The sequence below is a fragment of the Ostrinia furnacalis genome, unplaced genomic scaffold (genome assembly GCF_004193835.3).
Source record: "Ostrinia furnacalis isolate ACB-3 unplaced genomic scaffold, ASM419383v2 OfSCF7554, whole genome shotgun sequence".
In the NCBI taxonomy this organism is placed as follows: Eukaryota; Metazoa; Arthropoda; class Insecta; order Lepidoptera; family Crambidae; genus Ostrinia; species Ostrinia furnacalis.
In genome coordinates, this window is record NW_021137793.1 from 27,492 (window position 1) to 303,727 (window position 276,236).

Sequence of the window (276,236 nt, forward strand, 5' to 3'; positions counted from 1 at the left end):
TCCAACAGTGGACGTCATTTGGCTGAAAAGAACGAACAATAGATAAAAATAGTAGCAATAAAATAACCGGCCCTGTGCTGCACGGTGCCCGCATCCAGGCGCTACCCACGACCTTCACCAGGTCTTCGGTCCACCTAGTGGGAGGCCTTCCCCTTACGTTTTCCAGCCTGTGGTTGCCACTGAGCCTATTGTAGTCTTGACTTACTTTGACTGAAGGTCCTATGTCCCCTAGATGGGAGATGGCGTCCACAACAGTCCTCCATCGCGTTCGGTCTTGGGCTTCGCGTTTGATCTCGCTCCAAATATTGCCGATCTTCTTCGCCTCGTCTGCCACAGTGCGCCGCCAAGTTTGCTTGGGGCGACCACGTTTGCGTTTTCCTTAGGGGTTCCAATCCAGGCCTGCTTGGTGACGTGATCGGGATCTCTTCGGAGAGTCTGGCCGATCGAGTTCCACTTGTGGCGCTTGATCTGCTGGTTGATCGGAATTTTGTGGCAGAGTTCCAATAGCTCGTCGTTGGAGATTTTCTCTGGCCAGTATATGCTAAGAATTCGGCGAAGGCAGCGGTTGACGAAGACTTGCAGCTGGTGTGTGCTAACCTTGGTGACCTTCCACGTTTCACACCTATTGTAGTCTGAAATCATATAATTATTTTAAAATACGTACGTAGTAGCTGTCCCACCTCGATACGCCCATATGGTCGCCCTGCTCCACTTGTACTGTTTCTCATAGTAACATCTCACTCAGTGCTCAGTGGTCGGTGCGGTGAAAATGTTACTGAAAGTGCCATTTATTTGAATAGGATACCTACTAATAGACAGATTTGTCTCATTCGCCTTCGCAGGTAAGTCTATTTATTTACTAGTTACTAGCTTTCCGCCCGCGGCTTCGCCCGCGTGGAATTTTTTCTGTCACAGAAAACCTTTATTGCGCGCGTCCCTGTTTCAAAAACCGGGATAATAAACTATACCTACTATGTCCTTTCTCGGGACTCAAACTATGTCTATGCCAAACATTCAAATCGGTTCAGTAGTTTTGACGTGAAAGAGAGACAGACAGACAGAGTTACTTTCCCATTTATAATATTAGTTAGCGGCCGCCCGCGTTTTCGTACACTTGGATCCCGTTCTACCCCCTTAGGGGTTGAATTTTGCAAAATCCCGTCTTAGTGAGCACCTACGTTCTAAAAGGAAACCCCCATGCAAAATTTGAGACTACTAGCACTTGTAGTTTCTGAGCTTTCGTATGAGTGAGCCAGTCAGTGACCTTTCGCTTTTATTTTGACCTACTAAAACACCCGCAAGGCGGACAGATGACCTCATAAATGCTGCAAAGCGCTGGACGCAGGTCGCTGCAAACAAGCCAACCTGGAAATCATTGGGGGAGGCCTATGTTCAGCAGTGGACGTCCTGTGACTAAATGATGACAATGATGAAGAACTTAATAAGTTCTACTCTTTCCTTTGTAACAAATAATTAAATATCTTGTAGGAGTGTAATTTTCGGAAACATGAATGTGACATAATGTTTAATTCAATATAACATACATTTATTACACAGATCTTGTCGCGACAAGGAAAAAAATTTCGTGCTTTTAAACAATTTTGTGAAAAATATTATTAGCTAATAGCTCACAGGAAGGTCACCACATAATTGACATTTACTGTCCGTGGTGAATCATTTCTTAAAGGTTAGGTACTTAAACCTTTGTTTCGTGTCCTGTCATCCGCTTAGCACTGGGGAGAAGTCGAACCTTAACTTCGAACTCCTCTTATTCAACTGAAGTTCTGATTAATTTCGTTTTGGGTCCAATGACAGTTTAACTTTCCACCGGGACAAACTTGACCTTCACTGGTTATATTGTTGGCGGTCAAGCTGTAGGTCCTGGCTACACAGGAGTTGCAGCGGTGGGAACGAGAGGTGGGAATGGTCCCTTACATTGTACTCCGCCCCACAGAACATCCCGGGTTCGATTCCCAGTGGGGGCAACATTTTCTGCTCGATTTGGTTAGTGGTAGGACTTGTTCAAGCCCACCTTGCTAGCCGCCATCTTACCCAAGTAATGTCGCCTTAACAACAAATAACTATGTCGTGCATTGCATGCCCAAAGAACTAGATTTAATTAATGCTACTGACAACGCCACTCTTGTAGCGGAGTTTTGGGCTGACGCTGTAAAGATTTGTTGTCAACACGACAAGAAGAAGAAAATAGCCAGTTCCTCGTGTTTGAGGATACCGAATCATCAATACATCATCAATCTGGTAGGGCACAAAAGATAAGGAGAGTCATGCTTTTTTTTTCTTACAAAATAGACATGTATAGTGTTTTTTTTTTTGTTTTTTCCTAGTTTTGACGTTCATAAGTGCTTATAATATTGGTCTGAACTGAATAAAGTAATTTACATTTTTTTGATTTTGAATAAAGTACCTATATTTTAAAAAACATCATGAACTAATTCAAATACCAACTATGGAAACTAAAATTATCATTAATTAATCATTTATGACAACTTTAATAAATGTAATTAAATGTATTGTGGTTAATATTTTCCGATGACTAATGTATTTGAAAGATAAATTAGTTACAAAGTTTACATAAGTACTGTATTAAAAACCGCTCTAGTGAGAGCTAGGCCGTGTCTTTTAACGGGACTATTCCCACCTCTCGTTCCCACCGCTGCAACTCCTGTGAAGGCCTAGTTTGTCCCGGGGGAAAGTTAAACTGTCATTGGACCCGCAAAAAAATTAATCACTTTGCTGTTTTTGGTAAATGATTATTTTTACTATACTATCTGAACCTGTAAAAATATTTTTGTGTTGGTTAATTACCCATTTCTCACGAAAGGCTTTGACATCACCCTACAGCCAATAGAGACGGAGCAGTAAAGAAAATTGTTGCAAAAACGCAAAATAATATTCAAACTATTCTATTAATGTTCGTTTGCCTCCTACCACATAAAAAATTTAATCATCGGCCTTATTTAAAATTTACACCCTAGTTTGAACTCTGGCTTAAGTTGTAATTTAGTATGGAAATGTCATTTTAATCCAAGGTTCATCCTAGGTGCAACTTTTCTATACTTATAATAAATCTGTAGAGAGGTCAATTCTGTACATGAAATATTTTTAAAAAATATTTCAAAAATATTTCAAATAACTATCAGGGGGTGATAAGTGATCGATACTAATTAGTGATTAGGCATCAGTATGCCAAAAAGTCAATCAGTAAAATTTTTGTCTGTCTGTCTGTCTGTATGTTCTTTATAGAAACAAAAACTACTCGACGGATTTTAACGAAACTTGGTACAATTATTCTTCATACTCCGGGGCAGGTTAAATTATACTTAGGAATTCCCATGGGAACGGGAATTAGCGGGAAAATCCTTTTGTATGAAAAATCTAAACCGCTTAAGTTAGACGCTTGAAATTTGGCATGCAGGTACCTTAGTAAACTTAAAGCTTAGTTACAACAGGATATTGCAAAATTCCCACGGAAACGGGAGTTAGCGGGAAAAACATTTGTATGATAAATCTAAACCGCGTAAGATAGATGAAGGGGGTAAATCAGGATCCACGCGTACGAATTCGCGGGCGGCCGCTAGTTATTAATAAGGGGGTATAAATCTAGGCGCAGATCACCGACTTTTAGTTGGCTGATCCTCGATTCGGGCTGATCAGTATGGAGATGTGGAAGTGTGCACAATGCACATTACACCGATTTGGTATCGGGCGATTCTTCATACAAATCAGAATCGGGCCCAACTATGGGCCAACTTAAATTCGGTGGTCTACGGCTAGACAGTGGCGGACTAACAGGCGGGCCCCCGGTCTTTGGGGGGCCCCAAACGCCTCAGTACCTCATGAGTGGCTACCTACTAACCATGAATCAGCGTGACATGGCATGTCAGAAAAAGGAGCTTAGATCAGAATTAATACGCCACTTTTTAAAGATAGGGGGCCTCAGTTGATTAGTTTATTCGCCCCGGGCCTCTAACGGGCTTATGCCCGTTTTCACCAACAATCCCGAATTTTTAAGTAAGTGTAATTTTTTTATAGTTACTTTTGTGAAGCCTCAATGTAACCTTGTTGGTGTTCAAATAAATAAATAAATAAATAAATATCCCTATGAAAACAAAATCCCTGTTATGTGTTACCATAGGAGTCACTTAAAAATTAGGGATTGATGGTAAAAACGGGCATTAGTCCGCCAAATCCGGCTAATGGACAAGTTTCGTGATGTTGAAAACATTAGATTTCACTGAATGGGATTAAAATATAGACCAAAACTAATAAGCCGGTGAAATTATTTTTTAAATCCATCAAGAAATGACTGAGAAATTAATTGCCTATTTAAATTACCTCCATATTTTCGCGTGAAACTTAAAAATAGGCCGTGCCGTGATGTCAGGCCACCTGTTCAAGTATCAATCACAATGCTTACCACCCCTTACGCTGATTGTCGAGAATGACACTATAATGTCAAAGTCTTCTTTTTCTTTTTAAATATGTCTTGAATATGTCAAAAAAGGTCACATAACTTTACTAAGAAAGAATCTTGAGTGAACCTGGCTAAAAAAAACTACAAGAAAAATTTGAAACTACTACATTTAAAAAAAATGGATCTGTCAACAGCACTGGACCTGCCCCCTAGACAAAACGCACTTTTTGATCGAATCGAAAATCGAATCCGTCAAAACTCCATACAAAAAAGGGGCTTTCGACCACTTTTCGACTGCTTTGCGATTATAATTTGCACTTTGTCTAGACCCACAGGGCTGATTTACTGTTTGTACTTCGAATGACTGTCGTGACTACTTCAAATCAAAATGGCGCGAATTTTGTTATGCGCAACTTTAGGGCCCTGTAACTTTTGTATTTGTAGAGATATAAATTCATGATTCTTTCACAATTATTATTAGTTTTACTAAAATTAAAAATTAGGAAACTTGTCCATTATGATTGCAGTTAACAGCTTGTTTTATTATTTTTCAGGAACAAACACCATACAACTTGACACGAGTCATGAGCCATGTAGTGTGGCTGCATCTAAAGAACGAACCATCAGTAATAATACCGTTGTCTTCTACTTGGGAGACGATATACGTCTTAAATTTATTAGTCAAGATTACATAAATCGTATAATGTAAGATTTTACCTACTAAACATAATAAATAATAATATACNGGGGTGCGATGGTGTGCGATGGGGTGCGATGGTGAGAGACCTCCCCGTGGTGCATCCCGGGCAACGTCCGCGTGTTCTGTCACGCGGGCGGCTGACTCCTCACCGGCGCGACAGGTCGCGTCAACTCGGCGGGCCTGTCGGGCAACCCGTAACCCCCCAACGGAGGGGGGCCGGGGGCCCCGGCTACGGAAGTCGGGGCCAAGACAAGGACAAGTCTATAAAACCCCTAATCCTAAGGTCTGGCGGGGGCCGAGGGGATGAATGGCTAGAGGGTATCTAGCATGCTACCCCGTCGTGGAGGTGGGGCAGCTGCGCCCGTAAGCAGACACACAAGCATGGACGCAAAGACAAATGATAGTATACCCCAGGAGGGTACCGGCAATGCCGGAGAATCCCTCACCGCCTCGGCGGTCTCGGCTTACGTATCTGGGGGAGCCGCAACGCGTTCTGTGCTTTCAGCAGGTGGAAAGGAGAAGGAGATAGTGGTGAGAGTAGAGAGGATGAGACCTCCTTCCTTTGATGGGACCAGGCTCCGGGCCATGTTCGGAGGTCCTGCACCGTCGAAGAAGCAGGTTGGAAAAACTGAAAAAGTCGCCGAGCGTGCGCTCGAGACCGCTCCGTCATCCAGTCGGAGCGCGACTCCCGCGCGAGTAGGCGGCACGGTCACCGAGCGGGAGGACGGGGTCACCCGATTAGGTGGCCATACCGGAAGAGACGCCCCAGGATATGACTCTTGGACGGACGACGGCGGGTCGGACAGAATATCTGTCCTGTCCGTCGACTACACGGACGACGACGACGTTGAGTCTCAGGCAGAGAGCGTCGATAGCTCCCTGTCAAGGGCGGGCGTGAAACGCTCCTTGCCTAGAGAAGAGGAAGAGGATGAGGAGACTGACAAGGTACCTAAGCTGTCCAGTGGGCGGCGAGGGCGCGGCTCCCGCGGTCCTCATATTAAGAGACCGCGCGGCCGTGGCAGACCTCCCAGCACGGGGGAATATGTGGGCCTAAAAAAAAAAAAAAAGTCAGCGACGTTAGTGGTACTGCTCCTGCACTATAAACAATATTTCATTGATTAAGAAGTGTTTATCTCCGCAAAACTGGATATTTCTAACAAGTGCCGTCAATACTCGCAACACAAGTGTTATCTCAGTGCCTGCATTAATAACAAGTGATATTCAAGCTGGAAGACGTAGCGTGGGCAGGCCTCCCACTAGGTGGACCGACGATCTGGTGAAGGTCGCGGGAAGTACCTGGATGCAAGCGGCGCAGGACCGGTCTTTGTGGAAATCCTTGGGGGAGGCCTTTGTCCAGCAGTGGACGTCTTTCGGCTGAAACGAACGAACGAACGAACGATATTCAAGCAAATATTTATTCGCCTGGAAGCTACATTTTCACAACTACCGTCCAATATTAATACAAATTGTGTATGTCAACATCAAATGACAGACCCAACTGTCACAACTCAGTGACAGGTGACAGCTACTAGCGACCATAGACATTCTGTGTTGCCACCCTACGCAATATTTTACCCAAGCTCGGGGAAAATAGTATCACGATGAGTATCTGCGGAGGCTGTAACAAATTGATTTCGGCGACCGAGGCCATTTCATGTATCAAGTGTCCTCGAGTTTACCACTTTGTTTGTGTCAATCTAACAAAAGAAAACTTCAAGAAACTGTCCAAAGATGCGAAAAATTCATGGAAATGCCCGGTATGCAAAAGTAACCAACCCAAAATCGGTGACAACTCTGATACGCCTATTCGGGGCACCAAAGCAGATGGCGGCTCGTGTGAGGATTCCAAAGTAAAACCTTCACACGCTGAAATTGGCAGTGACCTGGTGCAATTGATTTCATCAAAGATCAAGGAGACTCTCGATAGCGAACTACCGAAAATCATTAGTAGGGTGCTGGAAACAGAACTGAAGACCTTTCATCAAGAAGTACAAGAAATCAAAGAATCCATTAACTTTTTCAATGAAAAATACGAAGAATTGAAGCAGCTAGTGGAGAACCGCAACTCTGATGTCCAAAAATTGCAAGAAAAAAACAACGTGCTCGAAACAAAGCTGAAGGACGCACTCACTCGTATCTCAGCCATGGAGCAATACTCACGGGACTCAAACATTGAAATTCATGGACTTCCGGAGTTCCAAAATGAAAATCTGGCCCAGACCGTGATGCAGATTGGAAAAGTCGTGGATGCACCAATCGTGGACTGTGACATTCTGTCTGCGTTCAGAGTATCCAAAATCGATCCCACAAACAGCCGCCCTAGGACGGCTGTAATCAAACTCCGCAGCAATAGATGTCGAGACACGGTGATAGCAGCAGTATCTAAGTACAACAGACAGCACCAAGATGCGAAACTAAATACGAAAACGATTGGTATCGGTGGTGTAGCAGCGCCCATATTCGTAGCAGAGCATCTCTCCCCTGAGAACAAATTGTTGCATGCAGCTACGAGGCAAAAGGCTAAGGCTCTTGGTATCAAGTTTGTGTGGGTCAGAAACAGTAAAATTTACGTACGTAAGGATGAATCTTCACGACCTAAAATTATCTCCAATAGAGACGTTCTAGATGAATTGATTGCCTAGACAACCATCCGATGATGGCAACAGCAGAGTTGGGAGTATCTCTATTATTTTCAAGATCTATTACCAGAATGTGAGAGGCATGAAAACCAAAACAAAAGACTTTTACATGAACGCTATGCAGTGCGACTACGATGCGATCGTCATCACGGAGACGTGGTTAACGCCCGATATCTACGACAATGAGTTCATCGATCCCAAATATACGGTCTACAGAAAGGATCGCTCATCGTGTTCGGGACCTGTAAAATCCAGAGGTGGAGGAGTGATGATAATAGTTAAAAAAGATATCATCTCGTATAGAGTTCGGCAATGGGAAACTGATGGCGAGGATCTGTGGATTGTCATCGAGCTTCCATTAGAGAAAAATATGAAAAAGATAGCGATATGTGCCATTTACTTGCCTCCGCCACTGAGGTTTGATAACGTGAACAATTTTTTCACAAAGTCCAGTGAAGTATTAACTAAGGTAGACAACGTTTTGTTGATTGGGGACTTTAATATGGGTTTTATAACCTGGACCTTGGATGACGACAATAATAAATTATTACCTCACAACTACAATAGTAATCTTGGATATAGCTTAGTTGATTTTATGTCTCTGTCTTGTTTGAATCAGTGTAATGGAATCGTTAATTGCGACCGTAGAATACTTGATCTAGTCCTAACAAACATGTCAGATGTAACAGTCACCAAGCCCCTTAATGTTTTCAGTAGGTTAGACTCTTATCATCCACAATTAGAAATAAGTTTTGGTAACCTCATAGGCTCCTATATAGCTGTCAAACCTCGTTCAGATTTTAACTTTTATAAGGCAAATTTTGATTGCATCAACAAATGCTTAGAGAGTGTGGACTGGTGTGATGCTTTTAGAGACCTAAGTGTTAATGATATGGTTGCAGTGTTGTATGATAGAATTAACGAGGCGGTCATCGAAAACGTTCCCAAATACAAATCTACTAGTAAAAAGTATCATCCCCCATGGTTTAATAATAAACTAATTAATCTCATTGCAGAAAAGGAAAAACTTAGGTATAGATTTAAAAGATTTGGTAATCCACGTGATAAAATTGAATTTGAAATTTTACGAGATCGTTGTAGGCAACTAACTAAATCTCTCTACAAGGCTTATATAGCAAGAGTTGAAGACAATGTTCACAAAAATCCTAAATACTTTTGGAAATACATTAAGGACAAAAGGGCCGGCTCAGGGACCATTCCATCCAACATGTATAGAGAAGACGTCAAAGCATGCTCTGCCAGTGAGGTAGTAAATCTTTTCGCAGCTCAATTCAGTTCTGTCTACTCAGAACCTTCCAAGCTGGAGAATAAGCACACAGTTGACATTTTTGAAAACCTTCCACTACACAAAGTCACCATACATGAGAGACAGGTTTTACATAGATTGAAACGCGTTGATGTACACAAGAGTGCAGGACCCGATAAAATACCACCGTTATTCCTAAAAAGGTGCGCATCAGTAATGGCCTATCCGCTGACTGAAATCTTCAATAAATCCTTATCTACTGGCATATTTCCCGAGGAATGGAAAAAGGCACGCATTGTCCCTATCTTCAAGAGTGGCGAGCGTGAAAATGTTAAAAACTATAGGCCTATTTCCATCTTGTCCGCTATGTCTAAACTCTTCGAATCCCTAATATGCCCAATTCTTACTAACTATACAAAAAACATGATAAGCGATCAACAGCACGGCTTCCGGGAAAAAAAATCTGTTACTAGCAATCTTTTCTCCTACACCAACTCACTGATTGGGGAAATTGATTCGGGTGGACAGGTGGACTCAATATATACGGATTTTAGCAGTGCGTTTGATAAAGTAGACCACTTGACATTATTGAGTAAGTTGGAAAAGTCGTATGGTATAGCGGATCCTTTCTTGTCATGGTTTGAATCATACCTTGCTGGCCGTACCCAGTCTGTAGTCGTGAGCGGGCATGAGTCGTATAGCTATAAGGCAACTTCTGGAGTTCCCCAGGGTTCCTTGTTCCTGTACTGTTCGTAATTTTTGTGAATGACGTTGTACGGCGCGTAAAACACAGTTATTGTTCACTGTTTGCTGACGACATGAAAATATACCGCGAAATTAAATCCTGGGAGGACTCCGCATTTTTGCAGGAAGATATAGAGTCCGTTTATCAGTGGTGCCAGGACAATAAAATGATCTTAAACGTGGCAAAATGTCACCATATAACTTTCACTAAAAAAGAATCCCTCTTCAGACCTCTTACTCAATAAATGGTTCTCAGGTTGGCAGGGTTGATGAGATATAGATTTGGGTGTCATCCTGGATAAAAAGTTATCATTCATATCGCACTATAATAACATCGTCAACCGTGCTTCCCGTATGCTTGGCTTCCTCAAACGTGCCACAAAAGATTTTCGTCGAATTGACGCCAAAAAATCTCTATAATTCCCTTGTTAGGTCTATTCCTTACAGGGTTACAGTTACACCCTTACAGGGTCATAAGTTGAGACTAAGTTTAAGATCACCACCTATGTACACTTATGAAGCAATAAATAAATGATTATGATTATGATTATGATTCTCGAATTCAGCAGCATAGTATGGAATCCTTTCAACACACACATCAACAGAATNTATAGCGGATCCTTTCTTGTCATGGTTTGAATCATACCTTGCTGGCCGTACCCAGTCTGTAGTCGTGAGCGGGCATGAGTCGTATAGCTATAAGGCAACTTCTGGAGTTCCCCAGGGTTCCCACCTAGGTCCTGTACTGTTCGTAATTTTTGTGAATGACGTTGTACGGCGNTCCTCTCCATGGGGGGGATTTGCCTTAATCGCCACGCTTGGCAGGCGGGTTGGCGATCGCAGTTTTTTATAAGGTTTCGCACGCAGACGCTGCTGCCCGTCCGGTGCTGCAGGGATTTTGTCGCCTCTTACGACACGCCTCCTGTTGGCGGTGGGGAAGAGTATTCTTTATGGCCGTCCCCACACGGCACTTATGGCCGTCCCCACACGGCACTAAGTAAGTAAGTTAAATATGGCAATTAATTCTGGTTTTACCTTTTTGTTGCCCCTTCAATGTCCTTGTCAAGATTTTCAAAAGCGTCCATCTTGGCAAGTGCTATGATACCACCCCAGGAGGTGTTGTTTAGCCAGGAGTATGGCGAATTTTCAGGTGCCACGGCGTACTTGAGAAGGAAGTCCAATTCACGGGGGTCTACTTTTCCTTCACCTTGCAAGACCTACAACCATAAACACTAAAGTTGAAACAGGCCGTATGACGATACTACGCTAGTCTGTCTATTCCGTACAATCAATAGAGCATCAATAATAATACCTGAACTGTAATCAAGAACAAGAACACCAGCTTATCCCTCTCAAAGAGACCTCTGCTAGTGTACACAAAGACAGCAAACGTGATGCTGTCCAGTAGATTCCTCACTCGGCCTTCAAGGTCATCGGCAGGATCAGCGCGGGCCAAAGCATCTTTGAACACTACGCTGTAGGCCTTCAGTGAGAACTGGTACATCGGGTTGATTCGGTACAAATCGTTTAGGATGAAATACAGGATAGAGGCACGGGTAGCTGCTCGTCTATGGGAAAATAAATTAAAAATAAGTTATTCAAAAAATATTGTAATGTTTGTCGATTTCAATTACTTTACCTATATCGTTCTCTGGCCTCGTCAATCTTCACAGACGTAACCTTGCCTTCTTCGACCTTTATTTCAATGTCTGCTGCCGTCTTCTTGGTGGTTTCCAAGTTGATCACCAGCGCCGAATCACTGAGGATGTCAGGTCCGGCAGAAGACAATCTCTTCAGTAGATCGTCTTCAAGCGTTTTGAGCGTGATCTTGAAGTCATTTTGCTGTTTCGTTAGACCTGCTCTCAAGCTCTCCAAATCGGGTCTTTCAGCCTTCACGACTTCACCTAACAGCTGTTCTTCGAGACTGTTGAATGGGAGTAGTAAAAATTTAGTTTTCAGTTATTAATATAATATTGGCTTGAAAGATCATACGTGATGACATTTACCCATCTCTGGTGACAGTGAAGTTTATCAAGGTACACTGTGCCTGCATCTCGGGCTGGTAATGGGGATTTGCCAATTTAGTTTGTATAATCAGGCGGAAATTTGGATTGTAGTCAATTTCCCTGTCTCCAATCTGTATAAGAAATAATGTAATCAGTTCTTTGTATGGAGTGGACACCACTATTCAATTACAATTTTTGGCTGGTCGCTGGGGTGACTAGCACCACACATAGGTATTGAATGAAGTCAAAGAGCAACTGATGAGTAAGGCCCAGAACACACGGTGAATCGCAACTGCAACGAAACTGCAACTCCTAGTTACTTTTGAGTTGCATCTAAGTTTCACATGACGCGACCAGTTTGACCAGTTTCAAACTGGTCGCGTCATGTGTGGTCTCTCAACGGACGCTATGACACCGTGTGTTCTGGGCCAAAAGATCATAATATACATGCGTATAGTTTTATCACTTACTTGACGATTTACGAAATAAACCCTGGTAGTCATTAGTCATCAGCCAGAGTTTACTTACCTTTGAACGTCATCACCTATTTTATAAGTTATTTTACCTTGAGCACGCGTCCCTTTCTGATAAGCACTCTTCCCAACAGCGGCTCAAGCACGGCGTCAACAGACTCGCCGATGTTCTCTAACATCACCACGTTGCCGTTGCTGACCGCCCGCTCGATGCGGTCCAGGTAATTGCGCTGTGTCAGTCTGATCACTACCAGCGCGTCACCGTACTTGGACTTGATCCATTTTATGCCTTGTCTGAAATGATGGATTCATTTATCTTCATTGGTGATTGCCTCAACAAAATGAAATCTGGGTGATGTGCATGTTGTTGTAACGCTTAAAACATTATAGGTATGTATGTATAATTATATTGATATGACAGATAGTAATGAACATCATTTAAAACACACTATGAATTAAAATGACGAATGAAAGTCAAGTTTTATCATCCTATCATCAATTACAGACAGTTCTCACCGCTCAATGTGATAGCAAAACAAGCATCAGTCCGACAGTCCCTAGTGTCCCTACTCCCTGCAAGATAAACTAACAGAAGACTCACAGTTGAGGATCAATCATAAGTGGCCAGCGGGCAGAGTTTGTAAGAATAGTGGCATTTTCCGTGCTCATTGAATCATTGGGCAGTCCCTCGTTGTTCCAGACTGCCACCTGAGCGTCGTCTGTGAGCATGGACAGTGGATCCAAGCCTTCAGTTGTCTCGATTACGGGCTGAAAAAAGATACAATATTTTAACTCGCTTTTGTGATACTTCCTTGCAATTGAGAAGAGTCATAAGTTAATAATGCTATGCTAGAAAAACAAAAATGTTGTTTTGAAACTCACGTTTGTCTTTGACAACATAGGTACCCAGTCATCACTCATAAGCTGCTGCCGGTACCGACGCATGAAGCAACCAACGTAGGATATGAACGCGGTAATAAGCAATGTGTCGCCAGGCAACATGACTCCAGACTCTTTCAAGTTTGCTACAGTTGCGGTCCATCTAAAATCATGAATTGATCAACAGAATAGAAAGAATAAACCGCTCTTTTACGCGACATCTAGCTTTTGTCAGTCGCGGTCAGATTACCGTGCACAACAGCTATGAAGAACGTCTCGATTTCTTCAAAATGCAGAAACTATGCGACCGTCGCAAAACGCTAGACTTACTTTTCTTGTACAAACTTCTCAACGGCATGGTAGTTTCCCANTAAGACGCTAGACTTATTTTTCTTGTACAAACTTCTCAACGGCATGGTAGTTTCCCAAGACTCACTTGAAAAAATTCGTTTTCGTGTTCCAAGGCAAAGTTCTCGCTATCTCTGTAGAGACCTCTTTCACATCCCTTTGTGCAAAACTAAGTTAGGCCAAAACTCGCCACTTAACCGGTTGTGTGCAACGTATAATAAAGCGGTGACTGGCAACCCAGACACAGACACCGGTCTTGACGTTTTCGGTGACAGCCTCCCTAAATTTAAGTCAAAACTCAAGCCTGTATTCGGAACGACTTAGGCACCGAACAAAATGAACAATTACTAAATCCTTTATATTGTTCGGTGCTTAAACTCTAGACTCTATTCAATTGATTTTTGTTTTTACTAGTGTATAATTACCCTAACATTGCAAAAAGAAATGCTGTGTATACCTGTAATTGAGGTCATATACGTATCATGTGTTAAACCATGTTAAAATGTATGAACTGTATTATGTATGTGACTTTGTTGGTGTACCTAATAAATAAATAAAATAAATAAACATAAAACTTATACATTTCAGATGCAACGTGAGTCACCCTTCGAACATTTTTAACTTCACAGTTATAGAAATCGATCCAAAGCTGAATCTCGATGACCATGAGAAGATACATAAACAGAACCTGTTCAAGTATATTGTAAGTATTAAAGGCCGAAGCACACTTACCAACCCGGTAACGGATCGTAACCGTATCAACTCGAGGCGGTCAGTATTCTTTGTATTAAACTCCGTACTGCAATGCACTCTTATCCGCACCGTAACGTAAACGCCTCGCCTCGCGGTTGACAGCGTGACGAAAGGCGATACGGTGTTGATCCCTTTCCGGGTTGATAAATGTGCTATGAACTTTAATTCATACTATTAATTATTTATTATTGTATAATTATAATTTTAGGAAGACCAGGGTCTACATAATTTGAATATTATGGCAAAACCCTCCAGTATAGAGAGGCTTTAGGCGAATTATTGTAGAAAATATTTTTTTTAAAACAAGCTCATTACGTACCTATACGTCACACACACGTCAGTGTGTGCGCGCCGCATACGTATTGGCGCGCTCACATACAAACCGCGCTCGGGCGTTTCTATGAAGATGACCTACTCATTTGTATTTACTCTGATTACGGTTAGCACTCCGCTAAACTGATAACATTGTGGGAGGACTGTTCATCAGTGAACGTCCTGTGGTTGGTCAATATTTTCCTACGGAACCACTTGTATCTTTGGCTCTGTTTCTTGGACAGTGGGAAGTATACTGGACATGGTTGGAGAGCGTCACTCTCACTTGGCAATGTCCAGTGTAATGGACATAGGTTTGTCAGGAAACTGAAATAGGTAGATTTTTTTGGGTATTTTTTCTAGAGTCCTACACAAGCTAAAAACTGAAATCTGTAACCGTTTTACAAAAATTAATAAAAATTTCATCGAATGAAGGGTTTATTAATTTTAGACAATTAAAGATGAGCTTGCGGCGGAAATGGAAAGCAAACAAAAAAAACAACGGTACCTTGAAATATTTATATGCAATGAAGGTCAGTAGAATAAATAATAAATATACTATTTTTAATAGTCCAAGCAAATAAAGGAATTTTGACTTTGACTTTGAATAGTATGAGCTTATTATAAAAATAAAACTAAAATATGCTGTGATACCAATTTCTTCAACACCCTGTACATATCGTGCGCCTCAACGCATCGTGTGCTTTGGCTCTAAATCGTGACAGGCACGGATTTAGGGGGAGGGGGTGAACCGGGGCACCCCAGGGGCCAAAAAAAGGGGGCGCTTAGAAACAATCGTAGATCCGTGGCTGTCTGGGTATCTTTGGACAGAATCTCTATAAAAGCAAATGGTCCCTGACTGACTCCCTCGCTCATCACGAAATCTCAGAAACTACAAGTGCTAGGTTCCTGGATGCGAGCGGCGCAGGACCGGTCTTTGTGGAAATCCTTGGGGGAGGCCTTTGTCCAGCAGTGGACGTCTTTTGGCTGAAACGAACGAACGAACAAGTGCTAGATTCTCAAATTTTGCATGCGGGATCTATTTAGAACGTTGGTGCTCACTAAGACGAGATTTTGCAAAATTCAACCCCTAAGGAGGTAAAACGGGGTCGCGGGCGGCCGCTAGTACATAATAGTAGCAACTAAAAGCTTTTAATTTATGTTTTGGAACATTACATTTTGTAGAGTTACATAGCCAATAATATGATGTATATATAGGTCTACCGCTTCACCGCCATCGCCTGAGGTATGGGACGGCACGGGAGGGTGACATTGACATTTATGACGTGACAGAGCATATTCTGAAGATCTGAAGTCTCGCTGGCGTTTGACGTTACAAAAATACCCTCCAGCCGCTCACCTCAGGCACTGACTGAGTTAGCTAGACCTGTAGCTAGTAAAGTCTAAAGCAGGGTACTCATCTAGCCGTGTAGCATGTAATGTATCAGATACTGTATCAAGTGAGTACATAGGCACGAGTCCGCTGCGAGCTGCTCCCGCGTGGTTCGCAGGGAGATCGCAGCGACCCGCCGACTGGCGGTATCACTGCGAGCACAAAGGAGGATTCAGGAGCTCGCAGCCAGATACGCGATGACCGTGGACGAGCCGTACTCACTTGAAGGTTGGTTACGTTACATGCTACGTTACGTGCTACGTGGCAGGTGAGTACCCTGCCTAATTTTCGCGTACCTGGGTCTACAATAAATAAAGTTATTTCATTTGATTTGTTTTAGAAAAACGTAACCAAGACATATGACGGGAACTGGTCTTGCGAGATACTCACTTTAAAAGACATCCAATATGTCTCAAACATGGTGATAGTCGATAACAGCACGTATAGACAAACTTTCTGCCGTGCGAGAGTACATATACAAACACGTAAGTACCCGCGACTTTAAGCTCATAAAGCCTGGTCCGTGAGCACGTAGAATTTTGTCCAATGACCCCTAGCTACCCATCCTTATCGCTCGCGCGTAATTATATTGCTGTCGCGACTGTGCGACTGGCACCCGCAGTGAGTTTGCGAGACTTATCAACTCGGAAAGGGATCAACAACACACAATCGCGATCGTTACGGTGCGGATCGTGTGCGTTGTATGGAGTTTCATACAAAATACTNGCACTCTTATCCGCACCGTAACGTAAACGCCTCGCCTCGCGGTTGACAGCGTGACGAAAGGCGATACGGTGTTGATCCCTTTCCGGGTTGATAAATGTGCTATGAACTTTAATTCATACTATTAATTATTTATTATTGTATAATTATAATTTTAGGAAGACCAGGGTCTACATAATTTGAATATTATGGCAAAACCCTCCAGTATAGAGAGGCTTTAGGCGAATTATTGTAGAAAATATTTTTTTTAAAACAAGCTCATTACGTACCTATACGTCACACACACGTCAGTGTGTGCTGCGCGCCGCATACGTATTGGCGCGCTCACATACAAACCGCGCTCGGGCGTTTCTATGAAGATGACCTACTCATTTGTATTTACTCTGATTACGGTTAGCACTCCGCTAAACTGATAACATTGTGGGAGGACTGTTCATCAGTGAACGTCCTGTGGTTGGTCAATATTTTCCTACGGAACCACTTGTATCTTTGGCTCTGTTTCTTGGACAGTGGGAAGTATACTGGACATGGTTGGAGAGCGTCACTCTCACTTGGCAATGTCCAGTGTAATGGACATAGGTTTGTCAGGAAACTGAAATAGGTAGATTTTTTTGGGTATTTTTTCTAGAGTCCTACACAAGCTAAAAACTGAAATCTGTAACCGTTTTACAAAAATTAATAAAAATTTCATCGAATGAAGGGTTTATTAATTTTAGACAATTAAAGATGAGCTTGCGGCGGAAATGGAAAGCAAACAAAAAAAACAACGGTACCTTGAAATATTTATATGCAATGAAGGTCAGTAGAATAAATAATAAATATACTATTTTTANCCACCGCGGCTCCCGCCGCCCCCGCCCCCGTCTCCGCGTCTGTCGCTGCCTCGGCCGTGTCGGCCGCCCTCGCCGACGCCACCGCCACCGCCACCGCCACCGCGCCCGCATACTCGCCGGCTGACGTCGAGCCAAACAATTGGCTCACTTCGGCGTCCATCGGCGAGCTGTACGCCCGCATGGACACCATCTTGAAAAAGTCGGTTGCGGTCGTTAACGGCCCGGGCAGCAAGTCAAACAAGGCCGACATCGGCCTCATCGCCGCCATCGCCCAGGAGGCCCTCGCCATCCAGGGCTCGACGGGTTTCCGAGCTGCGGATGCGGTTGCGCGCGCCGACACCCTGGGCAGGCAGCTGGCCCACTCCAACGCCTTGCTTGAGAAGGAGCGTGAGCTGGAGGCCCTGCGCGCGCAGCTGGACGCAGTCAGGTCAGCCCCCCCTTCAGGACCAACCCACCACCACCCATGGCCATGCCAACCTTACGGTTATAACTGGCCGAATCGCGGGAGATGCGCGCGGAACTGCGTCTGCCGTAGCAGGTTGCACTCTNGATGTTGTAGAAAAGTCGCTCCTATGTACTGCTTAATTTATTTTACACTTAGATCAGCCATGACTAATCGTTATTTAACCCACCTGATTTTCTCTGAAGCCAGTCCGTTGACCAATCTGTTCGCTAAGTCAATAGTAGCATTGGTCGCATCTGCTTCAGCCTGACACTTCATTTTCTCGTTGACGGCTTCTTGGAAAGCTTTCATCAAAACCCCGAGTTTTTCCTCGAGTTCCTACAGTAAAAACATGTATTTAGTTAAATTAGTTTACGTAAAGAGGGTTGATTAATTCAGTAACTAAAGCACTAGGGCTAGTAGACTCAGTGGCGTAGCTTGGGGGGGGCAGGGGGGGCCATGGCCCCGGGCGGCATATGAAAGGGGGCGGCGGATTAGAAAAAAGAACATTGCATGAATAAGAAAAAAAAAGGTCGACTATGTCTACGTTGAGACTAACAAATCTAGCTATACTGGCAATTGAAAATGAGATACAAATTGATCAATATCGACGATTGTGTAAAAGATTTTGCTTTGAAAAAAGCACGAAGAGTACATTTTGAATCTATTTTTTTAAGTAATAGTAACAAAAATATTTAAGGAGCTTACTTACCCCTCTAAAACTTGCGCCACAGATAATCATTCGTGATTTCTCTTGTTACAAACCGAAATAAAAAAGTGGTTTGTAAATAGTTAAAGCCATATCTAAGCTACTTTTAAAACCGTGTATTTATTATATTCTGCAAGTTCGAAATTTTAAATTAGCTAAAATGGTAACTTTTAGCAGTAATTAAATCTGTAACTTGCTGCAAATATCTAATGAATTCAAACAAAACATTTTAAAAAATAGCTTCGATACATATTATACATTTTTCAAACCACTTTTTAAATTTCTATAACAAAAGTAATCAAGAAAAAATATGGTGGCGCTGGTTAGCTAGGGTACAACCCTTAATAATATTAAGCACATAATTATGTTATTCCTTCTAAGTTCAATGAGCACTATACAGTGTGAGTCACGTTAAAGTGTACATATGAAAATAGATGAAACTAGACCTATTTTTATCGACAAAAAAGAGGTCAAAAAATTTTAGAGAATTTTTTTAAATTTAACGTAACGTTTTATCGTAAATTTTTTTTAAACGTAACGAAAACGTAATAACTTTTAAACTAAGCGGTATATCCTGATAAAATAAAAACAGTAATAATGCTAAATAACAGGCGATACTAAAAAAACACATAAAATACACAAAAAAGGCCAACAAATAATTAAAAATTATACTTTTTGAAAAAAATTTGCTTTTAAATTCGTGTTTTTTTTGGATATTTGATAAATTTCTCCAAAAAATGCCCCTATATCCGGTGGTTTTTATTACTTTGTATTATTCTCTATCGTATTACCTTCGTAAAACCAAAAATCGCATGTCTCTATCCCTATCACAATGTTTGCAATGATCTTTTGAACTAAGACTCTCCGGGCGCGCCATTCAACGCTTCGTTAACAACGAAACTGAAAATGGCTCTAGATTTGTAATATCGATAAAAACAAGTTAGATTTCAAATAAAAACGAAAAATTTCGAAGTAAAATAAGCATTTTTAAAATTGTCTCTACTTGTAGCGGAGAATAATGTTGTGGCAGGCCTTTGTTCAAACGATCATAGCAAATGTTGTGATAGGGATAGAGATATGCGATTTTTAGTTTTACAAAGATAATACGATAGAGAATAATACAAAGTAATGAAAACCACCTGTTATAGGGGCATTTTTTGGAGAAATTTATCAAATAACCAAAAAAACACGAATTTAAAAGCAATTTTTTTTTCAAAAAGTATCATTTTTTATTATTTGTTGGCCTTTTTTGTGTATTTTATGTATTTTTTTTAGTATCGCCTGTTATTTAGCATTATTACTGTTTTTATTTTATCAGGATATACCGCTTAGTTTAAAAGTTATTACGTTTTCTTTACAATAAGTAATTGGAAGAAAAAAAAATCTATAAAAAAATAAAAAAAGATCTCAAAAAAATTTTGACCACTTTTTTGTCGATAAAAATAGATATAGTTTCATCTATTTTCATATGTGCACTTTAACGTGACTCACACTGTATATAATTTAAGATAATATTTACTCTCAACTAGGGCATGAATATCGGAATCTCGGAATCTCGTAATATCGGAATCTCGGACTGCGAGATCCGATATTTCAATTCCGATATTGAGCGACCCAATATCGTAATATCGGAATCAGATAAAAGTTTTAATTGAGATTTTAAACAAAGCGTTTAAACTCGCCACAACCTGCCACAAAGCCCAAAGTACATGATTGGCAAAGACCAATGATTTTCTCATGTCTCTCACCATCAATTTTTGTTCCATTGCAAATATTTTTATATCTTTACTATTTATGGTTAATTTAACTTGACCTAAATCAATTTTAGCATTTGCCATAGGTCAACAAAGAACGACATCTCAACTCCCTTTCAAACATTAATTTTACTGGACATGGACCGTCAGTTCAGCGTACTATGTGCCCTGCCCATTGCCACTTCAGCTTGCTAATCCGTCGGGCTATGTCAGCGACCTTAGTTAGTTTACGGAGCTCCTCATTTCTGATTAGATCTCGTAAAGAAACACCAAGCTTATCCCTCTCCATAGCACGTTGTGCCCTATATTCAAAGGCCACGTTTTCGAGCCGTATATCATCACTGGTAACACACACTAATTGAAGACTTTCGTCTTCGTATTCGACGATTTACCTCTTTCTCGAAATTGCATCTAACTACCTAGCTGATCGTTTGTCCGAGATAGACATACTTACTTGTCAACAATCTCGAGAATCGAGCTCCTAACCGAAACTGGGTAAGGAGCAACATGGACATTCGACATAAGCTTCGTTTTTTCCATATTCATCCGAAGGCCTACCTGTTGGGAAACTCGATTAAGGTCTTCGAGCATTGTGATAAGGTCTTCCAACGGTTCTGCCTTAGTACGCAAAACAGACGGACGATGAGGCAGCAAGGTTCTGAAGTGGAGGCCACGTACCGGAAAGCGCAGCGTAGGACTCATAACCACAAGGTGGACCGACGACCTCATAAAGGTAGCAGGAAGGCGCTGGATGCAGGCCGCCACCAACCGGCCATTGTGAAAATCAGCATCGGAGCCTGTGTTCAGCAGTGGACGTCCTATGGCTGACATGATGATGGTTTTGTGAGTTGTACATACTCCTTTATAATGCGAACAGTTAGGGACTGGAATTCGCTGCCTGCTGCTGTATTTCCTGAACACTATAATCCGGGCGTTTTCAAGGCGAGAGTGAATAGGCACTTACAGGGCAGATATGTACCATCCTAGACTGCATCTCACTTAACACCAGGTGCGATTGCGGTCAAATACCTGCCTTGTCTAGCATAAAAAAAAACATCGATAATCAAAAAGGAACGAATTACAAGCATATTCAAGTTTTTTACCACTCTCTACAATTTTTGTAACACGTGATTTGAATGACTCTAAAATTCGTTCCGCCAACATAAAACAGGGTAATATAATGAAGGAGTAAAAAAGTTTGTTTGATACCTGTGATTTTACAAAAACACTTTAATTATTTGCTAGTCCATATAGGCTCATTATCAGTAACCATATATTATCAGGTGATCTGTCTGCTCGTTTGCCTCTTGTCACATAAAAAACCAAATGCAATGGATACCCATAACGTAAAAATGGTTATAATACTTCAATTTTATGAAGTGCTGTTGTGTATAAAATTAAAGATTTTGATGAAAATCATTATTTTATTGTAAACAATCCAGAATTCTTACGAATATAACCAAATATTAATTTTATAGCACATGAACTCAATTCCGATATTAATATCGGAATTCCGATATTGAGATCTAATATCGGAATCCAATATCGGAATTGAAAACCTTCCGATATTACATGCCCTACTCTCAACTGACAAATAAATACTTTAATAGGTACTTGTTATTATTGTTTATTGTTAAATACACCTAGTGTTGCATTAATAAAGCTGAGCTATTTAAGAAAATCAAACTTCCTGTGGGTTTCAAGCAATTGCTTCTCTTTAATGTATTTTCCTTCTGAAGCAGTGCGTGGTAGTTTATTTTGACTTTCAACAAATAAGGTGAATAGTGTACCTGAAGTCCATTCAATGTAATATAAATTTAAACTTTAAAATATTTATAATTAAAATAAAGGGCGGCGGATTTCCGGACGGCCCCGGGCGGCGAAAAGCCACGCTACGCCACTGAGTAGACTCCACCTACAAGACCTACAAAATCAAAATCAAAAATATTTATTCAGTTTAGACCACAAGTGGCACTTATGAACATCAATAGATAAGGTAAGTGCCCCCTACTTCGGTATATTAAGGCTCTTACGACTTTAACATTTTATTTAAAAATAACCAAGCATGATATCAGTATGAAAGCCTTTGTATGCTAAACTTTGGTCTTTTGACAGTAAGTTAATACATAATTTATAGTTATATAGTTTGAACTTTTTTTAATATTAATTGTTCTGCGGACCTCTTGTTTGGATCCTGTTTCGTGACAAAATTTTGCTCTGTTTCTGAGTTCGTAAACTCATGTCCCCTATTTCGGGATAAGGTTTTATGCATACAGTTAGGATATTTTAATAATGATTAAGGGTTTAATAAATTTAAAAACGATAATAAAAATTTAGAATAAAATAATTATGTGAAATTGACGATATTTTACCTGAAATATTCATAAGAAATAATGTGAGTAGTATAATATTTTGATTTGTTAATACTAACAATATGTGAAAATATTTATATAACCATTAGAAATGTAGGGGGGGAACTACCCCATATACAATACAAATAAACAAAGATAAATAAAACAAATCGAAATAAAACCAAAATTATGCTGGTACTACTTATGCTAATTTATCTTAAAATTGGTCATATATGTAAACTTCAAACTCGTGTCATATAAATTCTAGTGAACGAAACATATACCGAATTTAGGTCATGAGAAACTTATATAAATGCATTATTTGTTTCATAACTTACATTTAAATTATCATAAATAATTATTTAAAAACCAAGCATCAAAATGTTATCCATAATATCCTTGAATCGGTAGTGTCACGAAATAGGGGACACCCGAAAAATAATATGTACGCTATTTCGTGAGTCAATTAATCGCAATTTTAAAGGAATTCTACGTTTTCATATAACTTTTTTCTAAGCCAAATCAATTGTCAAGGAACACATGAAACTACTTACAAGTTTTATTTAAATGGACGTTTCTTCGCCTTTTTATAAGCTTAAGAAGTTGGAGCGCTCACCTTACGGTGAGAGCAACCTTTGCAAGCCGCACGGCTGTTTTTGGCTCTCTGAGAGTTTGAAGCTTCGTATTGCTCTCATTTTTGGCGCCACAATGTTGGTACTTGGTTTTTTAGATAGCTTAAATAATAGAGTTTTTGTAGTAATGAAGAATTTTTATAAATAATATTCCATTTGCTTATTATTTGAGCTAGAAAAAAAACTTACGAACTTACGTACTATCACGAACTAGTAGCCGTTTACCTTATATCTTAAATTTGTTTATTGGCAATTCGACAAGGTTGTGTGGTATTTTGTTAAATATGGTAATACATTTCCCCAAGAATGAATTACCTATCTTATGCAACCTAAATGATGGAACAGCAAGTTTATTCTTATGTCTCGTGTTAAATGAGTGGACGTCACTTTTCTTAGTAAATAAATGTATATGTTTACGGACATACATAATGTTATCAAATATGTATTGAGAAGCCACAGTCAATATATTGATTTCTTTAAAAACTTCTCTAAGCGAGTTACGTGGTTTAAGACCGTATATTTCCCGAACAGCTCTTTTCTGTAAAATGAAAATTGAGTTTGTAGACGAGGATTTTACCTTAATCTGGTCTGTAAGCATAGCCAGCTTGTCCCTGGCAGCTTGCAACTCCGCATTGGCTGCGTTCAGAGCGCGCCTCTTGGGCTCGACCACCACGTACACATCGTAGAACTTGCAGATGTTGATCACCCACGCGCAAAGACCCGCTGCCGCAGCCGACTTGGACATAATGAACTCCGCATTGAAGTCTGGATTCTTGATGTAAGGCTGCACAGCCTAGGGTTACAGATTAACACATTAGACACACATGTTACAAAATTTAGGTATAAAAGCTTAAACGTTATTGGTAACTTTACCTTGATGACATCGGGATGGATATTTTCCTTGTCGTAGTAAACCAGGTCGTATAAAAACTGATCGACTTTTGCCATCATTAGCTGAAAATTACAATAAGGCACTGAATTTCCTGTAGTTAATGAAATGGTGCTCAAAGCCTTCACATTCGCACAAGAGCAAATTAATTTTCCATTACTGATGGTACTTTTATTTTATGGATTACAAATTTGATTTTATGGATGGATAAATGCCTAATTTTATTGTTTACAAATCACATATTATACCTCTATGAGGTAGCAATGTAACATTCTGAACATCTTGTACCTACTACCCTTTATTGTTGGAACTTCTGTATCATTGCGAAGTGAATAAATGAATATGAATATGAATACTCCATGGCTTTCACATTTCTTCTTCGCACATTTTGATTATTAGCTTACAAACCTTGCAAGCTTTCCATGACCTGTCCTTTGGAATCTTCCCCTTCTTGGAAAACAGCACGAGCACAGCAGCTGTCACGGTGACTACCGCGTCGGGCGGCGAGCCGAAGGCCTTCAACTCAGTCAAGTTGTTCTTGTTCAAGGTGTTCAAGGCCTCTTGCGCCGCGAGCAGAGCCGGCTCTGCTTTAGCCAAGTCATCAGCGCAAATCTTGGCCTTAATCGTGACGTCTTCCTCAATCACTTTGACCTTCTTCTCCTCCTCGGCAGCTATTAATGGTAAAAACTATTCAATAAGATGTAATTGGTCATTATAAGTATGTATAGCCATATCATACAGTATTCAGTACAGTGAAAAATATTCCTTTGATATTTGAATTCAGTTACATCTACTTACCAAACGCCTTTTCTTTGGATACTTTTTCACTTTCAGCGCCCACCACTTCAATGAGTTCTTCGGCCGCTTTGTTTTTAATTTTCAAATCGATTTCTTGCTCTGCTAGAGTCACCTATTCAATATTTATGATTAGTCATCGATGTAGCTGCATATTAACTGCCTAAATATATGTTTCAAAGTATTTTACCTTTAACACAGCCACATCAGCAGCACATGAGGCCAGTTTTTCCAATCCGTTTTCGAGTCTCGCTATCATCATTTTGAGATTCGTCGTCTTCTCGCTGATGAGTTTGGAATAGAGGGCGATCTGTTCCAAGAAAGTCTTCGGCGTCGTGTAATTGTACCGACGCTCGTTTTGGAAGTAAACTGCTGACATTAGGTTCACGCTCTGGTGGACGTGGGCCATGAACATTGCTACTGCATCCACCAAATGAACCTATGGAAAAAATGTATTATACGTTTTCACTAAATACTTACTCAAACTAGCTGCCCATGCCAACATTAATTTTCCAAAACGTCATGCCAAAATTCGTGTCTCATTTATTTATTTATCACCACATGATCTATCAAGCGTCTCCACTAGTTCAATTTACCTTTCACGCACTTATTGCATTTGTTTCTGTCCATTGCCTTAGTTTTTCAAATTCAAATCTTTATAAGTATTCATGTATAGATCGTGCCATCCACGAAGACGCGCCCCACCATTCTTCCGCTAATGTGTTATCGGTACACGCTTAATTATCCATGAGTGCACACGCACACTACATTAATGACGCTCAGATTGCTCGGATCAAACTCCCCGCACCCCGCGCTTCCCTCGACCAAAAATTGGTGGGGCGCGTCTTCGTGGATGGCACGATCTATAGTTCCTCTTCAGGAAACTTCACCCGTCCCAAATAAAGCATTATTCAATCGTATGTCATTACCGGTAAAGCCTCGACTTCAGCGATGAACCGCTTGGAGACAGAGCGCAGCGCCTCCTGCGGCCACTCGTGGAACCAGTTGATGGCGGTGCAGTTGACGATGGAGGGGAACTTGCGCGCGCGCACCCTGAGAGTCGCGCCCACGGGCGAGAAGCACAACACCACCTGGATAGGAACGAAATTCAAAATCAATCGCACACGAAAGCTTATATTCAGACTATACATTCTGGCATAGAAAAACACATTCTGTGAAAATTTTAATTTATGGAAGGGTAACGGACTCCTATATAAAAAATACATAATAGTGTAATCAAAGAATATAACTATTATTAATCACAGTATAACTGTATCATTGTAACCTACCTTTAGCATGGTTCGCACTCGGTTGATGAAGAATCTCCAACAATTTTCACGTGTATCTGGTACACCCGATGCTTTCGTCTACAAAACAGTTTTAAGTTATTGCTTCATATAGAAAAGAAGATAAAATTTTCTTACTTCTCAAGGATTGACAATTTAAAAGCTCACCTCTCCCCTGACACCATTGATGAGATTCTCAGTTTCATCATCGGCGAACAACTCTGGAATTTCTCCAGACGCCAACAAATCGTTGATCAGCACCAAGAACCGCTCCTCGGCGACCTGGGCGTCCGTCATCAGGAACACGTTGCCGATGTTCTTAAGACCCGCCTTGACGTACAAGCCAGCTACCAATAAAAATAAGAGAAGTGCTTTATCCAAAGATAGTTTGGAAGGTAGTGAATTTGTTTGAATTTTATTTCGATTGGCAAGTGAAAAGTCAAAATATAAATTTACTCTTACACATTCCTCGATGTTAGACCTTAAAGGCGGTTCTGAATATATATTTTTTTATAAAATGAAGTTTGTATCTGCGTACGGGCAACCCTTTTGGTGTTTCTATTGTCAAGAGGTTATGATACCATGAGGCTTATGAGTGTTCAGTTTGTTACCATGAATATTGAGTATTGATTGTTTCTCATAGACAGGCATTTTATCAACTTACCCAAATCGAGCTTCAAGTCGTTGATGCTGTAGCCTTTGCGCAGCTGAACCTGGAACACCTCGAGCGAAGAGATGAAGGCCGACAGCCGCGACAACGACTGCTTGCCCGACCCGCCTACGCCCACCAGTAACGCGTTGCCACGCGGCGCTTCTAGGATGCGATTGATTCTATGGACAACAATCATCATCATCATAGTCGACTGTAGTCGTCATCGTCATCATCACATTGAAGTCATTTCGTCTCTACTATAATGGACGACCTACTTAATTTGGCAAAGGCAAAAGTGAGGATTTCACCTATAGATACCTACCTACTATCCACACTGGCCAGGGCCAGACATAATAGGCCTGATAACCTTGAGGAATAACATGATTGAAGAAATACCTATATTACATTTTCAGGCGCTCTAAACAAAGTAACATTCGTGACAGTTTTAACTCCGAAATCTCTACCGCTTTTTAGTAAGTAAATAGGTATATCGCAATCGCGTAAAACAATATTTGGTGAAATACAGTACGCTGGACTTTTATCACAGAGCTTTCGGTAGGTTTTTTGTCAGACCAATTAATAAACCAATCGTGCTCTTACCTGCAGATATGATACATGGCGTCCTCGAATAGCACCAAGTTCATGGTAGCAACTAGGTCGTTATAGCCAGACAACGACTCATCTAGCAACTTCTTGATTTGAGGCCAATCCCTGATTGGGAAGTACTTGGGATCGCCCACTCCTTCCGCGAAATGACAATATATCAGGGGTTTTTCAAATACTACATTCTCATCGAAGTCCTGGAAATGAAAAAAAGGTAGTTAGAAATTTGAAATTAATTCTCAACTTATGCTTAGATAATGCTTAAGGAGTGATGTCCATTCGTAGGTACAAAGTCAATTCTCATTGGTAGATGCTATGAGAGGAAATGATATTGATATAATTATTACCTCGCAATTCTTTTTGATAACGTCAGAGATAAGTTTTTGGAAGCTCTCGTTATCAGCAGAATCCACAAGTTTGTCAGAATACACTCTAGTAGCTTCGTGCATCCATAGCCTGATCAACTCAGATTGTGTCTTAATCGCATCTCCGGTTGTGAATAACATGCCCTAAAAGAAAATCAGATATATCTGAGTAGGGAATTGCAAAAAATACAAAAACAGGATTCTCTATACGAGTATAAATGAATGAATCTTCTGTTAAAGCTTAAAAGGTAACCGTTAAGGATTGCGCTGAAAAGCAAGAAATGAAAGGATTTTACAAAATTCAACTCCTAATGGGATGAAACGGGGTCCAAAACTTAACGCGAGAGAATCCAAGGCCACAAGCCAAATACAATCATCTAAACAATAACCTGGAATATATTAGACAGGTCCCTAAGGTTGAAAATGTAGTGGAACTTGATCGCAGTGGGCAGGAACATGCTGGATAGCTTGTTATGCAGCGCGAGCGCCGCATTGACCAGCGGTTCGGCGTAGCGAATCACCGGGATGCCGAACTTGTTCAGTGGATTGGCCACGTGCTGCGACAGAATCTGCTTGTAGATGTGGAAGCACGCGTCTATGCCGGGGAAGCTGAAAAAGGTAGTTTTAAACAGTTTTAGAAACTTTTACTTTTCGAAAGCCTAACTATTTGAAAACCTAGCTATTCGAAAACACAACTTTAGAAAAAATGCATGCAATAGGCGTCATAATGTAAAGCGACTGCACATCAGACAAAACATTTCAGTTGAATGTATTATCTTGATGTGCTGTTATTTAAAAAAAAATCTAAATGGCACAAAATAGAAGCTTTATTTCTTCAAAAAAGCAATAAATAAATTAATATACGTCCTGTCGCTGGTTTCTGGCAGTAACTACTTAGGTTCTCATGTGGGAACATTAGGAAGCCTTTAGTTTACCTCACAGCAAATGTACAGAAATGTCTTTGCAGACGTGGGTCGATTGTGAACGATCCCGCTGTGGGGTTCATGCACGACACGAACATACAGTTCGATATGTCCTTCAGCGACAGCTTTTGTCGATCGTACCTGAAACATTTAATCATTCGGTGATAAACAATCGAGGTCTTCGATTTTTACGACCTTTTTTTGGTTTTTAAAGCATTAAAAAAGACATTACCAATGCTTGTAGTCCATGAATTGCCTGATAAGTGTATGTGGCTGCACAGTGCCGTAAGTGTCGACTTCAGGCATGTTCAGATCATCCACGAAGTAGATCATAAACTTACTGCCAGGAGGCCCGAAGTTGCGACCTGATTTCTTCTCCAATGGCTTCTCTAATACTTTTTGAATCATTTCTGAAGGTAACAGAAAGAATTAGGCTAGACAATGATGCAAGAGTCTATCGAGCTAAGCGTTCTTTAGTTATTGTAATAATAATAAAAACGGAAAGGGAAGAACGTTAAATTGCAATTAGCTCAATGATAAGTCAACAGTGACAGTAGGCCTAACAATTTTTTACCATATCACTTACCAGAAGTAGTATAGAAATTAAGTGGAGCGTTGGCAATGGCGAAGGAATCTGGCAAGGAATTCAGTTTGGCCGCAACGCTCACAGTTTTCCCGCTGCCGGCACTGCCTACCAACATCACAGGCTTCTGCTTCGCGATCAGCAGATCCATGAAGAATCTGATACGGGTCGTCTCCGACGTCGATACTAGACATGACTGTAAAAAGAGGACATTTGGAAGCGCAAATCTACAGTAGCAAAGAATCCATGTATACGTTAAACCACATTATGTTTAAATGGCCTAATTTTCAAGCTATTTCGTGTGTTGATTATTTGACAGAATAGAAAAAGAAAAGACGCGGTAAACCCAGAAGGTCTATAGGAATAACTTTACCTGTAAAGGCAGATCAGGATCAAGTTCAAAGTTCTCAATTTTCTCAGACCATGGGAGCCACTTCTTTGTCTCAGAGTCGATGAAGAAACTGAACACATTGCCGGTGGAAGGGAACTTGATTTGTTTGAACTCATTGCAGAACCATTTGCTGAATTCGTTACGCCAGTCCACGAGCTGATCTTGGAAGAGTGCGGAACCGAAACCCCACACGATGCAAAAAACGAAGTATGTCTCATACCTAACGTTTAAAGACAAATGTTAGATTTAAACTTGAATCTATTTTTAAAGATAATCCATAAAAATAATATTTTGGAACCCACCATTCTTTTGGACAGTCACTAGGCAGCAGTGACTTGTTCAAGAAACACTCTAGTAAATAACACGTAAGCTGGATCTGTTGCAGTTCAGTGAGCGGCGTCACACGCTTGTACTTCTTGCAAGACTCCAGAAGTGACGGAATGTACTTGTCGAACATTACCGTCAGCATTGCTTTCTCACTCTCATCGTCTCTTGTTGTATCGATCCAGGATGCCACAAATCTGAATAATTTGTATTAAAAAATGTGTAGGTAAAATAATAAACTGTTAGTAGTTTTTTATACGAGGGCTGCACTAAAAGTATCGGGAATGGAATATTTCCACTGTTCCAGTCATATTAAAATCTATTTAATTGCAAACTCCAGGGTTTTAAAAATCGTATACCATTTATTTATTTTAAAAAAGATTCTCGGTCGTATCACAAGGTCTTGTCAAACTTGTTTAGTCGTTGAGAAAATGGAATTGACTCGAGAAAATTCAAGAGCGATGATTTATTATGACTTTTGAAGTGTTTTAACACAAAAACAGTGTGTTGACCGGATGATTTCTGCATTTGGTAATGAAGCCCCATCCAAAACCACAATTTATCGCTGGTTTCCTGAATTTCAACGTGGACGTGTCAAGCTCAGTGATGATCCCCGTCAAGGTCGTCCAAAAACTGCAGTCACCTAAGAAAACGTTGATGCTGTGCGTAAGCTGATTGAAGAAGATCGACATGTGATATACCGCGAAATTCAGGCAACTTTAGACATTGGCATGAGTCAAATACAAATAATCTTGCATGAACAATTAGGTGTAAAAAAGTTGTTTTCCCGATGGATACCGCATTCGCTCTGTGAAGAGCAAAAAGCGGCTCGCGTTACTTGGTGCGTCAGAACTCTCGGGAGATTACATGCAGGATCCTCAAATGCTGTATACAACATCGTATCAGGTGACGAATCATGGATATACGCGTACGAACCCGAAACAAAAAACCAGTCACGAGTTTGGGTGTTCGAAAATGAATTAAAGCCAACAAAAATTGTTCGTTCACGGAGTGTTGCAAAAAAAATGGTGGCCACGTTTGTCTCCAAAACCGGCCATGTTGCGACTATTCCTCTTGGGGGACAAAGAACGGTTAATGCAGATTAGTATGCTAGCATTTGTTTACCACAGGTCGTTTCTGAACTCCGTAAAGAGAACTGCAACCGCCGCATCATCCTCCATCACGACAATGCGAGTTCTCACACCGCGCACTGAACAAAAGAGTTTTTAGAGCAAGAAAACATAGAATTATTAGTCCATCCGCCGTACAGCCCCGACCGAAGCCCTAATGATTTCTATACTTTCCCTAAAATAAAGAATAAATTGCGTGGTCAGAGATTTTCATCACCTGAAAAAGCTGTGGAAGCCTACAAAACGGCCATTTTGGAGACCCAAACTTCCGAATGCAATGGTTGCTTCAATGATTGGTTTCGTGTATGGAAAAATGTGTCAAATTTCGCGGAGAATACTTTAAAAAGCAATAAATACATTTTTTAAATAGTAATGTTGTTTCACTTCCTTGATTCCCGAAATTTTCAGTGCCGCCCTCGTACTATAGGACCTTCTACCTCGGCATATTTGTAGACCGACACCGTGTTGTGTCTCAAGTAAAATAAAAAATGTTTAATAAACAGTTTGCTATACTTACGGATTCCACCCCAAATCCTGAGGATTAATGTACAAGATACCAGCACGTGAGACAGTAGCAGGGGTGGCTGTGCGCAAGTTGGAGATCTCAAACAACAATCGCATCGTTTTATTCAAGGCGATTCGCTCGTTACTAGCCAACGTTAGCACCTGGTCAAAGCAAACCACGTTTTATATAGGTACTTACGAGCAAAAGTATGGAATCTCCTCGTTATGTTTGGTTCCAAGCCATCTTAAGAACTGAATGACTATGTATGTATCTATCAAATTAAAGACTATAAAATATTACCTTTAAAATGGTAACTACTATTTTTATTTATCTTCTATATTTTTTTTATTTATAACTATTTTCAACCGACTTCAAAAAAGGAGGAGGTTCTCAATTCGACCCGTATGTTTTTTTTTTCTATGTTTGTTACGCGATAACTTCGCCAATTATGAACCGATTTGAACAAATCTTTTTTCGGCGTATAGGTAATACCTCAAGGGTGGTCCCATTTAAATTTAATAATAGAAAAAACAACCCCCAAGGGTGGAAAATTGGGGATGAACTTTTTTATACGCAATATCTCCGCCGATTATAAATCAATTTGAACGATTATTTTTTTGTTGAATAGGTATTATCAAAAGGGTGGTTTCATGCGAATTTGAAGAAAATATTTCACCCCTAAGGGTGGAAAATTGGGGATGAACTTTTTTATACGCAATATTTTTAATTTTTAGTTTTTTTTGTGTTCACGCATTTGAAGTCGGTTTTATTTTTTTTAAAAAGGTAATTAGTTCTTACGATCGCTCGGAACAAGTAGGGTGATTCCATACTTTTTGTCACGAGTTTAGAAGTCCAGTCCAGCAAAATTAGTCAATGTTATAAATCTATGGTCTAAATAATTTCTAACCTTATTATCATCCATCAAGGTATTCAAACTTTCAATCCACATAGGATCAATATCTCCATCTAACACAATCCATTTAGGTCCATCACCTGGCATATTGGCCATGTCTCTCATGATGGTCGAAAATAAGCCATCCTTCCACTCTCTCGTGGCTGGATTGATTATACCAAACAACTCGTCATTGGTGACAGCTTTAGGGTCCAGATCGTTGTAGAAAGGTTTCATTTTGAGCATGTAATAGGTTTTGTTAAGGCACTGCCACACCATGGACTTGCCGGTACCAGCAAATCCATCAATGAATACCGAGTGTCTTACGGCAAACAACTCGACTAGTTGGACCATCTGGAAATATTCACTGAATTATAACTTTGTTTTGCCAACTACAGCTGGATTTTAAAGAATTTTAGAATTTATATGTCACCTTTAGAATAAACCCTGGTTCTGGTTGCAGTTTCATGGAAATAGCGGCGTCTACCAAACTCTTTTCGAAATCGAAGTCTCGTTTTCGTGGCACGTCTAGCGCAGGGAACAAATCTCCGATCAGTCCCATGAATACAGGCGTATCGTCAGTTACGATTTTGGGAATATTGAAATCTCTCAAAGCTCTCATTAGCACCTGGTCTTCTGGTCTAAGGCGGTCACCTCTCTGGAATACAAAACGGCAACATAATAACAGTGTGGAATCCAAAGGAGTTCAGTATCAGATGTTCCATATGGATACTATACAAACCTTGAGTGATCCGGCTACTACCAGTACAGACTTGATAGCTCTCAAGCCCCAATCGTAGTGGTCCTGTTTTGATAGCAACTCCTTACACAAGGTGTACAAAGTAATAAACTTGCGCGCCAGCAGACGTGCCTCTTGAAAGCCTTCCGCCACCAACATGATTTCGCAAATCAACTCGAAGTCCGGTACCACCATGGCACATGGCCTGAAAAGTGCCTTTAAGTTCTCCGGTAACTCCGTCCTTCCGGCATAACCGGGGTTCATGGTGATGAACATGCCGACTGTTGGTATAAGCGTAATGAACTCTCCCATGAAGTCGAACTTCTTTTTCTTGGCCTTGATGGCGTCTTGTACACTCTTTACCTGCACAGACACTACGGACAGCACTTCCACCGAAATTCTGTTGAACTCATCGAAGCAACCCCATGCGCCGGTTTGGGCAAGACCTATGAAGTTTTTGTTAGAAGGCAATGATTTAACATACATATTGAAACAGTTGACGAACGACTTTTTATGATAGTACTTACCTTTGTAAATGTTGCCGCAAGACTTGTAGTCCATTTGCTCAGAACAATTGAACACGTATACCATGATGCCCAGAGCTCGCCCCAAGTCCTTCGTAGTCTCCGTTTTACCGGTACCGGCTGGTCCGGCCGGAGCACCACCCATAATCAAATGGAGACTCTAATAATAAGAAATAATAAGAATGAAATCAGTGGTTTATTGAACACTATTTAACAATTCACACAGCCAAGTAAGTTACCTGAGTCAACGTAATGTAGCAGCGATCAGTCAGTGGCGTAATGACAAGTCGAGGAGTGTTACCCAGATACTCGTAATCGTAAAGGAACTGAGCGTCGCAGATATTGGCGAAACAATTATTCAGGTTATTATCCCAACGATGTCTGGAATGGAATGAAAACAATAAAATATTTGAAGTCTTATTTGCCAATGTAGAGTACTTGTTGTTAAGTTATTACCTCAATTGACTCTGCCACTGGAAGGCATTTGAGCTTTCCACTTTTGAAACAATCAGTTTAGCTACCACGTCTCGCGAGTGGACATCAATGGTGCAAATAGTCATAATCTTCTGTCGGTCACCGACTGTTAAATCTCCGAGTAAAAGCACAATTAGTGCATTTAGCTGAGCGATTTGTTTCTTCTGATAGTCTTTTAATGCTCCCTCGTAACCTGACATAAAAAAATGAGATCACAAAACTGATTTTTTTTAAAGCCTAGGTAGGTACTTCTTATAAAAACTTTTACGCGTCCCATTATTGGGTGAATACCACTGCTTCAAGACAATATAAATGTGCCAGTGTTGAGAAGAAGCAGCGCAAAAAAGTCAGTCATTAATACGATTGATTCGATGTGTATTTAAGACTCTTACCTTCTTCAAGCTTTTCAAAGGCCTGATTTGTCTCTGTAGTCCACCAAATCTGGGTGCCCACCAAAGCAGGCTGTGCTGGCCAGTCGAACACCCATTCGTCTCGAGGTTTGTCTTCGTAAGATTTTACGCTATGCTCAAAAATATCACGTAAAGTATATCGCATGCAGTCCGTGACACGGTTGAGCCATACTTCCACCTACGATCAAGATTTATTATAATGTGATTCTGGTAGAGCTAGAAGTCTAACAAGGTCACTGATTAACAAGATTGCGTCAGCTGTGGATTATAAAATGCAATGTTCAAAGGAAAAATATTATTTTTGCAATACCTTCCCAGAGCAATCACAGCAAGGTGCCTTGAATGGCACATGTTCTTCATTCTCCTTGGAAATCATTTCGAAAGCATGCTTACTGCCAGTCTTGGGGAACACCAACTTAGCCAAGTTGTCGTACAACTTTGTGAGATGCTTTGAAACGGCCGGTGGATTGTTACCGTTGGACAAAATATCTGCAAGATGAATTCGTTTATGGTGAATACATCACAAGCATGCCTTTACTGCGGTTATAGACAATAGATTACCCAGCAGATCCGCTGAAGACACGAAGTAGAAACGAGGGTACGCCAGCCTCTTCGTTTCCAAATAATCATTGAGCGCTTTCTCGCAAAGGTTAAGGGCAGCCATCAGCTCCTCCAGTTTGTCTAGCAAACCTGGTTTATTAGTAGCTTGGACTACATTGGGTGTATTACCAATATCTCTAAGCAATTCCTGTAAGTCAACAAATGTAAAATACACTCGACATCAAATAAATCGCACCTCCCGCGACAAGCACTTTCAAACGTATGTATGTGTCTTTAGAAGGATCCAGAGTCACTTATAAAAAATAGGTAGTTACGCTTGAGTCAACTTTTAAGGCTTTAAAAGTTGGGATTAATCGCTATCTATCTATTAAAGAGGACACGTGAGATCATTATTTGGTTTTATTTTAAAATTGGTCTAATTGATCCCAGAGGTGAGCCCCAATGAGGTCTTTTTTCAAGTCACATTTATGGTATATATGTTAATCATTTTAAGTGTGTTATTCTTTAAGTTTATTTAATGGGCTTCCATTGTTGGGGCACCATGATTGTGTCAGAAGAAAATCTTAAAGTTCGCGTCGCGGAAGGTGCTGTTTATTTGATGTTGAGTATAGTTAATAAAACAATTTTTAGGTGTGGTTTTATCATTCGAACGTTTGATATACCAAGTTCGATCATTATTGTGACTGAGAATCACAATTCTCTTTAAATCAACCAACCTTAAATGTCTTGTCAATATGATCGAATCTCCTGGAATCTTCAGGCAATTGAGCTCTGATATCGTCAGAGCCCACAAAAATACTCTCGAGGTACTGCCATTTTCTTTGCACTTCAAACCAGATGGCAATCACAGCGTCGGCTGTGCCCAGTTTCTTCTGCCACGCTGTTACCTCTGCCTCGTAGAACCCAATGAATTTGGATGACATCATGTTCTGGACTTGGTTCTAAGACAAAATGTTTTTTATGATAAATCCGAAATCCAGTGCCATTTAAAGCATCCAGTATATTTAATTTTACCTGGTTATCTTCAAGAGTTTCAACCAATTCTTCGCTAGCTTTAGGAAGTTTAATACCAGTTCTATCGTGACTTGTATAATCGAACTCCATAACAGCCCAGGTCAATTCTAACTCCCTGCACAAAAAGAACGATATTTTTTAAATTGTGCTTTTATTAATATAATCTAGGTAAGATTTACTACAATAATGTAAATATCTTACTTGAGCGTCTTATCCATAGCAGCTTCTTTGACAGACTTATCGACAATAGTTTTTACTTCTTCCTCGTACTTGTGAAGGCTCAAAGCTAACAAGTCTGCCAAAGTTGTATCATCGGTGATGTTGAATTTTACCTAAACAGATAAAGTAAATCTAAATAATTTAGGTACATGTAAACATAAACTTTGTAGAAAACCGTAGGCAGTTCCAGTAAGCTGTTTGCTCTATTGCATTATTGTCACTTGCATGGATTCATCTTAATTTCATACACATAATATTTTAATTCACTTACCTGTTAGTATTGAAACCGTGATTCAAACTTTATAAAATGAAACGTGAATGAATTAATGAAGGATGAAAAATAAAGATATTGTTACAATGTCATATAATATATTTTACAAAATGAATTCTGACAATATAATGGCATGATCGTTAAGCTTCTGATGCAATGACCCCCTTCTATTAGATTTTACTTCCACGCCAATCTTCTTCATATCTTGCATAGAATATGATTTATTTAGTTTCCTGAATTTCCTTCCTAAAGTTTGACTTTCTTGCAATTTGGGTCTCCTATAATCTTGCATTTGGAGAAACTTTTTGTACTCTGATTTCATAACTTTATTCTCTGATTTTGTTGTTTGACTATCTAATTCATCTGTTGAGGCTGCATCTTCTAAAGACTTGAAATCTTGCAGTAGCTCCTCTAATGAAACTCTACTTACAATTTTATGTTTAGCTAAGTATGGTGTGAGATGGACATTTTCGGTGTTGATTGACGTAAGGTGTGTGTGAATGGCTTTCTAAATGAAATGAAAAATAAACCCATAATTAATGACACTCATAATTATTTACATAAGAAGTAGATGACATTTTTGTGATAAAAGGTATAATGACAAAAGCTATGTAGTATGTACACAATACAATTATCCTAAAATAATAGAATTGATTATTTACTTTGGTGGCCATCATCAGTTCAACCCAGTGCCTGTCCTTGATAGCGGGATTCTGAAGGTCTGTCACAGCTCGCAGAGAAGTCATCAAATTCTTTATAGTTCCTTCTATTGCAATATACGGCTCCCTATAAAAAGTGTAAATCCATGTAACTAAAATGTCTAAAAACAAACTTTGCAACACAAAATCTTTATAAATAAGTAACACGATATGAATTTTACGGCGTACCAGACTCTCATATCCTTATCAAGCTGTCGCATGTCTTTAGTGAACCTCTTGCACTCCTGGTCCATACCATCTGCATCTATCTTCTTCCACGGTGACTTCTTCCAGAACTCTATAGTTCCCATCACCAGATAATAGTAATCCCAAAGTTGCTGTAAGGGATCAGTGAGGAATCAGTGCATGTATCTTCAAAATACTCTACGTACTTGGTTTGGTATCTTACCTTGATAAGCCTCAGTTCCCTGCGACATGTTTTCAGATTCTTTTCATCAGGCGGTTGAATGTCGAACAACGAGCAGGATTTCTTCAACCCATCAACAATGTCTTCAAAACCCAAGAGCTCTATGTGCACTTTGTCGATTTGTCTGTATGGTTCTCTGCAAGACTCCAGGAACATCTGGTATCAGAGACAAATTAGATTTTTAAAAGCCAAAATGGTAGTCAATGGCTTTCCATAACAACAGTTTATCTATTTCCAGTAGTGGAAGTCTTTAATGCTTCAACCACACCAACGCGTGCAAATCGCCAACGCCGGTGCGATCACGTGAACTGTCATGGGTCTTTGATTGCACGCGTTGTGAGGGTTGAAGCTTTAGTTCTAACGAACGATACATAAATTGGCTGTCACAAGAGTTTAAAAAAGAAAGTTGTTTTGGTGCAGAATGAAACCAACCTGATCTTCACAAACCTACTGGCAAAAAAAAAACAAAGTTTTATTGTGTTGCAATACCTCCTTGAGCTTGAACTGCTCCCGGTACATTGTGAGGCGCAGGTTGATGAGCGCCACGCGCTTGGCGATGAGCGCCGCCTGCGCAGCCTGCAGCGGGGCCACGGTGTTCTTCATCACCGTCGCCAGCTTCACCACGTTCCTCCACCGCTCGGGGAGGACGTCCAACTGAATTTTATTTAATTTTTAGCTTATATTTTCACGCAATTTCATGCAGTACATGAACATCGAAGATAAAGTTAATTTTGAACACACACAGCTTATCTGTTTCACTTCGTCAGGTTACTTAGGTACTTACCAAAGTATGAACAGAATACTGGTGTGTTTCTGGCTCAGTCTTATAATTTTATCCAAAGGAAGGCATGAAAAGTAGGGGGTATAAAAATACAACAAGCAGTTTAACAGGTATCAGGCACATAAACAATGAGGACTATCGTTTTTAACTTAACAGTTGGCACCCCTGGCGATTGATAGGACCTTACTCTACAGTGGCGCCATCTTGATGAGTGCAAATGCGATAGTCCTCCAACCACTTTAGCGCTCACAAGTTGGTGCCACTGTCTTCGCTACTAGCAAGTGACAGGACCTTACTCTACAGTGGCGCTAACTGGTGAGCGCTAAAACGATAGCCCTCATTGGAGTTTATTCGTGGAAATCAGAAGCTAACTGACCTGTTCATAAGTCTCTTCTGGGAAGTCCACTCCATATTCTTTGAGGACATCGATGATGTCCCTCAGCGGCTCAAACATGGTGTCGGTGCCTGCATCCTGCTTCGCCTTCACCTCATTGAGCACCCGCATCACTTGCAGAAGACCTTCGTAGTCATCGTCGTCAAGCTCCACCGACAACTCTTTGGTTGCGTAGATGATGAACTTTTCTAGATCATCCAAACTAAGGGCAAATATAGATAGTAAGTTATTTAGATTTTATTTTACAGCTTTATAACCGAAATGAACAAATTGGTTATTAGTGTACCTGGTCTGTACATGGTCTTTCAAATTTTGCTTGTAAAGATTGCTCCATTTACAGATGATGTTCATAATAGCTTGATTGAGTCGCTTCAGGTCGAGCCGCAGCCATCCGTTACACAGATACTCGGATGGCAATGCAGCAACCTCGTCGTACATTGCGTTGTATTTGTCAATCTGCAATGATGTTGTCAATAAAATAAATCATAACAACACGTAACTCGTGGACTACAGCTTTCTGATTCTGGTGCCTATATTTGGCACCGTTTTGCAAACATCGGATTCACAATGATGACCACGACCACTCTGGCAAGAGTGTACCGACTAGGAAGAAGACCACATAACTATCTTTGAACATTAAATAAACTTTAGAACATAAACTTTGATCAAACCTCTTGCTGATACTGCTCGAGCTTCGGTTTCATTTCAGGTGGGTCGCAACCATTTTCATACTTGTACTTATCAAACTCCTCGGGTGGTATCACACGTCCATATTTCAAGAATCCTTGTAAGACCTCTTGCCTGTCTTCGATCCATAGAGGAGTATATTTTTCGTATTTCTGGAAAGTTCCAAAACATTAAATATCCTATGAAGATTAAGCCGTCAATCTTCATTGGTAGACGAGGAAAACTTACAGAAGCATATGAAACGACGTCGTTGATACTATTTTCGACCCGCTTTAGTATCTCATGGTATAGATCAATCATCGCTTCCTCTTTTTCGATGTCGTCTGCATAAAAAAGCCACAAGTTAATATGAATATCTCCATTTATTTATTTATTAATGTACTCTTATGTGCACGTTAAAATATGCAGTTCCAGACTTACCTTCATAAGAAGCAATAGGCACGATCGGATCTATTCTTGGGAAGAGTGTTGCTTGTAGGAACATATCCTTCATCATCTCTCTCAATGTGTCGTAGAGGCCATCATCATCGTCCATATCCAGAGATGGTGAGAAATATATGTCTGCAAATTAAACTCTTAGACCATTATTCTGTAAATAGACACACTGACAAGAACTATTTCATGGTTTCTACCTGGATCTTTTAATTCAGCAACCACTTCCATAAACGCGACTCTCGGGCCCTTCTCCAAATCTGTCTGCTTCTCAAACAAATCTAAACTGGATTGTATTGCCTTCATAATTTGTTTTGACACCTGTAATATACTTAAGTTATTTTTCTCTGCCATCAAAAAGCACTGTAATAAGATCTTATTTCTGTGAAAGTTCTTACCAAAGAATCAACATATCTGACGTATGCTGGCCAACGTGCAGCCCGGAATGCTTCTTCCTCCATCTCACGTTTTTCTTCTTCAATATCTGCCAACTCTTCGGGGTCTAGTTCTTCTTCTTCCTCTACTGGAGAATCTACATCCTCACCTATAAACAATATCGTGCATTATTGATCCTTATTGCTTATAATTACAATACAAAATGGCGCATCATATCACTTACCAGCGTCCCTACGCGCCTGTCTCTCTTGTCTCTCAGCTTCCTTTGCCTCTCGCTTCAAGCGTCTGGCTTCTCTTCGCTCAAACTTGATCTGGGCAGCTTCCTCGCGCTCCCGTTCCCGCTCTTCTTTCGCCAGCATTCTTGCCTCACGGCGCTCCATTATATCACGCAGTTTAGCAGCGCGCGCCGCCTTCTCGTCGTCATCTAACGTCGATTCATCTACTTCCTCAAGTTCCTCTTCCTCTTCTTCTTCCTAAAGGATTCTTACATTAATAATTATCATCAAACACAGGGCTACTTTGTTAGTGTAATAATACATACCTCTTCTTCGTCCATTATGTTGAAAAACAGCTTGTAATTGTGCACCAAAATATCCAGGAACTCTTCATGACTTTCGAGAATCTTGTTTCGTCTGAAAAGTGAATTAAACATGAAAATTATTTACAAACACAGTTTACATTCAATGATCTCCAGCTTCTTCTTCTCGTGTCGACAACAAACCTAAACAGTGTCAGACCAAAACTACACCACATGCGACCATCAATAGCACTGAATTCAGTCATCAACGGGTCATCTCATTCATAAATTTAATTCACAATGTTTGTAAAATATTACAATGTTACCTGCGCACGAATCTAGGATGTCTTTCAACAACAGCAAGTAACTCCATCTTGTCAAGATTTTCCTTGCGGTTATGCAGAGGCTTGTCGCCCCAGGCTGCAATGTTCGCCAGGCCACGTTTGACGTTGTTCTGCGCCGTGAGCACACGCTCTTGCAAAGTGTTGATGGCCGCGTACACTTCTGCCATCCAGTCGGTGACTAAAAGTTTCGAGAAAAGTGATAATTCAGCCCGAAGCTTGTGAGAATGCGCAAAGCTTCAATAATACCCTATTGCAGCGGTCAGCAACATGCGGCCCGTGAATGTTTTGTAAATGTTATGAATATCAAACTGCAATACTGCATGCATTAATTAATAAGTAAGCGCGCCTCTAGGGTTAATATCACAAGTGCGACCCGCCTTTAGTTTATTTTGCCGCCTTATGGCCCTTGCTTGCCTGCCAAAAGGGTGCCGACCGCTACCCTATTGTACTCTATAAAATAATACTGAAATCAGACATGAGGTCATACTCATAATACGTAACTACAATTGTCTTAGAGAATTCTATCAAGAGTACTTAAATACATACAGCTATATAAAAGATACCTACGGGGATAATCCGGATAATAATAATATTCTACTTACAATCATCATTCCACGTTAGTTCTTCTACACCTCGCCCGAGGAGAGTGTCAATAGCAGAGATCTCCTTTTCAATGAGAGCCACCTCCGTTTCATGACTGCCTTCACGGATTGCGTTGTACCACGCGATGGCGCGATTCAGGCGATTCATGTCATACTGCAAGTTAATTTTATCAATATTACTATCAAAAGTAATAAAGAAATAATACTATTCTAGAACGAAATGTATATAAATTAACCTGTAATTTTTCATTGCGAGCATACAGCTCCAGACCATCTGGTGGAATACCTTGCTTATCCAAGTACTTCATGTACCGGATCTCACGTAACAACATCACCAACTGTGAGAAAATCAAGACCATTCTAATTTATTGTACTTTAGAGGTGTCTCGCTTGTATAATCTGGAAAATGGCTGCTTTTTACCTCAGGACTAAAATTATTCCTAACAAACGGCGGATCTCGATAAATAAGGTTCTTGGCGAGATGAAGCTTGCATATCCCCGGGACAGTCGCGCACCATGCCTTGAACTGGCGGTCTTCCAATTGATTCAAGTATAGCAGCATCTCGTTGTGCTTTTGTTTCATGTACACAGCATACTCTGTCTCTATTATACTGTAACATTAAGTAATTTATAGAGAGTTTAATACGTAAATCTGATCAATACTGTAGCCTCAAGCTACTGGTATTAAATGCATTTTCGCAATAAAAAAACAATCTGCTTTGATGTAGACTGTACTTACGGATCTTCAAACAGAATGAACTCTTCCATTGGACTCTGAAGTCGTCTACGAAGTTTATAGACCCACCATAAAACGCCACCAATGGGCGGTAGATATGGATCCACCATTGGCCTCTCTGGACCTTTTGTTAGTTTCTACAAAACACATTCAATAATAGAATCTATGACATAGTAAATTTAATTTCTATAACCAAAATACGTACCGCTATCTCCTCGTCAAATATTTCCTTGACACAGTCCAAGTTTGAATGCATGAAATCTAGCAGTTTCACTAGCTTTGGTTTCAACTCGTTCTTGATAACTGGTCGGTGGAATAGGTCGCCTATTATTTGGAAGAACTGAAATATCACATTAAAAGGTATTTTATGGATGATGATTGTATTGTTGAAACAAATTCAAAGATTCAAAACAATGATTCTTACCTTGAAGAAATGTTCCAAATTATGACATTCGTCCAGACCCTGAGAGAACAGGGACGCCAGTCTTCTGTCGATATCCTCAAGGACATCCATATGCCGAGCATAGTCTTTCAAGAAGCTATTATCTTCGGGGTCAGCCGGATCGTACGTTATATTACCAAGTTGTTGATATTTCACAGTGTAGTCATCCAAAACCTAAACATATTGAGTAAATGTAAGAAAACTTGAGAAAATGTTGGTACGGACGACAGCACATCAACCTTGTACTATGGCATCGTAGTTGTGATAGGTGCTATTTTGCAACAAAAATTTATGATGTGCTGATAACTGGACATGGTTTTGATATACTTACTTTCATACATTCTGTGCTCAAAGTTTTCCCTCTCAGACCGCAGAACTCAACCTTTTCTAGTTTTAATATCTCAACAGTAGCTTCTAGAATGCTCTCGATCATCGAAAGACGCTTCGTGTACACGTTATACCTCATGAAAACGCGATCGAAGTCAAAAGACCAGCGTACTGGCATCACACCGGGAGGAAAAAACGTGTGCACTTTATCACGGTTCAATTCATACGTATCACTGTAAAGAGGATTTTATTTAAATAAATTGCAACTTAAAACGTAAGTCATATTGTGTACCTACTTCGGTATAAACCATAAAGTTAATATTCATAAACTCACATGAAGTGTTTCAATATGCCCATTGCTTTTCTCAATTTCATCAAATTTTCGTCAGCATCTCCTTGGAAAATTGACGAGGGGTCGATAGAGTTGGTGCATTGTTGGATTACCAAATTGCATACCTCTCGTAGTAACGCTAGAATGGTGTCATAAAACATGTATTTAAAGCAAAAAATATATTCATAGAAAATGTAATTATTTTGTATCGTGTGTGCTATAATTTTTATTATGAACTCACGTATAAGTTTCTCCACGCTGCAATAATATCTCGAATTTCCCCACAGAAGACCAATGCAATGAAACATGGGTCTGATAAGGTACTTGGCGTCAGAAAAGTCTGTCCCCTCAAAGGTTTCAAAGTGTAGTTGCAACGGTTTTTGATAGATGTAGATGTCTCTGCATTCCACAATAGCTGAAATTAAAGTTCAATTTTACCATCATCATCATATTCACCCTCTAGACGAAGATTCTACTGTTAGATACTAGACTCGATCCATAAAATTCCTCAGCAAGCGACGCCATAGAGTTAATTTATAAAGGACCAGCACTGTACTATGTCATCAACTTTACACCGAGTAGGTACTTATATCCGAAGAAATGAAACGGTTGACAATATCGAAAAACGATCAAGCTGAGCAAAACACTTACAACACGTCTCTCTCTTCTGTACTACCCCTTAGCAGGCACGAAGTTAGTGAGCATAATCTTGAAGCAAGCAAGGAAAAGTACGGCCAACTAGCAGCGATACAAAAGGTCGATTCGACTGTCAAATTGACAATTTATTCTGTCTCTTCTCATCTTGTGTAGTTGTCGTAATGTCTCGTTCTCCCGCCAAAATATGTCAAATTTAGACGGGTTCGTCAACATTCGGACATCTATTTTAGTATAAATAGTTGTTGCAATTCACGAGGTCGAATCTGTTACTTGTCGATTCTTATTTTATTATTCCGATTAAATATTTAAGTCTCTATGAAAAGGGGTAGGCCTGTTGCCATACACCGGGCACATTGTGAGGCAGAAATGTTATTATTATTCTTGTTATTTAATTTAAATCTACATTATACAATAATTCAAATTATACTTGACTTACTTGACTTATGGTCCTATGTCCCCTAGATGGGGCAGAGGGCGTCCACAACAGTCCTCCATCTCGTTCGGTCTTGAGCTTCTCGCTTGATCTCGCTCCAGGTCTTGCCGATCTTCTTCGCCTCGTCCGCTACAGTGCGCCGCCAAGTTTGCCTGGGTCGACCACGTTTGCGTTTTCCTTGGGGATTCCAATCCAGAGCCTGCTTAGGGATGTGATCGGGGTCCCTTCGGAGAGTGCGGCCAATCCAGTTCCACTTGCGGCGCTTGATCTGCTGGTCGATCGGGATTTCGTGGCAGCGTTCCAATAGCTCGACGTTGGAGATTTTCTCGGGCCAGTATATGCCGAGAATTCGGCGAAGGCAGCGGTTGATGAAGACCTGCAGCTGGTGCGAGATAACCTTTGTGACCTTCCACGTTTCACACCCATAGAGCAGAACGGATTTAACGTTGGACCCGAATATTTTGATCTTGACCCTTCGGGTCAATTTCCGTGACTGCCATATGGGGCGAAGTTGTGCGAAGGTAGCTCTGGCCTTGGCAATGCGCGAAGTGATGTCCTCTTCGGTACCTCCAGTTTCTGACACGACGCTCCCGAGGTAGGTGAAATTGTGGACTCGTGCCACATCCTCTGCACCAATCCGTAATGGCGTGCAATTTCTCACTCCAGATCGCATCTCTTGGGTCTTCCGGCAGTTAATTTTGAGCCCTGTGATACCCGCTTCTCGATGTAGGTCATTAAGTTTGGATTGCATATCGTGATGCGTGTGGCTCAGCAAACAGAGGTCATCGGCATAATCTAAGTCTTCTAAGACTCCGATTATACCCCACTCTATTCCACGCCGTTGGTCTTGATATGCGCGATTCATGACTCCATCCAAGACAACCAGAAAGAGAAGGGGCGAAAGCAGGCAGCCTTGCCGGACGCCCGCATGCACCTCGATGTCTTCGGAGATGAGGCCGTCGTGAGTCACCGTACAAGAATATTTCCTGTAGATGGCCTTCAGTAGGTCGATGATTTTCGGCGGGACACCAATGTCAGCGAGTCGCGACCATATACTTGCCCACTTCAGCGTATCAAAGGCTTTTTCAAAGTCTACAAAGGTTAGGTAGACTTCCCTTTGCCATTCTGATGCCTGCTCCAAAATGATACGCAAAGTATTGATCTGGTCGGTACACGAGCGGTTCGGGCGGAAGCCAGCCTGTTCCCTACGCAAAAGAGGTTCAACGGCCCCCGATAACCTATCCAAGATAATCTTGCAGAAAACCTTTGACGGTATCGAGAGCAAAGTGATACCTCTCCAATTGCTACACTGGCTTAGATCCCCTTTCTTTGGCACAGTAATTAAAAGCCCCTTATTCCAGTCGTCTGGGAGTTCCTCTTCCATCCAGATGTTTTCGATGAGAGGTGTCAGAACGTCGGCGGCGGAGTTTACGTCGACTCTCAGCATTTCTGCGGTGATAAGGTCGAGTCCTGGGGCCTTGCCAATCTTGAGGGATAGGATAGCTTTGGCCACTTCGTCGTGTGATGGTGGTTCCACATTGATGTCGAGCAGCCTAGGTGGAGTAGAGGTGTGCTGCGGAGGCTCAGGCGTGGTGGTGGCTGTAGTCAAGGTAGGGCGGAAGACCTCCTGAAAGTGTTCACGCCATCGCTGCAGTTGCCCTTCAGACGACACAATAAGCTCTCCATCACTTGACTTAAGAGGCTTCTTCTTTGGTCTGCTACTTCCTGCCAAGGTTTTCGTCGCTTTGTACAGCTCTCTCAGATTGCCAGTGTTAGCAGCGAGTTGGGCCTTGTCAGCAACCCCGTCAGCCCACAGCCTTTTGTCTTTCCGCGTGCTGCGGTAGATTTTCCTGCGCATCTGACGGTACTGCTGTCTGAGGGTGGCTATAAGTTGCACGTCGGTGGTTTGTAGCAACTTTAGGTGGAGCTCTCTACGGTCGCTGATCAGCTGCCATGTGTATTGTGACATCCAGTCCTCGCGCGTGTGCGTGTTGTGACCCAAGACGGAAAAGCTGGTCTCTGTGTAGGCCACTTTGATATGGTTCCACTTTTCGTCTATTGAGCATTTCTCGTCATCAAGGGCGGAGAAACGGTTTGTTTACATTTGGTATCGCTTCTCGTTGGCCGTAGGTGCTTTAGACGCTGTATCCCAAGTATATCAAGTATACTATAGTGCGTCATATTATGTGCTTGACGGGCGGATCACACAGCTGCGAGTATAGTTATACCTAGAATGCCTACATGATAATATCCTTCTCCTGTAAAAGTTGAAACTAATCAATCCCTTACCAGCCACGACATTAGTCAACATGGTCTTGAAGCAAGCAAGGTAGACGCTGCGAGTATCTTCCAAATAATGCGCCATACGTTTGACGCGCGGGTCGCGCAGCTGTGAGTATATGCCTTCTAAATTGCGCAGACGGTGCACGTAGAAGTCTATGTCCATGATCGGCAAAGGAAACTTGGTTTTCTTGAATGCTGAAAACAGAGAACATTTTGTTAATTTGCATTCAAAATGTGTGTGGTGAAAAATCATCATCGTCATCATTTCAGCTACAGGACGTGCACTGCTGAACATAGGCCTCCCCCAATGATTTCTACAATGCCCGGTTGGTAGCGGCCCGCATCTAGCGCCTTCGTACTACCTTTATGAGGTCGTCGGTCGGAAAAATTAAGTTGACTAAAATAAGGTAAATTTTCTGGAAATAGGCTTTGGAGCGCTTCACAAGATAAAATATCAAAAATATATTTTTACCGATATAAGAATCCTCTTGAAGTAAGTCGTGTACTTGTTGGGCCCATTTAATAATAGCGCCTTCAATATTCGTCTTCAAATACAAGTCAACGTCTTCTCCATCACTAGAAGTATTTTTTGAGATATTAAAATTACACACTGCACTAATACATGCTCACTTTAGGCACCTAAACTAAGTTAAACATGTAAGTACCTTTCTCTCAATCGAGATTCAGCATGGTAAATGTTTTCTACTCCTGCAGGCATCGGCAACATAACTTGGCTAGACATTTCACCTTTGAGCTAGAAACAAAAAATAAAGAGTAAAGAGTAGGTATTTTACTTACTTTCAAGGAAAATAGGATACGGTTACCAACAAAATTGGTAAAGCAGAGTAGAACCACACACTTCTTCCAGTAGTGGCGATATGGATAGTGGCAGAGGCGACTAAGGCACAAATACGTGAACATGAAGCCTCCCCAACCCGTCTTGCTAGCGTGAGGAGTTTAGGCCAAAACCTCAATTTGCCTTGGTACAATAAAGAAGGTTGTGCTCCTACAAGTAAGGTCCGATTTCTACCAAAGCGAAGCGGAGTGGAGAAGAGTTTTGAAGATAACCAATCGGATTCCATTATTTCCACATCTCCTTTCCGCTGCCAAATTCTATGGAAAAGATCCGCCAGATTCATTTCTTCTCTTCTCCGCTCCGCTGTGCCATGATGGAAACCGGGCCTAAAGAGGAAAATATGATCTCAGGGTGAAGTTTTAAGGTCTATTTCTAAATGAAGTTGGACCTGGTGCATCAAGTTCCTGAGCTCGTTGATGTGGCGCTGCATGTCGTTGCGGACGATCTTGGGCCAGCCGCGCTGGTTCTCCGGGTTGCACAGCAGCGGGCCTATCACCTCGTCGGCCATCAGGCTGATGTCCATCAGCACGTTGCCGGATAACTCGCCGATCGTGGTGATCTGATACAGAACTGTTACGTTAGAAGAGTGGATACGCAATAAAGATTAAAACTGTTGCAAGATCGCTCTGTCTCTATTACAAAAATTAATGTTGCTAAGCGCAAAACTCGAGAACGTTGGGACCTATTGGGTTTTTTTTTTCATAAATATTCCTTAAAGCCCACGGAAATGTCCAAGTTAATCCTGGACAAAGGCCTACAATACATTTTATTATATATTACTACGCGTAGTTGCGCAGCGTTTCATTCACGGTGACTACGCACGTAGCTACGGCAGCTACGGTCTGAGCTGCCGTAGCTACATGTCGCACGCTACGTCGTAGCGTACCTACATTTTGTACTACATGACCAATCGCGTAGTATGCTACAACGTAGCATAACACGTAGCGTAGTAGCACAGCTCGTAGCGCGCGCGGCAACATCGTAGCGTGCGTGACACGTAGCCAACGTAGCGTTGTAGCTCTGAGCTGCCGATGCCGTAGCGTAGTTACGTGTCGCACGCTACGTCGTAGCGTACTACTACTACAGTTTGTGCTACATGACCAATCGTTGCATGCTACGACGTAGCGTGACACGTAGCGTAGTAGCACAGCTCATAACACGCGCAGCGACATCGTAGCGTGCGTGACACGTAGCCAAAGTAGCGCTGTAGCATAGCTCGTAGTAACCTAGTATTTTTGGACGGATAATAGGAGCTATATTTATTTTCAAAACTACAATATGAAAAGTCGACATTACACACCAAAGTTCCTTTCTGTGAGTGAAGTTCGTATGTCAGTCACTATTTATTTACGCTACTTACCGTACGAAAATTAGCTTGAGTGATCTTCTCATCAGAATTCCGGAGGAAATAGATCATTTTCCCCCTGCTGATGGGGGGGAAACTGGTAGCGCATGTCAGCAGGCCTGCCGTGTTCATGCGGAACACTATAATGTCGTACTTCGGTAGGTCGAAGTATCGGAATAGAACGTGCTGTGGGAGTAATAGACTTTCATGAACCAGATGTTTCTTTGGAGGGAAATAAGTAGTAATTGCCGATAGTAAATAATATTTATGATTACCCAGCGACCCATAGAGATGCTGACGAAAACTAATAATAGAACATACCTAGATAGGACAAAAATCAAACAAACAAACTAAAGAAAATGGCAGCGGACCAGCTACATTAAATTTTAAAACCGTTAAGTTTCTTTAGTCCTAAACAACGTAATTAAGAAACTGAAGAACCAAAAATGGTCAAATATTTGGGACTTACTCTTTCGTCTCCTGTAATAAACTTTGTCCATTTCTCAACTTTTTGCTTTAGTGCTTTGAGAATATATTCGCTCATGAACTCCAAACGAGTATCAACATCTTCTTTCTAAATAAATAAGTTAATGTTGTAAAAAAAATTAGCAGCAACATTAAATTTACCTTAGTAATGAAGTGAACGAGGAAAATTTATGTTCTTTATCATTAATACTTACATCACCCATGATTTATTCTTAATCCAATCAGTAAGAATAACAATGGTAGATATCAATTTATGATGATTGATCAATATTTGATATTATTATAACCATTTTATTCCAGATAAAATTCACTTTGACTTGAACTGAAACGAAAATTATAATATTTTGTTTATATTTTTATTTACAGTGTAACTATGGATACCGCCAAAGTTTGTTCAATTTTGAATTTAGAACCCATAACTTTTTTTTTTATTTATACGACTGTTTAGACGATGATCAGTATTAACATACAGCTTTTGTTTGCAATTACACCTTCCTTCAATGATGAAATAGTCCGTACGATCTTATGACGCCTTGACCTATACACATAGCTGCCTTAAAAAAAATTAATAGGGTTGCCTGTAAAGTAAGATTTCCTCACAATAAAGAAAAAAGGACAATAATTGAATTATTAAAGACTACGTTAATTAATTATGTTTTGAACAAAATGAAATCATAAACTCAACTCATAATGTTTAGCTCCTTAATAAATTAAATGATGAGTGCTTTATTTTTTTTAAATGATGATACATTAATATCATCTGAGCTCAAAATGAAGTATGTCACCGTAAAATAAACACCATTGCAAAAAGTACATCTCTCTTTATTGTTATCATTTGTTTTTAAGGTTTCTTTTTATGTCTAAAGGGATTTTCAATGACGTATTTGGTTCAATTTTATGCGTTTGGGTGGTAGTTTTTTTCTTATTGTGGCAACACCAATTGTCAATGTCAAAATGAAAAAAAAAGTCTGTCAATGTCAAAATTTCGCGCTAAAATCGTAACGCGAGCTTGTTTGCAATCAAATATTTCTTTTCTTTTCTGTTAATTGTTTTTAATCAGTAATTACTTGCTAATAGTTAAACTATGGAAGGTTTTGATGATCCCGGTGTTTTCTTCTCTGATAACTTTGGTGTTGAAGAAAACGAGTCTCAGGATCAAGTTAACCTCCAAGCAGTGAAGAAGAAGTTCAAAGAATTCATTCGTCAGTTTCACTCAGGAAATTTTAACTACAAATACAGGTAACTGGTTCATTTGTGACATAATAATACAATAATAATTGGGAAACTTTCATTAAGATGTAAATGTTCAATAATCTGCTTGAACTTTTACAGAGATGCACTCAAGCGCAATTATAATTTAGGACATTATTGGGTGGAGATAAATATTGAAGACTTATCTAGTTTTGATGAAGTTTTAGCCGAGAAGCTTTACAAGAAACCCACAGAACACTTGCCTATTTTGGAAGAGGCTGCTAAAGAGGTGAGCATTTCCAAGTAGATTCTTGTACTAAGCCATTCCAGTGTTTTTAAGGAACCTTTATAGAGGCTAGAAATTAAATAATTTAACAATACTTAGAAATCATAACTTAACTATTTCATTTGCAGTTGGCTGATGAATTGACAGCTCCTAGGCCAGAAGGTGAAGAAAAAGTTGAAGATGTACAAGTATTATTGTCGTCAGACTCACATGCTGCTAACTTACGAGAACTTAAAGTAAGCAAACTATCATTTACTCTAATCTTTAAATTATGATTTGAAATAACCAGTGTTACATATTATCACGTTTATTTTTAGTCGGAAACAGTGTCTCGTCTCATCAAAATACCTGGCATAGTTATATCTGCCTCAGGAATCAAAGCCAAAGCAACCAAGATATCGATACAGTGTAGATCATGCCGCAATATCATCCCCAATCTGCCTGTAAGGCCGGGCCTTGAGGGCTATGTGATGCCAAGGAAATGTAACACGTAAGTTTAAATAAAGTTTATTCCTATAAAGAATTTACTAATTCAATACTTATTTATTATAGGTTCTTAATTAATTGTACTGACTTATTAATTTGAAATTAATTGCATCTGATATTCATTGCAGGGAACAAGCTGGCAGACCCAAATGCCCCTTAGATCCTTACTTCATCATTCCAGACAAATGTAAATGCATAGATTATCAGGTAAGCAATTTTATTGAACAAATATTGTAACTTTTAAAAAAAATCTGGATTTAAAATATATAATTTTTTGGATTTTTTATTTTTATGTTTTTAAGAATAGTTTTCCTGTCCTATTTCATGATTACATGACAGGAAATAGGCAGTTGTTTGGTGATGGTTCTTTCATACTTACAGGTGATGTATGAACTTGATGATAATAATATTTTTTCCACCATTTTCCTTTGCTTTACCAAACGTCAAAAATCTGTCAAACTGCATACAAAATGCACTGGTTATTAAGGTTAAAGTTTGGTGGTGCAAATTCAGTCTTAAAGATACACCAATCTTTTATTGTAACTTGACGCCCACAGGTGTTAAAGCTGCAAGAGGCGCCGGAAAGCATCCCGCAAGGCGAGATGCCGCGCCACCTATCGGTGTACTGTGAACGAGTGCTGTGCGAGCGCGCCGCGCCCGGCTCGCGCGTTACTGTGCTCGGCATCTACTCTATCAAGAAGATCGCTAAAGTTGGGGTGAGGATTACTACTTATTTCCATTTCTCACATCTTTCATTAGAATAGAATAGAATAGAATTTCTTTATTGCGGTAAATGTGGTACAAAGTAGTGATAAACAATGAATGTTCGTTTCACACATCTAACCAACGACAATTGGCATGCAACATACAGTGAAACAGAAAGCACACAATTATGTCCAAATAAATAAGTCTCTAAGACTATAAAAATTCAACTAAAATAATTAATTAATTAACAATGATGATATTATACATTCAATAATAATAAACAAAATACATTTCGATTAAAAAAAAAAAAATTAATGATTTTCCATGTGGCTATACATTTATTTTTCGATTTATTAATATATTCACTATTTTTAGATTTTCGAGCGGTATTTATACATTTTTGTAATAATTTTGAGTACATTCTATATTTTGTTCTTACTATGTCTGACTTTTTTTTGTAAAAAGTTACTCGCAGTTTTCTTTTTGTGGCACATGAGATTCTTAATCCTTTTGTTAACCAGTTAAGCTTACAATTACTACTGTTTCTCACTTTCACTCTGTATTTGGGAAAACACAGATTATAGAGGAGACATAGTTCAGTGTGAAAGTAATTAAAAGCCTCATCAACGTTGGTGAATCTCCATAAATCCGACCACGAGTAACTTAGTATACATTCTTTAAATTTTTCTATATTTTCTTTACTGTAGTCTCTTACCATTAATTATTTCATTTCAGACCAATGTGTATGCGCGTAAGCTTCTTGCACGGAGTTCTGATTAGCATGCATCATTTTAACGTTCATTTTATGCTCAGCATCATCTACATCAAGAAGATCGCTAAAATTGGGATAAAGTTCAAAAGTTGTTTTAATTCCTTCCTTACATCATCATTCAACTGGTTTGCATATAGATGTAAGCCTCCAAGAAGAAGCGCCAAAGAACACGATCTCCCGCCTTTTTATCTATCTGTCAGCACTTGACTGCCAGCATTGTCAGCTGCCTCTATGATTTTCGTTGTTTTCACACCTTAAATTTCTATACTTACAGAGAGAGAATCGCGACAAGGGTTCCGTCGGCGTACGCTCATCCTACCTCCGCGCTGTAGGTCTAACAGCTGAAGAAGGAGTAACAGGCGGGCTGCGGCCCTTCACGGCCGACGAGGAAGAGCAGTTCCGACGCCTGGCGGCCGCGCCCGACGTCTACGAGCGGATCGCCAAGTCCATCGCGCCCAGTGTGTTCGGGGCTGTTGATATGAAGAAGGCTATAGCCACGCTCCTGTTTGGAGGTGTGTATTCTTAGCGACTTCCCAACGTCGTGTCGCTTAAATAACGCGATGCCAGCGCTGCGTAGATCCGGCCTTCGGCAGCCGCTCAACATTAGTGTCACGGGAACGCAAAGCCAGCGCAGCGTCGACGCTGCGCGGGCACTGGCGAGTCAACGACCCTTGACAGACGCTAGTGTGGAAGTCCTTTGGCTAGAGGACCATGACGAAGGCTCCGTCAGCGTGCGCTCGACCTACCTCCGCGCCGTGGGCTTAACAAAGGAGGTTGTGTACCTATGACACATGGTATTGGTCGCTTTATGTCGCGTTCCGTCGCTCACCTAGGACACTGGATCCTCCTACCTCCGCGCCGTGGGCCTAACAGCTGAAGAAGGAGTAACAGGCGGGCTGCGGCCCTTCACGGCCGACGAGGAGGAGCAGTTCCGGCGCCTGGCGGCCGCGCCCGACGTCTACGAGCGGATCGCCAAGTCCATCGCGCCCAGTGTGTTCGGGGCTGTTGATATGAAGAAGGCTATAGCCACGCTCCTGTTTGGAGGTGTGTATTCTTAGCGACTTTCCAACGTCGTTGTCGTCGCGTCGAAGTTGCGCTCGCGCAGCTTCGACGCGGCGCTTAAATAACGCGATGCCAGCGCTGCGTAGATCCATCCTTCGGCAGCCGCTCAATATTAGTATCACGGGAACGCAAAGCCAGCGGAGCGTCGACACTGCGCGGGCGCTGGCGAGTCAACGACCCTTGACAGACGCTAGTGTGGAAGTCCCTTGGCGAGAGGTCCATGACGAAGGCTCCGTCAGCGTGCGCTCGTCCTACCTCCGCGGTACCTATGACACACGTTACGTAAAGTATTGGTCGCGTTCCGTCGCTCGCCTATGCTGGGGTGTCATTCCTTCGGCCCGTGTGTCTAACAGCGGAGGATGGAGTAACAGGCGGGCTGCGGCCCTTCACGGCCGACGAGGAGGAGCAGTTCCGACGCCTGGCGGCCGCGCCCGACGTCTACGAGCGGATCGCCAAGTCCATCGCGCCCAGTGTGTTCGGGGCTGTTGATATGAAGAAGGCTATAGCCACGCTGCTGTTTGGAGGTGTGTATTCTTAGGGACTCCCACTCTAGCGACTTTCCGACGTCGTTGTCGTCGCGTCGAAGTTGCGCTTCGACGCGGCGCTTAAATAACGCGATGCCAGCGCTGCGTAGATCCGGCCTTCGGTACCGCTCAACATTAGTGTCACGGAAACGCAAAGCCAGCGCAGCGGCGAGTCAACGACCCTTGACAGACGCTAGTGTGGAAGTCCCTTGGCGAGAGGACCATGACGAAGGCTCCGTCAGCGTGCGCTCGTCCTACCACCGCGCCGTGGGCTTAACAAAGGAGGTTGTGTACTTATGACACATGGTATTGGTCGCTTTATGTCGCGTTCCGTCGCTCACCTAGAACACTGGATCCTCCTACCTCCGCGCCGTAGGTCTAACAGCGGAGGAGGGAGTAACAGGCGGGCTGCGGCCCTTCACGGCCGACGAGGAGGAGCAGTTCCGGCGCCTGGCGGCCGCGCCCGACGTCTACGAGCGGATCGCCAAGTCCATCGCGCCCAGTGTGTTCGGGGCCGTCGATATGAAAAAGGCCATAGCCACGCTGCTGTTTGGAGGTGTGTATTCTTAGCGACTTCCCAACGTCGTGTCGCTTAAATAACGCGATGCCAGCGCTGCGTAGATCCGGCCTTCGGTAGCCGCTCAAAATTAGTGTCACGGGAACGCAAAGCCACCGCAGCGTCGACGCTGCGCGGGCACTGGCGAGTCAACGACCCTTGACAGACGCTAGTGTGGAAGTCCCTTGGCGAGAGGACCATAACGAAGGCTCGATCAGCGTGCGCTCGTCCTACCTCCGCGCCGTGGGCTTAAAAGAGGAGGGCGTGTAGTTGTGTACCTATGACACACGTTACGTAAAGTATTGGTCGCTTTATGTCGCGTTCCGTCGCTCGCCTATGACACTGGGGTATCATTCCTTCGGCCCGTGTGTCTAACAGCAGAGGAGGAGGAGTTCCAGCGCCTGGCGGCCGCGCCCGACGTCCACGACCGGATCGCCAAGTCCATCGCGCCCAGTGTGTTCGGGGCTGTTGATATGAAGAAGGCTATAGCCACGCTCCTGTTTGGAGGTGTGTAGATGACGTTATTTTTCTTAAGGACTCCCCACTCTAGCATCTTTCGAACGTCGTCGTTTCGCCAGCGCCTGCGGTGCTAAATAACGCGATGCCAACGCTGCGTAGATCCTGTGTTCGGAGCTGTTGATAGGAAGAAGGCCATAGCCACGCTCCTGTTTGGAGGTGTGTAGATGACGTTCTTTTTCTTAAAGACTCCCCACACTAGCATCTTGCGAACGTCGTCGTTTCGCCAGCGCCTGCGGTGCTAAATAACGCGATGCCAGCGCTGCGTAGATCCTGTGTTCGGAGCTGTTGATATGAAGAAGGCTTATAGCCACGCTCCTGTTTGGAGGTGGGTAGATGACGTTCTTATTCTTAGGGACTCCCCACACTAGCATCTTTCGAGCGACGTTATCTTACCGGCGCTCACGCAGCACCAACGTCACCACGACGCCAATGCTGAGCGACTGCTGAACGCCGGATTTACGGAGTACTGGCCGAGCCGAAATTACTCATGATTATGATCATAATGATATTTAGTCTCCACTGCAGGGGAACGTCCATCTCTAATAATTGGACATTTAATAATTTCCATAAAAGTATGTTTGTCGGCAATAATCAAATGCTCACCATGACCAGAAGAGCTCCCTTATTCGCCTCTTAAGAGAACCGTTTGTACAAACAATTAAACTATACATATTTTTTGCATCTTGACTTCCATTTGCGATTACCTATAAATGGCTAAGCAGATACATAATTTTAAGTTTCATTATTTGTATTTGTATTGCTGTTGGTGTTCCTAATAAAATAAAATAAAAAAATATTTTCATCAGGATCTCGCAAGCGCCTGCCCGACGGCCTCACCCGGCGCGGGGACATCAACATCCTACTCCTGGGCGACCCCGGTACCGCCAAGTCGCAGCTGCTGAAGTTTGTGGAGAAGGTGGCTCCCATCGGAGTATACACGTCTGGCAAGGGCTCCAGCGCGGCCGGTCTCACTGCATCGGTTATTCGTGACCCGGGAAGCGTAAGTTTGAGAAGTTTTCATTCTATGTTAGTAGTAGCATACTCGTAATATTTGGCTAACGAAAACGGCCTACTATGCTGTCTTTAGTAGAAAGATTCTGTGACAAATTCTGACACTCAGCTCTCCGTTATATTACTACGTTTTATACATAAGATCTATTTTAGTTAGGTGGCATGGTTTACGGACTTAGCTTGTTGCACACCAAATAAGAAAAATAACTAAGAAAGCTACATTTGGCGTATTTCCTAGCCTCACAGGTAATGGAACTCCCTATTATTGTGGCATGGTTTACGGACTTAGCTTGTTGCACACCAAATAAGAAAAACAACTAAGAAAGCTACATTTGGCGTATTTCCTAGCCTCACAGGTAATGGAACTCCCTATTATTAGGGCAAATGCGCTAGCCTTGAAAGTCAATAGCCTGCAAAACTTCCCTGGTTAAATCATTATTATGTTACCAACCATTTTGTACCTTATCATAAGCAAATAAAGTCTATTACTATTTACCCCCAGCGCAACTTCGTGATGGAAGGCGGGGCGATGGTGCTGGCCGACGGCGGCGTGGTGTGCATCGACGAGTTCGACAAGATGCGCGAGGACGACCGCGTCGCCATACACGAGGCCATGGAGCAGCAGACCATCTCCATCGCCAAGGTAAACAGTTCCCTATGCACTTGTGATAAGGGCGTTTGTGCATCGACGAGTTCGACAAGATGCGCGAGGACGACCGCGTCGCCATACACGAGGCCATGGAGCAGCAGACCATCTCCATCGCCAAGGTACGCCGGTTATCATCATGTCATGTAGTCTCCATTGTAGGATAACAACACTAATAAATAATAAAAAAAATATTTATTTTCTTCACAATGGGCTTACAATTTGTTGTTGTTGAGACAATATTTGACAAGATATTAGGTACACACGACAGCACATAGGAAAGATACGATAGTTTGTCTGTGATGCATTATTTGCTATGTGCTAATCGGTGCTTTGGCCTGGCATATCATATACCCGTATTGTGAAGACTGGTGCCTGAAGTAGGTTCTGAAAGAGCCTTGTATGANTCTGTAATAGTATTGAATTGTGTCTATTCGCGCGTTGATTGGTACAGTTAGTATTTGAGCAGTCTCATGATCCGATAGGGAAACCGGCACTGTGGCGCCTTGCGCAGCCTTAATATTACTTACAAAATGATCTAAACAGGATTGTCGTCGAGTGGGACAGTTAATATGAAACTCCAATCCATAACTTTCTAGTAACTCCTTAAGATTCCGAGATAATTTAGTATCCTTGAGTGTATCAATATTCCAATCCCCAGTAAGAACTATATATTTTTTTGTTTTTTTTCCTAATTTATTGAGTAAAATAGAGAGTTTGTCAAAGAAAATATGAGTATCGGCTCCCGGGATCCTATAGATACATACTAAGACTATGTTATAATTAGTAATCTCTACACCACAGCATTCGAAAACCAATTCACAAGACAAATCTCTCAGGAACGGTAATTGCTTGACCTCAATATTATTCCTATGTAGTATACACACGCCTCCACGCTTTTTACCGAGTCTACAGAAGGAGGAACCTAAGTTATAATTTCGTAATTGTACATTTAGTTCGTTATTTTTCTGAATAAAAGTTTCTGTGAGGCAAACTAAATCGATTGGTCTATTATATTTAATGGATAGTTCATAAAGTGTTATTTCCAGTAGATCTCTTTTGCTTAAAAAACCTGCAATATTTTGATGCAAAAACATCAATTGATTACTAACATTACCATTCATAAAAAAATATGTTTTTGTGGTTTTACAATTGATTTGTTTTGGTTTTGCATTCCAAAAGCCTCGTCCTGTATAGTTATTGAATTGACACTTTTACATTGATTGATGTATTCGCTTGTACAACTTACATTTTGCGTAGTATTTTGATAACTAGTCTGCGAGTGAGTCCATTGTAAAATCTCCCTATATACAGAAAAACATAAATTTGAGAGATAAAACTTTGATCCCAAACGAGATTTTTTATAGTTCATTCCTAAAAAAGTAGCATATCTAAACCCTTGACATATCATTTTCAAATCATAATTTACATTATAGTTAAACATTTTTGCATTACTTGGTAATCCACATATAATTAAGTTAGTATTTACAATGCCTCTAATCCATTTAAGTAAGTTAGTTTTTAATTCAAATGGATTTTTATCATTAAACCCCCCAATTACTACGATGAAATCCTGCTTCGTTAAAGTATTTATCTCGCTTTTACAGGTGTTTAGGACGTCGTATAAGTTTGCTTGACTCTTCCAAAAGCAACACACTTCATACTCCGGTCCAACCATTTTTTTTAAAGCTTGTTGTACACCACGCCCTTGTTGGTCTGCTATTATAAAAATTTTTTTTATAGGTAAATCGCCCTTCTGGTTATTGTTGAAATTCTCTACTATTTCTTTATTCTCCAATTCCGGTCGGTAGACATCTTCCGACCTTATATTTGCTATGCTTGTGCTCAATAGAGAGGAATCTACATTTTCTTTTGGCAAACAGTTGTGTTTAAGGTTTTTTCCTCTTTTTGATTGTGATATATTTTTTGATTTTAACCTCTTAGATTCATTTAGTAATGGAGTATTTGCGCAGATTTCTAACAGATGCTTAATTTTTTTATCTTGTTCATCAATTTTCCTTTGCATTACTAGCTTTTCCAAGGTTAATTCTTCAATTAAATTATTAGCAGATAGCACTTGTGATTTTAAGTTTGTTATTTCTTGTCTAAATTCTTCAATTTCCTTGTTGTGCAAAGTGGATAAGTCTGGCAAACTAATGCGGTTGTAGCTAGAATCAGTTTCCGATAACTCAGGAGAAAAACCTTCAGCATCCGGTAATGATGTATGCTGGATATCCGCAGACCCCCGCCGGTACTGCTTTGCTCGTAGCGTTACAAATTCACAGTTGCTTGTATCTTGCTTCAAGCTCTCGCTTTCGGTTCCGTATTTCTGGATCGTGGATGATTCAATGATATTACCTCTGCAATCAGTCTTTCTCAGCAGCACATCAGTGCCGGCCTCAATTGACACTATTTTGGTACTCTTACTGGCAGATACATTTTGTCTGGATATACTGGATGGTTTGCTATGATTTGCAGGGAGGCTCCTTGGCGTAGAGGAGCATGGAGTTGGTTTTTGAACTTTTGAAGTCTTAATCCTTCCTTCCTCTCTGCATAGTTTGCATTGCCAATTTGCTTTATTTTTCATTAAATCAAAAAGTTTGACTGATACATTTGCACAATCCAGATCGAAGATATCACTACACAGCTTGCATTTTAAGAAATCCTTTCTTGGAATAGTCTTTTTGCACGTTACACAAACGTTTTTCTGATTCTGTGACATTTTTTTGTTGTTGTAATAAACACAAAAATATTCCAATCTTCGGGACTTGATCTTGGTCCCCTGTGATTTGCGTAGCTNGATCGAAGATATCACTCCATATTCGCGCTCCATATCTGCGATGGATGCCGAATTTCGTAAGAACCTAACTTGAGATATCGATTTGCTTTAGTACCACAGTGCATGTGGTTGGTTAAGTTTAAGAACGTTTTTGTCAAAATACCTATATTGTCGGTTTACTTCTTCATGGAACGTTCGTGTCATCGTTATCGACATTTTAGCCAATGACAGTTCAAAGCTTGACTAAAAAACAATCTATAATAGCAAGGTAAGCGATAAAAGTTCAATAAAAAAGATATCCTGTACACCAAACTGAACGATGCACACCTGTCGAGTCAGATTCGTAGAAGAACGATCGCATGCTCCAATTTACGAACGATCGTTTGCCATTGCCAATGCTGACCCACTGGATAGGATTGCAAGCGAGCGCGTCAAATCCAAACTGAGTGAATCGTATTGATGAACTGGGATGCAGTAATTTCAAAGATATGTGGCTGTGTAAATTGCCTTACTAATCCTCGGATAGGTTGAGCACCGATTGATTCGAAGAAATTGGGTATTTGACACCATTCGCCACTAATTTTAAGGCACAACTTTTTAAAAACACAATTTTCTTAAAAAGTCAATTAATTTTAGATCAACGATAATAAATCAAGATTTTTGGGTTGCTTTGTACTCGTAATTAATAAAAATGTTTTTCAATTAAGTTGACAAAATTGTGACGTCGCGATTCGGCTTGTATTGCCCTACAAAATCTAAGGGAGAGTCCCGTTTTGACAGTTCATAAAATGTACGTCCACGAGTAATTTGACAATAGAATATAATTTTACATGTCGAAAAAATTACGCTGTAAATTCCTTCGTAGTGTTATCTTCGGCTGAAAGTATGCCGTTACCAAATTAAATTCTCTTAATGATAAAATATTTGTCAGTAAGATCTGTCTACAAATTAATATCCACGTTTCCATGAGTTCCAAGAATACGAGTATAAGGTACGTGTACCTATTTCAGTAATATTTTTCCTACTATTAGAAAGTTAATCATGAGTTACCGAGTTGCGCTTGACTAGTTTCATAGCGACAATGTAAATACAAAAAGAACATTCGTAGACAGTGTTAATACACATTAGCGTTTTGATATTTTTTAATATCTTTTTATATTTCATGCAAAGTATCACAAGTGTGACTGCCGTTAAATAAAATGACGCTTCAAATTCTGGGGGCATAGTGCGAGTTTATGACAAACGCATTCGATGTCGACTGCGTTTAAAAAATATATGAAGATCTTACTTCTTGAAAGTTTCCGCTAGGGGCGCTGTACAATCCGTCAAACATTTGATGTCACGTTTTTACGCAGTCGACATCGAAAAAAAATCAATAAAAAAACCGGCCAAGTGCGTGTCGGACTCACGCACAAAGGGTACCATTGATTTATGATTTTTTTTTTAATTTAAGTTATTTGTAAGAAAGATTACGCGGTAATAAGCGGTTTACGATTTACGAGGTATTAAAAAAAACTACTTACTACATCTCGTTCAAAACAATTTTCGTTGGTAGTTTTTATAGTTACATCATATTATGTGTTTTTTAGATTTTTCATTTTCTTATTTTAGAAGTTAGAGGGGGGGGGGGGCTACTTTTTTCCACTTTGGAAGCGTCTGTCACGCAAACTATTCGGTTTAGAAAAAAAGTATTTTAGAAACCTCGATATCATTTTTAAAGACCTATACATAGACGACACCCGCCCCACACGTATGTGTTTGATGAAAAAAAAATTTTTGGGTTTCAGTTCTAAGTATGGGGAGCCCCTAATATTTATTATTATTTTTTTATTTTTGCATCAAAATCTTAATGCGGTTCACAGAATACATCTACTTACCAAGTTTCAACAGTATAGCTCTTATAGTTTCGGAAAAAAATGACTGTGGCATACGGACGGACAGACGGACGGACGGACGGACAGACAGACAGACATGACGGTTCATAAGGGTTCCGTTTTTTGCCATTTGGCTACGGAACCCTAAAATCGGCCTTATGCCACAAGCTAATTGGTTTTGATTTCGTAGTAATAGGGATGACGACTGGGTTATGAAATCGAAATTTTATTTAGTACGTCAGACAGATAATAAAACAAATTTTGACACATCATCATCATCTTCTCAGCCATATGACGTCCACTGCTGATCATAGGCCTCCCCCAATGCTTTCCATGTTACCCGGTTGGTAGGCTTGCGTCCAGCGCTTTCCTGCTACCTTCATGATTTCGTCGACACATATTTCGTCGACAATAATAACAGTATTATATTGAGTTGAAATGTCGCGTGACGTCACTTTTTGTAAAAATTCTACTCAAGCGTGACGTAACGCACCATTTCAACTCGATGTAGCACTGTTAATATTCAATTATGAAAGAAAATAAAAAGTATGAGTCTAATATTTTCAAAGTTGTCTTGATTGTTATGGCAATAACATTACACGTGTCTGTCAGATATTACGTAGGTGTCAAAGGAGGATGGAGGCTTAAAGGAAAACCTTACGTGAAGGTAGTTAGCATGTCTCTTCCATGTTCATTTCATATTGTAGTTAGAATCTAATAAGTGTTAAATTCTGACGCTCGCTCTTGGAAGTGGCAATGGGTCATCCATATGTGCTTACTACTAAGGGCTTAGTGTGAGTTTATATCAAACGTCATCACTAGCGAGCGCGTTAAAAAATATAATGAACATTTTAGTTCTAGAAAGTTTCCGCTAGGGGCGCTGTCTAATCCGTCATACCTACATTTAATGTCACTTTTTTACTTAGTCGATGTCGGGTTAGTAGTAGTTTCGCACGATTTTCCTTCGCACAAATGTGCGAAACGTCCTCTTTCAATAATATTTTTTTTAGTAGGCGTTTCGCCCGGATGTATCAAAAGTATTAAAACGTGTGCGAATCGACCCCTTTGAGAACTAGTAATCGCATACTACTAGTTAAAAAAAGAGTCGATTCGCACGCGAATTTAATACTTTTAATACAACCGGGCGAAACGCCTACTAAAAAAAATATTATCGAAAGGCGACGTTTCGCACATTCGTGCGGAGGAAAATCGTGCGAAACTACTACTAACCCTCGATGTCAAATAGGTTTGACGTAAACTCACACTACACCCCCTGCTTACAATGCGATTACGTTAGGTGTAATCGTAAATAATGACATCAATGTACGACAGATTGTACAGCGCCCCTAGCGGCTATTTTCAAGATCTTCATTAAATTTTTTGACGCACTCTCTAGCGAGCCCAATTAACGTAATCTCATGGTAAGCACACTGTTGTAGATAGGAAAAGCGGGGGAGTAAATGGGTTCTTGACTAGAGAGAGACCTCACCTAAGCAAACGTAGTGCAGATGCACCCTTATTTAATGGACGACCACAAGTAAATAGCTGGCAGAACTTATTATGCTCCTTAGGGGAGATTCGCAGGACGCAGGCCGCTACCAAGCGGTCAATATGGAAGTGATTGGGGAAGACCTACGTTCAGCAGTGGACGTCCTATGGCTGAAATGATGCTGATGATGGGGAGATTCACGTCCAGCACTGTACTCTTGCAGGCTAAAAAGATAGCATGGTATTTCTTTCGTTCGTTGGTTTCAGCCAAATGATGTCCACAGATGGACAAAGGCCTCCCCTAAAGATTTCCATATCTGCGCTGCCAGCATCCAGGTACTTGATAAATGATGTTTACGACTGGTCATACTGCACCACTGTTGAGTCTGATTTATTTTTAAAAGTGTTTTTAAAATATAACTAGCTGACCCGGCGAACTTCGTACCGCCTTAGCGTAGAGATTTTCTTAATATTTTTTTCCGTAAGAACCATCCTTGGACTTCCACAAACATTTAAAAAAAAGAATTATCGAAATCGGTTCAGCCGTTCACACGTGATGCCGTGACAACGCGAAACGGGTTTCATTTTTATATATATAGACTAGCATTAAATACGAGTACCTATAATATCTGAGAAAAAATAGGTCTCAAACGCGAATTTTATAATATAGTAAATCTAACAGAACGTGAAAGTTTTAAGTCCAAATAAAGTGAATAATATCTATAATAATATATTATTATAACGTATATTTTAAACTATATTAATATGTAGGTACTTATACCTATGTATCTTAATACAAAACCATCTTATCATCCAGATACATCGGGCTCAGTTTCATTCCGAATCCCGCGGCACACCCGCTAGAGACATGTCTATTCATTGCGTGGAAGTTTCACTAATTTCCGATAAATTTGTGCGTTCTCACGGGTGAAACGAGCCGCCAAGAAATTTATAGCTTTAGAAACGGCATTTACCTTCGGAATTGAGCGTTAATCTTGTGTGAAAGACGAGATCATGCTCGTGCTATGACTTCGTGCGAGTTCTAAAACAAAGTTGAGGAATGAAAGATCTTTTTCAAGCGAGTCTGGTAATAGGAGAGCGTTGATTCGTTTTCCGTTATCGATAGCGATTTGTAATTCTGTGTTTCTTGGAATATTAACCCTCACGTTCGTATGGCTTCGTAATTAGGCGTGACATTTGTGTGAAAGACGAGATGATACGAGCGTGACTTCGATATGTAAGTTTTAAACGAAGTCAAATTCGGTAATAAAACCTATCCTGACTTCTTTTCTATTCATGCTGATTTAGATGTGATAATGTATTTTACTGTGAAGATTATCCCTAATGTTTTAAATTGATTTCCGATTTAGCGTTCTCACAAACTTTATGGCTTTTGAAACGACATTCAGCTTCGGAATTGAGCGTTAATCTTGTGTAAAACACGGGATTATTTTGACGTGAGAATTCTAAAATAAAATTCACTGAACAATAAATACCTACCGATACTTGGTGATATTTTTTGCTCATTTTGATTTAGTATAATATTATGTTTATGTTGATTTTGATATCTTTGTAGGCAGCACCTTGACCTGGATTCAATACTTCAGGAGATCTTGAAGACATAATATCAACATCTTAGAAAAATGGTTAAATCGAAAAAAATAGGACAGCAAAGTTGCTTTCATGAGTTATTAGATATTGGAGACATATTTATATTATTATAGAAGTTTATTCTGCTTGTGTGCTTTAATAAAAACCAATATACGCTCTTAGCCTTTTTTGACATAAAGTTATAAGTCTAGAAGTCAATCATTTGCTTCTAAGCCACTAGTACTCGCTATTTAAAGAGTTCACTCTGTTTAAACAAGATATTATTTTTCTGTGCACATTGACGTAAAACAATAATACAAGTGTACACATTGATATAATGCTTCAAAACTATTCGACGCTACGTACGAGTAGGTACGGGTCGAATCGAAGCTACAGAGGAAACAATAGTGCGAATGCTTCCCCCGCTAGCTTACGTGGATTATTTACCTGTATCTGATCCTTTGTCTATTTTCGGTCCACAAACTTTGCTTTATCCGCCTGCGCGATTGGTTCATTCCGCCATAACAAATGAATCGAAGTTATTACTCCGGATTGACTTCGCTAAACAAAAAGTTGGCTATCCTTTTTCGCTGAATCTCGTTTTGTTTTGCATGGAAACGTATTTTGATCTGGTAAGAGACTTTTGATGATAAATTAACAATGTTTGCTCAAAATTATATTTTTTGAAAAACATACCACAACCTAATTAATATACTATTTTTATACGTCTTCTTTTAATAAATAGACCAAGTATTAATTTATTTGGGAAATAAAATGTATATAAAATCTATATTTTATGCTCTGCTCTACCTTGTCCGCCGTAAAATTGAAAGCACCAATAAAAATAATACCAGCATCCGTATTGGACTTCATTTTTATTGATGATAACTAAAACAGATTGTTTTTACCTAACCCTTCCTCGGGTTTCACTCAAGCGTAATGGAACTCTATCGTGGTGGACGTACGAAACAAATTGGATTGTCACCGTTTCCGCGACGGAACCGACTGCCAGCGTCCCCCTACGTATTTAACAGGACACGGCGTTCGTTCTTTTGTTTTGCATAAACTGATTGAACGATACGTCGCTCGACAGCGGCAAGCGGACGAATATTATGTACGTGAGCACTGAAATATGGGTCGCGAAAAGCAATCGCAATAATTGAACGGACCTTGAAATGCGCATAAATAACTGTCGTTGCGCAATTGTTTTTTCTTTTTTTGCATCGAATACATTAACGCATTTTGTTTCGAATTATCGAATTTGATCTCCCTGTAGCTTAAAACCTACATGGTAAGTATCTTATTCAATAATAATAGGGATGATTTTGCAACTTAGATTTTATAGTCCGATGTGCTGGTGGTTGTACATTTGAATAATACAGGTTGAATGTATGGATTAGTTGGGCTTTTGTGTCAATTAAACTAAGCCTATCCCATACTATTTGTAATTGTCAGTAACAGCTCTATCTACTCCATTTCCGTCCTTTACGTACAGATTTTACGATTTGTACGGTATACATTGACGACATTATTATTCAATAGAAGTGCTACTTATCTACAAGAAAAACAATTTGAGAATTCATTTTGAATTCTGTTATTTCCAGCGCTCAAAGGTTGAAATTTGATTTAGCCCACCAAATGCGAATTTCAAGTTAACACTCTATTTCAGTCTATTTAAAAGGGTAGCAAAAACTTTTACATTTAGCGAATTTTTCACGGCATGTCGTCACATTAACCGTGCTAAGGTTGCCCGGTTTCATTACTTTAAGCGATTTTAATTTGGGAATGGTTTCGGTGAAACGGTTGGAAATAGTTAAAAACAGCGTCGAGTCATTGGGAACATTTTTCACGTCGCGTCTGTCTCGTGTCTCCGGCCGTAGCGTAACAAAAGTTTTCACATTTAGTAGATTTATGTTGCAACTGCAACCCGATCAAGTACGGTATCGATCACGGTCCCGGAACATCTATTTTGGCCGTACGCTTTAATTTTTGCCGCGATTCCTTCGACGGTGACAACACGTAACTTTTTACAAAAGATTCCCGTTTATTGCAAACATGTTCATAACCGTTTGTTCTGAGTATTTTGTATGTTAAGTAAGTTTTTAATTAGGTACTTATGTAAAATTATTGTAGCAGTTATGTGGATATTTAACTACTTACTAATTTGATCTCGCGTATGTAAATTATTATTCAAAATACAATATAAGTGTAGATTATATTTACTTCTGAGTAATTAGGTCTAAAAGTAAAAATAGTTAAAACTGAACAGTAGGTATAAAGATGAAGAAAAAAATGTTATTTTGCGCTAAAGATTGTATTATTTACAGAGCTCGCGTAACTTGATTGAAAGAAGGTGATGTAAAGTTTAAAGTATAAAAAACTTCCAAAGTAAGCCGCAAAAGTTCCTTCAAACGTCATTTTCAATCTTATATCTGGGGGCACGGCAGTGCCCCCACCAAGTCGAGCAAAAAAGCGGCACGGCCGTACCATCCTTTTCTCGAAGCAATTCAGGCCATTTTCGACTGCCTGTAACTTCGTTGTGGATAAAACTAGAAGGCTGAATTTTCATTAGCTATGCAGGCATTGTAAAGACACGGTATATTTAAAATTTCATTCAATTTGAACCAGTAGTTTAAGAATTATAACGGGTCAAAGTTACTTAATTTTGTCACTCACTGACTCACTGACTCACTGACTCACTGACTCACCGATCATCAAAACTCTAAGGCACTTCTAGCAGACCTAGAAGCTTCAAATTTGGAATATAAGTAGTGTTTGGTGTATGAATCAAGGAAAAACTAAAATATTTGGGGGCACGGTAGTGCAACCGCCAAGTCGAGTAAAATTTAAGCGGCATTGGATTTTTCATCGAATTTTGAAACTGTAACAGATATATTAAAGATGATCCCATATTGTTGTCATTGTCTATATCAGTGTTATGATCACAATTCTTTTTATTTTATTCATGACCTTCGACCAGTTGGACACATTAGATAGCTTCTTGTAGTATCGTGCAATATATTTTTAACTTTTAATTAAAATCTAGTCATACTGTAGCAATTTGGACGATTTATTTTATTTACAAGATCGGTATCTTATTGTCTATGATGACCGCAGTCAACATCACTATTACATGGATTCCTAACAATGAAGTACGGCATTGCCTTGTGCCGATTTTACATAGATTTTATCGACACAAATTATGGAACTTCATAGGATATGGAGCAGGCCACGCCCTAAAATGTCCGGATGTCGTCATAGTATTATGGAATACATATAAAATACTTTTATTATTTCATTTTTTAATCCTCAAGTGTCCGTTACAATCTAATTAATATTGAAGTATTCAAAAAGTGAGAGATTAATTTTGATACTTTACTGCTGTGCCCAGGAATCTAAGGCGGTTTCTGACAATGTCCTTTTCCAGCTTTATTTACCTATACCTACATCAGTTTTTTCCCGCAGCTTTGCCCGCGTAAATTTCTTAACACAGAGACTTTAATCGCTCTCGTATCCCCCTTCCAAATATCGCGATAAAAACTATCCTATATTTTTCCCTTGCTTTCAAACTATGTCTACACCAAATTTTATCTAAATCGGTTCAGTGGATAAAGCCTGAAAGAGTCACAAGCATCTATCTATCCATCCTCAAAAAAATTAGTAGGATTCACCCAATAGTGCCAAAGCACAAGATGCGTTGCGGCGCCGCACTGCAAAGATTTCGACGTATCGCGCGTCGCACCGCTTTGGCTCTTAGTTAATCAATGCAAAATCGTTTATATTGTACAGGCAATAAAATGCAAAATGGTTGAATGGCTCCAACCGCATTCTCACTTGGCTGAGAGACCGATTAATCACTCTGTACTTATCAAATTAGCACCACTACCGTTGTTATTAGTTTGATTGATTCGGCTGTGGATATGGGTGGGTTCAAATATTAATATAAAAATGATCCATAAATATTATGGGACTAGTCATTATATTGGGATGTGTAAAAATGTGCAATGACTATTTTTTTCGCTCGGGGTTTTCCCTCAAGGCCAGGTACGGAGTATAAATCTTTTGTTTTCAAATCCCTTAATTTTACTTGTCTAAATTTACAGTAGGTCATCATCATCATTTCAGCCACAGGACGATGACTTCCAAAATTACGCGAATGACTTACTTGACTTTATGTCCTATCCACAACAGTCCTCCATCGCGTTCGGTCTTAAGCTTTGCGTTTGATCTCGCTCCAAGTCTTGCCGATTTTCTTCACCTTGTCTGCTACAGTGCGCCGCCAAGTTTGTTTGGGGCGACCACGTTTGCGCGATTACGCGAATGCATAATATTAAACGATGTATCTTCTGTAACAAATCCACGTCGTTGATTAAGTAAATCAACAATTATAGACTGAAACATGCTGAAAACAAATTACTTATCAAACATGTAGTTTGTGTTGATCATAATTAATTTCAAGTTGAATAATTAATATCACTTTACGATGCAAACAGTGGAATTATAGATTTAGTAGAATTTGCGAAGTGTGAAGTTTCATTGTTGATGAAGTATGTATTTTAGACTAGCTGTGCCCGCGACTTCGTACGCGTGAAATTAGTTTGAATAATATTTCCAGTTTTGAAACATTTTTCTTTACTGCTTCGCCTCTGTTGGCTGTAGGGTGATGTAATAATATCTTAAAGCTTTCTTCGATATATGGACTATCCAACACAAATATATTTTTTCAAATCGGACCCGTAGTTCCTGACATTAGAGCGTACCTACAAGTAAACAAACATTTTTTTTACCTTTATAATATTCGTATAGATTATCATATTTAATAATGAATTGTTTTCCTCAGGTGGAATGGAAGTCCGGCACTGATGTAGACTCGGCAGAATGATGGGTCACTGGGTGACGGCGGCCAGCTCTCTGCTGGCCTTTCTTCTCTATTACAACTCGTTGGACGCAGGATTCGTCTATGATGACAGGTAAGTACGCCATTTGTGTTAAATTCTTATTATTTTTGTTCTATATTCTTCCGATTAAATTCGTTGCGGGTTCCAAGACAATTAGCTATCCTCCGGGACTAATTTTATTAACCTTCTCTGGTTTGGTACCATTGAAGACCAAGTTGTAGATCCTGGTTGTAGAGGAGTTACAGGGGTGGGAGAGAGGTGGGATTAGTCCCGTACATAAATATGATCAAAGAGTAAGTTATCTAACATCCAAAAACATCTAAATATTTCGCAAATACATATTATACCTACGTTCAGATATTTTGCTGTCCCTTTATATTTTTTAAATCATTTGAACTTACTTCAGTATTCTCAGTACTAGCATTTCTCAGAAAAATAAATGGTCCTCAATCGTTCATTTCAGGTTCATTTTTCTTCTAGATTGTCATTTGTTTAAAATTCCAGAACTATTACGAAAGTACCTAAGAATATAATTTGAAATGGTTTGTGTAGGCACTTACCAAGAACCTGTTCTGAGAAAAGCCGCGTAGGGATTTCTACAGTAATTAATAAATAAGGTTCCCAGGGGCGCAGGCTGTAAAACAAAAGTGCTTTGCCGTTATTAATTGCCTAACTTACATAGGTTCTAGTTGTAATGGTGGTAGGGGATGGGGTTACACCTTCCTTATTGAATTCTGAATGCTATTCGTCTTGGGAATATCCGTGTGGATATTTGAGATTGACTTAGTATATTAATATCGGTTTATGGGGTATGAGATGAGAGTTACGCTATGTTATAAGAAGAATACTTGCTTGATATTTCTACTCACTAGACATTTCCATCAGTCCGTCCTTTTAAGAAAACTTTAAAGTAGATTTTCCTATTTTCAATATGACGGCATCTCGAGCACAGCGAAAGGAATTACTAAGAGAGGTCAAACGAATTCGTTTCTTATTTTATTTCAAAACAACGGTCTCGAGATAACGTTATTTTAGGCTTCACGATTCATCTATTTTGAGCCTTTATAAAAGGTTTTTGAAATAAGTCTCGGAGAAGTCCCGATGCGAAGTAATCACGAGTTACGAAAAACAAAAGCGATGGGAATGCTCTCGAATTGTTCTATTCAATTTGCGAAAGTCGAACGATATCAAACATATTGACTTTAACTTATGAATCTTCTGACAATCGTAAAAGGTTTCGCCCACTGTGCCATTTTCTTGTTTAGTTCTTGTATCTGAAAAATCCAAACATTTATGATATACAGGATGTTAGGTAAATAGGGTTATAAGCTGACACTAGCCCATGTTAACATGTGCATATAAATGGTATGATGAAGACTAAGTAAGAAAATTGATAATAATATCATCATTCAATTATTTTAATTTTCACAGAAATCAGATTTTATATATTTTTTTGTATTGTCAGTAAAATATTCGTTCTGTTTAACTGATATTTTTATTGACATCCTAATTGGAAGCAAATATTTTACTAGACTAGTAATAAAAACAAAAACTGCTAGACTTTTTATACTCGTGTTGTATTTAATTTAACTAGTTCAAGCGAAACAGACTCCAAATATACTGCTCTACCCAACTTTTTAGATGTGCAAATGCTCTCTCTAAATCGGACGGGCAGCCGATAATCGTGATGGAATCGATGAACTTTGTTCTGGATCAGAGCTCGCCGAAAACCACTTTAGTATTTCGTAATTGAGGGCTTACGTGACGACTCAACGCCACAGCTGGCCGAAACTCCCCACAAAAACTTCCACTATCCCGAAACTTTATCTCAATCTTCAATTCGGCTAGCGATGCGAGTCGTTTTTATCGATATGAAAACTTGTATCGGCTAATACCGATTTGATGCCGCTCCCATATCGGTCATGTTGATGTTGCCCCGATTTTTGTATGTCGATATAGGGGTAACATGAATGTAGATTGAGCGATGCTTGATGTGTTTTAGAAAGTAAATAGTAGTTGCCTTTTATAAATATCAAAGCTGTTAATCTAAATAGGTTATTATACAATTAAAAAGGTTTTACTTTAGAAGGCTCGTCAGTAATTTATACAATTCATCGTATAATTTACTTCAGTAATAAACGAAAAGTGGTTAAAATAAGTGCCTAAATACTTTCTAGTTAAGAAGGTCAAATAAAAAATAATACCTCGTGCTAAACCCAGCGAAATGCGTAGCATTACCGTGGCTCACAAAGTTATTTTTACTGTCAAGCTAGACATTTTTATAGTCAACCTTCTTCCGACGCTAACCGTAAGATTTTAACCTAAAAATATGATGAAGGTATGAAATAGAGTATAACCTTTTTAGATGAAAATGTAGGCTTCATGCGATAAATGGATCCGCATGTAATATGAAAAAGGTCCGCGAGACATTTAGTTCAGATTTAATCAATGATCGCCACTTAGAAACTTGACTATATTAACACCCGTACCTATCCACAGACGATGCTTGCTTAAGTGAAGCAGTAAATCAAACGCACAGCGTTAAATAGAGCTCTATGATTGGTTCGTGTGTCACCCTGTGCGTCCACGCGCACTGTGAAACCTCATAGTAATGTTTGTGAATACGGGCGTGAATATAGAACGTAATTTTTAACGAGGAAGGTTGTTTTTATAATGAAAACTTTCCAGATATTTAACTTTTTAGTTGCCATCTCTTGTAAAATCAACACGAAGTCGTTAAATATAAATATTTTCGACATCGCAACAAAATTTTGCCATTTAATAAGTGTCTTTTCACGAGATCCAAAGCGGTAGTCGAAAACGAAAGTCATTTACGAACAAAATACTCGGCGAAACTTTTTATGTTAAATAAGTGAAGGAAAAGGCGCCTTACTCACAATTTGCAATACAATAGCTGGATGTTAGAGATGATTTTTCCTTCTTCGCATAGTAAGCCCGGTTTTGGTCCCATAAAAATATATTATTCAATCGTCTATTTTACCGGATTTTCAGTGGGAATCTAAAATAAAAGGGTGAAATATATGTGGGCATTGTGGGATCTATAGATAAAGGGATCATGTTTATTCGAGAGTGATGACCGGGAAGGTTTTGGATTGAATGCTCCAATTAATTGATTTGGCAAAGCCAATAATACCAAGTCACGAAGATAATTATAGTACCTATTACAAAACAAATGAAATAGAGAAATAAAGAAAAACATTTATGCGGTTCATAACGTAATATTACACAGTATTCATAAAAGGAATAAAATAAAGAAAGTGAAACCATTTAATAATCAAACATATTTGACCTATTTGATTAGGTTTACTCAGATTAGTATCATGTGATTAACTCACTAATAAAATAATGTTAATTAGATTTAAACCACATTTTAACTCAATCTAGTTAATAATGTGGTAACCACAATCAATTGCAGGGTAATTATCATTCATAATTTGCTCACCTCAGAAACATTAAATTAATAAAATTCACACTTATCAGCATAATCATGATAATGAAAATCCCATTTGAATCTACAGCAGTAAACAGTAGGCACTGATTAACTCCAAAAGCACTCCGGCCGTTGGCAAGTTAAACAAAGGTCACCGAGCGTCCGGGTGATTACTGGACCGTATTTAGGCGACGTCGCACGTATTGGCAAGAAGCGTCAAATACGCCGAAATCAATTCCAAAGGCGGCCCGTGTTTAAACATGTCCATTATTTATACAGTATGGAGCAGAAACGTTCGGGTTACGACCCTGCGCAAATGCTCCAGTAAATAGGGTCGCGTCACCTATTTGCGTCCACCGTGCTAATAGCGTCCAAATGATGGATTAATCTTTCGTCATTTCAACCAAAGAACGTCTGCGAATGAAATTGCTGGACAAATGCCTTCCCCAGCCTTCGCAACCTTCACTGAATCGTCGGTTCACCGTACAGAAGGGCTGTCTACACTAGGATTTACGGTTTGTGATCGTTACTAGAGAACTTTTGTGCCCCAACGTCTACCACTTCTACAAGCTGTGTGCTCCACCCACTGCCACTTAATTTTGGTTTTAAAAACAGTAGAAAGTAACCACGCTGATACACTAACAACACTAAAATTGTTCCATGATTACCTGAACGTATTACTATATTATAACGATACTACAAAGTATTATCCACTGTTTTAAAGAGCGCTCCGTAGTTTGAACGCGAATATGTAGGTGGACGCGAACCAGTGACGTGACCTTACGGATTCTGAACGCTCCGGATAAACTTGATATTTTATTTAAATTAAACAGCCCAATCGGAACCCTTTAGGATGAGGAACTAAATGTAATACTATTGAGCCAGGAGAAAGCTTATATTTACACAAGAACTCGATTGAAAATACTTAGATAGAAAAGCAACAGGAGGTCCCACAGCCCCGATATTTTTTTAACCTATCACGAAGTAGGTACTATGTACTTAAAGATTTAGGTAGATTTGTATTTATAATAGTTAGGTATCCCTTGCTCTTTTCTAGCACATAAAATTACACACATCTGGGATTTCTTATACAATATACGATTGTTTGGTTAAAAACTATGATTGATATTACAAAATTCGTCTAAACAAAACCTCTACAATGTTTTTTTGCCTTGACTCCCGAGCTAAAAAATTTAATCCTAGAATGATTTATCAACACGCATTTCTATTCACCATTGATCTAATAAATATTACCTCAAAGTTCAATAATCATAACGACTATCCCTCTCACTATAATTACCAAATTCGCCCGCAACTTAATGTACTGATAGCCGCTGCAATGCTCATTTTGCCTTTATCCGGCAAACAAGCTGCCTCTGGGGGGATTCCCCGAAACTGCGACAACCCGTGAAATATACATGCCAAAGCCACCTGATATCTCGGACTCTGAATGCAATCATTATTGAACAAGCTTTTGAAATCATTTTGATTCAACCACAAAGCTTACATTTTAGTTATCATTGATATTTTATAAATAGATATTTAAAGTTACCACATAATTAATTGTTTCAGCTCAAAATAGCTATCTTACGTCTTATCAAAATACGTTAAATAATTAAGTAGGTATACTTAAGACAATAAGTAGCCTAGTTATTTAAGTATTAAGTTTTACTCAATGTGACCTTACTTATTACTAGAAAATAATAAGAAATTAATTGATTTTTCTTCAGTTTTATACTTGAGCGACTCTTCTTAATTTAAACCGTTGGTACGCGTCTTTAACTAAAATTAAAATTAGGTTGACGAGAATAGCTCGCGGAATAATTAGGACTAAAAATAACTTGAATTTTGAAAGTGAATCACAAAGAACTCGGTAAAAAGAACTCTTCAACTTTGAAATACGTTCTAAAGTCTACCTAGCTACATTAAGAAGTAATAAAGTTAGAATATACCAACAGAAACAATAACAAAATCATACTTAACGTGATTTGACAGTTGAAGTCCGTTGCTAATTTCCCGGGAGAGTAGCTAATGGGAATCGGAAACGTAGTAAGACAGCAAGGTTATCTGAAGACGCGAAGGTAATATTGGTTTTCATCTTGGCAAAGAACTCAGGGAGAAGTTATGAAAATTAAAGTTCAGGGAAGTGTAATCAAAAGTTGTGGGTTTCAGTTTGATTATTTGCCTAGAAACAGTGAACTAGATTCAATGAAAACGTGTAAATGAAAAACACAATATACAAAGTTTGTTTACCGCTTTTCTGTGAGGGAAGTATTTTAGCTCTGGAATATCATATGGGTGCCTACATATTTTATCAGATACACGTAATATCTTTTAGTTTTGACAACGGTATAATTAATTTTACATTCTCACATTTTTAATAACATCAGATAGACTGTAAAATTACACTTTCTTGGACAATGCTATGTTCCTTTCATAGTTAGATCAGTGTAAATATTATGTTCTGCACCGATTCCCATAATAGTTTATATTCCCATAGTAGTAGATTATTAATTACCTATTCCGTTTGTATTATAATTGCTAGAACATTAACTTCTCACGTGTCAATTGATTGATCATCCCTAATTAATGGATGATTTGCCATTTGATTCTGTAGCCGGAAATATTTATTACCATTAGTTTGGTGAAACCAATTATGAATAATATTTATTTATTTCCTATGAGTAATTCAGTTGAACGTGTCCAATAAAATAAAACGTTCAACGCATCCACGTCGCATAAAAAAGCGATCAACTTAAAAACTCACTAGAACTATTTGCGAATCACAAAAGTTATGAGCATGAAATAGTTCCGATTTAAAATTGGTGTTTTATTTCACAGGCGGGCGATCCTCTCGAATCCGGACGTCATCGGGCATACGCCGATTGAGGCGTTATTCGAAAACGATTTCTGGGGGACGCCGCTCTCGGACCCCGGCTCTCACGGGTCGTACCGGCCTCTGTGTGTCGCCACCTACCGGCTCAACTATGCCTTTAGCGGATTCAAGCCGTGGAGCTACCATTTCCTAAACGTTATACTCCACTGCACCGCTACAGCGCTAGTCGTTACCGTGGCGCGGCGCATTCTACCACACTACTGCATGAGAGTTGGCACCGTAGTCACCGGGTTCACATTTGCAGCGCACCCGATACACACAGAAGCCGTCTCGGGAATCGTTGGCCGGGCAGATCTCGCCGCCTGCAATTTGGTTTTACTTTGTTTTCTGCTTTACAACGAGCATATAAGACTCAGAGAGGAACAACAAAAACGGTTATGTCGACACGTGACCAGAAATGTTATGTTACAAAGGAAAATCGCGCCGAGCGATCAGACGTTCAGGCTCAGTTGCCATGGACTTGTACAGCACATTATGATGAACTTTCGAAGGCTTCTCAAAGCCAGCAGGGCGGGCCCCATGAAAGTCCTCGACGCCTGCGAGGTGAAGGCGGGTACTGTGAAAGTCAAGTGTCAAAGTGATAGTGTAAGTGAAGAAACTGGTGAACTCATAAAGTGGCTCACATTATCCGGGACTTTGCTGTTTGCGGCTGCGGGCACTCTGTGCAAAGAGCCAGCCATAATGGTTCTACCTCTCTGCATATTCTATGACTTCATCAAGGGCACCCGACAAGAAGAACCCTATTCTAAGGTAAGAAAATCTTTTTACCGTGCACTTATTTGCTTTTAGGGAAGGGTCCAGTATTTTATTGTGTAAAGTCAAGCATCATAAAGATTTCAATATTAAAAGGGTTTTGTCCATCTTTGAGAGCGGGGAAGAATGATTTATAGCTTTATATGCAGGTACTCGTAGTTACAATAAAAATAGATTCTTAGTAAAGTTAGCTATTATAGGCCACTTACTTAGTTGGTCAGAGACTTCGTGACATCTTAATTGTATTCGTTGTTGTATGTAACACATCGTATATTTGGTACTCTTTTCGCTCGTAGGTTCACATTGTGTTTGTAGTTTGTACACTTTAATATAATTCGGTATTTCAAACCCCGCCGCCGCTGGACTATTGTGGTGAACCCACTCGTAACACAAGCATAATGTAGCTTACCACGTGGGGCTAGCGACACTTATTCTAAAAAAAATACAATAAACTCGACTTATCGATCAAACGATGCTTTTATACCATAAACGACATTAGCAAATCGCACTCATACTTACGAAGCCGTTGGTCGCGGGTTACGTATAAATAAAAATGTGTTGACGACCTAAACAGTAATTTGTACTTTTCGTCCGGAAACGTGGTGGTCAAAGCCCGGCCCGACACGCAACTCTCAAATTTGGGTGTGTGGTTCCCAAACTAGCAGACCCAACCTCTGGCTATACTTACCTACAGGGTTATTTGTAAAACACCAGCAACCTCGCAGGACTAGATAACTTTGTTCTAGAAGTTTTAACTAAACAAAAATTATGTTTTAAGTTTTTACTGTACTGTCCTGACGTTTCTCAATCTATCGTATTCACAAACGATGCTTGTTTAAGTGAATCAGCAAATCTAACGCACAGGCTTTAATTGAGCTATGTGATTGGTTCGTGTGCCACCCTGTGCGTCCACGCGCCCTGTGAGACCTCATAGTAATGTTTGTGAAAACGGGCATAAGTCTCATTCATAAAGGAAAGAAAGCTCGCGCGCTCGCTGATCTTGATGATGCGCATAAATTTATTAAAATTAGAGCGGTAAATTAAATTCATATTTATTTTAAAATCTTTCTTTATCTAAATAAAATTCAAAGCGTTCTTTAGAGAACTGTATTTATTATGTTTACGATTAGTCGTTTGATTTCGATTGAGCACCTCTGGCGCACGCCTCTGTCAAGTCAATCATGCGCAAGCTCAATATTCGAGGTCATACTCGTAACACGTGTTTCTAAATCATATTCTTATTCATGAATATTTTTAGACGCTGCCGGTGAATGTATTCCGAACCTTCGGAGATCGTAAAAAATAACAAGTGCAAGGCTTTTGCGATTTTCCGTTTTATTTTACAAATACGGTAATGCCATAAAACGGCTTACTGTTCGTATCGTTGTATTAATATTAAGTTGCTTCTGCTGAGGTAGTATTACTTGAGAAAATAAGTATAGAAAAGTATTTACGATCGGCGAAAGTTAAGACTTCTAGTTTCTTCATATTTCAAATCCCTTCACGCAAACTAATAAGTACCTACCTCAGTTGCTTAAGCCTAATCACTAATAATGCGCTAATTCTTCCTTGTCTTTCCTAGTTACGCTAACCTCATCAAAAGAAGATCGCAAACTATCGAGTGATTGGCCCAAAAGTTTGGCCAGATCCGTATAATCGGCCGAGAGGATAGAATTACAAACGTCCAACATTCGGGGAAAAATACGCTGCAATCTGTCGTCTTGAACTAAAGTCACTACTAATCCAATCCCGATCCTTAGAACGTCTTGATTGTTTCAAACTCGTGGTTGGAAGTTTGATCAGACGTAAGAAAGTTGTGCTACATGTAATTAGCGATTGGCTTAATCGGATCGGTGGGAAGAGCTAATTATTATTTTTAATGGGCGCGAGCATCAAGGGGATTAATATGGATTGACGTAATACTGTTTTAATTAGATCGAAATTGTAGACATAGTAATGAATACACAATTTCCGATACACGTGTTTTAGGGACTTTGTAATCACGTACCTACATAATTCAAATCAACATTTTCATATATGAATTTTAACCGAAGATCAAAAGCTAAGCAAACTCAGTAAGAGGTACTTAAATACAGTTCATATAATTGAGAAAATCGCTTTGAGTCTCGAAAAGCATACAAAACCAGTGAACGTTTACTTGCACAAAACGCTTTCTATATTTTTGTTTGGTGTTTTCATTTCACATTTCAAAAGTTTTAACATTCACAAAAATAGCCTTGCATGTTTTAAAATTTCTCATGACCGTATTTCAAACTGTGAAATACCTATGGTCGCTTGGTTAACGAGTAAGGGAAATTTTAACTTTTCAGTATAATACGTGCTATTTTCGATGTCATCTACAAGAGGAATTTTCGTTGTGTGCTCAGTATGATTTATGAGCTGACACTTTTGGAACTATATGGAATCTGGGTCAAGACGGAATCCTTGTGAAATTGGGAATAGATGACGAAAATAGAAATCGACTTAGAGTTCTGTCGTTAAACTATTTTAGGTTATAGAATGTAATCAATCTTGATAGTGGCGATTTGGTTTGCATTAACTTGTCAAGGTTAAGGTAAGGTACTTATGAATACAGTTAGACTAAGGCTGGGTAGCACCATCTTACTTTAACTTAAACAATCGTCAAAAGTATGTCAAACTCCATACAAAAAACAACAGTTGTGGTTATTGTTACGGTTAAAGTTAGGTGGTGCAAATTAGCCTAAGGCAACGACTACTACTGGGGCAAATATTCGGAATAAATGTTATAAGAAATAATCCCATGTAGGTATGCATACTCAATAATAACTCATATGTATTTTTTTTTAATCCAAACCCATCCAGAATTTCTTGTGTAGGAGCCAAATAAACTTTCACGATAAGTTTATTTACACGGGCAAAAGCACACATACAATTTTTCAACACCAAAGTGTCAAAAGAGTAAGTCGCTTTTGATGAATTTTCATAACCTTTGGTATTCAAGTAAATAAGATGAAACAAGATTTCTTAAAATAAAATGCTAGCACTTTCTTCGCCCTATCTTCAAGGCGGGTTAGCAAGGCAGATTGAGTTTAGATCTATTGCAAACATTCTTCTGAATAGGGTGGCATTGGAGTTTGAAGGCGGGCAAAATGATGTCTACTACTATAGGTATAGCGTTTAACTTTATCAGTGCCTGAGGTATGGAAGCGGCACGGGAGGGTGTTTTTGTAACGTCAAACGTAGCAAGACTTGTATGAATCTCGTTCAGATTTATATGTTCTGTCACGTCTTTTCATGTCAATGTTACCCTTGACACACACACACACACACACACACACACACACACACACACACACACACACACACACACACACACACACACACACACACACACACACACACACACACACACACACACACACACACTTTTCAGTTCCTACTCGTAAAATAAGTCAATAGATATGCATGGTATTTCCTAGCTGTATAATTTCATAATGTAAATTACTGTAAATGGAGAGCGGGGTTTTCTAACACAAGTATCTACTTAAACTTAAAAGAAAACCCCAATCGAAACCCTGTTTTTTCAAACCTGATTCTGAATAAACAATTTTGTATTGTATTGTATTTACCCTTGCCGTGCCGCTGCGTCCCGGTTGTCATTTTGAGAAATTGTCATTATGAGCTGAAACGACCTAAGGCACTGACTGAGCACTAGACCTTTAAAAGCGTCTTGAAATAGATCCGTTCGTAATCGCGTTTAAAATGAAAAGTCTATTTCCATGTCTGTTTTTAATTTTCCAGCCAGTGCGCAGAGAAATGGGTGTAAGAAATACGGCATAGAGCAGGCATACCGCCTACGGTATATATTATCGGTATTTGAATTTATGTTTCAAATAAACTTGTGCATTGCGAATATTATATGCGTATATTTGCTGCTATAAGTGTGAAACGTGCGCTTCCAAATTGAGTACATAGGGATTGTTAGAATAGAGTTACTTTATAAACTCTAAGGACAAAAACAAATTTTTCAAAACAACAGACAGCTGTTTCTTTATCGATTATTCTCATAAAAGTTTTGGTTTCAAGGCTAACAAGTGCTCCATGTTTCTTTCAAAACTTTGAAGATAAAATTAATAGAGTTTCCTTTTTGGTGAATTCGTAATTTATGGACAAAATAATGTTCTAATTTGGGTGACAATCATGACTACGTCATCATGACTATAGAACAAATAGAGACATGGCTTACACCCGTATTCGCAAACATTACTATAAGGTCTCACAGTGCGCGTGGACGCACAGGGTGACACAAGAACCAATCATAGAGCTCTATTCAGCGCTGTGCGTTCGATTTTCTGCTTCACTTAAGCAAGCATTGTTTGTGAACACGGGCGATAGAGACATGGCTTAGTGATTCGTGAACCGTACAAAACTTGCCTGCATTTGCGAGATCGAATCCTGCTTGAGCCAAATGGTAGCAAAGCAGGAGAATTCACATGGATTTCAGTTAGCACACCATACTAAATATTTCCGATGTAAAATAGCACTTATTACGTACATAAGAAGCCATAGTATGTAGCTTTATATGCTGTCGCCCGTACGAGCTCTGCTAAGTCCGGGTCTTGATAATTATTGGGATAGTTGGAACAATTTATTGTTATTACAGTTCCGACTATGAAGTAGTTATGTAACTACACCGGCTTTAATGTATGCTTACATACAATGACAATCATTTTTATATCAAAGTATAGAGTCATTATCATAAAAGGTTTTTATATGATCACAGAGTTTACAAATTTCTCAAGAGAGCTTTTAAATGTCAAAAGGTATTTATTTCGTTACATAAAAAAAGCAGACAACTATATGTCTAGCAATAAACTCAGTCTGTGCCTAAGGTATACACTCGTAAGATAGCTCATCCCGCCATAAAACAGCGTATTAAAACAAGTTCCAGTGTAAATCGAGAAACTTGAAGCTAGTTTAATTATAGTATAACTAGGTCAGCAACCAAACTTTTAACCCTGCAGTGGTCATCCATACGTGAAAATATTTATTCCATTTTTTACGCTGTGCAAGCAAACCGACTCGGATTTAAATTCATAATGTGTTTTGAATTGCTTTAGCGGAGAACGTGCGCTGGGGTCTATTAGTTGTGCAAACAGGGGAATATGGTAATATTAGATAATATATTTTAGATACAAGAGTTACCTTCTTTCTTAAGCCTTATGCATCTATAGTACATAACAAAAGATTAAAATATTATTACACTGTCTCAAAGATCTCAACGCTATTTTATTTCGCAGTTAAAGATTACTTAAATACTAGCATTATCTGTTCAAAGTTAGTTTTGGTTATCATTACTAACATAAAGTACCTATGTTTTGTCTTTGGGAAGGCCTTTGTGCAGCTGTGGATGTCATTTGGCTGAAACGAACGAAAGTACCTATGTAACTAAAATTATGGTACCTCTCAAAATTCAAATGAAAAATCCTTAACCCTTCACCAGGCTAGCTCACAAAAATTTTGAACTAATAATTCTTACAAACCAACCGGTCATGACAAACTCACGACTCATTTATCGCATAAACGCGGTAACAGAGCAAGTCCACTCTACGCGACTCCAGCTAATTAAATCCAATTTCGGAATGCGGGTAGCCTGAGATATTGTGGCCCGGCCTGGGGGTGATGGCAATGGAACGCCATAGACTATCAACTCTACAGAGTGTCCCATCGCTGACAGGCTTAGATAGTCCACGTTGCTATTTTCAAATAGTACATCGATAGGAGTTGACAGTTGTGAACGTGTGTCGTAGTACTAGTTGTAGAATAGTCGCGTTAATGCAGTGGTAGAGAGATAAATTACACTTTGGAATGCCATAGACTAACAACTCTACAGAGTGTCCCAACGCTGATGGGATTGGACACGTTAAGGTATTGTGAAAATAGGAAGTCGATACTCGATAAGATTTGACAGTCGTGAACGTGTGTCGTACAGTAAAACTGTCGCGTTAGCTGCATGATAGATATAGTTACTACACTTTAACACTTTATATCTGTGCTAATAGTGTTTATTGTTCTTCTTTTACTTTTTACGGTAAAATGCATGACTCCTTTTTTATTCACTCTTTTCGTAACTTTTGTTTTATAGGCATTTAAATAGTTAAGTAGGTAGAGACTGTCATCATTGTAACTTAAAAACCGATAAATACAAAGCCTACAATTTCGCAAAACTCTATGCTGATTTATTAAACTAAGTTTACATCAAAACGCCGTTTAGCCCCTCTATTCCTGAATCCAATCCTGCTAGATCGACATTGCAAAAGTGAGTTTTTGGCAACCTTATTACCTTGCATTAAGGTTCCAATTCCGACCATTACCACTCGACGGTAAATCGGTCAAACAAATAAGAAAGAAATCGGCGACCTTTTTGACTTTACCACCGAATATACGTTATACTTATTTTGTATCGCACGAAACAGAGATATTTACTGCGAATTATAAAACGCTGAACGTAGATTAAGCAATTTCAGTTTAAAGTTATTAAAACAGCTGAAACTGGCAGTAAAGTGTGTAGTTTTATGGCACCATCAAAATAAAAAGTCTAACGTACTATTTAAAATTTTACTGCTAACGATATTTTAGTTAAGTAATGAGTATTCCGATGCTTACGAGTGTTTAATGCAATGTACGAAAACCTAGATTTACTGGTAATAAAATAGGGTTGTAAAATTTTGCATTACATTTTATTTAGGGGTAACTTAAATTTCAGTCTCCTTTTTAGTGTATTTGACATAATATTTACCTTATTTTGGGCGTTGGGTTGGCACGGCATACCTAAGTACCGTGTTCAGAAAAAGCATGCAATTAGTAGGTCGTGACTGTGTACATTTAAAATCTAGAAATGGGTACATTTACATAAAAAGTATAGTTTATTATTACTTGCCTACGATTATTATTTATTTACTTCAAAATACCAGCAACCTACAAATAAAAATAAACAAGAACGCAACCCGCAGTGACGCTATAATGCGAATTGACAGCTGCGAGATTGCGCGAGGCGTCGGGAAGTGTCACCCGTGGCGCTTGTCAAATTGTATGGAAACGCTACTATGACGCTACGAATCAGACATCAAAATCATACTACCTATGACGTATGCCTATGCCAATATTACGAGTATAAAGCGATGCGTTTTTATGTTTGGTTGAACACGCTAATCTCAGAAACTAGTTACTGGTCTTACTGGAGCAGTGATCATTGAAAAATGTTGCGAAAACGGGAAAAAATATTGAATCTGTTTTCACGCGCGTGAAGTCGCGGGCACAGCTAGTTCTTAATAATAGTAGGACAGATTTTTTCTCAAAACGCGTCTATCTAGATATTGTATGAAGACAATCAATGACGTCACTTTTTCGCCGACTGAACTAAATGCATGAAAAAGGCAATCTCGCGAGTTCGAGCTTGCTCGTACTGTACAAGACTTCAAGCAACGTACTTTGTATGCTGTAATGCAAAGTGACATGACAGAAGTTAGAAGGAAAACACATTGGGATTACTTCAAATATTTACGTCGACAATTTAAAAGGTATCATATGATATAGGATGCGAGCGGCGCAGGACCGGTCTTTGTGGAAATCCTTGGGGGAGGCCTTTGTCCAGCAGTGGACGTCTTTCGGCTGAAACGAACGATAGGTACATACAGTTGCTCCAGCCCAGTCACAGAACATGGAACGAGGCTTCAATGTTCTGTGAGCCCAGCCATAATACACTGAGTACTTAAATAATAAATAGAGGTCGAAAGCCTTGGAGAAAAGAGGAAATAAAAAGTGTTTCTTTAGTGGATATTCGTCTCCAGTAAGCTATAATCTGTATACCTATTAAAAGCCCATTCACCGTTAGAAGTAAAAACTACGTGGGTAGATACCCCGGGAAAAGCGAGTACAGACAGCACTTAAAGGCAAATAATGTGGCATCTTATGTTTGCAATAGGGGCGATTTTCCTACAAAAATGCAGTCTCGATCCACTTCACTACATTGAATATCGTATTTGAAACCTACGCAACAAAAATAAAGCGGATACTGCTTAGAAATTGCTACTGAACTCCTCGCCCTCTACATTAAAAAGAAATCAACTTCACTATTGCAACATTTTATTAAACTTACTTTGTATCCTTCAATTTACAATGTACACAATTTCCTAGCTGAAAACGAGCTCATGTGAGTACATTGTGTACTATAATAAAGCTATCACAACAAAGCGTAAATACTGAGCGTTCGCAATCCCTCGTCCAACTTTCACAGTTGAGAATTATTACCGATACAAGCAATTATTTTAATTGATGCTGCGTATCGTCAGCATGTATTTATACGCAATATTCGTACAATTCATTAATGAAATATGTAAGGAGGTTTTTTGTCTGAAGATCAAATTAAAGCTCTATGAAATTCTGTATTTGTAGACAAATTATATTTCAACCAAAAATGCAGGCTATGTCAAAGTGAACTTAAACCCTGGACTCCTAGGAATTTGCTCAATAGTAATGTTTTCAAAGACTTACCAGACCCGGCCTTTGCTTCCTATAGCTCAGCTTTAGAAATAGTTCCGAACAGAACACGGATAAAGGGAAACAATGAAACCGCAAATTCGCGAAATTCATGGCTAAAATGTACCGTCCAATTAATCGGTGAGGATGTCCGCCGCGAGAATCGAATTAGTGCGATTGGAACAAAACGATTATCGAGAATAATCGAGAGAGAAATGTAGTGACGCGGTCGCTACACCCGCTAATGTGTTTGCCTACTAAAGTATCATCGTTTTAGGTCTTTCTCGATCGAGTGGTCGTGAATTTAATTTCCAGTTAGGACACAAATTTAAAAAAAGAACACTTTGTATAGGTTGTCTTTATAGCTTTTTTAAAAAGTATCTATAATTTTGGATAACGAAGTGTTGTAAAGGCCTGCGACGAAGCTATATGAGACACCTATAGCAGTTTATAAAGTCGGTTGTGACCCCAATCATAATATAATAATAAAAATGAGGTATTTTTATTGTCACTCGAAGCAATGTATTAAGCCTTAGAAAAATGGTTACTATGACCTCGATTTTTCACCAGGCGCAAGTTTGCGAATATACGGAATAAAATCTACTTTTACTATCCTCGTTTACTATGGTAATTTATTAATTACCATCCTGAGTGTCTGTTTACGAAGATTCTTTGGACAGTGTCATGTCTGTGAGGCCTAAAGGCTACTTTCTAATTTATATGTTAAAAGTGTTTGCTTCCTTGTTTCTCTGTAGTTTCTATAAGCAAAACAATGACTAGCGGTAGTAATAACATAAACATTTAATACTTTATCATACCTTCAATTTAGAAATAATATTTTGCTCATCCAATTTACGAAGGTAAAGGTAGTTGTATAAAGTAGGTATTTTTCCCACCGATAAAATATGAAATATTCATACGACAAAACAAATATCGTGAGAATATCAAACAAAAGCTTGAAAGAACTACTAACTACGGTTCAAGGGTAGCTCATATTTTCATTCAAAAATATCGCTATGTTTGGAATTACACAACGAGCCAAGTATTTTTCCTTCGGTGGAAGTTTATTACCGCTGCCTCGCGAGTTTATGCGATCTCATGCAATAAAGTGATAAAACAGTTAGCTAGCACAACGTTACCAAACTGGCTCGGATATATCGACGCGAACAAATAAAACTGCCATTAAATGCGCAAACTTGCCGAATGTTTTGTTTTCTCTTTTTCATAATATCATAACTCACACGGCCTAATATTAAGGATATGGCAAATATTTCGCAACACGAATACTAATGCTCCACGCTCGTCTCGAACTCGAAATACGACCGATAAAAGTGGAATTTCCCCGTATCGTCGAGTACGTAATTGTAACTTGTTCTTTGAAACAGTTTTTATTCTCCGCAACCCGTGTTATTCAAACGAGGAGTCTCAAAAGATTTCCATTATAATTTCACTGCAAGAGATTCGGACCGAAACTTCCAGACATAATGAGAGAGAGAATTCGCTGGCGCCGTTCGTTAGACCATGTCAAATGCGATTGCGGTGTTCAGAAAAGTGAATTCCATTTAGATACTTTACGATGACCTCACTAAACCGCCGATTTTCGAACAATTACCGCACTTTCCATAAACGCCGATGTCGTAAAACGTAAAAGAAAGAATTCGACGAATGCCATAATTATGAGTGGACTTCGAGCGTCTAATCCCGAAAAGCTTTTAAGCGAGTAGTTATGCGAAATCGTTTTACAGTAAAAATTAACGTTCGCTTAGCCAAATGAATATCGATTGAACATCGTCGTGTTCTCGGCTCATTTACCCCGCATAAAATTAGTATCTGGCCCTTTCAGCGGATAGGCCGATATTTCTCCCATCTTGAGGACTGAAGCAATTTTCTGTAGCTCTCAACATTAAATTAACATTTGGGCTTTTTCTCCCCGTTACCCTTCGTTCTTTGCAGTCCCAGGGCCAGTATATTTCAGCGGTCGCGTAATTTGTGGCTCGTAAATGTTCAGAAATTGGTCATCCCTTTGGTTGAGGTGAATTTATGGGCTCCTCGGTCCGCCTGTCGAAAAGGGAATTAATAAGTCCTCTCTAATGGTGAAACGTACCCTTACCATCAATTTGAATGCCCCAAGATTGCTGCGGCCCTGTAAAACGACCATCTGGCCGTGAAATATCTCACTTACAAATTCTTATTCATTTCGTGTGACTGATAAATTGGTTCAGGTTATTAGGACCAATTCGATTTCATTAGAGGTGGTAACTAATGTATTATATCGACTCTTAGATTGATAGCCCTTAAATTGAATTAGAATGGATTGATAGTGTCATGGAAGTGAGGCCCCTCGTTTAGTAACTCCTTGTAGGCAACGCTGTCTAAGACAATATTATTTGAGCAACTTTGAGGGTTGAAACTATGGAGATAATGCTTCCGTATTTACCTTGAGTTAAAGCTTAAACCCTTCGAAAATACGGCCAATTTAATTTTTTGATAAAAAGTTATTGGTAATGACAGTTGGTATTCAGGAACTTGAAGTTACATAAATCGATATGCGTAATAATCAAGGAAAAGTAAAACTGTCAACAATAAAATATTATATTTTATTGATTGATGACTCTAAACTTACCTACCTACAAACGACGTATGATTAAAAGTCACTTATCGACCAATATTTTGACAAGTATTGGACTTGCTTCATACTGAAACACGCATTTTGTTAAACATTGAAAGAAAAGAGATTTTATTAATACTTGATGATTATAATACTTAGCTGTTCTTTTTCTTCCGAAGTCCCTGAAATAATAATAATTGTTGGGAACTCCGAAAGCCGTAGCCGTATTCCGCCTTTTGTAATTGAGCAAAAAGTTTGGACAAAGCGTTCATAGAATATAAAGAATTTTATACCTATCGGAGAAGTAATCTTTGCCAAAAATGTGTAGTGAAATACGCCCAAGTAATACAAAAATAGACGATTTTTTTATTATTTAAGAAAATAAAATTTTAAGTACGGACCTATTTGGTAAGGAGCGTTGAAAAATACTAATTAAATGAGATTCAGAATAAGACTTGAAATTTCTTTGATTAGTAGTTAAACTGGGTTTAATACTAGTTACAACAAATGACTAAAGGAACAAAAAGACGCCCGGCACTGTCTATTCAAAAGTCATATGTTTTTTTTTTCGATCAAATAGCGACATTATTTACTAGAATTATCTATTGTTTTTTTTTTTTCATCTTTAGTAGAAGATACTGTGGTTAGTTGTAACAGAGGAAAGTTGTGACATTGTCTATTTTTGGAAACCTATTATCTGCATATTAGCGAACTCGCAACAACGCGCATTTGTTAGCTCGAGACTTGAACTAAAAAAAATACGCGCACTATTACGAGCTCGCTAGTAGTTAATAAGTTCCAAAAAATCGACAATGTCACAACAGCTCTCCTCTGTCACAACTCTCCTTGGTCTTTCCTCCTGGGCATGATCCACATGGTTCCTATTTTAATAGACAAATCGCGTGACTGTAATGTCCACCACTCTTCCAATGATTAAATATTCGTTACGACGACACATTTGCTTGTATATCGACTTAATGGCAAGGTATCATCGATTACTTTCCAAATACGTAGCAATCTTACTAATGCATTGGTAGTTAAACAACGTTTTCTTTTTTCTTTTATTCAAAAAGGTTTGGAAGTCCAAATTCCATTATTGACCATGCGAGTAATTGACGTTTATGTTATGTTAATCGTTTATTCCATAATATCTAGTCTCCATTGCATGAGCTCGACTTAGTTTGGATCTAGGCAATTTGTATGATTAGAATAGAATAGAAAAATTAGATTATTGAATCGATATAACCAATAAACCAATAAGAAATGTTTTCTGGTAAGATGTTTTAACTTAACATTAAATTTTAGGAGTCCGAACCAAAATCCAAATGTACGCAGGAAAATTCGTGTGCAGAAGCATGTATAGGTAGCTATTATGAAGTACATTTGCAATGTGCAATATTTACAACTGCTTGCAACATTTTTAAACTCCGTGACTCACTTGCGAGGTTGCTAGCCAAAACCATAATTTATCCCTCAATATCATTGAAAAGAGATAAACAAGAATGGTTGTAAATAACACTGCTTGAACGCCTCCTTGTCTTGAGAGAAGAATAATGGTATTTTCTATTTCGTTAAGTTGGACTACGTATAGTTGTGTTCGCTCGGATGGAAGCCAGCTGGGCTCTGTGCCCGCGAGTGTCCCTTGGACATAAAACACTGCACCCGAACGCTGGAAATGGCTGCATTCGAACGAATTAATATATTCCTCGCTGGTACTTAGGTGCAAAATATTCTATACTCCAAAATTTTGACGAGGATATGAATTCAATGTGTGCCAATAAGCTGAGTTGTTGATTTATCAGGTTTTATTTACTGTCGCAGTGTTTTAATTAGTGTATCGTGATGATTCTGTTTTACGAACCTAGAAAATAGAAAACAAGCAAAAATAGTAATTTTATGCGGCTTTCTAGGTCAATAGAATGGAAAAATCAAAAAGATAAACTAATGTAAGACAGCGGAATAAAAAAAGCAAGAGTTTGTGCACTTTCTCGGTCGTTACGTCTAGCACTGACTACAACTATCTAAAATGATGACACATACATTTTGCGTCAATTCCAAGTCGAACACGGAAAATTGTCAAGCCCCTTCCATCCCAATTCTATGGTATGACGCGGCGAGTCCTAAATCAGAACCGTGGAGGCCCCTCACTTCCATATTTTCGCACCCCGACAACGCCGTTTAATGGCTATTGACCAAATTTATCGACTTTCGTGTCATATTTTCATCTTTATGTGCCACGATTCAGGATCACATGTGGCAGAAAAAGCCTTGCTACAATAAATTATTCAGATTCCAGATTATAGCGCGACTGCGGTTTATTGATAGAGGATATTTATCTACTTAGCAGTAATTTATTGCAGCGATTGTAATCGTTTATCGAAGCATTTTCCATAATTGTATATTTACATGCCGAATAAATTCATCATTGTCGTTTTATATGGTTATTATTTTTGCGACGAGATAAATGGGTCTATTAATGTTCATGTATGTGATAAAGCATTCTTTATGATAAAGTACGACAGTATTTCATCTAAAAAGCTCTATTTATCGTTGTGTAGGTACATTAAAAGGTAAACATTAAATTAAGAGCTACAAAGTAGGTACTCTTTTCTTATTATATTAATCTTGTCATGTTAATGAATAAAAAATAAAATGCTAATTACTGCAAACATCTCGCGCGAAGAATGGTGTAAAACCTATTTTCTCTTAATTCGTTGAGTCGCGTCGTAAGCAAGCGTGCTAACATTATCAAAGGATTTCGGCTAAGACTTTACTCTTACATTAAAATATGGGCTATGCCAACGCCGTGTTATATTCAGGCTCCACTTTGCTAATTACAAACAAACATAATTATGGCGTTACGCTCAACTCGCTTTGTGAACCAGCCAAGCGATTTCCAAACAAGCTCGCATCTCTAATCAAACGCCGACAGTCTAGCTTATGAAATATAAGGACAAAACATTTTAATAGACTCTTTATGTCTTTAGTTAATTGCTAGAAAGTGGGGCTTCATTCCGCGGTAAAAAAAAGTCTAACAGTCTTCCAATTTTATGCCCCCAACTTAAGAAAAGCTTCTAATATTATTATGACTACTTGTACTTAAAGAACAAATATTTAGTAGATACTCAATCTTACAAATCGAGAATAAAGCTCATCACCTAGTAACATAAACCACAGGCAGCCATCTCATACAGTGGCCATCTTATTTGGATTTAAGATATTACAGGCTTCAATATTAATAAATTACCAGATATTAACACAACAGTAATACAAAGAACTATCAATAGCTAGAATAAAATAGATTTAACTTTGCATTTGCTTACACCAATGCCTTACCACATCCCTACTGATCTTAGTAAATCATCATCATGACTGATTCCTACAGCGATTGTCCTCAAAAATCTCCTCACTATACCGTGCTATACCCTCCCCAACTATAAAATATGCAAAGCCAATCAACCAAGTCGGCGGCAGAATATCTTTAATACCAGACAGTCGTGTTACTTACATCACGCGTGCGGAACAAAACGCGCCGTAAAAGAAACAAGCAGCATTCAGAGACAAGTCGCGAAGAAACACCCGTATTAATAAGCTTTGTGCCGCTGCATGCGACCGTACAGCTTAGCATACCAAGCTATACACTGCTGTGTCTTATTTAATTGTGTTAAGAGCTATTTTGCAACAAAAATGTACAGCCTGATGTGCTTTCGACCGTACATTGGCAGCGAGGCAGATTCTGTTCCGCTTCAAACAAAGACCCGCTAAAAGTCTTTTCCACGCGCTTTACTTGCTTGATTTTTAATGCATTCACAAAACTTTAACTGTTATGCAGATGCTCTGTTTGTTGTTGGGTTCCTGTTTTATCTATACTAGGTAATAATATAAATACGAAAGTTACTCTGTAGTATCTCTGTCTTTTTCTTTGATTGTTTTGTTTTCATACCGCTAGTTTTATTGTTTAATAATTCAGTTAATAATTCAGTGTCGAGAGGGATTAGTAGACCACAAAAAGAGCTACAACTTTGATTCAATAACCTAAAATTTTAAACATTTTGTAATACATTTTAATGACGTTTATGAAATGACTGAAATCCCCAGAAGTAATTCAAATTCAAAATACGTTTATTGTGAACCACAGGTACATAGGTTGTCAAATTATAAATGGATATAGGTCGGCTGCGTTCCGCCTTGAAGGCATACAATAGTTAGTGCTTAATTCTAAGGTTAAAGTTTATGCTAAGGGTTAGGTGTAAGCTTAATATGTAAATAAGGAAAGTACTGCTAGTAAATCAAGAAAAAACCTTATTTTAGGTTGAAACGCCTACTTTACTAGCCCATCTTTTGATTTGTCATTTGTTATAGGAAGATTGATTGCTATCATCTTTTCCCCATCAAATCTTTTTTCACGTTTTTATTTCGCGCAAAAAACCTACTCAATCTGAGGCATATGTTAGCAAAAGTGCGTAGTAGGGATATGACTTCAGACATATTTAAACATGAAATCATTCTGGTCTTCACTACAGGAGCAGGACCCTTTCTAATTTATTACAATAATTTGAAATGCAGAAACAACAACGAAAACATGTTGTAAGTTCAGCAATATAGACTAGAATAGAATCATTGTTTATTTGCATAAAACATGGTGTACAGTTGAGCCGTGTGGTGACGGCAGAGTAGAATACATTTGTCACCAACCCCTACTCTTCCCGCGGGTGTCGTAAGAGGCGACTTAGGGACTACACATCAAACAGAGAATGGGCAGCAGCGCTCTCTGAAAAACATCAATCTTTTAAACTGCGATCTCCAACCCGCCTGCCAAGCGTGGAGATTATGGCAAAACCCTCCACTATAGTGGAGGAGGCTCATAGTCCAGCAGTGGACTGTAAAGGGCTGTTGATGATGATGATGATGGTGTACAGTTGTGCAAAAATATGATTTATTATATTCTGAGTTGTTTCAAGATGTTGGGATATATTTTAGTTCCTTTAGTTTATCGTCTTTAACATAAATAAGTGGCTAAGAAGATAAAAGGACGGCCCGAACTTATCCGACGTCATAACTTGGCAGCGCCAATAAATACTCCGAAAAACCCAGTACCAGGTGAAAGTACGGAAATTTATTATAGAATGTTTTACTGGCGTTCCAAGTTCCTTAATCTAAAATCGATAGAAACAGCGGCGAACAAACTTGTGAATACTACCCTAAGTTCCAAATCGAAGAGAGTCGGACATTTCGTTCGACACCTGTGTAAAGATACGCTCCGTTGATAAAGCTAGTTCTCGAGGCAAAAATGAGATAAAGCGAAACCTTTACACTGAAGTCACATCTTCCAGCGACGCGAAAAATAATCCTATAGACGGTTCGAAACGGCGACAGTAGGAAAGCCTACGGAGCGTGAACTTACAAAACACGGACGGAGGCGCATCAGGTTACACACTGCGTCTTATGTAGATGAGACAAGTGCGATTTTTCTACGAAGCTGTCTACTCAGTCATACTTTCGACTGTATCTATGTATAATGCCACCGTTTTAGGGACTCATTTGGAACGACACGGAGTGAACCAATCTGTTGTTATTTTAAAATGGGGAATTATAAAAAGAGCGACTAAAAAAAAACTTTGCGACTGATGATGGCATACTGTTTTAATACCTTGAGCGGTACGAATTTGAATAAGCGAAAAATTAACCAAACCAACGACGAATATTGATCAATAATAAAATCCAGAATGAGCTTACAAAATGTGGGTTTTGATTATTACATTTCAGACATAAAAATACTATCCGGGCGACTAAATTACTAGGTGAGCGACTAGAAATACAGAGAGGGCAACTTTAATATTAATGAAGATACATTAGATTTTTCTAATTGAGGTTTTACTGAACGAACTACAAAAAAGTTAATTCTAAGCAAAGTTTTGTGAGCTGCTTTATTAATGATTATTGGTTACTGATATTATATTTGAGGTCTCATGTTTTTTATTTTGATACGCTTTATTAATGAAAACTACAGATTGTTACAGCGCGCGAATTCGAATGGGGGCGGGGCGACTGTCCCGAATTTTTAACAAAATATGTATGCAAACACGTTTTGGGTCTAGCAATTCGGCTCAAACTTACAACACCGCCACTGGAAGCAAAACTGATACCTATTGGACAAAAAAGAAAACGAGGCCGGCCCGCTAAATCCAAGCCAGCACTTATCATACAGTGGCGATGAGTAGGTAGAGCTCCTCAATCCTCATAGGTACCAATCAATGAACCTTATTAATAAGATTACTTTTTTTTTGGGTTGACAGAAGCGACTNTTTTAAAATCTTCTGTCTTCAACTTCGCTGTTGGATTAAATATTTAAACGATTCGGAAACACGAATAAAATGCCACTTTATGGACATTATTGCTAAGCTTTTTTGTCTTTACTTTTAACCTTGACAATAACTTGAACAATTTACGAGTTGGAATTTTTAATTGAAACGTTTTTCCATTGAAATTGACATTGAAAAGGTTGTTTACCTTTTTACGGTAAACCTAAAGCCTTTTTATAGCCTTGTCATATGTTTAGAATTGTATTTTTTAAAGTTTGTAAAGAATAAACTAAAAACTACTAAACAATTTAAAAAAATATTTAACTTTTTAGGCTGGGTTGCTGCACCATCTTACTTTAACTTAACAAAAGTCAAAGGTCTGTCAAACTCCATACAAAAAAACACCGGCTATTGTTATAGTCACGGTTAAAATAAGGTGGTACAACTCAGCCTTATTAATGTTAAATTATCGTTGAGAAACATAGGATAAACCGAACCAAAATTTTCGCGGGCGAATTCGCAGAAAAAGTTTCAGACTTTCTAATTGCATTTACCTAATAAAGGATGTTAGACTCGAATGTTGAAATTCTAATAGCCAATAGCCTTATTGTAACCTATTTACGATTTGGAATCGGATCATTGTGTCAAGCGCACTCTAAACCAAAACCAGACGATTGGTCAAATCGATTATGGCTTTTAGCTTGTTAATAACGACCAATTAACTACATATCGACGGGTTAAAATATGACAGTTACGTTCAACATTAAGGGTGGGTTGCGCCATTTTAGTAACCGTTAAAGTTAGGTGGTGCAAGCCTTAAACTGCATTTGAGTGACGATTTATTATAATAACGAATAAAGTTTTGTTTGTTGAACTGAAAAAAAAATCATGAGACATTATTAAAATACTAACTACAAGTCATGGTGGTTCTATTGAAGTGTTCTATAAGTTTCAAATTAATATAGTGTAATATTATAACTAACATAAACACGTTTTTATATCTTCCCAAAATCATGCATCTTCATCATACTTAGAGAAATTAATAAAAAACTTTTAATATCACAAATGAACGAAAACATTCAAATTAGTAAAACAGAATACCAAATATTCAATTAACACTAATCAATATCTAAAACAATCATCCAATTACTGGATCTTGGCATTATTAATCACACGTTCAGTCATTGAAACTTGGCAGGCCAACGGAAGCCTTAGGCCTAATTGGATTAATAAACCCGACTAAGTTCCGATGTAATTGAATGCACAGAGCTACCAATTGATGCAACTAGTACGAATATCACGTTTATATTGCTTAGTATTATCACTATTTTTCAGAGAATGTGTAAAAATGGATCTACTAACGGGAGTGAATAAATGCCTACTGGGTAAGCATGTAGGTTATAGGTAGCTGTATACAACCCTGATTGCATCTCACATAACATCAGCTGGGCCAGGATGCGCGCCGTGATAAAAGATCGATGATTTTAGATGGCTTATCGCGTAAAATCGATAAAATGGCGTGATAAACGCTGATCGCGGCGCGCATCCTAGGCCTACAGGTGTGGTGAAAAGTTGAACCTGATCCCCATATTCCACGCGATTATGAGCGATTTTTGCTGTGCAGTTATTGATTTTTATGTGTCGAGTATAATAATAAAACACATAGAGACAGCAATTTCCGAAACTACGTTATTCGATGCTCATAAAAATCACGTGCTCCGTGCAATCGATCAATATAGTCGTTACGTAAAAGCCATACAACATGACGTTATATTTTAACAAAATTTTATTTTAAATACGAATGAACAATACCTGGGTTCCTTTAACACTTTAGTGTCAGCTTTAATTAATCCAGAGCTATATACTGAGCTCTTTAAAATAATCTGGAAGCCGTGAGCGGACTATAATTAATGCTTTTTATCAATTAACTACTAATAGGTACTAAGCCATGAAAGGATTTAACGGAGAGACGCAGCTGATGTACGCCGTGCGCTTAATTGAGCTCTTTTACTTACGTTTATGTGACAGTAGAAAAGTGTCTACTAACCTGAGGGTACTTATATACACTTGGATTTGGGTTCTAATGCATTCTGTTAATCCATTCCGTGACCTCTTTCTCACGTTCAAAAATAATCGATATATTTTAACGACAAAACTTGCGACTGTAAGTGAATACGACAGCGCAGGAGTGCAAGTGCAGGTGAAAATATGTGAAAGGTGGCACGTCGTACATTTGGTCTACACGATTGTCACATATGTACTGTTCGTTGCTTAAAGGCAGAATCGTACTCACTCATACTCGAGTTGCTGCTTACAACACTAGTAGGTATCGGCTGAACAATTGTGTTATCCGGTCCGAACACAAGATATCGTTTCAGAATACACTGTCCAATGAACAATGCTTGTTACCTTCATAAATAGGGTTTGATTTACAATGCCATCGGTATTAAGCTGTACAAAAGCAAAAGCAATTCCAACAAACAAAAATTACGTAAATCATAATTACTACTCATTTCTAGGCTGTTGAAAACGTTGAAAAGTTACGGAGAAATCAAAGATGAAACACGCAAACCCATGCGGGCCCTTGAAATAATACTTGTTCACTTCGAAATCTGTTAAATGTGAGGAAAATAGGAAAACGACTTTCTAACATGAAACAATAGCTTACAAAATAAACAATGAGAAATGTAAGCAAGATCAAAGCATTTAGGGATAAAAGACGATCTGAGATTTGGACAAAATGATTAAATGTTTGTAAATTAAACATCGGGGATAAATGATTAAGGCGAGGATTACAAAGAAGTGGAATTTTGAGGTTATGGGGGAGCGATTTCATCAATATTTCTTTTTTTGCTTTGACAGAAAATAATAGATGAAACGCAATTACCTCGACAGAACTCGACGCAAGCTGTTTCTTTCTCGCTTACGTAGGAAATGGGTTTGGTTTGCGCCCTCTTCCCACTGGTCTAGTGTCGCCCCCGCCCCCAGTCTCCGTACTACCAACAATGACCTCGTATTTTAGACGGAATTGCTCAAATACGGAACAGCGAAAACGTGGAATAGTGTTTTGTAATTCACAATAACGTACACTCGTACTTATACCGAGATAGTAGAACTTCTGGGATGACTTGCCTCAGAATTTATAGAACTGAGTAATGTAAGGAAACTCCGCAGACGTGTTTGTTGTTATGTACCTCAGGAGTGTATCTGCTCTCATTGTTAGAATGGCTTTGCTCTAAGTTACGTGAAATTTCAACTATGGTAAAGCAAACCGTGAGACGGCTTAAATAACAATAATTGTAACTGTAATCGCAATTTAGGTTTCAATAAAACGCTTCTGTACTGTGAGGAATCTTTCGATTACTTATCTACTTTATTAGTATTTACTATTATCGTATCACCGTATTTCGTATAATCACAAAATTAACTCTATCTCCTAAACTAAACAAAATCGTAGAACATACATGAGGGTGATTTAGATAAACCTTGATGTAAGGAATATAAATTTTAGCTTTGAACGTCAACTCCCTGGCCACCCTGTATAACTCCATGTCAAACTCGTGATCAGGCTTATCACAAAGGTATACTTATAATACTAGAATCATTAAAAAAAGATAGACGCACTTAGACGCCAACACCATCTCCATCAATAGGATCCATCTCCAAAATTTAATACGTATTTTTATACTTCCCTCGTTATTTTCATGTCCTATTATCGGCGATTTATTATTTCCACTCGAGCTATTAGCATTGGATCCTTCATTAGGAAGGATCCTATTAAAATTAAGGTATTCTCAAACCCAATATAAATTGTTTTGAGCTTATTGATGGGCACTTCACAATTTCGAGGGGTCCGTCAATTAGAATTAAGTATGTTTATGTAGCTACTATCTTTTGCCCACGGCTTCGCCCACGTGAAATTAAGCTTGTCACGGATCGTTATAATTAGCCTATTTATTGTTATTCTGATTTATAAACTTTAATACTGTAAAGTTTTATCAAAATCCGTTCAATAGTTTTTGCGTAAGATACATTCTTAGAAACTTATTATTTATACTAATTATTAAAATGTTATTTATTTATTTCACAGACAGCCCTTAAAATTACTACGCAAGGGTAAATAGTCTAGAATTATACAGAAATGTTTGTATACGTTACATCTACAACGAGGAAGGTCGTGGCCTGTATCTCACTTAATCTGTCTATTTTTGCAATTCTCCGAAATTTTGACTTGTTGTTGACATCCATATTGCTTATTAAAAATGGAGCTTACAGTAACGTGATAGGCCCCTAATTCATCCATCCATTGTACAAAGCAAACATAGCCAAATGAACGCGTAATATTGGCCAGAATTATGGATGAAAATGGGTTTGACGTCGCAAAATGTGGTCGCGCTCGATTGAAACACAGTACAAATAGAACAAATACCTAAAACAAATACTTAATATCATAAGCTACTAAAGCGTTTCAGTGCCTGAGTTAAGAAAGCAGCACGGTAGGGGTGACATATTTTTTTAAATTTGTATTGCAAAAATTACTAATAGTCCCGTTAGTCCCTCGTGGTAAACTAAATATAAATATGCTTGTGTTACGAGTGGACTCACCACAATAGTCGAGCGGCTCGCGGCAGTGAGATTCGAACCCGTGTTGACATTGACATTTATGACGTAACAGAGCATCTTCGGATAAACGCTAAGCTTATAGTGTTTATCTATACCTACTAGAAGATACAAGGTACATTATTTCGTCATAATATATCGTCACGCGACTCGTGGAAATCCGGTAACGAGTCACAAACTATTTCGGCAAGAAATTCCTTTCACCAAAATCAGGAATCAGGAAAATTATCTGTAAATTTTCCTCCTTTTCCTTCTGTAACTATTTAGTCCTATCTCGATATTACCGTTTAATGGTGTTTCACAGAAGTGGATAAGTCAATGTAGTATGTTTATTCGCTTCTTACACCGCACATAGCACCACATAAACGTGTTGGCTGCTTTCCTACCAACGATTGAACGGAGTCGATATTGAGTTTCGTACGTACGCTGAAATAACGTGCAATCCGAGTATGTTTGTCTTTCATTTCGAAGTAAGTGTGCCCCGGATAATCTTTCGAGGAGGAAGGTATGAGAAGTGAAAACTAAGCCTTATTATTTTAAAATATGCACCTTAATTCGGCTCTGAAATGTCAGTCACGACGTTACAAGATTAAAATATTAGAGCTGACCCAGATCTCGCGAACAAGGGAACTGTGGGGTGCCACGCAAAATATATTTTTCTCGCGCAGTTTTTGGGGATTAAGTTTGTCATAGTGTGCATGATGAGATATGAGACTGGAGAAATATTTGCGTGTTGGCTTTAAGTTCGGCTTAACAATAAATCGTCCGACAAACAAAAATATTTACTTTACACTCGGACTAATTAAATAATGTTATTTTGCTAGCAAATATTTACAATTAAATTATTGTATGTAGTTGGAAGCTATTTTCTGTATAATTAGTAAATAAAATGCTGTGTTTAACAATGTATACAATTTTCAGTTTAAAAAGTAAGCAAATTGGCACGACAAGCTTATTCTTGCTGTCATAAGTGGATAATAAAAGGATATATTCGGATTTCAGCAGGTTTAAATTTCTATCTGGAAAGCGTATGCATCTAAGCGTTGAATAAATTATAAGACACGTCTATAAATATTCGCGAAGAATTTGTTTGCTTAGGTGAATTTTGTTCGGATTTTAGGGCAAGTTGTCATACCGATGTGAGGACTTAAGTTTTAAAATGAGAATATCTAGTGGATATCTATTTAATGTGGCAGTCAAGTAACTAAGTCGCAATTCGATTGATCTAAATTAATAAAGAAACACATTACACGACAAACATTGCGCAAAAAAAATAGTTAATTTGATTAATTTTATCCTTCAAAAAAAAATTTTTCGCTTCAGAAAATTATTTGACATTGTTCTCAAGTTAATGTCATACATTACCTACTTATACATCACTTCTGCAACAGATTGAGGTAGGTATGCAACATTGTTTTTGAAGAGCCTCATATCGTTTATGAGGAAAATTCGGGGCATCTCAGCTGATATTGCAGGTGTGCAGGCACTTCCGAATACGCCGTAATGTTCGCTCTTTACGACTCCAGTAACAGATGACGTTCAGGTGTTAAAAATACACCTACCTGATGTATGGACGGTTATACGTCAAGTTAAACGATGTGCATCCTTATTTTGTTGTGAGAGGTGCGATTTTGAAACAAACATTGATTAGTCTTAAGATTACAATGAAACGTTGATATCTAAGATTTCCAAAACTTTAAGAAACTTTTCTAGAATTTCTTTATCGAAATACAATATCTGAGTAATCAAGTAAAAACGATTCGTATTTCAATCACGGAACAAATACAAGGAAAATATTGTTTCTCTTTAAAACCGTTCGTAACGAGGAACTTCATTATTTGTGGATAAAAAACATGAAGAAAACGCTGATCATAAATGGTAATAATAGCATTGATAACGACACAGTGGCTCTAGATAATGTAAAATTCGTTTCCAATGTTTATAATTTCGGAGAAAGTAATAAATCCTTACCTGTTTTCTACGAATTTGGGGTACGGGACGTATGTTAGTCGAGAGAATATCTACAGATGTAACTCTGTAACAAACACAAAGCGAGTTTTCAATTTGTGTGTCCCGTCTGGTAATCGATCCCTGGACGGCCAAATTCGAGGAAGCCTAGAGTTATAAAATTATTTACTTGAGAATGTCAGAAATATAAAACGTTGACTTCGAAGCATGATTTTTACAGTTTCAAAGGGCTGTTGATAGATTTTTTACTTTTTCACGTGATTTGGGGTAAAAGACCCTACAGACGGATTACCGAACTATATAATTATACGGTTCCTTTTTTCTTTATGGGTAATGGAAGAAAGACAAAATTGCTACAAGATTCACAATCTCAACTAATAGATAACTGCGTCGTTTTCAAATACTTGAATATGTTGCCAACGTGTTGGCAAACAGAGGGAATCATTTGGTAACCTCACACCGAATGCTTGTCAATTTCCTTTCTGTTTAGCATCGTTCTGTTTCAGTGCCCGTACTGGATATTCTCCCGATATTCAGATCATTTTACGTAGCAATAAAGCGATAAAAGGATATTCGTTTTAAATTCAACTTTTAAACTTTTAATTGTATGGAAGTACCTATAACTGCGTCGGGCATCGTTAAAGTAACTAACTGCTCGCAGTGTTTCGAAGCGGGAGGCCGCGCGGCGACTATCTCGAGACTAGGTAAGTACGAGAATAAATTTTAAGGTTATTTTTGAACACGTGTTTTAAACATATTAAATTAAATTAGCTGGATTTTTGTCTTAAGGCCTTGCTCTTTAATGTTTATGGTGTTATTTTGTAAATAGATGCTTGTGATATACGCAACAAAAACTTTTTAAGGTTGTTTTTTTGATGAAGGTATCTTTGGGTTTCACTGAATCATTTTGAATTGGGAAACAGTGGATCGAGATCAAGGGTATTACCAATTTGATATGGACTTTTCTAGAATAGATCTACGTTAATTAGTTTTCTTTTCTACTCAGAAGATGTTAAATGTTTGTAGAATAGATCTGCGTTAATATTTTTTTATGTTGATTTTCTACTCATAGGATGTTACTGTTGAGTTTTCTTCATTAAAATTTGAATTTTATGTCAAAGTGGCTAACAAATTGCTTATTATAAAGTGTTCCTTAAGGATATTTTGACGGATCTAGTCTACCTACTCATAGTTAGTTTATTTCAATACTTTCAAAGTATAAAATGTTGACCTAATTGAATATTGAATATCTTTGTTCAGTGATTCAATGTGAAGCACTATTTTAGAATTTAATTTTTGTTCTCTTTTTGTTCAAAAACGGTAGTTGCCTAGTTTAATTTACTTTGAGTTTAATTGTTATTTAGAGGGAGTTCTTCATTTGATTTTTACTTGCAACAATAGTGTTGCTAAACTAAAAGTATTATTTGATTTATGTTATGATTCATTACGCAATAAATAATAAATATTGTGTCTATAATTGTGTTTTATTACTATTATAATAATGATGATCCTGTGTACCCCATATGATCCAGTGTGCCCAACCCACTGATTCACTGTACCCCAAATATGGGTCACAGTGAATCAATCACCACTTTTTAAAAAAACGGTTATATCTCATTAATTTATCGTGTAATATGGCCGTTGACGTTTTTTTTCAATAGACAGATACATTTATAGCTGAATCATTCAAAAACGCAGTACTTATAGCTTAAAATTCCGTAATACAGCCGCTTCGAAAAAAAATGATTCACTGTCCCCCATCTTCCCCTAATACTGGGACGTGTAGAAGCACTTTTTAATAATCTATTTGCATTTACAACACAATTAAATGATTATTTTAGAAGCCTATTAAGTATTCCATTCAGTTATTTATTATTTAAAAATAAATAGTTACAGTGTTTTAAATTCACATAATTATATTACATTGTTAAACACAGCATTTTATTTTCTGTATAATTAGTAAATAAAATGCTGTGAGAACTGTCCCATTAGAACCAATGTCCAGTACGGGCACTGAAACAGAACGATGCTAAACAGAAAGGAAATTGACAAGCATTCGGTGTGAGGTTACCAAATGATTCCCTCTGTTTGCCAACACGTTGGCAACATATTCAAGTATTTGAAAACGACGCAGTTATCTATTAGTTGAGATTGTGAATCTTGTAGCAATTTTGTCTTTCTTCCATTACCCATAAAGAAAAAAGGAACCGTATAATTATTATAGTTCGGTAATCCGTCTGTAGGGTCTTTTACTCCAAATCACGTGAAAAAGTCAAAAATCTATCAACAGCCCTTTGAAACTGTAAAAATCATGCTTCGAAGTCAACGTTTTATATTTCTGACATTCTCAAGTAAATAATTTTGTAACTCTAAGCTTCCTCGAATTTGGCCGTCCAGGGATCGATTACCAGACGGGACACACAAATTGAAAACTCGCTTTGTGATTGTTACAGAGTTACATCTGTAGATATTCTCTCGCGTCCCGTACCCCAAATTCGTAGAAAACAGTTAAGGATTTATTACTTTCTCCGAAATTATAAACATTGGAAACGAATTTTACATTATCTAGAGCCACTGTGTCGTTATCAATGCTATTATTACCATTTATGATCAGCGTTTTCTTCATGTTTTTTATCCACAAATAATGAAGTTCCTCGTTACGAACGGTTTTAAAGAGAAGCAATATTTTCCTTGTATCTGTTCCGTGATTGAAATACGAATCGTTTTTACTTGATTACTCAGATATTGTATTTCGATAAAGAAATTCTAGAAAAGTTTCTTAAAGTTTTGGAAATCTTAGATATCAACGTTTCATTGTAAAGCGAAGTTTTTGCTTTTACTCGTCTCATGGACCACAATTTTTTCTTTATCAGTGAACTACATTATAACAAGTTTTCTCAATCGTTTTAAAACGTTTTAATTTATGTATAGTTCAAAATTCATTACATAAAATCATCATCTAATTGCAAAATAACACTGTACAGTCGACTAATTAATTTTTGTTTCAAAATCGCACCTCTCACAACAAAATAAGGATGCACATCGTTTAACTTGACGTATTCCCGTCCATATTTTAGGTAGGTGTATTTTTAACACCTGAACGTCATCAGTTACTAGAGTCGTAAAGAGCGAACATTACGGCGCGGCGTATTCGGAAGTGCCTGCACACCTGCAATATCAGCCGAGATGCCCCGAATTTTCCTCATAAACGATATGAGGTTCTTCAAAAACAATGTTGCATACCCCAATCTGTTGCAGAAGGGAGGATAAATGTATGACATTAACTTGAGAACAATGTCAAATAACTTTCTTAAGCGAAAATTTTGTGGCATAAGTACTAAATATTGTGTCTCGGTAAGTTCTGATAAAATGAATCGCAGTAGTGCGCAATATTTGTCATATAATGTGTTTCTTTATTAATTTAGATCAATCGAATTGCGACTTAGTTACTTGACTGCCACATTAAATAGAAATCCACTAGATATTCTCATTTTAAAACTTAAGTCCTCGCATCGGTATGACAACTTACCCTAAAATATCAAAATTCACCTAAGCAAACAAATTCTTCGCTAATATTTATAGACGTGTCTTATACTTTATTCAAGGCTTAACTGCATACGCTTTCCAGATAGAAATTTAAACCTGCTGAAATCCGAATATATCCTTTTATTATCCACTTAAGACAGCAAGAATAAGCTTGTCGTGCCAATTTGCTTACTTATTTAAACTGAAAATTGTAATTCTGTTTTAAAATAGGACCAAAAATTTCCTTCAACGCCTTACATATTATACACGTACTTAGGTAGCTCTAACCTACACTCGTTTACAAAAGCTAAGTTACGTGAATTTTAGGATGAGAGATAAAGTAGTTTGTTCGTAAACATATTATTATCCCTAGAATATTATACTTTTGGGGAATTCGGAGATAAATGAAAAGCTTTTATGGGATAAGCTAGTTCCACGGAATGTTAGTCTTATCAGTTATCACTAAAAGATAAGTTCAGACACTGACACCCAACAATACAAAAAAATATCAGAAAAAATGTTAAGCACCGTGGCATCTTATTTAATTGTAATAGGGTACATTTTAGAAAGACTTGATAACGTTCAAACGAATGTAATCAAGGATTGCCAGTGATAATAAACATTCTGATCATTCACGCGAATTTTCCCGTCAGTCACAAGCTTGATTCGTGCTAATTAGTTCAAAACGAGTTGGCTTGTTACTGATAGAAAATGCATTCAATCCTGCACTTATAGAGTAGGTAGGTATTCTAACTAAGACTGCAGTGAAACGCAAACGAACTTGCATTCTTGTAAACGAAAGACGGAATCGAAATAAATAAGATCCAATCAAATAACAGAAATTGCTATTGAAGTAAGTAAGTATTCAAATTGTGGCTAAGCACATGGACACAGTAACATTTATGCTACTACCAATCTCAACTAACTATATTCTAACTAAGCTATTCTTTATATCAACAACATAATCATGTTCAGAGTTGCACGCAGCATGAGCAAACAAAATTAATTAAGCTACCATAATAGCTACGTGATTAAGATTACAGTTAGGATATTAAAATTCCTCATATAATAATTTAATCCTGCAGCCACCCACCCCCCTTCCCCCTATCTCAGCGTTAACTTGGGGCTATATGTGGCATATTGCAACACAGATTTTCGGCTAGGAATTATGTGGGCACTTTGAACAATCTAGGGTGGTGTCAAAGGCAGCGGCAAGCGTAACCTACTGCGATGGGTTAGGTGACAACTAATCAATAGTTCTATCATAGCTATGGGAGAATGCTCTTTGGATGTGCATGTGTGTGTACTGTGCATATTAAATACCTAAAACATAGGCAGAAGAAATTAAAAACTACGTATAATAGAGCGAAAGTCTGAAGTTAAAAAAAAAGGTGAGCTGGAAAACGTTGTTGCCTTTTGTTTTGGCTTTCCTGAACAAGTATCATAAAAAAGTGTATAGCAAAATGCACATTTTTGTTGGATAATCTATGAACCATTCATCTGACACTGGTAGTTCACGTTTAAAAAAATTCACAGCATACTGTCAATGCCCCGTATTTATTATTTATTCGGAACATTCGCAACGCTTAATCTATTCATAAATACCAGTATTCGTCCAATTTTAAATGCACGAGATTCGATTCCGAGTTTGATGCACAATTGTTTCTCTATGAACAGCCAAAATTCACAGTCATATTTCCCCGGCCAAATAAAAACAATCAGACCATTCGTTTTGAAGTGTAAACGAGTCCGCAGAATCGCCATCGATCCCGAATACGGTGAACTTTTATCAATCTGCCCCAATTTCCTTACAGTGCGACCCGGAAAAAGTGTTCGAAATTAAAATTTAATCTAACCCTGTGTGCTATTATAAAACTCGCCTACTGTTTAGGATCAATTTACTAACAGCTTGTTTTCAAGTTTCCCTGTAACTCCGTGATAATTTTATGAGGTCTACACACGAAACATCAAGTGGTTAGAGTGAGTTAAGTGTATTTCGTTTAACTTGCACATTCCTGCCTTATAAATGGGTGGAAAGTGAACTGCTGAAAAAGGTTAACCCAGATTCTTTTCGTTGGAGGTATGTTCATTATTGTTATTGTTTTTCAATTAAATACTGACCCACTGGCTTTGTGATGTATGTGCCTACTATTTCATTAGTTCAACATAAAGCTATTTTCAGAGTTTTAGTTTCATTTTTGTTTTAAAAAAATGTGTGTAACTTATTTCAAAGTAAATATTAAATGAGTTTCTAAACACTTACCCGAAATAGTAATAATATTAATCAAAGCTGAACTTGACCTGATGCTCTATACCTATTAATATTTTATAGTAGTAGTACTGCTTTTACAGTAAATAGCTAGTAAACTATACATATTTTATGAATAGAGTGCTTACTCATATTAATCATTCAAAACTTGGACTTTGCTGTTTATTAATTTACTTACCTACTTTGAAATTACAGTGAGAAAATACATCTTTAGTTTGAATAAAGAACATTATTAGCATTTAAACCAAAAAAAAAGTAAAAATGGATACTTATGGCTTATGGTACATAATTTCAAAATTTTATGTACTATTTGGTACCCTATAACACCCTAATAATTTCAACCGGCGTCTTTATGTCACATTTTGTGTGCTATCACTATTACATAACAACAAAAGGTACTGAAAATTTTGCGTTAAAAAGATAATAGATAATAGTTTTCTATTTGGGGTACCTAGACTGGTCTGTTTTCACCCTAAAAAGTTATGAGTTCACGTAATTGTGTATTATCTCGTTTCATAACGTACAAAAGGGAAATTGACGCATCCATACTTCCACCTGGCCTGCCTAAATGTAAATTGAAACAGCTAGAGTAATTCAGTACCCTGGGCACCATTAGGGGAACGGAGGTAAAATAAAAACGTCCTATTCTGGCTTAGTGTATGTGCTTCGAGATAGCTTGTTTTGCCGGTCGATTACTTTTTGCCGAGCAAGTTATGGTAATGTCTTACTGAGCATGAGATGTTGGACCGTTATAAGGCCTCTTACAGGACTACGTAAATAGGTATGTACTGTGTGCCTACCATGAGTTTACGTTAGGTGTGCTCGCTAGCGACTGCGTAAAAAAATGACATTTAAATGTATGACATATTGTGCAGCGCCCCTAGCGGCTACTTTCAAGAAATAAAATCTTCATAGAATTTTTTGACGTATTCGCAAGCGAGCTCACCTAACGTAAACTCATGGTAGGCACACTGTTTAGCTCGCTTTCAGCGCTGTTTCTTTTACGAGTGTTACTTATACACAGCGTTGATTGCCATGCTCAAAATATATTAACTTGGTTGGTACCTAATTATTCCACTTTTGCCACCAAATTGACTCTTATTGAAAACCAATTTCGGAACGAAACCTGAAAATAAAAATAAGTAAATTCATAACATCAAACATTAAAGTTTTATCCAAAGCATCAGTTCAATCGAGCTTTTCCCAAAAAGTTGTTAACACGAGTGCAAACTACAACCCGAATCAATAAAGAATAATTTATGCTCGCACTGTAAATATTCACAGCAGATTTGTTCTCGCTGGCTCCTACTCAGAGCTATTTCGTGATACATCACCATTGAATCTGTCTTGCAACAAAGGATTCTGTCCCTATAAATTTACTGGCATTCGAAAATTGGCTGCGCGCAGCGGGTCCACCGTAACTTTGCTGCTACATAAATTTACAACATTCGCAGGGATGCTCAATCGTACGGATGACAAATTGAAAATAAAGCTACAATCAATTGTGCGATTTGAAAATGTTGAACATCTCTCATCGTGCCCGTCTTGGAGGCTACAGCGAGGCAGTGGGGATTACCTCTGTTTGTACTCCCAGTCTGTACAAGGCGAACAGTTTGTTGACATTTACTGTCAGTGCAAATACTCGGTTTACCGTTATTTACCGAGCGGACGTAATACGCCAAACCATACTACTGAGTAAATAAGACGATGGAAGAATGCGACTGTGTCGCATTAACTGTCACATAACTTTTCGTCGTTTGAACGATAAAATTTAAATTTGCATAATGGAGCTTTCGAAAGTTTAACAAGAATGAATTGCACTATTTCTACTTTCGTTCTTTTTATTTATTGGCTGTTACAAGTCAATCCTTTTTAGTAGGTACTATTAAGTTCAAGATGATTTGTTTTATTGATTACAAAGTTCACGTTGAGAGCAACAAAGTTCACAAAGAAAATATTATTTTTCCATTTCAAATGTTTTGATTTGATTACTCCTAATACTGCTTTGACTGGGGAATAGTCGACATTTCAATTTCGAATAACGTATTTTCGAATTCGCCCGTCCATTACCAACTTCAGTACTTTTGCTAGCTTAGAATTGCCATAACTTTGATTATTTTCGACGTTTGTTTGGAGCTAGTTGGATGGTTATCTTGAAACGTTTCAACCAATGGAGCCGTTGATTTTAGGGGGATATAATTTTTAGAACACTGGTACAATGTGTACAATATATTTATTACTAAAATATAAGTACCTTTTACTGTTCCCTTTTGGTATTGAGCCTGAACAACTGACATGTTTTATTTTGAAACTTGTATTGACAAACTCCAGGCACTCATGTTACATCCATAAAACACATTGCTAGGCCTACCTAAGCCTATATGCACCAGTCGCCCCGGGCCTGGAGATAATTGGGCAGATGTTCCACGGACGCTTATGCCAAGTTGTAAGCCGTCAAACTTCTTGACGTGACATGGGTTAGATCTTCGTCAAACGTGCCATACCCTAAACTATTCAAGAACAGAGCTAAACACACAACGGACTCCTACATCATGAGCCGATAAAGTTATGCTTCTACCAGACACGATTTCTCTCATAATATTATTTGCTGGTGTGTGAACGTGACTTGAATTTCGCAAGCTACCTGGTTATGACGATATGAAATTCATTCGCTAAGGGAAACTTGCTTATTTACCTTCAGCATTGCGACTTAGATATATTACGTGAGAAATGGTTTCTTTGCCCTCTGTAAATAAGAACACAAATAGCATTATTGAATTTATACCGAGTTTCCTCGTACGCTGACGGTGAAATGCAATGACGGGCCGCATGATGAATACGGAATTATCTTCTTTTGCGTTTATGTGAGTTAAAATAACAATTTTTCAAGATAAAAGCGAATAGATTTTCATAAGCTTGTTGCCTTCCTATTTTGTAAAATCTTAAAAATTTATCAGTTCTCAAAGATATTTTTATGAAAGCACCAAATCAATAATAGGACTAAGCACTATTGATCGAAGGATGAGAAATAACAAATTGACTAAAGCTGTTAGCGTAGTATGTTGATGCCAAGGGCACACATTTGTTACCAATTGTGTTATTTATTATATCTAAGAAATGGCGCCTTCACAGCTCGCGTGCTATCGCGTTTGGGTCCCGCGCTTGCGTGTCAACGACGATTCAGTGCCCATCTTTAGGGTTCTATAATTTGGAGCTGAAATGAGCAAACTTTTCATATAATTTCTTCATTTAATACCTTTACTTTGACCAGCCTTTAGCAATATTTTGTAAAGAAATTCAGTCCATATAAAAAAAATATTTTGTACAATTTTGTGATTCTAAAAACTACGAGTTTCACCTGACTAAAATAATTTCATTGCAAAAAAATATATATTATAACGAAGCAGCTTTGTTCTGTATTTTTTATTAGAGCACATTGTCCGTTTAAACATACAATGTAATATTCAATTTTATTTTCTCAAAACTTTTAATTAAAACACCAAAACATAATACAACTACAGAACCTTCAAACCGCTAGTGCTAAATGTTTATCATTTATTACCTATTGCAAAACCGCGCCTGTAACGACGCTACAATGGCACTATTCCGTACAATAAACCTTTTTGTTACTCACTTGGATCGATGCCAACACAAGGAAACGGATCGATATGTAATGAAACCAATCGGAATTAACACCGATATGATACATTAGTAGTTTTGTATGTACATCACGTACCATTTCCACATTTCCGTTACGATTTGCTCGGTTTAGCTAAGGCTATAAATGATTTGTAGTAAGAAACGTATGGGGAGCAAATACAATAGCGTATAACTTTTTAATCTGTTATCAGAGTTTTGTCTGTGTAAATCTATAGGTAATTTACTTTATTATAAAGCTGAAGAGCTTTTTTTTGTTTGCTTGAATGCGCTAATTTCAGGAATTGCGCTAATTGAAAAAATATTTTTGTTGGATAGCCCATTATTGAGGATACTTAGGCTATATCATCACCCTACAGCCAATAGAAACAGAGCAGTAAAGAAAAATGATTCAAGCTATTTTCACGCGTACTAAATCGCGGGTACAGATAGTTTATTTATATGACCCCAAAAATACTGCTGGGAGTTGTACTGTAGAATGAAAATTGCGAATATTTTACTATCCACGATTTTCTGGCATATGGCTGCTGTAAACCTAGAATGACATCTGCCAATCCTAGTCTAGACATCCAGACATTCGTATTCGCGCGTCGTTTTCAAGCCATATTTTGTGGAATATAAAGTAATATGGCCATAAAAAATAAGCACCAATTAAGTTGGTCTGTTTACGACTATCATAATATAAATATACCTTCACACAAAAACATTTATAACTAAATTTATGTGGTAGACACTTTGTTAAGAATTTCTTAACTTGGGTGAAGAAGAAATAAGTTTACTGGAAAATGGTAAATCTATTTATTAGCTGTGAGACTTATTTCTGTTTGTACAGTTAATTTGGCATAATGACACCCAGTTTGTAAGCAATTTTATGTAACTTACTCGTACCTATGTAGGTACTTAGTTATCAAAGTTTGTTTCTACCTTTTTATTATGAGTTTTCTTTTCTAATTACTTTTGTAAAAAGCAATAAACGTTTTTTATTATTTTATTAAAGTTATGTTAATTTCATTTACGTATTCGATTTTTAGCCACCAGTGCCTACCCAGTTTCAATTAAAAATCACATCGTAATATCTTTATTTTTTATTCTAATTAATCAAGTGACGTAAATAACGGGAAAAATATCGGCCAGTTTTTCATTACCGCCGAAAAAATATTATATTATCATTTGCTAGGCGGAACGCTAACGGGCGGGCGGAATTAAGAAAGCTTTTCCCTGTTGTAGAGATTTCGTCATGTAGTTATGAGGGTATTAAAGTTAATGGACCCCCTGTCGCCCACCTCGCAACTTTATGAGCTTATAGGCCTAGTATCTCGGCGGAAATGTGTTATTTGTGGAATATTTCATCATTGAAGGCACAAGCTTAAAGCTCGGATGCGAGTTGCGATGTTGACAAAAGGATTTTGCCTCTCAGTTGAGAACTCTCGCTGAGGTACTTACTGCTACTTATCTAACAGACTGGGGTTTATTCAAGTCTTTACCGAACACTAGTCTTTTTTCTGGTTCGATTCAAGTGTGTTTAGTGTGTAAAATCAAATTACTTATTCATGCATAATGCAATTTTTTGTAATTTTTATTTCTTAGCTAGCAAATGGTGTTCAAAATTAAAAGCAATTAATAATTTCCCCTCTGAACTATTTTTATAGAATAACCCATTACTATAAAAAAGCTGCATAAGAAATACCACAAATCCTAATAGATTAATTAAGCATAACAACCACGTTAACCGAACCGGATCCAGTCCGTTCGATCTTAAACAGATAGTAGAATTTCAGATTCACCTCTAGGTAATTCTGTGGGTTTTTCAAACGGACTGGCAAATGAGTCCGTATTCGCTGCCGAGGACGGTAATGTCAGCTAGCCAGTAAATTTTCCTGATAAACGCCCCCTGACGGCCAGGGCAAGCCTGATTGTTTCATTAAATTATTTTGACCGGAATGCTGACGAAAGTTTGGATAAAAACATTAAAGCTCTGCATTAATGTAGTAAAACAGCCAAAGATATTATTTTATTTATTTCGTTATAAGATAATGTGTATAAAAATAAAAGCAACTGAGTTTTCCAGTTCACATTAAGTACTAATCAAGACGTATTTTAAAAACTGTAATATAAGGCCTCCGCTGAAAAAAATTAAAAACACACACTACACTGAAAAACATTTTTGATTACTGCTTACACAAAAAAGTGACTTGCGAACTGAATGTTAACCAAAGATTTAGCTCACTATAAAATGGTTTGTTTATTTTACACAACATTTTGTTCGTAACTAGTAACTTCCAGTTCGCAAGTCACTTTTTATGAGTAAGCAGTAGGGTAGGTAACCAAACCATTTTTTACAGTGTAGCTATAGGATTTTTTTGTAAATATTCACCAGCAATACTGCTTCATAAGGTGCAGTACTGTTTAACTTCATGAACTTACTCGTACATCAACCCAGTCACGTTTTCTAGATTTATTATTTGTACAAAACATTATCTCCAGATCAACTATCCAGAAACAATATTTATTACAAAATCCTATTATTTCCCATCGGTGTTTGAGCACACGTGAATGCGTATGTACAAATATTGACGAACATGAGTACAGAAGCGAGTGTTTATTTGCAATACCTTTTTATATTCAATGTTAGTTTTCAAATGTTGTTTGTTGTAATTTCATTTCATACAGGGTGTCCCAAAATTAGCATGTCACACTGGCACTGGAGGTAGCTGAATCTAAGACACATCGAACAAGCTTAATATGTGCATAGAAAAAATTCATAAGTTTTATTTTATTTATTCAAGTTTGATGAGTTTTGAAATATGACTCTTATTAGTTATTTTTAAAAATGGACTTTATATACTTGTTAGATGCGTCTTAAGCTCATTTACTTCTGGTGTCAGTGTGACGTGCAAATTTTGGGACACCCTGTATATTCTATTACGATTTTTTTAGATCTCATAATATCATGCGTGACTAAGTTCTCACGCTGGTTATCATTGCACTAATAAATTCGTATTTTCTTTACAATTCAAATAAAGTGCCAAATGAGTTGGGATGTGCTGGGAGGGTAATAATGTCTTCCAGCCAGAAACCATAACTGAAAAAGAGAAAGAAAGCTCAAAAACACAAAATAACAGTTTCTTGTGATTATTAGTTTTGTCAGGCTTGTTCATCTCCGCGAGTTTACATCGAAAACAAAACACGCACGATGGCCGACCTACAGGATACTATTCGACAAGGCCTCACATACGAGCGAACATTGACTCACGCACGCGTATTCTTGTGTATGATGGAAGAAAATAAAGAAAATGGTGTACTAAATACTGTGCAGTATTTAACTGCCTAAATAATAATAAAAACACAGAATGTACTTTTTTAAGTTGCCTCAAGACACTGAGAATTATCATGAATAATATTAACTACTTATTTACCTCTCAGTGTCTTGAGGCAATTCATGTAGTTCCTCCGCCATTTTCTGCAGTTTGGCACCTCACGTCACATCATTTTACCGAAGTCAGTCAGAACGTCAGTGATCGGCACTGCGCCGAAGCTAATAGAGCTTCGGCGCAGTGCCGATCACTGACGTTTGTCAACAAAATGGTGCTTGACTCTTGAGACAGGCTAAATTACACCATATTGTAAATGACATTGAGCATACATTTTTTTAAATACCTTCGCGAAGTAAAACTTCTGTACGTAGTACTTATTATTATTCTGTGGTTTTGTGTCGTGAGCATTAAAGACTAACCTGTCTATTTTGGTATCTAAATATTACACCCTTAAGTTTAGCATGATTCTCACTACTATAAAACAAATAACGGCATGAAGGTCCACTTCTAAAGTGCACAAAATATTTTTATTATCGAAATAATTGTTATCGAAATTCTATTTATTTAGGTTCTTTTGATACCATACATAAACTATAATGTAGGTGTATTCGAGCTTATGAAGTAAATAAGATAAGCGCTTACTCTTGTTTTCTGCATTGTGTCTTAAATTTGCCAGATCCTCCTCTCCAGGCTCCCCTCTGACGTTTAAGGTTGAAGTTTCGTTGTTATATTAAATTATTTGCTTTGACTGCAGTGCTCACGAAACTAGGGTATTATAAGCTTGCAGCATAATTGAGCTATTTTCCTTGAAGCAAGCTAAATGAGTCTTGTAATTATTGGCTCAGAAATATTTTATAAAAATATAAAAATTCTGCCAAAAAATTTCACATCCTCTGTGCACTGGTATCATATTTCTTTTTACTAAGGAACAAAAGCAGGGTTAAAGTATTCACTACCTTAGCTCTAATATAAAATCATATCTTCAATCCAATCTAGATTATACTTACCTTTGATGAGGAGTGAATAAATATTCATCTCATCGCAGTCATGTAGCTTTGAAAATCTAAATTAAGTTTTGAAAAGATTCAAACATTTACATCAATAAAACCTCATGTATAAAAGAACTTAAATACTTAAGTGCAAAGCTCAAATATTGCACAAGTCTGATACCCAAGTTGTTGCAATTCACGAAGGCGAGTGAGCTTTACATGAAATGTGTGGTGGCTCGCTACTGTTCGTTTTTCAAAAGTTTTGATTTTTGATTTTTTGATTACTTATCGTTATGTGCATTTACACGTACACACACAAGTAAAGCTCACTGGCCTTCGTGAGTTGCAAGAAATTTACAGCTACTCACTATTACGTGACAAAGTACACTGCAAAAAGTAACAAGAACCTATCCACGTCAACACTAAGTACCCGTGCGATACAGAGCTATCAGTATCAGTACGAACTGAAACATCAAATCAATATCGCAGTAATAGCGACGAGGCGCGAAAACGTTTCTTTTATTCAGTTACGTGCTCTCATTCTGATTGATTAACCTGGCTTCCATCTAAGTTTACCAGGTATTTCCGAGGTCGATGGAAAATTCATTTCGTGTGAACCGGCCGGGTTCGTCCGGCTATGATCGGATCTAACTCGATTTGAAAGCTGATTTTTGCTTGCGACGAACAGATACTGAAACTTTGCATTAAGATTTATTTATGAAACCCTTTGAGCTCCGTAAAATAACCGACAAAATAGTAATATTTTTATTCTTCTTCTTACTAACAAGTGACATTTTTATTTTATGTTATTGAAAAAGATATACCAACTGACAAGTATGATAAAGATTGACGACGATCGGTAGATGAATATTTAAAGTCCATGAAAACTAGCAATAATCCATTTATGGAAGACCTGTGTCATAAAAATCCGTCACTTTACTCGGAAAACTCGCATCTGCAAATTGATCTTCCAAAAAATTCTAACTGACTTGGTATATAGCGCAATGAGTTTAAACCACTAGGTATAGGTAGTAGAGTTAAAATTGCAATTGCAATCGTTCCGAGATTCGCAATCAATTTCCTCCAAATCAAAATCAAATTACTATTGAGTACCTAATAGTGGAGTGCGAAATCTTTATTTTATTCATGCACCTGCCGCCCCTGATTAATCTAGCGTTAACCTTAGCTCCAGGTTCGCCTGGTGAGGCGATTGACTGGCTGTTTGCATTTGAACCAATGTTTAGTTGCTTTCAGTTAAGACTGAAATGTGTTTCATTAAGAAGTAAGTAGCTTCCACTGTCTGTTTTTATGCAGTTTTCAGTAATAGATTAGAGTGATTCAAGAAGAAGGTTTTTAATGTATCATTGCATCCGTGCGAAGCCGGCGCGGGTCGCTAGTATTGTTTAAAGCTGGCTCTTGATCACACTTAAAGCATTTTAAGTACTTGTGGGCTTATATTTTATGGACGTAGGCGTCTATCCCTATACCTATGGCTATATCAAAACAACAGCTTAACCTAACCCTATCACTACCAAATCACAATATTTTTGAAATTGTAAGTAATTATTCCTTGAACATGAATAAGTATTCTGAATGACTTTTACCCCGTGCCCATCTATAATGTCATGAACCTTGAAAACTGATTCTGACATTTTCTCGAAAACATGTGCTATCACGTGTAGAAATAAATTGCACCTACCAACCTCAATACTTGGCTAACATCAAAAACGATTCAAGCTACGATGAGCGAAGGACCAATTACCAGGAACACGTCCTAACAAATTAGTGACCTAGAAGTTTGGGTGGGCCACGTGGCGATGAAGATATTCGACGGATTAAGGTCAAAGGGACCAAGGTCAGTGGCCAGATCATTGTCCAGCTGGATTAAAGATAATATCTGGCTATATTACGAGCAATAAGTTATTTACAATATAGAGAGATACCAACTAATGCGCTGAGTTTGAAACTCAGTGTCGCATTAGAAATTCAAACACACAAAGTAATCAAAATATGTGCTCATTATCCACTGCGGTATTAGTACTCAACGTTCGAACAATCTTTAGTACTACACAAGCAATGTATACTGTTTACCTACATTATGACGTTTCTGCTGTCATCATTGCTGTTACGAGCAATGTGTTCTGTTTTGGGCATATTGCTGCGACACCGGCCCCGCCCATTTGTCACATCTCCCTTTAGTTTCTGGGATCTGTACCTATAATGTACAGTCAACAGCACATCAGCACCACCACCACCTATTTTTGTTGCAAAACCATCCCTAATTCAGCTACATAAGATGCCTAATGTTTAGCTAGACGTGCTATCGTCTGTTCATACTTACGTCACCTAAGTATTTCACCAGTCAAATTTTTTTGCTAATAAGCATTTAGTCCTATCATTCCCTTGGTAGAATATAAGGCTGGTTCAATATATCATAATTAGATTAAAACGAATCTGTTTTGTAGACCTGCCTTAAAACGTAATTAAGTAGTAACTATGAGATAGGTAAACTCATCGATACACCGTTCACAGTTTCCCTCAGGTATTCGTATTGGTTTGTGTGCTACCGTAAAACTTTCTGGAGTAGTCGGCTCCGTTGGTTGCTTCGATGGATGTTTTGCTCACATTACCATAGTTGCAAATCGAAACTTATGTACATTCAGTCAATACAGAGTCTGTTTTACTTAATTATTGGACTATACAGCATCGTGACTATCAATATTGTAATAAAATAGTCATACTTAATAATAATAATAAATCTTTGGACTATTTCACTCATAGCGCCAGCTAGTAGTAGCTTAATAATATAAGGTTAACTGTTATTATTGAATCTCTGTTATTTATTGTATTTTAAGTTACGTTAATTACTTAATTTTATTCTTAATGATACGGTATTATTCCATACTCATCATCATCATCATCATCATCATCATCATCATTTCAGCCATAGGACGTCCACTGCTGAACATAGGCCTCCCCCAATGCTTTCCATGTTGATCGATTGCTAGCGGCGGATTATTCCATACTGTGATGTGGAAAATATTGCAGCATTTTGCTGTTATGTACTTTTGAAAAGCTAAATTAATAGATCAAATTCTGGGAAACGCTTCTATCAGAATGCTATCTGCCTTTTTATTGCGCGGAAATGCTGATATTTTGTAATCTAACAAATAGTATTTCACATAGTGCCTACCACAGATCATTCTACATAATATCCATGGTAATTATAAACGCGAAAGAACGGACGGAATATGATAAAATTTTACAGTATTATTGTTTATACACCAGAATAACATATAGGAATATAAGCAAAAGGCTATAATTTATAACGATCTGTGACAAACTAAATTTCACGCTAGCGAAGCCGCGGGCAAAGTTCTACAGAAATCCATGCTAATTCAGGCAAATCCATGTAACCTGAGCTAGCGTGGGCTAGTATGTCGTTAGCAGCGCCTCCCTAGGGCAGGTCGGATACCAACATAAATCTTTTCCTCACACCTCCCACGAGTTGCAAGCATTATTGTTTACTTTATAAGAATAACTTAAACGTTATAATTTATAACGATCTGTGACAAACTAAATTTCACGCTAGCGAAGCCACGGGCAAAGTTGTACAGAAATCCATGCTAATTCAGGCAAATCCATGTAACCTGAGCTAGCGTGGGCTAGTATGTCGTTAGCAGCGCCTCCCTAGGGCAGGTCGGATACCAACATAAATCTTTTCCTCACACCTCCCACGAGTTGCAAGCTGGAACTCACTTCGTGTAGCCAAATGAATACAGTAAAAGCATGCCAAAGTTTTGGTGGATCGATGGCCGTTGGGACTAATGTTTCAGAAACATCCATCAGAACAACATTCCTTCATATTCTTTGAAGTAAACCATTCGTTTATCAAGAAGCCGATGTGAGATGGATACATACAATAGGTGATAGGCATAGCAAGAACTAATTTGAGCTGCTGTCAGCACAAAATGTTTCTTTTATCATTTACCCAATTAACTACGTAGATACATCTAATTTTGTTCAGTTTTCAAGGAACTGATTATTATTATTCGTATTCTAATGTTCTTAATTAACATGGGAAGTGCTGATGTATAAATAAATACGCGTTAATGCTTGAAATTATCCTAAAGGTTATTCTCCGAATTCTTGAAAAGGGTTTCACAAACATAACATTTCTTTGAAATATTTATATCTACCGTTGAATTGTACTCAAAGCAAGACCTTAAAATCGCCTTAATGAGGCTGATGAATTTTATGAGGCGCAAATTATAAGTGGTTTCACTTAGGCCTTTTGGAAATGAAAGACAATTCTAAAATTTCAAGTTCTCATCTTGTGTCTTCTATTATTATCTCTTGTCCGTCATCCGCATATCCTGTTAATGAACATCCGGCAGTGTTAATGAAAGGAAGTCGTCAAAATCCAAATCCCAAAGATAAGGACTTAACACCGAACCATGTGGACAGCCACGCGTCACTAGTACCTTCAATTCCGCATGATGACCCAGTTTGGACTTTGGAGGTAGTAGTTCCATAGGGAAAATATGTGCTAATCAGGAAACTAGTGATTCACAGCGTCTAACATTGATCGATTATGGCCTAAAAACCTTCATTATTTTCAAGTTCAATTCTCACCCCGTACCTATATCTCCTATTTATATGTATATTAAGCCATACTGTCAACAAACGCGTCATTAGAGAGCTTTTTTGCTAGCAGCGCATTTAATGGCGTTGATTTTCTAATTCTTAGGCAGTTTTGCACCGGTGATACGTGTCGCGGGCTTGTAGCCTATTTCTTCTTACTATCCTTGGCCTAACCTGTAACAGTTGAACTATCAAGCGCTCTTACTGTGATGCAAACGTCAAGGAAATAGATGTATAGAGTCGATATATCGAATCAGTTTTGCGAAGTAAACCCCCTGGGCAGGTCGGTGGGGACGCCGCCACCGACATAAATCTTTTCCTCGCGCTACCCACCACTAACAAGCTGAAACTCACAATGAACACAACCAGACTTGAACAGCCAGCCCTTTGCAAATTAAGGTTACAAATTAATACCTACCATAAAACAAAATTGAAATAAAATTCTTCAATTACCTTCCTCGTAATACATCAGGGTCATACGGACTAAATCTGATCTGAGCTCGGAGATATTGGTTCTATGTAGCACTAGTATTATTTGCGTAGTTTTAATTACTGATTGCCCCATGTGTTAATGAAATACAAGGGAATATGAGGTTTTTAGTTGACTTTTCAATCAAAATGGTTCGGCTGTTTAACGTACGTTTTACTAACAATCCGAAGCTTACTCTCGACTACCACACGCCTATCTCTGTAAATACCCCTAAAAACTTTCATAATAACACCACTTTGAGTAGATTAAAATACCTACCCGATAGCATTACCATATTAATCATGTAGAAAGAGGGTTGCTACGGTGCCAGTGGTAATTTAATAATCTAAAGGGACGTCTTGCCGCGACTTGCTCCCTTATAAATCAATTTTATCGAGCTGCCTCCAGTGGATTAAAATTAGCGCTAGTTCAAACTGGGAACGGGAATCATTTATTCTTGAACTAATAAAGAGAGTTGGTTGAGTGAGAGCGCCTTTCACATTCCAAGAAATTTATCTTCAAACAGTAATCGTTGCTGTATTTCATGTGATTTACAAACCGGGTTACAATTAGATACAATAATATGACAAATCTGTTCTACAAGTTGTTTGTAAGACAGACAAAAGACCGAATATAAACTCTTTAGGGTTGAGTTACACCACCTGATTTTAACCATAACAATAACCTTTTGCTTTTTGTATGGAGTTTGACAGATTTTTGACGTTTGTCAAAGTTATAGTAAGATGGTGCAACTCAGAGTAATTTGTATTTGAACAATTAAGAACATTATGTATGTATGCTAAAATTGCTATATAGGTACGTCCATTAGAGTTCAACACGTTAAACAAAATTGTGAGAGCATAATTTCCCAATACAAACAAAGGTACTCGTATGTCCAGGAATCGACCACTAAATTCTCTGTTTGTAATGCCCCAAGGGACCCTTCCCAAAAAACTTTACCATACGAGTTGTTTTGCCTTTATTGGTACTGTCAATAACTTGGATGTTTTATTTGTTTCAGAGTCGATGGCGAAGCATATGTGCTCTTGGAACAGGGGGCTTCGCCCTCCTCTACTGGCGGTTGCGCGTCGCTGGCACGCCAACCCCGTTCGCCGCCGCAGACAACCCCGCCTCTCGTGACCCTTCCTACCTCACACGACTATATACCTTCTCCTACCTCCCAGTCTTCAATTTCTTCCTACTCCTCTACCCATTCCAACTCAGCTTTGACTGGTCCATGGAATCCATCCCTCGAATCACAAGCATATCCGACCCACGAAACATATCCACTGTCCTTTTCTACGCTGTCGTTTCCAAAGTCACCTGGCGAGCTATGATTAACGAATTCAAAAAAAGCCAAGAAAAGCCCCTAAAAGACCAAAAGTACTATAAGAAACAAAACTGCAAAGTCAGGCATAAATGGAATTACAACACAAAGCAGTACAACAGAGGGCCAGATTGCGTTGAAAGGAAGAGCTACCATGCCCCGCACAAAGAGAATATGTCATCTAAGAAGATATTGTGTCCGTGCACGGGCTGTAAGCACACTCTGACGGAGGAGCACACGAGCGCTTGCCGAGCCGTAAACAACAACAATACAATGATGCACAGTTCAACCTGCGTTTGCCCGATGGCAAGCACGAAGTCAAAAGCGCCTAATCCTCCGAGGACCGTTTACCGCAGCCCGCAAGTTGCGTTGCTTATGTCTGTGGCATTTATGGTGTTACCGTTCGTGCCTGCTACTAATGTCTTATTTTACGTCGGGTTTGTGGTTGCGGAGCGTGTGTTGTACATACCCAGCGTGGGGTTCTGTTTATTACTCGGTCTGGGAGCTGGTGCGCTGACCCGGAGTTGGCACCGCAGCGAGCCTCGAAGTCGGCTGTTTATGCTGACCCTACTCATCGTCTTGTCATCGATGTGCTGCTACACGATGCGGCGGAACCTTGACTGGCGTGACGAAGAAAGCCTGTTCAGGAGTGCGCTACATATAAATCCACCCAAAGGTAAGACTTAAAGATCATAAATTTTCTAGCTTACATAATTCCGTTTAGACCTGAAAACTGTGTACTTTTTATCTTGTTCAAACTTGAAATTGGAAAATACTTTAAGTCCGAAAACATTTGCCAATACTCACGCTGACTGACAGTCTCGGCGTTAAAATTTTGCTAATTCACGACATAACACTTGGAGGCGCCGCGTTCCCTCGTACCTTCCTCAAAAGTTTGTTTGAGTTGCTCCCTCGTTACAGCTCAAAACTAAGACACAATTAATTTGTTTGAGAGACAGCTACAAACTACCTGTCCGCGGCGTGTTAGTTCCTCGAAGTTTGAAAAGAGGCTGTCACGGCACGCCTACCGCCGAGAACGTACCCGCTTGGGATCGTATAATGTATTCACTACCTCTACAGTCAGACTCTTGACCTTTCTAGGACGTCATTAAACATGCATGCGCGAAGTCCCGAGGGAGACCCCGGGTTCTGTTCACATCACAAACTTTCTCGCAAAGAGAAAAGTTTCTCCCGATGGTTCTCATTTTGGCTCACTTCATACGGCAAGCGGCGGACTCGATTCCGAATATTATATTAGTTGTTTTGTAAACTATTTGTTTGTGGGTATTGTTCGATTTCTTTTTATTTCTGTGATAATGTCGTTTCTGTTTTTAACTTTTCTATTCCCGTTTCAACGCTTTTTAAATTCAATACGTAAGTTGACAATGTTATCAAGCTTCTTTTTATATCTTCCAGTGATTTTTTGTTTATCGAAGAAAGCACGTCATCAATTCCGTGAATTTCGTCCCTATCTTGTGCCAATCGGGAAGGTGTCTCAGACTGACGTTTCCTGTTCATTTGTTCTGGGGTTGCGTAACCAACATTTAGCTTTATTTTCTCGGCTCTGCCACACTTAATATCTTTGGTTAGAAGGTAACCTATAAAAACATGAAAAATACAAATTTTAATACATATTGCGATCATTTATTTTTGTGCTATTATTTATGTAGGGTTACACTATGAAACAACATGGCCGATGACGTTTAAAAAATAAATAATTGCTGCGAGTTGACAAATGGCGGGCACACATGAAAAGCCTACTTCGTTATCAACAGGTTCCGGTGCATAATTTACCGCCACAAAAGCTACGACCTATTCGAAACCCACAAATAAGATAGCGGAATATGTTCCCCTTACTACAAGAATAATATTTCACGTAAATTATGACACTTTATCGAAGGGTCCCTGATGTAAAACTATCCAACTTTTCGGCGATGGGTTTGTAAGGAAAAAATAAGAGAGCCCAGTCGCTTTTTAAAAGTGCCAATCGAAGTTCTTGTATTTTTACGATATCCAGATTCTTCTTTAAAATGTTTTCAGTGGCCAGCTGCTCGATTACTTATTTTCCCACGAGAATCAAATTGCTTCCTTATATTATTAAGTATGGACATAATAACAGTGTGCGGCATCGCAGAATAATTATTAATAGAGTTTATCTAGGATCGATTACAGATTTTCTTTTGACCAAATAATTTTAAGAACTGTTAGTTTAGTTGCCATCTTTTTACCAAGACTCGATAAGGGGATTACTTGTTCTTATCATCTCCATAGAGTCTCCAATGTCGGAGTATTTTTAGGTAGTATCCTCATTTGTAATATACATTCTAACAGCAAAATAATATTTGTAAAAGATGTTGGCTATCTCTCACTAATTTTCCACATTCCTCACCACTCAAACGCGGCACGAAATATATAAAAATGGTGGCCAATTTCCTCTATGAACATAAATCACAAATCAAGTGTTACGTTGAACTGGCTGCTATTACTATTGTACATAATATCGCACCCCCCCTGGAAGAAGTATGCAAGTCCACTTGTGCGATATTTTTTTTATTGCACTAAAAAATCGAGGAGGAGGTAATACATATTGTCAATTTTTNTACCTGTAACACGGTAATACTATCTATACAGTACTAGCTTTCCGCCCGCGGCTTCGCCCGCGTGGAATTTTGTCTGTCACAGAAAAACTTTATCGCGCGCGTCCCTGTTTCAAAAACCGGGATAAAAACTATCCTATGTTCTTTCCCGGGACTCAAACTATCTCTATGCCAAATTTCATCAAAATCGGTTGCGAGGTTTAAGCGGGAAAGCGTAACAGACAGACAGACAGACAGACAGACAGACAGACAGACAGACTTACTTTCGCATTTATAATATTAGTTAGGATTCCAACTCAGCCATATTTTTGAAATAAATGTCAACAGTCGCGCGGTACGTCACAGTATGACAACATGCGGCAGGGCTGCCCTGTTTAATTACATCTGCCTACTTAGAATTTCTATCTAGTTTTGTGATTGTATTTTTTTATTTAGTTAGACAAACAAAATACTTTATGAATGGAATAGGTTAAAAATGTGTGTCGTTTTGTGATTAGTAGGGTAAACCAGAGAGTGATTGCCCACTGGTAGTGATTGCCCACTTTAAGAAAAATATTGTCAGGTGCTGATTTTGAATCACTCTAGTTAGATTTGAATTTACTAAGTAGATGGCTCCGAGATCAATGTACAGTAGATTTAAAATTTGAAATAGGAAACACTAAAAAAAACAGTTATGACGGATTTTGTTAAGACGGGTGAAAATGTTACTCAAACAGGTAAAAACTTTAACAATTTTACTAAGAACTTATTTGGTTAGAGGTTAAATTTTTTTTGCAAGTTATTTAATATTCAACTAATGGTGTATAGTCNATCTTGGCAGCCGCTCTTGCTGCGCCATATTATTGTCTCTCTCGGTCTATTTGTGAAATGTTCACACTTCACAATGTACACTTTATGTGTTGGTATAAAATACATCCTTCCACTGAGGTCAAGTAACTGCTATAACTGGTTTGATAAACAAAACAGAGATAAATACTTCTGTGTGTCTTGTTTATACATGAAGATTATTATTAAAACAAATGACAATTATTATAAGTTTATGTTTAGCCGCAGGAAAAAGTTAGGCAGCGTATAAAGATCAGCACTGTTTTTCCATAGCAAAAGCTGTGGCTTGAAAAGGTAGTCAGTTCAAAAGAAAATTATGCTTAGCTAATTCAGTCTAAGCAAATTTGACTAAACTATCTGCTATCAATAACCCTAACCACGAGGCTAGGTCATTCAACTAAGTTGAAGGTCATCTGAAATTAATTATGAAGCTAATTAGCAGAGAATTCAGACTATTTATAAGTCCTTTACATTACTATTCCTTCAGCAGCCCGCTATTAAGCTCCGCCAGAATTATTCATAGAAGTTTTAAATGAGCCCTCAAAACCTTGGTCAAATTAAATACTAATTTGTATAAACAACCGAAACACTAATCAGGTATGTCATTACATTGCTGGTTGAAACTTTTAAAACCACCATGGTAATTATTAAGTGCACAATAAATTTCACCAGAGACACAAACAAAAAATACACAATGCGCTCTGCAAGCTCGAGGCAAACACGATATTTGACGAAAGTATCGTTATAAATAACGAGATAGCATCACAACGGGGTTGGTGGTTCCATTAAAAATTAAAAAATAGGCAACAAGAGTAACAAAAGCCTGTCGTGGCGAACGCAGAGCGAAGTATTTCATTTATTCAAAGGGCGGAGGCCAAGGATAACCCGTGGCCTATAAACAACCAGTACTACGAGTGTATTTAATTATTCAATTAATTGACTTAACTGAACCGAATGTGTTTAGTCTGTGATTACCCTGATAAGGCTCGGCGGTATTTAAGCCCGCGTTCTTGAGTTGCACAGTGGGGGAATGAAAACGTTCTTCAGTTTTCAAGTAGTGTCGTAAGTAGTGCCTTTCAGTTCTTGGAGATTAACATTGACTGCAGCATAAGTTAGTGGCTCCAATAGTGGGCGCTAGCTGTGGTGGCGGGTTCGGAAATTGCGAGGGACAAAAATAAAATCTAATAAATACATTTTCTTGCAAAATTGCTGATATTACATCAGTACAGGCTGTCGCAGTGTGTATAGTTCTTGCAACTCACGAAGGCGAGTGAGCTTTACATAAGTGTGTACGTGTACATGTACATAACGATAGTGTAATGTCTATCAAAACTTTGAAAAACGATCAGTAGCGAGCCACCACACATGTAAAGCTCACTCGTCTTCGTGAATTGCAACAACTATAACTATGTACAAGTTATACCTAGTTTAAGACACAATGATTACCGTACCGACCTACATAATTGTTTGGAGGTTTATTTAGGTGCTGAAGGAAAGGAATGTACCTACTTATTTATTTGTTTTTCATATCAAAGACAAAACAAGCATTAATTAACGTCAACGAATGGTAATTATAACCAGTTTAATTGCCAACCCATAAATGTGATACGTCGAATGGTAGGTACTATCTGACCTATGACTTTTACAACTCAGTCTTTGATGGTACGTATCAACACTTTGTGCCTACTATTTGTTACCGAAATGAGGTCAGTTGAGGAGATATTTATAATTTGCGAGAAGCACCAAAATGTTTAACATAAATTCGAACTTTCTGGTAGAAATAACATGATAAGTATTATTTTGTCAGAGCGGGAATATGCAAGGTTGCCTCGCCTAAAATTAAAATTCTGCTACCTCCTTTTTGGTAGTTACCAACGTATCTTCTTGTACAACTAGACTGAGATATTCAGCCATGAAGTAGGTAAAATTTTTTCATTGGCCCTTAGATGTTTGAAATTGTCGGATAATTTTTTAACGTTGCTAAAACCGTTTTGTGCACCACTCTAGTTGGTTTTGTTTAATTGATGTTTTAATTACAGACATTATCCAAATCATCTTGTAGTTTCCATTCTCTAAATTTTCCATCGAATCATAAAGCATACAAAGAAATACCTCCTACACGCTACGAATAGAATATGATCACGTTATAAAGCAAATGGTTGTTAGTTCGATTCCCGCTTAAAAAGAGAAAAAATATTGTTTTAAGTTAAATTTTTTTGGAAGTATGCCAACGCAGCTGCAACTGACTAATATAAACATTTTCGCGCTATCAAAGTTCTAAACTCAATCCAAAGCAAGCTGAATATTACTTTAAGCGAAGACTTCAAAATCTTTAAAAGTTTACTCAAAGTTAGATGGCGTTAAAATCTTAGAACACTTTTGTCCTAAATGTCCATTCAGGGCATCAGACTGCATTTTTGTTGGAAAATAGCCTTTATTTTAACTACATAGATTCCACTGTATACCTAGAAGTGCCTCACTGTCCATACTAGGGGCTAAAAATGACGTTGATAGCACATCACATTGCATTTTTGTTACAACTACATATAGTATAACGACGTGTGAATGAAAAAGCGCAAAACCTGAAATTAGTTTGTTTGGAATCGAGAGGAGAATCGATTCCACTAATAAAAAATTAGGGTCTCTTTCTCTTTTACTTAACTCTATTATCAGTGGTGAATGAACTATCTACATTAACTATTAACCTACTCGTAAGCGTGCATGCCTTGCAATCAGCGTTGGAAAGGTCAATACGTTTCCAGAAATAATGCGTAAAAAAGAGATAACAAGTGCGCGGGGCGAAAACAAAAAGAGTGAATAATATATTCGTAAATAATCCGCGAAAATTATTTTTAATAATTTACATAATTATTTTTTTAATAAAAATAAGTTGGGGTGTCTGAGGTTTTGCGCTTTTTCATTAACACGTTGTATACCACTGTTTACTCAAAAGTGGTTGTGTCCATCTTAGGAGCCAGTGAAAATCACGCTGATAGCACATCAGACTGAATTTTTGTTGAAAAATAACCTCTGTCACAACTACACAGATGCCACTGTTTACCTAGAAGTGCCAGTGTCCATACTAAGAGCCTTGATAGAGAATCCGCGTGGCGCTACTGGACGGAAACTATCACAGTCTAATTTCCGATTTAGAGTCCCTCCATAAAGCTGAATGAACTCCGCTGAACTAAAGGAGCGCGATTTCTTTGATAGGGACGATTGATGCTATCTCAGAATTGTATGTTCCATTTTATATCTCGCTCTCTGTTTGGAATATTAAACAGATTCGTCTCACATACGTAGATATACGCCCGTATTCACAAACGATGTTTGCTTATATGAAGCAGCGTTGAATAGAGCTCTGTGATTAGTTCCGTGTGTCACCCTGTGCGTCCACGAGCGCTGTGAGACCTTATGGTAATGTTTGTGAATTCGGGCGATAGTCTCTATCTATACCTACTGTCCTCATGTAACAGTCTATAATGTGTATTACATGGTACACAAAGAAAATTAATAAAAAATAAACACGTTATAGGCATTACACACCATGTCCATACCACTGTACACACTCGCTAAAATTACAACTGAGAAACTGTGAAGGAGATAATTACATACAGACGACAGCACATCCCACTATACTATTTTGTTGCTAATTCACCGCCATTGCAACTGCTTAAAATCCCATGGTGTTTTTTACTTTTACGTGCGTCTGTGTGTACATACGGAATAGATTTGAAAAAATCCGTATCCATTCAATTTGTCCATCCTACTTCTTTGTTCGTTTAGTTTAATAACAGGGATGTTATAATAGGTGTTTAATAGAAAAATGCTAGATCAGCTTGTGAATACATTTATTGGAGTGAATTGACATATTTTTGACAAATACAAGGTTTAAAACTTAACGGTAGGGGTAGCAGCGCGTCCATTGGCTGCTTAGATATCACGCGATCGCAGCCTCTTCTGATTGGCTGTTGCGGAGATCACGTCACAAGAACGGTAGCCATCAATTCTGTGGTACGATGTGGATAACGCGAGACAGTAGGGTGACAATGGGTTTGGTCGGCTCGAACAATAGGCACCTTCTCTTTTTGTTTACCGCCAACATTCAATTATTTCAAAGTCTTTGTTTTTTAATAAATAATTATGTTTTCCTTTCACAGAAACATGTTCCGAACAGTTCTATTATTAATAATCTATCTTCACATAAGTGATATCAGATATAACACAAGAAAATTAAAGCGATGTTAAAAATAGATAGCCCTTTGTAACTTATATGTTTAAATATCAATGACCATTTTTATACGGTTTAGTGTAGTCCCATATTAAGCAAAGTTGGTACAATAGGTAGATACGAGTAGATACCATATAACGGACATAAATATTAATCCATAAAAAAAGAGTATGTTTACAGAAATGTGAACATACTCTTTTTTTAAGTGATTTATAGAAATCATTGTAATTGGCTTCAGAATTGTCTAAATCAGCGATCGTTTTAAATCGTTATTTATCGATATTCTTTTCGCTAAAACGATGTAGATTCAATTTGTGCATGAACAAATCATTCCATCACTGTCCCATAGAGTGTTAATCCCCCAAGTATCTGGTTTAGTAGATCAGCTATCTACTAAAGGTGTATTCGATAAGTCCGTGGCTTAACCGATTAGGGCCGGTCGCCAACGAAATCGTGTAATAGCTGTCCACCATCTGATTGGCTTGTTTGGGGGAGCCGGCCCGACAGATTGGATCCAGTTAGCCTCCAGGTCATTGTGGAAGTGAATCGAGGGACCGCTGCAACGGTTTTCACGTTTTAAAATTACACCATTCTCGGTGATGTGTTTTTTAGTTTTGGAGAAAGAATTACGTAGCTGTAACGTAGGTATTTGTAGGCGGAGGATAAATATTAGCACACTAGCAAGAGTAGCAAGCCAATTTTTGTAAAACTTTGAATGCATTTCTCCTCAATTCCAATTCCAATTCTCTCTAATTCATTTCTCCTCAATTCCATTCGCCTCTGGAACGCTCTTCCCGAGAACATCAGGCAGGCTCCTAGTAAGTTTGTTTTCAAACACTCTGTGCGCAAACATTTTCTTGAACGCATCAAGTCGTCTTAATCTCCCTTATTCTCTCCTTTTCTCCCTTATCCTATCCTATCCTCCCTTACCTCTCGTCATCCATTTTATATAAATTATATGTATGTATTTATGTATATATATTATAATATTTTATGTATTATATTGTGTACATTTTTGTAGCTTTTTAGCACCGCCTACTCAATATCTCTGTTTTGCTCAAGGTCAGCTGGTAGAGAATGACTTATGGCATTAAGCTCGCCTTTTGTACTGAACATTGTTGTGTGTGCAATAAAGTCTTTAAAAATAAAAAAAATGCAGTTCTCTTTCTTTTCAAAAATAAAGGAATGTTTTCTTTGAGTAAAATTTTATATCTACAGTATTAAGGGTACTTTCCCTCCAGGTGGCATTACAAAATTCCACCCTGTATAAAACTTTTCAGTCAAAATTGATCAACAGGTGTATCGGAAAAAACAAATCGACAAATCTTGAAAGTTGTTTCTTGTTATACTTGTATGGTTCCTACTTAGGCTACCGTATAATTATGTTTTCATATAAGTAATAACACAGTAACATCATCTTAGGAATACTCGTGTAAGCTTTTATTTTGACATTAAAGTGGCTCCGATATTATATATGTGTATTAGATTCCTTTCGTAAACAATATTAACTTTGCAAGTAAGTGCGGATCTAATAAAATCACAACATTTTTTCGTCCTTGTTCTGGCCCTGATTCGATCATGTTAATAGCAAACATGGGCCAATACGAGGCCGAAGCCGAAAAAGGTCCCGATATCAAATGATCGTCTATTACTCTCAGTCTAAGTGCGCGTTCATGCACAGACCGGAGCGGATCTCATAGCTGGATGTTATAGAATGCTTATAAGTTCTGGTTTTGGCCAACTTTTGGATTTGGACCGAATGTTATGCGTTGGGGTTTTATTAATGCAGAGCGTTTCTTTTTATGCATAACAAGGCAGGTATTTGACCACAATCGCACCTGGTGTTAAGTGGGATGCAGTCTAGGATGGTACATAATATGGTTTTTGTCGCACTGGAGGTGTTTCGGCACTTTTTGATATACTTTTTACTGTACGCGCGTCGTCAATACGTAATAATGTTATTTAATCACGCACTACGTGATAGATTACGTAATGCGATTTACTTTTATAAGCCGTTCCTTTCATTGAAGTAAGAACTAAGATGAGCGCGTGTAAACACATATTAGAGCCTGTACGAGCTCTAAAACCATTTCCACACACTTCTTGCTTATACAGTCGACAGAACACAAAACGAACGACGATTTTTATTGAAAAATCCCTTTTATATCAATACTAAGCTGTCACATTAATCTAGAATTTTGTGCTCGTCACACCAACTGAGAGAGCTTAATATGGAATTGGAAGTCAATAAATAAAATCCAATCAGAATGTTTCACGTAAGAATATGCAAAGAAATTTTCAGTAGGTATTAAAGCAAATGTCTACAGTACGTAAAACCCGACTTCAGTCTTAAAACTGCGGGTACATGCGCTTGACATTAGCAAAATAGCATTACCTCTATTAACGCGAGTAAACTTCTCTATTCATATAAGAGTACGTTACGTGCAATTCCTTCCTCTGGGCAGTGCCATTACTTCGTATTAACCGGACTTAGTTGTTTGCAACAAAACTCTTTACGCGGACCTTCGCTGATGTAATCAGTTAAGCTGAAGCCTGTATCAGCCATCTCCCAGATATCCAACTGCTCAGAGTCCCAGAGATTAACACTATTATCTCAGTTGCCAACTTACCCCAGCTTCTTAGGAGCCACAAACTAAGTTACCGAGAGAAACACACCAAACGTCAGCGATCGAATCTACTCGATCACAAATTCCGAGATAATAATCATTCGTTCCGCAAATAAAGGTGGATATACAGGGTGAAATTTTGTAATGCCGCCGAGGGAAAGTACTCTTAATACTGCAGATAGAAAATTTTACTCGAAGAAAACATTCCTTTATTTCTTTATTTTTGAAAAGAAAGAATAGGTACATTAATTCATACTTACAAAATCTTCCATAAAATAATGTAAGACTTCATGATTTTCCTTTCATTTGATTTAGAAAGTTTAAGAATTCATCGTTATAATTAATCCTTAAAACGATCGATGCAATAAAAATACAGTATGTAATTTTTCAGGTTTGATTCCCGTGTGAAGGAAGGGAATTTTTGGAACCCTTTGAACGCAGTTCTCTTTCTTTTCAAAAATAAAGGAATGTTTTCTTTGAGTAAAATTTTCTATCTACAGTATTAAGAGTACTTTCCATTAGAGATGAAACGGATATCCGGCAACTATCCGGTAGGCCGGATATCCGGCCTTAATTTACTATCCGGCCGGATACCGGATAGTAACTCACTATCCGGCCGGATACCGGATATTTAAAAAAAACGACAATTTCCTATAAATAAAATGAAATACATTAATCTTTGAGGTAAATATCAATAAAATGGCTTACAATAATGACGGCTTTTATTTAAAGTCCAAAAAGTTACAAAAAAGCCATATTAAGGCCATTCAAAACTAATTTATTTTTCTGGGCTATTCACTCTAATGACGAATACATAGATAAATAGTAAATATCTGTTAATATCGAAATATTGCCAAATAAAAAAGGCGATTTTTTTTTCACTGATGGTCTGATGACATGATGCAACTACACTGGTCATCACAAAGATCGACCCTCCCGCGACAAGCACTTTCAAACGTATGCATCCCCACTTCCCACCAATATTGGCACCATTTAAAAGCCTTGTTCTAAACTTCATTTCATTAAAGGAAAGGATTTTACCCCAAAAATGTGTCTGTAGAAGAATCCAGAGTCACTTCTTCAAAAAATAGGTAGTTACGCTTGAGCCGACTTTTATGGCTATAAAGTTGTGATTAATCGCTATCCATCTGTTAAAGAGGACACGTGAGATCATTATTTGGTTTTATAACTATAAAAATTGGTCTAATTGATCCCAGAGGTGAGCCCAAAGTGAGGTCTTTTTTCAAGTCACATTTATTGTATATCGCGTTTATGTTAATCGTTTATTCAGAAATTAAATGTGTTTTTCTTTAAGGATATTTATTGGGCTTTCAAATAACACCAATATTGTTGGGGCACCATGACTGTGTCAGTAGAAACGAGTTTTCCTGTAAAACGTAGGTGGGCCAATTTTTGTGATGACCAGTATAGTTAAATTTTCGCTATTCAATCACACACTTTTTCATTTTCATTTTCATTTCATTTTAACTCACGATTGCAGCCGAAATTGAATTGATCTGCCCCCTAAACAAGTGGCAAAATCTGACATTCTATTCGGACGGATTCGATTTTTCAAAAGTGTGACTAGTCTATTCTACTAATAGACCCACTGATCGCGTTCGAAGCACCTGTGCGGCGCTATACTCGTCACGACATGCAACGAGACAATGGGCCAACTATCCGGCCGCCGGATATCCGGCTATCCGGCCTAGCAGCTGGCCGGATATCCGGTATCCGGTATCCGGCCAAACAACTATCCGTTTCATCTCTACTTTCCATTCAAGTGACATTACAAAATTCCACCCTGTATTTTCCTACAATTAAATTCGGCAATGAGCTCTGGCATCGAACGATTTTCGCCCCTATTACCCTCAAGACAACCTTGCGATATTCATTACTTTTGCGTCAAACTTTGCATTGAATTTAAGCGACTTACATTTTTATAATGAAGACTTTCTATGAAGAATAAACCTATTATAATTATTTTACGAGTCTCGTAATGTTTGAACAGGTTTCATAATAATCGCTAGATTAAATAAAAATGAAATACAAAAGATCGAACTTTACATTATATTAAAGTTTGAGAATTTGCCTAACTTTGAAGAATAGAAGCTCTACATTTTGAAGCAAGTTTCGTTGAAACAAATTAAGTTGCCTACAATAAAGGAAAATTACGATAATTCGTGTAAAATTTTCAAATTACACATAATTACGGTTTATGGCTACCATTTGGAATTGAAAGGTATCTTTATTACATTAAGTTAGGGTGGTTATTAGCAATAATTACAATTTGTGTCATCAAACAGAGGAACTTTTAAAGGCTATCCGCAGAAAGAAAAGTTTCAAAATGGCACACAATCAATTTGCGTGAGTCGCGACTTTTATTACTTTCAGGGCCAATTCGAGTAGGCAAGTAAGGACAGGGCTATAAAACCAACATAATGTTTTATTAGTTGTCAAGTTACTTGACTAATAGATACTTATGGAATGATTGCAAGAGTCATTAGGGTGCAAATCAAACATTTGACTGTACATTGTAAATGTATTATTCTTATGACAAATAAAAGGCACTGCTGCAGCTGGTTGTAGCATTATCTGCTCTCCTATCTGTTTCGTAATAATAGTGAGATTTATCTAAGTACTTACTATAATTACATAAGCATTATTTACATTAAGAACGATTCTGTTTAAAAATAATTAAACAGAATCGTTCTTAATGTAAATAATGCTTATGTAATTATAGTAAGTACTTAGGTAAATCTCACTATTATTACGAAACAGATAGGAGAGCAGATAGGCTACAATATAGATAATTATCTATATTGTAGCCGTAAGTTTATCACATGACTTATCTAGTACTAAAGCACATTGCATTATAATAATTATCGCTCTATCAATAGAGAGATCTTGAGATTAAGGTAAAGTCTGCAGTATGTGTGCACGTGGTATTGTTAGGAATGCAATCAGTATAAATCACGGATTCTCCATACAAGCTCCCCACTGCATTGATTACATTAACAGCGCTATAATTTAACCGCTGACATTGGTAGGCGAGATTGTGCATTCAATTAAAGGTAATGGTAGAACCACTACTCAAATGAAACCAATACTTTTTATTGCAGGTTCATACTATTAGATGCCGGTAGATCTATTATCATATATAAAACACTGGATTCTTACCTTTCACATTATATATATATATATATATATTTTTTTTTTTATTACCTCATTTTAAATACAATTCATCACTTCGCACAAAAGCGCGGGGAGTCGTCCCCGCGCGTCCCTTTATTCTGACGTTTTCTAGTGTGACATTGACATTACGTCAATGTCACTATGACAGCAGCTCATTGGCTTTAATAATACTGTTATTTTAACGTTTTAGATTTTTCACAATTAACTATACTTTATCAAAAACAAAACCTTTTACACAACCAAATGTGACGGTTGAATTAAAATGTTTTTGCGAATAAAACTCAGTACTTCCAAAACGATAGCCCATCCCCCTAACCACTTGACTATTGTGTAAAAAATCAACCCAGCAGAGTCAGACAGCATAAATCATCATAGATATCTAACTCAAATAGACCAACAAAGCCTACATACTTAACTACTACAATATTACAATGATTTAATATCTCTGTTTTTGTTATTAAAAAGCTTCTTTAAATATAAAAATGTTTAGCAATACGAAAAATATGAATGCCTACACCAACATTGGAAAGGTTTCAGAGGTTTTTGTGTTTGTTTATCGTATTAGAATCACTTCATTAAATGAAAATATTTGTGTCAATAAAATGTCCTCTTTTCAGAAATAATCCGTTTTTATAACACAACAAACCTATAAATAAGTAATGCCTAGTATTTGATAGATCGTTTTCGTTCAGAAATAAAACAATTTCAAATTTAGTTGAGGAATTTGGTGAGTATTTTTGGAATAAAACTAAACTTTAGGTTAAATCGATATTTTAAAGGCCACCTGATGGCTTATGCTAAAATAGGACACCAGCTGTTTAAGTTCAAATTCAATGAACCTACTCATTATTAAGTTGCAGTCGTTTAGACCCTGCTTGCTTAGTATTAAATGGTTATAAGTTGAAAAAAAAAATAACTACTTTTATAAACGACGTCCTATGGCTGAAATGATGATGATGATGATGATGATGATGAAACAAATCTGTCAATCTCTCGTTAAAGTTACATGATTTAGAAGGCTACTTTTATCAAATGTTCGTCTTCCCATATCGATGTAATCTTATGAACCCCGGGTAGCACGAAAACCTTACGTTACACTCTATTAGTTAACACATCAGGCCTTTCCCCTTAGGATCACTTAAACTAAAATATATAGCATCCCTAACAGTCCGTTAAGAGTGGATTTCGGTATTGAGAACGAGCTTAGTCGATTAAATTCGATTCGAGGGACCCTCGTCGGCTCGTCATAAGCGTTAATATACCGATAAAATATTTGCGGGTATTCGCCAATGTATGGACACAGCAAATACTAGAGAAAATGGCTGATTGCACCCCAATTAATTTATGGATTTCATTAATGCAGCCGATGTGATTTTGCCAGCGGAAATTGAAATGGTTTTCTGATATGGGTCAAGGCTGAGTGAAACGCAATCAACAAATTACGAGTGCGTACTTCATTTGTTATTGTTTATTGTGGTGAATTAGCGCTAAGCTTATTGTGGAATTCAATTGGAAAATTGGACAGGTGAAAGTGGTTAGGATAAGTGCAAAAAGTCAACCATCGTGGTTTCGGTAGAATTTTAAGCAGTCATTTTATAAAACAATGAATAATGTTCACTAACCTTTAACTAATCATCATGATTTCAACTACAGGACGTCCACTGTGAACAATGCACATAAGCCTTCCCCAATGATTTCTATATCGCCCGCTTGGTAGCGGCCGGCCTGCATCCAGCGCCTTCCTGCTACCTTTATGAGGTCGTCATTTCACACATAACTACGTACATAATACAGCTATCATTTAAAGTTTTTAACTAATCTTCATAATTCAACAGGGATAATACCTACCCAAGGGAAATTATACAATCGTTACGGTCCAAATGCATTATAAGCAGGTCTAAAAGTAAATAATTTACTTCCATTATGGGTGTTACTATGTACAATATGTATGTTTATATCCGTTGTCTAGTAGGTACCCATAGTACAAGCTTTGCTTGGTTTGGGACTAGAAGCGTTGTGTAAAATGACCAAGGTTATTTATAAAAAAAAAATTAGAAGTAGGTATGTTTTCCAACAAAAAAACATTCAAAATGTAACGAAACAATTCAATGCTCAAATATTTGCAAGGAGTAGGTAGGTGCCAACAAGGTTAAAAACATGTGCCAACCTACTCCTACGTATATGTAACTTAACTTTACGTACTCGTAGTTACGGACAGCTCAAAGGATACATTGAAATTCACAAAGCTAACAAAACATAGGTTAAGTGATGAAACACAAAATGACAGTACGGACATTTTATCCATTAATGGAAAATAGGGCAAGGGATCAAATCCCACAGGCGCAAGAGGTCTTATGCTAACAAAGGGTATTATCAAATAAAAGCAATGAAGTCACCCATAAAGAAATTCTTGGAATTTTGCTCCTTCTCGTCTCCAAGGAACACATCAAAAAGAAAATAAAGTGTATATTTTATATGCCTTTGACAGTAGTAACATTGTTATTAAAATGTCCAAAGCAACGTTTTCCTATCAATTTGGTTGTGACCACTTCAAGTTTCTGTCATGTGTATTTAAATCAAAATTACCTACTACCTTTTATCTTTATTCGTTATTTTTTTAATAAAAGGGACTGATTCTTTTTAATTACACGGTATCTGTGAAATTAAATTTACAATTTGAGGTATTTTAACTGAAGGATATAATTAGGATCTGTCAAATTATATCCTTCTTTCCTTAAAAACTGACAGACTTTTTATTATTTCCATTCTTGACCTGAAAATATTTTATACAACTAATTAATGTAAGGTATACGAATTTATATACCTACAATTTTGAAGAAACAACTTTACGTACTTAAATGTCTAGCGACGTAAGGTTAATCAAAAGTTATTTCATTTGTTTTATATGGTTTCTTTTATTTATTGTTAGAATCTAGGTAACACGAACATAACATTGTTTTCATAAATAAGGACTTAGCTTTTGGTTTTAATTTGAGATCAGATTTTGAGGAATCAGTTTCATAAATCATTATTGTTGTTGGTATATGTAGTTTAAAATATAGCTTACAACTAGGTTAAAGTGTTGAAGTAAAATAAGGGGAATCAAATATTTATCTAAAATCTGGATTAATACTGATAATAAGTCATTAAAGTTATCTACGAGTTTTTCTGTCAATTTGTTGGAGTTCTATAGGTAGAGTTATAATGACATTTTGAATCTGAGCCACGCTAAGCTTGGCTAAAAGTTCTTTGAAGTAAACTTAAGGTATCAAGCAGCTTGATTTACAACCTAGAATTATTATCCAATAATAAGCTACTACGAAAAGGTGTTAAAACTGTAACAGCGCTACCATAAATGAGCTACATCAAAAGAGAAATAAAAATCTTATCCTGTTTACGATCGAGGCATTAAGAAAAATATAACGCTAAAATATATAACGGAGGCGACGTTACTTAGTCGTTCCAGTGATTGGTATATTGCTGTGAAAGCTTTTTTATGTACCTACCCACACTTACAGCGCAACATGATTCATATTTCCCAAGGCGTGTGCGGACGTTTAAAACCAAATACGGCGCGTATATCTAAATATGCAAATGTAACATCCAATGTTATTGATTTGAATGGCTTTGAATTTGGAACAGTATTTGAAGGTTATTCTCAAGAAGATTTGCCTGATAATACACGGGAAATCATGCTTCATGACGTTTTTGGAAACTTTTGTCCACCAGTGGACATCCATGCTGAAATAATAATTACGAAGCACACTGTAAAATAAACCAAAGTTCTGTATCATAAAATTATACAGTAAAAAGATTTGGGCCTGTGATACGTATTATAATATTGAAATTCAGCCAATCACGGACTAGAATCTATGAGTTTGAACCGAGTTTTGAGCGTTGTTTCAGAATACTAGCCCAAATTGAAATTCGCTCAAAGTAAATTATAATCGAAATCAAACGTAAACAACGCCTACGCGCTACGTGTTTTAGTTGTAGAGAGTGTCTTTAGGCTACTAACTCCTGGAAAATCCGTTTTCTCTATAAAACTCTATAAGAGTGAAAGAGAGAAAAATAAACATTATGCGTTGTATTTTTTAATCCGCCCGCGCGTTTTGGATGTAAAAAAGGTAGAGTTAATTATCGCGCAAAATAACACCGGCGGCCGTCCACGTTTATCGCATTCGCTCGTTGGCGATCGGTATGTAGTGTTTGTGAGTTTAAAACAGGCTTTACACAGGTGGCGCTATTGTGGAATCTGTGCCTCGTTTTATACAGCTACACATAAAGTATTTGTAAGCCTTTGTTATCTTAGGTCTAAAAAGAAGGTCAAAAGTACGTACATAGCTTTTTTAAAGTAAATACTCAAAGAAAACTCCCCTGTTACTGTACTGAGCCAATAAAAATGGCATTAGGGGAAAGTGTGGTATATTGGACCGGATGCTAAATTGTACCACATTCATATTTCGTATTATATAAATGGCTACAATGGTGACACAGTGATACGCGAAAACAATAATTATGAAAGATAATAATCAACGTAATAATTGTGTGTCGCTGGAAGTCGTCGTAGCAGCAATTTAAAGAAATTCTACGAAATATTAAGGTGCCCGTTTATTTAATAGCCCGTCCAATATACCCGACTTTCCCCTATGTTATCTTTTGTACTTGTTAAATAAATAAAGTGTGAAAAAATGGATGACGCAGCGACATACTTGCATTCACAAAACATGGGCGTTTCCATCACACAGAAAAACAACAGCAATAACCGAAATTAAATTCAAACTGTAATGCTTTAATCGCCAAAAAGTAATTCTGAACCCAATTCCGCGGCAATGTGACACGTATATTCGTCAGCAATTATTTAATTCGTGCGTGTTATAAACGTGACAAATATCGCGAGAGAGTTAATTTTCATCAGACGATAACAATGCGAGTCCGCGTTCATTCGTAATTGTTAGGGTTTGCACAAACTATGGCGTTGGCGTGTAACGCAATTTAGAAGATAAGTATTACAAGTCTTTGTTGTTAGTTCGGCTTGGAGCTCAGTATACGCACGATTTACTTACAAGCCCTATACTCGTAAAAGATTAAGAAACAAGAGTTCGATAATTACTTATATTTACCTATATTTTATCTAAGAATGCTAGTTATCGTAGCTTGCAATTTAGAAAACGATTCAGAGCCAGAAAAAAATCCGTTGGGGCTCACTTGCATTTTATTAAACGTTTTTACTGCTTGAGTATTACCACAGAAAGATTCATCGTAAAAATGTTCTAGGTAAATCACTCTGCTCGTATCTTACACATAACGTTTATATTTCATCGTGTTTTTCAATTCTGAGAGAAAATGTTCACACGTAACGCCAGTCACCTGTACAGCGCACTCTACACTACACGACATTTAACAGAAGAACTCTGTTACGGGAAAAAGTATTAATGTGTGCGCACCTTAACACTTTGCGACAGGGTGCCGTGCAATAACAAAAGCTTTTATTCACCCCACATCGAGCATGACAAGTAAAAATACAATTATCTACGTATATACAACATTTACATACAACCCGTTTATGCTGTTAATGAAATGGAAATAAATGGACCTTTGAAGGCTGACAGTTTTATTCGAACGTTTATCACACTTTTATATATTATTGACTATTGTCGTGTGTCCATTAACGAAACCAAGGAACTTATTTTTAACCGATACATCAATTTTGAAACATAAATAATGGATACAACCTGCTAACTTGTCTTCTTTAGGCAATATGATATGTAATCCAGCCACTTTAAATGTCCTGAAGATCTGAACAAACATTATGAATGGATATAATCTTCTATCTCTACCACTACTTAATTTAGTATCTTTTTAGTTTTACTTTCATTGACTGTTAATGTTTATAAAATGACTACAAAGCGAGTTCTTTTCAATAACATTCAATACTTAGGCTGAGTTGCACCACCTAATTTTAACGGTAACTATAACGATAACCGGTGTTTTTTATATGGAGTTTGACAAGTTTTTGACGTTTGTTACAGTTAAAGTAAGATGGTGCAACCCAGCCTTAAAGTCAATCTATCAATAGAATTTTAGTCGCTGTACAGTATTTCAGGAGGGAATTTGAGGATGCGGCATCATAAAATTTACGCATACCTAAATCACACTGACCCATTACCCTCTCAAGGTAAACTGCAGCGTCTAGCGAAGCCACGTCTGCTGTCTAGCAGTCCTATCTTTTACGAGCAACAGTTTGGTACAACGCGAGGGCTTACAAATATAGTTTAGTGAGAAATGATGGTACATTGTGGTGAAATATAAGTAAATAGACTAAGAGCTAGTGAACGCCAGACCTACGTTATTTTATAAAGGCTGAAAGTTTGTCAGCGCATGCTCCCAACATAGCTAAGAACCATGGCCAAACATGAAGTTTGGGTAATGGTGGCTTTGGCAGACAGACGGTACTAAAGGTGTGTAAAATACCAACTTAATTACGTCAAAGTATAAAGGCTGATTTTTTTATATTTCCTTCAAAATGTTATTAGAAATGACGTCATTCATTGACAGACACCTACCATGGTGGAATCCCTTAGCCAGACACCTTAAAGTTCATGAAAATGTAGTCCTACTTACGTCATACTATAAAAGCTGATATTTACATAAAATATTTGAACCATCATTTGATGAAGTTTCCTCATCAGCCAGACACTTCTGATGGTTCCTTCGCCTTGCCAGACAGCTTTTAGGGTGGCTGAAAGTGCGAAATAAATATTGTATTTTGTACTTTTTCTTAAGTTACTCAAGTATTTGAGTCTGTAAATCATCATATTATGTTGATGAGCTGATGATGGAAGGTAAGTACAACTCCTTAAGGCTTAGGTAGGCAATCCCTAATTTTGAAGTGATTACCTCTGAAAGTTGCCTAGAATAAAGTTCTTAGCAACATTAGCATTACCTATGTTAATGCTAATGTTGCTAAGAACTTTACTCTAGGCGTTTAGCAAACTCAAAATACTTGAGTAACTTAAGAAAAAGTACAAAAAACAATATTTATAGTGCCTCGTGTTCGCACTTTCAGCCACCCTAAAAGCTGTCTGGCAAGGCGAAGGAACCATCAGAAGTGTCTGGCTGATGAGGAAACTTCATCAAATGATGGTTCAAATATTTTATGTAAATATCAGCTTTTATAGTATGACGTAAGTAGGACTACATTTTCATGAACTTTAAGGTGTCTGGCTAAGGGATTCCACCATGGTAGGTGTCTGTCAATGAATGACGTCATTTCTAATATCATTTTGAAGGAAATATCAAAAAATCAGCCTTTATACTTTGACGTAATTAAGTTGGTATTTTACACACCTTTAGTACCGTCTGTCTGCCAAAGCCACCATTACCCAAACTTCATGTTTGGCCATGGTTCTTAGCTATGTTGGGAGCATGCGCTGGCAAACTTTCAGCCTTTATAAAATAACGTAGGTCTGGCGTTCACTAGCTCTTAGTCTATAAAGGAATGTTCTTCGATATTTCCAATAATTCAACAATGTTTTCCTGATCTCCAAATAAAATATTTAAAAGTACGTTTGATTAAGCTTTCTCCACTCATTAATTATGTATAACAGAGGAACTAAACTAAGATCAAGTCTTGTTATTGAATCGAAGCTCAATAAACCCCTTATTTTTATTTTATGTTTTGTTGTTTTGTTAGAGCAACGAACGTCTGATAGAGATAGGTGAGATAAACATTCTGATAGACAAAGCAGCACAATACTAGGGTCCCATTGGCACTCTATAGGGAAGGAACCACAGATCACAGAAACTAAAGGGAGATGTGACAAGGGGGCTGGGCCGGTGTCGCAGCAATATTTATACCCAAAAACAGAACACACTGCTCATGACAGCAATGATGACAGCAGCGACATCTTGCTTACGTAGTACTAAAGATTATTCGAACTTTGAGCACTGATACCGCAGTGAATAACGAGCACATATTTTGATTACTTTGTGTGTGTGGATTTCTAATGCGACACTGAGTTTCGAACTCAGCGCATTAGTTGGCATCTCTCTATATCTCTGTGGAAGGAACCCTGATAGTTTCAATGAAAGCCCATAAAAGTTTGTTTAACGATAAACCGATGCTTTTGAGGACGGGGTTATCATTATTTCCCGAGTTAATGATGTTATTATTTGTTCGCAGCGTACGGCAACCTCGGCAGCGTGCTCACGGCGCAGGGCCGGACCGCGGAAGCGGAAATGGCTTTCGAGAGGGCGCTCAAATACAGACCCAACATGGCCGACGTTCATTATAATCTGTGAGTATTAATCTTGGTATTAACACTTTTTATCTAAATTCTTTTGTAAAGCAAATCGACCGTGAATATTTTAAATGATGAAAATATTAAATGATGTCATTTTAAATTTTCACACACATAAAACCGATCTTAAATAAGTACTTGGCACATTTGAAGACAGTGCTTGCGTTATATTTGGAAAATGGCTATACTAAACTTAATTTACTGTCAATTGGCAATTTGATGTAGGCTGATCAATCATAGTAATTAAAGCTATGTACAGTCGACAAACAAACTACTTACTTACCACCTACATATACACTCGCGAGCAAAAGTATGGAATCACTTACATGAAGTTGTTTCCACGCGATCTTGTGTACTAACGAATTTGTTAGTAACAAAAAAAGTATCACCATTTTCAAGATTAAACTTTTGACTTTAAATTGATACCAAATTCATTTAAATCACACCAGTATTTAAAAAGATATCCCGGCTGATGTGAAGAAGTAAGAAAAAAGACATGTACCAACTGTTTGATACGTCGCGAGTTGCGGCCTATTTACCCCTATAAAAGCACGTGTTTTCGGATTTTTGCGTTCACAGGTTGATCCATACACATCTCGGCTTCTTTTGACACTTTACCTGGGATTCTACACCTACAGAAGCAGCACAAATCGTTGCACTGTTGCAAGAAGGGCTCAGCCAGCGGGCTGTCGCACGTCAGCTCCACATAAGTCAGTCCTGGGTTTCGAAAGTTTTAAGACGCTTTTGGGAGACTGGTGGCTTTATCCCGAGACCAAGTTCTCAACAGCGCCGGTGCACATCGCAGAGGGATGACCGTTTTTTCATGTCAACCTCTCTATGAAATCGTCATTTGACTGGTATCGACGTCCAGCAAGAGCTCAGAAATGTTCGTAGGATAGCTGTTAGCGAGTGGACAGTTCGTCTAAGATATGAGCAATAAAATTTTACTCCAAAAAGGCCTGCCACAGGCTGGAAACTGACGGCAGGTCACCGACAAGCACGCTTTCAATTAGGTCGCACTCGGAAGGCGAGTAATGGAGGCGAGTTTTGTTCTCCGATGAATGCAGAATGTTTTTGCTGTGCAGCAGTCGAAGAGGTCGGGTCAATAGACGGCCTAGGGAGCGATTTGTGCAGTGCTGGTTCGCTAAAACATTGGCTTATGGGGGTGGCTTGCTCGACTTCCGATCGAGATGTGTAGGAGCAAATTGAAAGCGTACTTATCGGTGACCTGCCGTCAGTTTCAAGCCTGTGGCAGGCCTTTTTGGAGTCAAATTCTGTTGTTTATATCTTAGACAAACTGTCCACTTGCTAACAGCTATCCTACGAACATTTCTGAGCTCTTGCTGGACGTCGATACCAGTCAAATGACGATTTCGTAGAGAAGTTGACATGAAAAAACGGTTTTCCCTCTGCGATGTGCACCGGCAATGTTCAGAACTTGGTCTCGGGATAAAGCCACCGGTATCCTGAAAGCGTCTTCAAACTTTCGAAACTCAGGACTGGCTTATGTGGAGCTGACGTGCGACAGCCCGCTGGCTGAGCCCTTCTTGCAAAAATGCAACAATTTGTGCTGCTTCTGAAGGTGTAGAATCCCAGGTAAAGTGTCAAAAGAAGCGGAGATGTGTATGGATCAACGTGTGAAAGCAAAAATCTGAAAACACTTGCTTTTATGGGGAATAAATAGGCCGCAACTCGCGACGTATCAAACAGTTGATACATGTCTTTTTCCTTACTTCTTCACATCAGCCGGGATATTTTTTTAAATACTGGTGTGATTTAAATGAATTTGGTATCAATTTAAAGTTAAAAGTTTAATCTTTAAAATGGTGCTACTTTTTTTGTTACTAACAAATTGGTTAGTACACAAGATCGCGTGGAAACAACTTCATGTAAGTGATTCCATACTTTTGCTCGCAAGTGTATTTTAAGCTTTAAATCTTGGGCATACCAAGCTTCAAAATCAATTGAGGAATTATGTTGTCTAACTAAAGCATAATGGAATGGTTACAGAACTATTGATGAAAATAATTATCTGAACTCTAACGCCCGTTATCACAAAATACTATACCTATATGAGGTCTCGCAGTGCACACACAAGAACCAATCACAGAGCTTTTTTCAACGTTGTGCGTTCGATTTGCTACTTCACTTAAGCAAGCATCGTTTGTGAATACGGGTGTAAGCTTTTACGTACTTACTGCCTACCTTAAAATAATCCGTCACTGCATAATATACTCACGTATCTACATAGGTACTTATATTCCCAACCCACGTAAGAGGTTACGGACCGAAATACAAAAGCTATTTTCACGAAGCGACATTCAAATGTCTTATTCTTCCAAACCTCTAAGCCATTAAAACATCTTTGCTAATACTAAGAGCATCTATAAATAGCTTTTACGAAGACGCAAATTTATTTGTGATTGTTTGGTTTATTCCTCTATTTTTTTTTGTTAGGAAAGTCTATAATTATTCTGCGAAACGAAATTTTTGATAACTGAAGTAACAAATAGAGACCCTTTGAACTAAAATGTCTTAATCAGACGTACCTATTTAGTATATATGATAACACATCAAACTATTTTAGGAATTTTTCTTGCATATAAGAACAACCACTAAATGTGTCGTGGTCCGTACAGTTAGATAATAACTAATTTAATAACCAAGCCACAGTAGTTTAGAGTATACCACGTATGTATCATAATATTATTATGTAAACAATGTCTAGATGGAGGCACTAGTGTCGGTATACCAAAGGCTGTGTGAGAAACCTGACCGACGTAAGTCCTTTGTGCGGCTGGACACCAATATGTCGTGACAGTGTTTCCAATACACAAGCTCTAAGACACTTAGTCTATTATATTAAGAGTATTGATGGCTAAGATCTTGCATCATCTAAAATAGAGGAACACGGGTCTCAACGGGACATTTTTATATGAGTTACATAATATACTCACGGTTTGACGTTTCGGCTGCTATGCTGCAGCCGTGGTCGCAAGCAAGATTTCGACAAAACGTTTCTCTATTTTAATTTGAATGGAACGCGAAAGTTTAAAATCTTATTTTATCTTGCATCATGATATCTATTCATCTAACTAGAACTATCCATATACTTATCGTTGAATTTTGCATTCATTAATATCACGCACAAGAAATGCGATTAAAAAGACCAATAAAAAGATATTCAGTTACAAAAGAATTACCTACCATTAAAAAGATATTCAGTTACAAACTGAAACGGCTGACCACTGAATCCACAAAAAGCAAAAACAATAACTATATAAAATAATATCCGATGAAAAATGAAATGAAATTAAACTATATTTCGCCATTATTACACGGACAATAACAATACTAAACCTTTTCTTTGGCAAGACCCACAATATTGTTACACAAGGGATACGACGAGGATAAACAAAATCTTTCACAACACAATAGAAACTATTAAGGGACAAAGATTGGATGCAAGCCCTATAATATTATTCTAATCTCAATAACAAGAAAAGTTTAATATAATACATTCAGAGGTCCATGCGAGCCTTTAGTAAAGGGGAAATAATATTCCGCGTGCCTCCCCGAGGGACTGAAAAGGCAAAAGGTCCAATCCTTGAAAGGGACATTCGACAAGGAAAATATTATAAATATGTGTAAAAAATTATGATAGAAATACGATAGTCAACGAAGCTAAATATAGACGATCGCTGAACTAGTAAGTAATATTTATAAATGCTTTACTTATCTGTTCTAACTTTAATAAGGGTTGAAATAGCGGATGAAAGTTGGTACGATGGTGTGGGTACTAATATTTTTTTCAATAAGGAAACTTTAAGTTGTTGTGTTTGGCTAGTAACATTAATAGCTTTGTTACTGCGACAGTGGAAAATTAATGAATACGAGTATACGACTTGCAATTAACAGCTTAGCAAAATCATTGCTTACTTTTAAAACCAAAAGGTTCGACCGGTCTTTCTACGGATTAATACCTACTCGGCCCTGAACCCTTGTATACAAATGCGTTTTAAAATATAGGATGCCTTGGGCTTAATACGTCATGTTTAGATCCATAGACCTATTAACAGACAGAAACGATTAGGAAAATTAGACTATCGGTTGCTGACAACTCCGACAGAATATTTTACTATCCTAGTTGAGTCCAACTTTAACTAATCTCCTTTCCATCTACAAGTGTTATTAGTAACGAAAATACGCAACGCTTAATTTATAAGAACAAAAGATAGAAACAAAACTAAGGGGGTTTTAGTGTCACGCAGATAAGTGGGAAGGTACATCTACATGCGGGAATAGCCGCATGCTTATATCACGCATCGCATTAAACAGTAAGAGAAATAGGATTGCGGATGATACGGGCCAAAACCCCTCGTGTGATGAGTAATCCGCATGACACTACAAACGCCCTAGTAAACGCAAAATTTGCGCTTCAAACATTTTGGGCTGTTTTGAACTCGGTCGATCAATAGGAACAACACGAGCTGTCCGTCCCATTAACTCATGGATACTCCTTGAATTAATCGGGTTCGCCTCTCGTCCTGTCATATCTTCCGTCTCACAAATTAACGTCTAATCTTAGGGCAAAACTGTAATAGATACTGGAAGAGCAAGGGCAAATTTTATCCAATCTACTTTACTTTTCGATACTGTACCAACAGAGTGCAGAGCCGAAATGTCAAGCTGTGAGTACCTACTAATATAACTCGTATAAAAAATGACACATTGAGGCGTGTGTTTCTCTATTTTAATTGACTTCTTTATATCTTTCTGATAGTATTATTCAGTTGCAAAATAAATAAAACAATAAATGAAGCGACTCTAATCGCTAAGAAATTTTAATAAAAATAAACAAAAGCCAAAATCGTCGCCTACATTTAAAAAACCAAAAGTTGTCGGTATTTAGACAATGGATTAAATTCTACCCGAACCCCTTGTTTTATGACAACGCGTCCTAAAATATTGGGCGCCTTTGACACAATACACGTTTTGAACCCACTCTCGTCCGATCAATAGGCACAACGCGGTCCGTCCCATTAATTCGTGGATTCCACTTCTTGAATTAATCGGGCTCGCCTCTCGTCCTGCCACCTAAGCGTCGGGTTTCCGTGCAGTTTCACAAATTAACGTCAAGTCTCACGATCAAAATTGTGTTACTGGAAGTACCAGATGCTCTCCAATCGACGTGATAACTTTCTCGAATGAGATCCAACTCGATCTCACTTACGTATTCTTTCTCGACTGTTTTCACATTCATTTGGTTCTGTCCGTTTTATTTTTCTTAACTACTTTATAGCTGGCGCACGTATTGTTATTTTCGAAAGCGAAAGTCTGTTGTTTACTTTTAATTTGGCTTTTAGTGCTTAAAAGATTTAGTCCTATAATCAAAATGCGGCTTTATAAAAATTAAAAGTCACTCAACTTAATAAGATATAACAGAGAAGATGAGTTGAAAATAAAATTGTGTTAGATTTGAGATTATTTTAAAAATAAATACATTATTGTAACTTTAACTAATGTTAAGTTTATGGGAAAAGTAGTTTTAATTTGCCTACATCAAATTGCTTTCGTCTTACCAAGGACAAAAATATCTTACTGAGAAAAATTGTAATCGTGTGTAGATTGCCAGGGCAATGGCCTGAAATTACCTTAATTATTTTCAATAGAATCTACTTATCAAGCTACTGCTGGGCAAAAGTACTTTGGAGAATAACTATAGTCGTCATGCCACCTCCTAAATCGTCTTTACAGCGAAAAAAGTCTAGGTAGAGCTACAATTTGGATGAAATTCAACCAAAAAAAAATTAAATAAATAAAGCTGACATACAAGTAACATGCTTTTACAATATTTCAGGGCTATTTTATTTAATTATCCTACTTGTACATAAATGCTGTATGCATTGATTATATGAAATTTCCATCATCATTCATCCAGTCATATCTAACAAAATATCCCCAAATTATGAATCAAATCAATGCATAAATTATTACTTTAATTTAGTATAATTAAGATAATAACCACACAAATTGCTTGCTTAGTCTTATTATTAGAGAATTGATCGCTCTACATTGCTTATTATAACGATACACCCCAAGGGCCCTAGTCTCTTGTGATTATTAATTTGCCAGATCTAGCAGAGAGTATCTACGTCTTTAGTACGTATTTATGGACTGGCTCATTTCACTCTCTTTGTCTATGGTGGTAGATAGTATTTGCTTGCCAATTTTGGTACATTTAGTCGGTTACTAGCTGGATCTGATCATAGAGGTGAATGTATAATAATCGATTATATCAATCGAGCTATAGAGTTTCTAATCGAGTGTAGTCGAGAGATCTATCGATTAATGCAATCGTCGAATTTGATCAAAATCCAAGTTATTTGGCTTCCATGAATCAAAACAATACGATTTCTCAAATCGTCTTTTATTATTGTTTTAGATTGCGTGTTACGACTTTCAATCAAACTGACGACGTTACGTTTCAAAGCATGGAATCCCTTTACTTTTTGGATAAAGTTTCAATAATACAATGATGATACCAATGAATGTAAAGGGTCTATCCTATTGACGATTTCAACTTGGTCGATCTCGATATAGTAATATTATTTTAATGTTTAATCGACAAGTACTCTTTGATTAATCGATACAATATCGTTACATTACAACACTAGCGATGGCATAGTACGTATTATTGCAATGTTAAGAACACAGAATTCAATATCGGTCGGTAGCTCGAGAATTCAGCATAGTTCAATTCAATGTGCCATTGATGTCAATAATTCAATACCTAGCCCGAGGACTTAAGCAGGTCTTATTAATTCGTGGTCTGATTAATATAGACTTATTAACTTCTAAGAACTGAGATAGGTATTATTGTAACCTTTATTGCTTTGTATATTAAGCTCGAGTGAAACAATGTTATCAAATATCATGGGTAAAGATGAGGCTCGTGTAATGTATTATGTAAAATTGGGAACATTCCTTTACTTTGTTGAAAATGGCAATTATTCTGACACAATTATTTATCAATATGAATAAGAGCACTTATGTAATTTAATATTATAAAGCTAAAGAGTTTGTGCGTTTGCTTGGACGTGCTAATCTCAAGAACTACAGGTCTGATTTGAAAAATATTATTATGTTAGAGTAACTATTCCACGCGGGCGAAGTTGCGGGCAGCTAGTACCATAATTATAATGTCCATTAAAGATCATAACAATATTATACACGCCATAAAACCTGTATCAGAGTATTTGTTACCTACTTAAGTGCTAAGCGTAGTTATTGTAAAATACCAGCAACGACCTATTTCTATAAACAAACACTTTTTGTCGGTCAATGCAATTGCATTTCTCTGTTCACGCAATCTCACAATTAACTACTGTTCGTAGCGAAGTTCAGAATTATAATTAATTAAAAGAAACAGCGATGACGCACGTGTAATGTAACTTTTGTTTCAGCTAACAATATAAGCTTTCGACAAATTGACTTACTAAAATCCAGCGTTGGTTTCTTTCTAATATATTCAGAATTAAGGAAAGGAAAACAAGCTTTGAAACAACGAAATGCCAACGATACAACAACTTGTAACATGTAGTATTTCTGTAACAATGAATTACAAAACTGAGAGTAACTCTATTGAAGAAACAAAAAGAATGACATGGCAAATAAATTAATGATAAAAGCTTACACAAGCTTCTTTCTCTTTTCTTCTTTTTTTTCGATAGATTAATACTTACACTTTTATAACGATATTAACAACAACACAGAAGAATTTAAGAGCAACTCGTACAATTCTGTCCCGATCTCAGATCATAGAAGGAAATCCCGATAGTTAGAAGGGCGCATGTCAAGGCAAAACCGAGATAAATAAGTTTTATTCTTCGCTATCCTTCACGTTTAACCCATTTCCGGAAAAAAAGAATTGTATATTTGAAGTTGAGCGGATAAACTCACAAACAATTGCATCTTAAAAACATAAAAATACTTTTTCAAACGGTTATTTTAACCTACAATCTAAATGATACGTAGCGCATCGCAATAACATGAACTGAATTGCAACTTTATTTGTCCAATTCGCCCGGTTCCGGTCGGTTTGGGAAGTAAGTTTCACACTTTGTTGGGCAAAACAAATCCGCGCTATAATTGAGTTTCTGAGTTATTAGGTAGGCCATTGGATTGAAAAATGTACGAGGAAAGGACAATGAAAACTGATAAGGGACCCAACAAAAATGTTCAGTCATTTCTGTTATAAATTTTCGCTTTATCCCTTTTACATCTAATAAGTTGACACACTTTTGCGGGGTACGGCGATGAACCTTGGGGTGATGACTTTTGATTTATGCATTACCCTAAGGAATTAAAAGTTATCAAAGTAGGTTATACCCAGATATGACATAATAAGTACTTACAGATAAGAAGTAAAATAGGAGTTTGTATTCTATTGATTCGTATTAAAATACAATTTTATCTAAACGCCATTTATTACACAGAAGGTTTTACTCCCCCGTTAGTATTGACCCACTATACGGCACGGTCAAACAAAAACACAATTATACAAATAGATTTGCCAACTTCTATAGTCCACGTGATTACTTGTGTTATCCGATTGTATAACCTACGTACATAAACATTAGGGTTTTATTAACTTATACAAGCTCAACTCGCTTCCCATCAAAAACGTATTCCCGTTCCGTTCGCCCTAGTAGGTACGTGCTGATAGGCGAGTGCGTGTCTCCGGTGCTAGTGATGTGACATGTTTTACACATTAAACTGCGATACGATTCGAAGGGGTGATAAAAATATCACCTGGAAAAATCTTTCAGCATTGTCATTGTGTGAAAAAGTACCTAATGCTGTAAAAAATTAGTTCATTTTCGTCGATGTAACCTATTTACTTTGAAATTGTTATGTGATTTAAAATCAATCACATTCATTTGGTTAGTTAACTTTGCAAAACAGCCTACAAGTAACACCAAACATGGTTATTCCAAATTCAAAATCTTAACAAATGTTAGCCTTTGGATATTTCAAAAAAGTGTCTTATTTTACTGGAGATGTCTCATCCCCTGCAGAAAAAATACTCCTCACTTATAATGTGTTCTGTTCATAATTCAATAGGAAAATGGGTTGCTTATCCTTTCTTTGTTGAAAACTTCAGCGTTATTATTCCTTTGAAAAGAGAGCGCGTCGCTTTCTTATCGATATGTCATGTCACCGTTGATTCCACAACACTACCACTGAATGGCCCTACACTGTTCGCATCTCCTTATTCTATTAAGGCCGTGTATTACGCACGTGCCCGATATAATCTTTAATAGCCATCTTATGCTCATGTTCACAACAATATTGGCATTGTAATTTCAATATCGAATTTAGATTGAATGAGTTCAGATACGACCAATTCGTGACGTCACGCGCTCCCATTCACAAAAAGATCTGTACCTTGATGACGCTTTGATTAATATCTAAGGGATCTATCTAAACTTTGATGCAAAGGTTCAATCTTCATATTATGCTATCTCATGCAATTTTTTTATGATGAGATGTTCAAGTAAATAGAAAACCATAAAAATAAATCTCGTTTAGCTTTAACACCATGTCTTACATTATAACTGATGGAAATGACACGCATTATCGGACGAAAGAATACTGTGGCATCATTTTGTAGGTACTTTAATAGGTGCGATTTTGCAATACTAATGTGGAGTTTCACTTGATGTCGAGTATCTATCTTCATTAACTTACTTATGTAAGTATACCCAAATAGCTTTTAATCCATTTCAGATAAGTATTAATTCTGCAGAAAAGAGCTTCTCGATTTCTAGAAGGTTAATTAAAATCTACCCAACTCTTAAGGTATTAAGTCAGTCTATTCTCAGGAAATAAACAAAGATCCGTACAAACAAAAACATTGATTAAACCCACCTTCAAGCTTATTACCCAAACTTTTATAATTAAACCACAAAACGGCATCTGTGAGAGATGTTCTCAAAAGACAATCTACGGGGCGCAGGCTCCGCTCGTTTGGTGGAATGGAGCCACGCAAAAGTAGGGTTGCCATCGGTACAGGTTTCCCCGGATTTAACCTAATAGAGGGAGACCGGGGAGCGTCAGGGCCGGAATATTTGTAGTCTAGGTTTAAAATTGCGCTGCGATCAACCGACGACTTGCTAGATTCATCTAAGCATGATTGTAATTTTTAAACAATATTAATAAATAATAGTGTAGTACAGTTGCGTTAACCTCTCGTACTGAAAACTAAATATGTTTTTGTTACGAGTGTTCGGATCTCGAGTCGGCCAGGCCGACACTCCTTAACCATTCGGCTGTCGTCGTAAATTATACCAAGAATTTATAAAACCTATTGACATGTCTGGGTCCTGTGCCTCTACTATGAGCTTGCGTTAAACCAACTTGCTTGTGTGCAAAAAATGTAAGACAGATTGTACAGCACCCCCAGCGGTTCCTTTCAAGAACTAAAATCGGTAACATGAGTTGACAGGTAGTCGTTAGGTATTCGAAAATGTCTTCGATAGCAACTAAAGATTTATAGCAGGGGCTTCAAAATCCGGGGTTTTCACTTCTCCTGGTTGTCAAATTGACATGGCAACCCTACGCAAAATTATTATTTGGGCCGCCATTCACGGCGCGCGTGTCTGTGATGCCGGTGATAATGCCGCTGAATTATCGGCTTAATATGAACTAGTGTGTCCACAGACTAATAAGGCTCTCGTCGATGCTTTGTGAAAACATAGCTCTTATAATTTTGGCGTGGTCTAATTTACTAAGCGGTTGGGGCGTGGCCTTTGCCCCGTGGTGAGATTAAGTGTTTGTAAATTAACTCTAGGTTGTAGAACAATGTGCATTTATAGTTTGAACTTTTTGGTAAGACACTCGTTTATTTATTTTTATTAATATTTTATGATGAACTTAAATTAAAATTAACAAATAGTTATAGTCCTACTAATATTACAAATGTGAAAGAATGTACGGATGTTTCTTAATTTTTCACAGCACTGACCACTGAGCGGAATTGATGAAACTTGACATTATTATTGTCTTACTAGCGGCCGCCCGCGACTTCGTACGCGTGGATCCCGTTTTACCCCCTTAGGGGTGGAGTTTCGTAAAATCCTTTATTAGCGGATGCCTACGTCCATCTACTTGCATGCCAAATTTCAGCCCGATCCGTCCAGTGGTTAGGGTTGTGCGTTGATAGATCACTATGTCAGTCAGTCAGTCACCTTTGAGTTATATATGTCAACGTGAAATTGTGAACTCTGTCAGTTTATAATATAACGCATTAGATTGTAAACTAACAGTGGGTTAGGTTAGATTGTAATTATTTAACTACGTCAGATTATAATCTGACGGAATTCACAATTTTACGGTGACATATATATTTAGATAAATCAGACTAACACACTTAAAGGCTATAATTTATTACGATCAGCGACAAACTGAATTTCACGCGGGCAAAAGCTCGTAGTAGGCACGAGCTTTGAAAATTGACGCGTGCAAAAGCTAGTAACTACTATAGCAAAACTGTGTGCCTAACTTCGATGCTCAATTTCATTTCCATCTCTTACACCAACACGATTAAACGAGATTTATCTCGGACTCGAAGAACTTGCACGAACGTAAAAACTGCTATACCAAAATCCGAACAAATTTGCTATTTAACCGCGCGGCATAACCAATCAAACCGGAACATGAAGTAGACTATTGAGAGCAAGCTGTGAGAGCCAGTTTTTATGACTGCAAATTTTCGTTCGAACTCTATCATTCGACATCCGATCCGACCTTACGTTATATCAGCTTTTATACGTCGATTCGGGAATTGGATTCCCATACTTATTTTGTATGTAGATTGGGTTTTATTAAAGTTAAATTCTTTAACGCTTTACTTATTTTAAAAGGTAAAAATGTACCTATGTGAATTCTCTGCAAGTTTTCAGTTTTATTTTTACTGATTTCCACGAAATTAAACATAGTATTCGTTAATGACTGATCGAAAAATTTTACCTACTTTAATAATATCGAATTTAAATTATTAACTTAATCGTTCATAAGCAAACCTTTCTATTTTTGTCGTTGTTTCTTAGGTAATAATAACCAATATTACTAGGAATACTTAAAAAGAGGTAATTTATATTTCTAACTCAACTTTCTTTATTTTAAAATTCCATACTTACTAGGTTTTACATCACACCCTTCGTTATGTATGTTGGTCTTAATCTCCGCCTCGCACCTAAGACGGCGGACAAAGAAAATGGACAATGGACGTGAAAAATTATCCTATTATGTAAGATTATTACTGAACAGCAAACGTAATGAGGGTAAGCTGCTATTTCTGAGAAAATTAGATTATTCTAATTTAGTCACGAGAAATCACTTGAGCACGCACGGCGTGTCCCAGGGGATTCGTGGTAATAATACACTGCTTGCATAATGGAGGTAGATCCAGTATTATCGCTATCCATAAGACACAGAGAGCTCATTCATAATGTGTCTCTCACACATGACCCCTTTAGTCATATGTTTGAAAGTTTCCGATATCAGAGTTAATTTTTAAACCTTGATTATTCTTCCCGTGGATGTCATTAAAAGCGACTGGCAAAGGCAGGGATGTGGGCAATATATTCTTCATTCGCCTCTGGTAAAAAGAAAAGGGTGACGTTCCTGCAATATGAACTGACGTCGATGATTTAGTAAGCTACATGATTTTTGGGCCATTCGTTTATTTCCGCAATACTTATTGCATATTATACAACTGCACACTAAAATTACATCACTCTTGTTCACTGACACATGCGTGAGAATTTTTAAGTGCTAAAAAACCATTAAAATATTTCAAACTTTTAAAACACAGCTCGTATAAAACTAAATACATTTTTTGGCAAAATCTCATAAAATATATTTAAGTTCAAATATCCAATAAAATTGCCTGATTTCAGCCGTGGAGTATTTTGTCTACAAGTGATTCTACTCTATATTTATCTACTGTGATACTTATTTTCAAGTTTACACACACATTCGCCCGTTAAACGAATTACTTTTCTTTATACGTTTTCTGTTTGTATTTGAGTACCTAACCGTAAGATTTTCAATGATCGTATTTCTTATCATTGATTTTGTTGTAAAATTATCAGAAATAACACCATTGAATAAGTAATTTTGGTATCATAATAGAGTTATTGGAATGTCTAAAATGTAACTACAAACATTTTTAACAATAATCGGCTTCTGCCGATTTCTAATAATATAAAAAGCTTTTATATTGAAAATTGTTGCTATGAACGAATTAAAGTTATGTAAATTACTTTTACACACATTGAGTACATACAGTGTTTTGATTGGAGTGAAATATATTTTTGGATTAAAGCTTTTTTCGCGATTACACGTTACAATATTTTTCATTAAACAAACAATGCACGCGAATTTTGCAATACTAGGTAGGTATATGAAAAATAGGTCTATTTTTAAATTAAGTTTTAAAAAGACTTAAAAAGAATCATTTCTGCTTTATCTTTCTCTACAGTTAAAAACCGACATAGCTTTCCTATATTCTAAGCTTTGTTTACGTTACTAAAAGAAAAGCACGCAAATGTAAACACTATCGCAATCTAATGAAAACTGTGAACATTTGTAACAGCGTTCAATTGAACAAATCAAGCGCATTGCAGAGTCTGATTTGACAGGCTGCAGCGAGTAGAGACTAAACAGTAATTTAAGTCGAGGCAGACGAGGCAAGCCGTCTGAAACGAGGCGAGCCGTCGAAAACGAGGCAACGCGAGGCGCTAGTGTCGACACGTCGTGGCACGATAAGGCGTAGATTAAACTCGTATTTGCTCACACACACATATTTAGCATTCCCGCCGGGCGGAATCGCGACAACCGTTGCTAGGTATTGCATGCTTGTTTGTGGAGCGATTCACTCGTCCTGCACGCAAATGCAATATCCGCTGATTAAATTGTTGGATGCTGATTTAAACCGTTTCGAGATTAATTGAAAGGAAATTATCATAGGGAAATAACATTCCGAACGTTTGTGCGTTCGGGATTTACGCTTTTGTCAAGCTTTTTCGGATACTAAACGTTTGTTATTCGATGTGTCAGCCTTTCAGGTTCTTTGATCGTTTTGCGTGAAGGTAAACTAGGTCTTTGTCAAGTCGCCTAGCAAAATGTATTTCTTTTGTGTCAGTCATTTATGTCTTCTTGAAATGTTTGTTATCCATTCCTTTGTTATCTATCCACGAGTAAGATTGTCAGGATAAGAAAAAAGAGGTACCTTACAGTTCAAATAATTGACTTAGGCAAATCGAAAACGAATTTGGGACAGCTTTTCCTTTCATAAAAATTCTCAGAGACCATTATTTGGATTAACAGCGCGAAAATACCGACAAGAACTCGATAGATCAAAATAACGACACTTTAAACTGTACCGTGCGAAACTATAATCGAGCGATAGTAAACATTAACTCAATTCACAATTTGTCACCTCGGTTTAATCGGGGAATGTCAGTATCGCGTGACTCGCGCTCCTGCGGAGGCATCCGAGCGGCCGTGAGCACTGGCTGCATAAATTACTTATAATTCAACTAGGCCGCGGCCTGACCGACAGCGATGGTATAACGATTAACACTGAAAAGAAAAAACATTGGCAATTTTCTGTGATACAGTACCTCTAGTAGGAAAAACTTTCGAGTTCGTTTCGTTGCGTATTCAAAGTGTCATCGAAAAATTTTGTATGAAAAATTAAACAGCGCCCCCTAGGGCGGCTATAATATAGGGGGCGCTGTTTAATTTTTCATACAAAATTTTTCGATGACACTTTGAATACGCAACGAAAGGAACTCGAAAGTTTTTCCTACTAGAGGTACTGATCGAAGCTCAAAACTTGGTTTAATTTCAAGAGTTTTTGATTGGTTGATTTTGATATTTTGACCTACCACAGTCTCTTTAACTGAGATTGAAATCACTTATAATTAATTCAATTAGACCGCGACCTATCCAACAGCCGCGATGCAACACCCTATGTATTAACATTGAAAAGAAAAAAACAGAAATTTTGGTGTGTAATACAGATTTGAATCTATTGAGGCTTTTGATGGGTTGAATTCAATATTTAGGCTAATCACAGAATAGTATATAACATTGTATCTAATTTTGAACCTCGTTTTGTAGTACAAATCTTTAACTACTTTGATATGATAATAACACACATAATGATACCTCCAAAAACTCATGCAGGATCACGCATGACATGTGTCAAATTAATATCATGTTGTTGCACGCACCTTAAAGACTCATCAACCACCAACCATCAACCACCTATTCGCCTGACATCTTTTCAGTGTGTCATATTAAATTCTAATGTATGTGACATTCTGTCTGAACTTTTCACACTTTGCTACTTTGTCACCTCGCTTAATCGCGGAATGTCAGAATCGCGTGACTCCGCTGCTGACGGAAGCATCCGAGCCGTCCAGTGAGCACTAGCTGCATAAATTATTTAATATTCAACTAGGCCGCGGTCTGTAATAAAGCGGTAATGAAACAGCAAATACTAACACTTTAAAAAACTTTACGACGCACGAGTTGACTTTAGAGCCGTTAGATTTATTTGAATAACAACTTCAGTCCATTACCTGACTTACAGCCACTATAAATAACACATAACTTTCACTAATAGGTTTTTTTCAATGGTATGTTTAAGCCTACCATTGAAAAAGACCTTTACTAGCATAGCATAGATTATTTTATTATTAATCAAATTAATAACAGTAATTATTAAAAGAAGTGAAATTAACGTGTGTATGAAAAAGTACGTTTTCTGAAAAACTTATGGTTTCATTGTTTATCATTCACTCCAATGAAACATAGAATCGAAAATAAATATATTTTAATTAGATTTACTTACCTTAGGCCGTTGAAGGGTGACAAAACCAGGTGCTCCATGACACCATTGCACCAATCTGTCACCAGAACCGCTACCCATTGACGATGGAAAATTGCCACTTGGAAAACGTTGATTCAACAATAACCAGTCAATTGTAGGTTTAATAAAGCTGCGTATTTCAATATTACTTAAGTATGATTATAATAAAGATTGTTCAACGGCCAAGTCACACAACATTAACTATAATAATAAAGAACTCGCAGTAAGGAACCATAGACTTGGCACGACTTTGTCTAGATTTCATTACTTTTTAGAGATAAACAAGCAGCTCCATCGAGACTTGGCTAGTTTTTTACAGAATGTTTTTGGTGGGATTTCACTTATTTTTGTAGAAAGTGGCAAAATTTTTAACGTCGTCGTTTTATCGATTTTTTTACGATATTAAACACAAATAAACTCAACGACCTTTAAAATGGACAACGAATGAGAATTGTTTTAACCCACTTGTTACTAGCGTTCTTTTAAAAGAACGCTAGTTTTTACATAAATATTTTTACTAATGTGGGTAGTGTAAACAATTTTTATGTGCAACATTTGAAAGATGAGGTGTGTCGCAGTACTGTCCAAGTCTTATAAGTACACTGACGTAAATAACTATAAAGTTTTGGAGCGATTGTTTTGAGATAAATTTATCATGACTGATTTAAGGTAAGTGATAGAAAAAGTGAACTCCGTAACAAGTGGGTTAATAACATAACCTTAGCGAACCTTACAATATAATAAACGAAATCAACGAAATGCAAATTACACAACATTCAACTTAATCGACGCGACGGGGGGCTCTAGTAAGGAAAAAAATCTGGACACCGCTTGCTAGTGCTAGCGCCATCTAGCGGTGAGCGATACAGGCGAACACCACGTAGCCGGAGTAGTATTGATTATGAATGTGGTGTTACTCCAGATCTTCGATTTTCTTAGTTTTTATAGTTTTCCCTTTATGTGGCCATTAAACCCTAACTCTGTACCAAATTTCAGCTCTCTGAGTTTATGGGAAGTACTAGTTCTATTTTGATGATCATCAGTGAGTGAGTGAGTGAGTGTCGTAAATGCGAAACTTTGCTTTCGCTTAACTTCGGAACTAAATGACCTACAGACTTGAAATTTTGGATTTTAAGTATGTGATTATAGCTTACTAGATGACGAAAATTTCTGCGTTCTGGTCTTATCCAGAGGTTCTCAAATAGGGGCCTGAAAATGCGGCGAAATGGTTCCAGTAAAGATGGTACGGCAGTGTTTGCTTCGCGCTCGACTTGGCGGGGGCACTGCCGTGCCCCCAGATTTTAATTAGATTTACTTACCCGTCGTAGCTAAGACCTACTTGTTGAGTACTTGCTGTTAGATTTATTAAATACATGTTAAAGTAATAAAAATCTGAAATCTCATGATCCCTTAGCTTCCGTAAGCTGTTATACAGCGATGATTAAAAAATAAACGCCTCTACCTTTAAATGAATATCATTATCCCGATGATATGAATACACAAACATAAATTATTAAATAAATGTAAATTATGTTTTCACAAAATCTGTATTCATAAACATTTTCCTAAGCTACGAGTGGAGCCCTTGCCTTACGTGGGTCGGTATACGCAGCAGTTCAAACGTGACAAATTGGACAAATATTACGTGGATATAATTTATGCAATAGTAACAAACTGTATCTGAATTTAATCAATGTTAACGTGTTATCACGTCTTAGACCCTCGCCATATTGATATTCACTGAGGATCCAATATCGTCTTATTTCGTATTCGGCGTGTTATTTTAGGCTTCGCGTTGGAAACTCTAAATTATTATTGATTGTATCAACTATCTCGTTATCGTCTTACGTATTACATAAGTTATTTTATCAAGAGATTCAATATAAACATACAAAGTATCAAGTACTCGTACGTAGTTACCAGAATTATGTTAATGGAAGCTGCCTCACGTAAAATAACGAAAAATAAAAGACTCAAAATACATACTGAAAGGGGAACCCTCAAAAGGAGCAATTCTTGCCTAGTTTATTTCTTTTTGATAGAAGAAGACGAGATCTGTAGTCAGACGTAAAAACCCCCATGGGCATAAGTCTACACGCATGCCCGCTGACCCGCTGACATGAGACGTCAACTTTTGACATTTTGTCAAAAGTCACAGAAAGTACGGTCAGTAGAATCCAGGGTCAAGTATTGCTATTTGTAGGTTAAGAGTAGGCGCACACGGTTAATTTAAATCGAATCGGCGTAGTGTGCGCACTCCCATACATGCCCATACTGATCAACTGCCCGACTAAACTATCGGTCGACGAAAAATCTACGGTGTGCGCCTACTCTAATACTGCTCGTATTGTAGGTAGGCAACTATTATTAAAACGAAGGATAATTAACATTAATTAATGTTATGATCCGATGTGATGACGGGTATACTGCTGAATACTCGTACCTTTTGTTACGCTTGGCATGTTACCTGCTACATTATAACGAGCGTCATAAAGTTTACAATGCCGTATCAAGGATCGACTCCCGTCGTGTTTCAGACATTTTCTGAAATGGATATAATGACAGCCATTCCATTTTCATCATTGAAAGCTTCGAAGAGCTATTTGGTGTGGTAATTTAATCTAAGGGCTTTGTAAAATCTGTCTGCGGGCACCCAATATAATGCTATTATAATAATTTTAAGTTCAGCAAAGAATATACCTCCTCAGGAATATTTTAGGAAATTCCTCGGTCCATCGATACGACGCTATGGAGAGCAATTTATTTTGAATTTAAAAGGAGACTTCATTTTTGTGAAAAGTTTTTTGGGAAAACATTCTCCGTATCTTGATAATTATCTATTATCTGTTTGAAGGTTGTCTGGATTTGAACAGATACTGCATTTATGGTGCTGATCCATTTGTTGTATTGTTACATTGTTTCTTAACTGAGTTAATTAAAGAAGTTTAACTCGCGTTTAACTCTTTTTAATAAGTAAGGCCCACAATGAGCTAATTTAGATCAAGAGCTAGCAATAAAATTATTTATTACGACGTAGATATTTAATAAACTAGGTTGACCCCTGAAGTGACCTACTTCACTAGAATCAAAATAATAAACATATTCTTAAACAAAACTTCATTTTCACTAGCTCACAATGATTTCGTACATCCAATTATTTAAATTAACTAAGAGCTGTGTGTGAATAACATATTTAAATATTAATACGAATTCCGAATCCCGCATTGCCTGTATTGTTTCTTTTTTCCTGTATGTCATGAACGAAATTAAAATAAACACGAAATAGCTTTTAACGTTTATTTGACTTAACTTGATTTAAGCCGTGCCAGTATTCATTTAGTTGTGATGTTTATCATTTCCATACAGCAGTGACGGCACCGATGAATTAACTGATAAAAAATGGCATGCCAGTGACTGGTTTTCATGTACTTTTATGGTAATTGACATTACATGTAGCAATGCTGCAAACAAGCGATTATACTTTATTATTTTGTATAATACAAAATGTTTCTATGTACCTACTGTTTCCGTTTGAGCCAAATGACGTCCACTGCTGGACATAGGCCTCCCCCAAGGATATCTGCATCGACCGTTATTGCGCTGCCCGCATCCAGGTTCTTTTCGCGACCTATACCAGATCATCGGTCCATCTAGTAGGGGATCTGCCAGAACTACGTCTTCCTCGTGGTCGTCAAGAACTTTTTTGCCATCACTTCTACGAGTTATGTGCCTCGCCCACCATCACTTCAGTTTGGCAATTCTGCAGGCTATGTCTATTTTTTCAAAGGAAGAACTATTTTTCCTACAAATGACAAGGAACCATTGAGGCGATTGCGTAGCCCAACAGTATAGGCATCGGATTGCCGGTTACCAGTTCGATTCCTATCGACTGCTGAACTATTCTGAACCCACTCCTAACATACTTAAGCATTAGCATCATTTTACCTATAAAAGTTTAAAAAAACTTACCAATTTTGAGAACCAAACAAAACATGAAACGAAAACCGTTCTCGAACTTTTCAAATTATAGTATTTAAATTCCACTGTTCGAGTGGAAAGCTCCATTCTGAACTAGTTTGAAAGGATTTTACTCCAAAAACTTAAGTTGGAATGATGTTTTCTGCCTTTCGATGTCTTATACTTATTAGGTTTACTACGTTCTGTGCAAGTAATCATGATATAAATTCATTATCATTATAAGAGTATACATATAATATACCTACCTATATCCTTTGATTGAGTTAGTGAAAAACCTCCCCTCAAGAAAATAGCTAGCAAAGCAATGGCTACCCAATAAGAAAATATTATTTTAAAACGATTTATTACTATGTTATTTCCTCAAAGAAAGCCAAAATAAATCATTACAATTAGTAATTCAGTGAATTTTAGTACTTCTATGGAATTGAGTTTTTATTGTCATCAAATAATTTAAAAAATACTATTTAATTTTTCATCTATCAAATGAAATAAAAAAAAATTCTTCATACCTACATAAAATAATTTGATCTTAAACAGGGTGGCCCAGGAGAAAATTCACTTTTGTAAATTCAAGGAAACGAAAACTGTACATTTTTGTAGAATTTTAACTATTGCAATTTAAAGGAAATTTTGTGCAATTTATTTTAAAATTTACTTTCTTTTACAAATTTTATGCTACTGTCTAAATTATTTTATGCTAACGACGTCGACACATATTCACGGGAGGAGTAGGTTAGGTACACACTATTTGTATCTCGTACCAACCGTATATTATTATCCTTTGATCTTTATTGTCGCATCGCCTCCATGCTTTGATCCCAATTTTCTGGAAGAGCCCTCCCCGGCATAAAGTCAAACGTGTATCAAAACCTTTTTGTTGTAGTGCACTAAATAAACCACCTACATAGTTAGTTTAGTTTTGTCATTTATACTGCCGAATCAAGTCGTAATTTTACGACATTTTGTTTTAAAAATACTGCCTCTTTAAGGACGCAAACCCACACACGACCTTTCCTTTGCTGGGCTAATGGTTTAACCACTAAACTACATAGGCTTTAGTTTCAGTATCGGAATTTAAGAGGTTTAATGACATTTCATCAAAGTTACCTTTGACATCCGAAAGCAATAAATTGCATACGCAAACCAGTCAGCTAAGAACAAACCGCAGCTTTTTTAAAAAGTGCGGTATATTTTCCACAGCTTTTTTAAAAGTGCAATACCATGCGTAAACAATCATTGTATCGTGTAGACTACGCTTGACAATCACCATGTTTTTCAAAACATTGTAATTCCATTCACACAAAGGACGCTGCAATAATTAGAAGGGAATTAGCAACAAATTATTGCTATAGGGACGGCATAATGGCCCGTCGAGTTGGATAGCTCTCATTAGTGTACGTTGCCCCGGCAGAGCCCGCCTCGTTCTGAATCTACATTATTCATGCGGGCAATATTGCACTGCCACAGCTACAGGTACTGTCCGCAAAGGAATTTGAATTAAAAAACAATTTGTGACGTCATCACGTCTCAGTAATCAGCAGCCAGCTGTCTTAATTATTTTTAATTGATCTAAAAAATTTTATTTCAAAATCTTACTATGCTACACTGTTTAACTACATTGATAAAATATCCTGTATACAAGTTCGCTCTGTCTAAAAAAATTTGATGGACGTTATTGCGTACATTTACCTCAACGTTCGCGCTCGTGGATAAATAAAACACACAACGTGATATTTCATTTATAAAAGTGACTGCATCAATAATAAGAAACAGACCTTGTAAATAAGAATGTTGAACATTTATTAAAATCGTCTAAAAATTTACCTGTTAAGCAATCCTGTAGCTTTTGATTTTTTAAATATTTAAAGCATCTAAACTTAATGTTCTCGTCATCATAATCACGATTGACTCAGATAGAACCTATAGGTACATAAATATTTTCCAAGCTGTTTACAGCTTTTATAGTACCTACTATAGTAAATATCAATTTGGTCCGACCACTATTGTACATTTTTACAAAATACAAACCAAAATACCAACTATTGCTAACTATTAATTTGATATCCGTACTCCGTTGTGCATCGCCCACGGCTGTACATACAAGAATCAAGATCTTTTGTTGATGCTGCTCCATTCGATACTAGCTGCGTTGTCATAATATCCTTGATTGATCACTATTGGCACAACATCGTTCATTTGGGACAGTTTGTTAAGGCACGTCTACATTATGGACCTCATTTTAGGATAGAAAGATGGTTGACCTTTATAGTGGTATTTCGAATAAAGTATTGTAGGTTATATCTCCGAAACTCTTCACCGCGGCATTGGAAGACGCTTTCAAACTCCTGGAATGGAAAGGATACGGCATAAACGTTAACGGCGAGTACATCACTCACCTTCGGTTTGCCGACGATATCGTGGTCATGGCAGAATCGCTGGAGGACCTCGGCACCATGCTCGAAGACCTTAATCGAGTTTCCCAACAGGTAGGCCTTCGAATGAACATGGACAAAACGAAGCTTATGTCGAACGTCCATGTTGCGCCCTACCCGGTGTCGGTTGGGAGCTCGATTCTTGAGATTGTTGACAAGTATGTCTACCTCGGACAAACGATCCAGCTAGGTAGGTCCAATTTCGAGAAGGAGGTCAATCGTCGAATCCAACTCGGCTGGGCAGCGTTCGGGAAACTACGCAACATCTTTTCGTCCAAAATACCCCAGTGCCTGAAGACGAAAGTCTACAACCAATGTGTGTTACCTGTGATGACTTATGGCTCGGAAACGTGGCCCCTCACTATAGGCCTTATACAGAAGCTCAAAGTTGCACAGCGTGCTATGGAGAGGGCTATGCTCGGTGTTTCTTTACGAGATCGAATCAGAAATGAAGAGATCCGTAAACGAACTAAAGTCGCTGACATAGCCCGACGGATCAGCAAGCTGAAGTGGCAGTGGGCTGGGCACATAGTACGCAGAACTGACGGCCGATGGGGCAGCAAGGTTCTGGAATGGAGGTCACGTACCGGAAAACCCAGCGTGGGACGTCCACCCACAAGGTGGACCGACGACCTGATAAAGGTAGCGGGAAGGCGCTGGATGCAGGCCGCTACCAACCGTGCGATGTGGAAGTCATTGGGGGAGGCCTATGTTCAGCAGTGGACGTCCTGTGGCTGATATGATGATGATGATGATGAGGTCGCAGCGCAGGTAGTATGATTTATTGGTAGTAGTAGTGATGGGCCAACTAGTCGGGGAAGCTGACTCGGCAACTTTATAACAGGCTGACTAGTAGGAAAAACTAACAATAATGTAGTAGCCGACAACTTTTTGCAGTATGACGTACCTAACATAATGTCCAAAAATCATAATCAGCACGAATAACACATCAGACAAAAAAATTGTTGTAATTATAGCGCCAACACACAAGACATCGCAGTGTTTAACTTGCTTCTTACTTTTTTCTAAGTATAGTACTAATGTTTTAAGGTCAACTAAATAACCTTACTTTATAAATGAATAAATTAATGATCTTTTAAGCTTTTTTTATGAGTTTTGTATTCTATTTCTAATTACATTTTAGTGCAAAGGTAATTTTCGGATCCCTCCCCAAAACTTTCAGCAATAAGCTTTTATAGTTTTGTTTTGGTGACGTTGGTTGATGGGACCGAATATTGAATAATATTTCATTCAACTTTCGTATAAGTAATGGGAGAGACTAATTTCTTGCCTCATAGAGCGTGAACCTTAATAAATGTAGAGATATCTGATATAATGGTGAAATATCCAAAAAATAGATGCTTATAAAGGTCTCATTTGTTACCAACTTACCTTATGACTAAATATATTATTTTATTACGATAGAAAAACTAATAACAAAAAATATAAAAAGAGGACGAACACAACACTGCGGAAAATGTAGACACGGCTTTATCATTATCTACGCAGTTTTCCATTAGCCAAATTTATGAAATAATTAATGAATGTATCTAGTCGGTAATAGTTATCATGAATCGTCCACAACGGCAAATAATACCTAAGTGCTCGTTAGGTTAATTAAATAATATACTAAATGTACATTTGGAGCTCTAACATGAGCTTTGTCAATTAATATCTTGTTTCGTACGAAAATTAATACCTTTTCGTCCAGAATGCAGTCAATTATTTTCATAATTCATTTATTCATTTCAATCACCTTTTAGAACAACTGGGCAACCTACTGTATTGAGTTCAGGGTGTGTATCTATATATGAAAAAAATAATTTGAAAAACAATTTGCACGCTTTCGAAGTTGCGGCCACATAGGTAGCTACTTTGAAATAAATATAAACGAAGCGCTTATTATAAACTTACTTCTTAAACGTTTGATGTACTTCTATTACGACAAAGGAATTCAACAATTTGCGAGCTCAAATTCTGAAAAGACTGCCAATTGTTCCTATTTTCCAAATATAACCAAACATAAATTGGATGCCTTACATTTCTGTTTTATTGTTTCAGGGGGATCCTACTTCAGAACCAAAGGAGATACGGCGAAGCTATCAAAAGTTTCGAGAGAGCGATTTATTTTAGACCCTCCATGGCCTGTGAGTATTTCACAGAATTAATTACACCATAAACTTATTTGCCCATCTAATATCCCGGAATAAGTATTGTGTGTAGAAACCGAATAAGATTAATTAGGATCTGTACCACTAGCCTTTGAAATATAGACTTTTCCTGGAAGCTATTTGTTCGTACAATTTGAGTCTGTAATACAGATTGTATTATTCCGGATATAAGGACTCAGAATTGGTTCACTGAATAGTCCAATTTTCCTGGCCGTTGTATCGAATGAACCAATGAAATCTCAAAACAAATAAATAAAAAAAAATCAAACAAATAATTATAAACAGAATAGCTAAAACGGAGCTAAATAGTTACATCCCCTTATTAAAGTTTCCAGAATATATGCAGCTTCTTCGTTAAATTAAAGCCACTGATAACGAAAAGTGTTGCATTTAGTACCTCTGAAATAAACCCAAAAACCGTATGTGTTACGGCGCTAAAGATCCGCAAGCATGATACTACTAATGGGCAAAACTCGTTTGCTGAGTAAACCCGCTCGCGTATTTTACAAAATACCCCTAGAAATTCTTTTAATAAAATCCTAGACTCAAGCTGGCACATTTGCGTTATATTTTTTATCTCCACCGTAGTTATTATGCTAAACAACTTTCATCATGTTGCCACTCCAAGAAAACTCTTCAATATTAAAACATTTTCAATTTCAATGTTATTAAAAAGATCACGGCGCGTGTATGTAAGTAAAAATCTAATTCGCAAGCTAAATTGATAAATGGTGAAATATTGGTAAATAAAATTCTTAGTTGCCTTAGCGTGTGATTAATGTGAGCGGGGCTTTTTAGCCTCCGATGTGTGACGTTTAAAAAATACATCAAATTCGCGTGATTGATGATACCGGCAACTTTTGACGCGTTTTATTTCATAATCGTCTCAGTACAAGCATCATTTCCATTAGCTGGGTACGTTAAAAATGTACCGGGTGGAAAATTCTGCAGAAACTCATTAATTAGGGGTGGGATTAAAACAGTGGTTTGTTATTCCAACAACAAAACTTTATAACTATGTGGAAAAATACGCAAATGTCTATACTTTTCGAACAAAATCCAGTTCGTTGACTTGAACATGTCAACAATGTTAACGAACCAAAATCGAGTCTGTCATTTTAATTAAATAGTTCTGTTAACTTTGGTATCACGTTGTATGAAAAATACATTTTGCCCCAGTAGGTAACGTTTAATCCAATTATTCCCAGTACGGAGATTATTAACATTTCATCTCTGTCCATATGAATAGACTTAATTAATTTAATTATTCAAGTTAACGCCATTTTAATTTAATATTATTCGGTATCTAGTTGACTCCACTAACCAATAAATCCAAGACTTCTTTCGGAAACAACTGAATGTTAGTTTACGGTTGGATAAATTAAGACTTTTTAGCATTGAAATCAATAAGTTTTCAGTCAATTTGTGACTGATTACATCATAGTCCCCAATTGTATGTCCATTGACTACGGTGTCTATATAAGTCCCAAGGGAAATGATAATAAATCGAGCTTACTTTGTCCAGTGGCCTACGTAAACCTGGGCACATCACTAATGGCGGACGGCCGATTGGCCGAAGCAGCGAGCGCGCTGCGCGCCGGCTCCCGCGCTGAAGGCGTGAGAGTTCGCGACAGAAGAGAACATGAATCAGCGCGCGTGTCCGCTTTGGTCCAGCTGGCCGCGCTGCATTCTCAGAGGGGTCACTGGCACAAAGCGCTGTCAGCGTATAAAGAAGCGCTGCAGATTCTACCAGACACGAACGCGCCTATCGTCGGATGGACGCGGCATGTAAGTAGCGGCACTTTTTATAAGTGTATTAAGGGGACGCCATTATTTTTTTTGGAATCAGTGACTTAGGATATAGTTTAACTTTCATTATTCTCATCACCACCATTTAATTCTGACGGTATTTTGATATTTTGAGTATTTCTTTGTCGATTTACAAAAGGAAAAGCACATCACTTCTATAAGTTACTAGCTTTCCGCCCGCGGCTTCGCCCGCGTGGAATTTCGTTTGTTCAAATTTTCTTTGCTATAAACCTCACGGAGCCCGAGACCTTTCCAACGAATGCAAAACCGTGGAAATCGGTTTGTGCGTTCTGGAGTTATAGCGTCAGGGAGGAAAACCCGACTTATTTTTATATAGTAGATAACAAAACTTTCAATGTGATACCTACTTACTTTATAAAGAAATCTTCTATGTGGCAACCCTTAGCAGAGCATTTTTGTAATTTATTATAACGTACCGTCAAATCTTGATCACACAGAAAAAAAAACGTTTGATCTCAATCTGTAATCTGCTGCCATATTCTCTCAGGCAATTGGTCAAAAGCCAAATGGGCCCCACTTGAAGTAGGTACTAATTGGGTGTTCACCCGTTTAACAGTGTGCCAAAATAGTACTTTTTGTTGCAGAACGTGTTGTCAATGGCTGGCGAGATCTACGTTCAACTGCAGCAGTGGCCGCAGGCTGAACATAGCATATTGTCAGCGATAGCAATTGCGCCGGACCACGTGGAAACGCACCTCACACTGGCACAAATACTCGCGAGAAACGTAAGTCAGTGATTCTGTTCAAAAATATAATAATAAACCTATAATGCTTCAACCACACCAACGCGTGCAAGTCGCCATCGCCGACGCGATCACGGCGCGATTATAGGAAAATGACAGGTCGCGCGACCTGTCATTGGCCTTTGATCGCGCCGGCGATGGCGACCTGTGGGTCTAGACAAAGTGCAAATTATAATCGCAAATCAGTCGAAAAGTGGTCGAAAAGCCCCTTTTTTGTATGGAGTTTTGACGGATTCGATTTTTGATTCGATCAAAAAGTGCGTTTTGTCTAGGGGGCTGCACGCGTTGGTGTGGTTGAACCTTAAGAGAAATCAATGTTTGGTAATGTGTTGTGTAGAATAATGTGAAAAAATTACGTAAACTCTTGTGGAATATTATAAAATTTATCAACGTACCTCAAAAAGACATCAGATTTTCTTTCCTTTTTTCCTTTACTTTGTGTATCACATTACTGATTCTTAAGCCAAAGCGCATTAGTTATTTACAATTATTCCTATATCTTATAACTTTCTATAGTAGGTTAATGTGAAAAAGTCGCTTTAATCTCATGTGAAATATTACAGAATCTACCGTAGCTCAAAAAGACAGATTTTCTTTCCCTTTTCCCTTTACTTTGTGTCTCACATTACTAATTTTAAGCCGCCGAAGAACATTAATTATTTAGTTATTTAAAATTATTCTTCTATTATAACTATGTCATTACACTTCAACCACTCGTTAATGTAAATCAGCGTCTCTTTATTACATCCCACGAACGTGTTAAAAATTGAATAAAATTACGCTTGAATTAATTAGAGTGTCATTGGTTGCAGACGAGTAGGTCCATGGAGGCAGAGATGTGGTTCAAAAAGGCGTTAATGTTAGCGCCGAACGACCCTTCGGTGCGGGATCAGTTCGGTAAGTCACTTTTTTGGCACGGCCTTTTAACAGCAAGCGGTTGGAATGTTTTTCGTTTTATTTTTTATTTCTCGGCTGTAAGAAAAGTTTTTTGAATAGTAGCTCAAAATGTTTATGCAACATGTTACTTTTTGCATTTTGCACTCTAAAACTTTTTTTTATTATTTTCTAGTTATGTTCCCGCCTTAGGCAGTTCGATTTTTTCAAGTCATTTTTAATTTATTTACTTAATATGTACTTATGTTATTTTTATTTTCTAAGATGAAATACCAGCTTTGAGGTGAAGGCTGTAATATTTATGAATCCAGCCTTTTAAGCCTTTTAAAATTACATACCTAGTCTTTTATTAGCATGATACCGAGAACCTACTGATCCTACAGATAATAAACATGCATCGATCGCAATTTTACGTGTACTTTGCGTGTGATAGTATGCTGACATAAAATCGGATAACAGGTGCTTTTCTCGTATATGGGTTATCAACACGTACATAAAGTGAATAAAATTGGACAGCCCAGCACATCAGACTCTACATTTAGTTGCAAAATAATATCTACTACAATATCTTAAGATGCCACATTGTTTAGCTAGATATACCGTCATCTGTAGAGCTTCTACAATCAAAAGTTGTAATAAAAAGAAAAAAATTGACACTCATTATCCATCAAGATGATTTTCCAAAACAATGTTACCTGTAGAGTCAATTACATAAGTACATTTTAGAATTTGTGTGTCCCACCTAAGACATTAAATTATAACTGTAGTCTGTACCTAAATACCAACCAAAACCATTGCCCAACATCCTGATTTCCTTCCTTTCTTCCTTCTTTAACTGGCCCCATAACCGTTATTTCGTCTTATTCTTCCAAGACCTAATGCAATGGATCACGAACAATAGCTCGTAAGTCTAAGCAACGGCAGAGTGGGCTACAAAGCCGCACGACTCCTGGGCTTGTATATAAATGGGACACATCCAATCGGGAGGCCGGCAATAAAGCACATAAGCCCAACACAGATATATTGTTACACGATGCATTTGTAAACAGGACACATGTGCAGTATGAATCTGAATAGTTTCCTCCGGTCACTTAGTGTAGTGTTTCGCACGGTTTCATTTGGGAGATACAGAAATAGGAACGGTGTACTACTTGGCAAGATCGTAATTGAATCAGCTGATCAGTTGAAGAGGGGTAATGGGATAGTAATGTGATAAAAGGAACATAAATCTTATAGATAGAAAACATAATATTACGTACTTTGTGATTAATAAAATTCCAAGTAGATTTTATGCACATTACTATACTTTAATTTTTTACTTCAAAATCAATTTATATTACACACCGATAAAGCCCTTTAATTATACACGTCCCCAAATTATATGAACATAGACATTGTACGTAGACAGGTAACATAACTACTAAATGAATGAAACGTTGTTCTGATGCTGCTTTGCATCGTTAGAGATACATGTTTATTTGGATTGCTAATAGTTGAAATGAACTTTTTACAAAACAATGAATCTATTTTAGTTTTACAATTTTTGTAAATTGTTTTAGGTATGTTCCTAAGATCACAGCGAAGGCTACGTGAGTCAGCAGACCAACTCGTAGCAGCAGCGAAATTGGCGCCGACTGACAGCGCTCGCGCTTCGTCCGCTGCGCGAGCGCTGCGGGACGCGCGCCGCTGTAGATCTGCCGAGCGCTGGTACGCCAGAGCAGTGCAATTAAAGCCCGAGGTGAGTGGTAATAGAGTCTATAATGCAATGGTACAATTATCGAACATGTAGCGCGCTTCGCTTCGTCCGCTGCGCAAGCGCTGCGAAACGCGCGCCGCTGTAGAGCTGCCGAGCGCTGGTACGCCAGAGCAGTGCAATTAAAGCCCGAGGTGAGTGGTAATAGAGTCTATAATGCAATGGTACAATTATCGAACATGTAACGCGCTTCGCTTCGTCCGCTGCGCGAGCGCTGCGAAACGCGCCGCTGTAGATCTGCCGAGCGCTGGTACGCCAGAGCAGTGCAATTAAAGCCCGAGGTGAGTGGTAATAGAGTCTATAATGCAATGGTACAATTATCGAACATGTAGCGCGCTTCGCTTCGTCCGCTGCGCGAGCGCTGCGAAACGCGCCGCTGTAGATCTGCCGAGCGCTGGTACGCCAGAGCAGTGCAATTAAAGCCCGAGGTAAGTAGTAATAGAGTCTCTAATGCAATGGTACAATTTATCGAACATCAAGAGACCATCAAAAGCTTTTAAAAATGCATAACCTATATTTTAAATCAGCTAAAAGAATTCAACAAATAGAATGTAGTCCAACTCATCCCAAAAAAATAACACACCGTCTTGCAACTGGAGTAATCCAAAAGCATCTGCCGAACTCTAGTACGCTACAGCAGTGCACTTAGAGCCCGAGATGAGTAGTAATAGAGGCTATAATCCTGTGCAATTAACGATTATGTAGCATTTACTTAAGTATCTGTTTACTCTTGCTATTATACGATTATTACCTGCATTAATTAAATGGTCAAATTGCAATTGACTTTCAATTCCACGAACGCTGATTGTTCAATCATTAAACCTGCAGTGCTGAAATTGATAGTACAATGTAGCCGGCTATTTCGAGTGGACATTGGTCCCATTGTGGCTTTATAATCGTGCTTGTTCAATATAAGCCACTTAGTTTTCAATTTCCAATACTATTGAAGTGCGATAAACTATGCGAGAACATATTGTAGTGCATAAGCGCGGTTTCCAACGAAATGTTTTAAATAACTTATCAAATTTCATAATTTACACAGCTCCACTTCCCGCACAGCTCCACTCCGCCTTGATGGAAACCGGGCCTAACTTAGTTTCACCAAACATTTTTAGAACCAAATGTATTTTTTTTTAATTTCGAATAAAGAATGCTTTATTTGAATTTAGAATACTTGATTCGAATTTAAAAATGCTTAGTTCGATATTCAAATGTAAAACTACGAGTAATCCAATTGTGCTGTGGTTCCTGCAAGATCCACGCACGTGTAATTTATCGCGAAGGTTGAATTCCTAGAGGAGAACTAAACACTGTAAGGTTAGCGTAATAAATGGACAACCGTAAGGCGAAGGCCACATTACATTTTAAATAAGCCAAAAACACGGGAAAGTTTTTTTTAATATCCTTAACTGGAAAAATACTAGTAGTTGGCTTTGCAATCATTTAAAAATGTTATGCTAAATGGCATGTCTCAAAATAACAAAGGCCTCTCATCTCTTCGATCTTTACTAGGTATTCGTTGATCTCTTCTCTGCCATGAGAACAATGAAATATCTTACAAGATAATTGATATAAAATAACTACACTACCTTACTTTAACCGTAACTATAACGATAACCGATGAGTTTTGTATGGAGTTTGACAGACTTTTGACCTTTGTTAAAGATGGTGCAACCTAGCCTTAGGAAAATCTCTAAGGCCCGATTCGACCATACTTTTTTCCGAGAATAACTCCTAAAAAACTGACGATTTATTCTTTGATTAATATTTACTCCTGTTTGGTAGAATCCACCCTAAAAGAAAAAAAGCTTTCACACAATTGGATTACCAACAATTAGGAGTGTGGCCTTATCCTAACGCGGCAAAGCATAGATTAGAGAATTCCCGGCTCTGAACAATTAATGCCTACAGTGTACTAGAATAACAAATTATACGGTCATCGTTTTTGTCTGATTCGCACTTTGTTTTACACGTTTACGTGTAGTGAGGTGCTAGGAATGGGAGATGGTCAAATTGGTCTTACCTTTTCTTTTGTTTTGAGTTTTTTTAGAGTGTAGTGTAGTATTCATTGTGAATAACCTATATTATGATGGTGTTTAAGGGCAACTACACAACATATTAATATAACCATGCCTACTTTTCTATGATTTTGATCTGTATGTGTTTTTTCGTTGGTTTGCGTTATATGAGTCTGGAAGTGCATTTACACAGAAGTACCTACATACACGCTGCCTGGCAAAGTTTATGACAACTTTGTACTTACCGGAACTACATTAATAAGAACGTTTCATTTTCATAGAATACAGTACGTAGGTTACTTCTTATTGTACCGCCAAACTAAACTAAACCAACTTAAAGTTTAAACACAAAAGGCCCTTACAAATGTTGTTAAAATTTTGTAAATAAATATCATTCTCCGATCTCATCGTTTTTCATTTTCTTTTTTTACTTTTGTTAATGTTCATTGATTCGTTATTTCCATAAAGTAACACAATTTTAAAATAATCTGGCTTACTTCGTAATTCATATTATTCTTAATTTGTAATCCGAAAATCAGCAGACAATGAAAACGCAGCTTCTTTTACAGTGAAAATGAAGCTCACGAATAAAAACAGGTTGAATATAAAAGGTGAAAAAGTTAGCTTAAATTTTTATTTTAGCTTCCCGCTTGCAAAAACAGAAAATGCATGAAATCTGTGCAAAGAAAATAGGGTAACAATAAGAATTCATTTTGGTTATCTTGAACCTGCTCTGTGAGTTGCATTAAAAAGCTGAAAACGAAAAATGGAAAATAGGCCGTTTGAAAAATGAACTGGGCTAGAATGAAAGTGCATGAAAAATCTTTTAGAATTCTGTGTGTTTGAGTTCTTTGTTGTGATAAAATAATAATATCCAGTAATAATGGAAATTTTAAAAACTTTTGCCAACGGTGTTGTTTTTCTTTTAAAGATATTATTAACTGGCTGGTGATAGCAACTTTAAGGCTGATTTGCACCACCTAACTTTGACTGTAACTTTTTTTAACTATACGATAACCGGTGTTTTTTGTATAGAGTCTCCTTGACAGACTTTGGACATTTGTCAAAGTTAAAGTAAGATGATGCAACCCAGCCTAATTGTATATATGTCAAATATTAACAACTAGCTGACCCGGCGAACTTTGTTCCGCCTTAATGGCAATAAATAAGCAGATTTTTTTAAAATTTCGAACGGGATAAAAAGTATCCTATGTCCTTCTCCTGGCTCTAAACTACCTCCCTGACAATTTTCAGCTAAATCGGTTCAGCCGTTCTTGAGTTATAAGCGAAGTAACTAACACGACTTTATAGATGTTTGACATTATGTGCACAAAAAGATATTTTTACATATCGCTTTCGCTCAATGAGAAATTTAAGCGGCGTTCGATAAACGTGGTGGTCTGGTCCAAAAATATTATATTCATGGACTGACATTCTTGTAACCATTAAAGTTCAAAATAGTCTGACGTTAACTTTTTTCTTCCAGGACGCAGAATACCACTCAAATCTCGGTGCGATTCTCCACCTTAACGGCAAGTACGCAGCTGCCGCCTCGTCATACCGGAGGGCGCTGCAGCTTCAACCAAACGATGAGATCACCATCACCAACCTGAAGAGAGTCAGGACCCTCATGGGCAAGCAGCGGAGGAAATAAGTTAAGTTTTGCGGAATGTTGTAACGGTGCTCCTTTGTTTCCTATAGCTGGACCGGGAATTTCTTCGAAAACTAATAAAATAAATTAAAACATAAATCAAAACAGAACTTTTTCAACGGAGCCTTTCAAGGCAAGAGTGAATAGGCAATTACAGGGCAGATATTTACCATCCTAAACTGCATCTCACTTAACACCAGGTGAGATTGCGGTCAAATACCTGCCTTGTTCTGCATAAATAATCTCCAAAACTTTCAGGATCGGTCCAAGATCTCATTAGTGATTCCTAAACTTTAACAAATAAATTTAAAAAAATCACTGATCACTGAACAAGTTGTTCTGTTACGTAGTTATGGAATTTATTAAATAACACATTGCTGCAAATCTCAAACGGAGCGTGTAACTCCGCTAACTCAGCGGTGACCTACTTCCAGACCTATACCCAGTTTAGAGATGAATTTAATGATATTAAAGTTAATATAAATACTTTGTAACGTTTTATGAAGTCCTATTTCAACCTTTTGCTAACTTTGAAGTGAGAGCTGAATATTAAAATGTTTCTTGACGTCCAAATATTGGAAACAAAGAAAGCAAAAACAGTACGTCAATTGCCAAAACTATTGATAGCTTTCAAAGACGGTGTTGTTATCATAAAAAATACCAAAATATTTTCCAGCTTTTTATAAGTCTAAACATTCCCTTTTGCTTAAATTTCTAATGTTTTAAATACGATATAACATGGTTATTGTTAAATTTATGTTGATTAAATAATAATATGAATAAAACGGAATTAAAATGTTTGTAAATCCAATTTTTTATGACACATGAAATCATGTTGTCTTGTTACTAAAATATTATAATAATGAAAGTTACTGGAAACATCCATAACTTTTCGTGAATTTAACTATCACAACATACTTGGTTAAAATGTGTACATTTTAATTCAATTATATGTAAGTAACTGATCAGGAATTGCGTTAATATTAATTGTTATTTACGTTTTTGTAACACTTATGAGTCAATAGGCATAATGGTACTGAGCTATACGGGCGAGTCTTGAAACAACGTTATAGATGTAGTTAGATATATTGTACATAGGTGAACTAAGAAAATTTTATACATGTGCATAAAAAGATTTTTTATGAAACGTTAGGGTCCCAATGTTTGAAACATTTTGGGAAGCGGTTGTTTATTGTTTTGTTTTGTTTTTCGTCTTCCATGTTTACTGTTTCTTATGTCATATAAACGATTATATTCAATATCGAAGCGAAAGGCTAGTGTATTTAATGTATCTATGCGTAATGTTGATTGTACATAATTAAAGCGTTTGAATAAGTAAATAATGGTATAAAATGGCACCTAAATGGTGTGAGTTATAATTATAAACATCGTCATTTACGTCCACACGCAAATGTTGTTACGTGCGATGTTTTATTTTAGTGCTTGGAAACATAAAACGTTTTGTTTTTTATTCCTTTTCACTTTAACCTAAATTCAGTTTGCAAGCAAATAGTCTTGTAATACTATTTTTATTGAAAGAAAAATTGTTAAACTCAAAGTTTGAAATACAAATTGATTTGGGTCTTCTTAAAACAAATCAATTCGTGATACGCTTGATCTCATTTCTTTATTGTAAATTTAAACTCGATTCAAAATAAAAAATAATGCTTTCAAAACTTTTGAATAAGAGCCATAACTAACATGCAACTGCAAACGAAATGTTAATATCTCTTACGGTAACATAAACAAAAGATTCCCGTGTTTGTGCGGTGGAAAGCTCGGCTGAAAAAGTGCAGCCTTTCAGAAGGCGTCGGCTTTTCCAACAGCTTTCACAAAGCTTCGAAACGCGTGCACGTGGTGAAGCTCACAACATTATTACTATTTGAAAGTGTGGCATGACCGACATTATTTTTTCAGTTTATCTTTATTATTATCTTTAGGGCCGATCCGCTGCTCAAATATTTTTAACATAAAACAAACTCGTTATGAAAGGAATAAAAAGAAATTATGAGCATTAAAAACTTACGACGTCATAACTAGCACTACTAAGTATGACGTGTTTTGGACATCTTTTATCCGATGTAAGATCAATAAAGTATTTAAGTAGCAGGATAGGCCCCGTAAGATGTTATTAACAGAAAAAATATCCCCGTACCCCTTAAATTGGTATTTTATTGGTAAAAAATAACTGTTTTATGCCGTTAGTTTTGACCACAGTGTGAAAAGACTGATATTCCATTTAGCCCTTGTGGTCTGGGTCTTAAAATCTAAATGGTACATGACATCAATAAATCTTAAACTATGACAAAAGCTGCCGTATAATATTGTCGTGACGTCAGGGTCTCTATACCAATTTATTGTTGCCGAAATAACGATAGTTTCTATCGAAAATAATTTACTGTTAAAACTGTTTTGATTAATCAAATTAATTATTATTCCATATTACATCATGTACCATAACAAAGATATTCAAAATAAATCTCAACACTGGAAAATGTTTGCAGCGTCCTAATAAATTAATTAATTTTAAGTTCTTTTAAATAAGATCCAACATCGCATAATGATTTCCCGGTAACTATGATTAGAAACAGCAAAAATACCAACATACAAAGGAATGTTACTTCAACATTCCAGAACAATAAAAATTTCATGGAATTGTTAACAGAAAGTACTACGGAGAAATTATATTATTACTTGACCTCTACCTAGAATTTAATAATACAAGTTTGGAATGTCATTGTTTAATCAGTTACCATAATGGCCACACGAATTTTGTAATAATTTATTTAAATGTATTTTATTTAATGTAACGTCTGAAACATATCTATGTCATAATGATGTCATAATTATTATTGTAAAGTTACTCGCAAAATTGTTAATACGATATCTGTAATATAAATTACTTTAATAATGTAAATATCGTCATAATATTGTATAGATACTTAGCTATTCTTTATGTTTGTATAATTTATGTCGATTTCTTCTCACACCTGTGACAATAAATGTAAATTACGCTTTTTAGTAATAGTTCAAGGCCAAATAAATTTAGTTTTGTTTATTAAAAGTACCTGTGGACTTGCTTCTCAATATGACTAATTAATTTCGAAAATGTCATGTAAATTTTTCATTTATATTACTTTTTTTTTTATCTCTTTAGATTACAAAGATAAGACAGTGTAGAAAATTTATTTTTGTTTTTTATTTGACATTTGTTTAATTTATGTATAAAATTAACGACTGTTTTATTTGAAATCAAGGAATTACAAAAGTTCCTTTACCAATACACTACTACTCTATTTTATTATGTACACATTAATGAAAGTAAATAATAATGGACGAACACAATTTTATACAATTACTTATTATTATGACATAGCTCCATAGCCATATCTTATTAATAATAATGCTACTGATAACTTTGTATAGCTTCTTGTTATATTTATGTTATTTCTCAATGTAATTGAGTTTAAAGATAAATTTGAATTTTTACCCCAACTTAGCTCTAGAGCGGGGGGCGCGCCCCCCATGGAGGCGCAAAGACCTTTAAAGGGGGGCGCGGACCATCTGTGTACTTAAGTATAAAAAAACCTGCGACCACTGAGAAAATGCATTCCGAACTGCTCGATACGACCATTATAATAAATAATCTTGACTGGAGGAGGGAGGGCGCGGAATTATTTGTATGGTCGAAAGGAGGCGCGTCTCAAATAAGTTAGGGAACCCCTGCTCTAGAGCATAAGTTAACTCAGTCAGTGCCTGAGGTATAAAAGCGGCACGGAAGGGGTGACATTGACATAATATGTCAATATATAATACATGATAGAGCACATAAAGAAGAAGGAGTATGAAGTCTCGTTGACATTTGACGTTACAAAAACACCCTCCCGTGCCGCTCCTATACTGAGGTATAGAAGCACTGACAGAGCTGGATCTGTAGCTGGCATGTTTTCAGTACGTGATAATCTAATCGAATATAACCTGAAAATATGTCAGCCAAGTCTTTTGATACGTTAAAGCAAAGCTTAAAGCAAATTCATCTTCAAATATTTTTGATCTTATATTAAAATATATTTTCTATATATCATAATTTTAACAATGATATCAGTTATTATAAACTCATTAGGTAAGTAATAAGCCTTGGTAATATTTTATTAAACTGTACCTACCTACTTCCATAATAATGTAACTTGTATCAAACTTTAAAATGTACAGAGTGGTAAAAAATTGCGAGTCAAACTTAAGGTTGGTTTAAAATTGAGTCTAACAATTTTTTTTTAATTAAATGGGACATCAATCCAAATGTATGTTAACAAAATGAAATATAGCAACATTAAAATATTTCAGTTAAAAATATGATTTTTTTATATTTTGAAATTTTTTTTAATAGTTTTTCTTTATAAGGTAACCTCGTTTCAAGTAACAAATAATTATTGAAAGCAGGACTAATATAATTTGTTTATAATGTTTTTCCTGTGTTCTAGAATCGTTTCAACCAACCTTTGGGCTCATACTTTTTCAATATTCTGTATTACCCAACATGAAATGGGATTCCACTAATAAACGATGGAGGAATTGTAAGCGCTATAATATATTGTTTTTATGAATTAGTATTGTATAGGTATATGTATATTAACGGCGTTATGTAAGTAAACCTGCAAATTCCCAAAGTGATATTATATGTTGGTAATTTTGTAAATAAAAGCTTCGATATTTTATCCGTTTTGTTTTTTATTTGTCTACCCTACTTAATAAATAAGGGATCAAGAAACTAACACTTATCATATTAAAGGTAACCCTTTTAGGTATTTCCCGAAACAAAACATGATATGAATTTATTCTCATAGATGACACACGTATCTCTACCACTCACTAGGTAGCACGAGACAATAATATGGTCCCATGCTGAGAAGAAACAGCACAAAGGAAAGGCAAGTATAAATCACAATCACTTTTTTCATTTAAGAAACGTACATAATTAATTAAACTCGCTAAGTCTTAAAATAAGCAGAAATATCCAAACACTTACTTATTATTTTCTTAATTAATTTGCACACGTGTAAAGCCCTAAAAATCACAATTTTCTTATTGCATAAAATATAGGGCCCATAATCGTGCCTTGCGAAACCGCACCGTTAATCTTCCTCGAATATACTCACAAAGCTTGTGTGTAATTAGGCGCGGGAATCTTTACGGAATAGGTGCCATATTTACGGCATACTTGCGTAATATTAACGTAACTTAAGCTAGCTTACGTTTATAAAGCAGAGGTGAAATTTTTGAGGTCGAAAAGATAGGGCTTAATTAATATTATAATGAATAATGAGTTCTTCTTTTCATAAATGTTCATAAATACGACTATGGCGACAATGACAATCTTTTTTTAATGATAAAACAAACTTTTGCCCTTAGGGCAATGGGATTCAAAATCAGAACCGTAGCTGACATTGTAGTCCGATACTTGAACCAGTAGGTCATGGAGATTTCTCATTAAGATTTAATAAAAAAAAAGTCACCAACAATAATTTGGCTAGTGAGACATTTCAACTTACTTAAAACACAAGTTGAAATACTCCGAACTAACACCACTAAGGAGCTGTTAACTTTTAAAATGAGACTTGCGGTAATGGGAGCTATTTCTTGCGAACAGAATCCGCTCCGCAGTCGCAATACGCGATATTTTTTGCAAGCGTCGAGAACATGAGCAAAGGGAGAGACACGTCAAATAACTTGGAAAAAAGGCACTTAGCCCCCACACTCGCGCCTTTCCTCTGTGCACTATAGTCGACGTATTCCACAGGCTTCATAGTAATTTCCCTCCAAGACATTATTTTCCGTGGTGGCGCGAACTCGCCCGCCATTTTGCTTTATCTTCTGTTTCCCCGCATTTTGCTCTCTCACTTTGTGCGTTCAGCGGTTTGACGTCGTTTTATTTAATCCATCATCTTATCTCTCGGTTTTATTTCGCTTTGAGTTTCGCAGGTGTCCGAAAAATTGGTAAATATTTTACATTTCGCTTGTTTATTCATTGACGCGGCTTTTCGGTTCTCGGAATGATAAATGTAATATTTTTAAGGCTTTTAACAAAATTATCAAAGTCCGGCCAAGTGACCGTTTGATGTCGAGAAAGTACAAAGAGAGTTGATTTATAAGAAAACCCAGTTATTTTTTTCGTCATCTTTTTACTAAAATATGAGGTCACTTGAATTTCCTTTTTCGGTTCAAGATTAATACATTTTTGGACAAGTTAGCAAATTAATTCTAAAGTGCTATTAAGATAATTTGATCGAGTTAGATATTAATCGTAAAATTAAATAAGTAATCTTGTTGTTTTGTTTCAAGTAAGCACTATAAAAACCATGTTTTCATAATAAATTAGTAATTCATGGTTTCGGTAAGATAAATACTTGTGGCTTTCCAATATTACCCACTTTAGATTACTTCTAAAGTTACATTAATTCCTTAAAGTACCTAATATTAAGTTACCAGGTCAAGGCTTAGATATAAATGAAGAGGAAAACCCAGAAATATTTGTATTTGAGTGTATAAGAAAATCTAAGAGCAATTTTTCGATTTCCCGGCAGAAAGTAGTTAATACATTTTGTTTTTTTTTTTACATCAGATCCGACATTTCACTTTTAATTAAGCCTCGTCTTGATGCAGGTGGTTTTAATGAGACTGAAAATAAGACTGGCGCGGACGCCAATCCCCCGAGATAGCTGTGTTGCCAACAGAAATAAAGCAAAAACACAAAATTAAAATTTACGGTGATGAATAATTTTACAGCGAGAATAATTTAGTAGTATTCGGTATTTGAATTATAAATAAGTAGGTAAGCAGTGCGAACGAAAATTCGATATGATCAAAAATGGTAGGTGAGTACATTACTATTTATAGTTTTGAATGTATCAAAGTGATAGACAATATTCTTTTGTCCTTGTTTAATATTATAAAACATAAAAAAACCTACGTTTAAAGCTTTTCATGATAGACTACATCCCTCACATCACTTACGCCCGTATTCACAAACGATGCTTGCTTAAGTGAAGCAGCAAATCGAACGCACAGTGTTGAATAGAGCTCTGTGATTGGTTCGTGTGTCACCCTGTGCGTCCACGCACACTGTGAGACATAGTAATGTTTGTGAATACGGGCGTTACTCACATACTTATGTACTTATAAAGCTAGCGTGTAGACGTCGTAATCATATTATATTTTGCGAACTTCACTGTGAACTGCTATCAAAGGAATTCGTCCTGAAATGTTGCTAGGTACACTAGAATGCTAAATATCTCGCTTGCGCGAAACAGTCCCATTATTCGGCAGACAAAGAGGGTTCCACAATACTATCTGACTAATTATAACTTATACCTAACATTGCAAAACTTAAAAGCAAATTTAATTAAACTTATAATGACACACGTAATGTAAGTAAGTCCAAATGGAAATGGGGCGAAAGCTACTTTAGGGAATAACCGTAAAAGTGAAATGTCTAGAAACCACGTGGAATAGCATGGAGATAATGTAACATACGAGTAAATAGAGAATAAAGCTAAAATTTTGGCACTATAAAGGCGCTTACGACAAACGCAAGACACGAAACGTCTAAATAGAAAGCGCCCTAAGAATTGAAAGAGTTAGGGAAAGAGTAGTTTCAAATATCTAATTGTTATAATATCTTTTTAAATCTATGATGTAATCACAAAATGGCTGAATGCCGTGAGTTTGAGAAGTTACGCAAATTATCATCGAGTTCTGCTACGAATATCTACGAAATTGCTACGAACGACTACGAAACTGATTTAATTAGCTACGAGTACAGTATTCGCTATTTTCAAAATTAAATGTTCTTCAATATTTAGCCTTAGGTATCGTGTAAACGTGTTCAAATCGCCTTCTTTTCCGAGATGACACACTTGAGAAGGTACTTTATCTATCAGCAGAAAAGTCACGTTCATAAACACTTACGAGTAGTCCCATCACTTAGTGTTACATTTTTATTCGATCCCCGAGTAAATTCAATTGAGATCCTGTCACATGCCAAAGAAAATGACATTTGGAGTGATGATAATGCAATGATGTATCTACACGGTAACGTGGTACAATTTTCCGTCCCAAATTGAATAATACCATTAGGAAATAAGCCCTACAATAAGTATTAGCATAATGTATCAGTAATAGACGTCTACCTTTACGAATCAGCGCGAGTGGGGTTTGATAAATATTTTTGTTTGTATCAATTAGTGTCAATTGCAGTACTTTCCTAAAGTTTAAAATTCAGATAAATCTGCACTGAAAATGGGTGAATTTAATTTCTCAATGTTCAAAAAATTCTCAGTGATGGTGATTTCTTTTACTTCTCGCGTTAATGGTAAGTGATAATGAAATCTAAGAGAAGAACAAATACCTAGTACATAGTGAATAGATGTTTGAATTCTATAGACCAACTACAGATAATATCAGAGGCAACCTCTATTTGAATTCCTTTTGTGTCCACTTCAAAGTAGAATAATATTTAAAAGGAATAACATTTAAAAGTTGAATATATTCGGTGAACTAAAAGAGTCCTGAGATCTGTACCCGGAGCATGAATAAATATCATTTTCATTTATAGTACGGTAACCGTTTTTTTATGAAAACCAGAACGGCACTGCGACGGTTGTATAAGGTACACGATACGATTGCGAGAGTTATTCGTTCTCGGGGTACAGAAGCTTTGACGTTATACAGGGTGAATATTTACCAGGATGCTTTTCCGTGGTCGTTTACTATGCAACAAGTACAAAGCTCAGAATTTACAATCAAAAGAGACATAACGGGAGGCGTTGTTGAACGGCGTGTCACGGATCATTAATATTAATCCGGGGACAGACCCGGCTACCTATTGGGAGACCACGATTTTAGGTTTTAGAGGATTTTTTAACAAAATAATTCTCACACACACTGAGCAAAAAACGCGCGATAATACTACGTTGAAGCCCATTAGACGCTGGTTCCGTATTTCATTGAAAATTTATCATCTCACATAATAAAAATAGCTTTATGATATGACCACAATTGGTATAAAAGTATCAAGGTTGAGGTATGTTAATAAATTATTTTGAGGCGCATTTCCCAATTTCAGTAGGTTTGAATCTTTGAAACTATGGAGTACCTTTTATTGTCTTGCGTGGTATACAATAAAGTGTGTTTTATGTACCTTCTTTTTAGAGCACACTAATCATATCGGATTAAGGACTAATACCCGAGCCAAAAAAGTCTAGCTTTTCTTATTTTATGAACATTTTAAACTTTAATAAAGCATTACTGTAACTTCAAACACTCTATTCAACACTGTATTACTTTAGCAATTCACTTAACCCAAACAAGATAAAACCGTGCCCCAAATAAAGCCGGTTAATCTATGTGGTCACCCTAATCTCTCTTCATGTATAATTTTCAGTTCGGCGTCCTCCACAAATTTTAATTGCTGAAACAGTACATTGCAACGTTGTTCCCTGTTTTTGTGACGAAATAACACCTTTTTAATTACAAAAATAACCATGGTTGGTAAGAGTTTGACAGAAGTGTTAATAATAGTCAAGAAATACATTCCTATACATTTATAGGAATAGCTTCATTTTAAACGTTACAAACGGTTACCTACACGTTGTAATTTCATCGAACAGTTGCTGTGAACACACAATCACAACGCTGTCAAACTGAATGGAGCCTGTTTTGTTCGTACGATTTTAAGACAGATAACAATTATTTAGAGTACCAATGTAACGAATCATCACTTTTTTCCCACGTCTATAAAATCACGCTTATAGAATTTTGTCCATAATATTTACCTAAGTCTATTCCACTTTGATCACCCATCCTGGATTTAATCACCCAGGTGATCAAAGTAGATTCCAGGCGACACTTTGGTGTCCTCTGATAAAATCACCTTGGTGAACAAAGTGAACTTTTTGTAATTAGGTGCCCAATAAACGTTGTTTTTTTTTTCTTTCTTTCTTACTTTCCGTGGGTGATGAAAGGACACCAAAGTGTCGCGTGGACCATAGACACGACCAAGAATCCTTAGTCCTATCAAAAGATTAAAATATCGATTTTATTTGTCCTTTTCTACTATCGATATCAGACTGCTATTCCGACTAAGCTTTTTGAACTGCATGGAGTGTACTTAGTTCGGTTACGCTTGCGTTAACTTTTTTCCCTATCGTACAATTGTAAACTCGACGTATTTTTAATTTGTTTTTAGGCTGAAGTGATTGCGAACTTTTTTAATTTAGCGAGCGCAAAATGTGTATAAATTGTTCGTGAAGCACTCTTGGCATGCCCGTATAACAAATTGCCAAAGGTCATAATATTTTGCGATTTGTTTGAACGTATTTGATCGATGGAAAAATACAAAGCAATAGGTATAGTCCATAATATTATGTACTAGTAAATAGGTCATTACAACTAAGTATGATTTTAGCAACAGATAAACTTATTTTTAAAGCTTTGGCTGGGTCAAGTCTTGCAAGCTTTATGGCATAAAGCCTTGTTTTCAAGAGGGTTAAATAGTATCTGAAAAGAGATAATTTTAACGCATCTTGTGGTCATTTCAGGTTAAAGCCACCATATTTTGGCCACCAGCGTTCGGTCAATTCTTATGCTCTATCTAAGTAATTTTAGTTAAAGCAAACCAATACACTAACTCGATATGAATACAAACGGAGGAGAACCAGAGCAGAGCAACATAAAATTCAATTTTCGACTAGAAATGATATAATTACACACAAGGGATTTATACTACAGAAATGTGCTTACCCTGTATGACTCTATCTTATCTAATTTATCATTATGCTACACAAGAGACTTTATGTTATTAAGAGGTAAATGGGTTTACGGGCTTTAATTCGCTTAATTATTGAACAAGATCAATATACACATTGTCACGAAAAGGTTAGCATGTTTTTCTACTGTGAATTCAATTTCAACTGCCTTTTTTGGAAATCGAATAAAATCATTCGAATTGTAGGATTTTATATGTCAATTTTTCCGCTCCTTCAACTTATTGTTATTCTTTGTCAACGTAGTTCCTACACGCAGGTACACTTTAATATTGCAAAGTAATTGGTATATTCAATAATAATTAATAAGTAATTTTTAATATAAAAAAAATATTAATTAAATAATATAATTAATTAAAGTTTTAATAAGTATCGGATATCGACTAACGTCAGATCCAGCAACTCGTTCGGTCGATTCACTCAGTCATTCAAGTTATATTACTCACTTGGTCGTTCAAACTCAGTAGCTATCCAACCTCTGCCGTGAACAGACGTCTCGAAGAAAGTTTGTGAAGTGTTTAAAGTGAAATACTGCTCGAGCAAACCAAGGTTAGTTATTTTAATATAAAATAAGGAATATTAGGCTGAGTTGCACCACCTAACTTTGACCGTAACTATGACGATTCTTTAACAAGAAATCTCTCAAACTCATAATATTTTCATAATGTTTTCATTATGAATAATTGGTCGATTTGCTAATGTTCTTGTAAAAATATTAATAAAGACTCGTTATTATTTTTTACGCCGTAGTCGTTTACTCGTACCTAATACTATTCGTGAACTCCTTTTATTCGTATTTTATTTTCGTAAAACATTGACTGTCAATAAAGTTTGAAGAAAAACACTAACGCCTAGAGTTTATATGATAAGCTAACATTAAATCATATAATAATACAAACAAAAACAGATTTTTGTATGCCTAGTAATTTACATTACAAATAACTTAGCTTTTTATTTTATATCGTAATGTACTTTACAACTTGGCCCAATTAGTATGTAATTAAGAACTTCATTAACAAAACAACGGTTTGCATCAAATCTTATTTATCAGAAGATCAGATTAATTTCTAATTGTGTGCCTTCCTACGCGGATGATCAAACGGGCGATAATAGGGCTAATAACGTTAAGGTTATTTATGTTTCCAAGGGCGAGAGGCGCCAAAGCCCCAAGCTTATTAAAAGCTGACACAAAAAGCTGCCAGAAAGCCCCACCACCTTCCCTAATAGCGGCTCAGTTCGCGACGGGAACAAAATTGCATCCCGTATCGTTCCGTGACTTATATTAGTTGTTTTTACGCACTGGCAACAAAACATTCATTAATATAGATTAGTATGATTATGTATCATCATTTCAGCCACAGGACATTCATTGCTAAATATAGGCCTTTCCAACGATTTTCAGATAATCCGTAGGCAGCGACCTGCATCCAGCTTCCTGCAACCATTATGAGGTCATTTCTCACCTTGTGGGTGGACGTCATACGCTGCGCTTGCCGGTACGTGGCTTCCATTCAAGATCCTTAGTGCCCCATCGGCCGTCAGTTCTTCGTTACTACTATGTGCATTTTTTTACTGTATTTGACGTTCATAAGTGCCGCCAGTGGACAAAATTGAATAAAATGTTTTTGATTTTGATTTTTGCTACTTCAGCTTGCTAATCCGCTGGGAATTTTTGCCTTCCCTTTTACTTCAAACAACTGTCCTCTCCATGGGTTGTGTAAAAGATCGCTTTTTACCGTAAATATCGCCTAAATTTATGCCATTTGTGAAAATTATCTAAGTATTAACGAGATTGCTTGATTTTATTGACTTTTTACTTTATAAACTCTCGCTTTAAAAACATTCGCTATCCTAGAACCGCTAAAACGAATTGTTTCTAACACAAGTCGTTGTTTCTTTACACTGAAGTGCAAAGTGCATTGTGAGAGACTGACCAAAGCCCTTCAAATGCTATTTGCCGCAAATACGATTAAAGTAGAAGCTGAAAAAGGTTTTTATAAAGTGGAGTGCCTTTTCTCTTGGCTCTAAGTACACTTTTGATTAAGAAGAGTCTTAATTTTTATTTCGTTTGCGAACATTTTTATTATCAGACAAACTTTCGCATTTTTATTATTAGTAGGATTAATATAAAATTCAGATAGAACTACTGCGATGATGTACTTATGTATTTGAATGTAAACAATTAAAAAAGAAAATAAAATATTATAATGATAGCACAAAAAATCTAAATACATTTTTAGTTGTTTCGGAGTTACCCTTGACGTAAACATCAAGTTAGTTTTCACTTCCCATAATCTCAATTGATATCCAATGCTATTTTCAACCGACTTCAAAAAAGGAGGAGGTTCTCAATTCGACCCGTATTTTTTTTTTCTATGTTTGTTACGCGATAACTCCGCCAATTATGAACCGATTTGAACAAATCTTTTTTCGGCGTATAGGTAATACCTCAAGGGTGGTCCCATTTAAATTTAATAATAAAAAAAACAACCCCCAAGGGTGGAAAATTGGGGATGAACTTTTTTATACGCAATATCTCCGCCGATTATAATCCAATTTGAACGATTATTTTTTTGTTAATACGTATTANGTTAACAATATTTTTTGTATTTTTATAATTGTTTCTTGATAAATACCTACATAAAAATATTTAATAATTTCCTCACCCGCAATGACTTCCGAACGCCGGTAATAGATACTTCAGAGAAACTGGGAACACGATGAAAATTTTAAGCAAACCGCTCATTTGTAATTTAGAAATTCATTCTTGCAAATGAAAATCTCTAAAGGGGCCGATGTGAAACTTTACAACTACTTTCGTAATTGCGCCGAAAGTTGGAAAATGAAAAGACCCCGGGGCGGCCGTCTGAGGTGACGGAGAACATTCAGCAAGAAGCGGTATGAAACGTCATCGGGAGTGTTTTGTTTTTTAAATTCCTTTTTTTTTTCTTTTTTTTTCGGGTTAGCAAAGAGGTCGAGCCTATGGAATTAACATTGAAAATCTATAAAAAAAATCTATAAATCTTCACTTTTTTATTTTCTTCCTAGTCTTTTCCTTAAATATTCAAAATTAAACAAACATTGAAGTGTACATTGAAGTATAGTAACCCTTAAAGGTTTTCAGCGCAAGCGATCTGTTAAGTCAATTCTTGATCCAATTGAACAAACATTTTTAAAAACCATCTCCATCGTAGCTTGAAACTGAAAACCTAGAGATCCCTCATTTTAGCGAAAGAAAAATAATCAGCTGAAAAACGTTATTTCAAACGCAGTTCTTAATGATGCGATGCCTTTGCCTGGAATATTTATTTTATGTAACGAATTTTTTACCTTTTAGGTACCACTTTTATATTTCTGCTACAAATATTTTACTTCTCACGTAATAGTGTTATATTACGTGAGAAGTAAAATATTTGTTAAACTTTCATTAATTAAATACCTTCTCGTACCAACATTATTTATAAAACGCAATTATTATTTAGATCTCCAATCATAGTGCATTATTATTCTGTTGGTTTCCGATAAGCAAGCCACTAATCGGCCATTGTGGAAATCATTGGGGGCCTAATGTCAAAGTTCAAAGAAAGTTGAAAAGTTCTCGAGTGGCGACCACGAGCCGGAAGACGTATGTAGTGTGGGCAGGCCTCCAACTAGGTGGACCAACGATCTGGTGAAGGACCGGTCTTTGTGGAAATCCTTGGGGGAGGCCTTTGTTATTGGACGTCCTATATACAGTGTGAGTCACGTTAAAGTGTACATATGAAAATAGATGAAACTAGACCTATTTTTATCGACAAAAAAGAGGTCAAAAATTTTTTGAGCTTTTTTTTTAATTTTTATAGAATTTTTTTTCTTCCAATTACTTATTGTAAAGAAAACGTAATAACTTTTAAACTAAGCGGTATATCCTGATAAAATAAAAACAGTAATAATGCTTAATAACAGGCGATACTAAAAAAATACATAAAATATACAAAAAATGCCAACAAATAATAAAAAATGACACTTTTTGAAAAAAAACTGCTTTTAAATTCGTGTTTTTTTGGTTATTTGATAAATTTCTCCAAAAAATGCCCCTATGACAGGTGGTTTTTATTACTTTGTATTAGGTATTCTCTATTGTATTATCTTTGTAAAACCAAAAATCTCATATCTCTTTCTCTATCAAAACATTTGCTATCATCGTTTGAACAAAGGTCTGCCACAACATTATTCTCCGCTACAGGTAGAGACAATTTTAATTTTAACTAAAATGATTATTTTACTTCGAAATCTTTTGTTTTTATTTGAAATCTAACTTGTCTTTATCAAAATTACAAATCTAGAGCCATTTTCAGTTTCGTTGTTAACGAAGCGTTGAATGTCGCGCCCGGAGAGGCTTAGTTCAAACGATCATTGCAAACGTTGTGATAGGGATAGACACATGCGATTTCTGGTTTTACGAAGGTAATACGATAGAGAATAATACAAAGTAATAAAAACCACCGGTTATATCGACATTTTTTGGAGAAATTTATCAAATAACCAAAAAAACACGAATTTAACAAAAAATGCCAACAAATAATAAAAAATGACACTTTTTGAAAAAAAACTGCTTTTAAATTCGTGTTTTTTTGGTTATTTGATAAATTTCTCCAAAAAATGCCCCTATGACAGGTGGTTTTTATTACTTTGTATTAGGTATTCTCTATTGTATTATCTTTGTAAAACCAAAAATCTCATATCTCTTTCTCTATCAAAACATTTGCTATCATCGTTTGAACAAAGGTCTGCCACAACATTATTCTCCGCTACAGGTAGAGACAATTTTAATTTTAACTAAAATGATTATTTTACTTCGAAATCTTTTGTTTTTATTTGAAATCTAACTTGTCTTTATCAAAATTACAAATCTAGAGCCATTTTCAGTTTCGTTGTTAACGAAGCGTTGAATGTCGCGCCCGGAGAGGCTTAGTTCAAACGATCATTGCAAACGTTGTGATAGGGATAGACACATGCGATTTCTGGTTTTACGAAGGTAATACGATAGAGAATAATACAAAGTAATAAAAACCACCGGTTATATCGACATTTTTTGGAGAAATTTATCAAATAACCAAAAAAACACGAATTTAAAAGCAGATTTTTTTCAAAAACTGTCATTTTTTATTATTTGTTGGCATTTTTTGTGTATTTTATGTATTTTTTTAGTATCGCCTGTTATTTAGCATTATTACCGTTTTTATTTTATCCGGATATACCGCTTAGTTTTAAAGTTTTTACGTTTTCTTTACAATAAGTAATTGGAAGAAAAAAAAATCTACAAAAAATTTTAAAAAAATCTGAAAAAAATTTTGACCTCTTTCTTGTCGATAAAAATAGGTCTAGTTTCATCTATTTTCATATGTGCACTTTAACGTGACTCACACTGTATAAAATATAAACTCAATTAAGATGAGTTTAATCGTCTCTTTCGATATGTCATGTAAGAACCACAGCACATCAGGCTATCCATTTTTGTCGCAAATTCCCTCTTATTACAACTCCATAAGTTCCTCAGCGTTAACCTTGACGTGCCCTCGTCTGTACCCGCCTAGCTGAGTGTGTTTGTAACAACCCCTTCCAAATTCTCTAGATCCGTGTGAGAGTTCCAATTTCACCTCCGTGTAGAAACAGCAGCAAATTCACAATTACTTTCAAGGCATCGTGTTCCCGCTTTATTGCACTACCAATTAATTTACGTGCTTCGATATATAGAGCACAATCAGATTGTCTGTGTATTGCATTTTTGAGACTAGGATCCGTGATTAATGACGTCTTAAAATATGTTCAGAGTCTAGAATGACCTAAGAGAGTTTATGCATAGATGATGTTTTAAAAATCTAATACCTATCCAATATATCCACCCATTGTAATCGTTTCAGCCAAATGACGTCCACTGCTAGACAAAGGCCTCCCCCAAGGTTTTCCACAATGAACGGTCCTGCGCTGCCCGCATCCAGGCTCTTCCCGCGACCTTTACCAGATCGTCGGTCCACCTAGTAGGAGGCCTGCCCACGCTACGTCTTCCAGCNTGTACCACTCACAGAGCTCTATTAAACGCTGTGCGTTCTATTTGCTGATTCACTTAAGCAAGCATCGTTTGTGAATACGGGCGTAGGTGACAACAATATTGAGATGGTTGGTTTCTGATTGAATAGATTTCTTAACAAATTATTTGTCTTTTTTCAGGTGGAATCAATTTCCTTTGTTTTATGGTCTTTTAAATATCTGATTTGTATAGGATTTTTGGGACTCGAGAGTGAGAAATTCAACATACTAATCACTGAGATTAAGGAGATGTGTTTGGGTGTTATTAGTAATAGCACTTGTTCAGGTTTGATTAATTTATTATTTTAAGTTTATTTAATTACTTACATTTTGTTTTGAGTATGTCTGATTGTTCAATCACAAGGAACAGAGAACATGGTTTAGTCATTATTCGAGTCAATTTGGAGCCAGTAATTATCCGGTACCTAACCATTTACGCAGCCAACGCAGCGTGGGACGTCCACCCACAAGGTGGACCGACGACATCGTAAAGGTAGCAGGAAAGTGCTGGACGCAGGCCGCTACCAAACGATCAACATGGAAATCATTGGGGGAGGCCTATGTTCAGCAGTGGACGTCCTATGGCTGAAATGATTAAAGTCTGGATGCAAGTGGCCAGGGACAGAAAGTCGGTGGAGTGTTGAAGAGGAGGCCTATGTTCGAAGGCAAACCCCCTAAAGGCTGATATAGATAGATAGATTGATTCAGTGCCCTGGAAAGGACTTACTAATTAAGAATTTGAATTTTACAGAACACCAAAGGAAGCTGTGCAAGAACATCGTCAGGAAGATGAGGACCTCCTTCACGAAGTTCTCAGCATACACCATGTTTGATGTGGGACCTGGCCTATTCCTTACCTATTGCTACCTTCTGGCCACTTACATGATTGTGGTGTTGCAATTCCATGTTCTATAGTATTATGTTCTGTAATACATCTACCTTTTCAAATTATTAGTGTTTGTTTCATTCCAAAGCATTTTAGGACTTTTTATGAAATAACCTTAATAATGTCATCAAATAGTGTGTCCATCAATTTTTTTTATAAAAAGCGAAAGGTCTGACTGACTCACTCACCCATCACGAAATCTCAGAAACTACAAGTGCTAGGAGTCTCAAATTTTGCAGGGGGGTTCCTTTTAGAACGTAGGTGATCACTAAGAAGGGATTTTACGAAACTCCACCCCTAAGGGGGTAAAACGGGACCCACGCGTACAAAGTCGCGAGCGGCCGCTAGTGTGATAACGTTCTTACGAATGGTACAACAATACAGGTAAATTGTGCGACGTTTGGTTCGTGAAAAGGTGAACACTAGAATATTATCATAGAGCGGCTCGTTGTTTTGTTACAAGTTTTTTTTAATCCACAACGAGGAAGCTCTTGGCCTGTATCTCACCTGATGGTAAGTGATGATCAGGCCGAAGATAGAAGCGAGCTTCACCCGGAAATTGGCTATTTGCATGCCAGTTACAACGTAGGTGCTCACTAAGACGGGATTTTCCAAAATTCAACCCCTAAGGGGTTAAAACGGCGTCCACGCGTACGAAGTTACGGGCGGCCGCTAGTATCATAATAATAATCTATTTGAGTGCCTAATGAATGAAAAATCTACGATAATAAATTATTTGTGCTGCTAAAAAAATACACATCATCATAACTGCGCAAACTTTCTTCGTTATTGTCGGCCGTTTGGTGTAGTGGTTCGAAACGGACTACTATTCCGGAGGTAGCGGGTTCGATTCCCGCACAGTACAAACATTTGTGTGCATGAACATATTTGTTTATATTGGACTGGGTGTTTTCTATAAAAAGAAACCACTTTATTCCAGCCAAACTCGAGTATATTTCCACTTACACACTTACACTTCAATTACTCAATATTCAACTCACAATAATTATTATATCAGCTATCGGACATAGATTCGTCAAGTGGTCTGAGTTCTATCGAAGCTAACAGAGTAATGATTCTGAGTGAGCTCTAGGCCTACAACAAGCCTCTCTATCCCCTCCACATTACCACTTCCTTGCCAAACAAGATTGAAGTTTTTAACAGTGTTGCCACTTTTTAACTTTAAAATATATACTAAAATCGTATCATTTTTTTAAATTCACTAAAATAATAACAATATTTTCTAAAAATCATGACATTCGGCCATCCGATATTGTGCTGTCTCCCGACGCACACTTATTTAAGAAAAATGAAAATAACTAACATAATTAGTGGATCTGATTAAATAAATGAAATAAATACTGGAACATTAATTCCTTAGTGGTATAAAAAATTATACATAGTTAAATCTCATGAACTTAATTATGTAAATTGTAATTTAGTACACATTTTGATAATGTTAAATCATGACATTCGCTTAGGTACATTTATTAGATTAGCTACTGATTAAGTTCATTATATATTTTCTAAATCAATAGAGCGTAAATATATTATTATCAATATACATTAATTCAATCAATAGAGTTTTAACATAATATTATATCAATACATACAATATTTCATAAATCAATAAGATGCAAATATAATATCAATATTTAAATACACTTGGCATGCACATTTTTTTAATAAATTTTATACTGCTTTATAATTTAAAAATATAATTTTCTACTTTTAACTTAACAATTAATTGAATGGTTATTCAGATTCACTACTAAGCTCGCTAGAAGCGACTTCCTAGGTACAGGTTCGCTGCTCGACGTGGAAGAAGAAGAAGGACTCCTTCTCCACTTAGACTTCTTTGCTCGTCCACGCCGCTTCGGAAGCAAACCAGGCGGCGTTCCCCGTGGTGTACAGTGTTCGTCATCAGAAGTCATTTGTTTCTGTAATTTATAATAATTCACCGAAATAAACCGTTCCAGACTGTATGTAAAATGGCATGATCAATCTAAAACTATTTTATTATTGTATGTAGCTTTTCTATTAAATAAAATCTTGAAAATATTGGTATTTCATTTGATCTAGTAAAATAGCCTATTTAATTAACAAACATTATAGCTTTATCCAGTAAGCAAACCTANCAAAAGCTCAGCCATGCCTTGTTGTTCTTCAGCTGTTTGAGAGCCATTCTAATCTCGTACAGACTGACGTCCGGGATATCTTCGGTATAGTGTCGGGTCAGTCTAGCTCTTGGGTCCTCGGCTAGATTTGTGACAGGTGCGCGTACACTCGTGTATAGTTGTCCGTAGAACTTCTCAACCTCTTCCAATATCTCCGGCCCCGACGAAATGGCTCTGCCATCCTCTGTCTTCAGCTTGGTCAGTTGACTTTGACCAACAGACAGATTTCTTGCGAACACTTTAGAGCCCTTGTTTCGCTCAATCGCCTCTTTAATACGGTCTGTATTAAATTGGCATAGGTCGCGAGTGTACCTATTGTAATACAAATAAATAATTTACTTATGGTAAGTATTTGAGCTTATGCAGGAATATCTAAACTTACCGTATAGAAGCTATCCTCTAAGCTTACTGTTCAAATTCAATAAAAAAAATGAGAATTGTTTGTTATATGTTTCGTTTAGATGCAATATAGGCTTGGGGACGCCTTTGTCCATCAGTGGACGTCATTTGGCTAAAACGAAAGAACGAACCTGCCTTAGACTACATCTTCTTAGCGTCGCTAATAGCACAAAAGATTTTGCCAGTACTTTTGAAAGCAAACCGTTTTTGGCATGAGTTAGCCAATGGGTAGCAGAAGGCGTGGTCTCGTAGTCATTGGCTAAATGCGTGCCAAAAATATTTTGGAACTATATTCTATAGCTATACTAAATATTATTATATTGTATCTATATAAAACATTAATTGATTTAAATTATAAAGATCATGAAACTCAATAATTAAATAAATAAATATCCTTGGACATTTTACACTGCGCTCCTAGACCCAAACTAAGCAAAGCTTGTACTATGGGTACTAGACAACGGATATAAACATACTTAAATACTTTTTTTTGTAAATACATAAACAAATATGTTCATGCACACAAATGTTTGTACTGTGCGGGAATCGAACCCGCAACCTCCAGAATAGTAGTCGGTTTCGAACCACTACACCAAACGGCCGAAAAAATTGTAGGGTAATACCTATTAATTAGCATGATAATGATCTAAAGATAATTTCAAAAATTATGTAAAATCGACAAAATTACTCAAAATGCTTTTAGGAACCCTGTCTAGCTTTTTATCTATTCTTTAATCAAGTTGTGTTGAACTATTTTCTGTTTTAGAACCACATAAAAACTGACATGGACGAAGGCCATAACAGAATAAGCACTGGTTATGGCTACTCCACCATCGTTCGGCTTGGTTATGGCTCATTCTTGTGTAACCTTTATTAGATCCTTTACAGATGGGTGCTTGCCCAGATATTTACTTACGAACTAGTGTTAAACCTGCGGTTTCGCACAACATTAGTTTAGAATTCTTTTGTACGTGTGTTTGTCATCTAATGCAGAATAAATACAAATGAGTAGGTCATCTTCATAGAAACGCGGTTTGTATGTGAGCGCGCCAATACGTTTGGGGCGCACGCACACACTGACAAAAATCGGCGCAACTCCCCGCTAATCCACGCTAAATTTTGTCAGTGTGTGCGTGCGCGCCGCATACATATTGGCGCGCTCACATACAAACCGCGTTCGGTGCGTTTCTGTGAAGATCTCTCTGAAGATCACTCTGTCTAATGCTTCAACCACACCAACGCGTGCAGATTGCCATCGCCGGCGCGATCATAGGCCAATGACAGGTCGCGCGACCCATGACAGTCCGCTTTGAACCTTAACTCCTCCTATACAGCTGGACCGATTTGGTTGAAACTTTGTATGTATATTACAATGGTTTTCCGTCTGGTTTTAAAACAAAATTAGACCCGGTAGGTGACCAGCTACTATATTTATAATAAGCCACATGACAAGCAACCACACTTAATCAATTAAGAGCCTACCTAATTAGTTAATTAACCTATATTATTAAGATACTGTATCAAAGCAAATTGACCTCAAATGATTGTTCATTAATAATGGATTAAATTGAAGAAAGTAAGTACATAGTTATGGGTAGAACCTAAATACAGTCGTCTAAATGCAGTTACGGACTTAAACATAACTATTGGTTTGAAATAACTGATTAATGGAAGTATCGTACATACCTCTATTATCACAACTAAACCAGAAATCAAAATCAAAATTACAGTATTTACAGTTATAACTAGTCGTTTTCTCGGAATGTTACATCATTAGATAGGAAAATGAATTTTCAGTTCACTGTAATATCTGGGATCTTATTAATGACTGCCCATATTCCTAAGCACTACGAGTAAATTATGTATTAAATGAACTGAACATCATTAACGTACCGACATTAATTTATACATTTACAACTTTGATGTTATTTTGAGTCCAAAGTATTCAAGACAAATACGTTCTGAAATATCATTAATTTAGAACACACAAACATAAACGTCTCACAAGTAATCATGTTATATCGTGTTCCTTATTAATAAAAATAGTCCATAAAAATAGGCAAACGAACAACCCATCATAGTATTATCTTGGTGAAGAAAAATGAGCAACAACATCGTTCAGAGTCTACCGCGAGTTGTCGGAAGAGCCAAAGCACACGATGCGTTGCGGCGCCGCACCACAAAGATTTCGCCGTATCGCGCGCCGCACCACTCATGTGCCCGCCACAGTACGGCTAGCACGAAAAACTTTCGAGTTCAAATCGTTTGCGTATACGAATCGCCATCAAAAGATTAAGTAAGAAAACTACAACAGCGCCCTTGTGAACGTGTCATAAAGTGAACTTAGTATGAGATGTGGTTACACGAAACTTATTTTGAGAATCGAAATTGTCACGTTATCGTTTAATTCGAAGATTGAGTATCGAATTTTATCGAATACGCAAAAGATTCGAAGACGAAAGCTGTTCATGCTAGAGGTACTGATATTATTACATTAAAATATCTGTGGTAGGCACACTTAGCTTCGATCTCGCGATCGCAACGCGCAACGCTGCGGTATGCATCTCAAACGCAGCGTTTACCGTCATAGAGTAACCCGTCTCTGTGGAGAAGTGGTCAGTTGATTTTACCGTAGTCACCAATAACAAGGCAGACGTGTCAACATAAACAATATTTTTGACCTTAATGCTTTGCTTGAAGAGGAAGAAGAATTTCTTCTTCTTCTTTCTTCTGTTTTCTGTTTACGCAGCGACACCGCTCCGGCATCGCACCGCCACCGTTTTCTTTGGATCTCAGGCTCCACCGCGAGTTGTCGGAGGAAATGGTCGTTCTATATGTACTTGCCCTAAATAACCATAAAATGAATCTTTATAGAGCCGATGTACAGAGGTTTTATGACAGTAGAGTTTATAGTAAAGGAAAACTTTATAGATGGTGCTAAAAATAAATAGGGTAGGTGTATTGGGCCGACAAAAGGCGTGGTGGGAATGTGGTTATATCTTGAAACTAATTGGGTTGGACCATAAGTATGAAAGTACGGTTTAGTACTACTTTCGGCTCTGAAACGACCCTGAAACCCTCGATTCAAACTTAAAAAAGGGATTCCATCCTACGATTGGTCTAAATATTTAAAATTCCACCAAAGGGCCTTGTGCGTATCGTTTCAGTGACTAGGCTATTTTAAAAAAAATTTAGTTCTATAATTATTTTATATTAGATTGATAAATTTTCATATAACACCGGTCAACAAAAAAAAAAATTTTTTTTTGCTCATGGATTTTACTTATTATATTCTGATTATATGTATAAGCAAATTTTTATAAAAAAGTGCGATTACAAATAGAAAATATTTGCTTTTTAAGAAGTTATAGCGATTTGAATTGTCCATCTTCATAGTAGAATGTCTCTAAAGATGCACGTCACATTCTCATTGGGATATATTTATAGATAATTGTGGGGGCTTATTCGCAAGAACAAGGGGCACGCTTTCATCAAAATATAGTGGTATTTGAGAGACGACGTTACCAAGGCCAGTATACTGAACGCACGTTAGGGTTAGATTTTTATGAGAAAAATCTTCTATGGAACATGACAGGAAATTATAACTTTTCATTTTTAATAAATATTTGGACTCTATTTTAAATTTTCTCTTGTGAGAATGAATCTTAAATGGATATTTGGTATGTTTTAATAATTAGAAAGAATGAAAGAAAGAAAGAAAAAAAAATATTTGGCAACAAATTGAATCATCTCTATGTTCATGTTTCATACATTCATAGATATGAATTTTTCTATTTTTTACATATGCAAGCAAATTCAGAACAATTTTTTGTTGTTATTCTTGTTTCTAGGTTATAAAGCAATAAAAATAAGCTATGCATAACCCATGCGCAAAAATACTGTAGACAGTTGTAATTAAAGCTTTTCAATTAATATTTTATTGTTTTAGCGAAGATTTTTCATTTTTCTGAAAACTAAACAGTTCAGATTTTTCCAATAATCTAATGAAAGTCACTACTTAATTAACAAGCTGACACATGGTATCGTGTCAGTACTGCTTGTTACTTGTGTAGTTAGAAAGTTTATTACATGTTTTGGTACCCATAGATTTGTATACCAATGTCATTAGATAGGGTGTTTGTAGATTTTCTTAAAATCTATTTGTGAAAAAAACTAATTTCGTTATGTTATTTTATCTACTATCGCCTCAACGTTTTAACGTCTAGTTATTAAGATCTTAACACGGTCCTATAATAATCAAACTCAAAGGTCACAAAAAAGCGAAATCATTTTCTGTTATAAAGGGGATGGGTGACGACACCGAGCTTATCTACCTCGGTTGACTTTCCTGCTCGGTATCATCTAATTAACTGCCGGATGGATCGAAAATCTCCGCCAGCCGAACGACCGACCGCCGTTTCAATTACACAGCTCGAAACGTAGAGTTTACGTTTTATAAAACAAAGCCACGTGAGTGCGGGCTCTTCTATTTTTTCCTGTTGCACGATCAGAAGAAATGTTCAGTTCAGAAATAGCAATTGTATACGACAAAGCCTAGATAAAATCCGTACCTGTCCGTGTTTTAATATAAGAATTGGTAATCGAATTTTTTACGAATAGATTATGCATACTTTTGCGTTTATTGTCTTTTGTCATTTCATTGAGCCTGTTGCAGACTATGAAAATTAAAAACGCTCTCTACCTTTTTAGTCTTGAGCCTCTTTAAAACTATACCTGCTAATAATTAAGACTTAAGTCTGTCTGCGAGCTAAATAAAAACATTTGTATTTTGTACTTCAACTGATTTTCAATCATTACAAATCGTCAGTTCATTAGTTCAATATAATCTACAAAATATGAAATACAATAATAAACAGTAAACATTAACCACTCTTAGTAAGCGAACTTCTATAAAATCAACTATATGTCGACTTCATTAAAATACAAACTGCACGAAGCGATAGCTTACCTAATAATTGCGTTGTTTTGTTAGTTGCTTTCAATTATTAATTATGACATCACAAACACATAAACATATTTTGCAGCATACAAAAAGCAATATAGAAGCTTTAATAAGCGTTAAAGCTAACTGCTAGGAAGCATGCTAATTCGAGCCTCGGCCGGAAAGCTGCCATTTTGACATTAATATTCATCGCGCACCTAGCTCATCACGGATATGTATAATTAAAACCATTTGAAAACTGGGAAGTTTTGCGATATTATCGCCTTTCTCTCTTATAGAGCTTAATTAAAGTCAAAGTCATAAAAGAACTCTGTCCTTGTAATGGAGCACCAATTCTTCAAAGTTCAAATTTTGTTTTAATTCTAAGACCTTTGAATACTCCCTAAGATAATAAGCACTACAAAAATAACGTTCGTCTTTTGTCTTTAAACAAAATATAAGTATCTGGTGTTATTCTTACAAAACACAAAATATGATAAAACAGCATTTGAACTATGGAGTGTTTTATTTATCAAGAGCTATACAAATTAATAAACTTCAGATTTTCACCTGCAGCTCTGCCTTCGGCAAATTTGTTTGGTTGTGCAGATGAATCGGATGAGACTCATTCAGCCTCCTTTTCAAGGGTTCAGTCTTTAAAATATACATGGTCATAAATATTGATGCGAGCTAGGCAGTTAAGTAAACATTCCAAACAATTTCATCTTTTATGTATAATCATCAACTTTATATTAGCCCTTTTTCATTAAGGTGCTTTTCACATGTGTTTTAAAATTAAATTTATGAATGGGCAATTCTACAACAAATTACAAACCTACTAATGTAATATTCAATCAATCACACGAACAGTTTCAGAACACGACTGTTCATGATTTCATTAAGAAAATATCTTCATTCAGTCATGCGCTACCTACATTTTGGGGTTTGACTATGCTACTAAATAGTATTAAATTCTATATCTAATGCCTATAATGTACAATATCACGACCGCTATGTTACCTATACCATTAAACCGTAGATGTTATTGGTTTTCTCTAATCTAAATTACATTCTCTAATTGAACTGTGCGCGACAAGATCTGTAATTTCGAGTTAAGTTACTTTGTCTACAGGCCCAAAACAACTAATAGCACATTATTTACAACTAAACATATGTACCTACAGACCTAGGTCTGTAAGTGACTTAATAATTTAGGTACTGTAGATCTTAATTAATACCCCAACTGTAGAAATTATTCTAGATAAAACTCAAAATAGTTAACGAGAAAGAACCCGCACTTAATTTGGACAATGAAGATAAATTGGACAAAAGCAATCCACGACCATCTCTTTGAGCGAAAAGTCATGTAGTGTTAATTAAAATATACATTTAAATGAAGGAGATAGCATGGGAAATAAAAATTAAAACAAAATTGTGGTGGGTAAAATAGAACTTCATAATGAAGGTCTCAACTACTTGCAGGAGCGATTAATATTCCAAACTACACAAGGGCGAACAACACATCGAACATTTGGGCTTAAACGTTTTATTTAACCTTCGATAATTACTTTGTACATTCAGTGTGTCATCATGTCAACAACGCACTTTGACCGTAACTGTAACGATAACCGGTGTTTTTTGTATGGAGTTTGACAGATTTTTGACGTTTGTTAAAGTTAAAGTAAGATGGTGCAACTCAGCCATAGTCATACACCTTTGGGTGTTCACAATTAACTATCCTCAGCGGGGTTATAAGTTACCTTTAGCCCAACGGATGGAAATTGTTATTGGAAGGCGGTACAATCAATGTTGCTCATATAATACTTTGCATATTTTTATAAAACTTCATTAGACCCTTAAATACTTGCTCAAGTAAGTTTACGCTAGTGTAACAACATCTAGGCCTCGCTCAATGATTTTCATATTGGCCGATTGGAAGCACCCTGACAGTGTTTTCCACTTGGCAATCGATTTCAGAATCTCAAAGTATCTCTTAACACTGGACCAAAGAGGCGTTGTAAATCACCCTATTGACAAGCCAGCCAACAAATCAAACAAATTGCACTCTATCTCAATAGACGCAAATTATAATTACAAGGTCGTTCGCCAGCCGCGTCGCCCGTGTGTCCCGGCGGCGGGTCCCCCGTCGCGGCTTGTCACTGCTAATTTGCACACAATTGTTCATCCCCGACAGAAAGTATAGAAATAAGAAGAGAAATGTAGTCAGAACTCTATGTAACTCACTAATTGGACCCACCAAATTGTATTTCATTCCGACTGTGGACTACGACAATGGATCTTCGTTAAAAGTTTATATCAAATGTAAATTCAGATACTTTGATGCTTGACTTTATTAATTTCGTGAGCGTTCCAAGTCGTTATCCAGTTTAAATCCGCTCTGAGTAATGTGTAGGTATGTTTCTGAGTGAATGCACGTGTCTTTTTGTGAAATACCTTTTGAGGGATAAAGTATGTATGTACGTACACACGGAAAAAAATACCTCGTAGTGATTACTAGAAATCTGGTAAACGCAACAAAAATATTATATTAGCAATAAATATCATACCCAGCATTGAAGCATAATTAACTTATAAATTGTGTTTTATATTATTTGCAAATAATTGTTATCCTTATCTTACCTTATACTTCAGACTTATAGATCCAAACGGAAGCCAAACCGAATTAATTCGGATATCGAGAGAACTGACCATAAAATAAAGTTTACTGAGTTTCCTCTATCAGTACTAGCTCTGAAATCGGCAAGGTAGTTGAAGCAGATTTATCATCGTACTATCCCACAATGAAAATCCAATACTAAAAACATTATCAGAAACAAAGATCGGATGCATATTTTCTATTATTTATGTACAAAACATTCGTGACTACCATTACCGTGCCTCTCATTTGTCTTAAAAGCCAGCTAATTAAAACGAGGGCATTCCTTTGTGCGTCGGATATTTTTTAATTCACAAAGCATTCTTGGAACAACGGTTTAATTCAACAAGGTGGCTGTCTATGCCTTCCTGCATAAACACTGCATTATATATTCTTAGTACTTATTTGAGGAATTACGTTTACAAAGAAACTGAAACTGAACTGAACTGAAAATAAATAACTAAGTTCAGTCTACTGCTTGACAAAGGCTTCCCACATCGATAAAAAAAATATTATTATTAGAAATAAATTAACATTTAAGCAGACACACAATACCACGACATTTGAGGTGCAAAAGTGCAAACCACATTTAGTATTAAAAGGTGGCACTAATTATGTTAGAATTTAGTTTAGGTAAATCCCCGACGCCTACCTACATACAGGCTTTGTCTCACACTGTGCGTGAAACAGATTTGTTATTCACAAAACTCAACTAATTAGGTGTGAAAACTTTCAGCTACCAAATGAAATTCAGTGCGGTTTTGACATCGCGCAACCGTGGAAGATTTATGAAGCAACTTGTGTTTTAATTCGTTTCACATTTTGTGGACTTTAGAGTGAAACAGTTGTTAATTTTAACTGAGGAATGAAGTTTGGAGTTCTTGATTCTGTAATACATTGCAGTCGTTTCGCATATTTACTTTCAAGTTAGTAAAACAAAGGTCTGTACCTACATATTGAAGCTAAGATAGTATTTAGATAATAATGTAGAGTTTATCCCAACTAATATTATAAATGCGAAAGTAACTCTGTCTGTCTGTCTGTCTGTCTGTTACGCTTTCCCGCTTAAACCTCGCAACCGATTTTGATGAAATTTGGCATAGAGATAGTTTGAGTCCCGGGAAAGAACATAGGATAGTTTTTATCCCGGTTTTTGAAACAGGGACGCGCGCGATAAAGTTTTTCTGTGACAGACAAAATTCCACGCGGCGAAGCCGCGGGCGGAAAGCTAGTTTACTAATAAACTCCAGTACTAATAACAGTCCACCTTACGTTTCCTGGATAATACAGTAGTATTCTTCCAAAAAACTGTGGATACCTTCTTACGTAACATGCGGGCATAACAGGCGGGATGAGGCTTGGGATAGGGCACGTCTATCTGGACGCGTCGAACATAAGGATTATTATAAAGACCTTAAGCGCTGTGTGAATCAGGCAATGGACAGGGAGAAACAGGTTTATTTTGATCAGTACATTAACGATAAATCTAATGACCCCCGCGTTGTATGGTCACATATAAAAAAACATGTGCGGCTAAAAACAACTCCTGACAACCCAGACTCGATCTGTAGCGATCCTAACCTTGTTAATGATCATTTTTTAAATGTACCCGGAGACAATAGCATTGACATATCCCAATTGTCATTTTTTGAATTTAACTGTACCGTAGCGAATCAATTTGACATACAACAGGTAAATGAAATCGAAGTCCTAAAGGTATTGAAGAGTTTGAAGTCGAATGCNTTCTGACACAAAATGTTTCACTTCTGAGCAAACTGAATCTACATCTTTGTTGAAAAAACTTATGAGTCAACAAAGAACAAATTTTAAGGCATTTATAAGGCAAATCAACTATTGTGTACTAGATGAATTAGAGGAAAAGTGGGAGATAGAGGACGAATTGAGAAGTATTCAAGCCCGTTGGGAAACTATTGATAAATTACATTGGCAGATTGACAACTTGTTAGAGGAGGCGGATCATGGTTATGAGGAGGAGTATAATGAAAATGACATTAGGTACAGAACTATAAAGCGACAATTGAATCAAAAGTTGTCGTCTAATGCTCATCTTAAGGAATCCACACCAAAGATGGAGATTCCTACATTTACTGGCAATTATACTCAATGGCCTACTTTTTATGACCTTTTTAAGGAAGCCATACACTTCAATAACACCTTAAGCAAGTCACAGAAAATGCAGCACCTGAAGAGCAAGGTGAAAGGTGAAGCTGAGCGTCTTATTCAGCATCTGCATATTTCGGCTGACAATTATGACACAGCTTGGGACATTCTTTGCCTACGCTATAACAATAAACAATTGCTATTCACTAAACAGATCGAGGTATTCCTAAATCAGCCATCGATTCAAAAGCAAACTTCATATGAGATCAGGAAGTTGCATGACATCAGCAAAGAGTGCTTTCATGCCATTGACAACCTTGGGATTGACACGTACACTTGGGGTCCACTTCTTGCTCACCTGCTATGCAAGAAGCTAGATAGTGATACCTATCGAGACTACCAAGAGTCGAGGAAAAAACCGAGAGAATTAGCAGACTTAGGCGAACTAATGACGTTTTTAGAAACTAAATTTACAGCTTTAGAACCTATAGCTAAACCACAACAACAGAATATGACTAACAAAAATGACAAAACTGACTATAATAAATTAAATAAGTCCTTTTCTAACTCTAAAAAACCTACATTTACAAGGGCATATCATACAAATTTCAAATCATTTAAATGTCCTTTATGTAATTTTGATCATGCGCTATACAATTGCAAAANCTTTCTTTCTAACATAGTTTACCTAATCTACCTAGGCAGGTATTGATATCAAATTCTCAGAAAACTAAGTCCATCTAGAACGTACCTTACTACCATTCGACCATCAATTTGAATTTCCACGCCAAAAATATAATTATATTTTAAATGTCCTTTTGTTTGATGTTGCATTATTACAGTAAAGACTTCATCCAATTTTAATTATCAGTAATTGTTCCAACTCATTTCATCGCAAAATTTAATTTTCATAGAGCTTAGCCGTTCATTCCATACAATATTTAAAATGAAACAATTTGTATAAAGCCTCCTCTAACTTAGAATTACGAATTGTTTTTGATACTTTCACTCCAGTCTTAGTAATGGAATCGTCAGTCTGGAAACTTAAAACTTGTTTTAATTAATCTATAAGTCAATTTATCGTCCAAGGAATGGGATTGGAATTATCGTTTCTTTGTTTGAAACTCGAGCGTTCAGGTTTCGGTCGGAACGATCTGTGAAATACTGGCTGGCAATTAACACAATTCAAGTTGGGCGATGAAAGAGATCGCGTGCTGGTGGCGAAGATAGTAGTTTGGAGTAATTACGATTGTTGTGAGCCCCGACAATCACTTAGAGGTGGCTTATCTAAGGCCTACTTAACGCGCGCAGGCGGCTATTAAGTCATAAATCCTGCGCCAGTCACGCGATGCCCTGACGATTCGGACGTAAGCGAGTTATCTTCACCTTGGTTTCTAATTAAGAAAATCTTTCTTTTTATTGCCTCGTTAATTCTCCTGGTATAAAATACGCAGTTAAATTTATTGCTCCGACGATTGAGGGAATAGAGCTTTGCTGTTCAAACTTTGTAAGTGCCTACTTAGACGCATTGCCGGGTTGGTTTATGAAACTGTTTTCATTGGGAATTATCTTGCAAGTAGAGGATTATAAAATATACCTACTAAACTAATATATTATTATTATGGTTGGCACTCTTCTACCTTATACCCATATGAGTATGTGGGGTAGAGTTAGATAATACCTACTTATGTATACTTACATAATCTTTATTAATTTTTGCTAGAATATTTTGTAATGAAATCTAATCTAATAGATCAAATCGATTAACAAGAAATCGTGTGATAGATCCGTATTACTGAAACGATCGGCAAAGGACCACATCAAACTGTAATACGAAATTAAATCAGATGCCAGTGCCCATCGGTGCATCCATCGATCAATTAGGGTATCAGTGCTAAACTAAAACCGTATTAACGCCATCCCGAGTGTATCGACTCGGTTAACGGACAGACTATCCATTTGCAATTGGACACTCCGTTTGACACATGACAGTGCATGTCCCTCGGCGTCCCACGTCCAGCCAAAATTTGGCACTGAACGTATACCACTGCAAGATTTTTGCTGCAAAAGCATCCTTATTATAACCGCATACACAGCATGTTTCATTCATTACCAAAGTTAATCTTTGGATAATACCGCGGCCACTACAATTACAATGCATTGTTTACATTTGAAATTTAGATGGCGCGATATTTTATTCAGGAGTGCGCGGGAAAGTGACACATGCACCAAAGCTATGTAAGTGTCATAGGTATTATTACGAATTTGCATAGCGAAACTGAGTGTAAGTTTATTATTAACTAGCTTTCCGCCCGCGGCTTCGCCCGCGTGGAATTTTGTCTGTCACAGAAAAACTTTATCGCGCGCGTCCCTGTTTCAAAAACCGGGATAAAAACTATCCTATGTTCTTTCCCGGGACTCAAACTATCTCTATGCCAAATTTCATCAAAATCGGTTGCGAGGTTTAAGCGGGAAAGCGTAACAGACAGACAGACAGACAGACAGACAGACAGACAGAGTTACTTTCGCATTTATAATATTAGTTGGGATTTGAATACTAAAGATATTCTCTTGTCATCGCAAATACTGATTGATTAAACAAGTAATGAATAAAAACTGTTACTTCCATATTTGATAGGTAATAGTTTAATGATGAACACAATAATTGATGAATAAATTACTGAAATAAAGAATTTTGCAGTTTTGCGCGCGACGGCGTACGGAGCGCACGCATTTGTTATTGTCGCGACCTCGTAGTCAGCTAACGCGAAGTTTTTTCAACTACCCTCAATAAAATATTACGATGGAAGAAAACGACGATGAAAATAATAAAAGTGACTCTGAAATTATCAATGAATGTGAACGGGAAATGGACGGCATGTTGCAGTGGGACAGTTCTGGAATAGAATTCGAAAATATAACAAGAAATGTTGAGAAGAGAGGCCGTGAAGAAAGTGAGGAAAACAGTGAAGAAGGTTTTATTACCGTTACTAGAAGGAGACCGAAGCGGCTTTTACGCAGTAGTTCTATAATACAACAAAATAGCACGAACAGCAACAACAATAACAATACTGAAGAAACACAGGAGATGGAAAATAGCTTTCAAGTATGCATTACTTCTCTTACAACTCTGCCCAAACAATTCGCTATGGCAAAACTGTTAAAACAAGAAAACATAACCAACATACTACGAATCAAATTTAAGAGCCCAAACAAAGTGCTCGTCCACTTTAACACAAAAGAACATGCTGAAAAGTTACTTTCTTGTCCTAAAATGACCGATTTAGGATATAGATGCCAACTGACTTCCGAAAACAATATCTCATATGGAGTTATTAAAGGAGTGGACCTCGATATAAATATTGACGAAATAAAAGAATCGTTAGAAAGCCCTCATGAGATAATATCCATTTTAAGACTGAAACGCCTAAACCTTGATGGAAAATGGGTAGACAGCGAATCAATACGTGTCGGTTTCAAGAGTTCTACCTTGCCCTCGTATGTACATGCATATGGGTGCAGGCTTAAGGTGGAAACTTATGAATTTCCCGTCACTCAGTGCTCAATATGCTGGAAATTTGGTCATACAGCTAAATTCTGCCCGTCAAAAAAAGTACTATGTCCAAAATGCGGTAACAACCATGAAAATTGTGAAACTACCAATTACAGATGTTTAAATTGCAAAGGACCTCATATGTCATTAGACAAAAATTGCCCTATATTTTTGAAAGAAAAAATTATAAGAAAGATAATGCGGGAACAACATATGACATATAGAAAAGCTCTTCATTTATACCTTCATGACCAAGCTGAAGAAAAAAGAACGACAGTTGTCTCAAACATAAATTCAAACCTACTACTGAAATGAATAAAAGCAAGACGTACAGCAGCGTACTAGCAACGCAAGTAGATATACATGAAGATTATATATCTCAATCGAATAGTACACAAGAATTTGAAGAAGATACTGACACATTAAATCCACGCAATGAACCAGAAAAATCTAAAAAGAAACATAAGAAGAAAAAGAATCAGGAAGAACAAATTCCATCATTAATTTTGCCTAACAGAACAACGGATCAGAACAAACAAGAGAACGTGAAAAAGACTAAACAAGAGACTATTTTAAAGTTTGAGTTTAAAAAGTTTATCTTGAAACTAAAAGATATATTTATTAGAGACTGTAGTATGGAAGAAAAAATAAGCTCGTTTGTGAAAGTAGTTATAGAAGAAATCAAGATGTATTTAATTAATCTAGTTAGTAAGGGAGAGGCATTAGATTTATTATTTAAACATTTAAATTATGGATAAAAGACCTAAGGCTCCTATGATTAATATACTACAATGGAACTCTCAATCTATTAGACCTAAATTAGTTAGTTTTGGTGCACTTTTAAGGCAAGAAAGAATCCATGTGGCTATTCTAAGCGAGACCTGGCTGGAAGCTGAATCATCTGTCCATCTTAGTGAGTACAACTTTCATAGAAACGATAGGGATGACGGATATGGTGGCGTAACTATTATAACTCATCGAACTATCCAGGTTCAGGTATGTCCTACTACTTTAAATAATTCGGGTATTGAAATAATTAAAATAAAATTACTAAATTGTAGCGATCTAGAATACATAGTTTCAGTGTATTGTCCGTCGTCGATTAGAACCTCTCAATCTGACTGGGATGAGTTATTTATGTTATGTCCAAGAAAATCCTTAATAGCTGGACCGAGTTGGTTGCGATTTTTAATGCACTCGATTATTCCAAAAAGCATAACTTCACAAAAACTTTAATTTTCACTGACAGCAAGAGCGCCTTGCAACATATTGCTCGATGCGCCTCTGGATTGAGAGGTGTACCGATAGCATATAAAATCCTGGAACTAATTCACGAGAGCAGTAAAAATGGCAACCAGTTGTACCTACAATGGATCCCTTCGCATATAGGGCTGCAAGGTAACGAGGAGGCAGACCGACTGGCTAAACTAGCTATAATAGATGGCACTCAATTTGAAATTAAACCATATTATTCGGAATTATTAGGAAAATTTAAAAATAAAGTTTACAATATTTGGAAAGAGCATTATAATGAAATCTCTTTAGAAAAAGGCATTTGGTACAAAACTATGTCGTGTGAACCTCCTCGCTTACCGTGGTTTTCAAATGTTAATTTAAGCCGAAAGTATATTGTTTTATTACATAGACTTCGTTCTGGTCACATTCCGTCTAACAAGTTCGCTTACTTAATGAAAAAATCCAGCTCTCCAAACTGTGATAGGTGTTGTGATAAAACGGATGATGTACAGCACTTGTTGACGGAATGTGTCAAGAACCAAAGAGAGCGGCTGTCATTGGTGAGTCAACTAAATCTTAAAACGCTCGATGTTGGAGTATTTCAAAGCATTTTAGCCAACCCTTCATCAGATGCTGCTAAACTTATTTGCGACATGATTTCCGTGATTCTCCAGTGACAGCTACTCGTTCTTTTTGTTTAGTTATTTTTAATTTTTTGGTTATTTAGTTTACGATTAGGTTATGATGGGACTGACATACTATGTAAAAGTCCCTAAATTAATAAATAGAAAAAAAAAAAAAAAAGAATTTTGGACTTTGATTTGAATTTTTAATAAATCTATACACCATTGGATCTTATTTCTTCACCCTTACGTTGATGTTCCACCAACCACCCCAATGCAACTCTGTTAATCCAGGACAGCTTGACCGCCAATCAAAGCCAATCAGTGAGGTTTGGGCGTCCCGGGGGAAATCTAACCATCTTGAACACCGCAACGTAATTAATCAAGGTAATCTGACTATTATATTCTATCGCTAAGTACCTTTTATTGTACAAACAATGTTAAGTTTAACAATGAAACATCTTGAAGAAATGTGGTTGTAATAGTGATGTGCTGTTGATTGTATATTTACAGTAATAACTAATAAATATAACCATAAAAATCAATGATTTGAAGATAACTATTAGGTAGTAGGTACATAATGGATTCAATAAATCAAATAAACAAATAAATAATTGGGTGTTGACTGTTGATATTAATTGCAGCGTGATAACTTTTGAAATATTATTTACACTGTACGAATTCATAAATATTCACGATGTTGTACTTAAATGCAAATTTATTAGTATAACTAGTAAAAGGAAATAATTTAAACATTATTCAATTTATGTTTGTCATCATCACGCTCTGTACAGAATGCGATAAATTTTGTCGTTGGGTTTTATTACAATATGATTTGACTACAATATGATTAAATCATGAATGATACAGACGACAATCAAATCATATTATTGAACGTCAGCTGTACCTATTTTAACCGTAACAAAAAAACGACAACTTTATGCAAATGATAATAGGTAAAAAATTATGATGATGATTAACAAAATGTGACAAAACTTTAATGCGAAGAACTCCGAGTAAAAATTATTTATCTACTTCCAGTTCGAAACTTCACACTACGATAAATCGATAAGAGGACTTAGGCAAGTTACAACAAATAATGGTATGAACAGAGCTTTGGTACTAAAGCTTATGGAGTTCCCAATGAAGTAGGTAGTTTTAAGAGTTTTATCCCAACTAATATTATAAATGCGAAAGTAACTCTGTCTGTCTGTCTGTCTGTCTGTCTGTCTGTTACGCTTTCCCGCTTAAACCTCGCAACCGATTTTGATGAAATTTGGCATAGAGATAGTTTGAGTCCCGGGAAAGAACATAGGATAGTTTTTATCCCGGTTTTTGAAACAGGGACGCGCGCGATAAAGTTTTTCTGTGACAGACAAAATTCCACGCGGGCGAAGCCGCGGGCGGAAAGCTAGTACGAGTATAATTGTAATTAACAAACTGGATTCTTAGGTTATGGTTAACGTGTGATAGTTTTAATAAAACGGTAAATTATCTTTATTGTAAATAATTTAATGAATTAAAAAAAAATGTTCAGTTTTAGATTACAAGAATAGATTCAAACCTGAACTTAACTCTAAATATTTCAATTGAACTAATCAAGACTTAAAAACATAGTGGAATCCAGACTTTACCCACTTTATCCCGCCAATTTTGCTACATAATTATGACAGGAAATGACGCGTCGCATATAAAATTTATCACATTTTGTGCCAGAAAAGCTTCTGGCGTCTACTATTTAACATTATTCAAACTAAAAATGCATTCCAGTGGCTGAGAAATCCGATATAAAATAAAAAAAGTCAAATAGCAAGTTAATTTTATCGGAACGCGAGGCATGTCATGTTATATCATGCCGATAATGTTGGTCAAGGGAACAGTTTAAATTTTAAAACCATTTTCGAGACAGCTTTGTGAATTTTGCATTCGTGCATCGAACAGGAACATAAAATTAATGATTCGAGAGAAAAATACATTATACTGAGTGTACGTAGTTTCTCGATTTAACCAAGCCATCTCTTTGAATAAAACTAAGGGATGATTATTGAAGAATAGAAACGGAAATATCTCCGTATAAAGTAGATTACCCAATAAGATTTGTCTGAAATTAAATTGAAATTCTTTCCAGTTCTTTGAAGACGTCATTAAAACTAACTGAATCTAGCTAAGTAATAAGAACTTAACAATCTGAGAGTAATAAGTACCTACCTTACCTATACAACTGAATATTGTATACGATCCCCATTATACGGTTGACGGGGGCGTTGTACACTGCGGCTGTCAAATCGTATGAAAATATCATACCACACTCAGAGGCTTAAGGTCTCGTCAGACAGAAAGCATGTCTGATAAAATTCACTTCACACATTGATTGAGCTTTAAGCTGTGTACAAAGTATCGAACACGTCACATAAACTTAAAGTTAGCAAAATAATTTTAAAACCTGAAAAATATTAATAGAGGAAAGTTGAATACACATAATGTCTCAGTAGCTAAGCGGTCACAGCTTCAATTCCCATCAGAGGCTATACCTAGATTATTTCAGGTTTTAAACTAATTTATGATAAGTCTAATTCATCATCCGATTGCAATATACCTAAAGCTTTAGCCTCGCCCAGTCACTCTCTCTAACAATGCCTTTATATTAGATATTACCCTAACAAAACCGAATATTCCGTACAAAACACTCAATAAAAATAACAATGCTTTGTTCCCTAACCTCTGTAGCGTTGGTTTTACAAAATGTAATTTATATGCAGTACAAAGGAAAGTGGTTCCAGCGTAGATAGGTCCTACTTTGTACAATAATTTACTCGTTGGCCGTGCCCTCCTAATTGCATACTACCAACATCACACAGTGAGACCGTGTTATCAGCAGAATGACGTATATCTAAGGCACTCTACACACCGAAATTGCCTGCGTTTGCCGCGGCTTTGTTCTGGTGATATTTTCGTAAGTCAGTAAGTGAAGTCGTCGAAACGTTAGAAGTTTCAGTGTGTAGAGTGCTTAAAGCTATTGCAAGTATGTGTAATACAAAGGTATTTCAAAATTTTGATCGAATTGGTACTTTTTTATAAATGCTAACGCCAGTTGTGTTGAAAATAAAAAAAGAACGTCTTCATCCGCATAGTAAAAGGTATCCTTATAAATATAATCCTATTTAAGTACTTACTAACTTTTACTTGTATACTTATGTAATGTAGATAGGTATTATAAATGTGTAGCTATTACAATTCAGTAACTTCACCTAATTGAAAAGCAACCGAATCCAAGAAATTACAAGAAAATAAGTTTGTTTCTTCAAATTAGCAGTCAGTCATTGACTCTCAGAACAAATCACATGTACCTACGAGTTTCATTTCTTGATTTGTTCTCCCATATTCTTCGTAAGAGTCGGAAAGGTTAAAAAGTAGAAAGTTCTAAAATAGAGCCAATTATTGTACTTAAAGTGGTATAAGATAGTTTTTATTCGTTTTCTAAGAAAAATCTACGCGTAATCTTACAAAGGGCACAATGTAATACAAATTATTATTATGTAGACTAGAATAGAAAACAAAGAATAAACCATTGGAGAGAGAGAAAACTATTTATAGCAAGCAGACTTCTACAACCATTCGTTGTGATAGCTATACGTGGACAAAGTTCCATTGTTATAAATAACCACACAAACCCATGCTGGAATAGAGACATTATCACTTAAAATGCCTTTATTTATGTATCGTCTGCGGATAGCTTATAAGGCAGCTTGTAGTGGCGATGCTAAGGTGTGTTTATCAATCTTCCGATTGCTATGCTCGTACAAGAGCTCCGCCCTCTGAATACCTATCTACACGCGATTGTTAATATCCACTTTACATTCTATGGCTGGAGCCAACGCACCCTCAATTAGACTCTAATGCTCACTATTTTAAAACGATATTCCAGATTTCTTTATCAAGTAACTTTTTTTTCAAGCAAAGGCATAATCGTTATTCTTACAGTTGACGTCGAGTGACATCACTGCTCGCTGAGGACCTACTCATTTGAATACGAGTAGGTCGACTCTAGCTATCTTTCTCACTCGCGCTAACAAGTGACAAAGGCGGCAGGAGTCGACATAACATTTGTTTTTCGAGATAGACCCTTAAAGGTGATGCCTTGCGAATATTGGGCGTTTTAAAGAAGCTTTTCTTATTACTTATGTTCTTATTTTGAAATATGTCATAGTTGACTAATAAATCTGGTGTCTGGTCGAAGCCGAAACATGAATGGAAACAATTTTCTCGATAGAAAAAAAATCCAAAGATGACCCTTCTATTACTCGGTTTTTCGTTTTATAAGCAGATAGGTTAATATTTCAATACCAAATTTTGTATATTGGTAAGGTAATAACATATTCTAAGTACTGGTTGAGTTATTTTCTTTAAATAGTGTTTGGTTTTTCAATAAATACATGATTTCCGATTTTTGTCGCTTACGTTATTTTATTCCGCGCCGCGCGCGCTATTGCTGTCCCTTTCCTCGCACTGAGAAATCATATTTCTATCCCTCTGTGGGCGAGGCATTCAGTCGGCCGAAAACTTTTACGAGGTAGCGCCTTAAAGTAGATTTTCTTCGTCAAGGAGTTGCACGCGATATCTAATCTCCGCGTCACGCTGCCCACCGAGCTACTCAATCATGAGCACCTTCCTTACAAATGGCCGGTTTGCATTTAGTTTGTAGGTGGATCGCTTAAGTAACTTATAAATTAGCTTTCGTGCTTCACGATTAAGTTATACTGGCGGATTTTAAACAGCTGAATAATGGAAGGATAAAGTTATGCTTGAGAATTGCGCGCGAAGTGGCTAAAATAGATAAACTGATGCTATTTTGTCCTAAAACAGCGAACATGTTAACTGTGTCACGTGCACATTTTTTTTTTACAGTGTATGATTTTATCCAATTATCGTATTAACAAACCTTCCATTAAGTCTTATAAAGAGCATATCGCTGAAAATTATAAATATAACCTTAAAACCGTAGAGAAATAACTAATTTCTATGAATATTGAGTCCAACACTAATTAGACCTAAGTGCTCTCATACTATATGCCTCTGTACATTCTATATGTTACAGTCAAAACTCATAATCAGTCAAAACCACTTTTGACTACAAAAATTAGCCAAAAGTGGTTTTAACTGATGCCCTTGTTCAATATCACTTTTGACTGATTTTTCCAGTCAAAAGTGGCTTTGACCAAGGGCGTTAGTCAAAACCACTTTTGATTGCAAAAAACAGTCAAAATTAATAATCTACCTATCTTTTATCTGAAAAATACCTAGATTTCCTAAAAATAATGAGAAAAAATAAAAAGCAACATTACTGTAGTATCTAAAGTAGGTGTGATTAATTTGTATGACATAAACTTGATACTTTAAAATGGTTTTATAACACATTTTTGATGATTTCCGATAAATTTTCACCAACCATAACACTTTGTATGAACTTTGGCTGATTGGTAAGATTTTAAATTAGACGTAACCACTTTTGACTGAATTTTTTGCAGTTAAAAGTGGTTTTGACCGAATTTGAGTTTTGACTGTAACATATACACTATGTACAATGTTTATAGTTCGATTAGGGTCGACAAGCCTTCGCCGTTGTCGCTTCACATGATGGATGGTACCCACATAAGATTTCGGATAGTTTTTTTGCATATTACATTTTTTGCGCGATCCGACGTTCCGAGGTCATCATAAATATCTTCTCGTGTCAACAAAATATTGCCTGACGTGCTACGTGCTTGTTTTTTACACAGGCTGTTACGTAAATTAGGTGGAGAAATTGGATGTCATGATTTTTAAAAAACATAGTCCGCGTTACTACAAAGAAAATACATTTCTATACAAAACGTCACTTTGCACAGGTATTTTTTTTTAGTAAAACCATTTCGATGGCTCCTACGTATAAACGAAACTACTAACTACGTACAGGCGAAACTGCCGCTTACGCCTTTTTCCAATTATTTAAGCAATGATTTCATTTTGTTCTAATCTATAACGTCAGTAAGAAAAAAAATTTTTTTTCCATTAGATACAAAATAAAATTTTAGGCAAATAGGCGTATGTGCAAAACTACGCCACGTATAAAGCCCAATCATACGATTCGTCAATCTATACGAGTAGTTGCTTACATAAATATATATTTTTTATAATCCAAATCTTAAATAAAGCCATGAAAATATTTAGCAAATTGTTTTATTTATAAATTATGACACATTATATAGTTATTTAATTTTTAGCGTAAAGAGTCGCATCTCAAACTAATTTGAAAATTATAAATAAATTGAAAAAATCGAACTGCTTAAGGCATCGTGGGTTCAATTCCCGCCTTAGGCAGTTCGATTTTTTCAAGTTATTTATAATTTTTAAAAATATGACACATTATGTTAAAAGACCTAACTAAATCTCGAGCACAGTATATGGGCGTATTTGCGTTAAAACGTAATAACGATACATTAAACAACTTTTTCTAACTGATTTATTATTGATATAGCACATGATAACAATTAAAAAAATTACATGCATAAATAAAGAGAGTAATCGCCTAAAAATATTATATTTACGTTGTCATTTAAGTCTCTTTACGTTGAACAATATACATGAAATTATAGAAATATGACGACGTAAAAGGGTAATGCGTAAAATCTCAAAATATATAAGAAAAATATAAAAATTTATAACAGCAGTAGCAAAAGCATTACATGTTAAGGCTAAATGTGAAATTTCATTAAATTCGTTTTAGTAGGTCAGATGATATGACCCAAAAATATGGTACTGGCCACTTAAATGGCTCTCCTGTAAAATCTATTTTTTTCACTTACGCCAGTATACGTAGGAGCCATCGATTTACGCCCGTATTCACTAACATTACTATGAGGTCTCACAATGCGCGTACACGCACATGGTGACATACGAACGAACCAATCACAGAGCTCTATCTATTCAACCCACAGGTTTGATTTGCTGCTTCACTTAAGCAAGCATCGTTTGTGATTACGGGCGTTAAGTAGTTATTACTTCAATAAGTAAAATGTCTAGAATATTTCTCTATAAATATACGAGTACTCTAGTTACCCAGTTTTTAGGGTTCCGTAGCCAAATGGAAAAAAACGTAACCCTTATTTTAAACTAACATACCTACTATTGTCACATTAGGGAGGGACCCAGCTGAGGGTGCATACACACTATGCTCGTTAAAATTAATTTTCACAACGAGGAAGCTCTTGGCTTGTATCTCAGCTGATGGTAAGTGATGATCAGGCCGAAGGCCTTTGGAGATCTATAAAAATCAACCTTCAACGTCTACACCTTCGAAAAGAAAGAAATAGACTTAAATGGAAAAGAATAATAATACCCTACTACTTATACAACGAATAAAAGCTAATAAGAGTAAAAAGATCGTTGCTATCACTATCGAATAATGGATTACAATTCCCGTGAGATGTGCGGGCACTAATCAAACAGATTGTGTCAGATCATGATCAAAACAGTTTGAAATGATTACTACAATATATTTTATTAGAGCTAATCTCTATTTTCTAATCGAATAACTCAATCAAAACCAGTCACTTTTAATAATAACTTTATGTCACTCCGGACGAAAGGTCAATTTGACCCAAAAGGTTCTTCCATAAATAGATTGTTTCGACTTTCACACCAATTACCTTGCTGAAACTAAACGGAGATTGTATTTTGTTGACTAAATCCTTGGTAAACATTTCAAAATAGATACATTTCAAAGTAGGTACCTACTAAGCCTATTTGAATATTCTGTATTAAATGACCATTTAAATCGTGTACCAACATTTCCTCACATACGCTTAAAACCAATCGTAGAAACCTAAATACCATTTGCATAAGGGTCTTAATTAGCCTAGTTTAACGAGTATTTAGCCCACACTATGTATGTAGATTCACAAATAACATGCCTATAGTACATTGGTCCCCAAAGTGGGGGGCACGCCCCCCAGTGACGGCGCAAAGACCTTTAAAGGGGGGCGCGGGCCATCTGTGTACTTAAGTATAAATTATTATGTCAATTTATACACCTGGTGAATGGAGCCTAAACTCTCCCGATATTTTGCCTTGTACTTTTATGTATGAATATTAATTTTATATATGTATTTATAAATATTCCGAGCTAAAGAGGTGGCAAAAGCAATGGCAAACAAACCACAATCAATAGTATTCGGTTGTCGCTGAACACTTGGAAACTGAATACATGACTCCGATAGATACGGAAACAAGGCTTTTACATATATTTTTTGCGATTTTCCTAGAACACCAACAAGACTATCGTACACACGCAGTATTCCATTAATGTAATAAATACAACTCCAGTGCCCCACTAATCCCACGTCACCGTCATAAATTACTTGAAGGTGCGTCTCATTTTTAGGTACAGGTTCAATCAGTTCAGGGTGTTGAAATAATTCTAGCTCACGCGGTCTAAATGATGTGCACCGAAGTAACTTTTCATGAAATGCGCGAACCACATCATCTTCGATATAGTTATTATAATTCAGAATGTAGGAAAACGTATTATCTAAAGTATCCATTGTTAGATGATATACAATAAGCTTTAGAAATTTTAAAAACCTGCTACGAAACACTAAAATTTGCACCAAAAACAAAGGAATTTATATTATTGGGGGATTTATTAGTACGTGACCGGTTTAATAGCACCTATTAAACCAGTATACCTACTTACTTATTTTTTATAATAGGTACAATTCAATATTAAAAAGTCTCAACGCCAAATTCGACTTGCGAAAGAAGTAAATGGGAACGATGAAATTCTCTTAGCGCGCACAAGTGACAACGACGTCTGCCCTCACGTGTCTGCCCGTTCGGGTCGACGCGGTTAGCTATCTTATCCCCGCTCCCGCGCGAGACCACGCCCCGCAACTCACGCGCTGCAGCGCAGCGAGCGACCGATCTTCTTGAATCGATGTAATAATAATCTATAGGATTAACGCGTTTTAAAAATATTGGTTCGATGGATATGTTTAACCTATTATTACTCAACAATCACATTTGTAATATTAAACTTTATCAAATGCACAATGTATTTAAGGTACATTACTGGATAAGGATTAATGGCGTATTGCTTGAATAAGCTAATATTTCTCGTAAAAAGTACCTACATTATAAAGATTTTATATCATCGCGGATTTTAAAAGGTGTACAATACTGTAGTATATTTTTTGATCTATCTTATAAGGTTCAGCCATCGTTTTCAGTGTAAGCACAATAACTTAACCAAAATTACAGTTAAATCAACCTATCTCAAAAACTATAAGAGATACTTTGATCAAACCAAAAATCGTTGAAAGAGTTAATTAGCATGCATCACCTCTATTTTTTTTAGAATTTTATACCCCGTAGTTATAAAAATAGAGGGGGGGGGACATACTTTTTACGACTTTGAGAGCTGATATCTCAAAAACCGTTCACTTTAAGAAAAATGTTTTTTAGAAAACTTTATATCATTTTAAAAGACCTTTCCATTGATACCCCACACGGGTATGTACATCGAAAAAAAAATTTTCATCCCTCAGTTACATGTATGGGGGGCCCCACCCCCAATTCTTTTTTTTACTATTTAGTGTCATAATTTTGTAGCGGTTCATACAACACATATTCCCATCAAATTTCATCACTGTAGTACTTATAGTTTCCGAGTAAATCGGCTGTGACAGACGGACAGACGGACAGACGGACAGACGGACAGACGGACAGACGGACAGACGGACATGACGAAACTATAAGGGTTCCGTTTTTGCCATTTTGGCTACGGAACCCTAAAAACCTGCGACCGCTGAGAGAATGCATTCCAGACTGCTCGATACAACCGCAATGAATAATCTTGACTGGAGGAGGGGGGGCGCGGAATTATTTGTATGGTCGAAAGGGGGCGCGTCTGAAATAAGTTTGGGAACCAATGCTATAGTATAACCCTGATAGCAGTAACGTACCGCCCCATATTCGTACGTGAGGACGAAAATGATTATAATATTATCTTCGTACAATTGTACTTGCCCGTGCGTGCGTCCTTACTTCAAGTTAGTTAGTACCAGTACCTATGTAAATTGGGTACTTTGTCCACATTTCCATACGAACATACATTTAGGTGGGTTATTAAACACACCGTGACTGTATAAACATCGTAAATCATACAAAACTAAGGCCTTTGCTCACAAAATTTGCGTTTCTAATTTCCTCTTAGTACGAGTACGTATTGTTGGTATACCCCGCTAATGTAATTATAATAGAATATTTATGTAGCAGCTCCCCAGCTGCTAATTGACTTATAACTGCTTTGGAACAAATGTAGTCTGAAAAGTAATGTTTTAGGTAAGCCGCTATTCACATTTAAACTTATTTTTGATCTGTAATAACTACATGTTTGCATTGCGGTTAAAACTGTCAAGTATTAAACCCAACTGAAAACTTACCACTTCATCAAAATCTATGAAAATACCTGCCAATCATTGAACCATCAAACTACGAAGTAATGTCCCCATTACATCAAAATAAAAACCGTCAAGAAAACTTAATTGCATCGGTTTTTAGGAAAACATATTTGAGTGTTCAGTTAAGCAAATACAATTTAAAAAAAAACAGGTATCTGTAAATATGTACTCCTATAATAATTGACTATGAATCTATTCAATTATAGCCATTCAATTGGATTGGAAATAAAAATGAAAGTTAGCTGAGTAAATTTAGAAATGTACCTATACCTAATCATTTTCGCACTTAACTAAATTAGCATTCAGTCGATTTTACTTCGGCACAGTTGCTATTTCTACAGGAATTACTTAAAAAGCATAAATTGTCTTACAAACGGCCGTTCCTCGGAAGAAAGGATCGCGATCCTACTTAAAGTAAATTAAGTAAATAAATGCGAACAAATACCTATTTACCTAGGTAGGTACCCGTTTTATGAGATCGAGTGCTTTTAGTCGAATGAACGCAATAGCTACACACAGCTTTGTACATCGACATGCAAAATCTTTAAAGCAAAAGTCGTAATAAAGTAGGAAGGTACCTATATTAATAGCGTGGCCCTACAGAGTCAAATTCAAATGTATTTTCCCTAATAGTGTGTAGGTCCTTTTGAGGGCACTTATTTACCTCAACTTAAAAAGTACCTACTTTATTTAAAAGTATGTGCTAGGTAGGAATACAAACGGATGCCAATTTTACTTTCAACATCCATATTCTAAGTCAAAACTAAAACCAAAGTTTTACACTCTTCCAGCCCGTGTGTACAAAGTCGTTCAATCATGAAGTATTAAATACCATCTAGTACCTTACTATACCCTCTCCTTCTCTATTAGTATCTGTCTACATTATTTTAGCAACGACGGCACTTACCATTTATTTGAATTGACTCATTGAGCCCTTACTTTTAATGATTATAAGCAATCCTGAATAAGGGATGTGTCTTCTAGTAAAATAGATGAACGTAAACTAGCTATACGAGTATATTGTACTCAGATTCAAGTATATCACAGACAGATAAGTGATGACCTTATCTTTTTAAAACAAAAAAATATTCGTATAATATGTATGTACTAAAACTAATCTAAAATCTTTGAAAAACGCCTCTTAATATCATTATCATTAATATTATGTATCTTGTAAAAACATAGTTTATGTTTCATACCTATGGTAGACCATAATATAGAGTAAGATAAAAGTCACATAAGATAGAAGAAAAACAACAAACTTACCTAAAGCTTCTTTATCTAATCCTATTTGTAAAACACAATAGGTTACTTAATCCTTAATCATACTTTTAGTCAGTGTTCTTTCTATACTATGTTTAATTTGGAAAAGTACTACCTACCTCATTTATTTTCAGCAAAGTCTGAAAACTGGTTCATCAGTCAGCTTACTGAATTTAATTTCAATCAGTCAAAAGAATTTCCGATGAAGTAAACGTAATGCAATTAGGTACAGAGCGAAATGGAATCAATCAATTGTATTAATTTCATATTTCATGTCGCAAAGTAGTCAAAGAACGGACAAATGATTCGTTTTAATTATGTAAATATCAATGTGAATATGCATTCTGATTAAAGTAATAGTAAAATAATTAGCATAATTAATTTAATGATACCAGTAAAAGATCAAAATTAATGATATCATTCGCCATACTCATTGTGCAATGATGTTCTGTTTCCGTAGAAACAGACGTAGGTAGAACGTATTGTTCTTGATCCTTCTTTTTCTTACTTCTCACAGTACTCTTCTTCTTTTAGATAAAGATCCAAAGGCATACAAAAGATTCAGTGTTGATAACAAGCATTCAAAGAAAATTTAAGTGTAAGCAAGCATACTCGTACTCGTACTTTATTGGAACAACTGAGCACTTTTTTCTATTTTCCTCTACGGTTATCCTCCTTCTAACCTCAATTTCACATAGATGCTTAGTATTTACTGGACCGTTTTCAAGGTATCCTTCCTTTGCCACTGGAGGCAATGTTCACACCCTACCGCCATACAGGATAGATACATTAAAAATAATAACAGAGTGTTATGTTGTTACAAAATCCGGAATACTGTCGTGAGTATGAACTCCCTCATGTACCTACATCAAGCAAAACACCGTTATGTCGTTGTAATGGACGTGATTTTGCAACAAAGGTAAAGTCTCTAATATCCACTATGACGTCAAAATAATATAAAATCAACTTGTACAACAAGCTTAGTACGACAAAACTGCACTAAGTGCTAGAACTTGTAGTAATTATGACTAGGCCAGAGTTAGAAATATGAAATTTATTTGCATTGCATTCAATAACATAAGTTTTATAAGAATCAATCTTAAGGCGATTAGTGTCCTCAATCCGCGCCAAATGGGCATTTTGTAAAGCCTACTCCTCTTTTACTGCTGGACAGAAATAGTTGAAAAAAATATATGTTATACAACAGTTCAAGGACTACATTTGTGACGTTTGAATTTTCGCTACGTCTCTTTGTTTTGGATTAAAAAAATAAATACGGGACATCGATTTTTTACTTAAATTCCCTACTCCTCCAAAACGGATATGTTAATTTAAAAGATTTTTGCACGAATAGATTGGGAATTCTTTAATCTTTAAATGACACGTTGCGTTTTTCAATCGAACATTACTTTCATTCATAAATTTTACTTTTGATAAATTCCGAACGTTTTGCTGTTGAGGGGGCCTTCGCGGGGTGCGGGCGGCAGTCGGCCGCTGGCCTTCAGACGGGGAGGTTGTGTCACTCGCTGCAAACTGACATTAGCGATCAAAATGAATTTTTTCTTTGGCTAAGTTGCACCACCTGACGTGACCTAACTTTGACCGTAGCTTTGGCGATAACCGGTGTTTTTTGTATGGAGTTAGACAGACTTTTGACGCTTGTCAAAGTTGAAGTAAGATGGTGCAACCCAGCTTTTGTTCGACAATAGATTTTATGTCAGAATTGTTCATAGAGTACGTGCAGTCAGACAATACAATTGAATTATGACGCGCTCAGACGCTATTTTCTACCTGAATAGAATCTATTAGTGTAAAAAAACTATAATTGACTCCAAAACAACTGCACTAGATAAATACAAGTAGAAAAATTATTACGTTATTTATTTACTAGGCCTTTGCAATCAGTATCCAAATTAGGAGCTAGTCAGAATCTGTAACTTAATCGATTTACGTGAAGAAAACAATTTATATTTTTCATACTTATTAGAATTAGATTTTAAATATGTTTCTTCGCGAAAATACCACAATTAAAAATAACACCTGTAACGCCCCTGGGTCTGCGGGTGTCTATGGGTGACGGTAATCATTTACCAACAGGTGATCCGTTTGCTCGTTTGCCTCCTGTCACATTAAAAAAAATTAAGATAAAGTGGTATTGAATTGTTCTATAGAGCTTATTAAAAATTTGGATACTGATTACAAAATTAGCCATTTTCGGAGTCGGTGTCGGTGTCCTACCTTTTGGTGATTCGTTTTGGAGTTGGTTTTAATTTTTAGTGAAATATTATTAAAAAGTTTCGCAGATAAAAAACTGAAATCCTCTTATGAGGTGATGAATTTTAGGAGCATGTCATGAAACCAAAATTATTAGCATACAAGAGCTTGTTTAAAAAAAAAACTTTTTATTTATGATGGGGAATTTACTGCGGCGTAGTAGCAGATATTTTCCGTTTGTAGATCGTAATAATTTCGAAGAATAGGGATGTTTCGTGGATAAAGCAAGAAAGTAGCAAGAGTTTGAATAAGTCCGTCGGTGAGTCCAAAAAAAACTCTAAATGTATTTTTCACTTTTTTAAACTTATGAAAATTTAAAGAGATGAAGCGCACCAAAGTTCAGAAGATGAGGCACATGACGTCAAGGCATGCTTAAAAATGTGGCGATTTGTGTCGTCACGCGGAATTTCATCGCATCATTATCTTCGTAATTACTTGTTTAATTGAAAAATAAAAATATCCNACAAAAGCATTAGAAAATTTACGAAAAATAAAATAAAATTTTATCCCGTACAAAATGTTCATGGATTTTGTTATTTTTATTAAATACCTTTACGCCTGAGTTAAATGACACCGACATCAAGGTTCATCAATTTAAGTTTAAAATAATAGGCAGTAATGTATGAAGAAAGAGCTTCTATTCTGTATCTACCTATGCCCGTGTATTTTTGATCGGTGTCAAATCGGAGTTTTTGGTGCGGGGTACGCGGGTGTTGCTCGCGGCGTGAAGGTCAAACGCCCAAGGTCATTGAGGACTCTAATCGCCTTAAGCATGTCTTGATTACCAGTAAGTAACTTAAACAAGAACTTTGCTAATCTTTTTTCATTTAATTTTAATCGATTTAATTAGCAAGTTGTGATACTAGTAAAAAACATTCTTCACTCTTCCAACTCTACTTTCATATTAATAATCCGTTTGTCTTCACAATCCGCACAAAAATATATGAGCTCATGTTCTGCAGTAGCACATAAATGGGCTCATAGATATCTTTTTTTTCTCTCTCAAAATCACGACTAAATTTTTTACTTCCCATCACTTCGGGCCCAAAAAACTTTCAAAGCTTGTGCGACAACGATCTAAAAGCTCCAGCGCGCAAAAACTACTGCCGACGTCCGTTAAATGGAAAATTCTGGAAAGCCATAAAGTAAAATCCAGCTATCATTTCTGCTACATCGGAGGAGGAATAGCGGAGGCCTGCTAATGACACGTAAATGATAAAGAAGCGATCGCGTCGCGGCCAGGCGGGCCTGACCCACATCGGTCGGCGAGGTTCTTTAATTCATAAGCTTGTTTTTTTACCCGACTGTCGAATGAGGGTTATGTTTTCCGAGCTTGTATTAACAGTTTATCAGATTTTAATAAAATATCGATAGTGAGGCTTCAGAATTTACTTAAAACCCACAAGACAAAATCACGATTTTTAATTTTTAATCTTTTATCTATGCTTCGAAGAAACAAGTTTACACCTTTATACGGGTCATTCCACAAAAATATGTCAACTCTTAGTCCGCGCCACATTTCACATGAAATATTTGTTAATATTTTATTCCAAAATTGTTAAATAACAGCTCGCAATGTGCTTTATTCATCACCCATTTATATTTTTTGAAACTAATTTTAAAACATCTTTAATTCCTTTTGAATGACCCAAAACGTCATTCCCTAGGCATGTCCGTACTCCAAAAGTTTGTGTTTTGGGACCCACATTTATAAAAACATCAACTTTATCCTTTGTTTTAATTAACGAATAATCTATTTAAATGTATATTACACCAAATTCTATTAATATTTTGCGGTTTCAATAAACAATAATTTGATTTTCTTTAGTTGAAAAAGAGTCTACAGTTTTTAGCGTCATTCCCTCGCCACGCACTGATTTTATAATTTTGCTCTTTAATATGTATTTAGAGTGAATAACATTTAGTTGAGTTTAAAGTACGATACGAAGTTATCCTCAGACCATACTGGCTTTGCGGTAGCCGTTTTTTGAATTAGTGCAAACATGCCAATTGTTACCGAAACATGTGTTAATCCAGTCACTTCGTCAGTCCCTAGTTGAGTAGCTTTATTGATTATAATAGGAAATTGTATATAATTTAATAGTATTTACATGTAGTTTTTTGGCTATTTTCGGCACATCGTATTAAGCATCTTATAATATAAAGTTAATCTGCATTTGTGTTAAGTTTTACTCCAAATCGTCAGTCCCTAGAGCGTCAGGCCCTAGCTTTAAACGGCACTTGGGACTAAATTACTAGTTAGGGAATGATGTTTTTTATATAGTGATAATAACAAAACAACTACATTTTATAAATGTTAAGGTTAAAAGTTTTATACTTTATTAGAAGTCATATAGGAGTAATGTATTATGAAAAAATTGAAAATTATAATTTCTCCTAAAATAAAGCATAAAGTGACTGGCCCTTTTAGACATAACATAATTAATTAATAAACAATAATTTACACTAATAAAGTATTCAAAAGCATCTTAAAAAAGTTACGGACAAAATGACGTCGAAAATATACAGATTTTTATGGAATGACCCATACACACCTTTTATATAATTACGAAAGGTCTGATTACGTAGGTACCTACAACAACTTAATTCAATTATTCAGAGTATTACGTATTTATACGTATTAACGAGACATTGTTACATCAAAAAACTTGCCTATTACGCTTAAGTGGCTTAACAACAGTCTAATTTCGAACGGGGGCTCATTAAAAACAATGAGCGACGAAACCTTTCAAAACCTTAAATTGCGGGGTTGAAAGGGATCAGAAAGTGCTTAAAAATGTACTTAATTAGAGTTAAAATAATTACGAGTGATGTTGGGGGGTATCCATTAGCCGTAGAGGCGGTCGTGCGTTGATAATGCCGGTTATTGTCGGTTTGAAAAGGCACTTACGGCACTCTTATCTCGCGTCCGGCCGGGCCCACCTGCACGGCGAGATTCGCTACACCCAACTATACAGGACAATAGAGATTCAAGCGTGTGCGAGGACGATAGCGCAGTTACAATATACACTATATCAGCGGTGGAACTATTTTTTGTTATGATATGAAGATATCCACATTGTTACTTTCTTATTTAGAAACATTTATAGAACAAACTGTCTAAACGTATTGTGCTACTACCAAAATTGATTTTGGTATACTTTTATGAGAGTGAATTATTATTAGACTATGGAATTGTGCATGGGGAACTCTAGATACGTCTTATTCTTAAAAATAAATAAATAACTTTATTTCACTCCCAAAGTTTCTTATAACTAAAAACAAAGGTTGACTCATTCTTTTAAAGTGCAATTGCACCTGTCTCAGGAGGAGACACTTCTTCTGCTTCTACTCCTTTTTTTAAGTCGACACATACCTCATGTAGATTCTGATGACTTCGCACGAGTCGCGGACCATTGACCTCAAATCACAAGGGTTATAATGTTTGATTTATTAAACCAACAGTATAATTAGGTACCTAAATAAATACGAAATAAAGAAATTTAAATACATTTATTCAAACCTCCGCTAATTTATGTAGTGTTTGTTGTTCTTCAGCTGAATATACAGACGCTCAATAAAAATAAACACTAATGTTGCTGAAATGGGCTGTTTACTTTGCGCAGCTTGTTTTTCCTACTGTAATGTGGTGAGAATATTATTCTTACTTAATTAACTTAGTCACGCTGGACTGAATTTTATGTGGGTGGAAAAATAATCTAGACTCCCAGTGTACTTACTTAACTTACTCCGTAAACGTAACGTCCTTGGGTATCCAGATAATTTAACGTTGATAAATCCAGTAAAGCGGAATGAAATATTATGGAATACCTACGCTTTAACGTTTTATCCAGCGCTTCAGAATACAATAATCGTCACTGATGGTATGATGTTCAGAATGTGCATTAACCTCTGTAGCAGAAAAAAGAAAAAAATGAAAACTGACAGTAATCGAGTGGAACGCGCGCCTGGAAAACCGATCTTCAGTTGTTTCCTCAGTGGTCTCTACCTATCTGAGTTACCAAAACAAAACAATGTCGGGTTAGTACTAGTACTGGCCCCATTTTAATAATCTCTGATCCAAAAATCATAAAGATAATGTCACATCACACACATGAAATGAAAACGTTAAAGACATTTACTTGAAAAATAATACGTTATACCTAAAGGTTCGACAACTAAAGGTGAGTGTGAAAAAGGGTTGATTTTACCATCGTCGGACAACTTTTATCTGAAGAATAAACTTGTCATTTTAAATATTTCCCATACTGAAACTGTCAATGTGCCAACTTATTCTTCAGTTAAAAGTTATCCGACGATGGCTTAATCAGCCCTAAATCAATTAAAATAATTATATTATACATAGCAAAAACCTCTTCGCATAAATAGCCAACATCCATTTAACGTTTACATATTCCCTAAAAACCACAAATGCAAAGATAAAATCGATCTAGTAAACATTTATTCGGCACATTCATTCGGACCGCTTAGGCCCAAAATCGCTATCAAACTACAATGTAAGAGCAAATAAACAAAATAAGGTTGTTAAAGTGTCAGTTGTTGGGCTGCGAAGGCCGGGGTTTGTCCATTAGGTTGATTACGGTCCGGCTCCCCCGGCCCTGGGGATGTGGCCTACCGTCTTCCTTTCACGCCGGACCTGGCAACTATTAAATTTCGTCTCATGCCAATTTGTTTCTATACGGTAGTTCTGTACCTAGTTGAACCCACAGATTAACTAATTAAGTTCTCACTGAAGATAAGTTTTGTTAATAGCGACTGAGTTATTTCTTTGGAGAAATTTCACAGGTCATTGGTTTTTCCGTATTGGGCATTTTTATATAAGCTTACCAATTTTACTTAGGTACGACCTTTGTGTCATGAACTTTACCAGGACATTGTCCTAATCCAATTTATTGGGATACAGCATTTTATGAATCCAATTTATGTTGTATTTAGTCAAACATTACCGAGTTTCCACGTTATAATCAACTAGCAGTGCCCGCGACTTCGTACGCGTGAAACTCATTTTTGCTCTGCACCTATTACTTGTAGCGTGAAAGTATATAGCCTATAGCCTTCCTCGATAAATGGGCTATCTAACACTGAAAGAATTTTTCAAATCGGACCGGTAGTTCCTGAGATTAGCGCGTTCATGTAAACAAACAAACAAACAAACTCTTCAGCTTTATAATATTAGTAGATAACAGTTTGCTTATACTCGTATACATATATCTTATTACTTGACAGGTTATAATGTTTAGCATAATTTACCAAGTCAAAATGTGATAAAGTTTTCAGCACTTTCATTGCAAACGAACTTTTATGTAGACTAAGTTGGTACTCGTTCAACAACCTATGGTTACTCGTATATGCAAAATTATGTTTTCTGTAAATTTTGTATTTGACTATATAAAAAACTATTACAGTAACACCCAACGACATAAAACGTGGCATCACATAGAAACCTCAGAAAAATATTATCAAGTGAAGTCAATAAATGTGACTTCATTCAATGTCGTATTGGCGGAAAAATTTCTTAGGTGCGCGGAAAGCCTCGAGTCCCTTTTCCAGGCCAACCGATTTATAAAATGAACTTTTGTTGATGTTTGGGGGACATGCTCTCTTAATAGAAATTCTTTTTCAAAAGGGACCTAAAAACGTATGTAAAACCTATCTAATATCATGGTTGGATGATATCATGAAGACTCCTTTGTGGGACTTTTTTTAAGTTTCTTCATTTAAATTTCAGGGAAGCCCGGCGCTAATGGCTCACACGCCCACCACCCGACTTTGAATTTTTATTTGCTGAAAGATTTAAAGGCTATATTTTTTTTATTATATAATTGATCATGAAAAGTATCGATATAATTATGTCCTCAGTTAACAAATCTTAATAGAACACTGATCTAAACAGTCTTTATTTTAACTGTGAAATTGTAGCTAAATAAACTTCCTAATCATTGGTTTGGCAGATTGTAAACCTCAACTATTAGTGTTAGGAATGTGCTCAAATACTCGCGCGAATATCCACCGAGTCCAATTACTTATTTACTAGCCAAAATAATTAAAGGCGTACAGTCAGGCATTGTGACGCCGTTGTTCCAAAACCAGACGGTTAGGCTAACTAAATTAGTAAGCACTTACCCCGGGCCAATTGGTCTTGATGAAAGGGTCCTCTACCTGCTCGTATGCAAAACCTAGAGCGAAACTTGCTGACGTCATCAATTGTCATTCGTTTGTTTAACGAGGTAGTTGATTACAGGAACAATAAAAGTAGAAGTAGATCATACTGATTTATTTATCTATCTTTAGATGGGTATAATTAGCCTTTTGTAGGTGTTTGACCCCAATCTTACGTGATAACAGTGATAAGTGGAGCCTCAAGTGGTATGCCTGCCTGGTATTCACTCTTGTCTTGAGATCAAGCCAGTTGGCTTTGATCATAGTGTTACGAGGATAACATTAATTTGTGGAAATTATTATTATACACACTATTATAATTATATTTCTATATTACCATTTTAGGTCCTAAAGTCAAGGTTAAACACTAAACATGAATATGTAAACTTAATACCTTGAAATTCAAGGCTTGAATGTTCCAAAAATTACAGTTTATTCACGGTAGAGATTCACGTAACAGTAGAGCAGACAGCTGGACACAAAGAAAGTGAAAGCCAGATCCTTGATATAGGATTTACTCGTACGTGGACAATAATAATATGCCACAGATATATTTTAGATTCTATTGTACGCCAAATTGAAATAGCGCAAAAGTTTTAACAATGCAACTCCATACATTTTCCCTTTGTGTTTTTTAAACGCAGTCACCACATGGGAAATATTCGATTTCCTATATCAAACTTTTAACAGGGACCATTTGCCGATCCCGCGGGCGGATCCTTTGGAATAAATACAGGGTGATCGAGAGTATCGTTTATTGGAATAAATAAGAATAGGCTTTTATGAGCCAGTCAATGGACTAGTAGACTTTCTTCTTTCTTCCTTTCATAATTAAAGCTGAATTTCAAACTTTATTGTAAATTGAGCAAGTAGAGGATCTCGTAATCATAATCAACCGAGTATGTAGCATAGTAATAAATTAGCTTGCTTAAAGTTAAGAGCAAATTAAATATTTGTGTCGTTAAACAGCATACTAGAATTTATTCTAATCAGATTAAAAACTTTTGTTGAAAATCCCTCCTATTACAACTTTAAAGATGCCACAATATTAAATTTGATGTGCCGTTATCCATATCATATTACAAGTATTATATTCATGATGATGTAGGTAAATAGGTTACTGTGTTACCTTCTAAAATTAATTTAAAGAGGTACACGTTTTACCAGTCACCCTGTATAACATACAGTTCGCAAAACGCAATTCATTGTTCAAAGATCTGGCCCTACCAACTTTCTATTAACAAGAGAACAAGTGAAATTTCGTTCGACACGGATATACTGCAGTTCATAAGGAGCTGGAAGAGTGATAGCTCTCATTACTCATGGGCGTATTCCTTGAACGTATTCCTGAACGTATTCCTTAGTTGTGTTTTGTAGATGTTGCCTGTTTTATATTCACGAAGGGCCATGGAGTGTTTTCGGTGGGCGGGTTTGAACCACTGGTCACAAAATATTGATGATCTGACACTTTTGAGTAATTTTTTCAACTTCAATATGTATTTTTTTTTTAAAGTGAAACAACCTATCTGGGATATAGTCTTATAGGTATTAGCGTATAATAATTTAAATTGTAAAGTCATAGTCAGATTATTCAGAGAACATAAATTACTAAACAAAAATTATTCTTTGAACTTAACGTCGTAGAGGACGTCTGTTTTTTTGGGAGTGTACTTTGACTTAACTATTCACAGAAATTTTCAGAATCCCTGGGGATTAACTGAAAAAATATTGACTGAAAAAGATGCATGCTTAATAAATATTTATGAATTTTTAATAATAAAGAATAGTAGAATAATCGTTCATTCATATATCATACTGCATAAATAGCAACATAAGCTTTAGGAGGTTTCAACGTTTGTATGTTATGCATTTATAGTATATCAGTTGTCAAAACTTAATTGCCCATATTTGTAGATCCTATGACAATATTAATCACTAGTTTAAATAATTAATTTGTTTTACTTATTTTTAAGATGTTTTTTCCAATTATTTGTAAACTGAAAACGAATGTAATTTTCAGGACGAGAATGAAGTGTGATCTTTTTAAAAGTTGTGCTTCTGGGTTACTGGTAAATGGTAGCAAACCCAATTTGTGGAGGTTGTTGAACCTCAAACTGGTTAAAATATTGCACGACTGTATTTCAGGTCAGCGCTGAAGACCGCCATGTGGCGACTCAATTTGAGTATAAAAACAACGAACGCTGGTCAAAGGAAAATACGAACAGAGAAATATATTCTGAAAATACCAATTTGTTGACGAAATCATACAGAACTTTAATTTATATGTATGATTTCATTTACAATTATAGTAACTTACACATTTGCAAATACTATACAGAAAAAAAATACAAAAAGCATTTTTAGATTACCACCAAACCAGACGACCGCGGCTGTCATGCAGAAAATAGGAGTAACAAAATCATATTAGCATAACAATTTTTTAACAGCGCGTCTGTAACTTTCAATGGGCGCTTATCACCTACGCAAACCGAGCACAAATCTCTACACTATGTATTACAAATAAAACAGTTAAATAACAACAAACATTTAACAAACTTAGGCATATCTAGTTGAATGAAACATGCTTAAATTTCGAAGCAATTCAATACCACTTACAAATAGGAAAACCACTGGTTCCGAGGAAGTAAGAGTATTAACAACATGGTGCATAATACAATTGTTTCATAAAATATTTCCGAACCAAATCACGGACAAAGTAAGCTATACGATTCTAGCGGGAACTCTATGAATAAAATTATCATTTTGCAGAATTGATTCTGGAGTAAAATACTCGTATTATACAGGCTGTTTATGAGTGGCTGCCGGTTTAGCGGGCTTAACCCAAGAATTATGCGCCCTGTATATTTGAGTTATTTTGAACAATTTACTACGGAGGATCCTATCATGTCACACTTCGTTAACAAAAACGTTGTATGTATTTCTTTCCACATGGTACATCTAATGCGTGGAGTAACACTATAGAGCTTGATGTTTATTTATACCACAAAATCTGTAGGTCAAAGTTTATAGGTACAAGTAGATACATAATAATATCATGTGAAAAAGTTTAACTGCAATTATTAATTTTTGTAATCGTCTCTACCATTTTTAAATAGCTTTTACTAAAAATAAATGTATAAAATTTAAGAGTATAAATAAATGGAAACACATTTCTAAACTTTGTTCGAACTTGAACTCAAATTAGCTCTACAAAAAGGCGAAGATTACAAGTCATTCACACACGTAGTAAGTAAACTATAAAATATACGAAACATCGTTAAATTAATTTTATTCATAGACTGGAAAATATTAGTACTAATGCACATCAAATTATGCGCGCTTCATTCGAGACGAACTCATCCGATGTAGAAGATTAACAAACTCTCAAGATTATGAAGTAAGCACAGCAATTAGAGGTGGCTGCGACTCGGCAGCCTCCCGCCGCGTCGAGGCGTAGCTAAAATGTAACAGCCCAGACAAAGTAACTCACGTGACAGTTTTTTTTTAAACCGCCTCGGTATGGTCTCGGTCAAGGGGGCGTGCAATCCGCAATCCTCATCATGTGTTGGTTCCCGCTGTAAACCAGCTTCTCGACATGACGTTTGTGTTATGTCGCGAATATTGCTAAGCGAGCGCCTCTTCAGCATAGCTTCTAAAGGATAATGTTATGTACCTACTGTATTCTTTATAATATACTGAATAAAGTATTCTTATTCTTTTAAGAATATTAGTAATTGGTTTTTGCACAAATTACTAATAGTCTCGTTAAATCCCTCCTACTAAGCTAATTATGCTTGTGTCAGGAGTGGTTTCACTACAATAGTCGAGCGTCAGCGGGATTTGAACCCGCGTTCCTCGGATGACGAGTCGGCCAGTCCGACCCCTTCACCGTTCGGCTATCGTAGCTTCAGGAATCACTTGCCTTCAGCTTTTGCTTTTCATACTAGGTCTATTTCATATTTTTTATTAAAAACTTTTTGAAAGAAATATTTAACAAAACAAAGTATCCTTAGCATTTTCATGACATAAACAACAGTCCTTAAACATTTCACTGTTTCAAAACAAAACTAACTGGCCGTTTTGTTTTTGCTATCCACGTTAAAAGGCAGCTTGTATCAAAAGTAATAATTTGAGTAGGTATACCTACAGGCGTGTATCGGCCTAATGAGACACCTTGTGTTGACGAAAACGGTGGAACGTCACGGAAAATTTTCTGGGAAAATCTGCATAATGTAAACTGTGACGCTGAAATCTCTTACGTAAACGGCACTTTATTGAGTACTTTGGTGTATAAGTTTGTTAATATTAAAGCCTTAACTTTTAACCTCTAACGTGTACATCAGTCAAGGACCCTTTTGTGTAAGACAATTAATCCTACTTACAAATCAAAAATACACTCACTACACAAGTCCTTTTTAACATACCTACTCGTAAATGCTGACTTATATTATGACAAATGGCAAATCTTATTTCACTTGGGTATATAAATCTGGCTAAAGTGATAAACTATTCTCATGGCAATTGGAATCTGGACAGCTTACATCCCCCGATCCTCAAAAGACGTTAACAAAACAAACGCAAAAGTGTTTCTGTATCCAAAACAAATAATGCGTTATTTATATGCAGCACAGGGTAATATTTTCCGAAACTAAATAAATCGACACCGCTAATTCAATACCAGTCAGCCGCCTCGAAGGGTCTGAAATAAAAAATGACAATAAATGCTCGGCTCGGAATCGAATAACATTTTCAATTTCGCGGGATCCCTGGCGGGTTTGATCGACAAACAGAAGGATTGACTGCAAATTCTGCTAACGGTTGGTATATTCGGCAGCTTGAAAATTGCCGTCATATTTCAATGTCAAACGCCCGCGCCAAATAACTTCCTTGCGCTATACTGTACTCGGAGTTGGAGCAAGCAAATTTGTCACTGTAAACAATGAGAGTTTTTCTAAGTTTGCCGCGCTCGTTAAGAATAACAAATATCGACGATACAATAGCGCTGAGTCGGAGTTACACGCGAACAATATTGAACTGAATTATAAAAGTTTCTTAAGGTTCAAAGTTGAAAACGTTTATTGATTCCAAGAAGTACATGCTCAATTATTCAATAGTTAGGATTTCGATTGGACTTCTTTGTTTGAAACTCATTTTAAATGCTGTTGAACAGAAACCGTGTTTGTTTTAATGAGGAATGTTTTGTCTGGAATACTTATGTTAAGAGATAATTTAAATAATGACCACCACAAAACTTTCTTACTGTAACCTACTACTTTAACCTATTAAAAACTATTCCAGAATTCTAGAGTTCTAGACATTTTAGTGATGACTGTAAAACAAAAAGCAAACACACCCAGTCAAACTTTCATAAAATGTGTGATAGAAAGGCATAATGAAAGTCTAGTTCTCACATAAACAAGTTTATCCATCCAATATAAAGTTTAATTATATAGCTAGGTGATTGACCACCCTTGTCGTGGTTTGCTCATATTCACGTTATTGCATCTGGTTCCGCTTGGGATTTGTAATAAAATCTAAGTAAGTGGATGTCGTAAAGCTTATGAGTTTGCCGTGGGACGCAATATTACGGTACAAGAGTCTTTGCCGTTCATCTAAGGTACATAAGACGTATAGGTGCCGTATAGCACGTGCTATATTAAGACCCTTAATATGGGACCGACGGCTGTGGGATGAAGAATAACAAGTGGGGTGGAAACGTTTCTAAATTACGTTTTTGGTCTAAAGAATTCTGTATTCGTAAATTGGTACATTTACAAAAATATAAATATGTAAACAGGTACACGTACCTACTCATTAAACTTGACGAACTTTGTTTTGAGAATAACATTACTAAGCGAAATTAAATTATTGTGTCAACAAAAGTTTCGCAAACTTTGACCCCTGTAAGTATGTCAAGCAAGATATTTTTTCTCGTAAACTCTTGGAGATATTGTAAACGTAGAAACGTTTTCCATAATTAATAAACAAATTCATAAATATCAAAAATGTATCTTTTTCATAAAAAGCTACAAAATCAACAACGAAAAATCAACATGCAAGTATCTTTTAATGTAAAATCATATCACTTTTTTCCTGTTACAGGCGAGAGAAAAAGGGAGGCAAGAATAGCAAGAGAGGAAATTGGAGACTCCCTAAGTGAGAGAGTCCGACTGACACTACTACTTAGTTTATTTTCATGCTTTTAGGTTCTTAAAAGCACACATGTTATTAAGCACATTGATTGCATAATCGCGTCAAGTCTTTCAATGCTAACTGTGATATTTTCTGATACAAATTCTTTCAAAAGTTCACTTGTGCCATTTGCTTAGCGTAAATAAGTATATTAAACGGCATTTAGCGAGAACTGAAGGCAAGAGATTTAAAGTCGTTTTATTTGTAACAGTAAAGCCTTCGGGTCCATAAAATATTTCAACGAGTACAAATTCAAGTGCCTGCTTAAGTAAGTTTCGCAAAAGGTCTCTTAAAAAACATAATGAATACTAAGTTGTCGAAGCTCTCCTCCAAGTTTGTAATTTAGGTATTTCTGTTAGACTAAACAACTTCTTACTTATTTCGAGTTTAAACTGTGGAAATATTAATAGAATAGTAGTTGCGAGGAAAAATAAAATAAAATGGTGATATAGCATATTAGTTTACATTCCCTTTTGTACTTGTAGTTAGCAATATGTCTCTACCAAATTATGTACCTACGTAATTCAATTATTCCAAACCTCCAAACGAATATTAATTTGAAGCCAATTAAAATCAATTGAACAGGTTTATGAAAACATAAACACCACCGCCTTGTTTAGTCAGTATATTAATTCACAAAATTGCTATTGAATTTTCATACTACAAAATTCGTAGGCCTCTTCTATTAAGAGTGAATTTTCATTCAAAATAATGTTTCAATGAGTACAATATCTGCCAGGACAACTTATTAGCAATGAAAGTTAAATTAAAACAAATGGCGATCGTGGATCACGTCTTCAAGTTCCATTGACAGCGGCCCTTCGCGTTTTACATCCGACGTTCCGTTAATATTTCGTGGATAAGCCCTCAGCGTTAGCCATTTTAAACAAAACACGTTTCAACAACGACAGGCCTTTTGTTCTTTAACAATGAGAGCGCTTGAATATAAACTGAGTGTCTTATCGCGGATTACTTATTTGTTGTACGAATCACTTTTCTCAAGTTTACATCAGCCCGATGTTTATTATTCAGGTCTTGGAGCCGTGTTTACTGGCCAGAAACGACCGCTGACACTCAAACTGCCTCCTAATTTGAGAACTTAGCAACCAGTTTTAAGCTATCATAGTCTAGATAAAATAAAAATAAATAACACTTGTAGCTCTGTTAAAACAGCAACCAATTTTATTTAATCTTTCATAGTCTGAAGGAAAGATTAAAATTAACGATAATGGTTGCAATTCAGTTAAAATAATAAACTGAAACTATTCTCATTCACTCTTCATTAAAATGAAATAAAAGCTAAACACGTTTAAAATGGCATTTATTTGCACAAACCTGTCAATAGTTTAAGTTGATATAAATAGATAACTCGATAAAATGCTTCGCTAATCGTAGTTAAGATCTTAATAATCTATATTTCATGTTTTATTTATTCATTTTATTTCAATATCCACTAAGCTTAGCATGTTATCGAAATCTGTAGACATGCTTTCTAAGCTTTTTACGAATGGTTTTTCAAACTATTTATTTGCCAGCCATTCTTATCGTGCTATATTTGTTTTATGGTAATGGAAAAAAGAGCAACATACGTGACCGTTATTTAGAAAGAAAGTAGACTATCGAATCGTAGTCATTGTTCTCTAATTTAGAACGAGCATCTCTAATGGATACCGCATCTCTAGGTATTTGGAATTTTGGATTTCAATCTACTTGTTTTGTTCTAAAAAGGCCATTAGACACCAGTCCTGGTTTTATTGGTCCGTAGTTTGTTCCAGAAAAGGAGAAACAATTCGCGATATCCAGATACATTAGTGAGAGTACGTTCACCTTAATGAATTAATTAGTAGTTAATTAGGGACCAGCCGCAAGCGTTGCAGAGATTTCTTAAGAAAACAAAGGATTTATAACTACTAGCTTCACCCGCGGCTTTGTCTGCGAGAAATTCAGTTACCCACAGATACTTTAAATTAAATTCTTTAATTATGTTTTTCTAATATACAAACGATAAGACTGTAAAGTCTCATCTAAATCCATTCAGTATTTTTTCCCGAAAGAGTAGTAATAAACTTCTATCCTCGCAAACTTCCACATTTATCTGAATAGTTTTTTTAGTCTAGTGTTTTGTTACCAAAATCAATGATTTTTAATTGGATGTTAGGATGTTAATTAAATAACAAAGAATATAGGTAGTTACTCTGGCAGGACACATTAACATCACTTAATTATCTACCTAAGTATTTAAAGATAATGAATTAGCGTTACATTTCAAGACATTTCGTCGTAATTACTTTTAATAAAGCCTAATGCTTTTCCAAGAATATTGTGTTTTATTCTGAAAGAGTCCTTAAAACGGTTCGAAATTTCAACGTAAAAGAATAACAAGTTTCCATATAGTTTAGTGCAGCTCAACTCATGCATCGCAATGTGTTCGGATGTGCAAATCGAAAAACTTCACTCTCAAGTGACGTAGTTTAAAAGTCACCGACGTGGAATAGTTGTTTGTTCTTACTTTAGTAGCACTTCATATCAAAGAATTCTGTTTTGAAAAATTCGAAATGTTACACAGACTTCTATAATCGTGTAAACTATAACTGATGTCACAAGTCTGGTGAAAATTGTGTGACCTGCACTTTTGTAGGCATGGGTATGGTTAAATACTCGGTTTTCCTTGAAATATGTGATGGAAATGGAAATAGAATGAAAAGCTCATGAAGGATATGGATTCATAATATTTTCATCATGAATATTTAGTAGTGTATAATGTAATGTAATATTTATATAGTAAATAATATTTATACCTAAAAATTTTTCAGGATATCATGAGGTCGAATACTTTTTTATTAAAATGTCAAACCCGAAATTTGGGCTTTTACTTCCCTAGACTTTATCAGCCCAAACGATATACGCAACAAAGGCGTATTTCAATTGAAAAAATATTCTTCTTATTCTTAACCCTTCTCTGCTCGGATGCTAATCCAAATTATTTTTCAACGGGCCCGAATGCTGCTGTAAGCTGTTTCATGTTCCCATTATCAGAGCGTAACGCTCACTTCCCCTTTTGATCCCTTATTATACTAATTTTAAATGTGAATAGGCATAATATTCCCATCCATTGTTGCTCTCAATAGCCTCCTACACGACAAAAGATGTTGCAAAAGTTGGACCTTGCCCGTATTTTCTCGAAATTACAGTTGCTGTTCCGCTTTGTTGTTTATTCAGATAAAATGGGCTCCGTCTCTTTTTGTTTGTTTTTAAATAATAAAAAATCTATTCTGATCGCCGCATTGGTGTTCACCTATGGGAAATCCAATTTGTTGGGTAGTCCATGGGGCTTTTCTGATTTGTTTTTGATTTAATCAAAAATACATGCATACATACATACTAGGACGTATACTTTACTACTACTTTAAGATTTTTAGACAGGGAATTTTAGGAGGATTTGAATATTATGCACTGTTGATGATAATTTTTAAAGATTAAGACATTAGAAATAGAAAAAATATTAAATGGAGAAGCTCTAGAGACATAACTGAATTTATGTGCCCAAATAACTACATCAGTCTGACTAAATTCGTCACATCACATTGCATCGCATCCATATATCAGATACATTTACGTAATTAAAAGCACATCCTGGTTAATCTTGTAATATTTCATGTATGTTTGAGTGCAATATTAATGTAATTATTTACACAGTAGCGCAATCTCTCTGGCGTAGAGCCAGAGTAGGTGTTTGAATAATATAATAAAACGGGTTGTATGCAGTCGTAATTAAGACTTTATGTCACAATTGTGTAGGTGTGATTAATATTAACGTCTTGCCAAAAATTATTATAAACCATTTTATAAAAAAAAATGTGTTACTTTCATATTAATTAAACTAAATAGGTACCTACTAGAACTTACAATAACTGTAGCCAAGTTGGGTTTTAAGTTTGTTGTCCCAACTTTTGAAATAATTAAGTACCTACCTTGGTTTAGAACTATCCTCATACCTACTATGCCCAAATACAACGCTAAAGGATACCTACATATTTAACGACAACAGAAAAAATATTACTTGAGACCGTGCGGTATAACGCCCAGGAGGCTGGGCTTTTCCACGGTGAATGAGCAAACTTATAACTTGACCTACAAATGTGTCAGCCATCCTGTTCCCTGTACCTTGCACTCAATCAGCCGCTTGGCTGTGCACCCAAGAAGCACCAGATTCGCACGGTCCAAGGAACTCAATCGCAGGCGGGTTAAAACTAGCCAGCATTCTAGGTAGGTAAGCTTTTTCATGTTACGTTTCATCCTATATGATCGTCCACGAAAACGCGCCCCATCAATTTTTGGTCGAGGGAAGCGCGGAGTGCGGGGAGTTTGATCCGAGCAATCCGAGCGTCATTATTGTAGTGTGCGTGTGCTCATGTGTAATTTAGCGTGTACCGATAACATTAGTGGAAGAATGGTGGGGCGCGTCTTCGTGGATGAAACGATCTATACAGGGTAAGATACTCGTAAGAATCTACACGTGGTACATAGTACCTTCCCCAAATAATAATGTCTCATACATTACATTAAAAGGATGCCAATGATTTAAACTTCATCCGGTGTATTGAAATAATAATATAATTGATTTCAAGCCAGAAGAACATCCAAACAAAATGAAGTTAAATATTATTGAATAGTTCAAGTTACAAAGTGTAAGTACCTATCTAAACTAGTGTGTCCAGTAGAAGAAATAATATCTGAATATACCTACTCCTACAAGCAATACAGACGTATCAGCAATACCTAGTACCTACTCTCTTTAATACCTTTAAGTCTATTTGTCTTGAAACTAAATCTAATAATGTTAATATCAAATGAGTTATCAATCTACAGAGTTGGCATTGAAAACGGATTAACTTAAGGTACACGAGACGTGATCTAGTTAAGTATTCCGTCGTCTGCGCGCCGATGACTCGAATCGTTCTTAGTAACACTGTTTACAATTACTATGAGCGAATGTTTATTCCTTTGATCACTTTTGACGTCATGTTTTCAATCAGTGATTATCGTTTATAATTCAATCATATCTATTTTTACCATAACATTTTGAACTAAGGTTTAACAATTTTGTTTACCTACTTCACCGCAATGCTTTAACATATCTTAACTAAACCTTCCTCGATTTTTGTTAAGATTGAAGCAAGATCACTCAAACCACATGCACATATTTTAATTAGGTAAGACGCCTTCTAGTGGAATCTATTAATTCAGTAGTAACCTCTAGGAAAAAGTATTTTTACACTTATTATAAAAGGACGTCCTAAATTCATGTTCTGAAACCTATTGTGTAAATAAGTCATTATTTCCTGTATGTTTTATACGTGTGTTACGCAAGATACAGTACCCAGCCCATGTCCCATAAGCTTTCAGTAAGCTTTAGGTACACCGCCTAAAAAACTGAAAAACCACATGAAAAGTAACTCCTTCATAACCGTCGCCGCTGTAAAATTCAGTATAAATCCTTTGTTTTGTCCATCAAAACTCTTTTCACTTATTTCCATATACTTTTCACTCAATCCCCAACAGCCAGTGGAGTAGGTAATATCGACGGGAGTGGGGCGCCATCATTCGCCGACACCTTATCGTCAGCTAGTTAAGCGTTTCGCTGATTGCCGGATTGAGTTGTAAATCAGAGGCCGCACGCGATCCTTTGATCCGCACGCGTAAAGCCGATGGAAGCACTGCATTGACGGCCGATTTATTAAGGAATAAAGATGATTTTGATGGACGTTATTTGGTCATTTATACTATTGTCTGAAGTGAATAACTTCTGTAGGCCTAAGATGCGCGCCACGATAAGCGGTTATCACGCCATTTTATCGATTATTTCCATACATTTTGACGTCGATAAAAGTTATCACGGCGCACATCTTAGGCCTACTGGTAAATACAGTAGGTATCAGTACCTAAGGAATAGTATAAAGTGAAGATAGACAGATTCTTTGTTTGTCAACACAAAACTGATATAATTAAACAAAGACAGACAATGTCGCTGGAAAGCGATCTCTTCCCTTCTTTTCTTCCAAAAATAAACACTCAGATTATTTGAAATGACATAATCTATATATATAAAAGAAAGTCGTGTTAGTTACTTCGCTTATAACTCAAGAACGGCTGAACCGATTTAGCTGAAAATTGTCAGGGAGGTAGTTTAGAGCCAGTAGAAGGACATAGGATACTTTTTATCCCGTTATTTATTGCCATTAAGGCGGAACAAAGTTCGCCGGGTCAGCTAGTACTTAATAAATCACATAACAAGGTCTTAACTTTCATGAGAGATACTTGTTACAATTCGTATAAGTCGTGGAGAATGAATGTGTTCGTGTCTAGCAAGACCATAGAGCAAGTTATTACAGTCAGCAGTTTTACATTAAAGAATAGCAACGCTTCCAATACATTCTTAGAAAATACAAACATGACAACAGCTATTCCAAAACATTTAGATCGATGCTTGACTACCAATCGATGTACCGACTAACAATGAGATTGTTCAAGGTAAAGAAACTTAGACATAATAAGCTTGCAATTCCCCTAACTCTATGTTATTAAGTCGGTTCTTGTTAAACTAAATTGATATTAAAACACAAAAACTTCGCTCGACTTTAAGCCTCTTACTAATTAGTTACAGGTATTTCTCAAAGGAGTAGAACACAATGGATTGTTATAAGCAATTAATTGAAACAAAAGAAATATGAGAGCTATTCATCTGTTCACTATAACATTGTTTTTTAACCAATTGAGATCTGAATACAATTTTGTTTATAACTAGCTTATGCCCGCGGCTTCACCCGTGTAAAATTTTGCATCTAAAGAACGAGTATGCTTACAGTTGCCACAATACGGACAACGGTATGTACAATAATCCGCAGTCTTGTCGTTGTACAAAAAGTTTACTTAAATTGGAGCTTGGAGATTTTTTAAGTAATAGGCAGTAATATTAGAGGAGTACCTACGTGAAATATACTCGTATGCAGTTTAGTGTTTTAAATTTAATTCTTTCTAAATAAATAATAAAATACCTAATATTTAGGATTAATTACAGTTATGTAGTTTGTTAGAGTTTTTTTTATCTCTGATGTACCTATAGAATAGGTACGTATTCATTAAAGTATCACTTTCATTGCCTCACCTCTATCAAAACAAACATCAAATTCGTATAAATGGTCGTGTTTCCCGCAGATCGTATTCCTATGATCATATCTATCCAACTCAATGGCCGTCTATTTGCTAACCTGAATAGTTTTTAGGTTCATCCAATTTATTCCACAACCAGACCGACGAGTGAATATGCACACATTTTTCGCCAGATTGTATTTATTGCGAGCAAAGTTAACTACACGCGCTCTTCAAAATTCAGCCTCGACGCGAATTTTCATTCCGAAAAAATTCGTTCTTGATTTCGATGGGTGATTCGATGTTGATTAAAAATATGGAGACATTTTACAAATACTTTTTGTGATACTTACATTGAATTAATAGTTTGGAAGCTACAAACGTGCTATGTATATAGGGTGTAATCTTTAGAGATATAAAATGGGTAAGAAAATAAGTACCTATAGTGAGAGTGTTTTCAAGTGTTGAGTGTTGTCAAGAAAATCAGTTACAGTTTTTATCAATTCTATCATATTTCAGACAAATTCATTCTTTTTTTTTTCAAACGCTGCTGAAAACTCTACTGGTCCCAAACGAACGTAAATCCTTTTTATCACGGACAGATACCAAAATCTACGAGCCTTTGTTACCTTCTACTTTATCTGTACGTTTCATAGACTTTAGATCATTTTCGATATTTCCGATTTTTATTGGTTTATTGGACAAGTAAAATGAATTATGTTTCAAAAGGTATGTTTTATTAAACTGTGGTATTACCTATATAATAATAATCTGTACCACTTTATATTAATAATAAATAAACAATATGCCACAATTTCAATTTTAAAAAGTAGAGAACCAATAGAGACAATCAGAAATAAGTAGAGACCTTAATGCAAAACACTGTAATCTGAAAACATTTCTTGTTTTCTTTCAACACGACGCTGCATGCTTACTTTTAACTCCTACGTGTATGTAACGGTGTCTTGTCAACACAGCAATTTCTCTATTTATACACGCAAACATATACAAATCCCTATTTTATCGGTATTCCACCAGGGTTTACACATTCACATTGCCACGTGCCCTGTACGTGCTATATTTGATGAGATAAAATCTGCTTCCTAGTTTCGGGCCTCTGTATCTATTGCAATCGTTGTCAGTTTGACATAAACCTGTACAACCATTGCTGTACAGACTGACGACTGTCTTTATAAGCTAGGGTTTACACAAATTCCAACCGTCATTTTTTAAGTGATAAAACTTAAAATTAGCCATACCATAAATATGAATGTATTCTAAATTATAGAGCGGGCGACAGTTGCTGTAGAAGTTTAAATTTCAGGGGGTAGCATTCTTTAAAGAAGTTTCTAGAGAGAAATATAGGTCTGTTGCAATAATTAGGTTATGTTATAAACAATCGAGGGCCACACACAACACCCTAGGTCGTGAAATGTTTCCGTAGTTAGGGGGTTTCGCCGTAAAAAGGGTTGCAAAACTCTGGCATAATCCCACCTCACTCCACTCACTATCCGCCTCACCCTGTATATCATAACGCGCTCCAGGTCAATCGCCGTCCATTGTGGGGATTCTACGTTATTCGATAATACGGAGAGGCAGCCACTTTGCAGGTATTGTGCTGTAAGCCCTTCAGTTGACCAACCATTATGACAAATGAGGATAGGGAAGATTACTAGTTGCGGGCCATGAGAGCATTAATTTAGTAAGGCTTTGCTTTGAAAAGAATCGGCAAATCGTCATGCCATTCAGGTCATTATTAAAGTCAGTTGAATTTATACATACACAGATGAAAATGTATTTATTTATCATATCTTACGTGTAAAGTATAAATCTATGAACAACTTTTAACACCATTCGGTTAACGAAAGTCAATTTTAAGTCCAAGAATGCTAAAAATTTTAGAGAATCACCTCAACTCTCATGTTTTTACTGAAACACCATTTTTATTAAACGAAATTTGGCCTTTCATCTGTCTACATTCAACGGCCTTTCAAAATGATGGCCACCCCAGCACTTGGATCTTGACTTCGGCAACGTTTAAGGCCTATATCGGACCCAGATTCGCAATTGAATTCCAGCTTTGGCAATGCTTGTTATGTTATTATGCATCTAGGTCACTGTTATTGCTTCTTGTGCATCTAGGCGCAAAACTGAGATTAGAGAGAACAGTATCTATTGTCTGCTCAGACAATGTATGAACCAAATAGATACTTATAGCAGTTATTGGCTCGTTTGAACAGAACAAAAGGATTGTGAGCTTGTGAATGATGTGCTGTAGTAGATGAACTGTTGGTTCACATTGTTTACTACTATTTAACTTATACATATACAGTGTGAGTCACGTTAAAGTGTACATATAGAGACATGCGATTTCATCTATTTTCATATGTACACTTTAACGTGACTCACACTGTATTTGTTTGTAACGATACAAATATAATATTATTAGCCAGTGCGACATTTCATTTTATTCTTAAACTAAAGGCCGCCCGCGACTTCGTACGCGTGGATCCCGTTTTAACCCCTTCATCTATCTTACGCGGTTTAGATTTTTTCATACAAATGTTTCTTCCAATTTTGCAATATCCTGTTGTAACTAAGCTTTAAGTTTACTAAGGAACCTGCATGTCAAATTTCAAGCTTAAGTTAGACTTAAGCGGTTTAGATTTTTCATACAAAAGGATTTTCTCGCTAACTCCCGTTCCCGTGTGAATTCCTAAGTATATTATAACCTGCCCAGGAGTATAAAGAATAATTGTAACAAGTTTCGTTAAAATCCGTCGAGTAGTTTTTGTTTCTATAAGGAACATACAGACAGACAGACAGACAAAAATGTTACTGATTGCATTTTTGCCATCAGTATCGATCACTAATCACCCCCTGATAGTTATTTTGAAAATATATTTTATGCACAGAATTGACCTCTCTACAGATTTATTAAAAGTATAGTAGATTTTTACTACTTTAATCAAACCTCACAATATAAGTTGGATACTATCAGCGATAAAATGTTTTGTCTATAAAGACTGCACATTACGAAAAAATAAATGATTGCTCTTTATTTTATTCTCTTTTTGTTGGTCATAAAGTAGTCACAAAAGACAAATTTTAAACGCCCGTGAGTCGGTGGAGTAGAGTACAAATTGCTACAAGCTGTTTTGCTCTGCTCTGAAGCTAATGCAGTCATTATGCAATTTGATGCAATCAAACTGTTAACTTCTGTCATTGCGGTAGTTTCTGCGTTTAGCCTCTAACGTGGGGACTTTATGGGGTTCAAACGATGAAGCATTGGGACTCGTGGATAATTTTCCGCCCGGAAAAGTTACTGACTTTTTTTTAATGTTATCTATTAGCTATTTTGTTGAAGTTCCTTGACCTTAAGTGTCTATCGAATTCCATTCCATGATTATAACTGTTTTATAATAAGACCTGGAAAAGCAGAGACCATTCCCACTCTTCCCGTGTCGCAAGATTCCATTAAGGGCGAATTATGTGAACATCAGGCATGCCCTAACACGTGGCCAAGATGGGGAGTGTAACCTGATAAAAGTATTTTAAAATGGTCAACTTAATGTCCTAAATCAGTCAATAGAATTACTGAACTTTAAGAGTAATCATTCTTGGAATCGATATACATACTTACTGAACATGCAACTGGAATCCAAAGCAACACAAGCCGTATGGAACTAAACATTTCTTGCCATGTTATCGGGAAATTCTCACCGAAATAAATCGGCGAAACAATTGCTCCGAGTAAAGACTATTCGGGCGAAAGTTTTGTGGCTGCGACAAGTAGAAAAGTGGCAACATTAATCTGATCTCCGCCAGCAAATAGCTCTCGAATGCGGTGGACGAGGGTAATGCACCGTGGGAAGAGTAGTTGGGGCAGAAACTGAGCGGCTACAGAACGGTGCGATCCGCACTTGACACGTGAATAAACCCAATTTGGTTTCTTATTTGACACGGGCGCAGGCCGGCTGATGGGTAATGCACCGTGGGAAATGTAGTTGGGGCAGAAACAGCGGCTACAGAACGATGTGATCCGTACTTGACACGTGAATGAACCCAATTTGGTTTCTTATTTGACACACGCGCAGGCCAGCCGATGGGTAATGCATCGTGGGAAGAGTAGTTGGGGCAGAAACTGAGCGGCTACAGAACGGTGCTATCTGCACTTGACACGTGAATAAACCCAATTTTGTTTCTTATTTGACACGGGAGTGGGCCGGCCAATGGGTAATGCATCGTGGGAAGAGTAGTTGGGACAGAAACTGAGCGGCTACAGAACGGTGCTTTCCGCACTTGACACGTGAATAAACCCAATTTGGTTTCTTATTTGACACGGGCGCAGGACGGCCGATGGATAATGCACCGTGGAAATGTAGTTGGGGCAGAAACCGATACATAATTTTCACAATCTATTTCCTTATTAAAACTTGAAAAAATCATACCAACCTATAGGTACTCAAACGAATTTCTTGTCCCGAGGAAAGATTTTTCTTACTTTAAAACATATTCATAAGTTGCCATATAATGAATAATGATGCCCAATTTGTCTCAAAATTCATCAAAATTTTAGGATTCACAAAAGAGCCTTCACGTATTTTTTTTAACAAAACATCAGTACAAAGTGGAACGAAGCAGACTTGGTGAGCGGGCGACTTATCTAAATCATACCACTATACGCCAGACCCCGAGTTTGTTTGACACACTTGTGGACTTACAGACGTATTTCATGCCAATGGCAGCCGAAGCTTTTCTGCGAAGCTCATAATGTAAGTGTTTTCATTTCCCTTCCATACAATGCTTTCATTTACCATCGCCAGGACTTCAATCAGCGTTTTAATTACAACTTGTTGCTGAATTGTAAATAAAAGATTAAAACAAATTTTAATGCCTACTGTATTATGTAATGTAATTAGTGAAATAACATTATCATTTTAAGGAGACTGAATGATAATAAGCTTTTACGATATTTTTCAGTTATTTCTCTACATAATTTAAATTTACCTAGTTACTAGGCACAGTTTATGATGTTTTATTAGGTTACCTATGAAATTGTGAAATTATCTCACACTTTCACGTGTTCATAATTCTTGTAATTCAATAACCCCATTCCCAATTTGTTTACATTTGGAATTTTGGACACGACCAACAATTTTATTAAGTTTATGTTAGCTTAATATGGCCCGAATGTGAAAACCATGTAGGCTGTAAATAAATAAGTAGTTGCCAAACTTTTATTGAAATACACTTAGACAAAGTCATAGGCAAACATTATTCCTGTATAAATATGAAGAACAAAATACAATCATCCCGTGCCTTCTTCAACGTGCCTCTTATTTTTTCATTTCGACACAATTCCCTATTGTGCGCGATCGTAAAAACATAATTAAATGTACGCAATAAAACAAGACATTATATTTCTGAGGACGATGTCCTAAAATACACGTTAGCGTACAAATGGGCTGTACGTCACTTCATATCTCCGCATTAGGCGGAGGAATAAAAAAAAACAAACGCACCGGAAAAGTTTTCTCAAATAAATAAAATGGGATTTAAACGTTGCGTCTGTGGATAAGCTCGGGGCGGCTAAAGTAGATACGTTCCGTTACTTTCTGCTTCCGTTCACGGGCGAAAATATTACAGGGAGGTGTAAACGGGCCCCGGCGAGGTCGTTATTGCTGTCGTTAAGTTAAAATTTTCTCTCCTGAGCACCGCCGCGAATGTGGCACATAAACACGGACATTTATGTTATTTGCAAGCGGTATTGGGCTGAATATAAAGAAAAAATATTCCACATCATTCCCGTTTTAGGTGTTGGCTACTTTCGGTATTTTGCTTGGGTATATTTCATGTACACATTTTGTACAGGTATTTTACTAGGCTTTTAACAACAACCGCACCAGATTTTAAGTGTAGCAGTGTAGGGTGGCCCAGTGGGGCTATAACTCGTGCTTGAAAATGCCTAGCATAGAGTTAGGAAAAGATATCGATAGGATATTACGAAATTTAAAGGTGCCCATAAAGTTCGTTTAAATCTTTATAACGGTACCGATGTTCTAATTATTATTATTTTTTATACATAAACGCCATTTACTACTTTTCTAATTGTCTGTAATAGGCACCTATTACCAAATTGCTCTAATAAAGACTGGCAATTTTCTGTTCCCAGTTCGCAAGGATGCGCAGCCAGAAATGGAACCCTTATATTTCGGGCACGACCTCTCTGCATGAGAAAAACTGTAATTACAGCCTAACCGAATGAAATAAAAAAGGTTTATTCTGAATTTATATTTGTTTACACAGGATGGCAACGGAAAATCACGCTAAACAGATCCTATTAGGCAGAAAGCCTCCACACGTATAAGCAAATGAAAAATGGCATCGTAATTGGTTAAAACAGTAGGTGGAAATTGCGAGTGACACTTACAGCGCTTTCATAAGGGCTTTTTCAGCTGTGATATTGTCGTAAAAAAGACTCGTCTTAAGCCTGCCATCAAAACAAGCCTCTGTGATTCACCATGCTGTGTCATGCGGACAACGCATAATAATATTTTATTTATTTACTATCAGATATCCGTAAAATTTAGTTGTCACAGTCTCAAAGCATTTTAGTTTGTCGTAATAAGAAGAGTAAATCGTAGAGTTCTTGCAAATATAAGAACTTTGGGAAAAATAAACTTTTATGATAGTATTCATTCATCAGCAATTTTCCTGAATGTAGGTAACATAGCACTAGCATTTGACGAGGATGAAAATGTACGGAATGCTCTACGCACCTTTATTTACGGTGTCACTTTAAAAATGCATCACTAAGTGGGTAGTAACTCAGGAGTACACGAAATACGTGCTAGCGACTAATTCCATTATTCATGATTAGGTATCTCATTTGCATCAAACAGAACTCAGACAGGTTTCACTAGAGAATAATTCATTTTCGGCAACATTGTTGTGAAACAGTTCCCGGGTTATTTTCTAACTCGCCTCACGGAGAGATACAGTGCGGTGTATTCCACGCGTTTCAGGATAGGGGCTCGCATTTTTATTTTGGATTCATGAATTTTCTCGACTGAATTGCTGTTCACTGTACTAGTCAGCGTATAGATAGAGGTAGATAAATAAAAATGAAAACCAAATGGATCTAAGAGCTGAAAGTCACATTTTAAGATAAGAGCAAGATTTCGTAACCCTAAATAATTTAATATCATAACTATTATTTCTCAAGCTTTTTAACCCATAGCATAATTATTGAAATAGGTACTAATGCCCGTTTTCACCATCAATCCCTAATTTTATTTTCATAGGGGTCACTTAAAAAATAGGGATTGATGCTGAAAACGGGCATAAGTAAATTTAAACGAAGGTTAGTAGTAGCCTTGCTCAATAAAAATTTTTAGTTTATGAACTTCATTAATGGTATTTAATATCTTCCCTAACGTTTGTACTCCTATAAAACCTAACTACCTATACTGGAATACCTAAATTGCGATACAAAAATAACGGCGCTACCAGAGTCCGCAAAATAAAGCAATTCGAACCGCCGCTATAAGCCTTCTATGATGTAATAATGATCAAACAATACATCCGAGGGCAATAATTTCACGTACACTCAACTAGCCAACCGTCGTCAGTTGAACAAAACAACAGGCAATAGAAGAGATTTCCCTTGGGAGTGCTATATTACGACTTTCCAGCAATATATGTATGGCGCGCGGAAAAAGTTGCCAATTTTATGGGCCTACTTCGTTTTATTTCTGCTAATGATTCGCGGGTAAGTTCAAACGAGTTGACAAATATAAGGAAACTTGTACGGCAAACTAATTGAATGTATTATTTCACGTAGGGTATAAAAACAACATTGTTAGCAAAATTCTTTATTGGCATTGATTCCCAGATTAATACTTATTCTAGATTATTAATTTAAAAATCATATTTGTGACATGTTTTATTTATGAACCAGCTCTTTTCTCTACAAATGTATAATGCTTTTTACTTCTGCCTGCGACTTCACTTTGCAGAGCGCCCAGGTTTTTTCTTTCATAAGAAACTTGTGAAACACAATACACAAGAAAAAAGCCTAAAATTTCCAAAACCAACGAGGCGATCGATTCAAGATAACTATAAGAAATGCTTTTAAATTACTTGTAGGAAATCACAAGTCACACATTCACAATGCATGGTCCCATTGGATTTCCCAAGATCTTACAGGTCAGGACTTCATAGGGGAAACATCATCATTGTAATTCAAGTCACATTTCCACTTGTAATAATGTAATTGTTTATCATTTATTAAAACTCTTGTTGTACGCCTCAAGGGTGTAAAAAAGGCGGTTTTTTCTCAAAATCTTAACATCTATTCAGAGGCCTGACATTAAAATACGAGTACATGTCGAGAACGTGGAAGAATTGTACAAGTACTTTCATAAGAAACTACTTTTGCGACCAAATGTAGAAATGTATCTTAAGTACACTATTATCAAGTAGTGTGTTTACATCGTTTTTATGTTTGCGTAGGCCTATCCGAACTAGTCCATCCCACGTATTTATGTGCCTTTTTCTCATGTAAGATCAAAGTATTATCATCATACAACTTTTTGTTTTGTTCTATTTTTAAGTTGTACGTTAATATTTTAACAAGATCTTACATCAAAATATTAGCATGGATCGTCAGAGCTCGCTTCAAAAAACGTGAATAGGTTAGAACGAGCGTTACAAACCTAAAGACAACCATTCTGTATCTTTTATTTTGTAGTGCGACGCCCACACACTCTACATGGTCGGAAAAACTTATCATTCAGTCTATTCACGTCAAACCACGTTGCTCTACGAATATGCAATCAGTATTCATTGTATCGCAACGCAACCTAGCTGAAAGGGTGTTGTCGGCAAACCAATATTTTTATGGGGAGGCCTATCCAGCATGGTATTGGGAAACAGATTTCACGGATTACGCGAAAAACGTTTAGAAACGTGTACAAGAAGGAAACGGTCTCATTTCTGGTAGTTCGCAGTGATAACATCTTGAAATTGTCGAAATAAATAAACAAAATGAATTAAATAACCAAATGTTTAACAGAACCGAAAATTAGAATCTAAAATCAATATTTATTGCGTGCTACAAACATTGCAATAGGAACGTAAAATTAAATTACACAAATCCATGTCGTGTTGGTTAGAGATTGGTGTTTCAATAGTCTCATAAAAGCGTTAGGTTCAGCTAAACAGCCAGATGATGACCAGAAACTATGATAAAATTTTGTGATAGGTATTAGCTACAAAATTTCAAATGTGATCAACAAAAATACCAGATTAACATTGTGACCTGAGAACTTCTCAATGTAATACAATTAAATACCTACCTACCCATTCCCAAAAGCGCCTAGGTATAAGTACTCCTACACCGAATTCGAATTGACTGAAACACCTATTATTTAAACAGAAAATAAAAAACGTTAAATTTTATTAACATAGGTACCAATTTCATTAAAAAACTACTTCTCCCAATGAAAAACCATACCATTGACATTAAAAACGCATCCGAAACTGCGTGACGGTGACGCGGTACATTCCCGCGGGACGCGACCGCGCGGGATCACTGATAAATTGACGCCCGTACGTGATGCGTCCGCGGCCTTTCACGCTGCTGACTCAGCCGGAATACTGTAGTCCGTTCTTTGGCTCGATAGTGACAATATAGTCGCTGGGAACGGTTTTCGATGTGTTCTCTATAACTTTTGTCCATTGAGAGATTCTTCATGGTGTTTTACTTTTTCTATCATTTATGTTGTGATAAATTGACGCGCCCGTACGTGATGCGTCCGCGGCCTTTCACGCTGCTGACTCAGCCGGAATACTGTAGTCAGTTCTTTGGCTCGATAGTGACAATATAGTTAGTCGCAATCGGGAGGGGAGGACAGTCCATGTGCGTCATTGAAGTTATGAAAAATCGTCATCACCAGTAATTATCATATTATCAACGGCTTATCTTAGCGTGACCACCGAAATTACTTTTTGAACAATCAGATTGATCCACAGTCTTGGTCAGGTATCAGGAAGGTACAGATATTCGAACCTTTGAGCCAAAAGAGATGCGTATTCACGTCCCTTTCGTAAATTTTAATGCAGTGCTGCAGAATAAAACGTGTGCCTATTTATCTCACTGCCCGGATATTTTGTGGTACCAAAATATTGTCAGATAGTAGCCAACGTGCAATAGCAGCGGAACACTCTGTTTTACTACCGCTATTTCAAGCGAACATGAAATCCAGAGCAACACTTCACAGTCACGAAGCGGGTAATCCAATATGCGACGTGGCCACAATATGGGGCTGCGACAGGCGATATTATTGTACATAGATAAAATAATTAGACACGGCTGACGCCCCCGCCGACTGCGCGGCAAACTGCTGCCTATTTTTGGCGATTTAATACAATGCATTATTGTGGAGGCGCTACATCGCATTTTGGTTTCATTCGCGTGCCAAGTTTTGTTTCATACATACTTTCATTTCCAGGATCGTTCAACTTTGCCGAATTTGCATTTTACCAAAAAAATAGTAACCCAACTTGTTTATTAAACGATTACCAAATGAATTAATTATTATTTCACTGATTATATTGACTAGATAACTATGTAAGTTTAACCGTGATTTCACATGCGAGTAAATAATGTCCAATAGCCCAAGAACTTTACATAATATTTACGGACATATTCCCATTAAGACGCATTTACATCACGTGAAAAATTCATCCTCACATTTTAAAATGTGTCATGCAATATTTCCAAAAGAAAAACTAGACTCATTTCATCCTTTAGCCAATGTTTCAATGTGACCCTTATCAATTTATCTCGTGTGACTGTCTAGCCGGTGTCCGTCCTTTATCATGTACATATTTTAAGCCAAAAATATCACATGGATAAATCTCAGTTAATGCCGTGCAATGGATAAAAATGTTTATTGGTTTCACGTCAATACTCGTAAAATCCAATGTTCAATTATTTTCACTTAGCAGTAATCACTTTGTTACGTCCATATAAAAATTCTTATTTTAACGTATGTGTCAGAAACAATCGCCCGTAGATATTCACAAACGATGCTTGCTGTGAAGCAGCAAATCGAATGCACAGCGTTGAATAGACCTCTGTGATTGGTTCGTGTGTTACCCTGTAAGACAAACGATGCTTGCTGTGAAGAAGCAAATCGAACGCACAGCGTTAAATAGAGCTCTGTGATTGGTTCCTGTGTCACCCTGTAAGACCTCATAGAAATGTTTATGAATACGGGCGAATTGTCTCGTGTGTTAATAAAATTATTCGTCGATTATTTTGGCGTAGATGTTTCCAAGAAAAATAAAGAGAATTTACATAGAGGGTTATTTTCTACTTCGTGTTAAATATTTATAATTTGAAATACAGAATTTGTTAGATAAAAGGTTTCTTATCGTTTTACACTTTCCGAACATATTTGTGGCGTCCTAAATTATGTTTCTTGAAACATGTTTGAGATATCTTAAAATAAGGAAGGAAATTTTCTAATTTTTCTTTTGGATTTCATTTCTTTGTCACCCTGAATAATATTTACCTACGATATAAATAATCGAAACTTTGGAGATATCGAAGATAGGAAAGTTACTTTGTTCTTTATGTCGCGTATTTATTTTGTGTGGCATATTCATTTCTGAAAATTATTTCCCAAAAACTTTCTGTCGAGTAATATTTCTACATTTCAGACTTCATTTTATTTAATATACTTAGTTACATCATTACAAAATCTCATTATGAAACTACGTCTGAGAACGAAGTACCTAGGTAGGTATCGCTGCGAATTCACAAAGAACTTTCAAGTTGGCTTGCGTCAGTCAAGCAAGCTAGAGAGATTAGCGTGATGCACAGGGCGGTAGGTAGGTATATGAAAATTTATGTGCACAGAGTTACTGGTAAATTTCCATGTATAAATATAGAGTAACTACGTAGTATTCCATAGATAGAGTAAAATATGTGGCCTTTAAGCTTCGGTTTTGCTTTCTATTTTTTCCTTACTTACGAGTATTATTGTCATTGCTTTAGTATGATCATCTTACGAGTTAACATTTTCCATTGACGATAGTTATTTTTTATTTACCGGTAAAGCAAAGTCTTCCAATCCAAATTCTAATTATTTACTAGTTTAAAATCTATTTCAGGGCACACATTATAATGTAAATCGATTAATAACCAGGTAGTTCTTTAAGAATATGTGATGGTTATTTCAAAACGTTTCCCCAGAAATGACACCTACTATATTATAGTGTTGCTTAGCCTGAAATTCAGTTTAACTTTTACCAATGCAATGCTAAAATTGTGCTAATTTGTGCTGACATTCACTAAAATCGGCATAGTTACAATAAATACCGCTTTAATTAAGCAATTGGGACAAAAACAGACAGACACAGCTACCCTCTTTTATCCAGAGCATTGTAGACAACTCGTTTTATTGTTTTCGCCGGGATGACAACGGGATCGACAAGCAAAGCCGATACCGAACGTTAGTTAGCCAGGCAACCGGTTGATCCCTTACAAACGATTTTCGCGTTTCCGACAAGTCAAAAACAATCACTTGCTTTGCAAATGAATTAAGGTAAAACCGAGAGGTAGAGTAACTATATTATGTCTTGAGATTAATGGTTTTATTATGTTATTATAAGAAGGATCAAAAATACACATTTGACCTTTACCATATTAAATGGTAAAAGATAACAAAAATCTTAAAGGAATAAATATATAATAATAAAAGATTTCGTCATGTTTCTTTTGAAATCTTCTCATTTTTAAATTCTATAGATCCCGTGGCATTACGGTGAAAAAATCTCAGTAAGCGATTTCAAACCGTAAAATCTTTTACTTCATGAAAGAATCTTTTCCAAGTATTTATTTCGATTGACATCTCAAAGGGTTCGTTATTTCCTTTTAAATTGATACTAAAAGCAAAAAGCGAAGTTGTAGGCGATCTCTTTCCTTCCTATTGGTAACTGGTTTAGCAAATAAGTCAAAAGTAACGATCTTCCTAAAGTTTTCCGGCCTTTTGCTAAATATTTCTGTGAAAAGATGCGATTCCCTCAGATCTTTATGGGCATAATCGGATCAAAATTATGGAGGTCACTCTCAAGAAAAGCTTAAATGAATTGCCTGAAAAGACTTCTTTAGTAATTTTCAATAAATCACGTTTGTTTGATGAACATATTTTATATCATAACTAGCGATCCGCCGCGCCCCTGCTTCGCACAGGTACATGTACCTATACCACAGAATGATAATAAGTACCTATACTTAGAAACCTTCCTCTTGAACCAATCTATCTGTTAAAAAAAACAGCATCAAAATTCGTTGCGTAGTTTTAAAGATCTAAGCATACATAGGGTATACACAAGTATACACAAGTATTATTAAAGAACACCTATCGCTATGAATATACTTGTCATATTCTCAAAGCATTAGTCAAGTCCCCGAAGAATTGTCATTTCAGAATCTATGAGAGTAAAGGCTAGTTATCAATATAGCAGGCCGGGGCCCGAAGCCTGCGACTGACAGGCTACCAGGCCATTGCTTCCGCTCAATCGATGGATCTCGAATTACCCGTTGAAAATTCCATTAATAATAAATAATAAAAATATTTATTTTCTTCACAATGGGCTTACAATTTGTTGTTGTTGAGACAATATTTGACAAGATATTAGGTACACACGACATAGGAAAGATACGATAGTTTGTCATTCTGTGATATATTATTTGCTAGTGTGCTAATCGGTGCTTTGGCCTGGCATATCATATACCCGTATTGTGAAGACTGGTGCCTGTTGAGCTAAAGTGTATGTGTGTTTGTTGGGTGAGAGTGATGTGTTAGGTGTGTGTGTGTGTGTGTGTGTGTGTGTGTGTGTGCGTGTGTGTGTGAGTTGAGTGTGAGAGAGCGCCTTTATGGGAGAGCGTAAGAGGGAGACACCCACGTGACTAGGCTAAAGGACAGTAACATATACAGTGTGTCCGGGCTTGTAGTGATCAAACTTTAATGGCGTAATCTATGGACAATTTTATCGATGAAAATACTTCAAATTTGGGGCTTGACCCATTTGTCGCAAAATTACGAGGATTTAAGTTTTTAATTTTTAGTTTTCACCTCTTCCTTCAAAAACAAGTGAAAACGTGGGTAACTTAACATTAATAAGCGAATATTTGATATCATGCGATAGTCAATAAAATTATCTATTAGCAGAAGTAGAAAACGGNATACATGGGGGTGAAATCGATAGGTCTAGTCCTCACCTATCACCTGCCTTCGGCTTGACACCTTACAAGAAACACCCTGTATATATACGTATATCTTTGTAATTGGCTTTTTGTATTTGCTCAAAGTGAAATGTACTTGTTACTAACGCTGTTATAACGAAGCATTATTAACAGGATATTTAAAAAAAACCTTTTATAACAAACATAACACTATCTATTTACCTACATTCTTGTTCCCAACACACACACAACTCATATTAATCTGATATCTTGAGTGCTGTCATCCGTTCAACAGCGTCTAATGTGCGTTTTTACTAATCTTGTTTACTAATTAATTAGATAGGTATTTACAAGTTGAAAGCCAAAGTAAAACAAGAAACATTTCACGAATAATCTCTGTTGTTCAGTTTTAGTTAGTAAAATATAATTCGTAGAATTCATATTTTATCTCTATTTGTATGGAAACCCGGATTAATATCAGATGTAGATTAGTCACAAACTTATTGTAAACCACAAACATTATTTTCAATGTACATACAAAAGGCTCAAAGTCCGCAAAATAAGCAGCAAGGCAAGTAATATTTAAACATTCCTAGTAGCGGGGTTCCGAAACCAAGGGTTGCCAAGCGAAAGTTTTTACCAACAGCAAACAAAGAACTTGTAAAATAGGTGCTACATTTTAACTACTAATTTGTCCATGTTGAAATGTCATCTTCATCAATTTCAGGACTGTTGGACGTAAGCCTCACCAATTAACACTGTAAAGCATAATATCCCGCTTTTCTTTCGCGCAACAAGTAGGCAATCGTCGTTCGTGCATAAATCAACAAAATTAACTGACGTCATTAATGACTTAAATTTAAGTATCCCACCCCCTTACAAAACTTCCCTTAAGGAAGTCTGACTCTTAGTAAACATTTCAGTTGTTTTAAAATCGACTAGCCATACACTTTTTTGTTAAGATGTTGTTTTTACTGACCAGCACACTTGTTTAGATTACTTTTTACCTTCGAGAATTTCCCTTAAATTCAGGGAAATGTCCTCCACTTGGCAACACACAGGCATAATAGATACGGTCAGCAAAGTTTGGACCACGTACTTCCTCCTTGAACGCGAGGCTGCATTCCTTTGAGGAATGACAAGTGTGTGCTTCCGAGGGCAACTCCAAAGTTCTGCGACTGTTTATTTTGCAAGTACAAAAATCCTTGGGGATCTTATTTTCAGGAATATCCATATTAATAAAATATACTAGTACATACTAGCCGCCACCTGCGACTTCGCCCGCGTGGGATTTTCGTAAAATCCGTTCTTAGCGGATGTCTACACCCTATAAGGAACCACCTGCCTTTCAAGTTTGTATAGGCATCATAGTTTCTGAGATTTCGTAATTAAATCAGTGAGTGGTATTTCGCTTAATATAGATTATGTTTGAGGGACGTTGAGAATTCGAAGAACAACGGAATCATAGAAGCATAGACTTACCTACTAATTTACTGGTTTAATGTTGCATTCTTGGCTGAATAGCTGTGTTACACTATCAATACTGCTATAAGATCTTGTCTTGTTAAAATGAATTATTCTCGGAACAAGAGTTATTGTGATTAGTATGACTGGTAATGTATTTTACATTCAAATTATCTAGTTAGCTAGCCTTTATCTTACATAGAGTTTAATAATAATTTATAATTACTAAAATATCCTTATCAAATTATCTAAAATAGTAATAAAAAGATATCCACTTCACATAAAGTAGTCAAAATAGTATTTTCTAAAAACATACTTAATAAAATCCAACGCCAAAAAACATACTCCTACAACACCTGGAACCCCCAGGCATATATTTTTCTATTTTCAAAACAGAGCTCTCCCAGCTCCCACATGCCAAAATAATTTTCCTTATTTCCATCCAGTTACTTTGATAATGTAGCAGCTCTGCTGTTTTAGGTAATACTTTATCTCACTCAGGGCAACTTTCGTGAGCCAACAAGATTAAATGCAAACTTTAAATTAATTGCGAGTTCTGAGATTAAATTTTCGGCGTTAATAAAATATTGTAAGAAACAGTAACGCTAACTTTCGTACAAAGCGTTTTTTGCAAGTTAAATTAGACGGCGGATCGAGAGCCGACCACCACAGAATAAAATAACAAGCCTACAAGTTTTACATTATTAATTGGCGGACTTAAATTAACCTGTCATTGAGACTTAATTTAAACTTGAAAAACTCCCTGCCTCAGGTAGGAATAGATTCGAATTTTCGCTTCCCGGACGATTTCTGTGTTCTTTTAAATTCTTCTACTTTTTCTTCTTTGGTTCCCAACGATTGAAAGATGTGATCTTGAATTAAAGTAGGATAATATCTATTTTAACGTAAGTGTAAACTTCAAACATTATTAATACAAAAAAGGCAGTTGAGTAATAAATTCTCCAATTGACGCCATGTCTCGGCCTACCTAGTAAGTAGGACGCCTACTTGATAACCCGAGGACCTTAAGAAGATAGCTGACGGCGCAGTAACTGGGTGAAAAAAAGAAAGTGATCGTAATCGAGCGTTCCTTGAGCAAGGCTTACTGGCATAGACATCATTTACATGAGGAATATTGCACATAGTCACAATAACCTGTGTACAGTACCAATACATACAAAAAACTGGGAGTCTGACATTACCTTATTAAAGTAGGTAACCGATATACTAACATTATTGCGCCACCCCATCTATGTGTACAGTCGCATCGAAAAACACTAAGTCCTTTATCAGTCGCTGCCAGTGCTACATCGTTCTCCCAACCATTCTCCAGCATTACATTTCCATTTCTCGCACGAACTTCACTGGAAATTTTGTTATTACGTGTTGGTATTGAATGTACTTACAGACGTAAGTTATTTCATCTTAAAACCAATAAATAGATATATGTGTGTTAGACAAAGTCTAAAAGGTTGTAAAAAAGGATTTACGTATCGTCTGGAAATGTTGGAATTGGAATCCTTCTTGAATAAAGCCGTAGTATCGTAGCTGTGTAGCACGGTACTCGTAGCACTGTAGCACTCGTAGTATGCTACACTCAAACAGCTACGAAACGTTAAATTTTATCGTTTCCAGACAGGGCAGAATAGATATTGGTTAATATTCGTTCGGTTAGGTTACAATTAGTATTAAAACTGTCACAACAATATAAAGTTGAAATTAAGTTTAGTTTACATACTGTCTATAATATTCCCCTTCCATGTAAAACTAATTGGAAATTCGTATCGCCTCATCAAAGATCCGTTTTCATGCATTATACGACTAAAAATAGAGACAAGAATTTCAGAAATCTTGGCATCCATTCAAGTGCATTTGAGCTCGCGGCAACAGTTCACAGTGTACACACAACGCGTAGTCTACGCTTGAAACAATAACGCAGTCTCGACAATATCATTAAATAAACAATCACATTTTATAAACATTCCAGTCCCTCGGGAAACTAAAACGTGTGTCGCCATGGCGACCATCGTGGGCGAGGCTGCCCCCGCTTCCCCGCACTCGGGTCAGTGTAAACTTAGACGTAATTTCACTCCTAATTAAAAGCCTTTTTGTAAAACAGAAACCCCTTTATTCAGGAATTTTAATTCAAAGACACCCGCAATGAAGACATAATAAAAACAAGCCCTGAAACTGTTTCGCTGGTGCTGTGCTAATTGAGCTCGGTAATGGTTGAATAAATTTGTTTGGACAATAAAGACGCTTAAACTGAACTATGTCCTATTGTTGGGGTTCCAAATTGCTAATTTGACCGCGGAGATTTAATTATGCATGCCAGCCGCCGAGAAGGGGGTCATAAACGCAGCCTGCCGAATACAGCCAGCTAAATGTGCCGTCTTAAAAAGGATATTAAGCGAATATGAAGTGCACTCGCTGTCAACATGTACTTTGTGTATTTTCCTAAAGCACTTTATAAAAACCTATTTGTAGAAAGTTGTCTTCCGTCTTCGATATATTTATACAACAGTTCATGAAACAGGTTTTATAAGTAATTACCATATCCGATTATTGCAAATCGAAAGATTTAAGGAATATACAGGGTGTTTGGCGCATCGTGTGCCAAAATGATTTGGCGGATAGAATGGGTCATTTCCTATATTTTCAGCCCTCATAACACGTTCCATGCCAGGCGGCTACTTTTATATTAATTTTTAGTAATTTCACCAAAATACCCAAATCGTATCATTTAATTTCAATTTAAAAAAAAACTACTAGGCGTAGCCTCAAAGTAAATATTTTGTGAAGTTTTTACCTGCTTTGAACTTATTGTAAAGTAAAAAAAAAAGTTCAAAATTCAAAATTTTAATATCAGTCCGAGTAGAGTCAATGCACTAATTTAAGGAATTTGTGAAGTTCTTGTTATTATTTAAACAAGATTAGTATACCGTTTGAATGGGGATAGACTAGAGAAGTTTTGATAAAATCTGAAGATCGCTATCTCTTTTAATTTTTTTATTATGGCCATGTAAACTTAATTGTTCAGTCCATTTTTAACTTTTCGGAAAACTTCAAAGCTGAATTTAAAAAAAACTAGATGATATTGGCCAGTAAATTTAGATTTGATGCAACCCTACATCAATGCACGTCAAAACAAAATATTTACTTTGAGGCTACGCCTAGTAGTTTTTTTTAAATCGAAATCAAATGATGCGATTTGGGTATTTTGGTTAAATTACTAAAAAAATTCATATAAAAGTAGCCGCCTGGCATGGAACGTGTTATGGGGGCTGAAAATATAGGAAATGACCTATTCTATCCGCCAAATAATTTTGGCACACGATGCGCCAAACACCCTGTATTTCGACGTTTCGACATCATAATGTTCTAAGGAAATCGAAAACAACATCTCAATTATACAAACAAAACCTATCACTACTCAAAAAGTATCAAATTATAATCTGTTACTGAAAAATTAAGGCAGGAAATAGTTTTTCAGTCCCCGTACAAAATTCGCTGGCCATTCCCACTGTGCTGGAATCATAAAGGAGGGGTGTCACTGGCATCCTTGTTTATAATGTAGCGAGTAATGCGCAATCCGACCCGCGCCGACCTGCGCCGGGCTTTAACTTTTTATTACATTGGACCAACTTCGCGGTTTACAGCCTCAGCGGGCAGAGCCGTGTCAAATTTTAAACTACCTATATTTAAACCACGGAAATTATAACGTGCAGGCACGAGGGACCTGTTTAATTTTAGTTTGATCTAGTTGAAACTGTTCTGAGACCGGGAGCGCCTTAAAGCCGACGTAAAAGCTCATAAAGTAAAATACAAAAATATTTTAGCAAGGCTAAAAATATGGACTGCGAATTAGCCATATTAAAAAACAAAATATTTCAAGACTCCTGGTCAATCAGAGATGAAAATACATAATATTCTAAAAGATACCTCATAACTTGTAGAAAAAACATTAAAACTAAAGCTTCTGCTGTAGGTGTTACAGTTTATTGTTGTCATTTGTTAGTGTGTGGTCGCCCGTCGCTTCGGCTGTCCAATAAAATGTGACAATGGATCCTAATTTATTGTGTCACTGATAGACGGTACCACGCGATGTATTGGTGAGCTATAAGTCTGACACTCTGTTTATTACCTTTTTTAAATCATAAAACTACTACTACTAACGGTGGACTAAAATAGTAGTGGAGTAATATTTAATAATATACTTATACCTAATAGGCACTTATGTTTAATTAAGTCGCAAACTAAGCAGATATGGTGCTGCAGTGCACTTTACAATAGCTAGATGAGTGCAGTTGATATCAAAATGAATACCTATCAAGGAACGGGTAGCTATGTATATTTACCTACTTAGTATACTGTAAAAACAGACCCAAATAACGACTAACGTACTTAAGTTAATGTGTCTGTTGAAATTTGTCGGTACCTATTTAATCTACTTCCAAGAACTCTACCTAAACGCTTGAGAAAAACAATATTCAAGTGACAACTGACTGCGATATTTTTTTGTAACAAAACTGTCACCACGTCGGAACCATCGACATTATCTTGATATCGGAAGTTCAAAAACTAGGTCAAACGTCCAGATAAAATCGTCTATATATTAGCGATGCAGTATCGGACCGCCCAGTCGATTGTATCCGATGTTATCTCGATCAAAGTTAGAAAGAAGCCCTTTGACCTGAGAATAGAACGTTTTAAAACCACTTGGCCAATCACAAACATCTAATTTTAGATAAGTAGGTACCTACTATGACAAATGCTTTTTATCGTAGACGTACGTACTCAGAAAGCACTTAAAAGCAGATTCCACAACACACTTAATAGTGGAACATCGCTTCCTAGTATTTCTGAACAACATTCAATAGCAAATATCCCCATAGAACTCTTTTATTCCCATCCACCCCCTTCAAGCTTGCCGCCGGGGTGGTGGTTGGCACTAATACTCGTAGGTGTCCTTTAGAAAAATTCGAAATTTGAAATGATTCCGGGAAAGTTTTCCAATCTCCCTCGGACTTGAACGCATTTTTATACTTCTCATGGACATAGAAGCATGTTTCAATGGATCAACGAAGTTGTCGGCCGTTTGGTGTAGTGGTTCAGAACGGACTACTATGCCGAGAGGTCCCGGGTTCGATTCCCGGCCGGGCAGAAATTGAAATGATGAATTTTAATTTCTGTGACGGGTCTGGGTGTTTTCTATGTATAATATGTATGTATTTACAAAAAAAAAAGTATTTAAGTATGTTTATCCCGTCGTCTAGTACCCATAGTACAAGCTTTGCTTAGTTTGGGACTAGAGGCGCAGTGTAAAATGTCCAAGGATATTTATTTATTATCATTCAGAAACAAGTTGTACCTACCTACGAAATAAATAATCATAAATCGTGAATACCAATTTACAGTTCCAAATAATTCATTGATAGCTAGTCAATTTCCCAATTTTCGAGCTCTGCTTAATATCTTAGAATAACGAGAAATAGCGTTGTATTTCTAAATATTTGTCCTACATAATCGAAGAGCTGTTGCATACAAAATGCAATACTAACGCAGTGAAGGAGCTTAACGGCGCCTACTAGAGTTTCCAGGTGTTCCTTATTCCGGGAACCATTTGGATTCACAGATTTGCAATAGCTCTTAAAAGCCCCATTGACTCTATTATCTTATGTAGGTAGTCTAGAGCAGCCATAGTCTAAGTACTTTGTTTGTTTAAAAAGTGTGTGTTTAGGAATAGCCAGAGAAGTCGGCCAAAACAAAAATTAAGATTTCTGGTTTTAAATTACGAATAAAAAAGTGCACTACACCATACTACCATGAGGTCGGTAACCTACTTCGTTGATCACTTCGTCAAGTTTAAAAAAAATATTTTTAATTAATAAGATTAATAAGTGGACCCAGATAGGGAAGTCTCCAGTTTAGGTTGTCTGTAACAACAATGGTTACATTTACCCTTTTTTACTTCACCGTCTCAAAATCCGCCCTGTATTTGGCAACACTACCCGCTTGCTGGCCTCGCCGCAGCCGCAACGGTAAGCTGATTATAACGGATACGTCAACCATCCCCAAAACCCACCCCACAACGACACATCACTACCTACGACCGTGGGCTTTACTACCCCAGTAAACAAAAACCATTAGTAGCTTCATAAGTGGCATAAAGGTGGATACAGAATGTTACATTCTTTATTGCTTTTTGAAACTTACATTAAGTTTAATACAAGTATTTCTAAAGATTGAAAAAATAACATGACTTACTTAAGAAAACATTACAGAATACTTATCAGTAACTCAAATCTATCACAGCTACAGCCAAAAGGGGCGGAGCAGTAAAGAAAAATGTGGGAAAAGCGGGAAATATTATTCAAACTATTTTCACACATACACAACGGCACAACTATTGTTTCATTAAGTAAATTTTATAGATAGAGCCGCATTGGCATTAAAAATCGGTGTAAATTAGGGGGGAAAAGTAGTGGAATTAACCGAGTAAATTTTATTACTTACTTTGATAAAAAAATATCTCTAAAATAATATGAGCTGTGGGAACAAGACACGTTTTAAAATTTAATTCCACCACTCATTCTCCAAACCGACATCCCTAAGTTGACCCCACACAGAGCCCGCGCTTCCGACCCGCGACTGTAATCTGATAATGCCCGTGTGAGTGCACTCCTATTGTTTGTTTATTTTCCCAATCATTCTATCGTTCTCCAATTCGTGTGTTAAAGACAAACTTTGGCAGAGCAAATTGTGCCGCACTCAATTTTAAGGGTTCAGGAATTTAGATTTTGTCCAAATATTATTATTAAGCTCCATCAAGCTAAGTCGGATAAGCGTTAGAAGTTTAAATTAACTAGTTGGGACGGGTCCGTGCAGGCCAATACAGTTTACAAACAACAGACAAGCGGCGCTCCTCGGCTGTCCTTGCATACAAATTGGCAACCCTAAAATTACGAAATGTGTGTGGAATGCGGACACAAATGAATTACTTGCGGGTTTCGGTCGTATCGACGTAGAGGTACATGCTATCTAATCAAATTAACCCTACATCTGCATACCTTAGGGTAGTTTTCTATTTTGCAAAACTATTTACATAATTTTCAAAGCTTTTTGAGGGAAATGTGTAATTTCGTTTTTCCAGTAAACGACCAAATGAAGTCAATAAAGACTAGTTTCGCAAATCGTCTGCCGAAATGGTTTCGAGAATCAAGCTTCAAGGCTTCAACTACTTAAGTAATTTTCCTTTTATCGGCAAGAGATTATTATTTTCGTAAAACCAAACAACGACGAGTTACTTCGGTGAAACGTTCTATCGGCTAAAGTTATTTCGGTACACACACTATTTAGATTTTCACGTCCAAGTACTTATTTATTTATTTATTTATTTATTTATTTATTCATTTGCAATAACATATTCAGCACATACAGGTATACATGCATTCATACATCTACTAAGTTGTGATAAACAACGAATAGGAACCTCTATTTTAACGAAACAGTAATTCATTAGCAAATACACTCAGCGGCACGGAATTTGGCCCAAGCCTAAACACCCAGATATGAGGCTGAATAGGTGTTGTATACCTAAGTTTCGTGTGACATGTTAACAGAACATTTGTTTTTGTTAATTTAAGAGGCTAGATTAATAAAAAAAATTCGTCTGTGTAACTTTTTTGACTCTAGAAATGCATTTCGTTGTTGGAGCGTAAAGAGTACGGGTAAGTTTAAATTCGATATTAAATGTTGTAAGGGTTTGGCGTTTTGTTTTTTGTGTTTAAATTAATCTTAGGGTTTTTCTTGTTTCCATAATTTGAGATTAATGCCCATTACTCCAGCTCAAGTTGCTCAAATAGTGTAGCTTAGAATTCAAGGGCGTATGCAGCGGGAGATGGCTGAAACTTTCAATTTATGGCGTACAAACTTAAGATACTCGTTAAAAAGGCATGACCAGACCGCCTTTTACACAAGAAGACCAAGAAGTGGGGAATTAAGGTGTATGTCAGCGCGCGATGACCCGATTATCGTGCTTGCAATATCAAGAAATCGGGTTCTCACTACGTTTGAGATACGCCAGCGTTTACAAACAGCAAGCCCAGTGAATGTCAGTGAGCACACAATAAGAAGAAGGATGGAGGATCATAACCTGCATACTCGAAGACCAGCGATGCACTTTCTACTTCGACCCATGGCAAAGACGAAAAGTCTTGGGACGAACAAATTCTAGATATCCAGTTAGGCCTAAACACGACAACTCACAAAACAACTCAAAAGTCGCCATCAGAGTTGCTTTTCGGGTTTAATATAAAATGTAGGAGTGATGGAATATTAAGTGAAGTCTTAGACGATACAGTGAACATGACAACGACAGAAAAATTAGGAGACATTAGGGATGAGGCTAGGAAAAACATAAAAGAAAAGCAAATTAAAGAGGCGGAAAGGTTTAACGCTCGTAGAAAACCCGCGAAAAACTATAACGAAGGGGACTTAGTGCGTGTTGAACGACAGGTCCCTCACGATGGACAGTCACAAAAGCTAGTTGTTAAATACCAGGGACCTTATCGCGTAGTTAAGTCACTTCCAAATGATAGGTATGTTATCGAAGATACACCATTGTCACGCAAAAATAACCGCCGCTATGAAGGTATAGTAGCAGTGGACAAAATGCAGCCTTGGCTCAACTTTAGTAGAGATTTAGAGAGTAGTTGCGAAGAATCCAATTCAGATGATGATTTGTAATAAAATAATATATAAAAAAAAAACTATGTAAATAGCAATGTTCCAAAATTTGTTTAGTATAAAGTTTATTATTAAATTTTGCATTAAAATATGAATGTACTTATAAATAATAAAAAAAAATGATTTTTACAAATAAGAGTAAATGGATTTATTTCAATAAATTGTCTATTTACATAATCAATTGCATTATAAGGCGTTTATTTTTATATATTACTTACTAATTATGCTAATCAATGAAATGATCATTTACAGAATGTTTACAACTATTTTGATTTTACCATTAATTTACAAAAAAATTTACAATCTTTTGTTTTATTTCATTATGTATACATTAGCAGTAACAATTGTTTTTCTATGTAAATACATTACTAATTATTTATTTTGTGTTTAAAAACCAATTAGAGTAGGTATGTATGATTGTACTTACTTTATGTGTCAGTTTTGTACATATTTCATAGCGAAGGGACTCGCTATCAACAGGACGGCCGAGCTGTAAGCCTACTTATACAGGGTGTTTGGCGCATCGTGTGCCAAAATAATTTGGCGGATAGAATGGGTCATTTCCTATATTTTCATCCCCCATAACACGTTCCATGCCAGGCGGCTACTTTTAAATTAATTTTTTTAGAAATTTCACCAAAATACCCAAATCGCATAATTTAATTTCGATTTAAAAAAAAAACTACTAGGCGTAGCTTCAAAGTAAATATTTTGTTTTGACGTGCATTGATGTAGGGTTGCATCAAATCTAAATTTACTGGCAAATATCATCTAGGTTTTTTTTAATTCAACTTTGAAGTTTTCCGAAAAGTTAAAAATGGACCGAACATTTAAGTTTACATGGCTATAAAAAAATAAATAAAAGAGATAGCGATCTTCGGATTTTATCAAAACTTCTCTAGTCTATCCCCATTCAAATGGTATACTAAACTTGTTTAAATAATAACAACAACTTCACAAATTCCTTAAATTAGTGCATTGACTCTACTCGGACTAATTTGCGAAATTTGTGTTTATAGGCCCCTTTTTGTGTGAATAGCACGTTAAACACCTAACAGGTAAAAATTATTAATCTTATGCAATGTAAAAACCTTTTCCCTATCGTTTTTCAATGTGGATTTCTTGAATTTGAGGACGAAAATAATTATTTTGATCGTTTATTAATTATTACAAATTTAGTTCAAAATGTCCGCCTCGGCAACGTATACACTCACGACATCTTCTTCTAATTTCGTCTGTTGTCGTATGCGGCAACATTTCTCTTTTTATTACTACAAAGGCGTTTTTTATTCGTTGTTGTAGTTCTTCTATTGTTTGAATCCGTTACGTACACCAGTTCTTTAGAATTAGGTCTGGGGAACGTGCAGGCCACTGTATAGGGCCATCTCTTCTAATCCACGAGTAGAAAACGCCTTTGTAGTAATAAAAAGAGAAATGTGTCTGCATACGACAACAGTCAAAATTAGAAGAAGATGTTGTGAGTGTATACGTTGCCGAGGCGGTCATTTTGAACAAAATTTGTAATAATTAATAAACGATCAAAATAATTATTTTCGTCTTTAATTTCAAGAAATCCACATTAAAAAACAATTTTTTTCAAATCGGACCAGTAGTTCCTGAGATTAGCGCGTAAACTACTACAATTTTTCATACGGTCATAACTTTTTAAAGTTAATCTCTATTTAATGGACTATAAGTAAATATATGTCTCATTAGTGGTGGACATTTGGACCACTTTTGGTCATTGTCCTTTAATACAAATCTCAAACTGATTCGTTATTTTTTATTTGCAAGCTGAATTGCTACGCCATCTGGTAAGTAATTGAAAAAGAAACGGTGTTCTTTTATCAAAATTCTTCTCTCGAACGTGTAGGTGAGATGGAATTGGGGTTGTCCCTCCCATAATATCGTATGCTCGCGATGCGAGACTTAATAATAAATTCCTTTGTGGAAAAGAAACAAAAATTAAAATTCTTTCCATGTTCCCCGGCGTCCCTCAACGCAGTTTTGTCATTTTGTTAGGACTCGCGTGACGTTGCGTAATGCGAATGTGGATACGAAGCAACTTATGTGAAATCTCGTGGCCAATTATTAATTCAATCTTGGAAAACTTTCATCAAGGTAATTTCATAAGTTAACTTTATGTTGTTTAGGTAGTAAACAAGGAGGAATTCATTATATTTGGAATAACACAAAGTTTCCACTATAATATCCTCGTGGCAAGTCACAACCGTTGGTTCGTTTACCAACTATTTGATTATGTAGATACAACATAATTCCTATCTTTTTGTTCAAAACCTGAAAGTCACGATTAATTATCCCTGAATGAGTAAAAACAATCATAATTTATAATTAAACATGAAATAAGTACTGAGCATTCCAGTAAATTGCTCAGATATCTTCGAATTTAACGTTCAGCCGAATACAAACATTGCAAATAATGCCAAAAATGTTCAACATAACTCACAAACATTATTATCCATTTTCCATCAAATATCTTACATGCCAACATTTCCAAAATTGATATTTAATGAAAACAAGAATGTTGCTGTTAAATTAACGCAGAGCAAAATCATATTTAAGAAGTGTAAGCCTACTTATATAATTCATTATTATATTTATNAAAAAAAAAAATGATTTTTACATGAGGTATACAAATAAGAGTAAATGGATTTATTTCAATAAATTGTCTATTTACATAATCAATTGCATTAAAAGGCGTTTATTTTTATATATTACTTACTAATTATGCTAATCAATGAAATGATCATTTACAGAATGTTTACAACTGTTTTGATTTTACCATTAATTTACAAAAATTTTACAATATTTTGTTTTATTTCATTATGTATACATTAGCTATAACAATTGTTTTCTATGCAAATACATTACTAATTATTTATTTTGTGTTTAAAATTCAATTAGAGTATGTATGATTGTACTTACTTTATGTGTCAGTTATGTACATATTTCATAGCGAAGGGACTCGCTATCAACAGGACGGCCGAGCTGTAAGCCTACTTATATAATTCATTATTATATTTATATATTTTACAACATATGTATAGATCTGATAATAATAGTTTTATTTAATATTGTAAGTTAACCTTGATTATTGAATGCAATTATGTAATGATATCGACTACTTCCGTTTCTTTAGGAAATACTTCATAGTTTTGTTTATACAATTTATTAACGTGCTGTAGGTAATTGATTATTATTATTAAATTATTTATTAAATTATTATTGTAAATAAATACAAATAAATCAAAGTTATGAAGTATTGTAATTAATAAAGACAATGTATTGATACCCGCGGTTGTCGATAGTTCTGTGCCATGGCGGCATTCTTGTTCGAGCTGTGAAACGAATTGTATTGCACAAGAAATATACGAAGTGATTGGTGAATAACTGTGTTTGAGTTTCCACGTCTTCCATTTCTGAGGCTGTCCCATAGCTTCAGANAAAAATATTACCTTTAATAGCAGACCACAATATTTTATGCAAATACCTAATTAGACTACTCATGAGGAGAAAAGAGAATGTTCACAAAATTTTTTTTACTATGATTAAATATTATTTTAATTAGAAACATCACTCTATGGACTAACAAATATCGTTTTACTGTACACAATGTTACTTATAGACTCAGAGCTCATTTCCACGGGAATCCAGTTTTGCAAGACCATTAATGCAGGATCCCGCAAAACAGGACTGTAGTGTGTTTGAAATTAGAATTACAAATTCGAACGGATCGATTTTTCGACACTGTAAACGGGATGTTCGTGTGAACGTTAACATAAAAACACGTCTGCAAAAACAGTTCCTGCAAATAACGGGATGTCCCGTGGGAACAAGACTTTAATGACGACTTTTATCAGACTGCGTCAGAAGGAGGGTTATGTTTTAGCAAACGTGCTGACTGTTCTCGCTGGCTTATGGTTGTAGTGGAGTGTCGGAGGGAGGTGAAAGGTCAAGATAGACTGGTGGCCTGCCTGATGAAACTAATTACTTCGTTAAATCGCGACGCGTACTCACACGCTATCGATGCATAAGCGATATGACTTTTCTAGATTGATGGCTAGATTTTTATGAGATTTTCAAGATATTAGCATTTTATAGACTCTAAATCTGGATAACTAAGTTGTATGACATTTTGATCATGCTGATGTGATTTTATGGTTGATGACATTTTAACTGGGAACTGGTAAATAAACAGGACTTAATTAATAAATGTACCAATGTAGAGTTAAGAATAGATAGTAGATATCAATCGTTGAATAAATTGTTAATTTCTATAAATGGAATTAGATTTATCATTTTGCAACAAAAATAATAATATTTTCAGTATTTTTTTACAAACTCAAAAGTATGACTCTTAATTTAAAAATTCATTAGAACTGCATTGCATTGTATTTCTAATCTTCAGTTCATTTCCGTCTATTTTTTATTTTAGTAGGTACATCATTTTTGATATTAAAGAATATGGCGGTTTTTTTCCTTTATTTATACCTATAAATTCTGCCTCTAATTAGGGTANAGAAGTCTGTAAATGCCTGCATCCAGCGCCTACCTGCTACCTTTATGAGATCATCGGTCCACCTTGTGCACCTTGTGGGTGAAAGTCGTACTGTCAAGTAGTGTAGTACGGAATCGTGTTTATTACAAAACATTTTCATAAATAAGACCCGCAACCAGTAAATAGGAAGTTTCTAGTCCGAGCTGGGAATCTAGAAACCAATTAAAGGTAACATTTTCAGCTCCACTCGGTCCACAATTTAGTACCGTACAGTCCACACTCCACACCGATATTATCAGAGATATTCTTATTGCGATCGTTATTTCGTTGCGGATTGCGGTAGCTTACAAAACAAATAAATGTCTCTATAAAATAGGAAATAGGTATTTTAACCAACACTTCAGTAAATAAAACAAAAATCCTGTAACAAGATTTCAGATAGGTATGTAATAATACATCAGACAAAAATTCTAAGAGCAATATTGTCAGACTTTAATCTGGCAATATAATAGGCAGGCAGGCAAAGACGCTGCATTCTTTCTTCTAAATAATGATGTACTGAATCAAACATTCTAGAGTTAGGTAGGTACAGTCGAGTTCATAAATATAATTATAAGAGTTTACCAATATTTCAAAATATAGCGCACAGTAGCGCAATCATGTTAATGAACAGTTTATACATTTTATTGATGTTTGAGTTTGTATAGAAATACATGATCGTTAAATCGCTAACAATAGTTTGAAACATTGGCACTGCCAATAAATTTGTGAACTCGACTGTACCTAGATACTTTTTTTGAGTGAGCCTGAAAAACCGAATTTACAATAACCATCGGGCTCCAGCGCTGCTTAGGAGCCAGATATTAACCGTGGCAAGCTCGTGTATTCAATTACACAGGGTCTGATTCCGTCATTAGGTGGGAGCTGGCACGCATTACGAGCGCTCGCTATTCGCAGTCGAGCGCTCGAGGGCTTTCATAATCCGTTGACCATCAAGGAACTTAATTTACCGTACTCCTTTCATATTTTGAGCAAACTGGTCAACAAAACTAACAGTTTCCTATTTGGTTTCATTTATATTAAACAAAAAGAACACTTGTTTCTCCAAAAATAATTCTAATATATTTTATTCTCTCTTTGACCCCGTAACGTAAAACCCTGCAAGAGTGCTTTTCGAAAATGCAACGCTCGGT

General features: G+C 36.8%; 3 protein-coding genes across 3 annotated transcripts; 2 read left to right on the plus strand and 1 right to left on the minus strand.

The window, feature by feature from the left end:
• Window positions 1–10,816: 10,816 nt before the first annotated feature.
• On the minus strand, window positions 10,817–50,320 carry LOC114365100 (dynein beta chain, ciliary-like). The gene is given in 68 exon segments (XM_028321570.1): window positions 10,817–11,002; window positions 11,098–11,353; window positions 11,425–11,709; window positions 11,792–11,922; window positions 12,357–12,558; window positions 12,866–13,032; window positions 13,147–13,306; window positions 18,138–18,286; window positions 23,971–24,186; window positions 24,267–24,347; window positions 24,691–24,953; window positions 25,081–25,192; window positions 25,268–25,516; window positions 26,007–26,168; window positions 26,367–26,444; window positions 26,532–26,710; window positions 27,028–27,194; window positions 27,616–27,815; window positions 27,966–28,127; window positions 28,373–28,592; window positions 28,919–29,047; window positions 29,139–29,316; window positions 29,493–29,685; window positions 29,863–30,100; window positions 30,183–30,401; window positions 31,852–32,000; window positions 32,747–33,085; window positions 33,165–33,389; window positions 33,474–33,916; window positions 33,998–34,154; window positions 34,234–34,375; window positions 34,451–34,661; window positions 34,861–35,056; window positions 35,189–35,367; window positions 35,440–35,626; window positions 36,156–36,380; window positions 36,454–36,568; window positions 36,655–36,785; window positions 37,606–37,729; window positions 37,831–37,979; window positions 38,051–38,224; window positions 38,558–38,722; window positions 39,226–39,445; window positions 39,530–39,699; window positions 39,915–40,082; window positions 40,159–40,253; window positions 40,351–40,491; window positions 40,563–40,683; window positions 40,761–40,906; window positions 40,982–41,231; window positions 41,300–41,390; window positions 41,602–41,797; window positions 42,222–42,375; window positions 42,458–42,559; window positions 42,643–42,832; window positions 42,961–43,094; window positions 43,163–43,297; window positions 43,382–43,573; window positions 43,731–43,959; window positions 44,061–44,196; window positions 44,299–44,472; window positions 47,437–47,625; window positions 47,903–48,006; window positions 48,096–48,184; window positions 48,675–48,845; window positions 49,647–49,817; window positions 50,101–50,258; window positions 50,317–50,320. Coding segments are annotated over 68 exon segments (11,823 nt in total).
• Window positions 50,321–51,099: 779 nt separating this feature from the next.
• Window positions 51,100–59,512, plus strand: LOC114365101 (DNA replication licensing factor mcm5-A-like). The gene is made up of 11 exons (XM_028321572.1): window positions 51,100–51,356; window positions 51,450–51,597; window positions 51,723–51,830; window positions 51,912–52,084; window positions 52,209–52,287; window positions 52,638–52,796; window positions 53,832–54,069; window positions 57,025–57,218; window positions 57,732–57,872; window positions 57,923–57,997; window positions 59,483–59,512. Exons 1-11 carry the CDS (start codon window positions 51,202–51,204, stop codon window positions 59,510–59,512), a joined length of 1,500 nt encoding a protein of 499 aa, XP_028177373.1. The 5' UTR covers window positions 51,100–51,201.
• A 10,948-nt stretch (window positions 59,513–70,460) lies between these two features.
• Window positions 70,461–177,681, plus strand: Tmtc2 (Transmembrane O-mannosyltransferase targeting cadherins 2). The gene is made up of 10 exons (XM_028321569.1): window positions 70,461–70,576; window positions 76,797–77,601; window positions 121,511–122,492; window positions 143,477–143,591; window positions 168,015–168,100; window positions 169,650–169,912; window positions 170,539–170,679; window positions 171,510–171,594; window positions 173,151–173,329; window positions 176,849–177,681. The coding sequence occupies exons 1-10, from the start codon at window positions 70,485–70,487 to the stop codon at window positions 177,014–177,016; spliced, it is 2,916 nt and encodes a 971-aa protein (XP_028177370.1). The 5' UTR covers window positions 70,461–70,484; the 3' UTR covers window positions 177,017–177,681.
• Window positions 177,682–276,236: the final 98,555 nt, after the last annotated feature.

Excerpts from the sequence above, each read along its gene's own strand:
- LOC114365101 (XM_028321572.1), top strand. The coding sequence starts at position 51,202 with ATGGAAGGTTTTGATGATCCCGGTGTTTTCTTCTCTGATAACTTTGGT. Across the intron at positions 51,357-51,449 it reads AATTTTAACTACAAATACAG|AGATGCACTCAAGCGCAATT; the intron begins GTAACTGGTTCA and ends GAACTTTTACAG. Across the intron at positions 51,598-51,722 it reads TGGAAGAGGCTGCTAAAGAG|TTGGCTGATGAATTGACAGC; the intron begins GTGAGCATTTCC and ends TTTCATTTGCAG.
- Tmtc2 (XM_028321569.1), top strand. The coding sequence starts at position 70,485 with ATGATGGGTCACTGGGTGACGGCGGCCAGCTCTCTGCTGGCCTTTCTT. Across the intron at positions 122,493-143,476 it reads ACATATAAATCCACCCAAAG|CGTACGGCAACCTCGGCAGC; the intron begins GTAAGACTTAAA and ends ATTTGTTCGCAG. Across the intron at positions 170,680-171,509 it reads CACAAATACTCGCGAGAAAC|ACGAGTAGGTCCATGGAGGC; the intron begins GTAAGTCAGTGA and ends CATTGGTTGCAG.